The 271003-nt window shown below is 39.4% G+C and overlaps 3 protein-coding genes across 10 annotated transcripts in view; 2 read left to right on the top strand and 1 right to left on the bottom strand.

Annotated features, from left to right (window-relative positions):
- CPEB3 (cytoplasmic polyadenylation element binding protein 3) overlaps nt 1-59822 on the top strand; it is a 190237-nt gene extending 130415 nt beyond the window's left edge. For all 7 annotated transcript variants that reach the window (XM_049646401.1, XM_049646400.1, XM_049646399.1 and 4 more), the window contains 4 exons: nt 11120-11238; nt 25803-25917; nt 35416-35597; nt 59361-59822. In XM_049646401.1, the coding sequence (XP_049502358.1) occupies nt 11120-11238; nt 25803-25917; nt 35416-35597; nt 59361-59588 (644 nt within the window). In that variant the 3' untranslated portion in view covers nt 59589-59822. The remainder of the gene's footprint in view (nt 1-11119; nt 11239-25802; nt 25918-35415; nt 35598-59360) is intronic.
- Nucleotides 59823-88964: 29142 nt separating this feature from the next.
- Nucleotides 88965-208314, bottom strand: BTAF1 (B-TFIID TATA-box binding protein associated factor 1). 2 transcript variants are annotated; one of them, XM_049645416.1, is made up of 38 exons: nt 207807-208314; nt 194264-194387; nt 188093-188207; nt 185032-185178; nt 177123-177286; nt 174517-174653; nt 170993-171122; nt 170668-170736; nt 169490-169579; nt 168743-168838; nt 168470-168646; nt 167036-167176; nt 165907-166031; nt 163295-163415; nt 144497-144601; nt 143164-143313; nt 142706-142848; nt 142264-142438; nt 140600-140803; nt 130797-131223; nt 129416-129606; nt 127996-128149; nt 127808-127917; nt 125601-125802; nt 124445-124593; nt 117273-117425; nt 116923-117044; nt 116645-116812; nt 106833-106910; nt 106575-106704; nt 104212-104353; nt 103993-104123; nt 101954-102079; nt 100220-100372; nt 94750-94961; nt 92885-93044; nt 92336-92506; nt 88965-90519 (listed from the first exon to the last, which is right to left on the bottom strand). In XM_049645416.1, exons 1-38 carry the CDS (start codon nt 207818-207820, stop codon nt 90376-90378), a joined length of 5550 nt encoding a protein of 1849 aa, XP_049501373.1. In that variant the 5' UTR covers nt 207821-208314; the 3' UTR covers nt 88965-90375. The 2 variants fall into 2 exon arrangements, with proteins under 2 accessions (XP_049501373.1, XP_049501374.1); XM_049645417.1 differs by lacking the exon at nt 194264-194387.
- Nucleotides 208315-219244: 10930 nt separating this feature from the next.
- FGFBP3 (fibroblast growth factor binding protein 3) lies at nt 219245-222190 on the top strand. The gene has a single exon (XM_049645415.1). It carries the CDS (start codon nt 220184-220186, stop codon nt 220961-220963), a length of 780 nt encoding a protein of 259 aa, XP_049501372.1. The 5' UTR covers nt 219245-220183; the 3' UTR covers nt 220964-222190.
- The last annotated feature ends 48813 nt before the right edge of the window (nt 222191-271003 follow it).

Genomic DNA, 271003 nt, shown 5'->3' with positions numbered 1-271003 from the left:
ATTTCTGAGAGAGAGAGAGAGAGAGAGAGAGAGAGAGAGAGAGAGAGAGAGAAACATGAACTAGTGGGGGAGGGGCAGAGAGAGAGGGAGACACAGAATCTGAAGCAGACTCCAGGCTCTGAGCTGTCAGCACAGAGCCTGAGTCCAACTCAGGGCTTGAACCCAGAAACTGTGAGATCATGACCTGAGTCAAAGTCGGACACTCAACAGACTGAGCCACCCAAGTGCCCTTCTACATCTTAACTTAGGCTAATTCCTTCCCTTGGAATGTCCTCCATTTTTTCAACTATGTCATACCATCAAGATCTGCTACCACCTACAGAAAGACTTCCCTGATTTCTCTATCCAGGTCTTCTTCACTGAAAGATATGTCTTCTTTCTATGAAGTCCAACTTCTACAAATACTTAAAAAAATACTTCTTAGAATCCTTAATGCATTGTTTCTAGATTAGAGTTCTCTATGTATTTATTCTTCATGACTTTCTTATACTAGCTTATTAATTCCTTGAGAACAAAGTCTTGCTTATGTCTGAAGTGCCTAGAGCACATAGTAAGTGTTCAGTAAATTTTGGAAATCAGATGTTTTCATCCAAGAGGGAAAATGAATAGGGAATACAGTTCAGAGACCTACAGTGTTCTCCAGGCAGCAGGCCGGGAGTTGGTGAGGTGCTTCAGCTCTTCCCACCCAGTGCCCTCAATCCTGTACTCTAATTAATGATCTCTAGTCTCTGTTTTCCAAATGAGCCAACCCTTTGACCTTGTGTGCCTTGGCCTGCACTGTCCTGAACTTGGAATGCTCTTATTTCCAGGAAGACTAATTATCCTCCAGTTCATACGTGGCCTTTGTTCTATGGCTTTCCCTGATGTTTGGACACCTCTGCTCTATTTGTCTTTCATCAGTGTTCTGTAGGACAGACACACCCCCAACATAATACATTTCATGGTGTTCCTTAGTCATTTATTTATAGGTTGGAATTTTCTAGGACGGGGTTCTTCCTTGGCTTCTTTGTCTTTGTAGCTTCCTTGCCTAGCTTCATGCCTTATACCTCATAAATATTTTTGGTTCTATTGAATTGAATCCAAAGACAAAGACGCCTGAGGCAAACCAGGTAAGTCTTCTGACCTGATTGCCAAGGTTAGTAAGAATGTTTAGAACAGACTTCTGTGGCAAAAAGTGTCTGAACTCAGGCAGCTGTGGCTGGAGAGGTGCCCTTCAGGCCTGTCTAGGAAGGTCACAAGAAATCAGGGAGCCTGGATTCTGTGCAAGGAGAGATCTCTTTCTCATTCTGTGTGTGTGTGTGTGTGTGTGTGTGTGTGTGCGCACGCGCGCCTGTGTGTGTGTCTGTTCAGACCATGGATCTTTCCTTCTGGGACTGATCTCACTTAATCAGAAACTGACTGTCCCTTGGTCAGCTGTTTTATGAATGTAGCAGTGGTTTGGGGCACTGCCCTACAAGCTGAAATTGTTTTTCCATTGCAGTTGATACTTGAAACATATAAATCACTAAGAGCGTTAGTTGATTTTAAGAACTGTTGGGTCTTTAAAAACACCCAAACAGCTCTTTAGAGAATGGGAGACTATATTACTGTCTTCCCCAGAAAGACCTTGTGATTTTTAATTTTTTCCCTACAAATTTTTATTTTAAAAAATTTCAAGCCTACAAAAAAGCTGTAAACTGTAGGAATAATGCAACAAACACCTATATAGGCTTCCTCTAGATTCACCAGTTGTCAGCATTTTGCCACATTTGCTTTCTCTTTTTTTCTCTTTCTGTGTGTATAGTTTTCATTTGGTTATAGACATCAAGAGCTCTCACTCGTAAGTGCTTCTGCATATGTCTCCTGTAACAAGAAATATCCAGATTGTTCTAGTAATGTCCTTTAGAGCTGTTTTTTTATCCAAGATTCAAACATTTAGTCTTAACATCCAAATACAGTCTTCATTTAGTTGTCATATCTTTCTACTGTCTTTTAATTTATATAGTTCCCTAAGCTTTTTATCTTCTGTATCATTTGATGGATCAGTGTCAGATGTTTTATAGAATATCACTTAATTTGGAATTAATCTGATTGTTTCCTCATAATGAGATTCAGGTAAAACACTGTCAGCAGGAAGAGTATGTAGATGATGAGCTGCACTAAGAAGGACATAGTACAGGAGTACTTGTTAAGTCAGTTAACATAGTGCATGTTAAATCAGTTTGCCCTATTGCTGGTGATGTTAAGTTTGATCATTTGGTTAAGATGTTGTCTGCCAGATTCCTTCATTTCTTTTCTTTTTCTTTTCTCTTCTCTTCTTTTCTTTTCTTTTCTTTTCTTTTCTTTCTTTTCTTTTTCCTTTTCTTTGAGAGAGAGAGAGAGAGAGAGAGAGAGAATCTCAAGCAGGCTCTACACTCAATGCAAGCCCCAGCACAAGGCTCGATCCCATGTCCCTGGGATCATGACTTGAGCCAACATCAAGAGTTGGACACTCAACTCTCAGCCACCCAGACACTCCAGGATTCCTCCATTTTAAAAGTGCCTTTCCCTCCCTTTGCAAATACTGAATAATCTGTAAAATGATACTTTAAGAGTATGTTGAATATCTTGTATCCCTTCCCAAATTCACCCAGTGGTTTTAGAATCCACTGATAATTCTTGCTTAAGTCAATTATTACTGGGACGATGATATTCATTTTGTTAAAATCTTATTTAATTTAGTGAGATCTGCTCTTTAACTCCCTCAAGTACCTTCGTTCTAAATACACAACCTAAAAATACATTGAAAGCCAATAAGCATCTTTATTAAATATGACAATTTGACCTAAATAAAACTAAATCTAAACTTCTGATGATTTTGAAGTTCATCATTTCAATTCTTCTTAATATAGTTTTGTGGGCTTTATTTAGAGCAAATATATATGCATAGACCTTATATTTTAGGACTGAAGCACAGGTGACCACTTTCTGCTACTTTCTACCATTTCTGTGAAATGATCACTGTAACAAAGGTAACAATAAATATATAATAACTAGGCCAGTCCCTATTTGCTAATGATATTGAAATTTTTGCCTCATCATTTTTAGGTGAGACAGTATAATAGATAAAGATGGATAATGAAAAAAATGGATAAAAAAATATAATGGATTAAGAATGAGGACTCCAAAAGCTGATGTAGGTTTTAATTCCAAATTTAATCTCTAGGTTTTAATCTCTGAGGTATCCCTTAACCTCTTGGAGCTTCAGTTTCCTTGTCTGTAAAATGATAATAATAACACCTGTATTTACCTCATAGAATTACTGTGAGGATGAAAAGAGCTGACAGATGTAAAGTGTTTATTATTAGCAAAGTGCCTGGCGCACTGTAAGCACTTAGTAACTGGTGTTTGTGGTGGTGAAGTTGGTGGTGATTGTTATGGGGATCAAGTATAAAAAATTATAACATGAAAAATTATGTATTTAAGAGCTCAGAAAGCATTGTTTTTGACAGGTAGCCAAGAACATTTTGGAGGTTGTTATACTTAGTGTGTTCTCAGGTATTAAGAGAAAAATAATCTTTTAATTAAATTTGCCCTGCAAAAACCTGGCCAAATAAAATGGAATAATCCCAATTGAGTCCCCCCTCCCCCCACAACCCCATACCTGCCTGTTCCTCTTTACCCTGGAGAAGTGTGGTCAGTCCAGTCTTGTCCAAAAATCCCTCACTGTTGTACCCTTCCTCCCCCAACCTATTTGGCACCAATGGGAAAGGGAAAGCAAGCAATTTCCTGCCATCCATTCTGCCCAACCCAGAGTCATGATGCTGATAGTGCTAAGAATTCCTATTCCCTTGGAGCCCATAATTCCACCCACAGACTGGCTCTGAGTTGAGGACCTCCCATAGCTCACAACATCTCTGAAGCCCCGCCACACTCCTCAGGTATGTGGCAAACAAGACCGCTATTTCTGAAACTTGAGTTTTATGATCCTGTTATCTCTTACTGGCTCAGAGGGCAAGGGAGAACAGGAGAGCTAATAATTTTTTTGCCAAGCTTTTATATATATATATACCTTTCATACTAATAGAAGAACTTGCCAACAGTGACAGTTTGAGGAGCTTGATTTGTAGGCATAATAGGCTTTTATTTAAATTTTTTTTTAATGTTTATTATGAGAGAGAAAGAGACAGAGTGTGAGTGGAGGAGGGGCAGAGCGAGAAGCAGATGCAGAACCTGAAGCAGGCTCCAGGCTCTGAGCTGTCAGTACAGAGCCTGACATGGGGCTCAAACCCACCGACTGTGAGATCATGACCTGAGCCAAAGTCAGATACTTAACCAACTGAGCCACCCGGGTGCCCCAGATAGTCTTTTATTTAAAGAATGTATTAGAATCAGCAAATAAAATCACATCTGATAATTCTGTCTCCTGGTGGAGATGGCTAGTGATATATGAAAGCAAAATATTCAGTCACTTTTATCATTTGTTTATGGTAATGTTCAGCCTGTTATTCAAATAGCTTTAAAGTTTTTCTTTAGTATCTAGATTACTGCACTTTATTCACCAAACACTTGGAAATGCCCAGTGGAAAGTGCATATCATTAATTTGAACTCTAATTTTTATAACGAGATTGTATGCAAAACTCAGTTTTACATATCACACAAGTAACTGAAAATGCAGAAAAAGAAAAATTGACACTTGCACAATACCTGGTTTACAAAGTACCTTTATGTGTGTTATTTCATAACCTACAACATCTCTGTAAGATAATGAGGACAAAGACTTTTTTTTTTTTTTTTCATTTTACAGAGAAAAGAGCCAAGACTCAGAAAGTTTAAGTTGATTTTCAAGTTCATGGTTCGATCACTTGCTAGGTTACTTTGAACAACTTTCTTAATCACTCTGTGCAATTTCTTGAACTGTAAAACAACTAAAAGTAATGCCTACCTTATAGGATGTGTGTGATGATGAAAGAACGCCCTCAGAATAGTGCCTGGTGCATAATAGATGCTCAATAAATGCTAGCTATTATTACACACAGCTAATAAATGTTAGGACTTAGATCTAAATCCAGACCTTCTGACTCCTAGTCCAGAACTCTTTTCATAGTACCATGTGGAATTTGACTTTTCGCAAATAATTGATTTAATTTTCATCTCACATTGACCTTGTTATTCTAGAAGGAATCTTTTTCTACTTTGTTTGCTTTGACCTTAAACTTCTGAACATCAAAAGGGAAATATGTTTGAAGGATTCTTCATTCCTGATTTGTTTTTAATACTCTTGATTTCTGTTGTCATCTGGGTTTGGTTGACCTTGAGGTGTCAGAAGGTGTTTTTAGTAGGTGAAGGTACTGTTCATGAGTGATTTGGGATGTCTCTGGTGAATTTTGTTTTGGTTAGAAAGCCCAAGGTAGGAAGTAGGGTTGAAGGAAATTGTTGAACTTGAGTCACACCGCTTTGTAATGCTAAGAGAATATTGTCTTTACTGCGAGTGGCAGCTTGCTGGTGAGGGAGTAGAGATGATTTATTATAAAAGCTGACTTGCTATAAAAGTTATCCTGAAGAAGTTGGTTAAATGTTATGGGCCACCGTTTGGGAAAGGAAAAGAAGCTGTTTGTAGATATTTTTCTCAGTAATAATATTTGTGGTAGGCTTTTACTTGCAACTCCTCATTGTTTATATTTATACTCTAATGCTAATGGTGACATTTATGGCTGTGAGAGAGGCATGACTGAAGATCTGCCCACTTTTGTGGTAGCTACTCAGCTGCTATGGGGAGACACTCCCTCTCCTCTGATGCCCAAGCTGAGATCCGTGCAGGATTTGATGTGGAAGATTTCAGAGGGTGTACAGTGATGTGCCAGAAAAATGCGGTCAGCCTGGTGGCTTTCTGGTGGCAAGGAGCTGGAGAAAGCCTCAGCTCAGTGAGCATGCCCCATCCCCAGGCCTTTTTGATATGCCTGTGCATAACGTACACAGATGGGGCCCTCTCCAAGAACAAGATAGCCTGTGTGCCTCTTAGGACCTTTGTGGACCATCTGTACCAGGATTTCACATGGTGAGCCAGGAGGTTTGAGAGGACATGCTGAGACCTCCTCTTTATGATTTGCATTTTTTAACCCACTCATCTCTAATATTCACTTTGGCAAGTGGAATTAATGTTCTCACATTAAATGAAAACACTGAATTTTTAATAGATTCCTTGGGGCTTGGTGATAGTTTGATACTGTTTCCAACAGAGAAAAGATATGAAGAAATGATATTTTTTTCTAGTTTGCAGTTAGGTTTTATTTTTCTTGCCTAGCCACCTGCTGAATCCTCTGACCCATCTAGCCTGGGAGCAGAGCCCAGAAAACAGCTCTGGGTCCTATCACTTAGGCAGCCTCCCTGTTGTATCTACATACCCACTCCCATGGGCTTGGTGCTGTCCCCTGTGCGCTGGCTTCAGCCAGTTGCATTGGCCACTCTTGGTGTGCCAGGTAGTGGTTGATCTGTTTCCTCTGTGTTTGCTTAGATGGTAGTGATTGACCTTTTTGTGCTGTATTCGCTTGGATACTTTGTATAGTTTCCCAAAGAATTGGGAAAAAAGATTTTTTAAAAAGTACCCATTATTCATTATCTATTGCTACTGTCATTAGGTGCTGCCCGGGACTCCCAAGAGCTTTGCTTCTAAGCCAGTTGATTAACATCTTTGTTTGATGTGTGAGAATCTTCTGAATTTGGAAGTTCTTATCCTTCTCTACCATTTACACCTTTCTGGCACCAGAGTAGAAACATATTGGGGCGCCTGGGTGGCGCAGTCGGTTGAGCGTCCGACTTCAGCCAGGTCACGATCTCGCGGTCCGTGAGTTCGAGCCCCGCGTCAGGCTCTGGGCTGATGGCTCAGAGCCTGGAGCCTGTTTCCGATTCTGTGTCTCCCTCTCTCTCTGACCCTCCCCCGTTCATGCTCTGTCTCTCTCTGTCCCAAAAATAAAAAAAAAATAAAAAAAAAAAAAGAAACATATTGGTGATGGTTTTTTTGTTTTGGTTTGGTTTGTTTTTTTTGTTTTGTTTTGTTCTTTTTTTTTTGAGATCAGTAGCAGGGCTGGGAGTGGAGGTGACAGCTGAGAGACTTAGCAAAGCTAGATGGGTTGCAGAGAGGCCAAATAGTTGGATACTCAAGCTTAGACTAGCTCATGATGGGCCTTTGCTCAGCTGCCATTCATGAATGCCAGCATGGCAGCAGATGCTAGAATTGGTCCCTTGAACGTCTGTTAATCTCTTTGAAGTCTTTGCTGATTCTCTCAAGTCAGAGTCCTTGCTCCTCTGGGCTACCATGGCACTTTTTGTTCCCACGTATCTCCTTCAGCTTTGTAGCAAATAGTTAATTGCCTAAATGTCTGTTTCTTCTACCACATAAGTCTCTTGACAGTAGGAACCTACTCTCTTCCATCTCACTTTTCTCCTAAGCCATAGATTGTATCCTACTTGTAATAGTTGCTCAGTAAATCTTACTGAATCAAAGTGAACAAACTGACTGTCTCTGTGGAAGTTCTGCAGCTAGTATCCATGTTTATTTTATACTCTGTCATGAGATAGGAGTGTATCCTTGGAGAAAGAAAGCATCATCATCAGAAATAACATGTAAATATACATGTAAATATAACACGTAAATAACCCTACGTTATTATTGGGCCTTTTGGGGGAGGCAGCTTTTGTTGGGCTATAATTCACACACCATACAGTTCCCCCATTTAACTTGTAAAATTCAGTGGTTTTCCGTATGTTCACAGAGTTATGCCACCATCACCACAATCAATCTTAGAAAATATTCATCATCCCCAAAAGAAACCCTGTACCTATTCCCTCTAGTCCTTTAGCCCTAGACAACCATTAATCTATTTTTTGTCTCCATAGATTTGCCTATTCTGGACATTTTATATAAATGGAATCATATGATATTTGTGCCTACCTTTTCACTTGGCATAATATTTTCAAGGTACCTCCATGTTGTAGCATGTGTCAAACCTAAAGCTTGGTGGAAGTTAGAGGGCAGGTGATGCTTGTTTTTTGACTAGTGGTTGTGGCTCAGGCCAGTGATGAGTTTGCCTGCTCTCAGGAGGACCAGATCTATAGGTATACTATGCAGATATTGTGGGTTCAGTTTCAGACCACCACAATGAAGCAAATATTTCAATAAAGTGAATGAAATGAATTTTTTAGTATCTCAGTGCATATAAAAGTTACGTTTATACTGTAGTCTGTTAAGTGTGCAATAGCATTATGTCTAAAAATCTGCATGCCTTAATTAAAAATGACTATTGCTAAAAAAAAAAAAATGCTAACCATCATCTGAGCTTTCTGTGAATTGTAATTTTTTTTGGTGGAGAATCTTGACTCAGTGTTCATGGCTTCTGATAGACCAGGGTGGTGGTTGCTAAAGGTTGGTATGGCTTTGGAAATTTCTTGAAATAAGACAACTTTGTCACACCAAAACAAATGATTTCTCTGTGGCACACAATACTGTTTGATAGCATTTGACCCACAATAAAGCTTCTTTCAAAATTGGGGTCAGTGCTCTCGAACTCTGCCTCTGCTTTTATCAGCTAAGTTTATGTAATATTCTAAATCTTTTGTTATCATTTCCACAATCTTCACAGCATTTTTACCAGAAATAGATTCCATCTCAAGAAACCATTTTGTTGTTGTTGTTGTTGTTCACCCATGAGAAACAACTCCTCATCTGTTACGGTTGTATCATGAGATTACAGCCATTTAGTTACATCTTCTGGCTTCACTTCTAGTTCTCTTGCTGTTTCTACCACGTCTGCAGTTACTTCCTCCACTGAAGTCCTCAGCCTCTCAAAGTCATCCATAAGGGTTGGGCTCAACTTCTTCCAAACTTCTGTCATGGTGATATTTTGACCTCTTCCCATGGATCACGAATATTCTTAATCACATCTAGAATGGTGGATTCTTTCCAGAGGTTTTCCAGTTTGCTTTGCCCAGATCCATCAGAGGAATCGCTGGCAGCTACAGCCTTATGAAATGTATTTCTTAAATAATAAGACTTGGAGCACACCTGGCTGACTCATTCGGGGATGCATGTAACTCTTGATCTTGGGGTTGAGTTTGAGCCCCTCATTGGGTGTAGAGATTACTTAAAAAAACAAAAACAAAAAACAAAAATAAAAAATAAACAAAAACAAACAAAAAAGGAACAAACTTAAAAAAATAATAATAAGACTAGAAAGTTGGGGGTGCCTGGGTGGCTCAGTTGGTTGAACGTCCCACTTCGGCTCAGGTCATGATCTCGAGGTTCACGAATTCGAGCCCCACATCGGGCTCTGGGCTGACTGCTCAGAGCCTGGAGCCTGCTTTGGATGCTGTGTCTCTCCCTCTCTCTGCCCCTCCCCTGCTCATACTCTGTCTCTCTCTCAAAAATAAACAAACATTAAAAAAAAAAAAAAAAAAGACTTGAAAGTTGAAATGGCTTCTTGATCCATGGGCTGCAGAATGGACATTGTGTTAGCAGGCATGAAAACAATATTCATTTCATATTACATCTCCATCAGCGCTCTTAGGTGACCAAGTGCATTGTCAATGGGCAGTAACATTTTGAAGGGAATCTGGTTTTCTGAGCAGTAGGTCAACAGTGGGCCTAACATTTCAATAAGCTATATTGTAAACAGATGTGCTGTGAACTAGGCTTTATTGTTCCTGTATTATAGAGCACAGGCAGAGTAGATCTAGCATGATTCTTAAGGCCTGTAGGATTTTCACAATGGTCAATGAGCATTGACTTCAACTTAAAGTCACCAACTGCATTAACCCCTAACAAGAGAGTGAGTCTGTCCTTTGAAGCTTTGAAGCTTGGCGTTGAAGCTTTGCTATGAAAGTCCTAGATTGCATCTTCTTCCAATAGAAGACTGTTTCATCTACATTGAAAAACCTGTTTTTTAGTGTAGCCCCCTTTGTGAATTAACCTTAGCTAGATCTTCTGGATAACTTCTGCAGCTTCTACATCAGCACTTGCTGTTTTACCTTGCACTTTTATGTTATGGAGACAGCTTCTTTCTTTAAACCTCATGAACCAACCTCTGCTAGCTTCCACCTTTTCTCCTGCAGCTTCCTCACCTCTCTCGGTCTTCATGGAATTGTAGAGAGTTAGGGCCTTGCTCTGGATGGGGCTTTGGCTGAAGGGAAAGTTGTGGCTGCTCTGATCTTCCATCCAAACCACTAGAACTTTCTTCATATCAACCATAAAGCTGTTTTGCTTTCTTATCATTCATGTGTTCACTGGAGTAGCACTTTTAATTTCCTTCAAGAACTTTTCCTTTGCACTGCAACTTGGCTAACTGGCTCAAGAGCCTAACCTGTGGCCCCTCTCATCTTTCAACATGTCTTCTGCACTGTGCTGAATCATTTCTAGTTGCTGATTTAAAGTAAGAGACGTGCAACGCTTCCTTTCACTTCGAGGCAACTATAGGTTTATAAGTTGGCCTGATTTCAGGGGATTGAAATTATGTTTGTGTCTCAGGGAACAGGGAAGCCCAAGGAAAGGGAGAGATACAGTGGAATGGCTGGTCAGTGGAGCAGTCAGAATACACACAGTATTTAAGTTCTCTGTCTTCTATGGTCCTAGTTGATGGCATCCCAAAACAATCATAATAATAAATCAAAGATCCCTGATCACAGATCACCATGACCAATATAATAATAATGATGAAAAAGTTTGAAATATTGTGAGAATACCAAAATGTGACACAGTGACACAAAGTAAGCACATGCTTTTGGGAGAATGGCTTCCATAGACTTAATTGACTTAGGGTTGCCACAGGCCTTTAATTTGTAAAACAAACAAAAAACTCAGTATCTGCAGAGCACAATAAAGTAAAGCTCAATAAAATTAGGTATGCTTGTATTTCATGGAAATTCCATAGAGGAGTTCTGAACTTGCTTCTCTGAGCAATTATAAGAATTGAGACCACGTCAGTGAGTACCTAATCCAATGCCCGGCATATGAGGGTCTCAATGACTGTTACTTCCCTGTGTCCCATTTCAGGTTCTTGGATTCTAGTAAGAATCTGCCGAAGTGAAACAACAGATACATTTTTATTTGGTACTTTGAGTTTAATTTACTGATTTTTCCCTCTATCCTTTTGTTTTTGTCCTCCCAAGGCTATGCCTTTCTGCTGTTCCAGGAGGAGAGCTCAGTGCAAGCGTTGATAGATGCCTGCCTGGAAGAAGACGGGAAACTGTACCTGTGTGTGTCAAGCCCCACCATCAAGGATAAGCCAGTAAGTAATATGTAGCCAGCTGTTGCTTTTCCAGAGCACATATGCATTTGGAATAGCTGAGCGCCTCCTTTTTGTAATGGGAATGCTGGTAACTAGGATTCTCTTACCCGGGGTGACCTTGCTATGCAATAGAGCTGGACTATTGTTGATGAGAAGCTAATAACAAATTACTCAGTATTTCATTTTATACCTTTGGGACTGCGTGTAAACAAATGTGTCCTTGTCTTTCCCTTTACAGCTCTTTTAAGCTAATTCCTATTCAGTAACTCTGAATTGAAGTAAACAATGCTCTAAGCGGTTTTGGCAACTGGTTTCTGTCATTTTTCAGATCAAGGACAGGAGTAATTTATTATTTTTTTTAAAAAGATCATAATTGGCAATGTTTATGCCCCTCTGAATGCAAGGCATTGTGAGTGGTACCTACAACTGGCTTACCTAGAGCTTACACTCTAAAATGGATAGCTGCAAACAGGGTGGGAGAGGGAGAGGGCAAGGACAGAGAACATGAACCCCAGACCATAAACAAATGTACACTTATACAGAGTTCATGGTTAAGAGGTTGTGGTTTCTGAGCCAAAGCATGTGAGTAAGTCATTGGGTAAGAGATGAAGACTGCCTACTTTCTCCTGACAGGGGTTATCAGTGAAGAAGGGGCAAGGCTGTATTCAGAACAACAAAAAAAGAAATTGGTTAGCATGGCAGATAGAGGATTGAGGGAATTCGGAAGGGGATGAGTGTGTGTCAAGAGCTGGTGCTAGGAGTGGGAAATAGAGTAAAAATTGTGATGTGGACCAAGGGACCGAGGCAGGAATCTCTCCCAGGGCTTGCAGCGTCCCCTGTTAGACTTACACCAAATGTGGGGCTTGCTTGGCAGTTAAGTTTATTCTCAGAAATGTGCATGGGGAAAGAGTTGGGGTCAGAAGTAGAAGTCTTCTAAAAAAATTTTTTTTATGTTTTATCTTTTATATTTGAGAGAGAGACAGAGAGACAGCAAGCAGGGGAGGGGCAGAGACAGAGATAGAATCTGAAGCAGGCTCCAGGCTCTAAGCTGTTAGCACAGAGCCCGCCCGACGCTGGGCTCAAACTCACAAACCGTGAGATCATGACCTGAGCCAAAGTCGGACGCTTAACCAACTGAGCCACCCAGGTGCCCCCAGAAGTAGAAGTCTTGACTCTAGCATTTAAATTATCTGCTTGGTTCAGAATAAGTCACCTAATCCTTGCAGGATCTTAGTTTCCTCATCTATAAACTGGCAGGAATAATGGTTTCTCTCTGCGATGTTGAGCAGCTCAGATAAGAGGAAAATGAATGTGAAAGCACTTGGTACTTGTGCAGATGTAACTGGATGATGCTGTTAGAGCCGTATGGTGCTATAGTCAGGAGAGCAAGATTAGAGCTTATTACATAGTAACATCTACTGAAAAGAATGGTGGCATCTAGAGCAGGGTTTATAGTTGGCTGCAGAAGAATGGCGCTGGGACTTGTCCACCTATAAGGGGGAGACTGCAGCATGGAAAGCAGAGGAGTTACAAAGAATGGAGATATTGGGCTATAGAATAATCGATGCAGAAGAAGAAGCAAGGATTTTAGCAAGTGTGACAGTGCCACCATGTATTTCACATTCTGGGGCCATTACCAAATTTTTATAGCAGTTAGCAGACTTGGATAGAGTAGCAATGCAGTTGGGGAAAAAGAGTAGGGAACCTTTGCTAACTTCAGTCTTAATTTAAGCTGAGGAAAGGCTGTGTACACTGTGGCTATAATAGGAGGGTGTAGTGTTTCCTCTGAACACATAATGAGAAAGCTGGAGTAACATTTCTAAATCTCTTTGGAATAGTGTGAGATTAGAAAGACCGATCCCAACTTGGCAGAGTCAGATGTCTGAAAGGTAAATGGTTAACCTCCAGAGAGCCTCTGCCACCATAAGAGAGGATTAGAAATAGATTTATACATTTAAAAAAAAAAAAAAAAAGAAAGCAGAGTGATAGAGATCCACATGAAGATAGTTACGCCCAAAGTAGACTAAGAAGCTGTTGAATTGAGGGGAGGAGACCAGAGATGAGCAGATGAGCTTGTGTACCTTGGAAGTATCATGTCACTTGCTCTGTGGGAAAAGGAGGCTAATACGCCTTCTCAGGGCATGCCTTCACCAGGACTGGACATCTTTTGAGAAGGGAATGAGCAGTGGTGGTTGCAGATGGAGGTGGTATGTTGATTGTTTTCCCTCCAAATACATTTATTACCCTGAGCATGAAGGACATTTGAAAAATAATTAGTGTAACTATCTGTTTTGGAAATGTTTATGGGGAAACTAACTTTCACTGTTTGTGTTTCTGCAAATTTCTGCCTTATTGCAGTTTTCATTTTCTGAACTCAAGTGAAACAGTTTTATTGGAGCTTGGTGAATTCTGAATGGTGGCTGCTGATTACGTATTTCTTTAACCCAGGCATACTCAGAATTTCCAGCATAAACAATTTGAATAAAACTCAGGATGGGAAACAGAAAAGTCCCCAAATACCTATAATTCTAATGAACTGGATCCCATTTTGGGTTCCAGCTCTTTTGGCTCCATTTTTGAAACCTTCTCTTTGTTGGCTTTAGCTCCACATCTATCACTCCCAGCCTCATTTGGCCACACTTCCCCACCCAGGTTTCAGTACATTCCACCTCGTTTTGGATGCTCCCACAGAAAGTGAGAGCTGGGTTGAACTATTGGGAGTAAATGAGGACCTTGGCAATAACTCAAGGTAAAGTCAACCTTTGGAACTCATTCACCAAACCTTCTGAGCTATGGCTTTTTCTACTTCTTGGCTTGGCTACTTTTCAGGATCCTAGTGCCCTCATTCTGTTATTTAGTTCTCTCTGATCCTCTCTGGAGTTCTCCTTGGAAATACACAATGTTCCAGAATGACCTCACAGATTTTCTATCCATTGACGTTCTCCCTTATTCTGTTCCCCCAGATCAAACCCCCTTTACCTTTGTGTGGATTAGGTTAATCAGATTGTTTTCCTAATACAGAGCCTGATAGCAAGGTTCCCTCTCACCTTTCTAAGATTGTGTTTGTTTTTTAACTCAACAAATCCCAAATCAGTGGATTCCAGATAGTATTAGGAGGTATTTTTGGTCAGTGATTACCTTTCATTAAATAACTCTACTTAGACTACCCTATGTATGTATAGGTCTGATCCTTAAAGATGACAGAAGACACTATTTATAGCTCGATTAATTGACTTCTCAGTTCCAAAGAGTGGGTAGACAAATGGGCAACAGCAGGAACTATTGCAAAGCTCCTAGATGTGTGATTTTGACCTCTTCTCCAGCAAAAGGAATTCCGTAGCTCAGATGTTCCAGGCATCCCAGAGAATAGCTGTGTTCTTGTCCAGGCTTCCAGTGAAGTGGACAGACATTGTGACAGTGGTCCCTTTTGTCAAGGTGACTCCACTTTTTGAATGTATAAATAGACTGAACCTGAAGGTACGAAACAGCAAACTGATAGAGCAGGAAACCTGTTAGAGTCTAACAGAGATAGGGACTAAAAATCAGTAACCTTGAAGAAGAGGTGTGGAAGGAGATTTTTATGACTCTTACCTTCTAAAACACTTTGGCCAGAGATGTGGGATAGTAAACACCTTGAAAGGAGTATTATAGAAGTTTCCTGCTTCCTCATCCTTACAGCTTATAACATAATCACAATTTATAAATATCCTGAAATATGACAGATTGATTTTCTATACAGTTGGCCCTTGAGCAGTGGGGTAGGGGTGTTAGGGGTGCTGACACCCCACGTAGTTGAAAAATCCACATATAACCTTTGGCTCCCCATAAATATTATTAACTACCAAAATCCTACTATTAACCAGAAACCTTAACAATAACATATACAGCTGATTAAACCTATTGTATATATATTATATACCATATTCTTAGAATAAAGTAAGCTAGAGAAAAGATAATGTTATTAAGAAAATCATGAGGAGAAAAATGTAGTATACTGTATTAATCAAAAAAATCTACATATAAGTGGACTTGCGTGCTTCACACCTGTATTGTTCAAGGGTCAACTGTATATTTAAAACTGTCTTAGCAAACCGAAGTGTGCTTGTGTAAGGTCACTTGTGGAGCCTGTTGCTCAGGTAACATGGTCATCCACTCAAAATTTGAAAAACAAAAATTGGAAAAAAAAAATGTTGGGAGCAAAGAAGCTGGAAACCAGTTGGATGCTGGCTCAGTTTTTTAATTTTTATTCTGTCCAATCTGTCTATGATTCTGTCTTTCCTGTTCCCCTTTATGTATCAATAGGATCTCCAGCACTTTGAATCACTCCTCTTTAGTACAAAGACAGTCCAGATCCCTTTGCCTGGGACTTAAGACTTTCCCAGTCTGATTTCAAGTTTTTTTTCCAACCTTTCTTTTTTCTGCTTTCCTTCTGAACCCCTTTTCCAGTCAACTGAAATATTTCTGCTCCCATTTCAGTTTCTGATTGCTACACTTATTTTTTTTAATTTTTAATTTTTGCTACACTGATTTTAAGACCCCTCTCAAATGCCGTCTCTTTCCCGAAGCCTTCTCTGATCACTATACCACCTATAGTGACTCACACCTACTATTATAGCTATCTTCAGCCCACATTCAGCCATATTTTTAAAAAATAATGTGCTGGCCTTCCTTTATACCATGTTTGAGGGACTCCTATGGGCAAGGCATTAGAGCTGGTTACTATGAATCAGACATAAAATCCTGTGTTCAGAAAGTTAATAGTATAATGGGTAGATAAAACAAGTATATAAATAAATACACAAACCTATAGAGCCTGGCACATAACAGTTTTTCAAATATTTGTCAAATTTAGGAAAAATATCAAATACAATGAAGATAAGATTAAGTGCTTTGGAGAGTTTATATATACCTGGAGTGATAAAAGAAAGCTTCTTGGATGAAGTGTCATTTAAACTGGGCCTTGAAAGATGAAAAGGGTTTGGAGATTGGCCAGGGGAGAGGTGGAGGTGTGGAAGTGTGGGAAATAGACATTTCAGAGAAAGGCAACAGCATAAACACAGAAAAGAGAAACTGCAGATTGAGTGGAGAACATATAGGTTGGTTAGATGGAGCACAAATGTGTGAAAGGGAGTAGAGGGGAATTAAATTGGGAAAATTAAGTAGGGGCTAAGTTACAGGGCACCTTGATTGATGGCCTCAGCCTTTGGATTTGTGGTATATTTACTTAAACTCTTTCATTCTCCACCTACCACTTCCTAAGACAATAACTATAATTTTATCTTGGCTCAGTCAAATCAGATTCACTATATCCCTCCTCAGAAATCTTCAGCATTTCTGATCTTTATTTTATTTTATTTTTTGTTCCTTTTGGTCTAAATTTGTGGTTTGGGCACCTTCTATCATAGTAATTTCTCCAAAGGAGGAATTTCTTCTCTAAAACGAGAGAAATACCTCCTATTCATAATAAATCCTTCCCCCTCTCCCCAGTCTCTGAATTTGCAATTGAGTCCAGAGTTTCTTAGTGCTTGACTCTTTGGAAGCTATAATCCCTTTCTAGAGAGGTCTAAAAGATGCTGTAGTTCTGATCTACTGAAATGGTTTCTAGTGTGTAAAATAGCCAGTACCATCCTCCAAGGGACCATATTTAGTGTTTTCCAAAGTGTGTTATGAATTACACTTGTCCCATCAGACACTGGTCTCTTGAGAAGATCATTGACAAAAGGTTTGCTCGTAGCAATGATAAGTGTCATTTGTTGATAACTTACTTTGTGCACTTTATATCCATTTGTTCCTTTAATTAAAGGTCCCATAGCCGAAAACATTTGGGTAAAATTGATATATTAAGGTTCTGAAAAGTCTTGCAGTAAATAAATTTGTATAATATTTTTTAAGCCACCATTTGATATACCTGTTTTGGGATTATACCTGTGAAGATTTTGGTAGAATTAGTATTCCAGGAAGTTCATTCAAAGAATAGGCTCCTTCCCAGGAAAAACTTAGGTAAGTAGAACTTTTATGTGAACGTTACTGTCAAGAGTTTTAGTGATCAGCATGCCAGTAACAACATCCTTGTCCTTGTGCCATGGAGCTGCAAACACACATTTATGTAGACATTGGACAAAATTGTCTGGCTGCAGAGCACAATTGCTTGAGACTATGAACCTGGAAGTTAAAATAGCTGAAAATATGGTGCCAATTTCATTACTAAATCATTTTCTTCAGCTTTTCTAAATGCTAGTTTTATTTGCAGGTTTAAGAAGAATCTATCAGTCATTTCTTAACGCATTGAAAATGAGTAGAATGAATTTAGAAAAGAGAAGTTAACCATTCACAAATCAAAATGCATTTTGACTTGTTCAGGAGACTCTCAGGAAGCATGACTGGTGGCCAGTAACCTGGAGGACAAGGAGTCTTACAGGCAACAGGACATCATTGCATTGGAAAGAGTGTGTGTGTGTGTGTGTGTGCGTGCGCGTGCACACACACACACACACACATACACTTTGGGTCAGATAAACCTGGTTTTCAGTTCTGAGTTCACTCTTTTAGTCTTAGTTTCCTTATCTCTAAAGTGGGTATAATGTTTGTAGCATAATAGTTATAGTGAGTTCAAGTGTGACAGTGTGTTAAAATGCCTAGCATAGTTGGGAATGCAAGCTGGTACAGCCACTCTGGAAAACAGTATGGAGGTTGCTCAGAAAACTAAAAATAGAACTACCCTATGACCCGCAATTGCACTACTAGGCATTTATCCACGGGATACAGGTGTGCTGTTTCAAAGGGACACATGCACCCCAATGTTTATAGCAGCACTATCAACAATAGCCAAAGTATGGAAAGAGCCCAGATGTCCATCAATGGATGAATGGATAAACAAGATGTGGTATATATATACAATGGAGTATTACTCGGCAATCAAAAAGAATGAAATCTTGCCATTTACATCTGCGTGGATGGAACTGGAGGGTATTATGCTAAGTGAAATTAGTCAGAGAAAGACAAATATCATATGACTTCACTCTTATGAGGACTTTAAGAGACAAAACAAATGAACATAAGGGAAGGGAAACAAAAATAATATAAAAACAGAGAGAGGGACAAAACATAAGAGATTCATAAATACGGAGAACAAACTGAGGGTTACTGGAGGGGTTGTGGCAGGGGGGATGGGCTAAATGGGTAAGGGGCAGTAAGGAATCTACTCCTGAAATCATTGGTGCACTATATGCTAACTAATTTGGATGTAAATTAAAAAAAAAAAAAATGCCTAGCATAGTGGTGTAGTGTATGTGCTCAAAAGTGCTAGTTTCTTCTTTCCTTCAAAAGGAAATCCTCTATCATGCCTGTGTTTTCTAAGTGATGTAGGAACAGCGGCAGCAACAATGAGCACTAGGTAATTCTGATCAATGAGTAGGTCCCAGTGGGGGCGGGAAGGGGGGGACATCAGAAATTGTGCTGATTAGGCCAAGCCCTGAGGCACTCACTGATGACCAGATACACTCTATTTCCATTATCCCTGGAAGGAGGCTTTCAGTAATCTGAGAGCTATAGAAGGGCAGATTCTGGACATCTTGTGGCATCAGCATCTGCCCCTCAGGAAAACCTTTGTTAATTCATCAGAACACTGATGAGCACAGAGCACTCACTAAGGGTTGGGCACTTTGCCAGGCAATTGGGACCCACACAGAGATATGGTCTCAGCCTTAGAGGACCCTAGCTCTCCACCCTAGAGCCCAGTGGAAGGAAATAGACATGTAAATACCAAGTGAAATAAGGAATCAAAGTATGATAAAAGTATTATGAGGAGTAGTTGTGGGGTGGGGGCTCAAAGGCAAAGTGGTCAGATGTTCCTGAGGGAGTCAGGAAGGCCTTTAGAGAGAAGATATTCCCTTAAATCTTCTGGTTATAAGTATGGTTATTAATCATTGCACTTAATTGATAATGGCTTTATAAGTCCAGCATAGAGCAAGGCTGTACATCACCATTTTCAGGGCACAGTTTATGCATGGTCTGCTTTTTCTACTGGATGCCCTTATGAAACAGTATGCAGAGTGTTATATGAATTGTTCAAAAATAGCTGAAGGGCTGTAAGCCTGTGTCCATCAGGTAGGTTCTGCAGCTTACTGAAGATGGCAGGGGTTTCCTTTCAGTACCTGAACTGTTTCCTCACCCTGACGGTAGACCTGGAGCATTCTGGGAGGGCATGAGAAAATTTCCTAGGGTTATTTTGGCGCCCACTGTAGGAAGAATCCTGCCTATTTTGATAAAGCTCTCTGGGGCCTACGATCTATTTGTATCTCAGGAATGGGAGGAATAGTCTGAGTGTGAGAGTTACAGTTTTTTGTTTGGAGGCCCAGTGGAGTTCTGACTGTAGGCCCGAGAGCAGCCCAGGGTTCAGAAGTCTTATCAAGAGCAATGAAACCATTAGCTATTAGGTTCCTTTCTGGCCACTTCCCCCAGAGGATACAAGGAGGATGTCTCCCCGTCTCCATCAGGTGGAGAGCAGCACTTGAGAATAATAGGTAGCATCTAAACTCCTGGAAATTGGCTGACCTGTTTGTTAGGGAGCTGTATGGTAAAAATTAGGTTGAAATGAGATGCCGAATATGAATGTTCTTTGAAGGATCCAAACCACAATTATTGCTGTTGTGGCTATTAGTTTTGGTAGTTAATAATAATAAAAACAACCCCTTATAACATGAAAGAGATAAAGATGCCTCACAAACCACAAACTAGTTTATTTGTGATACTGTGGGGCACTCCAGTCATTCTGTGAGGTCTGTGATGCTTAAAATAGAATTGCTGACAACTGGGGTGGGCCTGAGTTCATTACCAGCCGAGCTGTTGCAGCTGTATGTCAGCGGCCTGGAGTTCAGCTGACTCATCCTGGCTGTCAGAAGAGCGGTGATACTGCTGCTTGCTGGGGAGAGTGGTCCTGATGGTTCTGCAGTATTGCTTTTGTGGTTCATGTAGGTTGAAAGGATTGTAGGACTAGGGAGAGAAAAATGGAGGCCTTCTCCTGAAGAGCTTGAGTAGGAGTTTAAAGGGTATTGAAATGAGAAAGAGGAGATGAGGGTGAGGAGGCTAGGCCATGTGCTTTATGGGAAATTTATGGGAAAGAAAACAGCAGGAAGGGGTTGATCAGGTAGTTTCTGGAGCTGGCCAGCAGATTGCACTGTTGACTCTGAACAGTTTGGTTGCTTTGCAGAGCTACCTTGAGATGAATAGATGAAAAGGAAGGCACTGTGCAGTAGGATGATCATGTGTTGGATGTTTGTAACCAGGAGATGACCAAACAAGACAAAATATAGAGTGAGATGTTCAAAGTGAGCGCAACATACTATTATTTATTGGTAGGTAAATGTGTAAATTCTAAATACTGGTATAAACTGAGAGAATTCTAGAGCCATAGGGTGGCTTGGTCATGTCTGGAAACTTAAAGCCCTAAGGTTTATGTTAAAAACTGTTTTATTAAAGCTAAGTGTTTTCTCTTACCCTGTTATTAAAGATATAATAAAAATGCATTTTATATTGAATGTTAACTTAGGGGCTTTTGCAAATTTTCAATGAATTTGCTTTTTACACTTGATCTTAGCCAAAAGGCCGAGAAGCGATTGAATTTGCTTTTTAGAAAATGTTATAGCTCCTTGTCAGAAATGAATGACCCATACTTGACCCATACTTGCTTATTTTTTTTCCTAGCACTTGGCCTGATCTTATCCCTATTAATGACTTTTAGTTTTAAGTAGGATGAAACTTCAGTTTTTACATAGAACTATAATTATTTTATTCCTCATTGATATCAAAATAGAGAAACATCTCTTTTGTGCAGTTCAGTCTGAAAACGTTCAGTTCTTTGAATAGCTATTCATTATTTATATTTACTGTATTCTTAACCATTTAAAGTTAACTTCTACAAGAGCAACCCTTTTAGAGCAATAGCAGGAAATAAGTGAGAAAAGGCCTTGATTAGAGTGAAGTTTCTACAGTATTTTGTTCAGTTGGTTCAACCTTGTTATGCCATATTTTGATACATACTAAAAGTAAGATATAATTGGGCAGTATTATCCAAAGTGTGTTTATTAATAGGTGTTGTGAAAAAGTTGGTTCCATGAAAATAATTTAGGAAATGCTGGGTTAAAACAACATTTGAACAGATTTCTTTCCTGTAGAACCTCTTAGAGCTTTTGGTTAATGTACACCAATGGGTGCCCTGAAACTCCAAGAAGGAAGAGATAGTATATAACTTTTCCTAAGCAAGGCTTGTCTGGCAGAGCCACCTTACAGACTGACAGTTCACAGAACATACACTGGGAAACCTTGAAATGGAAAATGAGTGCGTTCAGTACTATTTTACGTTTCTTGAAGAGTTACTATATGGCATAAATTGATATATTTATAGCATCACCTTTATCTTTAGTTTTTGCCTTTTCCTTAAAAAGATTTGCCTTTGGAGATAAGCAATTACACAATAAGATTATTAATTCTTAAGAATTAAAAAACAAATAATTCAGCCAAAGAGTAGTTTCACAGTCCTCACTGAGCTTCTGTAGGAATACACGCTTAAAAAAGAAACTAAGGAAAGACCAACCATTTTAGTATTTTCTCCTACTTTGAGAGCTGTGTGGTAAGTAAACCTTTCTAGTCTGAGATCACAGTCTGGGGCCCACAGGATAGATCTGGGCTGCAGTTAGTTTTTTTGTTTTGTTTTCTTTTAAAAATTTTTTTAATGTTTTATTTATTTTTGAGACAGAGAGAGAGAGACAGAGCATGAGCAGGGGATGGGCAGAGAGACAGTGAGACACAGAATCCGAAGCAGTCTCTGAAGCAGGCTCTGAGCTGTCAGCACAGAGCCCGACTCGGGGCTCAAACCCATGTACCGTGAAATCATGACCTGAGCTGAAGTCAGATGCTTAACCGACTGAGCCACCCAGGTGCCCCTGCAGTTAGTTTTGTTTAGCCTGTCCCAGTGATTTTAACATTTGAATTCATTCTCAACATCTTAAAATCTTGAAGTTTCATGTAAAAATCTGAATTTCTAGCTAAACTTGAAAAATGGAAAAGTCTTACAACACATTCACGAATGATAACTACTTGTCTGCTTCCTTTAAAAGGAATGGTTTAGTGTGCCATTGCCTGCTTACCGACTGCTGTCCTGGGGACTGGCAAATTTATGCTATACGTCCATCCCTACAGACGTTTGGTTTTGTGTAACTCCTGCTATAAGGACATGGCATGGCTGAAGGGCTAATGGGTGGTGCCTCTTTCTAGAGTGATCTTTATAAGCAAATGTGGTCTCCAGGAAAGAGTGTTGGAATCAATGTCGGGCTCATTTAAGGGAATTTTCACCATGTCTGATAAAGCCCCTGTACTTGTCCTCAGGACATTGAGGCTCTTACTGCCCAGAGTATAGCCTATTTGACAACATACTAAAAGAGTTGTGTCTGTCTGTCTGTCTCTCTCTCTCTCTCTCTCTCTCTCTCTCTCTCTCTCTCACACACACACACACACACACACACACACACACACACAGTGATCCCTATATATGTAATGGTTGTTTTACTGAGAGAAATTTATGATGAATTAAAACAGAATTGTAATTTCATCCATTCTCAAAAATAATTATTAAAGAAACAAAGATAATCAAAAAGAAGTTCTCTTATTTATATTTCACCCCTTTGTATAAAATATTTGAGTCACCTTAAAAAGTATGGTATTCAAAAAGTAGAGAAATATCTCTCTATATAAATCAGGACCAGAAAATGTATTCGAAGAGTAAGTCAGAAAGATAAAATATGAATATCAGGCCCTGAGGGCTGAGAATTAACTTAGAAGGTGGAGAACATGCCTTGTGTGAGAGTGGGCTTATATTTCAGAGATAATCCAGGGTGAATGGAACTTCCCAGTGCAAAACAGTACCTCAGTATTACTTTTTGCTTAGTGTGTAGAATGTGCTGATGTTGAGCACTCTCAACAATAGCCAAATTATGGAAAGAGCCTAAATGTCCATCAACTGATGAATGGATAAAGAAATTGTGGTTTATATACACAATGGAGTACTACGTGGCAATGAGAAAGAATGAAATATGGCCCTTTGTAGCAACATGGATGGAACTGGAGAGTGTGATGCTAAGTGAAATAAGCCATACAGAGAAAGACAGATACCATATGGTTTCACTCTTATGTGGATCCTGAGAAACTTAACAGAAACCCATGGGAGAGGGGAAGGAAAAAAAAAAGAAGAAGTTAGAGTGGGAGAGAGCCAAAGCATAAGAGACTGTTAAAAACTGAGAACAAACTGAGGGTTGATGGGGGGTGGGAGGGAGGGGAGGGTGGGTGATGGGTATTGAGGAAGGCACCTTTTGGGATGAGCACTGGGTGTTGTATGGAAACCAATTTGACAATAAACTTCATATATTGAAAAAAAAAAGAATGTGCTGATGTTGGCTTATGTTGACATTTCTCTGATTCTGTATGGGTGGGAGCTCTGAGGAGCTGTTTTCTGGTGGCAGCTGGGAAACGCAGGTTTTGTGAATACGATTTAATCATTACTGTCCTTGAGTCTTCTTCCTGTACTTTTACCTAATCTATAATACAAGAATAGGCTAAGGGAATGGGTTATGTGTGATGTACTGAGATGAGGGTGCGGCGGGAGAGGAGGCAGTAATGACGGCTCTCAGCAGGAAGGTTTGAGATCTTCTGCAGAGTTCTTTTCAGCAGCAGTAGCGTACAGCTATTAGAGAAGGCTGCATTTTCTGTACTTCTGATTAAATGAAACCAGAACACCATGGATACTACAAGGGAATTGTTTTCATTTGTGAAACAAAGTGACCCACAATTAAATTCAGTTATCGTAGAGTGATTGGAGTTGCCTTACCAGGTCCTGAAGCTGCCTTCAATTTATCAGGGATGAAACTGGAAGAAGAGAAGACTGTGCAGAAAAAGATATGTCTTACTTTTTTGTTATTGGTGATATTAGGATCTTTGTTTTTATAATGTAAAGAAATTATGTTTTTAATTAAAAAATAATGGGTCCTCATGAAGGGATTTAAAAGGGGTGCTTTACGGTATTTGTGAATCTCCCTTTGTGGTAAATGTCAAGGGAACGGTAATTTAGTCACACAGACCAGCAAATGTTATGAGGAAAAACTAGATTTTTCTTTTTCACATGATAAAGGTGGAACAAATGCTTCAATGTTAACAAAATTGCAGACAGGTCCCTGTTTTCAGGGTCTAGGGAAGAAATGGAGATTTTACTGCTTCTGGATAACTGATGAAGGCAACAAGGTCGTAAAAAGCAAAAAGTTAGGTGGGGGTGAATTTTGTAGCTGTCATAAGGAATGTATGGACTGTTTCTAACTGAGCAGTGCCAGTTTTGGAGTTGACTCAAGGTGTTTTGAAAGCGTAATTGACAGGTTTACTACCTTTCAAATGGGAGTACTTCCAGATATATAAGTCAGGCCACATAAGAAATCATCTTATGCGTTTTTTTGCATTAAGTGTTGACAGTTAAGCAATGGGGAAGATGAAGAATTGTGTTGATACTAAGGAAATGAAAATTCAGCTGTTTAGTTTCCTATCCTAATCTGTGAGGGTAAAGAAGAGATGTGTTCCATAAAGACAGACCCGGTTCTCTGCTTCTACAGACCTAGACCATTTCCCAGAGCACCTGGCTGGCTGAGTGGCTCCTTGATTCTCAGGCAGTGCCGACGCTCACCTTTTGATGTGGGAGGGTTTTTTTGTTTTTTTGGGTTTTTTTGTTTTAAGCTCTTCTGTGGTGATTGAGTTAGGGATTGAAACAAATATGTTTTAAGGTTAAGATTCTGATGAAATACTTTATTTTTTGTAGGCAGGAAGTCAGAGTACCAGTGAAGAGATATTACCAAATAGAAAGAAGTATGTTCATAAAGATTTCTTTTTCTACTCTTTGAAAAGTTACTTCAGTTTCTAAAGGCTCACCTTTATTTACCCAAACTTGTTTAAGAAAATCAGATAAATCAAAAATAGGTAACACTGTGTGCTTCAGTATTTGATACTGCCGTTAATTCCATGCTAACTTGATGGGTTAAACCACATTTCTTCTGTTTGGGTTAAACCACATTTCTGAAGGATAAATGTTTCAAGCTTAGGGGTTGATAAGAATTTAAAAGCCAGACATATAGATAATTTTTAGAAAATATTCCTAATGTTCCTGTTCCCTTTCTTTAGGTGAGCTCTTAAAAAGCTAAGTGCTAAACTGTGACAGGTTGTAAACAGTCTATCATGTGTTAAAATGGATCTGATTTAGAATGCAGAGTCTGTCTCTAAAAGACTGCCTTTTCTCAAAACCGCAGGTCGTTTCTGAAGGTTTATGTCTAGAGTGTTGAGTATAGTATCTGTAAGTAGATTCCCCAAGAGTTCTGTTGAAAGGCACTTAATGCAGATTACATAAATTAATAACTGGATTTTGTTTGGGTTATGTATGTTGTAAAATGCACAAATCAGTGGGTTTGTCTTTAGTCACCTTATTCTCATTTGGGGTTGATGGAAATGAAGTAAGGACCAAGTAAACGACTTTTTTTCAGGTGCAAATTCGACCATGGAACCTAAGTGACAGTGACTTTGTAATGGATGGTTCTCAGCCTTTGGACCCCAGAAAAACTATCTTTGTTGGGGGAGTTCCACGACCCCTTCGAGCTGGTGAGTGGAAATAGTAACACCACAACAACAAAACCACCAACAACAAAATCCCCAATATGTATGTAGTCTTCAATATTTTCTAGGTTTCTGATCGACTATACACAGTCTCCAAAAGAAGTTTCACTGAGCTGACTGACTCTTTCAGGATTAAACATTTTCTCCCCAGATGGTTTATTTTCTTATGGTACAAGAGTGAATTTCATTAAACTGTTACTTTGACAGGATGAATTCTGTTTAGTGCTGTCATATTCAACCACATATTTTTAAAATAATAACAATACATTTGTCAGTATGCGTTCTTATGCGAGTCAGCATTGTTATGTGTGACAGAAAAAGCAGTGACCCCATCAGAAATCTGTCCACCACAGCTGTGTACCCCTCAGTGACAAGCCAAACTGCTGCTCTGCTAGAAATTGTGTCCCTGGGAATCAAACTGGGAATCTTCCTAAGTGAAACAGGTTCCTATTTTTTCTTATGCACTTTGAAAAATGACTTATGTATTTGAGCGTTTTTATTATGACTTTTTAAAAGCTTCCCTGTTTTTTTCTTTTTTAAGTTCTTTTCCAATGATGAAATAATTGTGCCTGCTGAAATCAGATCATAATTGACTGGGGCATTTGAAGTGATGCTGAGCTAATGAGTTCAATATTTAAATCCAAAGACAGATCTAATCAGTTGGGGATCAGTGTTCTACCAGTAAAATACAATAAAATTATTTGTTAGAACGGAGTTTTTAAAGTGCTTAAAATAATTGAGTTTGCTTTTCAAAAATAAGATGACAAGATAACGTTACCATTGCCATAGCAGTTGCAAAAGTGCAGTGTGATCTCTGTTATTTGGAAGCAAGCAGACATAGCTCTGCCTAAAAAAAAAAAAAAGACAAGAAAAAAAGAAAAAGCAGTGACCATTAAAATCAAGTTGTGAAAAAAGAATTATAAAATGTACCTACAGCTATTTGTCTCTGACTTTGATAACTTCTTAATTCTAAATGTCAACATTTCTAACACATTTATTCAAATCTCAACTTCAGTCTGCTCCTCAAAGCTTTCTGTAGACCCATATAAAGACATATCCATAATTCCATTTTGAAAGACATTAAAACACATTAATTATGACTGTGAAGGTTGTAACTTTACAGTTTTTCAGAAAGCCAAATATCTTTAGGTCTTGTTCTCACTCTAGTGGAAAAGTGTGCCGAGGGTAAGAAAGCAAAGCGGCAGAGATGTCTCGCCTTGATCCACTGTTAGAGAATAAAGTCCAGGAAGCGCTAACTGGGATGTGAACAGCATTGTGAGATGAGGGCAAATGTAGCTCTTTGTTTCTAAACTTCTTGTGCTTTAAAAAAAAAAAAAAATGTGGGTGGGGGCATGGAATATCCCTGTCTTTTTCTAACTGGTGTTATGTTTGGGAGTGGAAAGGGAGAAGAATCCCCTTTGACAGTCTTTTACTTGTATAGGTGTTCTTAAAGAATAGATATTCATTGCTAGCATTCTAGTTATTCTTTTTTTGCAGCTAACTACAAGCACAAATTAGTTTTAATATTCTAGCCCCTCTCCTTTTGTAGATGGGGATCTGAAAAAATAAATTCTGAAAGAAAAAGTCCCACATTTATAAAAATAACAGAACTGGCTTTAGCCTTTTATGTCTGTTTTTAAGTCACAGACACAATAGTGTATAAGCTAAATTCCTTTTTTTATTATTCACCATTTTCATTATTATTCGCAAGATGCTGCAAGTCCTAGGACTAGATAAGAATTATATTTAGTTGTTTAGTCAGAAATGGGATTTTATGTTCCCTGCCCTACCTGCTGTAAGTCTTGAGGTACTCTTTCTTTTTTGAGCTAAGCTAAATTTTTTGTTGTAAAATTGGTGTTTTTTTTTTTTTGCAGTTTTGTGGATAATGTCTGCATTCACTTGATCTAATGAAAATGTTCCCCTATGTCAACACCTCCCATAAGAGTAGCTAGTTTCTAGATGGCTAAGCAATCTGTATTAGCATCTTAGAATTTCACTGTCTATCTAAGACTGTGAGATTGGAATCTATGTAATCTAAACAAAAAGAGTTAACATCTGCAGCTTTTATCCACGTGCATAGAATTGGGTTTCTTTGGAACACACTGAGCTTTGTGGACTGGTGTGTGCCTTGGAATAGAGGACTATTTTTAAAGGAATTCATTTTGACTTTGCTAGGCAGTCTTGAGTTGAATACAATGCAGTTCACTTGAACAATAAACATTTATTGAGCATCCACGTGTTACTGGCACAGAGCAAGTATGCGTCATGCCAAACTGAATGAACATCCCACTGTCGTGTTAAATAGGTCATCGTCTACAGAGAGTCAAAGATTTCAGAAAAGAAGAAAACAAGAAATGTATTAATAGTAGTATCCAGAAGTAATTGGATACTAAATTGTGCTTTTTAACACACTGGATCTCAAATTTGTTTTTTAAGTATTTTAGGACATTTATTGTTACTTCTAAGGGAGTATTGTGGTCTTAGAATTCTGAAAAGTCTTAAAGCTATCTCAGGCACTATATACAAGGTGATCCTGGACTAGACATAGTTGATAGTATTCAACACGTGAGATTTTTAGGTATCCAGATCGATTTTCACCTTACCTGGGACCAAAAATTGTCCTTTAACATGTTATAATGAATAAAATGTAATAACTACAGTTATTCCTTTGAATTTTGTGAGGCTTTTTCTCTTTGATATCTTACCATTGTAAGACAGGGACTATTATTCCTAATAAGTTATTCTAAATAAAGTCCTTATCCTACCAAACAGAAACACACAAACCCTCCTAAAGAATTAAGGCAACCTATTTTAAGCAGTATTGCCCTGGCTGAGTATCAGTAGATCCTTCCAGTCTTTTTGATAAGCCTTCCTTTTTAAATTTCATGTTGGGAGGGGGAAAAAATCATAGGTCTAGAAAATTTAACCCTGAAAATGGGAAAATATCCATGGAAATTCTAGATGAGTTTACCCAGTTAGATTGCTTGATTGGTAGTTGCTCTAGGTTAAATAATACACATTCCTACTCTCTTTGTCCCTCCCTTCCATCCCTCTTGTCAGTGACAGTGGCAAGCCAAAGACGGTTTGCCTAAGTCTCTTGGTGTTTCTCAGGTCTTGTCCTCCTTCCACTCCCCACCACTTCCCACCCCCATCCTTGGAAAGGCTATAGGTAGACTCGCCATGCCGTCATGTGGCTACGGTCTGCATATTCTTCAGAGTCAGTGCCAGGAAAGGGGTGGCCTGTCTGGTTCTCTACCTGCTTCCACCTGAAAGTACAAGAGCATGTTACCAGTCTTCATTCAAGTAATGTGAACAGCACATCTTCCTGAATCTCAACACAGAAATAGCCCTGTTGTATATCCCTGTGGCATTAGGACCTATTTTCCTCTGAGAGGAAATAAGTGCCAGGCTTGGGGATTATGAATAGGCCATCAGGAAAAGGTGGAGAATGAAGCTTCTGGTCCCTGTACACACCCCCAGTTTAGAAACATGAGTTTATGACCCCAGATTCTTGGCTTAGATATCTAATATGAAGATTGCCTCGGTGATCAAGCTTTGGGACCCGTCCACTTCTAACTTTAATAAGGCTTGGAACACCCTCAGACTTCCTCTCTCATTAGGGACATGTGAGCTGATCTTCCACATCATGACTTCCTTCTGACAGTTTATCTGATCAGGTCCTGCAGAACAGATCAGTCTTGAGAGATTGCTCATGTGAGTCCCTGGAGCCTGCCAATTACTCATCATCTTTGGGTCTCCTGTCTTTCCTATTGTTCTGATAATTCTTTCCTGTCTTTTTCTCCTCTACTAATATTCTGTAATGGACCCTGAAGTTCCCTTCTCCATCTCCCCCCACCCCGCCCCCACCCCCACCCCACCACCTGTACTGTGAGGATGACTTTTCTGGGAGGAAAACAAAACAATACAAAAAATTTGAGGTAAATATTCAGTGACATATGACATACATTTAGCGAGCATCCTGAATTTTTCTAAGAGCACTTATTTTAGACATTCTGTACAAACATTCTGGTAGTTCACATGTATTAGGAATCACATCCTGATTTGTGATTTAGGAAATAGTATTGGAACCATATCCTTTTTTGTTGTTACTGTTCTGTGAAGTGGTAAAGCCAGGTTTCTCAGTGGGAACAAGTCCCAAGTTCAGTATGAGTTGTCCCAGATAAACTCCAGATTTGGAACACTGACTTGATTAATTGGATTGCCTTTAGGGTTAAGGATTTTCTAATGCTAGTCGTTCTCCCCCTCAAACCCTTACCCACAGCTGGTGTCAAACATTGCCATATCATTGGCAGGTTGAATAACATTAGCGTACAGCCAAAGTAAGACTGGGAGGAACTGGTGCTTCTGGAGCAGAAACCAGGCCAAGTTAATATTAAGCAAAGATTTATGAGTAGAGAGAAAAACACCCCCTGGGCAAAACTAAACATTAGAGCACCACTCTGTGCTCAGCAGTGTGTTCAGAGCTCTCATGTATGTTTAATCGTCATGATAATGTTGTAAGTGGTGGACTTTTCATTTTAGAGATAAGGAAGCAGAGTTCAAAGGGGGGCGATTGGCCAAGGCCACAATAAGTAGAAATGCCACGATTTAAACTCAGGTCTCCAGACTTCCAAGTTTGGAGCTCTTTGTACAGAAGGAAGCTGCTTTATCAAGCTGAGATCTGAGATGTTGTCTCAGTAACAGTATTAACAGTCAACTGGATACCAGTCTGATTTAATCAAGTTTGGTGCTCATTCCCTCCGACTTAGTTGGTTGTTCATACAGTTATTTGAAAATATTCTTAGTGGAAGTTTATGAGCATATTTTCACCATTTAAAATGTGTGAACTGCCTTGCTAACCAATTCGGCTATGGTAGAAAACCTAGACAGTCCAGCTTCTAGTTGAATCTTGCTTTCTTTCAGAAGTCCAGATCTCTTTGTCATCCCGAGGTGCCTTATGCCTCTTTCCTGTTTGCTTTGTACTTATTTCCACAGAGAAGAAGCATGGCTTCTAGATTCACAGTTTAGAATCTGGAAAGATGAATGTGTTGATATTTCCCTTGGGGATTCTCATTCCTGCTCTACCCCATTTGGTTCTCATAGTATCTCAGACTTAGGCATTGCCTATGGCTGGCTTTGAAATCTAGTTAAATGATAGGAACAGGACCCTGGTGTGGGGTAGGATGAGGGAGTCATCATGATTTTCTCTCTGGTGAGCTAAAGTCCCTTTCAGATCTCTGTGAAGATTCAGAAGCAAATCCAAGGAACAGGGGTGCCTGGGTGGCTCAGTCAGTTAAGCGTCTTACTTTGGCTCAGGTCATGATCTCACGGTTTGTGAGTTCGAGCCCCGCATCAGGTTCTGTGCTGACAGCTCAGAGCCTGGAGCCTGCTTTGGATTCTGTCTGTCTGTCTGTGTGTGTGTGTGTGTCTCTCTTTCTCTCTTCCCCTCCCCCGCTCACACTCTGTCTCTCTCACAAATAAATAAACATTAAAAAAAAAAATCCAAGGAACCATAAGTGGGGTTTAGATTCAATTTCAGAGGCACAGTCTCCACAACCCAGAGGAATTCTTAGATTTCTGTATGCTACACACAACTGCAATATTCTTGTTTCCCTCTCCGGCTGTGACATAGTGAAGTTCATCTCAAGAGCCAATCTATAGATCAGAGTTATAGTAGTTTTGTTGTTACCATTCCTGAGATGACTTGAATTGTCAGGAGCACAAAGTGTCTCATCGAAAGTACAAAATGCCATTGGATATGGCTACCAGACCTGCTGATTCCCCACCCCTGTGGTGACCAGACAGATCCTGTGAATACTGTTTGGATAGGAAGGGAAAAATAAAAAGTCGTCTGAAGATTCCTGACTTCCACATGGACTCTGGATGCCTGCTGTCACTTCCATCTGTCTGAATTCCAACCTCCACCTCTATTCCCTGCTCTGGTAGCCTCATCTTCCTCAGGTCAAATGTTAGGAATGTGCCTGGGAGCTGTCTGCCTTCTACAGAGGATGGTTTAGAATGAGGATTCGTTGTCATGGGCTTAGTAGAGTTGGCTGCATTTTTCCAATAAGACACATCCTTGATCAAAACTACATTTCATGAGCAGGGTTGAGATCACAAGATATGGATAACCCCATGAAGGTTTTAGTTGACTTCTGCCAGATCCTGCTTTTCTTCTGTTTTTCTCTCTTCTTCCTAAGTAGTCAGAGTGGTAGTCCTCCTCATGGCTCAGCTTCACCCACATCAGAAGAAGGGAATTTATATTAACTTTCCTGTATTAACTGGTGATACTCATTTTAAAGAATCCTTTAATACCTAGTCTCTTGGGGTGCCTGGGTGGCTCAGTCAGTTAAGCCTTTGACTCTTGATTTCGGCTCAGGTCATGATCTTGCAGTCATGGGATTGAGCCCCATGTCATGCTTTGTACTAACAGTGCAGAGCCTGCTTAAGATTCTCTCTCTCCCTCTCTCTCTGTCCCTCCCTTTTCCTTGCTTGCTTGTGCACATGTGCATGTGCTTTCTCTCTCTCTCTCTCTCTCTCTCAAAATAAACATTTATAAATAAACAAATAAATAAAGCTAGTCTCTAAACATAGTTTTAAATTTTGACGTCTGTAGGTGAATTTTATGTTCTATATAAAAAAATGTTTTAGATTAGAAATTTATAGGACTTAAGAAAGTCTTGTTCTGTGTTTCTGTTAGTCACCTGTGTAGTGGATGAATTAAATTGGTCTCTCTCTTTTTTATAATGCTGTTTTTACCAAGCACGGCTACTTTTCTCAATAATTAGAAACTCTGTTTAGTACTTAAATGACACCAATCTGGTGTTAGAACCCAGCATGAGTTTAGCCTGCAGCAAGTGTGCTTGTAGTGAAGAGTAGCTGACTGAGTAAAGGATTAAATATAAACAGCAGTTGTTTGACTGTTATTTACTTTTCTTCAAGGGTGATCACAGTATTAGACCTTCTGTAGTTAAAACAGAGATTAGGGTAGAAAGAGGGATGGGAAATCTTCAAACTCTTTCCCAAAACAACTCTTTAGTCACCTTGATTTCTTGTAGCTTCTCAACAAGTTGTCCTTCACTTGAGTGAGATTTCATTGCCTTAAACGTCTGCCAATTTTAGTGGCCAAGAAAATTACTGTATAAAAGTGTACAAGTAGAAAGGATTTATTTATAATTAACTTTCATAAAAGAATGAGTGAGGGTTTTTCCTTTATATCAAAAGTACTTAACTGCCAGCAATATCAGTCACGACCTAATCTTTGGCATGTGAAGATGATTTTCCAGCAGCTAGATTCACCAAGTAATAGAATGTTCGTGCTGTGGAAGCACCTTCTCTGATGTCCGAGGATCCCTAAAATTCCTACAGACCACTGCGCTGTAAAAGAGCCTATGGTTATAGTAACTCTTCTCCTTAGCTGGGGCTTCAAGCTTTCAGGCAGTACACCTTCTCTCGAAATCAGTTGCTTTCATGAGTCCTTTCTAAGGGTGGAAGACAAGTGGCATTCACTTCCTTGCGGACATTCTTCTCCTGGCTGTTCACAGGCTGAGGGAGTGCTTGCTCTCTTATTCCATTCCAGGGAAAGCTAGGTCTTTGGAAAATTAGCGTTTAATTTCCACTTCCTGAGGTTGCTTATTTTATTAAGCCCCTTGACCAATAAGGGAAATTGATTCATGACTGCAATTAATTATTTCTACCTCAGTGTCTTAGTCTCTGTTCCTGAAGTAACATTAGCCATGTGAGGAAGTCCTCAAGCCATCAGAGGTTTTGGGGCTGAAGTATGAGGACTTACTGAACTCTGATATTCATGGTATGTGCATGATTCTTCTTGCATTGCTTGAATGAATGTGATTCCTGGATCCTGCCCCACGACTGCAATCACAGTCTACTTGGGCTCTAATCAGCATGTTCTTTGGTTGATATGACTCAGTAATTCTGATCATAATGGGATAATTGGGATAGCTTTTGGTTCTATCTTTAATACCACTTATTCTTAGGCTTAGTGATTGCCTGCTTATTTTCTCACCTTCTGAAAATTCCAAAATCTGTTGGTTGCAGATCATTCTTCTTAAGAACAGTACTTAGAAAACAATCACCAGCATTATGGAGAGAAATCTTGAAAAAGTTCACTAGAAAGACAGCCTTTCTGTCATGGCAACATATCTTTTCTTACCAGTTCAGCGGTCTCATACTTCAGGAACCAGTAGTGCCTGGCTTTCCCTCTGTTCATAGAAGTCTGGTGGGGTTCTTATGCTATTTGACTCTCCAGCCCTTGTAGCTGCTGCAGAGTTCCTCCTGTACCTCAGGGGGTTGTGTTGCTTTCCTTCCCCCCAAACACTGATTCCTGTGGAAGTCTGTTATGTGATGTGATGGTCTTTGCACACTGGCTATGACCCAGGCCATCATCCACCTACCCTGTCTTCTCCTTTCTAAATACCGTATCTAGGTGTTTGAGGAAAGTGGGTTCTTGGGTCGTTCCCCAGGGGTAGGGATAAGTCTTTTGGACTTAAGTCATATGAGTAGCCTGAAAGGAATGTTCATACGTGGAGGATGTGCCATCCAGTATCAAGTAAACAGTTACCTTCAGGAAATTTGGATCCAGGTAAGTAACTGCTACATGTCTCTCCTTGACATGAGGATAATTTTAGAATATCAGACCTTTGGAATGGTCCAATTTTCAAATGCCTTCTGTATAGGTGTTTTGTAAATATACCAATATAAAGGTATATTTAGAAGAAATGTGGCAAGGAGTGCAGACCAGACCTCTGGATTCATAGCCGAGTACAGGAAGGGTATGTTTTTACTGCCTTTAAGGCAGCTTAGTGTTTCCTGATACATTGTAAGTGCTCAATAAATGTTCATTGTTGCTATTATAATTATTACTATTATTATTATTATTTAGAATTCAGTGTGAGAGGCTAGTGTGGAAATTTCTCAATTGGGATAGAATATACTAAAAAAATATTTTTTTAATTGTAGAGATTTACCTAAAGGTTATAAATATATTGCCTTTAATTAAAGAGAGGAGTTAATTCTTTCTATAGCTTAATCTTAATATAGCAGTGTGACTTTAGTAATTGCTTTTAGTCTTAGAGGTCAGTAAACAGGGCTGTTTATAATTAACTTGGTAGGGCATCATTTGAAATGCTTTGCCTACCCAGGGCCCACTCCAGTGGACTAAACAGAAAGTGGAACAGGAGGATTGCTTATAGATGATTCCTTTTATACTTTTGCTGAAGTTCCGATTATGTAAATTTGTGTGTGTGTGTTGTGTGAATTCGTAATTTTTTTTTTCATTTTATTTGTAAATATGAGGATCTCCCCTGCCTGAGTTTGTTAAGACTGATGTGGACACTCTTCATGATACTTAACATGGGTTTTCCTTTTATTAATTATACTGCATGACCCTTAAACAGTTCCTCCTTCTCCTGGGCAAAAGTGCCTTCTAAACATTCATACCAAATTGTGTTTATTTTCTTGCAGTTGAATTGGCAATGATCATGGACCGTTTGTATGGTGGTGTCTGCTATGCTGGCATCGATACGGACCCAGAGCTGAAGTACCCCAAAGGTGCTGGCCGCGTGGCGTTCTCCAATCAGCAGAGTTACATTGCAGCCATCAGCGCTCGCTTTGTGCAGCTCCAACACAATGACATTGACAAACGGGTAAGCAACTGCTTAGGCTATAATTGCTAGGGGGAAGAAATGCAGTTTGTTTTCTGGGCCCCTGGGGAGAAAATCACCTTGTGATCAAAAGTGAGCAGCTCTACCTTCCGCGGTATGAGTCCACGAGTCCCTCCCTCTAGACTGCCTGAAAAAGAGAGTACCCATGAAATTTAAGGCGTTAATGAACCTTCTGCCTCACCCATCCCCAGGGTGATGTTAAGCTTATGAAAATAACCCTGCAGAATTTAGCATGCCAAACTGGTACTGTTCAAAAGATGATGCCAACGGTGCGTTAACAAAGGTTGCGAGCCGGTGCTCTCAAATAAGTTTGGACTAACGTTTAATGTTAATGTTCAGGAGTGTGCATAAAATTTTGAAATTCTGGTTTCTCTTAAAATTGCAAGACCACACATGATAGCAATCATTGGAACAAAATAGCTGCTACCCCTTCCAGTCCCCTCTCCAACTCCCTGTAGTCCTGCTCGTATGGTATATGCATATGCATTACCTGCCGTTTCGCACCATGATGTTACCTGCCTGGCGTTAGGCAGGTACCTCTGATGTAACCTCTGATTTGCCACCTCTGATGTAAAGAGGGGACATGCAATAGAGTTGTAGGGGGTTGGTGTGCTCAGTTGGTTTTGTGGGCAGACGTAGGTTTAAATCCCTTAGATCCCAGCTCTGCCACTCTTTGGAAGTTTGGGGGAATAGAAGGTAGCAGGAGATCATCTGACACCTGTATTAATGAAGGAATAGAGCAAGTAGACTAGTTCAAGTCTTGAACACCTCCCTGTGCAGTTGTACTGTGGCTGTTAACAGCTTCCAGCAAAGGATGTTCTTGGGGCATACGTTGGGCTGGAATAAATTAAAGTAGTATAAATATATCCTACTATGAAGTTCCACCTGTACTCTCTATGGTCAACTTTTGACTAATTTTGTGTAGCAAACTTAAATTTCTTGGAAGGTGGAAGTTTCAGTTGGTGATGGATTTTTAAATATTCAGCAAGTTATATTTTTATTAAGACGTTTACCTGATCAAATTAGAAAAGCCAGTGCCTAAAATAATTAGTTGCTACATTATTGGGCTCCTGAAAAGTAAGTAGTGGTGGTTTGTTTGTTTTTGTAACTAAACTAAATAAAAGAACTCTTTTTTCAGAATTTTGAAATTCTTTGAATTAATGGAGACTCCGAGGTGTGATAAAGATCCAACTCCATTCCTAGCTTTCAGGCACCCACAGCGTTCTGAGCTTCCCCTTTTAGAGCAGTAATCCCCCTCAGACCGTCAGCTCCACGAAGATAGGCTGTTGGTGTCTGTCTCTCTCTCTGCTCCATTTCCGGTGCTTACCCATTGCTTGATGTACAGCTACGGTAGTAGGTGCTCGATAAACCTTTGTTAAATTGACGAATGGCTATACTTGGAGGATTTTCTTAAGTACTGCTGCTGGTGCCAGTGAACCTGCTTGTGCCTGTACTTTTGTGAGTCTGAAAACACCAGATTCTATTACATTTAGACTGCTATTGCACCTGTCACTGGTGACCCCAGGCAATAAACTTAACCTGAAGAGCCTTAGATTCTCATCTGTATGCTTTTCCCCCTGTGAAGCCAGAACTAGTGACTAGACAGGAGGTAGGTACTAGAAAAGATAAAGAAGCCTCCATTTCCTAGGGTGCCTGGGTGGCTCAGTTGGTTAAGTATCTGACTTCGGCTCAGGTCATCATCTTACAACTTGTGAGTTTGAGCCTTGCGTCGGCCTCTGTGCTGACAGCTCAGAGCCTGGAGCCTGCTTCGGATTCTGTGTCTCCTCCCTCTCTCTCTCTCTCTCTCTCTCTCTCTCTCTCTCTCTCTCCCCCCCTCCCCCGCTCATGCCCTGTCTCTCTCTCTCAAAAATAATAAATATTAAAATAAAAATTAAAAGAGAAAAGAAGCCTCCATTCCCAATGCTTCTATCTTCCCTTTGCCCCCAGGCTAACCTCTAACCTACTCCTTACCAGAGGGAAGTACACTTGCCCCCAGAAACATGGCATCTCCGAGCCTCTTTTAAAATCACAGTAAATTCAGATACTGTTTGTTCTATTGACAGCCCCTTCCCCTTCTGCTATACTCAGCCCTTTAGCACGTCTTCCCACAAGACATAGAACCAGGCTAAAAGAGAAGTGGCTTTGGTTTTGTGAGCATGATGATGGGCCATGCTTATGAGAATGTATCAAACTCCCGAGGACTTGAGAAAGCCATTGACTATTTTCTTCCCACTGCACTTGAGTTATCCGTACCTTCCATATCGTAAAGTAGTCCTTGATAACCATTTAGAGTAGCAGTTAATTGTAATGGGAAGAGTGTGGAGTTTGGAGCTAGAATAGATTTCAATACTTTTAAATTTCTGCTGCACTAGTCACTGATGACCCCAAGTAAGTTACTTAGTGCCAGGAGCCTTGGGCCCTTATCTGTAACTCCCTCCTGGGGATGGTCTGAAGACTAAATGGGATTTGAGGATTGAACATCAGCCAGAGCTGTATGACATTTGGATAGATATTTAGTAACTAGCACTTGATGGTTAACAGTATTCATCTTGCTACAAATGCACTCAATACTGATGTTGTTAAAATCATGTAGCTTGAATTTTATCAGTTGCTCTGCTGAAGATGTAACGAAAAGACCACTGGTTAGTGTAAAGAGCACTGGCTGGGTTTATGTCTGGTCTCATTCCCAGGGGATTATGTGATTGTGGGCACATTACTTAAATGCTGAGCTTTGGTGTATAAGGCAGTAGTAACAGCCCTGTGAGAAGCCCAGAAGAGAGAGTGGACAGAAAGCAATATATACAATGTAACACATCATACATATGTACGGTGGGACTGCTGCTGTCGTCACAAGAATGCCACCTCCATCCACATCCTGTCAGTTCCTTCAGTGCCCCGGGATGAGAGTCATCTAAGTGAGAAAATTGCAAGTCATTCAAAGTGGCCCAGTCCCTCTTCTCTGGCTCCTGGCTCCTGGCTCCCTCTTCACGCCCTTTGTTTGCTTTGACCAATATGGAGACCATTTTCTTTATCTTAGAGACGTAAGCCAGCTTCCGTGCTGAAATAGGTTCCTTTTTCACTGTTCTGTGAACATTCCACTCCCTTCCCCCAAATTGTTACTCTGTCCTCTTGTTTCCTTCTTACTTTGAACGTAGCCAACAATACCTTATTTTTTTTGACTCTGGCATTTTGAGCCTCTGTTAACTGCACCCTTCTTAGATGCTTTTTAAAGTTCATCCCTAGTTTTATTTTTCTTTATCTTTCTCTTAAAGCTTAAGTTTGAGCTTTCCAGAGATCTCCCATTATATATAACTACATCAGTATTTCCTTAGGTAATGCTCTTTTTATTTCTCAGTGGCTCTGTTCTTCATTGTCTGCAGAAAATTTATTAGGCACAACCTTCTTTCCTGAATAACCCCTGTAGGTTTTTGGCAATAGCTAAGGTTTTGAAATTTGCTGTCCTAAAAGTCAGGAAAATGTATCTTTCTGTGCCCATAATCCCTTTTCCTTGATATTGCAAATTCCAAAATGCTATAGCCTTATTCTCCTTCTTTCTTATATTAGCCTAGAGTTGCCTTTAAACCAAGACTTGACTATCTTAAATAGCGTCGACCTTTATTACCTTTCTCGTCACAGGAACTTCATTTGCTGTTGGTATCATTATGAATGCAGATATAATGCCTCAGTGAATTAAAAAAAAAAATAACCTATAGATAACATTTTTTTAATGTTTATTTACTTATGTATTTTTTTATTTTTTAAACGTTTATTTTTTTTTGAGACAGAGAGAGACAGAGCATGAATGGGGGAGGGGCAGAGAGAGAGGGAGACACAGAATCGGAAGCAGGCCCCAGGCTCTGAGCCATCAGCCCAGAGCCCGATGCGGGGCTCGAACTCACGGACCGCGAGATCGTGACCTGAGCCGAAGTCGGACGCTCAACCAACTGAGCCACCCAGGCGCCCCAATGTTTATTTATTTTGAGAGAGGGGGAGAACAAGCAGGGGAGGGGCAGAGAGATGGGAGGAGAGAGAATCCCAAGCAGGCTCCATGCTGTCAGCGCAGAGCCCGACATGGGGCTCAATCTCATGAATCGTGAGATCACAACCTGAGCTGAAATCAAGAGTCAGACGCTTAACCGTCTGAGCCACCAAAGTGCCCCTATAGATAGCATTTTAAGGACCGCTCGCTTGCTGTTTGCAGGCTCTAACCCCTTCAATTTTGGGCCCGTGTGGAGAGTGGGAGAGGGCCGCCTGCAGAGCAGCAGTGCCAGCAACTTGGGAAGTTCTGGGACTGTCTAAGGTGTGCTTGCAGGTTGCACCTTCCCTAGGTAAACTGTGGGAGGCACACGAAGAAGAATTTGGTGTATTTCCTTTACCTCTTTTGTATCCAGCCAACTTTTCTCCAAAAAGACTTCTCTTTTGAGAATTTAACCATTTATGTATCTATTGTTGTTGTTGTTATTGCTGCACTTTGGCTAAGTTTTTAGATGGAGTGGCTCATGGGGAAAATACCTTTATAGATTTGATTTCTTCTCACAGTCTTAGTGACCTTTTGGCTTGCTTATCGTAAAATAAAATATGTCAGTATGCAACATCTGTGGGATCTGTCAGTCCTGTACTTTGGCACTTTTCTCCCTCTCCCGTCGTTTCACTCACCCAGAATGCCCTCACTTTTTAAGGAAGAGGTGGCGGTTTTGGGTTTTGTTTTGGTAGCAGCTTTACGTAGATATAATTCACATGCCATACAAATCACCAATTTAAATTGTACAGTTAGGTGCACCTGGGTGGCTTAGTCAGTTGAGCCTCTGACTTCAGCTCTGGTCGCGCCCTTGCGGTTTGTGGGTTGGAGCCTCACTTCAGGCTCTGCACTGGTGATGCGGAGCCTGCTTGGGATTTTCTCTCTCTCCCACTCTCTCTCTCTGCCTTTTCCCTGCTTGCGTGCTCGCTCTCTCTCTCTCTCTCAAAAAAAAAAAAACTGAAAAAAAAGACTTTTTAAAATAAAATGTATAGTTAAATAATTTGTAGCATGTTTACATAGTTGTGCAGCCATCACCACAGTAAGATTTAGAACACAGGAAGAGGTATTGAACCGAACAGCCTTCAAGCCCGCAGTACGAGGATCAATTGCACGGTAACCCCCAGTGGGGAAGGGGGCGGAGACACTGCATGTATCCTATTTATTTATTATATGGAGGAGATCCTCCTTATTTAGCCTGTACTCTGTGAAGTCACAGGAACGAGATAGCCCCGGCTGTTGAGGCAAACTTGTGACCCAGGCTGCAGCTATAATTAGAGTCCTCCAAGAATATGTGACTTACTGAGTTGGCTGGTAAATCTGCGTTTCAGCAAACTTCTTGCCGTGGTATGGCTGGCAGTGGGAGGACTCAGAGAGGTGGAAGGGTCTGCTAATGGTGCTCCCTTGCAGAGCTGCCAGGATCTTGACTGCAGCCTGTGCCCAGAGGTCTGAATGGGAATGCTTGGCACACGGGTGGCACTCAGTGAGTGTGTAGGATAAATCGGGATGATATATGGGAGAACAAGGACTGGAAGCGACCATGGAAGGCTGTCAAGGGTACTGGATGAGTCACTCTCATCTCTCACCTGGACATCTAGGGGAGCTTCCCCACTGTCTCCCCACTTTGCGTAGCCAATCTTCAGTTCATTCTTTACATAAAAACCAGTGTGATTATTTATTTGTTTACTTACTGTATTTTTTTTTTTTAAATAGGCTCCACGTCCAACGTGGGGCTCGAACTCATGACCCTGAGATCAAGAGTCTCATGTTCTACTGACTGAGCCAACAGCCTCTTTTAAACTCGTAATGTGAATCATGTCTTCCCTTCCTTTAAACCACTTGGTTATGTTCTATTGCCATTGGGATAAAGGTCAAAATCCTTAATTCATATTGCCTACATGACCCTTCATGCACTACATACTTCTTTTGCCTTAGCGCTCTCTTCCTTGTCTTGAGGCAGTCAAGGCCTTTTTCTCTCTTTTTTAAGGTCATTTATACATACTTTTTTTTCCTCCCTGCCTAATATCCATTTTTCCTTCGGGTCTCAGCTGAATTGTAATATTTTTAGGAATCTTTTCTTCAGTGGAGCTTACATCTCTTTGTAAGCTCATTGTTTGATCATTGTCATGATACCGTCTACCATTCCTTTGTGGCCTTAAATACCTCTGTGATGAAATATTGTTTCGTTTAATGTCCTTCTATCCTATTAAACTGTAGAACTCATGAGGGCAGTGACTGTGTGTCTTTCATGTTAGCTACTTAATACTTGACACATAGTGGACACACATTAATTAATTGTTTTTAGATGAATGAATAAGTTGTTGAATGAATGTCACCTGAGAGGTAGCCCAGGTAGGAAGCCCTTAGACAGCAACCTTTGGCATATCCAGCTACCCACAAAAGGGCACTTTTGCATGGCTTTCTTTTCCTACTTCATTAAGAACACTCATTTATATTTTGACATTAAAGCTGGACTTAACCTTAGACATGATGTGGTCCAACCCCTTTACTTTGCAACAAAGGAGAATCTAAGAGAGGCTTGGAGACTCTCAACATACCTGTCCGTTAAGGGCAGAGGTGCCTCTGCTCATGGGGGTCCCTCCCTGAACCTTGCTGCCCACCCAGGGTCTAATGTCTCTTCATACCCATTTCTTCCATGAAGTCCTTTTTCCACAGACCTTAGACTCGGAACCCCTGAGTTAGATCACAGGTCCTTTTGTGGGTTTTATATATGTTTCAACAGTTCATGTAACTTCCCAGGTGAACATATTTTACACAGAACAGGGCGCATCTGGAGTTCATTATCAAGATTTTCTAATATATCTGTAAGCCATTTTTAAAACATTTTTAGATGTTTATTTTACTTTTGAGACAGAGAAAGAGAGAAAGCGCACACGCGTGAGCAGGGAAGGGGCAGAGAGAGAAGGAGACACAGAATCTGAAGCAGGCTCCAGGCTCTGAGCTGTCAGCACAGAGCCTGATGTGGGGCTTGAACTCGTGGACTGTGAGATCATGACCTGAGCCGAAGTTGGACGCTTTTTAATGTTAGCAAAATGAGCTGGAAAATGCTCTGTGCCTTTTTGCAGTTCTTTTGCTTTTGCTTTTCACTTTTATGTTGTCTTCATATGATACCTTTTTCAAGTGAGCAGGAACCAGGGCAGCTGCACTGGATTATAGCATTTGGTGGAGATGTTTGGCGTTTTAAATGTCATCATGACCCTTACTATGGGAACATTATTATTATAAATGACACAAGGGGTGAGGAAAATCTAAATGGGCATTAAGGAGGGCACTTTTCAGAATGAGCACTGGATGCCATATGTAAGAGATGAATTGCTGGGTTCTACTCCTACAGCCAAGATAACACTGTATATTAACTAACTTGAATTTAAATTTTTAAAAAGGAAAAAATAAAATATACAAATAGATACAAAAAATAAAAATAATAATTTTAAATGACACAAATATAATTTTATGCCTTAGTTTTTACTTCTAATGAAACATTGTTAGTATCTTGAAATAAATCCTTTAAAGGTTAGGGGTCCCTGGGTGGCTCAGTTAAGTGCCCAATTCTTAATTTTGGCTCAGGTCGTGTTCTCACAGTTCGTGGGTTCAGGCCCCATGTCAGGCTCTTCGCTGACAGTATGGAACCTGCTTGGGATTGTCTCTTTCTCCCTCTCTCTCTGCCCCTCCCCCACTTGTGCACTTGCTCTCTCTCTTTCCTCTCTCTCTCTCAAATAAATAAACATTAAAAAAAATTTTTAATTTTAAATGTAAACCTTTAAAGGTTACATTATGCATATGCTATGGATAATATTCACCAGTTATCCGCCAGTTGGTAATTTGTCCCCGTGTTGACAATATTAAAGTTATGTGATGCCCAGCACAGCAGCTCCTGATGTCTCTGCCTTGGCACACACGAGGCATGTGACGCCCTCTCCCGGGTAACAGGTCCCTGGAGCACTAATAGAGTGGGGCATTTATGGTGTACGACCATCAGCACCTTAGAGGGGTAAACCCCATGCCCAGCCCTGTCCTTGCCACCCAGAGAACCATGGGGATAGTAAAAAAGTGTTGTGGCTTGGCAACTGTAAGGTCAGAGTCTATACTCCTAGCTCCTCTCCCAGTCACCACGTGGCTTTGGGCAATTTACCACCTTGTAGAAGCTTGATTTTATTGATTTTATTTTCCAGTGGTAGTAAGAACACCAGCCTGTCTTACAGTTTATCATGCAGTTAAACAGTGTCAGGTGAAAGAAGCACCCTGGAAAGTTATTTGGTGGCACTGATGTTGATTTGTATCATTACTGAGCCTGGCCTATTCAAATTGTGCGGCTGCCTAATCATACGTCCAAGGCTAATTCTTGACTCTCTATCTTTTTTTTTTTTTTTTTTTTTTTTTTTGGTTTTAAAGCACCTACTTAGTTCCACTAAGAATCTTTAATATAGAGACAGTGAAATAGTTGAAGTTGACACTAAAAAAAAAAAAAATTAGCTGCCAGTCTGCCAACATGTTGGTTGGATATTAGTCAAGACACACATAGAGTCTCTTAAGTCTCTTTTATAGATGTAAACATCTAAATGCATTTTCCATGTAAAGGATTTAAGGTTTTTTTTTTCTTCAGTCCAGAAAGAAGTGGGGTTTTTTTTAACCAGTATCTTTTCTCTGATAATGAAAAGATTTCGAACCTCAAGTTGAGTAGAAGGTTAGGATTAAATTTTGCTTATAATCCACGAACAGTGCTTCTGTGAAAAACTGGAACAGTTTAAAGTATTTAAGTACAATAAGGGCAGAAGAGGGCACCTGTACTCATTCTGTCTGTTTTAATGGTATTTTTAGAAGTCACGCCAGATGAACACTTAAGATATGAAAGCTCTGGTAAATCCAGTTTTCCTTATAACTCAAGGCTAGGTCACTCACATATGAAATGTTTTTGTAGTGTGAAAAAATGAGATCATTAAAAAATAGGTAATCCTTCTGATATGGCCGTTTCTCTATCCTGTCTACTCTGTGTGGTCCTGAGAAAGTTTATAAGGATAAAATCAGTCGAATCTCCTTTAGCCTAACAAAAGCATATTTGATCGATATGAACAATTTCTTTTTAAAAATCTGATGGTCTTGGGGCGCCTGGGTGGCCCAGTCGGTTAAGCATCTGACTCCAGCTCAGGTCATGATCTCGCAGTTTGTGAGTTCAAGCCCCGCATCAGGCTCTGTGCTGATGGCTCAGAGCCTGGAGCCTGCTTTGGATTCTGTGTCTCCCTCTCTTTCTGTCCCTCCCCAACTCGTGCTCTGTCTCTCTTTCTCTCTCTCTCAAAAATAAACAAACATTAAAGAAAATTGTTTTTAAAAATCTGGTGGTTTCTCCCCAACTATTATTTACCACAACTCAGTCATTTGTCTTCTAGAAATTTGTAAGTTAGATGTTTATAACTTGAAATGCATCATGCAGTAGACATAGGTTAAAGTCTGCCAACTCAACCCACAGAGGCCTTCTTACTAATAGAAAGGATACTAGGCTAGAATCAGCCAATCTGGAATTTAGTCCTCACTATACCACTTACTATATAACTTGAAGGAAGGATAAGTGTGTGTGTGTGTGTGTGTGTGTGTGTGTGTGTGTGTGTGTGTGTTTTCATGAAAACAATTTTAAAAACTTAAAGCACCCTGTCAGTATTTAGTGGTACTGAGAACACACTGATATACACGAAACCATGAATAATATGTGAACTCTTCTGGAAGATACTCATTAGACAATCTAACTGAAATTTCACATGATAAAATGGGTTAAATATTTCAGGCAAGACAGGGGTAATCTGTCCCTAAAATAAGTTCCCCTAAACCACCATTCCCTATATTCTCTGTGAAACATGAGTCCCTTTTGATTTTAATATCTATTTTACAAAAAATATATATATATTTTTTCCTGAGTCAAATGTGTTTGGAAATGCTTTCTAGAAGAAAGTTAAATAGGCTGGTATATTCTAGGACTTCTTAGAATCTTGTATATACCACTCGTTGTGAAGATTCCAGGAAACAATACGTAGTTTTTCACAAATTTTTCGATCATGGAACTCTTCTAAAATGTACCATCTCTTGGGAATAACGTTCTAGGGAACCCAGTTGAGAAAACACTGTGTTTTCAGCTTCTTTTCTTCTTTGTCCTCAAATTTAGAAGTTGAATAAGTAGGGATTGTTTTTCTCTTTCTTAATCCCTTTTTCCCAAGTGTGTCCTACCCACCATATATTTTCTTTCTTATTGTGGTGAAAAAGCATGTAAGATCTCCCCTCTTACCAGTTTTTAAGTGCACAATAACAGTATTGTTAACAATAAGCACAAACTGTTGTACAGCAGATCTCTAGAATTTTTTCATCTTGCCTACTGAAAGCTGATACCCTTTGAACAACCCCCTTACTTTCCACTGTTCCCAGCCCCTGGCAACCACCATTCTACTTCCCGCTTTCTAGGAGTTTGACTACTTTAGATCTGTCATATAAATTGACATGTCCAGTATTTTCTTGGTAACCATCTTTGCCATAGGTAGTTTTGCCACAAGCGTTTTCACCATATAACCAATTGGCCTTAAGGCAATTTTTCCCTAAAAGGTGAAAAAATAACTGGTTGGCAGTTTGGGTTGACAGTTTGGTTTATTTCTCTATTGACGCAGTACGCCTATTTTTTTTATTGTATAAATCTTAGCCCTCCGAATGGTCTACACAGTGACACAGTTTTGAACTCAGATTTCCCATTGACCTTTGGAATGTCTGTCAGTAAACATGTGACAGTCTGCCCAGAACTAAGAACGGTGTAGAAGGCTTTCACAAAGCAATACAAAGTTCACTTATAAATACGCATCCCATTTTTTGGAAACTTACAGCCTCTCTTAATGAAGGAAAAAATTTCAGTGAAAAAAAAGTGATGCCAAATGAGATGAATCAATAAGAAAAAAAAAAGTTTAATACTCTGAACAAAAGACTTGAAGTCAAGTGCTTAGGTACAATCCACAAAATAAAATCAGTTATTTATGCAGTATTGCTGTGTATTTACACTATAGGTTTGATTGTATTCAGATATTTTGTATTTCACACTAGTCCTTTTTTTTTTTTTTTTTTTTTTTTTTTTTGAGACAGAGCATGAGCAGGGGAGGGGCAGAAAGAGAGGGAGACACAGAATCCGAAGCAGACTCCAGGCTCTGAGCTGTCAGCACAAAGCCTGACGCGGGGCTTGAACTCATGGACTGTGAGATCATGACCTAAGTCGAAGTTGGACGCTCAACCAACTGAGCCACCCAGGCGCCCCTCACAATAGTCATTCTAATTTTGTTACCATTTTCATGTTTCATGATGTCCTTTTTAGATGGATGCTCTCTTGTTTTTTCACGATTTTATTTTTTACAATAAAATTGCCTTGTAGCCAATTAGTTACACAACAAAAATGTTTTAACAAAAATGCTTGGGGCAAAGATGCTTATGGTGGAACTACGTAGAAACATAAATAGATTCATGCAACTTCTGTGATTGACTTACTTCCCTCAGCATAATGGCCTTAGGGTTCATCCATGTTGTTGCATGTGTCAGGATTTCATTCTTTTTAAAGACGGAATAATATCCCATTGTATGTGTATAGCACAATTTCTTTATCCATGTCTGTGGAAATTTAGGTTGTTGCTTCCACATCTTGGAAAAGAAGAATAAGGCTGCAGTGAACGTGGGCCTGATTTCAGTTCTTTTCAATAAATACACAGAGGTAGGATTGCTGGGCATGTATTTTCCATCTCCAGAGAGTTGGGGTGGGGACAGGGAAGAACAACTGTGTATCTGTGGTGGTAAGTTGGGACACTGACTGGGTGTTTGATGATCGCCTTTTGTAGTTACAGTTCTTCGTCTTTTTGATGACTTGAGACTATCTATTGTATCTCTCTCACGTACCAGTCTCTATATAAGAACGGTAATCAGTAGTTTTGAAATCAATCCACCATTGATAAATAATGTTCCCTTGATGATTTTGTTTTAGTTTAATGCTGAGGACCAGAGACTGACTTTTGGTTAGCTAATTGGAAGCTTTCTGATACTTTTATTTAAGGAACATTGTTTGGGGTTTTTTAAAGTTTATTTATTTTTGAGAGAGAGAGCGAGAGAGAGCGAGAGAGAGAGAGAGCATGAGCTGGGGAGGCACAGAGACAGAGGGAGAAACAGAATCTGGAGCAGGCTCCAGGCTCTGAGCTGTCAGCACAGAGCCCGACGTGGGGCTCAAACTCAGTGACCGTGAGATCATGACCTGAGCCGAGGTCGGACGCTTAACCCACTGAGCCACCCAGGCGCTCCTATTTAAGGAACATTGTGAGAGCTCAGCCATAGTGCATAATATTTGCTTGGAATAGCATCCTTTTAGAATAACTATTTTTGATTTAATGAGATGTTACCCATCGCACCTTTCTTTGCAAGCACTTCAAGTACCTCACGTATTTAATCTTTTTTTCTCTCTTCCCTAGAAACATGTTGGGCCTGAATTTTAGCCACAGACTATCAAAGGATTTATATTTTTAGCCTGCATGAAGATGAATATGACCCAGTAACCATACTAACAGAAATGCTGATGACACCACACTTTGTCCTCAGCCACAGCTGGAATAGATAACGGTGACTCAATAGCTAAAGAAGTACAGGTTCTGATGACCTGTTCCCAGACTATTTATGCTCCAAGCCTTAGTCTGGGACTCCTACAGCCTGGCCTTTACTTCGCTGCTCCTATTGGCCCCTGCTGGAGCTGGCTTGAAAACTTCCCAGCTGTAGCTATAGCTGTGTTTCATTTGACCCTTTGAGAGGAAGCAACGCCCAGAAGTGAGTTCAAATATCGTCTGAACTAATCCTTCCTGGGCTTATTTCGAAGCTCTGGGAATCGCAGAGCCTTTGACTAGAAATAGTTTTTTAATGGAGTTCGGGTCATCCAAAGAAAGATACTCTTCTCTGAACAGCATGGAACCTTTTTGTCTTGTCTCTCCTTCCTAGTCTTGACCCCTGATCTCTCCTGTCCTGATCTCTCTTTTTATATCCTTTCTCTTAGAATTGGGATAATTTTTTTATTTTTATTTTTTAACATTTATTCATTTTTGAGTGACAGAGCAGAGGAGTGTGAGCGGGGGAGGGGCAGAGAGAGAGGGAGACAGAATCCAAAGCAGGCTCCAGGCTCTGAGCTATCAGCACAGAGCCCGACTCGGGGCCCAAACTCACTGACCACAAGATCATGACCTGAACTGAAGTCACACACTCAACCGACTGAGCCACCCCGGCACCCCTGGGATAATTTTTAGTATGAAAACTCTTTAGAGTGATTAAATGTTGTTCTTTCCTGCTCATATTTGAGCATAGAGGCTGTTTAGGAGCATACTCATGGGAAAAAGACCATCGCCATTTTTCTAAGAAGTTATCTCAGTAGGACATTCAAGTTCTTTAACCCCAGAAGTCAGGGAATATCAGTCAACTAGCAGTTTCTTAGGGGAAACTGAGGCCTGCAAGACTGTGAAATAGCCAATTAACAGATGGAGCCAGGGCACTCTGCACTTCCGCATTTGTTCTGGGGTGGTGGTGACACCGTGGCAATTATGCGTTTCGCAGATCTTTAATGATTTTCTTACCCTTTGTTCCCCACATGATACACTCTTCTGCCATCAGAACATGGTTTGGGGCTGATTTATATCCTCACCTCCAGCCCCATTCCCAAACAGCATGGAAGAGAACCAGACTCGGGGGTCAGTCTATGGATTGTGTGGGAGCCTGTCAGGTGGCCCTTCTTTGTTTCATGAAGACGTCACCTTAAGGCCAGACAGAGCCCTCTTAGATCTCTGTGCACTCTGTAAACATGGCAAAGGTGGCAACATAAGCATTCTCGGAACTATGGAAAGAGCACTAGGACTATTTTAAAACCTTTCTTGTCCTCACACTTGAGAATATGAAAAGTAGTAAGTCCCATCCTCTGAAAGGTAAAAAGAAAGTTCAAACCGCTTCACGTATATTTTTGTTTAATCTACCCCAGATTGCTTCTAAAATTAATAACTGTGAATATTTGCTATATCTGGAAGGTTGTGGATGACTTTGTTGCTAAGGAAAAGCCATTTTCACATTGCTGCTTTAATTTCCTAGGCATCTGTCATCTGCTTTCTAAACAGCAGGATTCCAGCTCATAGTCAGTTGGAAAACGAAAAATTTATGTCCAAACAATCTTAGTATTGCCTGCTGGTAGAGGACCTGCTTTAGCAGCTGTAAAGACACTATGTTTAGTGGGAATGTTAATGAGGTTACTATGGTTTTTAGGCATGGATAGATGTACTCTGTGACACATGTCAAGGACATTAGGAGCACATAGTATTTAAAAGTGTTAGCACACCGAATAAAATGGTTTTTCCAGGAAGCATGTTGCTCCAGATGATAAGAAATGGCCTACCTGACTTCTGAGCAAGCCTTTACGTATGTCCCTGTTAAGTTACACCTCTTTCTCCAGTTTGTCCACTGTGACTCCATCATCTAAAATCTTGCTTCTACTCGACTTCCAGCCCTCTGTAAGCGTGTCTCACCCGCCTTGGGGTGGCTGCGTGTCTGACAGACTTAATTTGATAGTCCCTGTCACCACTGGACAGACTATGGCAGGGGCCGTTCTTTAGCTGTTCTTAATAGGACATTTAGCACATCATTCAAACCAAGCTTAACCTTGACTTCTGTCCCCCTTCTCATTACTACAACATTTCGGGGCCAAAGAGAGGGAATTTTGGATCTGTAAATCATTTCTTTTCTCCCTAGGTATCTCCTCTCTGCCACCAAGAGCTATTTCGTCATTGCTTTATTTATATTGGGAGGTCATTTTGTTGACTGATATCAAAAAAGCTGCAGGCAGAAATATTTTCTCTAGCTTGTTAGATACAAAACAATGTCAACATTGAGAACAGTGTGTTCAAGTATGGCTTTCTCTTTGCCTATATCATTCTAAATATATTATTTCCCTTATCCATCTTATAGCCACTTGTCCAGGTTCCACATCAGTCCTTCTTATCCTTATTGGTTATCACAGTTTATGAATAAGTGCACATATTCATCAGAATCCGTGGGCATGGTCATCTCCATTAGATGCATGGAATTCAGGTATCTCCTTGTAGGAAGTTTTCATCTCCTATACCTGTAAATCCTTTTGAAGCAGAGGGTCTATTTCATGATATGACTGGTTCTGCATAGAACTGTAGTATTTGGACTTTAATAATGGAGTGTAGATCAGTAATATCCCAGTAGATTAGTGTCTCCACGTGTTACAGCTTATTGATACTCCAGATGATTTAGGCGATTAATAGAGAAACACATTTTCAATTTAGTAGCTACATATCTGTTATTGGGAAGAATAGGATTAATGTGGATAGTCAAGTAAAACATCGTGTAATAGTAAATAGCATTCAGGTAAGGCGAAAATTACAAATGGTTTGGGAGTGCCTTTAAGAAACTCTCAGATCATAAATTATATTAGGGAAGAACTACATCTTATTCTCCATTGTATTTCAGTTTTTAATATGATGGCTTACAAAAACCAGGCATTCCGTATGAGTGAATCCACTTGAGACAAAAATCACTCTTTGGCGTAGGAATACCTACCAATGTCCTTCACACATCTACTTCTCTCTGTTGATTTAAATTGTCAGAGATACTGCTTGACTTTTGCCCTTTAAGATGGTGCGGTAGCCAACATGAACATCTGTGTTTGTGAATCGTTTTGAGTCATTATGTATGTCTTATCTTCTGGGCAAGCCTCTACTCTTTGGATCAACACCTTCATGCAGGTGCTAAAAGTGGCTTTACGGTGAGATCATGACGTGAGCTGAAGTCAGATGCTTAACTGATGGAGCCACTGAGGTGCCCTGTGTTGGGCTCTGCGCTGACTGACATTTCAGAGCCCAGAGCCTGCTTTGGATTCTGTCTCCCATCTCCCTCTGCCCCTCCCCCTGCCTCAAATATAAATAAACATTAAAAAAACATTTAAATAAATAAACATTTAAAAATTTTAAAGCTTTGATTTAAGAAAAAATGGAAGTTGCAAATTTATAAAGGGTCATCGAAAGCATTATTAGAAGTGATTGCAGACTGACAAGTTTAAAATTTTTTTTTTTAATCTTCACTTTTGAGAGACAGAGACAGAGCATGAGCGGGGGAGGGGCAGAGAGAGAGGGGAGACACAGAATCCGAAGCAGGCTCCAGGCTCCGAGCTGTCAGCACAGAGCCCGACACGGGGCTCGAACCCACGAACCATGAAATCATGACCTGAGCCGAAGTCGGACGCTCAACCGACTGAGCCATCCAGGCGCCCCCAGACTGACAAGTTTTAAAGGGGAAGACAGAAAAAAGTGAAAACTGCCCCCTGCGTTGATTTACCTGGCACTGCTCTAAAAGACATTCATAATGCCCCATGCTTCAGATGGGGCAGAATAAATAGTACATTTTAGGAAGACTTCCATGAAAAAAAACCCTCAAAATTCAAGATTTGAGCACTGAAAAGGAAAAATGCTCTCTGGAAAAGTTACTTATGAGGAATCCATTATTCTCTAAGAAAGCTGATTAAATAAGGCATACTGTGTACCTCTGGCCAGGAGCCATGACTGTGGAGTTTCAGGACTTATCTGCCTAGGTATTGTGTTGACTACATCCATCAGAACTCCTTAGTTGTTAAGGAACATTGTTGCCGAGCTCAGCTGGATGCCTGAATAGACAGAAGGTGCAGTTTTATTCATATTACATTTTCAGATATCAGCACAAACCTATTACTTGACCTTACATTTGTTTGTTCAGTGTTTTACACTTGCAGTGAGTGTTTGTATCCATCATTCCACTTGATCTTAACATCCCTATATTGTGGAAATCCTTTTAAATCAACAGGTCGAGCATTAATTCAGTCTTGTTCATGGCTGCATGATATTTTATGGGTTAGATGTACCACATTTTATTCATTCTTCTATAGGTGGACACTTACTTTTTTTTCTACTTTTTTTTTTTTTTTTTTTTTACCATCATGGACAGTTCTGCAATAAATATTCTTTATATGTATCCTCTCATCTGGGGTTATATTTCCAAGCATTGGGATAATAGCATTAACAACAACCAGCAATGGAATTATTGGCCAAAGAGTGTATATAGTTTTAATTTTAACGATTTGCTAGTTTGCTTTTTAAAAACATTGTACCGCGGCACCTGGTTGGCTCAGTTAGTTAGGCATCGGACTCTTGATCTCAGGATCATGAGGTTGAGCCCCACATTGCGTGGAGCCTGTTTGAGATTCTCTCTCTCTCTTGCTTTCTCTCTCTCTCTCTTTCTCTCTCTCTCTCTAAAATTAAAATTAAATTAAACTAAATTAAAATGTACCAATTCAGGGACACCTGGCTGGCTCAGTCACTGGAGTGTGCAACTCTTGATCTCAGGGTTTTGAGTTCGAGCCCCACATTGGAAGTACAGATTACTTAAAAATAAAATGTTAAAAAAAATTTTTTTAATAAAAAAAAAAATGGGCACCTGGGTGGCTCAGTTGGTTGAGAGTCTGACTTCAGCTCAGGTCATGATCTCACAGTTTGTGAGTTCAGGCCCCAGGCCGGACTCTGCTGACAGCTCAGAGCCTGGAGCCTGCTTCAGATTCTGTGTCTCCCTCTCCCACTGCCCCTCCCCTCCTCACGCTGTCTCTCTCTCAAAAATAAATAAACATTAAAAAAAAATTTTTTAAGAGAGCACCTGGGTGGCTCATTTGGTTAAGCGCCCAACTCTTGACTTCATCTCACACCATGATTTCACTGTTGTGACATTGAGCCCCACGTCAGGCTCCAAGGTGTGGAGTCTGCTTGGGATTCTCTTCCTCCCTCTCTCTCTGCCCCTTGCACATTCCCTCTCTCTCCCTCTCTCTCTCAATATAAATAAACATTTTTTTTAAATGTTGTGCCAATTCACATTTCTATCCACAAGTGATAAGTAGTAATCACCTCCTTTAGGTGTTTGCTGATCTGATGAGAATAAAGCCATAATTAATTTTCTTTTTCCTGACTAATGTGAACATTTTTTAATGTGGATTGCTGCAAATTCTTATGTGAATTACTGTCTACCCATTTTCCACTGTGTTGTAGGTCTTTTTCTTACCAGTTTTTAAGAGTTCTTTGTATGGTATGAATTACAGTCTGCAGTTTTTTTCCAAATCCATCATTTGCCTATTGACTTTTCTTTACGGTATCGTTTGCCATTTAAACATGTTTTATTTTTACATAAAAATAAAGCTTGAAACTTCTAGGTTTCTAGTTCTTATCTACAGGGTCTGACTTAGGTATAATTTGTACATATAGACCTAGTTAGCTTGGGTGTTTTTTAAGACTGTTTTCTTTTTTTTACATTTTATGTAGGTCTTATGTCTTTATGGTTTGGTTCATTCTGAGTAATTGATCACTTTTGTTACACTTGTGAATATTTTCTCCATTTTTATTGCTAGAATGCATTAGGCTACTAATTTTCTTATAAGTCTTCTTGACACAGAAACAATACCTTGACTAGATTCAGAATTTGCAGAACATGTCTTTTTCTCTCAGACTAATAAATAGTAATCCTTGGTGTTCTGACTTCCAGTGTTACCAGTGAGAAGTCTGATGCCAGCCTGTTTTCTTTCCATCCTTGGTAGCAGAAATAACTAGCTCTTTTCACTTCAAAGCATGTTAACGTTTTTCTCTTTAACTTTGTTATTTTTTTTTAATTTTATTTTGTTTATTTATTTATTTTGAGAGAGAAAGAGCACAAGTAGGGCAGGGGCAGAGAGATAGGGAGAGAGAGAGAATGAATGAATGAATCCATCCATCCCTCCATCCCTCCATCCATCCATCCCTCCATCCCTCCATCCCTCCCTCCCTCCCTCCCTCCCTCCCTCCCTCCCTCCCTCCTAAGCAGGCTCCTCACCACCAGTGCAGAGCCTGATGTGGGGCTTGAACTCCACAGGAACTGCAAGATCATGACCTGAGCCGAAGTTGGACGCTTAACTGACTGAGCCACCCAGGCGCCCCCTCTCTTTACCTTTAGAATTCTAAAATTTTAGCTACAAATTTTAGCAGGATCTGCCTGGTGGTATATATTTTTTTCTCATCAGTCCAGACGAAACCTGTGGTATTTTTGATATGCAGTTTCAGGGCTCTTGTCAGCTTATTACTTTTCCCTTTATTATTCCTTCTTCTGGAACTTTTGTTATTCGACTGTTAGGTTCTCCTGAATCTATTCTAAAATTTCTCATCTTTGCTTTTACTATTTGAAATCATTTTTTTCTCAGAGCTTTGAAATATGCCTACCACTTGACCTTCTAGGCCACTAAACTGGACCTCAGCAGTGATTATCCTGTCTTCAGTTCAGCTGATAACTTAGTCAAAAAATTATGGTTTATTTTTTTTTAATATGAAATTTATTGTCAAATTGGTTGGAGAGTGTTATGCTAAGTGAAATAAGTCATACAGAGAAAGACAGATACCATATGTTTTCACTCCTATGTGGATCCTGAAAAAATTATGGGTTAGATGTTTTAACTTCTTCATCGTAAAAAAGTTTGAATACGTACAAAAGTACAGAGAATGTTTTAATGAACCCCATCATCCAGTTACAGTTGTCAACATGCAGTGTTCCTATCCTCCAGTTTCAAAAGTCGTTAACTTTTGGCCAATCTTGTTTCATCTACATCTCTACCCACTTTCTCATCCTCACCCCAGGTTATTTTGAAGTAGATCCCAGGTCATATAATTTCATCCTGAAATAATTCAGTTAAATAATTCAGTATGTATCTTTAGAAAAGGAGTTCTTTAAAACACAAAATTGGGAGTACAAGGTTTCCTTTTGGGGTGATGACAATGTTTTGGAACTAGATGGAGGCAGTAGTTACCTAACACTGTGACTATATTAAATGCCCATGGATTGTTCACTTGAAAATGGTTAATTTTTGATGACTTTAACCTCAGTTTAAGAAAATTAAGCTCTAAAAAAAAAACAGAGGAGGGGAAAACCCATATAACTACAATACCATTTTACACCTAGGGTGTCTCCTTTATGCTAGATTTTAATCTCCGTGTGTGCTCTTTTTATATTTGTATGTATTATAAATGGCTTTCGTCTTTCTCCTCCAGCAGCTCTCTTCTGCTGAGTGTGAATGCTATTTGTTGAGACCAGTTCTCTCCCTGACTGAGGCTTCTTGGGGATCACATCTGGTTGCTGGAACACGCTGAGTATAGGTATCTCTAGGGTGGTAGAAGCAAAGTGGTCCCAAGCTCATGGACTGAAAGTGGAAAAGCAGGGTGCTACCAGTTCCACGAATGCCCTGCCTTCACCAGTAGGCCTCGAGCTTCAGGGCAGAGGGGATTTATTCCACCGGTTTGACTCCTTCTTGGCATTCAGATGTAGGGAGATCAGTCCAGATTAGATATACTCTTACAAGCTAATAGCTCCATTCCCCCAGAGGTCCACAATCTTTGTAGACCACCTTCTTCCTTCCACCTCCTTCCACCTCCTTCTAGGATAGTGGGCCTGCCAGTATCTTGTCTTGCTCCAGGACTCTGTCCTCAAGTTGTTTGAAGCTCAGGAGAGATGCTGACCAAGGCAGGACTATAGATAGGAAATGCCAGAGGAGCAATATGGAGTGTTAAATTCAAAGGAGGAAGGAGCTGGGGCACCTGGGTGGCTCAGCTGGCTAAACGTCTGACTTTGGCTCATGTTGTGATCTCCTGGTTTGTGAGTTTGAGCCCCATGTTGGGCTCTGTGCTGACAGCTCAGAGCCTGGAGCCTGCTTCAGATTCTGTGTCCACTCTCTGCCCCTCCTCCCTGCCCCTCCTCCATGCTCTTTCTCTCCCTCTCTCAAAAATATTTTAAAAATTTTTTTAAAGGAAGAAGGAGTAGCTCCCTGTGGGACTGAAATAGTTAAGGAAGGCTGGGCTTGTAATTGATTTTTGACAAGGTTGCCAGTACCATTCACGGGTAAAGAAAAGTCTCTTCAACAAATGGTGCTGGGGCAACTAGATGTCCACATGCAAAAGAATGAAGTTGGACCCTGGCCTCACACTAAATACAGAATTTACTAAAAATCACCCTAAATACAGAAGCTGAAACCATAAAAAGGTAAATTGAACTTCATCAAAATTAAAAACTTTTGTGCATCAAAGGGCCTTGTCAAGAAAGAAAAACAGCTTACAAAATAGAAAATATTTGCAAATCATATATCTGATAAAAGTCTCGTATCTAGTATATATAAAGAACTCTTATAACTCAACAACAAAAAGAGTACAATTTAAAAATAGGCAGAGGATTGTTCACTTCAAGAAAGACAGTAGCCTTTTATAATACATACAAATATGAAAAGAGCAATTAAGGAGATTCAAGTCTAGCACAAAGAGACTTTTTTGATAACATTTTTTAATAAAAAAATTTTTTTAAGTTTATTTATTTAAAGAGACAGAGCCAGGGACGGGCAGAGAGAGGGAGAGACAGCATCCCAAGCAGGCTCCACGCTGCCAGCGTCCAGCCCAGGGCGGGGCTCCAACTCACAAACCACGAGACTGTGACCTGAGCCAAAACCCAGAGTCAGATGCTTAACCAACTGAGACACCCAGGCGCCCTGCAGTGGAGAATTCGAATGGCTTGGGACCAGGAGAGGAACATTGTGGAAGTAGATTCATTGAAATATCAGCAGGCTCATAGTAGAATTGAGCCAGGACAGGCCTGGAGCTCTGTGGCCAGTGTAGAGGCTGTCAGCATGAGGTGGGACGGCCAGGAATAGTGTGGAGGCAGCAGGACTGAGACTCAGGTGTCATGCTTGGGGTATGCCACACCTGTTCTGTGTGCTTTGTGTTATTTAACTCATTTACTCTTCATAGGAACCCTATCAAGTGTGCATTCTTCTCCCCCAGTGTATAGATGAGGAAACGGGCTCAGAGTGGCCTCATGTAAGAGAAACTTGCACAGCTACTACTATGGCCTAGATCCAAACCCAGGCAGGTGAACCCAGAGCTACCACAGTTTTAATTATGATGCAGAGATCAAGGCAAGAGATTTTTCAGAAGCCCCTTCACTAACTTGTCAGGTTGAGGAGGAGGAAACTGGAGGGAAGGAACTAGAGTCAGAGTGAGGACATTTCCCCCTGAGTAACCGGGAGCCGATACAGGTCTTCTCAGGTGGATCTTCCAAGAAGGAGTGGCTGGCTGGCTGGCCGACCGGCCTGTGCACTGGAGCCCAAGGCTAGAGGAGGCCAGCAGACGACTCTCCAAAGGGGAGGAGAGCCAGGAAAAGTAGAGTGTCCGATTCTAGGTCAGCCCTCTTTGCCGCCTGCCCCACGCTGTCCACCCTGCTGCCCCTCTCCCTCACCTGCCTTGTGTCCTGCTAGAAACTCCTGGCTATACCCAGAAGCATCTTGAATCGCCAGGCAGTTAGCCCCGTCACGAAGCCATAGGTCCTTGTCTCTGTAGCCACAGCCGTGGCTCTTCCCCACAGTGGCCCGGAGGGCTATGTGGGAAGGGGCTGATCACGGACTTGCCACCTTCATGCTGATTTCTAACATTTGAGATAAAAACCTGAATGATGTCCCTTGTCTGAAATCCTAGGAAGGGGACCTGGGGAAAACTCCAGTAACTCTGTTCTCCCTTGCTTCTGGCTTCCACATACCCAGCATTGCTTCGTTTAAATTATAAAACACGCCCTAAAGGGCTGTGACGAAAAGTTCTTCTCTATTGAAGCTTCCAGTTTTGGGGGGAAATTAAGGCAATAAAGTCCAAAAAAGTGTAAAGTCTAATTATTGTAGCTAAGATTTCACTGGCCCCCTCCACTTTCCCCTCCAGTTTGCTGTATACGGTATTGGGATGTTAGACTTTGGGAAGCCTTGTCAGTAAAACACTGAGGCCCAGAGCCTGACTGTAGTATCACAGCTCAGCCTGCCCTGGGAGCCAGTGTGACTCTTCCCCCCCAGCCTGGCTGCCACCAAACCAGTCCCCAACCCTGTGCCCTGCCTTCGAGGATGTATGCGCTTTGTCCCAGCTGCTGCCTCTCCCTGACCTGCTCTCTCTCATCCCACGGGGCCAGGTGCTGCCTGGCCTTCAGGATTCAGCTCGTGTGCTTTTACATACACTACCTCTCTTATTTTTTAAAATTTATTTTTATTCTTTTTTAAATGTTTATTTTTGAGAGAGACAGAGTGCGAGCAGGCAAGGGGCAGAGAGAGAGGGAGACAGAATCTGAAGCAGGCTCCAGGCTCCGAGCTGTCAGCACAGAGCCCAACGCAGGGCTCAAACCCACGAGCTGTGAGATCATGAGCTGAGCTGAAGTCGGACACTTAACCGACTGAGCCACCCGGGCACCCCTATATACTACCTCTCTTAATCCTCACCAGTACCCTGAGAAGCAGACGCTGTACCCGTTTTGCAGACACACAAATGTGTGTGTGTGTGTGTGTGTGTGTGTGTGTGTGTGTGTCTGGGTATAAAGTGTGCCCACTTCACAGATACACGGATAGAGCACACAAAAGCACAGAGACAGGTTAAGAATTCGCCTGTGATCACACAAGCTGTAAATCGAGCTACTGAGTTCAGAGTACTGATTTGCACTCTGGTTCACCCCTTTGTCTGACTGACACACGTCATTAAGCTGTATCGTAAAGTCTCAAAGAAAGAAACATGAGGAAGCTTTGCTAAACAGTTTTTCCTGTCTTTCCTCTTTGGGTCCAGGTGGAAGTGAAGCCATACGTGCTGGATGATCAGATGTGTGATGAGTGCCAGGGCACGCGCTGTGGTGGGAAGTTTGCCCCGTTCTTCTGTGCCAACGTCACCTGTCTGCAGTATTACTGCGAATACTGCTGGGCGAGCATACACTCCCGCGCCGGGCGGGAGTTCCACAAACCACTGGTGAAGGAGGGAGGCGACCGCCCTCGGCACGTCCCGTTCCGCTGGAGCTGAGCCCAGGGCAGACCCAGCCACAAGTACTGGAGTAGATAACAAGGAGGGAAAAGAGAGGGCACTGCCTCAGGGCTTACAGTGTTCTGGAAATCTGTGCATTCGTTCTCGATTTTTAAAGAAGAAATGGGTCTTTTTATTATTACTATTATTTACAGTCATATTACTGAACTCAGTGTCCAGTATAATGCAGAATTGCAGAGTGTATAACGGTACTGATTTGCACTTTGATTCACACCTTTGTCTGCTTGGTACCTTAATTTCTCACCCCTGATTTGTCACTCGTAGACTGCCATTCTCATCAGCGGCCATCAGGTTGATGTCTGTGATTTTTTTTTTTTTTTTTTTTTTTTGCTGTTGTACGTTGTTGTTGTTGTTGTTGTGTTGTTGTTGTTGTTGTTGTTGTTCCAATTGTTTTTGAACTGGAGCATGCACTTATTTTCAGAAACTTAGAGAGTCGCCCCTAGGAGAAGACTTACCAAAGGCAATACTCGTGAGTAGGTGGCAGATGTAGCAAAAACTTCACAACAATTCAGCAATCATTAGTTGGGGTCATTTAGAGTAAGGGTAACCCTTCATGAAAATAGGCCTTTAGTTTTCTATTTTGACATGTAAGGATACCTCATAAGCTGAATCTTTATTTTTCCTTCATGTTTGATTTTGTTTTGCTGAGGATTTTGGTTAGATCTTTTAGTGTTATGTAAATTTATGCTGCAATAGCTTTTGCTGCTATTAAGGTGGTATTATTAATACCATAATACTCTCTTCAGGCTAAGGTATCAATTAAAAAAAAACCCAACAACACACTTCTGTGATTTAGGGATAGAATCAGCTGCCGAAAGGAGATCAGAATAGACTACAGAAAGCTTCAACGGAAGGTCACTATTTCTGACTGCATGTTTACTTAATCAGGTTGCTGCATGCAATAAATTTTATATCCAATGTCTAGTATAAAACCTTCCCACAATGCACAAATTAAGAATCTATATAAGCTATAAAATACTGATTTTTTTAAAAGTTTTTTTTCACTCAAAGAATTGGTAATTGACTGGAGGAAGGCATGCCTCAATAAATGGAATGCTTCTGAACTAGGAAGAGCCCATAACAGAATGACCTATATTACAACCAATATAAAACCTAGGTGTAGGATATCTTAAAGCAAATTTGTGGACGGTAGATGAAGTACTTTGCGGTGCTCTGTTATATATTGTGCAATTTATTTTATATAGTAAAGTGATTATGTCTAACTGTGATCAAACTTAACTGTTTAAAGCCTCTGTGTCAGACATTAACGAACTTGACAGTTCATAACTGGTATATTATTAACTAACACATGAGCTCTTAGTTACAACCTCCTAGTGCTTGCACCATTTTACATAGCTTCAGACCTTGTCCAGAAAACCAAAGAGCTCATCTTAGCTTACAAACACTAGGAATATATACAGTATATAGAGATAAGTTGTCAGATTGACGAGCTAGGCACATTTTAAGAAAGTTGCGTGATGGCGATGCTAAAGAAATGTCTATCCACAATAAGACGGCCTGGGCAGGGCTGGTTGTCTGGGTGAGAAAGTAACTACTTAATTCCCTGGATTTATCCTGTAAAGCTTGAATAGAACTAAGGCCTGCTAGTACTACCGTGGACATTTTTTTAGCCTTCACTCTTGGGCTGCAGATAGTAATATATAAACACACACAATGATTGTGAGACTATGTAAAATCTTTTTTCTTTTTTCTTTTTTCTTTTTTTTTTTTTAATCTTCTTCCTATGTTTTGGAGTTCTGGGGACAATCTGACTGGATATGACACTGCAGAATAGACTTAAGTCGCTGTGTTTTTATGTGCTGTGATGTCCTTGTCCTGTCTCTTAAGTTAATATGGCTTGTTTTTGTTTTGTTGTGTTTCTCCAGTGTTTAGTTGCAATTACCAGCTTTCAAGCTATAGTTTGTTTTCAAAAAGGAAAAACAAAATAGTTTTTTACTGGATTAAAAATGCTTATTAGAATTCTCCCCTTTTGAAGTTACCTCTGGGCTTTTTGGTAATAATTGCTTTTTTCCAGCCCAGCTGTGGTTTTCTGTTTGTTTGTTTTGTTGTTTTTTTTTTTTCTATGTTTGTGGTTTTTTTTTCATCTGTACCAGAAATTTTGTTATGCACTACTACTTTTTGTATTCTAGACAGTTTTCAAAAGTTGGCTGAAGATTTTTTTGTTTGTTTGTTTTTAAGGAAAAAGGCATGCTTTCTGACTGACATGATCTTTTGCAATACCTCAATTTTGAAATATAGGAAAGAAAATGATATTTTCTAAGTAAGTTTATTCAGAAAAATATATATTAATTTAATTCTGCAAGAAAAATGATTTAACAGATGGTAACTTTATTTTTTTCATGCTTATTTGTGTTTTTTGAAAATGAAGAAGTTAGAGCTTTATAACTATAATATTAAAGATCATATCTAACCTACAGAAATCTACCTAATTATGTGAAAGAAGCAAAACTTTTTGAAGAAGCACCCCTCTTTCATGTACTAAAACAACACTGAGATTTAAAAAAAAAAAAAAAAAAAAAAAGCTGGAAGCTTGTACAGCGGGAAGCTGACGGGAAGGTGAGAACCATGGTCACCAAGAATAGGTTACAAAGAATAAACTCCCTTTGGTGCTGAAAGTTTGTGGATAGATGGTGGAAACTACTTTCCCTTCATTTGTATATTTATAATCAAGCGTTGATTGTGCACGACTGACCAGGATTGTGAAAGAGTTCTTCTGTTTGTATTTTTTTAAAGAGAACTTTTTTAGTTTATTAAATTATAACATGTTCCCTTTTGTTTTGTAAATAAATGTGCCCCCCAAGTTGTTAACGTTATATTAAAAGAGAGGGTCCTTCAAAAAAAATTATTTTTTAAAACACAGAGGTGTTCTGACCTGCAACTTGACTGGGAAGCCCCTGGGTATCACAGGTCCTGTTGTGGCCTTTCCTTGACGTGACACTTGAACTAGTCGATTTTTTGAAGGCTATAACCTAACCTCGACTATTTGTTGTTATGTGCAATACTGTTTGTACTGTTTGTATAAAAAATAGAAAAAAAAAGAAAAGAAAAAAGGCATAAATCTTTATTGCAGATTTATTTTCATTGCAAACTTTAGACATTGTGATTCACTGAAATCATTTTTCTACTGTCAAATATGTACCTTTTCTTCATGCTGGTATTTTTTCAATAGTAATGTAGCCTTTGTACTGAGACAAATTTTCATTGTTATTTTTAGAAAGATTTTTTGCTAAGAAAAAAATTAAACATATTTACATATTTTTCATTTTATTTCGTATTTTCTTTAAGGAGTGCTTTCTCAATCATTAATAGAGTTGTTTCTGGGAGGGACTTTCATATCTGGTCAATGTCATAATATTATTTTGTATTTTTACTTGGAATAAATTAATTTTATGATGCTAATTCTTTAAAAGTTTATTTTTTTCATTTTCAGTTATTTTTGAAGCTAAAACCTTTGTAATATTGTTACTAAAGTGTCTAGTTTTTTGAAATGCAAAGCTTTATGTATTAACTTGCTGATGTGGTTTACAATAGTGTGACAACGATGAACATGGTTGGTTATGTAAAGTGATTGGAAAATGTAATGGATAATTGGGTAATAAAATGACAGAATGAGCAGAACATGTGAGATTTTGACAAGCCTTTTCCTTTATTCCAGTGGTTTAGTGTAAGACTAGGGATGTCACAGTACAGTTCTCTAGGGATGTCACAGTGGATTTATACAACACCAGGTGCAGTCAGATCTGGGGCCCTGATAATGGAGTCACCCCCACCGAAACACCACCAGGTTGAAAACCCGGCTAGGTCAACAGAATGATTCATTGTTTTTCCCCTCTAACTCTTCATTGTGTCCTGTGTGCGTGCACGTGCGTGCGTGTGTGTATGAGAGAGAGAGAGAGAGAGAGATCGGCCACCAACTGCTGTCCCTGTGTGAGACGGTGCCTTCTGCCCAGGCATTTACAGTGGTGACGACTGAAAGGGGAAGGAAGCCGCAGAGAGGGCGCCACCTTCTGTGTAGTTAGACTTGGATGGCGGGGTCTTCCCCGACCTCCCTCCCTGGCCGGTGCCGGCAGCGTGCTGAGGAGGCACACTCGGACGTCACCACTGTCTATGGCCGGTCTCAGACTTCGTCTTCCTCCACCACTCCACCTGCCCCCTGTGATGGTGCCCCTTGTTTGTCCCTTACCATGGCAACATCCGGCCACTCCGAGCATGATCTCTCTGCCCTCCCGCTTCTTTTCCGCCACCCACCTCACCTTGAAGCTGTGCTGCTGAGGCAGCGTGTCATTGTCACGGCACCTAAAATTAAAGCACGCTAAAAAAGTTCTACAACTGCAAAACTGGTGTTGCGTAAACAGAACATTCAATGACTTGCTCTAGACGGATGGTGTGTTTCTACTAGTCCTTGATGGCCTCTTCGGGCTCCGTTGCCACGGAGGCGAGGTTATCAAGAACTTGGAGAAACGTGTGTCCAGAGTTGGCTCTTGGGTATGCTCTATGTATTCAGTTTTGTAAATAATATATAGATTAGATCAAGTTGTGATGTTAAATTTTAACTCAAATTGGGTACTACTGGTCGGAATTTTACATTAACTACAAATAAGTGATTAGGAACAGAAGAAAATTGGAAAATTCTTGCTTAGTGGTATAAAGATTATGCTTAGATTTCTGCCTATTTCTTGTGTTTTATAGCTTGTTAGTGAGGCATGGGCTAATGCAGAGTGTACTGCATTTATGCAATTAGCAAATAACTGCTAGTTTTCATTTTATCTATTATATTAGCAACAAAATGGCATTTAACTGGGTAAAGCTCCTACCTAAATATTGAGTATTGTGACATCTCTACTTGCAAGGTTTGAATGAAAGATTAGTCACAGATTAGTGAAAAAAAAAGTATCTTTTTGTTAAAACTGGCTTATTTGTATGGATTGTTGCCTTTTCACCGGTTTGTATGGTATGTCAGCTAACATTTTCTGTTGTTTTTTTTTATAATAACCAAACTTCTCTATCTCAGCTGCAATAGTGTTCCATTTTACCACAGAGTATTTTATAATTAATGCTGTTGACTTTATACCCCAAAATGGGTCAAGAAGTGGATATGTGATTTGGGGACGTTTAAATTTGTATGATGGAATTAATGGCAACAAGTAGAAAACTCGGGTGCTAATACAGGATAACTTCTGCTCTTTTTCTTTTCTGGATATAGTTCTGTTGGGGTATAAAGTATTAGGTATTTGTATTTTTGCTGTCAAAACAATGGACATAACTTTTAGAGTGTTCACAGCTAAGATCTCTGTATTTGTTTTTCAACTAACAACTAATTTTAAATGTATTGTATCTTTTATTACCTGTTCTCTTAGATTGTTTTTGCTAGTAACCCTTACTCAGCTTCCGCCTTTGGGGCTTGGACTAATATTGCTTGTATGGAACTGCAGTACTGTGACTACACACGGAGCTCAATGCAGCTATTGCTTACAACTGCTTAAACTTTGTAGTTTGGACTTCATTTTTTTCTGTAATAACAACTTATTAAATATAGTTGTATGAAGTACTGACGCTTGTCATCCTTTGCATTTGCTAAGGAATAGCCTGGAGTATATGGATTGCATCTGGGAACATTTGCGCATTCGAATGTGCTTGAATGGCCTTGGGGGGGGGGGGCGGTGCTGGGGGACGAATTACAGCAGATTAATGCAAAATTCGCATTTTCTCTGACCCACTTTTTTTTTTTAAAGCACATTTGAAACAAGAAGGTGTTTGTTAACACAATGCACGTGTATTTAAGGCAAGGTTTTTAGAGGGGCGGTTGGGTTTTTATGCCAGCACTTGAAATCAATTTTCCGCAAAATCAGAATCAAGAAAAGGCAATGAAAACGTAAGTACGCCCCTTTTGTCTTAATTTTTACACTAGACTCTCTCTGATCATTCCAGAAAGTGGGTCTTTAAAATCCCGTATCTCCTTTGGACGCGCTAGAAGCTCTCTCGTAGGCACTAAATTTAATCTTTTTAGAAAATGGATCACAAGTGGCTGCACGAAAGAATCCCTCGGAGAGCTTTTAGAAACTGCGGGTGCAGGCGTCGTCCCACCCCCGAGATTGGTTTCACTGGTCTGGGGTGGGGTCTGGCGCGGTGTTTTTAAGCTCCCCGGGTGTCCGCCACGACCCAGGGCCGTACGGGGGCGCCCGGAGGCGCCGGTGGGACTTGCGGCGGCGCAGCGCTCGGGCCCCTAGGGGATCCCAGCAGCGCCTCGGAGCCCGCACGCCGAGCCACCCCGACGAGAGCTCGCAGAGCCGCGCGGGGCGCTCGGCTCCCGGAAGGGGCGGGGGGCCGCTGGGGGCGTCCGCAGGCTACCTCCGTCCCCGCTGGGACCGCGGCCTCGGGGCGCCCGGTCGCGCACACGCGCTGCGGGTAAGCTAAACCGGGCCGGTGCGCGGTTGCCCCCGGCGCCCGGAGGGGCGGCTCGGGTCGCCGGGCCCCGCGTGCGCCGCCAGCAGAGCGCCCCAGAGCCCGGCACCGACGCGGGAGGCCGGAGTCGGAGCTTGGCCGTCAGGCCGCACTTGACCTTTGGACCTCAGGATCCCTCTTGCAGCCCCCTCCAAAACAGGCAGAAGAATATTAGGTTTCAGGTCCCTTTTATATTTGATTTCCTAAAAATATATCCTCCGACACTACCAAATGGTACACGACTTTCAGACTCCTGGGCTGACTCGGACCCCACCTTCGTCCCCTGGCAAAAAAGATTCTGCTGTCCTGACTCTTGGGAGTGGAGGGGGAAGAAGGGAAGGGAATGGTGCCTTTGTGAGCGGGAGCCTATTACTTCTAGGGGTAGAAATCTGGAGTTCCCCCCCCCCCCCCCGCGCTTGTTTGACGGTCGCCGGAAGCAGCCTCCTGGCTCCATAGTAACCCCGCTGAGCACGTGTGCGGGACGCGCCCTGGCTGCCAAAAGCTGGGGGACTCCTCATCCGCAAACACAGATGAGCACTCAGCTTTAAAATTGGACTAGAGTGGCTTCGCACCTGACCCTTGGCACAGCCATGGGTCACTTGGGCACTCTCAAATTGGAAGACTTAAAAATTCTCTTTTAACTGGAACAGCTGTGCTAAATAGGTTAATGATCCCGAAAGCGGGTGAGGGGAGTCCGGTTGATGGGTCCCACCTGCTATTCACCGGGCTGTTGAGAAGAAAACCGTTTCCTCTACCCATTTAGGTTCAGTGATGAGGAGCCTTGGAATTCACTGACGACAGGCAGATTAACAGGAGAGAGGACAGCTTATTCGTATGATGTGGGTTACGGTATTCAATACCTTTAGACTACTCCCAGGTGTATGAATTAGGGGTGGGGTTTCTAACCTAACTTAATGGAAGAAAGGGAGGGGGAGAAAAGCGCTTCAAATGGTGGCTTTAGGAAAGAGCGGGTTTGCAGGAGAAGAAATGAGGAAGTTTGTGATGAGGTGTGTTGATGCAGGTGTGAGCGCTTCCCGCCTTCTTTCCCACCAGCGAAACCTTCCTCGGAGAGGCCGGCGAGGGCAGCCTCGCTCTCCGGAGTTGGTGCCTTTAGTCAGGTAAGGGAAGCTCTGACAGAGCTGCGTTTTCTTCTTTTGAATCTCACATGCCTTCATTTTGAAATCCTCTTCAGATCAACTCTGGGGGACCCAGGGGGTCCCCACAGATAGACAGCTGGAATGAAGCCACTAGAACAGATAACTGGAAGTCACCCTGACTCTGTCCGGTACCCGGTGTTGCGGACCGTGGAATGAAATCCTGAGTTGGGCGTTGTTTGGATTTAGGTAAAGAGGGCTTGGCCGGAACCGCGTGTGCGCTCTCCTCCGCGTTTCATTCTGGCCCGCAAGGGGCAGCCCAGGTCTCCTTTTCTTCTTTGTTGTCAGCGGTCAAATCTTTAAGGCGGTTCGAACTGTCATTTCGCTTCTACGTGGAATCTACAACACAAAGCAAAACAAAACCCAGACTCACAGATAGGAGAACAGATTGGTGGTTGCCAAACAGAAGAGGGGACGGGGAGAGGGGAACGAAATGGGTGAAGGAGATCAAAAGTACAGAGCTCCAGCTACAAAATAAGTCATAAGGATGTCACACACACCATGGGGAATATAGTCAGTAATGTTGGATTGACCCTGTAAGGTGACGGAGGGTAACTAATATAGTGACCATTGCACGCCTGAAACTAATGCACCGTGTCAATAGTATCCCTTAGTAATGAGGGGCACCTGGGTGGCTCATTGGTTGAGCGTCCGACTCTTGCTTTTGGTTCAGATCATGATCCAAGGGTCATGGGATCAAGCCCAGAGTCTCGCTCCATGCTAACAGTGCAAAGCCTGCTTCAGACTCTCTCTCTCTCTCTCTCTTTCCCTCTCTGTCCTTCCTCCCACACATGCGCTTGCGCTCTCCCTCTCTTAAAAAAAAAAAAAAGTTCCAGCTGAATTGTTAAGTATATTGGAAACATTCCAACTTCTCACCTTCAGTGCAGGCCTAAACCAATGAGACTCTTCGTAAATCGAAGAAAAACTCCCAAGGCAGTTTGGATCCCTAAGGCGAGGAGTCGTTTTGGGTGCTAGGCCTCCCCTTTCAAACACACGGCCCTTTTGTTCAGTTTCATCACTTATGAAAACCAAAACACAGGGGTGCCTGGGTGACTCAGTCACTTGGGTGTCTGACTTAAGCTCCGGTCATGATCTTGCAGTTGGTGGGTTCAAGCCCCATGTGCTAACAGCTGTGCTAACAGCTCAGAGCCTGGAATCTGCTTTGGATTCTGTGTCTCCCTCTTTTTCTGCCCCTCCCCTGCTCACGCTCTCTGTCTCTCAAAAATAAATGAACATTGAAAATATTTTCAAAAAAAAAAAAAAAACCACCACAGTTTGGGGGGCCTGGGTGGCTCAGTTGAACGTCCAACTTCGGCTCAGGTCATGATCTCACTATTTATGAGTTCGAGCCCCACTGTCCGCACAGAGCCCACTTGGGATCCTCTGTCCCCCCTCTCTCGCTGCCCCTCCCCTGCTCATGCTGTCTCAAAAATAATAAACATTAAAAAAAACACTACTGGGGGCGCCTGGGCGTCAGACTTCGGCTCAGGTGATGATCTCACAGCTCATGAGTTCTAGCCCTGCGTCAGGCTCTGTGCTGACAGCTCAGAGCCTGGATCCTGCTTCAGATCTGTGTCTCCCTCTCTCTCTGTCCCTTACCCACTCGCATTCCGTCTCTGTCTCTCTCAAAAGTAAATAAACATTAAAAAAACCCAAACAGTACCGTTCCAATCAATACCCATACGAATGAATAAAAATGAAAATACTACGTGTCAGGGAGGCTCTAGATAAGCCCTGGTAGGAATGTAAAGTGGTGCAGCCATTTGAGAAAACTGTTTTATAGGAGCTAAATGTGTGTATAACCTATGACTCAGGTTTTCACTCCTATGCCCAACAGAAATATGTAGCATGTTCTCAAAAGACAGGTACAGGAATGATCCTAGCATTGATCACATAGCCCCAAACTGGAAGCTGTCCACATGGCCTGCAACATTAGAATGGATGATTGCATCATATCCACAAATGGAATGCTCTAGAGCAATAAGAGGATGAAGATCTTTAAGTTTGTACAGCATCACAGAAGGATCTCACAAACTGAATGTTGATCAAAATAAGCCAGACACAAAAAGTATATAACAGAGGACTCCCATTTATATAAATGGGCACAGGAGTTACTGAAAGGGGGCACGAAGGCAGCTTTTGGGGTGCTGGTGACTTTTAGTTTGTGAGAACTCATTGACCTCTGCACTGCCAATCTGTGCATTTTTCTGTTCAACGGTGCATTTTTTTAAAAACAGTTTTGCAAAAGGTAAAACTGATGCTTGGGCAACTTGGAATTCTTTACAGGCAACCTCCGTAGAATCCACTTTTCAGACTCCCGAATAATCAGATTAGATTTCCAGTGGTCTTTGCCAGCAGTTGCCCCTCTGGACTGTCCTGCTTTCCCAGTCCCCCAGACCTCAATTTCCCTGTTCCCAATCACCCTCTTCCCACCTCCAGGCTCCTTTCTGCCCTTCTTTAAGCCTACCAACATCCGGGAGGGGGTTGACTTTTTTAAAAATTTTATTTAGTCAATTTGCAGGAAGAGGTAGAGAAATAAAGTTAAAAAAAACTCCACCCACTGATCTCTGCAGCTGACGGCTGAGCATCACACATTGAAAGCCAGTTACTGTCTCGGTGCCTGTGTTGCGTGACTTCTACAAAGTCTTGTTTGGGGCGCCTGGGTGGCTCAGTCAGTTAAGCTTCCGACTTGAGCTCAGGTCATGATCTCATGGCTGGTGACTTCTAGTGCCATGTCGTGTTCTGTGCTGACAGCTCAAAGCCAGAGTCTGCTTCTGATTCTGTGTCTCCCTCTCTCTCTGCCTCTCCCCACTCTCAAAAATAATAAACATTTAAAAATTAAAAAGAAAAAGGAGTAGTCAGAGGAATGCGCAGGCAAGGAGACAAAGCCTGAGCAGCCATATAAATAACAGAACCATCTTGTGCTCTGTCACAAACAGTATCTGTTGTGCCAAGTCCAGGCAGAGGTGCTAGGAAAGGGGCGGGGCGCACGGGGAGATGCTTGTTGAGCTCAGAGAAGCCAGAAACACCCCTGTTGAGAACTTTGTTTGGAAGAGAGTAGCTTTCAGGAACTGAAATGGAAGGCACGAAGTTGACAGGCTGAGGCTGAGTGAATGTTTTAGCAAAGGGTGTAGATTGGGACAGAACTTGTTGACAGGAATTGGATGAGCAAGTGAGACCAAGAGAGGATAGGTTAGTTGAAAAGGTTTGGAGGGGCGCCTGGGTGGCTCCATTGGTTAAGCATCGAACTTGGGCTCAGGTCATGATCTCACAGTTCCTGGGTTCAAACCCCACATTGGGCTCGGTGCTGACAGCTCAGAGCCTGGAGCCTGCTTCAGATTCTGTGTCTCCCTCTCTCTCTGCCCCTCCCTGCCCTCAAAAATAAATATAAAAAAAAAAAAAAAGTCTTGGGGCACCTGGGTGACTCAGTTGGTTATGTGTCCCCAGTCTTGATTTTGGCTCAGGTCATGATCTCACAGTTCGTAAGTTCAAGCCCCAAATCAGGCTCTGGGCTTACAGTGCAGAGCCGGCTTGGGATTCTCTCTCTCCTGGTCTCTCTGCCCCTTCCCTGCTCATGGCCTGCCTCTCTCTTTCTCTCTCACTCTCAAAATAAAGAAATAAACTTAAAAAAAAAAAAAAGTCTTGTTTAGCATTCAAGATCTGTTGACCCTACTTCCAAATAGTCTAATTTTTTTAAGTTGGGTTGATATTTTTTTTTGGGGGGGTTGATATTTTTTTAACATTAAAACTTCATTTTGTTTTTTTTTAATATGATATTTATTGTCAAATTGGTTTCCATACAACACCCAGTACTCATCCCAACAGGTGCCTTCCTCAGTGCCCATCACCCACTTTCCCCTCCCCGCCACCCCCCATCAACCCTCAGTTTATTCTTAGTTTTTAAGAGTCTCTTATGGTTTGGCTCCCTCCCTCTCTAACTTTTTTTTTTCCTTCCCCTCCCCCACGGTCTTCTGTTAAGTTTCTCAGCATCCACATAAGACTGAAAACATATGGTATCTGTCTTTCTCTGTATGACTTATTTCACTTAGCATAACACTCTCCAGTTCCATCCACGTTGCTACAAAAGGCCATATTTCATTCTTTCTCATTGCCATGTAGTATTCCATTGTGTATATAAACCACAATTTCTTTAAAAAAATTTTTTTTAATGTTTATTTATTTTTGAGACAGAGTGTGAACAGGGGAGGGGCAGAGAGAGAGGGAGACACAGAATGCGAAACAGGCTCCAGGCTCTGAGCTGTCAGCACAGAGCCCGACACGGGGCTCAAACCCACGAACTGTGAGATCATGACCTGAGCTGAAGTCGGACGCTTAACCGACTGAGCCACCCAGGCACCCCTAAACCACAATTTCTTTATCCATTCATCAATTGATGGACATTTAGGCTCTTTCCATAATTTGGCTATTGTTGAAAGTGCTGCTATAAACATTGGGGTACAAGTGCCCCTCTGCATCAGCACTTCTGTACCCCTTGGGTCAATTCCTAGGGGTGCTATTTCTGGGTCATAGAGTAGATCTATTTTTAATTTTTTGAGGAAACTTCACGCTGTTTTCCAGAGTAGCTGCACCAGTTTGCATTCCCACCACAGTGCAAGAGGGTTCCTGTTTCTTCACATCCTCTCCAGCATCTATAGTAAAACTTCATTTTGAAATACCTATAGATTCAGATACTGTTGTAAGAAATGACCGAGACCCCATGTATTCTTTACCCAGTTTTCTCTTAACATCTTGCAAAACTAGATTAAATATTACAACCAGAATATTGACATTGATGCAAAGAGCATTTCCATCACCACAAGGAATAACACTCATGTTGCACCCACTTTTCTCCCATTCCCACCTCCCCCCCTTAATCCAAGCAATGACTCACCTGTTCTCCAGTTCTAGGACTTTCTCATTTCAAGAATGGTATATAGATGGGAGCATACAATTTATAACCTGGTTGGCTTTTTTCAATCAGCATAATTCTCTAGAGATTCATCTTGGTTGTTGTATCAGTAGTTGTTTCCTTTTGATTGCCAGGTGCTATTCCATGGTATGGATGTACAGACATTGTTTCACCATTTGTTGAAGAACATCTGGATTGTCTCTAGCTTGGGGCCATTACAAATGAAGCTGCTATACGAACATTCATGTCCAGGTTTTTGTGTGAATATGTCTTCAGTTTCCCTGGGATAAACGCCCAAGTGTGCAATTGCAAGGTCATATGGTAGTATCATGTTTAGTTTTTTTTAAAAAAAAAATTTTAACGTTTATTTATTTTTGAGACAGAGAGAGACACAGCATGAACGGGGGAGGGTCAGAGAGAGGGAGACACAGAATCCGAAACAGGCTCCAGGCTCTGAGCCCTCAGCACAGAGCCCGACGCGGGGCTCGAACCCACGGACAGTGAGATCGTGACCTGAGCCGAAGTCAGACGCTTAGCCGACTGAGCCACCCAGGCGCCCCGTATCATGTTTAGTTTTTAAAGAAACTACCAAATTGTTTTCTAGAGTGGGTGTACCTTTTTACATACCAACCGAAATGTGTAAGTGATCCAGTTTGTGTCTCCTCCAGCATTTGGTTTTGTCACTCCTTTCTAGGCTGGCCATTCTGTTGGGTGTGCAGTAATACCTCATTGTGCTTTTAATGTGCATTTCCCTGATGGCCAGGAATGTTGGACATCTCTTCATGTGCATTTGGATCTTTGCCATCTCTACATCCTCTCCAGTGAAATGTCTCTGTTTTTGCCCATTTTCTAATCGGATTTTTTTGGTGGTTTTTTTTTTTTTTTTTTTTTTTTTTTTGTCATGTGCCTATTTTTAAAATTCATTTTATAGAGCCATTTTAAGTTCACAGAAAACTGAGCAAATAAGACAGAGTTCCCATGGACCCCATTCAGACCCCCTCCCAAGTTTCCCCTATTAAAATCTTGCATTGGTGTCATACGTGTGTTGTAAGTGATCAATTTTGACAAATTAACTGAAGTCCATAATTTACATTAGGGTTCGTTCTTCGTATTGTACATTTCTGTGGGTTTTGATGAATGCCTCTTGTCATGTATCCATCATTATAGCATCATCCAGAATAGTTTAACTGTCCTAAATATCCCTTGTGTTCCAGCTATTCATCCCTGCCCCACCCCCACCCCCACCCCTGGCAACAACTGATCTTTATACCATCTCTGTAGTGTGAGCCTTTTGCAAAATGTCATATAGTTGGAATCACATAGTATGTAGCCTTTTCAGACTGGCTGATTTCACTAAGCTGTATGCATTTAAGATTTTTCCCATGTCTTTTCATGGCTTTGAGCTCATTACTTTTTTAGTGCTGAATAATTATCCATTGTCTAGATGGACCACAGTTTACCCACTCACCAACTGAAGGACATCTTGATTGCTTCTTGTTTTTGGCAACTATGAATAATGCTGCTATAAACATCTATGTGCAGCTTTTTTGGTGAACATAAGTCTTCAACTTATCTGGGTAAACACCTATGAGCATGATTGCTGGATCATAGGATAAGACTATGTTTAGCTTCGTAAGAGGATGCCAAACTGTCTTTCAGAGTGGTGGTATCATTTTGCATTCCTACCAGCAATGAATGAGGCTTCCTGTTCCTTCACAATCTTGTCAGCATTTGGTATCTTTGGTATTTGGGATTTGCTATTCTAATAGGTGTGTAGTGGCATCTGATTGTTTTAATCTGCAATCCCCTAATGATGTATGATGTTGAACATCTTTTTTTTTTTTTTTCAACGTTTTTTATTTATTTTTGGGACAGAGAGAGACAGAGCATGAACGGGGGAGGGGCAGAGAGAGAGGGAGACACAGAATCGGAAACAGGCTCCAGGCTCCGAGCCATCAGCCCAGAGCCCGATGCGGGGCTCGAACTCACGGACCGCGAGATTGTGACCTAGCTGAAGTCGGACGCTTAACCGACTGCACCACCCAGGCGCCCCTGAACATCTTTTAATATGCTTATTTGTTATCTGTATTATCTTTGGGAGAAGTATGCTCAGATCTTTGCCCATATTTTACATTGGGTTGATTGTTTTCTTATTGTTGAGTTTTAAGAGTTCTTTGTATATTTTGGATACAGGTCTTCTGTGCATTTTGCAGATATCTTCTCCCAGTCTGTGGCTTGTCTTCTCCTTCTTTTAACAGTGTCTTTTGTTTTGGTGCCTGGCTGGTTCAGTCGGTTAAGTGTCTGACACAATCTTGGGTCAGGACCTGGATCTCACAGTTTATGAGATGGAGCCCCACGTTGTGTTCTGTGCTGACAGCCAGAGCCTGCTTGGGATTCTCTCTCTCTCTCCCTCTCTCTCTGCTCCTCAAAATAAACATTAAAAAAACAAAACCAGTGTCTTTTGCAGGGCAGAAGTTTTTAAGTTTAATGAAGTTCAACTTAGTCATTTTCTTCTCTCATGGACCATGCTATTCATGTTGTATCTAAAAACTCACCACCAAACCCAAGGTCATCTAGATTTTCTTCTTTGTTATCTCAGAAGTATTATAGTTTGGCATTTAACATTTAGGTCTAAGATGTATTTTGAGTTAATTTTTGTAAAAGGTGTAAAGTATCTGTCTAGATTCACTTCTTTTGCATGTGGATGTCCAATTGCAGCATTATTTTTTGAGAAAACTGTCTTCTCTCCATGGTATGGTCTTTGTTCCTTTGTTAAAGATCAGTTGACTGTATTTGTGAGAGTCTCTTTCTGAGCTTTATATTTTGCTGTGTTGATTTGTCTGTTCTTTTGCCAGTACCACCCCATCTTGTTTTTTTTTAATGTTTCTTTACTTTGAGAAAGAGTGCATGTGTGAGAGAGTGCGCACAAGCAGGGGAGGGGCAGAGAGAGAAGGAGAGAGAATCCCAAGCAGGTTCCACACTAACGGCACAGAGCTTGATGTTGGGTTCGAATTCACAAACGGTGAGATATGACCTGAGCCGAAACCAAGAGTTGGACACTGAACCGACTGAGCCACGCAGGTGTCCCAAGTACCACTCTGTCTTGATTACTGTAGCTTTTTATTGTCATAAAGTCAGGTAGTATCAATCCCACAATTTTGTTCTTTTTTAGTATTGTTAGCTATTTTAAGTTTTTTTTTCTTTCATATAGAAACTTTAGAATTGGTTTGTTAATATCTACAAAATAACTTGCTGGGATTGGGATTGCATTGACTCTATAGGTCAGATTGGGAAGAACTGACATCTTAACAATATTGAGTGTTTTTTCATGAATATATGACATATCTGTTTATTATTTCATTAGAATTTTATAGTTTTCCTCATGCAGATTTTGCACATATTTTTTAGATTTATAACTAAGCATTTCATTTTGGAGGTGCTAATACTGGTAGATACAAGAGCAATGAACTTTTTAGCCTTATATCCTGCAACCTTGCTATAATCACTTCCAAGAGGGTTTGTCGATTCCTTGTCTACAAACAACCCTATATCATCCACAAATGAAGAGTTTGTCTTCCTTCCGATCTGTGTATCTTCTATGTCCTTTTCTTAGTGTATTAGCTAGACCTCCAGTATAATACTGAATAGGAGTGAATGGTGAGAGGAAAGACATCCTTGCCTTATTTTTTTTTAATTTTATTTATTTATTATTAAATATAATTTATTGCCAAACTGGTTTCCATACAGCCCCCAGTGCTCATCCCAACAGGTGCCCTCCCCAATGCCCATCACCCACTTTCCCCCCTCCCCCACCCTCCTTATTTCTAAGCTTAGAAAACATCTAGATCATCGGCATTAAGTATGATATTAGCTGTAGGTTTTTGGTAGTTGTTCTTTATCAGGTTGAAGTTCCTGTCTAGTCCTGGTTTGCTAGTTTTTATAATGAATGGGGGTTTTATCTAATGCTTTCCTACATCTGTTGGTCATATGATTTTTCTTCTTTGGCCTGTTGATGTAATGGATTCTATTAATTGATTTTTAAAAATTTATTTATTTAAATTCAAGCTAGTTAACATACAGTGTAGTATTGGTTTCAGGAGCAGAACCCAGTGATTCATCACTTACATATAACACCCAGTGCTCATCCCAACAAGTGCCCTCCTTAATGCCCATCACCCATTTAGCCCATCCACCTACTCACCTCCCTCCAGCAGCCCTCATTTCTCTTTGAGAGTCTCTTATGGTTGGCCTCCCTCTCTGTTCTTATCTTATTTTTCCTTCCCTTCCTCTATGTTGAATTGTTTTGTTTCTTAAATTCCACATATGAATGAAATCATGTTTTTGTGTTTCTCTAACTGACTTACTTCACTTAGCATAATACACTCTAGTTCCATCCACATTGTTGCAAATGGCAAGATTTTATTCTTTTTGATTGCCAAGTAATATTCTGTTGTATTTATATATTCCACACCTTATTTGTCCATTCATCATATCCATTGATGGACATTTGGGCTCTTTCCATAATTTGGCTATTGTTGATAGTGCTGCTATAAACATTGGGGTGAATCAGCATTTTTGTGTATTAATTGATTTTTGAACGTTTTCTCAGCATCTATTGAGAGGATCATAAGGTTCTTGTCCTTTCTTTTACTGATGTGATGAATCACACTGATTGTTTTGCAGATATTGAACCAGCCCTGCATCCCAGGTATAAATCCCGCTTGGTCGTGGTGAATAATTTTTTTAATGTATTGTTGGATCCAGTTGGCTAATATCTTGTTGAGGATTTTTGGACCCATGTTCATCAGGGAGATTGGTCTATAGTTCTCTTTTTTAGTGGGGTCTCTGGTTTTGGAATCAAGGTAATGGTGGCTTCATAGAAAGAGTTTGGAAGTTTTCCTTCCATTTCTATTCTTTGGAACAGCTTCAAGAGAATAGGTGTTAACTCTTCCTTAAGTGTTTGGTAGAATTCTCCTGGAAAGCCATCTGGCCCTGCACTCTTGTTTTTTGGGAGATTTTTGATTACCAATTCGATTTCTTTACTGGTTATGGGTTGAGTTTTGAATGTTGAATCAGCCCTTTATGCCTGCAATAAAGCCCACCCACTTGGTCATAGTGTATAATTCTATATATACATTGTTTGATTTGATTTGCTAATATTTTGAGGATTTTTGCATCTGCATTTTGCATCTGTGAGAGAGATTGGTCTGTAGTTTTGTTTTTTTATAATATCTTTATCTGATTTGTCATGAGCATAATGCTTTCCTCACAGAATGAGTTGGAATGTGTTCACTCTACTTTTATTTTCATTGTAGAAAATTGGTATCATTTTTTTTTCTTTCAATGTTTGGTAGAATTCATCAGTGAAACCATCTGAGTCTGGTGCTTGCTGTTTTGGAAAGTTATTGATTGATTCAATTTCTTTAATATATTTGAATCTATTTAGAGTATCTTTCTCTTTGAGTTTTGGTGGATTATACCTTTCAAAGAATTTATCTGTTTCATGTAAATTATCAAATCCGTGGGGATAGAATTGTGTATAATCCTTTATTATCATTTTGATGTCCATGGGCTCAGTAGTGGTAGCCTCTACTGCCTCTCAGTATTTTTTTTTCTTTCGTTTCTTTCTTTTCTTCTAGCTAGACAAAGGTTTATCAATTTTATTGATCTTTTCAAAGAACCAACATTTTTGGCTTCACTGACTTTTTTCTCATTTTCCTGTTTTCAGTGTCACTGATTTTTGCTCGAATTTTTATTTTTCTGCTTGTGCTAGTCTTATATTACTCTTCTGTCTATAGTTTACTGAAGGGGAAGCTTAGGTTTTGATTTTAAATCTTTCTTCATTTATAATGTACACATTAAATGCTATTAAGTTCCCTCTATGTGCTGCTTTCATTGCATCCAACAAATTGATGTTGTATTTTCATTTAATTCAAAATATGATTTTAATTTTTCTTGAGATTTTTTTCTTTGACCCCTGTTATTTAAAAATGTGTTGTTCAGGAGTGCCTGGCTGGCTCAGTCAAGTGGAGCATGTCAGCACAGAGCCTGACACGGGGTTTGGTCTCATGAACTGTGAGATTATGAACTGAGCCGAAATCAGGAAAGAGTTGGTTGGATGCTTAGCCAACTGAGCCACCTGGGCAACTCTGAATTTCCTTCCTTTTTAAAGGTAATATTTCATTGTCGGTCTGTACCACATTTTGTTATCCATTCATCCATTGATGTACTTTGGTTGCTTCTGTCTCTTGGGTTTTGTGAATTATGCTGCTATGAAAATGGGTTTGGCAAATATCTTTTCAAGATCCTGCTTTCAATTCTGTTGGATACTCAGAAACAGAACTCCCAGATCATATTGTAATTATATGTCTAATTTTTTTGAGGAACCACCATACTGTTTTCCATGGTGGTGATACCATTTTATATTCCCACCAGCAGTGCACAAGGGTTCCAATTTCTTCACATTCTTCCCAACACTTGTTATTTTCTGTTTGTTTTGATAGTAGCCATCCTAGTTGGTATGAAGTGATTCCATGCCTTTACTTTTAATCTGTATCTTTATATTTAAAGTGGGTTGTGAAAACAAAGAAACAAACAATGAAGTGGGTTTCTTGTAGATAACATGTAGTTGGGTCTTATTTTTTAAATCTATTCTCTCAGTCTCTGCCTTGGTGTATTTAGATAATTTATACTTAACGTGATTATTGGTACAGTTGGATTAATATCTACCACATTTTAGCTGTTTTTTATTCATTGTTTTCATTTTTTGTTTCTTTAAAAATTTCCCAAACTCCTTTTCTACTTTCTCTGGATTCTTTTGAGCAAATTATAAATTCCATTTTCTTTCAGTCTGACTTATTTTACAAAATTTTTACTGGTGGCCCTAAGGTATGCAGTTTACATTCACACTACTCTAAGTCCACTTTGAAATAACACTGTACTGTGCTTCCCAAGTAGTGCCATATACCTTATAAGAGAGTATTTCCAATTCCTTCCTCTTGTCCCTTATTACATGGCTGTCACTCATGTTACTTATCTATAGTTAAAAGTCTGTTTCTTGGTTTGCCTCTTTTTTTTTTTTTCCTCCTTTCGTTGTTTCTTTTATTCCACATATGAGTGATATCATACGGTATCTGTCTTTCTCTGACTGACTTATTTCACTTAACATTATAGTCTCTAGGTCCATCCGTGTCATTGCAGATGGCAATATTTCATTTTTTATGGCTGAATATTTCATTGTGCATATACACATCACATCTTCTTTATCCATTCATCTATTGATGGACACTTGGGCTCCTTCCATACTTAGGCTATTGTAAATAATGCTGCAATAAGCATAGGGGTGCATGTGTCCCTTTGACTTAGCTTTTGTATTGTTACTATTATTTTGAAAAGTTTTCTATTAGATCAATTAAGCACACAAAAAGTTAAAGGTGTTATTTTACCTTTATTTATTCCTTCTCGTGTTCTTCCTTCCTTTACAGAGATTTAAATTTTTTTTTTCAACGTTTTTTATTTATTTTTGGGACAGAGAGAGACAGAGCATGAATGGGGGAGGGGCAGAGAGAGAGGGAGACACAGAATCGGAAACAGGCTCCAGGCTCCGAGCCATCAGCCCAGAGCCTGACGCGGGGCTCGAACTCACGGACCGCGAGATCGTGACCTGGCTGAAGTCGGACGCTTAACCGACTGCGCCACTCAGGCGCCCCTTTACAGAGATTTAAATTTTTGTCTGAGAACTAGTTTTTATCTTTATTTCTCCTTCACTTTTTATTTTAATGTTTATTTTTGAGAGAGAGAGAGAGAGAGAAAGAGCATAAGCTGGGGAGGGGCAGAGAGAGGGAGACAGAAGATCCCAAGCAGGCTCTGTCAGCACAGAGCCCGATGCAGAGCTCAGACACATCAACAGTGAGATGATGACCTGAGCTGGTCAGACACTAAATCAACTGAGCCACCTAGGTGTCCCTATTTCTCCTTCACTTAAAAAAATTTTTTTTAAATGTTTATTCAATTTTTGAGAGACAGAGACAGAGCACAGGTGGGGGAGGAGCACAGAGAGAGAGAGAGAGAGAGAGAGAGAGAGAGAGAGACAGACAGACAGAATCTGAAGCAGTCTCCAGGCTCTGAGCTGTCAGCACAGAGCCTGACACAGGGCTCGAACCCACGAACTGCAAGATCATGACCTGAGCAAGTCAGCCATTTAACCGACTGAGCCACCCCAGCACCCTTCTCCTTCACTTTTAAAGGTTAATTTTGCTTGTTACAGAATTGTAGGTTGGTGGGGTTTATTTACTTTCACCACTTTACATATTTCACTCCACCCGTTTCTTGCTTGCATGGTTTGTGAAGAAAAGTCTGATGAATTTTTATCATTTTCCTGTATAAGTAAGGAGTTTTCCCACTTGGACTTGTTTCAAAAATTTTTGCCTTTGGCTTTCTGCAGTTTAAATATGATAGGCTTAGGTATAAATTTTTTTGGTATTTGTTCTGCCTGCTGTTCTCTGAGCTTCCTGGATCTGTTGTTTGCTTCCTGGCATCAATTTTAAAACATTCTCAGTCATTATTACTTAAAATATTTCTTTTGCTTTCTCTCTCTTCTCCTGACATCGCATTATGCATATGGTACACTGTTTGTAATTGTCCTTTGATTCTTGAGTGTTTTTTTTTTTTCTCTTTGCATTTCTGTTTGTGAAATTTCTATGGACATATCTTCGTTTACTGACTCAGTGTCAAGTCTGTTGATGAGCCCATCAAAGGTATTTTCATTTCTGCTAGTGCTTTCAGTTTTAGCATTTCCTTTTAATTCTTGTTTTAGTTTCTTGGTTTGTATTATTCATCTATTCTTGTATGTTTTTCACTTGTTCCGTTAAAGCTGGTGGCATGTTAATCATAGTCCTTTTAAATTTCTGATGATTCCAAAATCTTCATCATATGAGTTTGGTAGTGTTGTTTGCTTTGTCTCTTCATGTTGTGTCTTTCTTGCCTTAGCAAGAAATTTTGTAATTTTTGTACAAAAAAATGTTGTAATTTTTTTTTGTTAAAAGTTGGAGATGATGTATTGTTGGTGGGCCTTTAGTGTAAGATTTTATGTTTAGGCTGAGTTAGGTTCTAATGTTTGCTGTAGTGTGGATGTTGGGGCCTTCAATTTCCTCTAGTGTCTTTTTGTCTTTCCTCTTTGGATTTCCCTAGAAACTCTCTTTTTTTGTTCAACAGATAATTATTGAGATATAATTCATATACCATACAGTTCACCCTTGTTTAAGTGTATAATTCACTATTTTTTTTTATATATTCAGATAAATGCAACCATCACTACAGCCAGTTTTAGAACATTTTCATCACCTCAAATTACCTATCACCCACCTATACCACCCTCCTAACCTTAAGTAATCATTAGTTTTCTATCTCTACAGATTTCATATGAATAGAATCATATAATATGTAGTCTTCTGTGATGTCTTTGATGCAGCATAATGTTTTCAAGGTTCATGCATGTTGTAGCATGAATCAGTACTCCATTAATTTTTGTGGCCAAATAGTCCATTATATGGATATACCACATTTTGTTTTCTGTTTGTCAGTTAACGCATGTTTGGGTTGTTTGTATTGTTTGCCTATTATGAATAATGTTGCTATAAACATTTGTATACAGGTTTTTATGTGAACGTGTTTTTATTACACTTGTGTAAATTCTGGAGAATGGGATTGGTGGGTCATCTGATAAGTGTACGCTTAACTTTGTAAGAAACTGCCAAACTGTATTACAAAGTGGCTGTACCATTTTGCATGCCAAACAGCAGTTTACAAGAGTTCCAGCTGCTCTGCCTCTTTGTCAACAGTTTGAATTGTCAGTTTTAAAAATTTTGACCTATTCTCATAGGTGTGTAATGGTGGTGACGTAGACCCCTACACTACTGGAAAAGGTGCTGCCTGTCTTTTCATGTGCTTATTGCCTTCCGTAGATCTTCTTTGGTGATGTTCTGTTCCAATCTTTGCTTGTTTTTAAATTGGATTGTTTAGGGGTGCCTGGCTGGCTCAGTTGTTAGAGCCTGTGACTCTTGATTTTGGGGTAATGAGTTCAAGCCCTAAGTTAGGTACAGGGATTACTTAAAAAAAAAAAAAAACAACAAAAACAGGGGTGCCTGGGTGGCTCAGTCGGTTAAGCATTTGACTCTTGGTTTCAGCTCAGGTCATGATCTCCCAGTTTCGTGAGTTCGAGCCCTCCACGATGGGCTCTGTGCTGGCAGCATGGAGCCTGCTTGAAATTCTCTCCCTCTCTCTCTGCCCCACCATCACTCATGCTCAAGACAAACAAAAAAAATAAAAACAGCAAAAACTTGGGTTGCTTACTGAGTTTAGGGAGTTCATTATATATTCTTGATACATTCAAGATATAAACCTTTTATAGGGTGTGATTTGGAAATATTTTCTCTTTGCCTCTTCTTTCTAAAGTGTTTTTCAAATAGTGGAAGTTCTTGATTTTTTTAAAAAGTGTAATTTACAATTTTTCTTCAATGAGTCATGTTTTTGGTATCATATCTATAAAATCTGTTGCCCAATGCAACATCAGAGAAATTTTCTGATGCTTCCTCTTAAGAATTATAGTTTTTGGTTTATCCATGTACATGATTAATTTTGAATTAAATTTTTCATAAGATATAAGGTATGTATGGGGTTGTTGGGTCTTCTTTTTTTAAGCATAGGGATATCCACTTTTTGAAAAGATGGATCTTTCTCCATTGAATTGCCTTGGCACATTTGTAGAAAATCAATTGACTATATAAAGTGTGAGTATATTTCTAGGCAATCAATTCTGTTCCATTGATCTATTTTTAATGCCAATACTACACTCTCTTGATTACTACACATTTATAATAAGCTTTAAAATCTGGCAATGTAAGTGTTCAACTGTTCTTTTTATAGTTTTTTATTACTCTGATTCTTTTGCCTTTCCATAGAATTTTAAAATCTGTTTATTGATTTCTACAAAATATCCTGCAAATATCTACAAGATATCCTCAACAATATTGAGTTTTCAATCCATGTAAATGGCGTATCATATCTCCAGTTTTCAAGGTCTTTTTTTTTTTATCAGTATTTTGTAGTTTTCAGCACACAGATAATTTTTGTTACAAATTTTTTAAGACAGATCTATTTTATGGGTTTTGGTGCTATGATATAAAATCTGTTTACAATTTTTAATTTTATATGGCTAGCATATACATTTTTGTATATTGACCTTGTATCCTGTGAACTTGGTAAAGTCTTTTACTTCTAGTAGTTTTTGTTTGTTTTTTTAGATTCTCTGGAATTTTATTAATAGATGATGATTGTAAATAGTTTTAGTTTCTAATCTGTATGCTTTCCTTTTATGGCCTCATTGTACTAGTATATTTTTGATCTATCTTTATGCCACTCTCGTGGAGAAGTAGATACAATGTGTGATTTCTTGAAGCTGGCCAGGACTTGCATTATGGTTCAGCATATGGTCAGTTTAGTAAATGTTCCTCATAAGCTTCCAAACAATGTATTCTGCCATTGTTGGGTAGATACCTTTCTGTATGTGTCAATCAAGTCACGTTTGTTAATTGTATTAAATCTGCTTGTTCTACTGAAGGAGGGTGTTAAAATCCTACTGTGACCTTGGAGTTGTCCATATTTTTTTTAGTTTTGTCTGTTTTTGCATTATGGATTTTGAGGTTATCAGTTTGGAGTTGTTCTAACAGGTTAGCTAAATCTCATCATTATGAGCTACTCCTTTATTGCAAATAATATCATTTGCTTTGAAGGCTACCTTTTTTTTAACAAAAAAAATTTTTATTTATTTTGAGTGAAACAGCACAAGCAAGGGGGTGGGAGAGAGAGAGAGGGAAAGAGAGAGAATCTGAAGCAGACTCTTTGTCATCAGTGCAGGGCCTGATGTGGGGCTCAAACTCATAAACTGTGAGATCATGACCTGAGCCAAAATCAGTTGGTGGCTTAACTGACTGAGCTACCCTGGTGCCCCCCAAAGGCTATGTTTTCTGAAATTAATGTAACTATACTGGCTGCTGACTTTGGTATCCTCCCTCCTCAATGGTCTTTGAGCTTCTCCCATTGTGTATGGTACAGAGTAGAAAATAACAAATGATGTGCAGATGACGGCCATTTAATTTTCTATTTTAAAATAAAGTTTATTTTGAGAGCAAAAGAGAATCCCAAGCAGGCTCCATGCCATCAACCCAGAGCCTGACGCAGGCCTCGAACTCATGAATAGTGAGATCATGACCCGACTGAGCCACACAGGCACCTCAAATTTTCTGTTTTTCAAATGTGAGATAACCATATAGGTGATTTGGATTTCCCCAGTGTTTAATTTTTGAGTCTTTATATAAATGGATTCAAACTACACATTTTATCACTCTCTTGGAGACTTATCCATGTTTTCTTACACATTGATTTTTCAGTGCTGTATAGTATTTCATTATATAAATAACCTCCTCATGCCTTCAAATATTATCTTCCAAATTTGTTTCTAGTCTTGACCTTTCTTTTGAGCTCTAGACTCCTATAATTACCTGCTTACTCAACATCTCTACTTTGATACATAATCTCAAATTTAATGATCAAAAGACAATTCTTGATTTCCTACTCTTGTTCTCTCCCAAATTTCCTCCCTTTTTAGTCTTCTAGATCTTCCCATTACATCACTGCTGTGCAAGAACTAAATCGAGATGGAAACAAATTGGGTTTTATGTTGAGGTACAGGCAGAAGGACAGATTTACTGGACTGGGGTAAAAGATGGTGGGATACAACTAGAGAAAGAGATGGGTAGGGGCCAGAACCTGTAAGGCTGGTAGATTGTGATAAGGAGTTCATAGTCTGAGTGGTCAAGAAGCTGCTGGAGAATTTGGCAAGCTGGGAAGACTAGTTAAAATACAGTCATTCAAGAGTCAAAATGATGGGAACCACAGGAGTAGTAGAGAAAGGTGAACAGATTTGGAATATATCTTAGAGCTAGAAATGGTAAAACCTGCTGATGGATTAGATGCATCAATCCATTAGTGCAAGAAACAGACATAGGTCAAAGGTGACTTCTCATAATGTCCCTTTCCTTCTAGACCTATTGTGTATTAGATGCTTTCATTCCATCTCCCAGGATGCTTTTTCATATTTTCTATTCATTTCAGTATCGCATTGTATGTGATTTTGTAAGATCAATCTCCCAGTTCAGTCTCTCTCCAGTTGTGTCACATCTGCTTTGAAAACTATCAAAAAATTTTTTAAAGATTTGATTTTGGGGTGCCCGGGTGGCTCAGTCAGTTAAATGTTCGACTTCAGCTCAGGTCATGATCTTACAGTTCATGAGTCTGAGCCCTGCATCAGGCTCTGTGCTGACACCTTGGAGCCTGAACCCTGCTTTGGACTCTGTGTCTCCCTCTCTGCCCCGCTCATGCTCTCTCTCAAAAATAAACACTAAAAACAAAATATTAAGTAATCTCTACACCCAACGTGGGTTCGAACTCTCAACCCTGAAGTCAAAAGCCATATGTGCTTCCAACTGAGCCATCCAGGTGCCGCAATAACTATTTTTCATTTATTGGATCTTTTTCAAATTTGCCCTTTTTATATTAATCATATTACTTTATGGTTGTTAAGATTAGTTTTTTTATTGTTTTTTTTGTTTTCTTTTGTTTTGTTTTTTTAAGAGCCAGAGCATGAGCTGGGAAGGGTCAGAGAGGGAGACACAGAACACGAAGCAAGCTCTAGGCTCCAAGCTGTCAGCACAGAGCCCGACATGGGGCTTGAACCCACGGACCACGAGATCATGACCTGAGCTGAAGTCAGACACCTAACCAACTGAGCCACCCAGGTGCCCCAAGATTAGTCTCAAAAAAAAAAAATTGAGGGTGGGGGAGCACCTGGGTGGCCAGTCATTTAAGCATTCGACTTTGGCTCAGGTCATGATCTCATGGTTCCTGAGTTTGAGCCCCATGTTGGGCTCTATACTATCAGCACAGAGGCCGCTTTGGATCCTGTGTCCCCTCGCTGCTCCTCTCTCGTGCATGGAATGATTAAAATTTTTTTTCAGGCTTATTTTTTTGAAAGCATGAGTGGGGAAGGGGCAGACAGACGGAGAGACAGAGAATCCAAAGCAGGCTCCACACTGCCAGCACAGAGCCCATCGTGGAGCTTGAACCCACAAACCATGAGATTATGAGCCAAAGTTGGATGCTCAACAAAGTGAGCCACTTAGGTGCCCATATATTTTAATTGGCCTTAATTGAAATTGTTTCCAGAATTTTACATTTCTTAACTTTAGATATGCCACATAGCAGTAATTCTTAAACTTTTCAGTCTGAGGATCTCATTACGTTTTTTTTAAATATTTTTAAAAATCTGCATTTTTGAGAGACAGTATGAGTGGTGGGAGGGAGAGAGAGAGAGAGGGAGGGAGGGAGGCACAGAATCTGAAGCAGGCTCCAGGCTCTGAGCTCTCACGAGCAACCCTCAGTTTATTCTCTGTATTTAAGAGTCTCTTCTGTTTGTCCCCCTCCTTGTTTTTATTATTTTTGCTTCCCTTCCCTTATGTTCATCTGTTTTGTATCTTAAATCCCTCATATGTGTGAAGTCATATGACATTTGTCTTTCTCTGGCTAGTTTCACTTAGCATAATACCCTCTAGTTCCATCCACGGAGTTGCAAATGGCAATGTGTGTATATACACATACACACACACACCACATCTTCTTTATCCATTCATCCATCAGAGGACATTTGGGCTCTTTCCATACTTTGGCTATTGTTGATAGTGCTGCTATAAACATGGGGGTGCATGTGCCCCTTCGAAACAGCATACCTGTATCCCTTGGATAAATACCCAGTAGTACAATTGCTGGGTTGTAGGGTAGTTGTATTTTTAGTTTTTTGAGGAACCTGCATACTGTTTTCCAGAGCGGCTGCACCAGCTTGCATTCCCACCAGCAATGCAAAAGAGATCCTCTTTCTCCACATCCTCACCAACATCTGCTGTTGCCTGAGTTGTTCATGTTAGTCATTCTGACTGGTGTGAGGTGGTATCTTATTGTGGTTTTAATTTCTATAGGAAGTCTTTCTTGAAGTAGAAGGCAATTTTTGTCATCTTAGAGATGAGGACTAACACTGATTTGTGTGAATAGCAAACATTTTGTATTAACTGGCAGAACTCAACTTTTTGCTTTATAGGTTGACATGGAGTGCTTGGGCACTTGATAATAGATGTTCCTGCAATCAATTTCACTTTAGATTACACCAATGCCAGTGTGTATTCTAGGAAATTGAGGTCTATCCTTAATTAGGACATATACAATTAGGATTAAATATCTGTAACCGATATGTAATGGAACAGTAGCTGCTTTTCTATAATTTCTATTACACTCTTATAGTTACACCACTTTTGCCTCTAAGTGGTTGTGTTCTCAAACAGCTTCACTTTTTAGAATATTTTATAAAACTTTATATATATATATATATATATATATATGGTGTTATTAGAAGTGTTTACTTTTGAATAAGCTTATATGACAATCCAGAAGGAATAAGGCTATACTTTACTGGTTCATTCAGTCTCAACATCAGAGACTTTCACTCTTGTTACATTATAGGCTCTTGTTGAAAGACTAGAATAATTTTTGGAGAAATTTTTGTGGATACATAAACAAAAATTATATCCAGAATGTCTCTTTAGTGCTAAAAATGTAAGCTTTTCATAAAGGAAAAACTGATGACTGATAATTATTGAAAATTTCAAGTTAAAAATAGACACACAAAAAGGGAACTAGTACAATGGCTATCCATGAACCCATTACTCAGCTTAAAATATTATCAACATTCTTTTATGCTTTTGTTCCCACATGCACACTTTTTAAAAAATGTTAACTACCACATCCTTATAACTCCACAAAATTAACAGCTGTAAATATCTTTAATCATTCACTACTCAGTTCAGTTTTCCCTATGTATCCATTACTCTTCAGCTATACTACTGTGACTGTGAGTGGATCACTTGATTGAAAACACTTCTTACCTGTTTGTGTTTTTATTTGGAAAGCTGGAATGTATGATTTAATTTTAATTCAAATGGTTATTTTTTTAATGTTATAGTCACACTAAGTCTTCCTCTGACCTCCGACCCTTCTTTTTCCACTGAGAGGCAGTCATTTATCATTTTCCTGCCTGGGCTTCTAGAAACATTTTACTCTTGGGGTACCTGGGTGGCTTAGTCGGTTAATCATCTGACTCTTGATCTTGGCTTGGGTCATGATCTCACGGTTCCTGAGATGGAGCCCTGCATTGGGCTCTGCACTGACAGCGTGGAGCCTCCTTGGGATCCTCTCTCTCTCTGCCCCTCTTCCACTCACACCTTGCTCTCTCAAACTTAAAAAAACTCTGAGATGAAAATGACCAAAACAAAACAAAATATAATTCTAACTTCCAGCCTATCTGACCTTTCAAACTGGAAAAAGACCTTTAACTTTTATGGTGTGCCCCTTCCTGTCTATATATTGCTGCCTATGTAGTCTTAGAAAACATCAGTTACTATGAGCTATGTTAAATAGCTGGCTTATGGAAACGGCAAATAATAAAAATTAAACTCAGGTAGACTTGTTCAAGCTACCCAGTGCTAGGTACAATGGATGTTCTAGATAAGAGTTTCCTCTTGCTCTTCTACAATCTGAATTTAAATTCTAAACAATGGAGAAATAACCATTTAGTAAGGAAAGTGTTGAGCTTTTTAAAACTTTTATATGTGAACTAGTAATTTTTCTTCTTCTAGTGGTATTTCCTACAAATAACACACAGTGCATATATTTTACAGTTTCAATCTTATTTTTTATTCTCCATGGAATGCTAGATTTAATGTTATAGTATGGTTGTCAAAGCTACTGAAATGTGACAAATGTCCATGTCTAAATGCTGCAGAACAGTATAACTTTAATGATTTTAAACAAAAAAGTTGTTATTTTACAGCTGAGGTCTGATGGTTTATAAACCGATGCCTATGTGTATGGCCAGCCACAAACCTTGGGGATGTTTATTACCTGTACATGTATATACAAATATATCCCATACATATATATGCACACAGGCATGTATTAATTTAGGTGTGAAATTTATAAAATTATATACATACACATACATGCATATCTATACACATATACCCACCCTCACCATTGAGGCTCACTTTTCTAACACTAATCAGCTTCATGCCCAATTATTATTGCTGCCCATTATATCTACATGATTTTAGTGCCAATACCAAGCACCTTGTAGGATGCAGGATAGGTACATCTGTGCATATAGATATGTGTATTTATGTATGTTTGTGTATATAAAGGATTTATTTCTCCCTTTTATGCTTCAGTCATGCATTACTACAATAAACAGTCTTTTCACCATAGGTTTGGAATTCTAAACAGTGTAAAATCTACTTCTGGAAAACTGTATATGTTCATAGTTACAAAAAATATATTATATATATATGATTGAAACCTATTGAGTACATATGTTCTCTGAATCGGGCTATATCCTAGCCATTAGATAAATTAAAAAACACCCTCTTAATAGGATGTTATGATAGCCTTAAATAGACCATTACCTGTATTTAGAATAGTTGATATATTTTAAAAGTTGACAAAATGATGTTAAAGATTTGAAAAACACTATGCATCTGCATTAAATATATAAAGGTTTCCACCAAGGGCCAGGTTCAATTCATTGTCTAAGATTTTCATGTTCCAAGAGTGACCAATATTGTAGTCATTATTCTTAAAATTATGGCTCATTAAGGCTTTTATACAAAAAAAAGGCCCTATTTTTAATCATTTATAAAAACAAGTTCTATTTAAAAGAAAAAATGTACATGAACACTAAAGTACTCATGGATATTATCCTGCACAAAGGGACTATGTAAAGACAGGAGGCTCGTTCCCAGTAAGAACACCTCATGGTAGCACATGTAAACCTGGTTTGGTTCCTCTGCTCTGCAGCTATTCAGCACGTAAAATTTAAACCATTTCACATTAACATTTAAATTTAATACAGTGCAAATATTTGAGAATAACTTGTTCCCCCCAGTGAAACAAGAACCAGCGTTATGCTGAATATTCTTCAGATCTATTTACACATTGAGCTAAAAGTTCACCATAAACTTTGAAATTTGCTGAATATCAGCAGAAATGTAACTGAACTAGCAGCAATTGCATTTACAATATTTGATAGTTACTTGAGAGAATGCATAAAATTTTCCAGGCTGTACTCTGAATCATATTGCTCTTGATCCCAAAGATCACTCAGGTTTTCAAGGACTGATTTCATACTTGCTTTTCCAGAAGTAGAGGTGTCGGCCTTTTCTGCTTTGCCATCCTTAAAAAAAATTGGCAGAAAGATAAAGTGAAAGATTATTAACTTCAGAAATTATAGTTCCTAACATTGCACTCATTCATTAGAATTAAACACTTCAAGCAATGTGCAAGTTCATGATCTCCTAACAATTTTATTTTAAGCTTTTTATTTAGGAAGAATTTCAAGATTATAGAAGAATTATAAGAACATTCCAAAGACCTCATTAATTGTATATGTATCTATTAAATATATAAATTATCAGCATTTAAGTTGTGGATATTATGCCTTTTTATCCCTAGATAGGATTTAACCTGTATTCTTTTTTTTTTTTTTTTTTTTTTTAATGTTTATTTATTTTTGAGAGAGAGAGGAAGACACAGAATCTGAAGCTGGCTCCAGACTCTGAGCTGTCAGCACAGAGCCTGATGTGGGGCTCAAACTCAAGAACTGCAAGATCATGACCTGAGCCAAAGTCAGATACTTAACCAACTGAGCCACCCAGGTGCCCCAAAATCAACCTGTATTTTTAAGAATAAGGATGTTCTCTGACATAACCAAAGTATAATGATCAAATTAAGGGAACTTAACACCTATGTGATATAGTCCATGTTCAAATTTTGCCAAATGTCACAATAGGATCCTTTATGGTAATAGCTTTTGCTTCCCTAGAACATCCGCTGAGTACAGTTCTGCTCGCTGAAAGTCACCCATAAGAATATTCTTTCAAACAGAATAAAAACTATTTGAAAATAGCAATCCAGGGGCACCCGGGGGACTCAGTCGGTTAACTGTCTGACTTGGGCTCAGGTCATAATCTCACTGTTGGTGAGTTCGAGCCCTGCATTGATAGTGCAGAGACTGCTTTGGATCCTCTGTCTCCCTTTCTCTCTGACCCTCTCCAACTCTCTCAAAAATAAGCAAACGTTAAAAAAAAATAGCAGTCTAGGTTTCTTTGAGCCTTCTCTTTTCTAGGTTATACATATCTTGTTCAACCTTACTTATATGACATGACCAAAGAACCTGCCTCCATCTGGCTATCTCTTGAGGACTTAATTACTGTTGAAAATGTAGCACCTAGCACCAGACATAATATTCTAAATGTGAGCTGTAATGGAACTACTTTCTTTCATATTTGAACATTACAATTCTGTTATTACAGCTAGTTTGATTATATAAGGCCACTTCTCACCATAATTAATACTATGTGTACATTTGACTTCCTGAACCTATGCAGGACTTTAAATCCAATCCTATTAAGTTCTACATTATTAGACTGAATAATACTTCTGGCTGCTGCATCCTTTGATTATGGATTGTTATCCAATATATTAGTTCCATCATCCACAATAACAATAATGGCTATCTATGATTTTTGAGAATCTCTACTAGGTACCCTTTCTAAGTGCTTACATATACCATTTCATTTTCTCTTCACAACCATGCAGTGATACAGACATTTTTATCCTCCCAAGAGCAAAGATATCTCTGAGGGAAGAAGTTAATTTGCCTAAGGTCACTAGTTAATAGGAGGCAGGGCAAGAAACACAGACCCAGGTCTAGCTGACTCCAGTGATAGTTGTCTTTTAGCAGGAAAGGGCTAAAAAAAACCTGGAGGCAAAACACTAAAGATGGCCATCAGAAAGTCCAAACTTCAAACATCCCTTAGTATCCTGAAGAATTTTATCTGGACATCAAAAATCCCCTCAAAGGGTTGCCTACTTAATACTAAAGTGAATGCCTTTCGCCACTCACTCTAATACATTCACCAGGCAGTCCCAGAAGTTTGTGAACACCTTAAAGATAAAGCAAATTGTACAAGTTTGTAGAAGTTCTTTACCTTATCAAGAGTAAACAGATCAAGAAGTTGATCTGTCCCCATACTCTGCAAACTAGAATTCTCCTGGCTAATCACAGTATTCGCGATGTTCATCTTAAATTTTTGCAAACCCATTATTTTCTCTTCCAACGTTCCTCTGGTTATCAATCGGTATACGTTAACCACACGTTTCTGAATGAAAAAAGAAGTTAAGTAGCTGCAGCACAAATAAACTGATAAACTTTGAGGTTCACCAAGTCAGGGGGTTTGCATACCTTAACTAAGTACTTGTATCTAATTAGGGTTGGGTTTTCTTTCTTTACCTGGCTTAATGAGCTTCAAATCTTACCATTTTGCAGAGAATATTAGGAATGGACAGTATCCAAGGTTTCCTCAGCACAAGTACCTTATTTAATGCATGAGGAAGTGGTGGCACAGTATTAGGTGACTTGCCTAAGGTCACAACACTCAGCATCAGAGAAGGAACTTAAACCAAGGCTCCCTGTCTTTTTTGGGATGGGTTATTTTTCCCAGTGCAGAAGTGAACACTGGTCAGTGATGACTTTTTACCTGCCCAATGCGATGGGCCCGGTCCATGGCTTGTAGATCACGCATAGGATTCCAGTCGTGCTCCACAAATACTACCGTGTCAGCGCCAGTTAAGTTAAGCCCTAGGCCACCAACATGAGTTGTAAGTAAAAGAACATCTATGGATGGATCATTGTTAAACCTAAAAGTATAGATATTAAAAAATAAAATTAATACATTTCTAAGGTTTCTATAACAAACTGGACTGTTAAATAACAATTAAATAGCACAAATGAGAACACTGCTTTAAAAATCTATGATAAAGGTACACCTGCCTGGCTCAGTTGGCAGAGCATGCAACTCTTGATCTCAGGGTTTTGAGTTCAAACCCCACACTGGGCATAAAGCTTACTTAAAAATATATGATGTGGACATTTTTTAAAAATATACATAACACCTTCAACAGTAGAAAGAATATATTTTAGAACATTTCAGATATTTCACAAACAGAAATAAGTCTGGGTTGTGTTTTAGGATGCCAGATAAAGAGTAAATTGCAAAAATGTAATTAAACACTAATGAAGACAAAACCCAACTATGAACCTTTAACATGTGTAGACAGAAGAGAAGAACTGGGGAAAAGGCTAGATCAGTCAGGAAAATTAGAGAATGAGGTGCTTGCTACAATTGTGTTTTGACATCTAATAGCTTCTAGAAACATTATTACCTAACATTATTGCCAAGCTACCACTTATTACATTCTCACTATGAATCAAAAGGGGGGGCTTTAGACTTTATATACATTATGGTATTTGTTTAAAAAGCTGTATAAAGATATTATTACTGTCCTTATTTTTGATAAATAGGACCAACAGAACATGTCTAGAGTCAGGAGTCAAAGCTGAGTCTGCCTACCTCCAAAGCCCCTTTGTAGGTTTCTAATACTACTGTGCCTAATAATCTCTCAAGGATGCTTACGAAAAAATGCTCACTCTTAGAAGTTAGCAGGTCTGGGACAGAACCTAGGAATCTGCATTTAAAAACCCAACCCCTGAGGTTTCTAAAGCACAGAATGCAAACCACACTTAAACACCACACTGGAGGTGACTGAGTATCTCAGGTGGCTAAGTATCTGACTCCTGATCTCAGCTCAGGTCTTGATCTCAGGGTTGTTGAGTTTGAACCCCGTGTTGGGCTCCACGCTGGATGTGGAGCCTACTTAAAAAAATAAAAGAGGGGCGCCTGGGTGGCGCAGTCGGTTAAGCGTCCGACTTCAGCCAGGTCACGATCTCACGGTCCGTGAGTTCGAGCCCCGCGTCAGGCTCTGGGCTGATGGCTCGGAGCCTGGAGCCTGTTTCCGATTCTGTGTCTCCCTCTCTCTCTGCCCCTCCCCCCATTCATGCTCTGTCTCTCTCTGTCCCAAAAATAAATAAAAAACGTTGAAAAAAAATTAAAAAAAATAAAAAATAAAAAAAAAAATAAAAGAAATACCACACTCACCAATTCGGCTTCCTACCTGGGCCAGCTTCCAACTTGTTCTCGGCAGAGACACACACAGGGATCAGTCAGAGATCTTAGCTAAGCCATCTGTTTGCTTCTTCCTACCCTAACTCCCGAAAAAAGGTGAGGGGGAAAAGTAGTTGTCTCTACTTTTTGTTGATGCCTTAAATTTCTTCCGAGCCCTTCATAGTGCCTCCCTAACACTGTCACACTTTTTTTTTAAAAAACTAAAACTATTCAATTATATTTTGGAGTTCTAAATTTTAAAAATGATTTAGTTGGGCTGAATTATACAGTAACAAAACACATGTGCAGATATTTAGCCAAACAATGTTTCATGAGGCAAACTTCTCTATCAGTGATAACTGACTATAGCTTGATTTCTAAGAGTTTTAGAAGCCACTTACCGTGAAACAATGGAATGCCTCTGACCAGGAGGTATGCTGCCATCTAATCTCAGATAAGTGACAGAGGGTAAGTGAGGTTTGAGAAGATCATGTTCTACTATATCAAGCATGCTTTTAAGCTGACAGAAGATCAGTATCCTGTGCTGGGCCACAACAGACTCTGTGCCACTCTCTGAAGTGCTGCCATTTCCCAAACCACAGTCCAACAGCAACTTGAAAAAAAGAATCAGTTGTTATATAGGTGTTTAATAAAGTATAATCAATCTCACTGTGACAAATACTTCCCCTTATGCTAAGAAAAGGTTAAACTTATCTGTCACCTGGAAAGCACATTAGCACTCTGAGCTGTAATCTGTCATCCTGAAGCCTCTGGAACTAGTTTTGAGGTGCTCAGGCTTAGAATCTCCTGGTTACCTCTTCAGGAGATTCTCTAACAGGTCCTTCTCCCCCTTCCTGAGTTACTTGAGGCTCACTAGAGTTTCAATAAATGTTTACTGAAAAAGATGATCCTTAAGCAAAACAGTTCATGAAAAGTTATAAAAGAACAGAGTATAAAGAAAACAATGCAGCTAAATCTGGCCGAAATCAAAATTCCAAAAAAGAAAGAATTATCAACCAAGATCTTTAACAGCAAGAACCATGCTGCTATAGATCTTTTGTACTTCCTGCCTACTTAAATTGTTCAGTGCCTGGCACATAGCAGCTGCAATAAATAAATGTGCCTGGGTGGCTCAGCTGGTTAAGCATCTGACTCGGGAATATGGCTCAGGTCTTGATCTCACTGTTTGTGAGTCTGAGCCTTGCATTGGGGTCTGTGCTGGCAGCTTTGGATTCTCTCTCCCTGCCCCTCCCCCACTCGTGTGTACTCTCTCTCAAAAATAAACTTAAAAAAAAAAAAAGAAAAAGAACTAAATGAACAAAATCCAAGAGAACAATGTTTGTATCTGTTTGTGAAACTAAAATGCCTAGTATTAATCTTCATCCCTAAGGACCTTAAGATAGTGAATTCTGCCCAAAATGTAAGAACTCAACGCAGGATGCTTTCTCCTTTCTACTAATGAAGGTTACTTAGAAAACCAAAAGCTCAAACGGGAAAGATAACCAAAATCCAAGCAAACTCCCAAGTTCCAGGTAAAACTCTCAGAATATTATGCAGAAAAAAAGTTAACATAACAGACTGGAAAAGCTTTTCTTAGAAAGCCCAGCTTGCAAGGTGTGTCCTTGGCTGAAAGAAGTCTTGAAACTTGGGTTTTGAGAGTCTGCCCATTGTTTTCTACCTGATGAGGGTGGCTTACTGTGCTTAAACTGTTATGCAAACAATAGGATTATGCTGAGACCTGCTTTCTTTCTGGGAATCTAGAATTTTGGTACATACTAGGCAGAGGGAGTCTACAGGATCAGACCCAATAAAAGCTTTGGGCGTTGAGTTTCTAATGAGCTTAACTGGTACGCAACACTTCCTATGTACCGTCATCATTGTTTTAAGTGTTGTCGTAATTTGATCCTAGGGGAAGAACAAATGTTCTTTCTCTTCTACCTTTGCAGCCCTTAAATTGTAAATTTTAATTAGACTGCCCTAAGCTTTTCCTCCCTCCTTGACAGAGAGTATACATATGGTATACTACCAAGGAATTCCTCTAGGTGGAATAAAGAAATCTGATAAATGTAATTACCTCTATCTCTTGCCCCTGTCTGTAATCAGATTACTATTTAAGCTAAGTTGATTTTTAAAAATCTGAGGTGTTTTAGGAGAGTATAACTAGGTGGTGCCCAGTATAAAGAAATGTGATATCATCAGTGGAACATTCTATATAGTTTCTATAAAAGAGGAGTTCTGAAGAGAATTTATCAGAATGTCTGTGTCACACACATTCAATTATCTTTAGTCCCTTAGGCAGCAACATCAAACCTTACAACCAGTCACTTTAAGAACGTCCACCTAAGACTTTGTCTCCAAGTCCACACTTACCATACAATCTTCCTAGTATCTTCTTCCAGGTAGCTATCCTACTGGATGTATGGATATATCATTTGGCATAAATATTCTTGTCTGGCAGCAGAAATGGCATTCTGGCTTTCCCAATAATCTCTTATAACCTGAGTTTGCCCTGAGAAGACTGATGAACTCCAAGTATTCTGACAAAATCTAGTTTGCAGCCTTGAAGAGTTGATTACTATTCTCTAGAAAATGGTTACCAGAGCCACTTGATATGGGTATCTGAAAGGCCAGCTGCCTCCCTAGAGAGCAATTTAATTTTATCTTGCCCTAACTTCAGCACAGGCTAAATTACGTGAGGAATAGCTTGAAAACCCTGGGATAAAACAGTTTCTGGATTCTTTTTTGATCTTCCACTTATAGTGCCCAGAACTCTAAATGATACTCAAAATTTGGTGTGACTGGTATAAAAGACAGTGAATCTATGATGCCCTCATTTTGGCCATTATTCCACTGTTATTAATCCAACCCAAGATCATACAAGATTTATTTACCGGCAACTAATTCATACAGTAGATTTACAGTGAACCTACCATCAAACTCAACTTTATTCTGTGAAATGTTCGCCAATTAATGTTTTTATTTATTATTTTTGCATGTGCGTGTGCGAGCAGAGAAGGGGCAGAGAGAGAGGGAGACAGAGGATCCCAAGCGGGCTCTGCTGCTGGGGCTTGAACTCACAAACCGTGAGACCATGTCCTGAGCCACAGTCAGATGCTGAACTGAGCCACCCAGGTGCCCCTGTATCTAAGTCTTTTAAAATTGACTTTGCTTATCTCCGTTAAATTTCACCTACAGTTTGAGTTCATCATTTCAGTATCCTGAAATTTAAAAATTCTGGCATTATTAGATAATTCTGGCACTAGTACTTGCTGATATACAGGTTTCTATATTTCTAGTGCCAGGTTTTTAAAAAGCAAATAAGACTTCTCCCCTAATTCAGAGAACAGACATATTTTAGATGAAAGCAAGCTTGTTTTCTCTCCCCTAAGATAGAACTTTTGTTCCGAATGGCTGAAAAGAACTGAGAAAATGGAAAAGATGGATTCTACAAGTCTTATAAGTATGGCCAGAAACAATCTGGGCCTAAGTTGTACAGTTCCTAAGCATCTTAATTCCAGACACTTCAGCTTCAGAGTGACAATAAGCTTCTAAAATGAAAGATCAGTTTAAGTAATAGCTGCAGAGAAAAATGTGCAAAAATATAAACTAAAAATAATTTAAAGCCTATAGTATAACTAAAGTGTGGATGAAATGCAAATGATTTTGGAAATCTAATTAGCTGATTCCTTGACTAAGTATATCTTATAACTTTATCAGCTATGTTAAGAAAATCATGAACATTTTATGTACAAAATTAGTTTGGCCAAATAAGAAAACGATTCCATTTACAGACAATCTAAAAGCAATACTCATTCTATCATTTTATGATAAAAATCCAGTGTTTTACATTTAGTGATATAAGGATACATACCTGGATGTCATATATGTCATTATATAACATTTTCTATGCTAACCCATGTGAAACCTAAAATCTTCATTTATTAGTTATTCTTCATGAAATTTAGGCCAGAATAACTACAGAAAGCAAAACAATGACTAAAGTCCACATTTTACAGTAAGCTCTTAATTTTTAAGAATAGTTAGAACTAAATGGTGTTAGTTTTAACATTTGGTGCTTGCAATTGGTTCTTTTAAAAACCAATTATTTCTGATAGAATTTTCAAAAATTCTGTTTTTGAAAGCTACACTAAGACAGCGACATGAAGAAAATGGCAGAGTAGGCAGCTCCCAAAAAAACTCAGAGATACACACTGACAAATATTATAATCAAACTATTGAAAGAGAATCTGAAAAGCAGCAAGAAAAAAAGTGAATTCATCATGTAAAGGGGATCCTCTATAAGATCAACATTGGATTTCTCATCAGAAACCATGGAACACATTACTAAAGAAAGTCAAATAACAATCTACAGAATGGGGGAAAATATTTGCAAAATTATGTATCTGATAAGGGCTTAATACCTAGAATATAAAAGAACTCTTAGGGGCACCTGGGTGGCTCAGTCAGTTGAGTGTCCAACTCTTGATTTTGGCCCAGGTCATGACCTCATGGTTCATGAGATTGAGCCCCACGTGGGGCTTCATGCTGACAGCATGGAGCCTGCTTATTAGGGTTCTCTCCCTTTCTCTCTGTCCCTACCCTGCTCATGCACGCTCTCTCAAAATAATTAAATAAACTTAAAAAAAAAAGAAAAAAAGTCGTCTTAAAATTCAACCAAAAGACAATTTAAAAATGATCCAAAGTTAAACGGCATTTTCAACAATGAGCTAGCATTTCATACCTACTGGGATGGCTGCAATAAAAAAAATAGTAAAGTATGCATTGGCTAGGATGTGGAGAAATTGGAATCATGGCACATTGCTGATGGAAATGTAAATGGAACAGCCATTGTGGAAAACATTCTGGCAGTTCCTGAAAAAGTTAAACACTGAATTGGTAGATGATCCAGCAATTCCACTCCTAGGTTTAGTTCATCCAAAAGAACTAAAAAGAGGGGCTTAAACTGACACTTACAAGCCAACGTTCTCTGCAGTATTATTCACAATAGCCAAAAAGGTGGAAACAACCATTGTGTCCATCAACACATGACAAGATTTGGGACGCCCGGGTGGCTCAGTTGGTTAAGTGTCCAACTCTTGATCTGGGTTCAGGTCATGATTTCACAGTTCATGATTTCAAGCCCCGCACTGGACTCTGCCACTTGGGATTGTTTCTCTTTCTCTCCATCCCTCCCCCACTTGTGCTCTCTCTCTCAAAACAAAACAAAAAAAAAAGACTAAACAAATGTGGTATATACATAATAATAATAATAATAATAATAATAATGGAATGTTATTCAGCTATAAAAATGAAGTACTAATACATGGTACAACACAAATGAACCTTGAAAACCAATTGAGGGGTGCCTGGGTGGCTCAGTTGGCTAAGCGTCTAACTCTTGATTTCTGCTCAGGTCATGATCTCATGGTTTATGAGAATGAGCCCTGCATCAGGCTCTACGCTGATAGTGTGAATCTTGTTTGGGATTCTCTACTTCTTTCTCTGCCCCTCCCCTGTTCACGCACGTACAGGCACGCACTCTCTCAAAAAAAATAAACTAAAAAAAGAAAACCAAGTGAAATAAGCCAGTCACAAAAGTACAAATATTGTATGATTCCACTTACATTAAATATTTAGAACAGGTAAATTGATACAGATATAAAGTGGACTAGAGGTTACCAGGGGTTAGAAGAAAGTAATGGTATATATTATACTATACATATTTACCACAGTTTCTAAAAAAGCTGTACCAAAAATTGAACCAAATTAAAAAATAAAAGAAATGGCAGTACTATTTTGGAAAAGTATATTTATACGTGTTACAGATCAAGAATGTGTAACACACATCGAACATTCATGAAACCTACTTACTTGTTTCAAAGCTGAGAGTTTAGGGGCATGTTGAATATCATGAAGAGAAGAATTCTGAATTGCCAGTTTTTCAGTAGTACTCTTGAACTCTGGATGTTGAGGTGTCAAGACTAATGCTGGATGGTTGCACAGTTTACGTAAGTACTGTAATGCCTTTAAGGGGGGAAAAAGTATATGCAAGTCCATACATACCACAAATGTCTACATCTTAGTAACTTTTCCTATTTCTACGCTATCCGTAGAAAATGCCCTTTGTCCTCTTCTTGCTCCTCCTACTCATTCTTCATGAATCAGTTCAATGTCTCATCTGTGACGCCTTCATCTGTGCTTCTTGTGTGAAGTATATGAGAGCATTTATTGCATCAATTGTACAGTTTGTGTCTCTCTCCCTCAGTAGACAATGAACTTCTCATGGCAGAAAGACCTCTTTCCTGCCCAAAGTGGGATAATGCTTACAGATGCTTCTGGAATAAGGCAACATTTCCTAAAGATTTCCTAAGGGTTTCTCAAACTTCAGTGGGTATAAAAATTTCTTGAGGACCTTATAAATCTGCATATCTCTCCCCTACACAGTATTATAATTCAGCAAGTCAGGGAGAGGAGAAGGCAGAGCAAGGTGGTTATTTCAAGTGGTTGTGTTTAAGAATCAGAACCCTATAGGGTCCTTCTTTCTTTTCTCTAATTTTGCCACATTCTTTCTCTCTTGCCTTTTACTTGGCTTATGATTTGGGTTTTGAATTTTGTATTGGAAAGCTCTAGGGGCACTGGGTGGCTCAGTCACTTGAGTGCCCGACTTCGGCTCAGGTCACGATCTTACAGTTCGTGAGTTCGAGCCCTGCACTGGGCTCTATGCTGACAGCTCAGAGCCTGGAGCCTGCTTTGGATTCTGTGTCTCCCTCTCTCTGCCCCTCCCCTGCTCTCTCTCTCTCTCTCTCAAAAATAAATAAACATTAAAAAAAATTAAAAACAAACAAACAAAAAGCTCCACTGACAAGGCTCAAGAAACAGCTGGACACGATAATAGAAACTGGGAGAGGTATAAGCTCTTTACCCCTCTTCTGTCTTAAAAATGTTACAGTATTTAATTTATTGGTGGCAAGGGAAGTGGGGGGGGGGTTCTATTGTGGAATATTTCAAAAGGGACAGAAAGCCTAAGCTGACACTTTATCTTTTTGATTTGCTATTCCCTTGAGCACATGAGGAAGCACCTGTCTCATGACTTCTGTACTTTTGGTATCCTCTGTCTGGAATCGCTTCCCCTCCACGTATCTGCATGCCTCAATCCTCCTTCAGATCTCTGCTTAGGTGTCACCTTCTCAAGTGAGGCTGCCCCTGATCTCTCTACTAGAAACCAATCTACCCAACTCTTATACTGCATAACCCCATACTCTAGGGAAGGAGTCTGTTTTTTCCACTGCTTTAGTTAACCCCTGAGCTTACAAAAGTTATTGCCCTATAGCAGGCATTCCAATATTTTTTTTAATGTAAAGCAAAATATTCTCTAAAACTCTTTACTGGCAATATACAAAAAATATTGCATTTTGTATATTTTAGTATTAAATTACTTATTAATTATAAATATGGAAATAAATTAGTACTCTTCTCTATTTTCAAGAATGTATACACAATACTGAAAAAAATTTAAATAAACCCACATTTCAGTATTCCATGTAAAAATTGCTGCACTGAAGAACATGATTCTTGAAGAAATAAAAAAGAGATTGTAATCTATACCTGGAATACATGGCCTGTGGCTTTAAGCTTTGGTTTTTCAGTTTCTTCAGAGAGTGCAGCTGAAGAAACTGTTTCATCAACGTCACACTTAGCACGAGACTTAGCAAAATCCTCATAGAGCTGAACCTGTAAAATTGCCCCCGCAAAAGAAGTATATTTATTTTCAATTGTTCAAAAACATAGCTAGCAAATGACAGTAAGAGCAATAATTTAAACCAGCCCTCATTAAAGAAATTGTAATACCTATGCTTCACTAATGATTACAAATTATCCACTGCATCTTGGTAAATTCCTTTAAAATTACATTTAGAAAACAAGTGTAGCACATTAAGCTTGGATGCTAAAATATTAAAAATTAGTCAAATAGTCCTAGACTCAATTTTTCCACTCTGTTGAGGAAGATAAATACATTACCAATAAAAGAGAACCTGAATCCTTACAAGTAAATGAGAAAATCTTCTCTAAGTGAAGTTTTGTGGTACCCTATAGGTACATTCCAAGAGACCAAGTTTTAAAAAATACTTCTGCTGAGGTGCCTGGTTGGCTCAGTCAGTAGAGCATGCAACTCTTGATCTCAGGGTCATGAGTTCAAGCCCCAAGTTGGGTATATAGATTACTTATATAAATAAAACTTAAAAAAAAAAAAAAAGTACAGAGAAGTAAAAGAATACTACTGCTACCTAAAAGGAGAACTCATAAAAGTTAAAGCATTACCTAAGGGTCCTGGTTCCTGCCTTGTACATGCTAAAACAATATGAAAGAAAATAAAATCTAGAGTGCTAAAGAATAGAAGTCAGAATATAAAAACCTGTGGATGCTAAGTAAAGCTAAATGTCACTTCCCTCCCAGCTCCTCCTCCAGGCCACTTAAATGTTTTATACCACTGGCATATACCATGGATTTTCTTTTTTAAAGATTTCATTTTAATCTGTATACCCAACATGGGGTGTGAACTCACAACCCTGAGATCAAGAGTTGCATGCTCTACTGATTGAGCCAACCACGCACCCCTATCATGGATTTTTTTTTTTTCATATGGCACCTTTTCTTTATTGTATTTACTTCAAAAAGTCTTCAGCTCATTGCTCCTAAAATATTCCTTTCAAAAATACTAATCCAATTTTTATACATGAGAAATGGAGGCCCAGACATATGACATAGATAATATAAGTGATCACAGAGCTCTCAGCATCTAGATTAGTGTGCTGCTAAGCTCTAAACTCAAGTTATAGAGGGAGGAGAAGAAATAAGTTTCTGGGTGTACCTGTTTATCTTTTATTCATTTTACCAGACTAAATCAAAATACTGAAATGGATTGATGCATACTAACCCAGAACGTAAGGTTAAAAGAAAATTCTGATTATATAGGCCATGTCTCCCTAATACAAGGGATGGTTTCCCCTTACAAAATACTATATAAGGAAAGGCATACAATAAATTCCTTTGATAATAGTCTCTGTACAAAATTAGATCTGTGCAAAAGCTCAGTCTTATTTCAAAAATTTACTGGCAATGCGGTTAATACTTTTAGAGGGGTGAGGTCCCACTTCCCAGGTTTGAAACTCAGTCCTGATATATATTAGCTATATAATCTTGAGCAACTTACTTAATTTTTCTGAACCTTCCTTTCTTTGTTTGCAAAAATGGGGACTGACAATACCTATAATGCTGTTGTGAAGATATGACATTACAGGCAGATTTTTGGCCCTTATAAACACTGGCTCATCTCATCATCAGATTAACCTTGCAACTTTTCCGATTAATTTGACATATAAGAAAGCAACTATGATACTTGCTTTTGTTTTAATGCCATATTCAAAATGCACTTATCCAAATGTATATCCACATGTCCAAAGAGATTCATTCAGGTCCTAGCTCTCTCTATTTGGAACAGAATAGTCCTAAAGTCTATCAAAGTAGAAGCTAGATTGGAGTAATAAAAGCCAAAGTCTAATCCCCTTTATTCAATTTTTGTGGCTTATTCAAAGCACTCTCCTAATAAACATACCGCCAACAACCACAATCACTGGATTTCTAACCTGGAGAGGACTAAGAGTACAATAGTAGTCTTGAATAATTTTGGGTGGAAGATCCTGCAAAACATCTTCTTTCATTCTTCTCAAAAGAAATGGCAGGACTTGGCGGTGGAGTGCATCCATTGCAAGAACACCTGTTAAAAAGTAAGAGAAAACAGCTTCAAAAAAGATAGGAATAAGTTATATTCACTTGTATAGTATATAATTATATAGTTTTCATACCTGCTTCTTGTTCTCGACTAGAGCTTCGAGCATCCCTACTTGCTAATATAGGTTTACCATATCGAGCAGCAAACTGGCGTTCAGTCCCCAAAAATCCTGGCATGAGGAAATCAAATAATGACCACAGCTCCAAAACGTTATTCTGAATATAAAAAAGGAACACTAGTTAATCTTTTGTACTGGGGTGATTTCCTTACAGTTGGAATATTAATGAAAGCCCATTATGAGGACATACATGAGGGGTAATCAACTACATTTTTATATATATGGTCTAAGTCTGCATTTTAATTTGATAAAATTCATATCAGTATCCCTGAATTCCTTCAGGGAATTCTATCCTATCTGGAGAGAATTTTGAAGTCTCCTCCACCAGAATAAGCCTTGGTCCATAGTGTGTAAATCCTATTGGTGGCATCTATCAAGCAATAAATAGAAAAGCAGAAAGATGAATATGCTTCTGATTCTTTTACCTTTGACACTAAACGTAACATCAAGATTTAAAGAATTTGGCCAACATCACCATTTCTTTTTTTATTTAAAAAAATTATTTAAAAAAAAATTTTTTTTCAACGTTTTTTATTTATTTTTGGGACAGAGAGAGACAGAGCATGAATGGGGGAGGGGCAGAGAGAGAGGGAGACACAGAATCAGAAACAGGCTCCAGGCTCCGAGCCATCAGCCCAGAGCCTGACGCGGGGCTCGAACTCACAGACCGCGAGATCGTGACCTGTCTGAAGTCGGACGCTTAACCGACTGCGCCACCCAGGCGCCCCTAAAAAAATTATTTTTTAAATGCTTATTTATTTTTGAGAGAGAGACACAGTGAGAGTGGGGGAGGGGCAGAGAGAGGGAGACACAATCCGAAGCAGGCTCCAGGCTCCGAGCTGTCAGCACAGAGCCCGACGCGGGGCTCGAACTCACAAACCATGAGATCATAACCTAAGCCGAAGTCGGACGCTTAACCAACTGAGCCACCCAGGTGCCCCCAACATCACCGTTTCTTAAGGAAACCTAGAAGAGTTTGGTTATAGGTCAAATCTATCCAATATTCAAAGTAATAAGGAACAGGCAAAGGTTCTTTCCAATTCTACTACTGAAGTTTCATTTGTAAAAAAAAGAAATCAGCACTTTTTCATTTTGGATGCATTCTCAATATGTTTGGATCCTAAGGTACCAACCCACCACCTTACCCACTTCCAGAAGCCCTCTTCACCCTGCTCAGGCTATGATTCATTATGGTGGGCTGCCCTGCTTAGGCTAATCCCACTTAGGCCCTGCCTCCTAACTCCAGGCTACCATGGGTCTTCAGTGCAGAAACCCTTATAGCTTCCGAGCTAAAATGTTCAGTATGGGAGGGGAGAAAGAAAGAGGGCCTTTAAGGAAACAAAAAAACCAAACTTGGTGTGAAAGTAATATTGTGAACAATTAAGTGTTCACTTAATGATCAAAACCCTAATACTTAGAATAATCAGTCCATTAACAAAAATAAATGTAAAAGAAAAGTAACAAAGATGTAAGCTAAGAAGTGTTGATTTTTTTTTAGTGTCAGAAGGAATCTTAGAGGTAACTTGGTGTTCACCATTCCACTAACTGGAGAATGATGAAGGGTATTTTCCCACCAGAGTTGGCTATCCAAGTTATGTGTGAACATTTGCAGCCAGTTCCCCTGGAAGATAACAGAATCTCTCAAAAGTATCAGAAGACTTCTATAACTTTACCCATCTCTTTCCTTTTCCAATACAACCTTCTACAATCTTTTCCAATTTTCTCTTAACTCCAGGTATTCACACCTCTACTATATGATGATTCCCCTATGAATCAGCTCTAAGTTTTCAACATTAAATCAGACTGTGGTGTAATACCACAGAAGTAGAATGGCCAGTGTGGAATAAAGTCTGACCAGTTTCCCATATTTTGGACACAAGACTTCTATTTACATACCCTAAAATCACATTTTACTATTTTAATTCTAGTATAGTTAACATGCGGTGTTATATTAGTATCAGTTGTACAATATAGTCATTCAAAAATTCCATACACCATCCAGTGCTCTTCATATTGCTTTTAAAACCTGGTTTGCTCAGATGCTATTGCATACCAAATGAACCATTATGAACCAAATGAACTACTGGAATTTATTCCTATAAATGGAAGGAAGGAAAGAAAGAAGGAAGGAAGGAAGGGAAGGAGGGAGGAAGGAAGGAAGGAAAGAAGGGAGGAAGGAAGGAAATAAGGAAGAGAGGAAGGAAGGAAAGAAGGGAGGGAGGGAGCAGGCAGGCGGAAAAACGTGTCTTTAATTCACTGCCAAATGTCAAACCTTCTTTCCACATGGCAAACAGTGGGGGAGAACAGTAAATAATTACCTGGATTGGTGTTCCAGAAAGAATAATCCTATAATTAGCAGTCAGTTGTTTTACAGCTTTTGACAATTTTGTTTTTCCATTTTTGATGACATGGCCTTCATCAAGAATACAGTAGTTAAATTTAATATTTCTAAGGGAGAATAAACAAAAAAATTTAGCACCTTTTAATATATTGCAGGAACTATATAAAGTCTTTCAGACAGGAAAATATTAACACTCTTCGTAAGTTTTTCTAAAGAAAAAAATTTTAATTCTTACCTAAAGAAATCTATGTCATTCCTCACAACATCATATGAAGCCACTATCAGATTGTGCCTTTTTACTTGATGCTGTAACCTGCATTTAAAAATAAGTAAGATTGGGAAATGAGGAACCTGCAAAGTCTGTAATAGAGTTTCAAAGAGGGAAACTACAGCTACCGTCTTACAAGGTGTTTTCAATGTGCCTACTAAGCCCAGCATTCTTTTCTGCTTATTCTACATCCGTGACCCTGATACCTGAAGACCGTTCTTCTTTTGATTTGGCCTTGTTAGCCTAACTCAGCCGATTAGAAAAGAGATGGGTACCTGATTCAAAATGTAGTGGACACTGTAACTTTATGTCCTCACACCTCTTCCTTGAAGGCACTATTTTGTGCTGGGGGGTGAGGGGAAGCCATCAATCACATGTCCCCATAATCACCAAAGAGATGAAACACTCAATCAGGTTGGGCCATTCACAATATTTTATCCCCTGACCATAAAGACTGGTTTGGGAGCATGACCCAAAGCAGTTAGTCATTTCTAGTATTGATATATTCGTGATGGGAGAGGGAAGATCTCTGTTCACAACAGTTGCCAAGTTAGGTGAATGTAGGCCTCAGACTGTTTATCGTCATCTTATTCATTGAATTCACAGACCAATAAAACAAGTTATGTATCAAGAGGAAGAGCAAATGAGAGCAATTTAGATGTACCTGAAGCAAGAATTCACCCCTGAAATACTCAAAGTTAGTGAATAAACGTACTTCCTGTTTGCTTAAGTTTGTAAATGAATAAATTCTAACTAAAGACACTACAGTAAATTCTTTATAAGAGTGTAAGCTGTTGCCTATTTAATTAGCTGAGTGACCTTAGACCCAGGCCCCATGTTTTATTAGACTTTTATCTGCCAACAGAGAACAAAATTAATAACCATACCTCATGTGGTGACTGTGAGAATACACAATACACAATTTTACATAAATGTAAAACTACTAAGAATAATGCCTGGCTAATAAATGCTGAATATGTGTTAGCTATTATAAATACAGAGGGGTGGCAAATTTATGGACTAATCAGCAACCTATGACTATCCATGCTTTAAAAGATGAACTGAAGGGGGGCGCCTGGGTGGCGCAGTCGGTTAAGCGTCCGACTTCAGCCAGGTCACGATCTCGCGGTCCGTGAGTTCGAGCCCCGCGTCGGGCTCTGGGCTGATGGCTCGGAGCCTGGAGCCTGTTTCCGATTCTGTGTCTCCCTCTCTCTCTGCCCCTCCCCCGTTCATGCTCTGTCTCTCTCTGTCCCAAAAATAAATAAAAAACATTGAAAAAAAAAAAAAAAGATGAACTGAAGGACTAGAGTTAAGATGGTGGAAAAGTAGGGGGCCCTAAGCTTGCCTTGTCCCTCAAACACAGCTAGATAAATATCAAATCATTCTGAACACCCAAGAAATTGATCCTAGGGCAGACAGAACAAACTGCATATCTACAGGTAGAAAAATGGCCATATCGTGGAAGGTAGGAGCTATAGAGAATTGATCTGGGGGAGAAAAGAGCAGCAGGTGCTGCAGAGGGGAGGGAGCCCTGAACACTGGAAAAGGAGAGAAAGAGAGGATGCAATAGTGCAGAGAGGACTGCACAAAAAAATTCTTTCCCCACATCACTGACTGGGAAAAGAAGGGCTGACCACTTTTAGAAGTCCCCACCATCGCTGGGGTCGTGGCCTTAGCAGTGCTCTGGTGGGGAGGGAGGGTGGAGGCCTGGGAGTGGGCAGTGTAGTCTGAGGATGCCCTGGGTCACACAGGGAGAAACAGTTGCCCTTCCTGAAGTGCATTTGAGAATGATGGCACAGCCTCTTAGGGTACAAGAACTGGCTGTGCCAATGTGCTGCCCTAGCATAGCTGTTCACTAGCATAGAAATAGAGACACCTGCTGAAGGCAGCAAACCTTGGTGCCAGCTTTTTGCTGTGCTTTATCGTACACCACAAACCACTGTGCAGTCATGCAACTGCTTTACTGAGACAAACCAGCACTGGCCACAGCATGGTGAGACCCTCCCCCAGAGGATTGGTGCAGGTCTCTAAAATTTGGAGTTTTGAAACTCAGCCACACATCTGAGATAAATAAAACACAGGAGTACTGTGCCACTGACAGGCAGACAGCATGGACACAGAGTGAAGGCAGGGATCTGACAGAAGTTGGGGATATAAGAGGGGTGATTGTTTGCTCTTTTGTGAGGGCTTCCTGAAGAATGGCAGGCACAAACTCCCTGCTGCGAAGATGAGAGAGCAGGATGACGCCACTTCACCCCTGCCCATCAGCATGACCCACTTCAGTGAGCTATACAGAGCTCACTGTATAGCTCCCCAACAGAGACTGCTTACACCAAGTACTGCCCCCCTGCACCCTGCAGGTGCATCTCCATTTGGGCAAGGTGCTTCAGAATCAGCGCAGCAGGTCCCTCACCCAGAAGACCAGCACAAACCTCTCACACACACCAACTCTACTGATCACAGAATGCTGCAAAGCCTCAGTTCTAGGGGAAATAGGTACAGTTCTTTTAACAGGGAGACCAAAACACACCTAGTTAAAACTTGCCACACAGTGGACAAGGTCCAAACATCCCTCCACTGCAGGCAAGGAGAAACTCTGTGAAGAATTGACCTGAGGAAAGGAGGAGCCAAAATACAACAGTAGACTGCACACTCTGAAACACCTCATGAAGCACCAGGCCCAAAACACTATAGGGTCTTTTCTTAACATTCCCATTATTCTCAGGAGGAGGCTATAGCAGGCTTTCCTAACAATCTCACACACACACACACACACACACACACACACACAGTAACCTAGACAAGATGACAAGACTGAGGAATTAACACCAAAAGAAAGAAGAGAAAGAACAGGGAATTAATCAAAAGAGATATAGGTAAAATGCCTGAACCAGAATTTAAAATAACAACATTAAGGATACTAGTTGGGCTTGAGAAAATCATAGAAGATACTAGATAATTCCTTAATGCAGAGATAAAAGAACAAAAAGCTAGTCAGGCTGAAAATAAAAATGCTATAACTGAAGGGCACCTGGGTGGCTCAGTCGGTTGAGCGTCCGACTTTGGTTCAGGTCATAATCTCATGGTTCGTGAGTTCGAACCCCATGTTGGGCTCTGTACTCACAGCTCAGAGCCTGGAACCTACTTTGCATTCTGTGTTTCCCTCCCTGTGACCCTCCCCTGCTCGTGCTCTGTCTCCCTCTCTCTCAAGAATAAACAAACATTTTATTTATTTATTTTTTAACGTTTATTTATTTTTGAGACAGAGAGAGACAGAGCATGAATGGGGGAGGGGCAGAGAGAGAGGGAGACACAGAATTGGAAGCAGACTCCAGGCTCTGAGCCATCAGCCCAGAGCCCGACGCAGGGCTCGAACTCACGGACCGTGAGATTGTGACCTGAGCTGAAGTCAGAGGCTTAACTGACTGAGCCACCCAGGCGCCCCTAAACAAACATTTTAAAAAAAGAAGGAAGAAAAAAAAAAAAGCTAGAACTGAGATGCAAAACAGACTGGTTGCAATGACAACAAGGACAGATGAAGCAAGGGAATGAATCAGTAATATAAAAGAAAACATTATGGAAAATAATGAAGCTGAAAAGAAGAGGAAAAGAAAAATATTGGATCATGGATGTAGAATTCAGGCAATGCCTTAAGGCAAAATAATATTCCTATCATAGGAGTCCCAGAAGAAGAGAGGGGAAAAGAGAGAAGGTTTATCTGAACAAATTATAACTGAAAACTTCCCTTATCTGGGGAAGGACACAGACATCACAATTCAAGAGGTACAACAATTCAACAAAAGCAGGACCATAATAAAAAATATCATAGTCAAATTCACAAAATACACAGAAAAGGAAAGAATCCTGAAAGCAACAAGGGGAAAAAAGCCATTAACCTACAAAGGAAGACAGATTAGGTTCACAGCAGATCTCTTCTGTCAGGCCAGAAGGAATGTGGCTTGATATACTCAACATGCTAAATAGGAAAAATATGCAGCTAGGAACACTATCCAGCAAGGCTGTCATTCATAAAAGAGAGAGCTTCAAACACAAAAATTAGAGTTCATGACCACTAAACTAGCCCTGCAAGAAGTATCAAAGGGGACTCTTTGAGTGGGAGACCAAAAGCAACAAAGATTAGAAAGGAACAGAGAACATCACCAGAAACACCAACTTTATAGGTAACACAATGGCACTAAATTCTTATCTATCAATAATCACTCTGAATGTAAATGGACTAAATGCTCCAATCAAAAGGCACAGGGTATCAAAATGTATATATATAAAAAAACCATAATCCACCTATATGCTCTCTGCAAGAGACTCATTTTAGACCTAAAGACACGTGCAGACTGAAAGTGAGGGGATGGAGGATCATCTATCATGCTAATGGAAGTCAAAAGAAAGCCAGAGTTAGCCACACTTATATCAGACAAATAGATTTTAAAACAAAGATTGTAACAAGAGATAAAGAAAGGCACTATATCAGAATTAAGGAGTCTATGCATCAAGAGTATCTAACAATTATGAATATTTATGCTCCCAACTTGTAGGTACCCAATCAATTATAACAAACATAAACTCACTGATAATACAATTATAGTAGGGAATCTTAACACCCCACTTACAGCAATGGACAGATCATCCAAGCAGAAAATCAACAAGGAAATAATGGCTTTGAATGACTCACTGGGCCAGATGGACTTAACAAATATATTCAGAACATTTCATCCTAAAGCAAAATACACATTCTTCTTGAATGAACATGGAACATTCTCCAGAACAGATCACATACTGCATCACAAATCAATCCTCAACAAGTACAAAAAAATCGAGATCACAGCATGCATATTTTCAGACCACAGCATTATGGAACTTGAAATCAACCACAAGAAAAAATTTGCAAAGCCCTCAAATACATGGAGGTTAAAGAACATCCTACTAAAGAATGAATGGGTTAAATAAGAAATTAGAGAAAAAATTAAAAAAATACATGGAAGCAAATGAAAATGAAAACATGACGGTCCAAAACCTTTGGGATGCAGCAAAGGCAATTCGAACAGGGAAGTAAACTGTAATACAAGCTCACCTCAAGAAATAAGAAATGTCACAAATATACAACCTAACCTTACACCTAAAGGAGCTAGAAAAGGAACAGCAAATAAAGCCTAAAGCCACCAGAATGAACAACAGAGAAACAAACAAAATCTGGGGTGCCTGGGTGGCTCAGTCAGTTGAGCATCCAACTTCAGTCAGGTCATGATCTTGCAGTTTGTGGAATTGAGCCCCACGTCAGGTTCTGTGCTGACAGCTTGGAGCCTGGAGCCTGCTTCAGATTCTATGTCTCCCTCTCTCTCTGTCCTTCCCCTGCTCCTGCTCTTTCTTTCAAAAGTAAATAAACATTTAAAAAAAAAAAAAGACCAACAGAACAGATCAGTGAAACTAAGAGCTGGTTCTTTGAAAAAATTAATAAAATTGATAACCCCCTAGCCAGACTTATCAGAAAGAAAAAAAAAAAGGACTCAAAATCACAAATGAAACAAGAGAGATCACTACCACCACCACAGAAATACAAACAATTAGAATATTATGAAAAACTACATGCCAACAAACTGGGCAATCTGGAAAATAGACAAATTCCTAGAAATTCACACACACTACCAAAACCAAAACAGGAAGAAACAGAAAATTAGACCAGACCCATAACCAGCAAAGAAACTGAATCAGTCATCAAAAATCTACCAACAAGAGAGCCCAACAAGAGAGCCTGGGTGGCTTGATCGTTAAGCGTCCAACTTTTCATCTCATCTCAGGTTGTGTTCTCATGGCTTATGAGATCACTTGCATCAGCCTCTGCACTGAGTGTGGAACCTGCTTGGGATTCTCTCTCTCCTTCTCTCCCTGTCCCTCCCTAACTGGCACTGCCTTTCTCTCTCTCTTTCTCAAAAAATAAAGAAGCTTAAAAAAAAAAAAAAAAAATCTCCCAACAAACAAGAGTTCTGGGCCAGACGGCTTCCCAGGGGAATTCTAGCAGACATTTAAAGAAGAGTTGGGGCGCCTGGGTGGCTCAGTTGGTTAAATGTCCAACTTCGGCTTTCATGGTTCATGGGTTCAAGCTCACGTCAGCCTCTGTGCTGACAGCTCAGAGCCTGGAGCCTGCTTTGGATTCTGTATCTCCCTCTCTCTCTGTGACCCTCCCCTGTTCACACCCTAACTCCCTCTCTCACAAAAATAAACATAAAATAAATTAAAAAAAAAAAACAACAAATAAATAAGAGTTAATACCTATTCTTCTCAAACTTTTCAAAAGAATAGAAATGGAAGGAAAACTTGCAAACTCATTCTACAAGGCCAGCATTACCTTGATTCCAAAACCAAAGACTCCACTAAGAGAAGAATTACAGGCCAATATCGCTGATGAGCATGGATGCAAAAATTCTCAAGATACTAGCATATCAAATCCAACAGCACATTAAAAGAATTATTCACCATGATCAAGTGAGATTTATTCCTGGGCTGCAGGGCTAGTTCAATATTTGCAAATCAATCAGCGTGATACACATTAATAAAAGAAAGGATAAGAACCATGTGATCCTGTCAAAAGATGCAGAAAAGGCATCTGACAAAATACTGCATCCATTCTTGATAAAGCCCTCAACAAAGCAGGGATAGACAGAACATGTCTCAACATCATAAAGGCCATACACAAAAGACCCACAGCTAATATGACCCTCAGTGATACGGTCAGGAACAAGTCAGGAATTTCCACTCTCATTACTATTTAACGTAGTACCGGAAGTCTTAGCCTCAGCAATCAGAGACAAAAAGAAAAGGCATCCATCCCAATCAGCAAAGAAAAAGTCAAACTTTCACTATTTGCAGACAACATCATGATACTTTACATATAAAACCCAAAAGACTTCACCAAAAAATTGCTAGAATACATGAATTCAGCAGTCGCAGGATGTAAAATCAATACATAGAAATCTGTTGCATTTCTATACAGCAATAATGAAGGAGCAGAAAAAGAAACCAAGGAACCAACCCCATTTACAAATGCACCAAAAACTGTAACATACCTAGGAATAAACCTAACTAAAGAGGTAAAAGATCTGTACTCTGAAAACTATAGAACACTTGAAATTGAAGAGGACACAAAGAAATGGGAAAGCATTCCATGCTCATGGATTGGAAGAACAAACATTGTTAAAATGTCTATACTATCCAAAGCAATCTACACATTTAATGCAATCCCTATCAAAATACCAACAGCATTCTTTGCAGAACTATCATCACAAACAATCATAAAATTGGTTATGGAACCACAGAAGACCCCAAACAGCCAAAGCAATCTTAAAAAAGAAAAGCAAAGCTGGAGGCAACACAATTCCGGAATTTGAGGCTACATTACAAAGCTGTAGTCATCAAGACAGTATGGTACTGGCATAAACATAAGCATACAGATCAATGGAATAGAACAGGAAACCCAGAAATGGGCCCACAACTATATGGTCAACTAATCTTTAGCTAAAGAGGAAAGAATATCCAACGGAAAAAGTCTCTTCGACAAATGGTGTTGGGAAAACTGGACAGCAACATGCAGAAGAATGAAACTGGACCACTTGCTTACACCACACACAAAAATAAATTCAAAATGAATGCCAGACCTAAATGTGAGTCAGGAAACCACCAAAATCCTACAGGAGTTAAACACGCAGCAACCTCTTTGACCTCGCCAGAGCAGCTTCTTACTAGACCCATCACCAAAGGCAAGGGAAACAAAAGCAAACATGAACTACTAGGGCTTCATCAAGATAAGAAGCTTCTGCACAGCAAAAGAAACTATCAACAAAACTAAAAGGCAGCCTACAGAATAGGAGAAGATATTTGCAAATGACATAACTGATAAAGGGTTAGTATCCAAGATCTGTACATAACTTATCAAACTCAATACCCAAAAAACAATCCAGTTAAGAAATGGGCAGAAGATATGAATACACATTTTTTCAAAGAAGATACGGATGGCTAACAGACACATGAAAACTGCTCAACATCACTCATCATGAGGGAAATACAAAGCAGAACTAGGATGAGATACCACCTCACACCTGTCATAACAGCTAAAACTAACAACACAGGAAACAACAGATGTTGGCAAGGATGTGGAGAAAGGGCAACTCTCTTACACTGCTGGTGAGAATGCAAACTGGTGCAGCCACTCTGGAAAAGAGTACACACACAGGTTGTTCAAAAAGCTAAAAATAGAACTTCCCTATGACCTGGCAATTGCACTATTAGGTATTTACCCAAAGAATACAAAAATACATATTCGAAAGGGTACATGGACCCCAGTGTTTACAGCAGCGTTATCAACAACAGCCAAATGATGGGGAGAGCCCAAGTATCCATCAATTGATGAATGGATAAAGAAGATGTGGTGTATACATACAATGGAATATTACTGAGCCATCAAAAAGAATGAAATCTTGCCGTTTTCAATGACATGGATGTAGCTAGAATGTATTATGCTAAGCAAAATAAGTCAGAGAAAAATACATGATTTCATTCACATGTGGAATTTAAGAAACAAACAGATGAACACATGGGAAGGGGGAACAAAAAAAAAGAGAGGGAAGCAAACCATAAGAGACTCTTAAAGATTGAAAACAGAGTTGCTGGAGGGATGTGGGTGGGGGATGTGCTAAATGGGTGATGGATATTAAGGAAGGCACTTGTTATGACAGCACTGGGTGTTATATGCAACTGATAAATCACTAAATTCCACTCCTGAAGCCAATATTACACTGTTAACTAACTAGAATGTAAATAAAAATTTGCACACACACAAAAAGGTAAACTGAGATCAATGGAAATTCTGCTCTTCAAAATTTGTATTAGGGGGGCGCCTGGGTGGCTCAGTCGGTTAAGCGTCCAACTTTGGCTCAGGTCAGATCTCATGGTTCATGAGTTTGAGACCCACATCAGGCTCTGTGCGGACAGCTCATGGCTAGAGCCTGCTTCAGATTCTGTGTCTCCCTCTCTCTCTCTGCCCCTCCTCCAATTGTGCTCTCTCTCTCAAAAATAAACATTTTTTAAAAAATTGTATTTAGGAACATAAGGGATGTACCAGTTTAAGAGAGAAAGGGTAAAGCTAATTGAACTCTAACACTGCTATGGTCTCAGGACAGCCAGAGCAGCCCTTATGGAGCAAAAGCATTTTGGGGATGAGGGAGCTCTTAGAGAAAGAGATGCTGTGATTACAAGGCTCCCAAGAAGGGCACAGAGAATGGCTTTGGTTCCTAGGTCCAATACTTAGAAAATCCAATTGACTGTTAACAATGGCTAAAGTCTCTAAACTCTGAAGTATCTCACTGATTTTATCTTTATAACATACACTCATCTTTCTTTTTTTTTTTTTTTTTTTAATTTTTTTTTTTTTCAACGTTTATTTATTTATTTTTGGGACAGAGAGAGACAGAGCATGAACGGGGGAGGGGCAGAGAGAGAGGGAGACACAGAATCGGAAACAGGCTCCAGGCTCCGAGCCATCAGCCCGGAGCCTGACGCGGGGCTCGAACTCACGGACCGCGAGATCGTGACCTGGCTGAAGTCGGACGCTTAACCGACTGCGCCACCCAGGCGCCCCCACTCATCTTTCTTAAATAAGTTGAGTTTCTGACAACCAAAAAGACTAACTAGAAGTCATTTTTAATAAATTGTATTCTTCTAAAGTGATTCTCAAAACAGAAGATTAAATATTTTTGTTGTAGAGTTCTTACCTTATTCTTTCAGTAGGAGGTCCAGTATAGTGTAACGGATTGAGATATTCTTTGGAGCAAAATTTACCTACTTCATCCACCCAGTGACCTGTTAACGTTGGCGGACAAACCACCAAGGAAGGAAGTGGCATACATTCTGCCAATTTTGATCTTGCATATTCTTGGGCCCTTTACAACAATAAAACACAATAAATTAACCAGTTTTTGTTTGTTTGTTTTGTTTTTACATTTCTCAGCATCTAAAACCCCTTTTCCAAAAAAATAACATTTTAAATTACCGGTGACAGTGATCTCCTGCTAGAATGCAGATTGACTGTAAAGTTTTTCCTAAACCCATGTCATCACACAGAATTCCATGAAGTTTATACTTATTAAGAAATGCTAACCAGTTCACACCATCCTGAAAGGTTAGGAGAAAGAGGAAAATTATAAATATGAACAGATCATAAAAATTTTTTTCTTATAAAACACATTTGCACAGACCAAAAATCTGTGTTTTTATAGGCAAAGGAGTAATAAACGGGTAAAAGACACTAAACACAAGAGTTTACTAAATAAAATTTTAAAAACTCTTCAGGGTACATTGAAAGGAATAGTCACTATTCATTATATAAGTATAAAACTTTACCTGCTGATATTTTCTGAGTTCAGCATTAATTGGTACTGGTATTTTGTAATTTTCTAATTTTTTCCCATCTAATAACTGCTCCAAAAAGTGTCGTTCCTTGGCTTTCAATTGGATTAGTTCTTCTGACATATTTGGAGGGTCTGGAATGCCTGCCTGAAGTGATTTTTTAAAGTGTATTAAAACTATTTACCACAGTTAATTTGTTCATACTCAGATTGTAAAATAACTGCAAGTCTTATCAAAATGTAAATACAGAGAAAAATAATTCAGAAATAGTAACAGTTAAAATAATAGTAATAAGTAATAATAAATAATTTTAAAGACTGGACAACAAATAGGGTTTAAATTTGACAGGTATTAAAAGTGTTATCAGACTACTAAATAAGCACATGAGGTATTTTAAAGAATACACCTACAACTTATGTTCCCCACACCAGGCATTACTTGATAAAGAGGCAAACAAGATTGTATAACTTATTTTAAATAAAAGGCTGTTACAGGAGCTTCTCAATTTCAGTGTTATGATGCTTTAGGGTATCAGTTCTCAAAATGTAGTCTGCAGACCCACCAGGATACCCAAGATTTTTTCAAAGGATCACTGAGGTCAAAACCATTTCATAATAAAGGAAAGACATTGTTTGCTTTTTTCACTTGGCTGACATTTGCACTGAGGCTCCAAAAGTAATGGTGGGCAAAACTGCTTATGCCTCAAAAAGAATCAAGGCAACATCACTAAATGTACCAGTAGTCACTGTGTTACAGCCATGTATCAGCATTTTTTTAAAAGCCAATTTCAGTTAAGAATGTCCTTATTAAAGCAGTAGGGGCACCTGGGTAGTGCGTCAGGTGAATGTCCAACTTCGGCTCAAGGTCATGATCTCATAGTTTGTGAGTTCAAGCCCCCATCAGCCTCACGGCTGTCAGTGCAGAGACCACTTCGGATCCTCTGTCCCCCTCATTCTGCCCCTCCCCACTTGAGTTTTTCCTCTCTCCCAAAATTAAACATTAAAAAAACAATGTCCTTAAAGTAGTAAAAATAACTTTATTAGACCTTAACCCTTGAAGGCACATCTTTTTAACATTCTGTGCAAAAAAAAAAAAAAAAAGCGAACTACACATAAAGCACTTTTGTTGTATATCAAAATATAATTATGTTGAGAAATAAGCACTTATGAGATTGTTTACATTGTGACCTGAGTGAGCCATTTTTCACAGAACAACATTTTACTTGAATGGACTGACAAACTGTTATTCTGACTTGGCTGTCTGGCCGACATTTTCTTAAATATAAATTTGTCACTTCAAAGAAAACAACTGACATAAACTTGTTGCCAATGATAAAATTCAATCTTCCAAGAGAAACAGCACTGTGAGCTTGAGCTTAAGTATAAGCTTTCCAATACTTAAGAAGAATTTTCTGTTAGTGATCTAACGAATCTGATTTTTTGCTAATTTATGACAAAATATTATCAACCTTTAAAAGATTTACATAACTCATTGAATCAGTATTTTCCAAGTGACCAATGCTGATGTTAAAAAACATGTATGGGTATAAGTTCTATTCATAAGTGTAAGATAAACCAATAAATATGAATGTAGAGAGATTTTATATTCAGTGATAGGATTTTTAGATTCCACACTGCACATAAATGTAATAACCTTTCTCTTTTTGAGTTTTGGTATGTTATCAGATAAAAGAATGTCCACAATTATTTAAAAAGCTGTCAAAATACTGCTCACTTTTCCAACTACCTATCTCTATGAGGCTTGACTTTCTTCATATACCTCAGCCCAAGAAACATATTGCAAGAGCCTGAATGCCTAAGTAAATATAACAATCCAGCTATCTACTATTAGACCAGGCATAAGAGATGTGCAAACATGCCAAACAATGTCACTTTTCTCACTAGCTTATTTTTTAGAAAAAAAGTTATTTTTCATTTAAAGATGTTATTTATGGCAACATCTAATGGGTTTATTAAATGAAATAATAAATCTTTTTTACGTTTCTTAGTTTTAATTTCTATTACAGAAAATATGATAAAAGCTCTAGGGTTTTCAAGTTTTAAGAATATAATGAGGAGCACCTGGGTGGCTCAGTCAGTTAAGCATCTGACTTCAGCTCAGGTCATGATCTTGCGGTTTGTGAATTCAAGCCCCACATCAGGCTCTGTGCTGACACCTGAGAGCCTGGAGCCTGCTTTGGATTTTGTGTCTCCCTCTGTCTCTGTTCCTCCCCCACTAGCACTCACTCTCTCTCCCCCCTCTCAAAAATAAATAAAGATTATAAAAATATATTTTAAAAATTTCATATTAAAAAATTAAAAAAGCTAAAAAAATATAAAAAATTTTTAAAAAATAAAAAAATAAAAAATATATATTAAAAAAAAAAAGAATGTAATGAGACACTCAGGCCAAAAAGCTTGAGAACTACTGCCATATGGCATATGTTAAGTTAAGAAATGTAAAATTCTGGAAACAGAATATCAATTAAGGTCAATTAAAATATAGGGGTGCCTAGGTGGCTCAACTGAGCAGCCGACTTCAGCTTAGGTCACGATCTCATAATTCGTGAGTTCAATCCCTATGTTGGGCTTGCTGCTATCAGTGTGGAGCTTGCTTTGGATCCTCTGTCCCTTTCTCTCTCTGCCCCTCCCCCGCTCATGCTCTCTTTGTCTCAAAAATAAACATTTAAAAAAAGGTCATTTAAAATATATATTCCACATCACATGAGAAATATATCGGAGGAATGAGGTATGCACACTGAGTCTTAAAAATGACTACCTGTTATATTTTCAGAAAGTTTAGGAATTAACAACTGTATCTAATAAAATAGAAACTAACACTTTAGAACATCTAATAGCATAATGATGGTCATCAAAATGAGGCCTCTCATTTTGTAAGCACAAATGCTTTACAAAATTGTCAAACATCTGTCTTCATGGAATTTTTAATGACAACCAGCCATAAGGCCATATAAGTAGATACATTTCCTAACACTGAAACTCTAAGCTGGGAAGTCATAAATATTATTCAGTGCCAGGAACTCTTCCTATGTATATATTCCTCATTCCAATTCCTATTAAATCACCAACAGTTACTAACAGTGCAAGGAATTAGAGCTTCTGTCAAAATTACTTGAATCCTTCTCAGTATATATTTCAGAAAAGTACATGTTCTTCCTGTGAAGATGTAATAGAGGAAATCAAGACAGTGTAGAACAGGAATATACTTGCATGATATTCTTGTTTCTATTGCTACATCTTCAAACTCAGTAATCTTTTCTTTTGTAGCATCCATTCTCCCATTAATCCCAGTGTGTTTTTATTTGTAATTGTATTTTTCATCTTAAGAAGTTCAATTTGGTTTGTTCTTCCTTCTTCCACTTTACTCACTACATTTATGCTTTCCTCTACCTTCTTGAACATATAGAATGTATTTTAATATCCTTATCTACTAATTCTATTATCTGGGCCATTTCAGGGTCTGTTTCTACTGACTGACTTTTCTGGTTATTGGATATATTTTCATACCTGGCCATTTTTTGGTGGGTGCTAAACATCATTTATGTTGTTGGGTGCTGGATTTCTTGGTGTTTTGGGTTTTTTAAAAATATTTTTATTTATTTTTGAGAGAGCATGCACACACAAGTGGGGGAGGGACAGAGGATTCAAAACAGACTCTGTGCATGATGCAGGGTTCGAACTCACAAACCGTGAGATCATGACCTGAGCTGAAGTCCAAAACTCAATCAACTGAGCCACCCAGGTACCCCTTCTTTGGTTTTAATATTTTAGAGTTATTCTCTGGGATGTGGTTTAAAGTTACTTGAAATCAATTTGATCCTCCTTTTAGGGCTTATTTTTAAGCTTTGTTAAGGTAGATCCAAATCCGCCTTCTGTCAAGGGCTAGTTTGATCTCACTACTTGGGCAATATACTTCTAAGAATTGTGCTTAATGCTCTAAATGGGAGGAAGTCTTCTGATTCAGTTTTGTGGAAACACAAATTATTCCTGACCATGTGTGAGCTCTGGGAATTGTTCCACCTACTCCTTTCAATCATTTTTTCTCCCAGTCTGAAACATACATTCTCACACATATGCCCAGATGAATACTCAGCCCTGGTGTGGACATCTGGAGCTTCTTCTCTGCAACTACTTCTTGGGTCCTTGCAAATTCTAGTAATCTTGTCCTACCTACACTCTGAACTCTTGACTATTCAAATAGGTGAAACTGTGAGGTTCTGTTTAGGTTTCACTTCCCTGTCCGATGGCCTGGAAACTTACTTTAGGCAGTAAGCTAGGGCACTTCATTTGTTTCTTTTCTCTCATGATTTCTATCCTATATTGCCTGCTCTTCAGTATCGAAAACCACTGTTTGATTCATTTTGTCTAGTTTTCTACTTATGGTGGGAGGATATATCTGGTCCTGTTTTATTTTTTAAAGGCTTTACTTTTAAGTAATCTCTACATTCAAGATGGGGCTTGAATTTACAACCCTGAGATCAAGAGTCATATGCTGTACCAACTGAGCCAGCCAGACACCCCTGATTCCTGTTTTTCTATCATGGTGAGAGTATAATACAGATCACATCAAAGAGAGTTTGACTAATCTTTTCTCAACCTCTAATGGTCAGAGTCTCTTTTCTTTGCCAATCTGATTATCAAATATTGTTAGTATCCCCTTAAAAACAATTGACTATCTCCTCACAGTGGATTGGGCTGTGTTTTGGGTCACTTCCATTCTAATCCATAAACAGCTATTAAACTGATTTCCTAACAGCTATTAAATTGCTTTCAGCTGTTAGATTAATGTTCCTAAAACATTTGTTCATCATCTACTCCTTTGCTCAAAGGACACATGGTGGTTTCCTATCACTCACTGATTCCAAAGTGGAAAAGGGCCAAGGGGACTAACAATTTAGTTTACAAATAAGATGATGCAAGGTCCAAGAATTAAAAAATATGAGTAAGACCTAGGAAGCAAAAATGGAAACTATTCTGGAAATGACTTGTGTCTTTCAATATAGTAGTCTAGTATTTCATTTTTTTGGTCATGGTACTTATTTTAATACTTTTTATTGTGGGATAAACTATTCATATAGACAAATATATAAATAAATGTACAGTTTTATAAAATAAACAACTTTATAACCATTACCAGATGAATAAAAATAGCCCTGCCATAATCCTAGAAGACCCCGTATGTTCCCTCCCAGTGATAACCAACTCTCCTTTCCCCAAGAGATAATCACTTTACTGACTTTCATGGCAACCTCTTTCTTTTCTTTATACCTTTACCACCTAAGTATGCATCCCATGTACTTTTACTTATTTTTGAACTTCATAAAAATGGAATCTTATGTTAAAGATTAGTACTGTTGTGCCTTTACTTTGTTCATTCTTTTGCAGTATCATCATCACCATCACCATCCAGTTAACATATCTACTCCACTGATGATGAACATTTGAGTGGTCTTAGACTACTATAAATAATACTATGATAAATATTCTTAAAGCTATGTCTTGGTACATGTGTATGAATTTCTCTAGGCTATATATCTGGGATGAATTTGCTGGTTATTGGATGGGAATCTTCAACTTCAGCAGATATAGCCAAACTTTTTTCACAGAGGTTACCCAACTTATGCTCATACTTCGCTGGTAGGAACACAAAATGGTACAGTTACTCTGGAAAAACAGTCTGGCAATTTCTTAAGAATTTCAGTATCATATGACCCTAGTAATCCCATTTTTAGATATCTGCTCAAAAAAACTAAAACATATAGGTGCACCTGGGTGGCTCAGTCAGTTAAGCATCTGAATCTTGATTTTGGCTCAGGTCATGATCTCATGGTTAGTGAGACGGAGCCCAGGGCCTGCTTCAGATTCTCTCTCTCCCTCTCTCTCTACCCCTCCTCCACTTACATGTGCGCATGCTCTCTCTCACTCTGTCAAAATAAACAAACATTTAAAATGGGCGCCTGGGTGTCTAAGCTGGTTAAGCACCCGACTCTTGACCTCAGCTCAGGTCACGATCTCATATGAGATCAAGCCCCGCGTCAAGCTTTGCACTGACAGTACAGAGCCTGCTTGGAATTCTCTTTCTCCCTGTCCCGCCCCCAACTTAAGTACTTTGTCTCTCTCTCTCAAAATAAATAACAAAACATTTAAAATAATTTATAAAAATAAACAAAAGTATATACCCACACAAAGACTTGCAAGTGCATGTTCAGTTAACTTTACTTGTAATAGTCAAAAGATGCAGGCGCCTGGCTGGCTCAGTCGGTTAAGTATCCGACTTTAGCTCAGATCATGATCTCATGGTTCGTGGGTTCGAGCCCTGCATGGGACTCTGTGCTAACGGCTCAGAGCCTGGAACTTGCTTCGGATTCTGTGTCTCCCTCTCTCTCTGCCCCTCCCTGTTCTCTCTCTCTCTCTCTCTCTCTCTCTCTCTCTCAAAATAAATAAACATTAAAAAAACTTAAAAAAAAAAGTCAAAAGATGGTTAATAATCCAAAAGTCCATCAACTGCCATCAACTGGTGAACAGATAAACAAAGCATGGTATATCCATACAACGGAATACTATTTGACCATAAAACAGAAGTAGTGATACATACTGCAACATGGATGAACTATGTATCTACTTATTCCCTCAATTATAAAAATCCCATCAAAATATTTTAAGCAGCTTGGCAACAAGGTCTTGCCCCTTCCCTTGTTTCAAGTCACTTCTTTTTCCTGCCTTGGCTATATATATTATTTCCAGCCTAGGAGTATACTCCAAAATTCTCCAACCGACCTTCTAATCTGCTTTCTCCACACTCCCACAGAAACTTCACTTGCTTTTTAAGCTTTCAGTTATCATCTCTCAATTTACCTTTCATGTAAACTTCAGCACAGAATCTTTACCTAGCTGTTACCAGGGATACTTAGGAACAATTCTATTTCTAGAATTGCATCAATGAGTAAACATTCTTTTAGAAACCACAGTTTTACTTAAAACCCTGTGTGAAAAAAATACCCATTAAGGTAAAAATTTTTAATGCTTGTAATGTGAACATACTCCAGAGGTCTGTTTTTAACCTGACATTGTTTTAAGAGAGTTACAATTATTACAAATGAAAATATAGAAAACATGAAGTCCATAAACTGAGTACCTTCAACTTACCTCAAGTGGCATGAGTCTAATTAGTGTTGCAAAACACTGTGTAGCCATGAATCTTACACTGTCTGTCTGATCACTCATTCTTCCCAACACAGGCACAACTAAAAGGACAATATACGGAACAATACCAACATCCAGCTGTTCCATTACACCTGAGTAAGTTATTAAGGAAATTTTCAAGCTGTTCTGAGGTAATTATTTTCAAGTTGATACACCAAGATTGTAACTTCTAACATGCTTCCTCACTTTCTCATCTATATCATGAGGGAATAGACTCCCTCAAGATCCTTGATTCAATTATAACAGCATTTGTACACTGTTGCTCTTTTGTAAACATCATTTAACTTTCTCTTAGGACTATAAAATTGTTTTTCATCTGAGAAATGCTAGAGGTTTCAATCAGGTTTTTCTCTTAGAAAAATTCTTTCAAGTTTCTAAAATTCCAACACCAAAATAAAGTGAGTTACATTGCCAGCAAGGGAGCACAATTCAATGTCACTCAAAGATTAATTCCAAATTTCCCACCAGGATCTTGACAATCATAACTGGACATAGCAGGGCCCAGTAAGTTCAGTCCTCCTGCAATCTTCAGCATTTCTGAACCAGAGTTTCTATTGATTTGATCTCCATCCATCTTTCTTGCTCTTAGAAATATCTTTCAGATACTTCGAGTTAAAGAACATCAATGGATGCTGTACCAATAGCAAAAAGCTTGCTTATATATTTCCAGTTATTTAGTAGTCATTTTCCACCCACATAATGAACTTTGAAAACATATTTATAACATACAGACTACATACACAGTACCTAATTAGTATTAATAAGACACTAATTATAAACCAATAGATCGGTTACTAGAAATATGTTTCATAAGTATATATAATTATTTTTGCCGTATATACAATTATTTTTGCCTATTAAAAAGATCTCTTAAAATAGTAACTCTTCAAACATTCTGTGTGAAAATTTTCATAATGTAAATATATTTGTAATGTATTTATAATATAAAGATACTTTCATGTGAAATGTAACAAAGCAGTTTTCTTTTGGGAACAACACAGGTTATTTATGAACATACTTTAATAAGTCAATTTTATTTCAGTCATCCTTAAATAAAATGAATATAATTTCTAACATTTGTCAAATTAAAAAAGGATACATGCAAGTGCTTCAATTGCACCCTCTTGTTTGATGTTGTCATCAATTGCCCCCAGCCATGGAAGAACCTTCTCCAAAAAAATATTCATGGTTTCCATGGTAGCTATTTTGCTCATAACGCCTACACAACGAGCAGCCATGTGCCTCACTGCAGTGCTGGGGTATTGAAGGCACATATAAAGATGAGGCAAATGCTGTACCAACTAAAAACAGAAAGTTTAAGACAATCAGAATATTCATTAGGGGGTGTTTAAAATATACCTATAATAGCCCATACTCAGAGGTTCTCAATATTCTAAATGGCTCTAAATCCAAGAGTATCTCCAATTACCTCAAACATTATTGTCAAAACATCTTCAATAAAAAATTAATCTAAATCTAAATTAATATATTAAAACTCTTCTTAAAAGACAGGTGCAGGGGGCGTCTGGGTGGCTCAGTCAGTTGAGCGTCTGACTCCACCTCAGGTCATGATCTCACAGTTCATGAGTTCGAACCCCACATGAGGCTCTCTGCTGTCAGCATGGAGCCTGCTTCAGATCCTATCTCCCTCTCTCTCTCTCTGTTCCTCCCCCACTCTTTCTCAAAAATAAACATTAAAAAAAAAAAAAAAAAGATTCTCTTTCTCTCTCCCTCTGCCTCTCTCCCCCGCTCGCACTTGCTCTCCCTCTCTCTAAAAAAAGAAAAGGTGCAGAACTTCACTCTTCATTTTCTTCCCTTAAGGCAGCAGGGTTCACATCAAAAGGCACTAAGATTCTCCCCTTGGGAGGGGAAATGACACCACACATCACCAGTCCCCTCCCAATTTGGTAGCTCTGGCTTAGGTTTAAGTACTTACTTTTTTGTTTGTTTGTTTTAAGTAAGCTTCATGCCCAATATGGGGCTTGAACTCATGACCCTGAGATCAAGAGTCACATACATGCTCTACCAACTGAGCTAGCCTGGCACCCCTAAATATGTACTTCCTATTCACTGAGTTGAGTGATCCTGAACTCGTTCTAGGCACCATCCTTTGGTAAGTACTTTCCACTTTAACTTCCTGGCTTACCACAGGCATTATGATCACAATAGCATGACATATCTCATTAATAAAAGCCTACTGCATGGAACACCAGGATTTATGTTGATTAAGAGCCAGGTACAGGCTCAACAGACTAGCCTTACAGCCCTGATGACTGTTAAGCTGATCATAGAAGGGTGAGAGCATACAGATTCTGCCCTTCTCTACTAATGATAAATCAACAAAATTTAACATGAAAAAGACAGAAGTTCATTACTATACAAATAGAAAAGATTCGTTCTTCTCTCTCTCCTAGATTCTCCCTTTTCTGTTAACATGAATAAAGAACAGGAGCTAGCGCACTTAACAATGCTACATACTGCCGAGCTTCCCACTGCAGTTACATGGAAAGAATACGGTTTTCTTCTATGGAAAAAACAGATATTTAATTCTCTATTCTATTTTTCTCCTGCCACAATTTTTTTTGTAAGAAATATTCATTTTAATATATAAAGTCTACAAACCAGTGTTCTTTCTTTGCCACTGACTAGCTTTATCTCAGGCAGGTAACTTCCTTCTACCTTTATACTTAGAAAGAATTTTTATCACCTGTTAATTAAGAGTTATATTATTACCATGGCATAAATTAATAGGGCTATAACTTCCTTTCTGTTTACACCTGGCTTCTGTGTCATCAGAGCCCTATTCCCACTGCTCTGTATTCAAAGCTCCCAAAGTGGGTTTTCTTTAACGTCTGTGCACCCAGCTCTGACTCGAAGCCCTTAAGAAATGTGCTGTCCTCTTATGTGGATCCTGAGAAACTTAACAGAAACCCATGGGGGAGGAGAAGGAAAAAAAAGAAAAAAAAGAGGTTAGAGTGGGAGAGAGAGCCAAAGCATAAGAGACTCTTAAACACTGAAAACAAACTGAGGGTTGATGGGGGCTGGGAGGGAGGGAAGGGTGGGTGATGGGCATTGAAGAGGGCATCTTTTGGGATGAGCACTGGGTGTTGTATGGAAACTAATTTGACAATAAATTTCATATAAAAAAAAAAGAAATGTGCTGTCAATAAAGAAGGAATCTAGTTATAACACATAAAAGAAAATGCAATTACTAGGGATGACATCAAAGTTACATTTTTTAAGCCTTAAGACTTTTTAATAAAACCATTTGTTTTATTAGAAAAAAACTACACTTGCAGTAGTTACCAAGGGATGAAGCTCAGAATCCATTGATGCTGCTGCGGTTTCAAAAACTTGCAGAGAATTCACCAATTCTTGGGCAGGACCATCTCCCTTTTCCAAGAGGGACTTTCCATCTATTAAAATATATTGATTTAAGTGTGTATCACCTTGCAAATAATTTTACAAAGTCCAACTGAGAAAAACGTACACACCAAAATTATTTATGTTGATTGTATTCCTCAATGGTCCAACCATAGCATCCCAGAGATGTGGCAACTTCACTGCCATTTCACCACCAAAATGCTTCACTATAGTTGTCAAGGCAAATTCAGCTCCTCTCCGCTGTACCAGGTAAGGCTTCTGGGCCTAATATGAAATGTTAGTTGAAAAGAGAATTTTGGAAAAAACTATAATGCATTTGAAATTCTATTAAGAGAATTTAACCAATTAAGCAACTAAACATATTTATCATTATAAACATATTTATCACTATAAACACCTTTCAACAATTAAATTTACATGAACATAAAACCCCAAACTAGAGTTTTATATCCAAAGTAAAATAATTCTTTGGAGCTGGAAATAAAGAATATGTGCTGTTTCTAGAGATAGTCCTAAGTGACATGTTCTTTAGTTCTTCTCCCTTCCCAAAGAAACTTAGCAGTTAGAAGATAAGGAGAGTAGATGATCTGTCCTTATATTTATATTCACTTAAGGGATCCTATAAGAGCATCTGTTTTATCTAATCACAAGATTAATTGCCTCTTACTCAGCAATAATTTCAATATAATACAAAAAAAACCCCTGCCTCCCCAAAAGAGGCATATATTTTTACAATTATTTTTAACTAAAGGAAGAACTATGCAAGCCATAGAGATATAAATATCAAAGCCACAGTAAATTTTTTATTAAAATTATGTAATGAATAGAATAGGTGAAAAATCACTGACAGAAGATTTTAAAACAAATGCAGGTAATAAGATTTTAATTTAAAAAGGAAACTTAAAATAGGTCTATATGTTACAGAAATATATTAAACACATGTTTTTTAGCTTTCATAATTTATTGCTGAACTCAGGTAAGTTTCTAGGTCATGCAACCAAAAGAGCTACCTAGAACATTCATTTCACTGTTAATAATGGAACTGCAAAAATTTCAAAAACCAAACACTTTTTAAGTTATCTTTAAAGACGATAATACTGTAGAACAAGTAGACCAAACAGAAAAGAAAGCCAAATAGATATTCACATATATGAAGCATGAGCTACAACAAAGGTGCCATTATAAATCAGGGAGAGAAGGATTCAATAATGTGATAACTGGCTGTTCATGTGGAAAAATAAATTTAGATCCCTACCTCACATCACACACTGTAAATTCCAGGCTGACTAAAAGTCAAGCAGGCAATAATTATTTGACACTTACAAATTAAGTATCAACAGAAATCTGTAAAGAAGCTTGCAGTTTTTCTGGATCATGTTGTGAAACTACTATGAAAGATTATTAATTCCAGTTCTTTCACTTTGAAAAATATAAAAATACAATACTGGAGGTTCATATGACAATTTAGCTCTCAATCTGTAAGATATCTGTTTAAAAATCAGAGTAGTCAAAAACAAAACACCTATTTACCTCATCAAGTTCAACAAGGATGTTTCCACTACTTCCTGCAGGAAGATCAGCTATTTGAGCTTTTACTGCTTTGGGGGTAGGACCTCGCCTACTTGTGATAGCAAAAGCAGCTTTCTGATGCCTGTAGAGTGTAATTATACCTCGGTGCTTGGTGACTGTATGGTGCATCCCATCTTTTTCAGAGTTGGATCCTAAAAGGAAAAAAGTTAAATAACTTTTTAAGGATAATATAGGTGACCAAATGCTTCCTGCTCCAAAAGAGATACAACATATTTTTAAAACTATGTCTTTTAAGCCTCAATTTCTAAAAGCCAATGACATTTTCTTTAGACAATGAAATGGTAGCAGAACAGTCAATAATTTGTAACATTAATTGTTTTGATATTTGCATAAGACTATACTTAATACAAAGTTGTAGAATCATGTTAACAAGAAATAGAACACACAAGAATGATTTGGGGCCTTCAGTTAAAGTATATTAATTTTTAAAATATCAACGACTGCTTCTAGGCATAAAAAGAAACATTAAAAACATTGCAAGAAATGTCTGTTCTCTCTAAAAGAAATGTCCATAGTCACCATAAATTCAGAGACATCGACCACTGCAAAATATTACTGGCTCAAATAGCATAAGGGGGTGACAGGAGTGGGGCTGGGGAAAGACTGTCACCCTATTATAGTTTTAAGATGTTAATATTCAAAATGCGACTTTCCTCTTCCAGTTTGTTCACATATTTTTCAATACATATACCATACCAAAGTTGTAAATTTATTACATTCTGAATAACTTGCTTTTCCAAAATCCTACTAACAAAAATAAATAAGTAAATCATATTGGACTAAGGCATGGAAAGAAACATTGGTCCTTGATACTAGCCTATAGAAAGCAATTCTTATTTTCCAGATGAAATCAGAATGGCTACACATTATTTACTAAAGGTAACAGAGTTCACTTATCTTACAAAGCATGCACTAAAATAGAGAAACAAGAGTTTTATAGAAGAATTTGTATTCAACATTTGATACAATTAAGTTTCTAGCCTCATTAATAGTAAAATCCTATAATGATGTTCTTGAAAGAGAGGTTAAGGGTTAACACCTGTCTCACAGACTTCAGTCATCTTATATGAAATATCAGGGGTTTTTTTTTTTAGGTCTTTTATGAATAGCTTATTTGAGTTTAGAGGAATATATGTGTGTGTGTGTATATATGTATATATTTATATATATATATATATATATTTATATTTATTACCAATATATACAAAATGGGAAAAAGCTCTCACATAAACTGGATTTGTGCTTAAATAATACCTACAAGTCAATGAAAACAGATGTAAATGGTTAATTCTCTATCCCAAATGAAGGTTCAGACATATACCTTTAGAATTGTCTTGGCCACTCTGTGTTGGTACTGGACATGTGACACAAGGAGTTAGATATGGGTCCACACAAAGTGAGCTACAGAGGTTTTTAATAATTTTTGAATTGGGGCAGGGTGTCCTTGTTGTGCACTGCTGAAGGAGTTTTGCTATGCACTGAGCTGCATAGTTTTGCACTAGTGTATTCTCTTCTTTTTTAATTGTTTCCATTAATGGTTTTATGATAGGATTTAACTTCTCCGGAAGCTGCTGCAAACTCACAACTGCACACGCAGCAAAAGTATGCACTCTCAGTTGCAACACTTGCCACTCCTGGTTGGTCTCTGTAACTGTCATTTGGACCTGCTGTCGTTTACTATCTAACTGCTGTAACACTTGAGGATTTAAATCGAAAGATGATGTGACTTCATTAAAAACAGTAGTGACCTATTAGAAAAAGAGAAATTAAAAATCATTAATGACATCAACCCCAAATACTCTGTAAACCAAAGGGCAACAGCAAGCTGTTTCAATTTTAAGTTTCACAAAATTTAGTATTTCTGGTATTCAGTAAACTAAAAAAATGTCTGAACCTCCCAACTTTAAACTTGATTAATTTAACATTAGCACTGTATTCTCTAGGACAGTCTCCATGTAACACTATTACAATACCATTGACTATACTGCTTATGCTACACTGTAAACCTGAAACTAACGGATCATTGTGCGTCAGCTATGGACACACACAGTCTACTGAGATCAACAAAATTACCTATCCTTTACACATATCTGATAAGTCTAGGAGAACATTACACAGAAGGCCAACACAGTAGTTTGGTGAAATGAGAAAACTATCAACAAATATAAACTAACCGAATTAACAAATATCAAAACTCACAAATGTCCTTTCAGGGAAAAACTCTTCTTCTCAACTTAAAAACTTTGGGGGCAGCTACTGATAATTGGCTAAGTATTGCTAACTGGATTATTTTCATTCTTTCTTTGACCTCCCTTCCAGTAAAAATGCCCAAGTAGGAGGGGGCAAAAAAGGGAAAGAAATTGGTACACTATTCACAAACATTTTACTTACCAAGAGCTGCCTAAAGCTATAACCCTGTGACATCAGACTACTTTACAAGCCACATTAAAAGACTGCTCAATACATCTTTAACAACTCTGAGATATAACTCATATACAAAAGACCCATTTGAAGTGTACAATTAAAAAGAAATAAAGTGTACAATTAAAATGATTTTTATTTTGTTAGAGTTGTACAACCATCACCACAATTTTAGAACATTTTCATCATACCCAAAATAAAATTCATACCTGTTAACAATCATTCTTCATTGCCTTCCAGCCCTATGCAACCATTTATCTATTTTCTATCTTTATATGTGTGCCTATTCTAGATATTTCATATGAATGGACTAATCCAGTACATAATCTTTTGTGACTGGTTTCTTTCATTTAGCACAATGCTTTCAAGATTCATCAGTATTGTAGTAATGAATGTAGTATTCTTTCCCTTTTCTTGCCAATTAATATCCCACACTATATGGAAATATACCACATTGTATTTATCCATACATTAGTTGATGGATACCTGGGTTGTTTCCACCCATTAGCTATTATGAAGTTATTTCATGAAGGTTAATGTACAAATTTTTGTGGGGACGTGTTTTCTTTTTTTTTAATGTTTATTTGAGAGAGAGAGAGAGAGAGAGAGAGAGCAAGAGCGAGCGAGAGCGTGAACGCATGAGCAGGGAAGGGGTGGGGGCAGGGGAACAGAGGATCCGAAGCGGGCTACACTGACAACAGAGAGCCCTACACACAGAGAGCCCTACATGGGGTTCGAACTCATGAACTGTGAGATCATGACTTGAGCTGAAGTCAGACGCTCAACCGACTGAGCCATAGAGGAGCCCCATGTGGGGCCATGTTTTTTAAATTACCATCTAAAGACTGTGTGAGGGCTTGCATAACAAAAATAGTCTTCTTCTTTGACAGGTAACTGTAATCACAGAGAGACCCTATAAATAGGTCCAGTCTAAAGACTACTGGTCAGAGAAGCCTCCTCCATCAGGAGAACCTAATTTTTCAGACTTAGAAATTATCAATTCTGGGACTCCTAGGTGGCTCAGTCAGTTAAGTGTCTGACTCTTGATTTCAGCTCAAGTCATGATCTCATGGTTTGTGAGTTCAAACCCCACGTTGGGCTCTATGCTGACAGTGCAGAGCCTGCTTGGGATTCTCGCTCTCCCTCTCTCTCTCTCTGCCCCTCCCCTGCTCGCTCACTCTCTCTCTCAAAATAAATAAATAAACTCTAAAAGAGAAAGAAATTATCAATTCTAGTATGGGCAAGACTGATAATGCTGGCCTCTTATAAAAAACAAAACAGGCACACAAGTAAGATTTTATCATTATAAAATATGAAATTTTTTAAATTGAGCTCTATCTGCTTGACCTTGTCAGTTTCCTCACTACACAGAAACATAATCACATACCACTTCTAGCTTATACTTTCCACTTTGTATTATCTGTTTTATTTATTCAACTTCTGCATAAGATTTATTGGAAACAGGACCTCACTGCTAAAAGTTTGAAAACACTGTCCTAAATGTAATATGCTTTTGTCAATTTTTAGTGATTCTAAGCAGCTAAGGAAAAGCTTTCCAATCAGCCCAAGTTCATTGATTAATTCACTCACTACTCAAGTGTTTATTGAGAAATACTAAAAGATGAGTAAGACCTAATGTCTTCATAACCTCAAAACAATGTAGAGACTAATATGGGAGACAGACATATAAGTAAATAAGAAAACATAACACATAACTGAGGTAAGTGCAGGCTGCCATGAGACACATTGGATGCTTAACTCTTCTCAGGTGATAAGATAAGTGGAGGCTTGTCCCACCAAAGTTAACACTTGTGATGGGTTTTTAAAGAATGGGGTAAGTCAGGAGTTGTAGGGTCATCTTGGCAGACTGAGGTGAGGATGGTTAAGTGAGGCATTGTCCAGGGACCTAAGAACAGCTAATCATGGCCTGAGTACAAGGTATAAATGGAAGAATGTCAAGAGATTAATTCTGGATAAGCATAGAGGGTGGAGGGTAGGGAATTCCTGATGAAAGAAACAGGAGCTCAGACTCAGAAGGGAGAATGAGTGAGGCACAGAAAGTGAGTGAGGCACAGAAAGTGAGTGAGCATATAGTATACTTCTGCAAGAAAGCTAACTACACTTAAGTGGAGGAAGTTTGAGAAATAATAAGAGATGAGGAATTTATTTTTAATTATTTTTTTATGAAATGTATTGTCAAATTGGTTTCCATACAACACCCAGTGCTAAGAGATGAGGAATTTAAAGGTGTGAAAAGAAAAACAAAAAAGCTAAAATCAAGGAAAAACAAAAATAATGTTTTTAAGCAGGGGAGGGATGCCTTCAGAGTGGCACTAAAGGACTTTACAAGTCTAGCACAACATGCAGGATGAAATGGACCAGAGACCACCTAGAGCCTCAGAGATGAGTCAGGACCTAGTCATGAAGTACTATGGCCCTCGACTGGGTTGTCGCAATGAAAACAGGGAAAAGATGAACATATGAGGCTTTTTGAAAGAAAATGGTAACAAGATTTGCAACTGTGGATTTAAAAAGGAATTTTACTGTTAAAAAAATTCCAGTTTTTGGGGCGCCTGGGTGGCTCAGTCGGTTGAGTGACCGACTTCGGCTCAGGTCATGATGTCACGGTTTGTGAGTTCAAGCCCCGCGTCGGGGCTGTGCTAACAGCTCAGAGCCTGGAGCCTGCTTCTGATTCTGTGTCTCCCTCTCTCTCTGTCCCTCCCCCGCTCATGCTCTGTCTCTCTCTGTCTCAGAAATAAACATTACAAAAAAAATTTTTTTTTAATTCCAGTTTTAGTTGTGTTAAAGCTGAAGTGACAGTGAGATATCCAACTAAAAATGCCTAATAGAACAACATCAAGAGATCAAGAGAAGATAGCAAAGCACATGGGTAAGAACTAACTTGTGAGAATGATAAGAGATAAAAATCTTAGGGAAACGCTCATGTTCGGAAGGTAAGAGAAAAAACAGGATTCAGTGAAAAATTTAAAAAGCAGTGGCTCTTAGCCAAGGCTAAGACTAACCTTTTAAAATTGCCCTTCTCCCAAAAAATATAAATAAAAAAATAAAATTGCCCTTCCTGGGTAGGGAGATGGATGAAATAGGTGATGGGGATTTTGAGAAAAACACCTGTCATGATGAGCACTGGGTGTTGTATGGAATTGTTGAACCACTATATTTTACAACTGAAATTAATGTAACACTGTATGTTAACGAACTGGAATTAAAATAAAAACTTAAGCAATCCCTATCAAAATAACACCAGCACTCTTCACAGCTAGAACAATCAATCCTAAAATTTGTATGAAACCAGAAAAGACCCCAAGTAGCCACAGCAATCTTGAAAAAGAAAACCAAAGCTGGAGGCATCACAATCCCGGACTTCAAGCTGAATTACAAAGCTGTAATCATTAAGACAATACAGTGGCTTAAGACATTAAGACAATACAGTGCCAGTAGGCACAAGAACAGACACTCCGATCAATGGAACAGAATAGAGAACCCAGAAATGGACCCACAAACGTATGGCCAACTAATCTTTGACAAAGCAGGATAGAATATCCAAGGGAATAAAGACAGTCTCTTCAGCAAGTGGTGCTGGGAAAACTGGACAGCGACACGCAGAAAAATGAACCTGGACCACTTTCTTACACCATACACAAAAAAAACTCAAAATGGATGAAAGACCTAAACACAAGACAGGAAGTCATCAAAATCCTCGAGGAGAAAGCAGGCAAAATCCTCTATGATGTCAGTCGTAGCAACTTCTTACTCAACACGTCTCCAGAGGCAAGGGAAACAAAAGCAAAAATGAACTTCTGGGACCTCATCAAGATAAAAATCTTCTGCACAGCAAAGGAAACAATCAGCAAAACTAAAAGACAACCGACAGAATGGGAGAAGATATTTGCAAATGACCTTATCAGATAAAGGGTTAGTATGCAAAATCTGTAAGAACTTATCAAACTCAACACCCAAAAGACAAAGAATCCAGTGAAGAAATGGGCAAAAGACATAAATAGACACTTCTCCAAAGAAGACATCCAGATGGCAAACCAACACATGAAAAAATGCTCAATATTACTCATCATCAGGGAAATACGAATCAAAACCACAATGAGATACTACCTCACACCAGCCAGAATGGCTAACATTAACAACTCAGGCAACAAAAGATGTTGGGGAGGATGCAGAGAAAGAGGATCTCTTTTGCACTGCTGATGGGAATGCAAACTGGTACAGCCACTCTGGAAAACAGTATGGAGGTTCCTCAAAAAATTAAAAATAGAACTACCCTACAATCCAGCAACTGCACTACTAGGCATTTATCCAAGGGATACAGGTGTGCTGTTTCGAAGGGGCACATGCACCCCAATGTTTATAGCAGCGCTATCAACAACAGCCAAAGTATGGAAAGAGCCCAAATGTCCATCAGCAGATGAATGGATAAAGAAGATGCGGTGTGTATGTACGTATATACATACACACATACACACATACACACACAGTGGAGTATTACTTGGCAATCAAAAAGAATAAAATCTTGCCATTTGCAACTATGTGGATGGAACTACAGGGTATTATGCTAAGCAAAATTAGTAAGAGAAAGATATCATATGACTTCACTCATATGAAGAATTTAAGATATGAAACAGATGAACATAAGAGAAGGGAAGCAAAAATATAAAAACAGGGAGGGGGACAAAACATAAGAGACTCCTAAATACAGAGAACAAACAGAGGGTTGATGGCGAAGGGATGGGCTAAATGGGTAAGGGGCATTAGGGAATCTACTCCTGAAATCATTGTTGCACTACATGCTAACTTGGATGTAAATTAAATAATTTCATTAATTAAAACATTTAAAAAATAATAAATAAAATAATTTTTTAAAAAATGGGCAGAGGTTCTGAACAGATATTTTTTCAGAAGGCATACAGATAGCCAATAGTACACGAAAAGATGCTCATTATCACGAGGGAAATGCAAATAAAACCACAATGAGATATCGTTTCATGCCTACCAAATGACAATTATCAAAAAGACAAGAAATAACAAGTGTTGGCAAGGATGTGGAAAAAGGGAACCCTTGTGCACTGTTAGTGGGGATGTAAATTGGTGCAACCACTATGGAAAACAGTATGAAGTTCCTCAAAAAATGAAAAATAGAACTACCAGATTATCCAGCACTTCCACTTCTGGATATTTATCTGAAGAAAATGAAACAGTAATTTGAAAAGATACATGCACGCTTATGTTCACTACAGCATCATTCACAATAGCCAAGATACACAAACAACCTAAGTGTCCATGGATGGATGAATGGATAAAGATGCAGTATGTATCGACAATGGGACACTACTTTGCCATAAAAGAGAATGAAATTCCCCAACTGCAACAACATGGATGGATCTTTAGGGCATTATGCTAAGTGAAATACATCAGAGAAAGACAAATACCTTATGATTTCACTTACTGTGGAATCTGAAAAACAAAGGAACAAACAAAACTAATAGAGAGCAGACTGGTAGTTGCCAGAGGGGAAAGGGATAAGGAGGAGGTGGAATGGGTAAAGGAGGTCAAGAAGTACAAATGCCCAGTTCTATAATAAATAAGTTATGGGAATGTAATGTACAGCATGATGACTACAGTCAGTAATATTGAACTGCATATTTGGAAGTTGCTAAGATAGTAAACCTTAAAAGTTTTCATCATAATGGGGCGCCTGCGTAGCTCAGTAGGTTGAGCACCTGACTTCAGCTCAGGTTATGATCTCACAGTCTGTGAGTTCGAGCCCCGCATCGGGCACTGTGCTGACAGCTCAGAGCCTGGCGCCTGCTTCGGATTCTGTGTCTCCCTCTCTATCTACCCTTCCAATCCCCCCCCCCCCCCGCTTCTTAAAAATAAATAAACATTAAAATTTTTTTTTTAAGTTTTCAGCATAAGAAAAAAAAAGTTGTCAGAAATAGTAGGGAGGGAAGAAGGGAAGCAGAGGCAAAATGGATAAAGAACGACAACAATCAGAAAAACAACTTTATAAAATAACAATTCAGGAAAAAAATAGCAATTTTAGCCTTCTCTCACAGGTGAAAACAAATTCCAGTATATAATTTTTTCTAATTAGAAAAGAGGATAAGAAATGAAGACTGCTGTTTCACAGGAATCAACACAACTAAAGTGCCTCAGTTCCTGATCCTATAACTCAAAAAGGAAGAACTCATTTACACCACCTAACTTTAAGAACTTAGTAAGTACAAAATTACAAAAATCAAGACATTGGTGATGGCATGAGAGACAAAGGGACTGAACAGAATACAGATATAGATCTACACCTATACTTGAACAAATTTTTTGACACAGGTGCCAGAGAATTCCAATTGGGACTGGGAACAGAAAATCTTTTCAATAAAAGATGCTTGAAAAAATGGTTATCTTTGGGGCACCTGGGTGGCTGTTGGTTAACCAATGCTGGCAGTGCAGAGCCTGCTTGGGATTCTCTCTCTCCATCTCTCTCTACCCCTCCCCCACTCAGGCTATCTCTCAAAATAAATTTTTAAAAATGTTTCAAATGGTTCTTTTTGAAAAACAAACAGAATTCAATTTGTACTTCATAGTAAACATAAACATTAATTCAATATGGATGATAAATCTAAATACAAAAGCTAAAACTGCAAAACTTTAGAAGAAAATATATGTAACTATCTTCACAAATTAGAGATAAGAAAAGGTACTTTAGGTCACAGAACACAATAACCATAAAAGAAAACAACTATTAAACTAGACTTCATCAAAATTAAAAATATCTGCTCATCTAAAGACAATTAAGAAAAAGAAAAGGCAAGCCACACACTGGGAGAAAATATGCAGGAAGCATCTATCTAACAAAGGATTGGTATGTCAGGATATATATAAAAACTTCTACAACTCAGTAATAAATAGGACAACCTAATTAAAAACAGGCAAATGATTTCTACAGACATTTCAGACAGGAAGGTCTTCAAATGGCCACTAAGACATAAAAAAGTGTTGAACATATTAGCCATCAAGGAAACACAAAGTAAAAACCACAATGACACTATCATACAACGACCAGAATGGCTTCAGTGAAAAGGAGCAACCACACCAAATGTTGATGGTGATGTGGAACAACCAGAACTCACACATATTGCTGGTAAGAAGATAAAATGATATAGCCGCTTTCGGAGAAGGTCTGCAATTTTTTATAAAAGTAAATAAACAACCACCCTAAAATCCAGCAATTCTACTCACACATATTTACCCACGAGAAATGAAAATATATGTCTACAAAGACACTTGTACAAGAATGTTTATAACAGCTATTTCATAATAGCCAAAACCTTGGAATAGCCCAAGTGTTCATTAACAGGAGAAGGGCTTAACTGTGGTGTATTTATACAGTGGAATAAAACTAATCAATAAAAAATGAATTATTGATATATATAACAACATGGATGAATTTTAAAAAATCATACTGAAAAAAAACCCTTAAAACCAAACAGCACAGAGTTTATGATTCCAATTATACAAATTCTAGAATCGGCAAAAGTAACCTAGGAGGGAGGAAAAATCAGAATGATGGTTACTTGAGGGCAGGGACAGGCAGGGATTGACTACAAAGTGGTGACAGTACTGTCTGTATCTTGATAGGGATTTGGTTTTCATAGGTATCGTCATCTGTTAAAATTCATCAAATAGTTTAAGATTTGTGGACTTCATAGTATTTTACCTCACAAAAGAGCAAAAACATAAATACTGAATTTTAATGATACAGGTACATATATAGATATATCAGTTTACTGATATCTGTAACTAATTTATAAATGCATCAAAAAAGACAGACTGATGAGTAGACAGTGCAAATATATGTGATAAAGCAAATTTAGTAAAATATTAACTCTGCAATCTAGTTGGGGAGTATATGAATGTTCATTGTGTAATTCTCTTACCTTCTCTCTCTTGTTTTAAGTTTTCGTTAAAAGTTTTCATTTTAAGTTATCTGTTCACCGAACATGAGGGCTGAACTCATGACTCAGGAGTCACATGCTGCTCCAACTGACCCAGCCCGGTGCCCCTCCCTTACTTTTATGTTTAAATATTTTCATTATAAGTTGAGAGAGGGCTTGAGAAATACTCAGGAACTTATACAGAAGCAGTTTATTCTATACTCTGCCAGTATTAAGCAAAACTGAGAAATGACCAAAAAAATGGAACAGGTTTTTCTAATAAAGGTACATTGGTTTGTTAGAACCTGAGATTTAAAGAAAATTCCTTCCCCCTCCTCTAATTTCAAAAAAAAAAAAAAAAAGAAGGGGCGCCTGGGTGGCTCAGTCGGTTGAGTGTCCGACTTCGGATCAGGTCATGATCTCATGGTTTGTGAATTCGAGCCCCGTGTTGGGCTCTGTGCTGACAGCTCAGAGCCTGGAGCCTGCTTCGGATTCTGTGTCTCCTTCTCCCTCCCAGACTTGTGCTGTCTTTGTCTCTCAAAAATAAATAAATGTAAAAAAAATTAAAAAAAAAAAAAAGTCAATGCAATGAAAACTTTTCTGAAGGGCAGGAGTGACAGGCTATTAAGCCATGGATAGATTCAACAAATTAGTGTTTTTGTGGTAAATATCACATAACAAATTTCTAATCTTTATTTCATGCTCTATCTAAAATTAAGAAAGTTACTTCTTTACTCACCAAGTCATTAGCTTGATCTATTGTAAAAACATTGCTGTTTACTCTACTACCAACTTCAATATGTGCATCAGTTAATGATGAAATAAGCTGTTTACATTCATTCTGCATTCGTGTGAATGGAACGGCAATTTCATCATAATATAAATGTTCTGAAAGGATATCAAGTAAACGTGGCTGCACAGCTAGGGTAACAGCTTTACACTCCTAAAATATAACAGACAAGAAATATTCAGGACAAATATATTAACATAATTCTAGAGATGCATACATTTTCACTTGCAAACTACAAAGTTCTAAATTCCTATTCATCTTGAATCTATGTTCTGTTACCTCCCAGAACATCGTTAGTTGCAGAGAAAAGGTATCACACCCAAACTACTATAATTTTAATATGAATCACTATAGAACATGCACATGGAACTATTATAATTCCATTAAATTTTGCACCTAATCACTCCTACTTTACTCTGAATTTATACCAAGTTTTTATATATATAGCACGGACTTAAAAATATAACTGTAAAAAGAAATCAGTCAGAAAAGAACACTTAGCATGCACTAAAAATGTTATTTAAAAACTCATTATTAGATTTCTTAACAGTTGAACCCATAGCTTCACATGCCATACTGTAGAAATGGATATATATAATTTAAAAGCTACTTACCTGCCCCCAAATTTAACTAACCCTTCCCACTCTCTCTGGTTGTTGCCTGCCCCAACCAGAGGGGGAATGGCCTCAGTGGTGAGCCATGAGGGGTTCTGTGGGATCTGGGTGGTCAGCCTGGGCTTCACAGAGTAAGTCCAGAGAAGCTCTGTGAGGGTCCAGAAACCGAACTGTCAACACTTGCTGCTGAGTCTGAGAGGCACAAAAACACAGCATCACTGCCTCTCCAGCACACCGAGTCCTGCCTAAAAACAGATGAGCCTTGCTTCTTTCCAGAGGCAAAGCTGGGGTCTCAGATGCAACAGAGCATGGCTCAATTACTTTTAGACATAGCTTTGACAAACTGCTAAGAGGCAGTAACAAGAAACTCTCACAGCAAGTGCAGACAGTTAAATTTCCAGAATTCCAGTTAATGGAATAAACAAAGCCAGCAGGAAGTTTCTTTGATTTACAGAAGTAAGTCTTACACAAAATCACATATCTTATTAGAAGTTAAAGGTTAAAGGGGCTGCAAGAGAATGGCTTACTTGGAAACATGAAGACTTTAGTTTAAAGATGGAGGTTTTATTCTTCCTGTGACCAAAAATTCTGCCCTTGCTACTACTCATACAAATCAATCTCAAAGCCTCTTATCTTTTGTAGTGTTCAGATATTAAGGAATGAATGACCAACAGTTTCTGGACTGCTTCCACACATACACATGACTGTTTTGGAGGAACATTTCTTAACAGATTGTAGTATCAAGAGCAAACATTAAGTATGGTCATAGCTAGTAGTCTCAGGTACGAAACTGGGGGTTCTAAGAAAAAAGTCTAAGGTTAAAAGCAACTGGAAGAGAAATAATGGTTCACTACAATTTAGAATACTTTTCTAGAACTGTCGGATTTTTATATAGACAAAATTTTGTTCTGTTTATAAAATATAATGAAAATAATCTTAACAGCTAATGGAAATTGGTTTACTTAACTTGTCTTCATTACTTTTGGGGAAAAATCTTACCTTTTGTAAAGCAGCCCATTCACAGATTACCAATGCAACACTAATTCTCTGCAAGGCAGATTTGGAGTTCAAATAGAAGAGTAGTAACTGGCCAAGGGATTCAGCTGGCTTAATTTCTTGGGTTACCACATTTACACCTGGATCACAAATACAGCAACAAAGTGCTCCTAACAACCTAGGAGGGAGAAAAAAGAAGTTACTATAGAACTTACTTGAAGTAAAGTTTCCCCTATTGAAGCTATAACTTTTCACAACAAAGATATAACTCCTCTTTCATCTTCATAAAAAGATATAAATCTTATTTAAAACTTCAAAAAAAAAGAAAAACGTTTAATTACACTTTTTCTTACTCTGTAACTAGTGTGATGGAGGAAGTATTGACAAACACATCAGAAGAATATTTTGGTTCTTTTAAAAGGCTTCTCAATTTTTGTATACTCACTTGGCTGCCATCATTCTGGCCCGCATAACCACAAAATCCCTAGTGGAGGGATCTTCCATGATGGTCTCTGCACCTGCAATGTACTCCTGAAGGACTTCTTTAGTTTGGCTTTGGCCTTGGCGTACCTTACCACATGTTTTTTCCTAGAAAGAAAGGTGGGGGGAGGAGGGGAAACTAACTATAATTAAAGATTAATCATTAAAATTTAATAGGCAACTCTCCTCTATACGCAAAAATACTCTCATTTGTTATCCCAGTAAAATACATTTCTTTTCCCAAAATTTTAATGGATAAAAATTACTATGCATTTTGTCAAGGTCCTCATAAAACAGTAATTTGTCCTTACATTAAATTAATTAAATTACACTTAAGATAAAGCAATACAAATTTCTTACATAGTTTACTATATTAATATTTAGACCTAAATATACAAATACATTATGTCCCTTTACACTCACCTTGGCTCTGGCTTTGACTTCTAGCAACATATTTAAGTCAATAGGTAAATGAGAAGGCTGCATCATCAAGCAAAGCCAAGCACCCATCCAGGGACAAGCAGCTGCTACCACATAATGAACTGAAGCTTTGCTCAACAGTTCCATCCAAACCTACAAAGTGAAAGAGAAACATGAAAAGTGAAATTTTTCTAGTATGGGGTAATAAAATCTAATACTTATTTTTAGGGATACTGAGTTAAAAAAAAAAAAAAGGTTGGAAATAGCACAGAGATCAATTTTAAAAGTCAATAGAAAACCTTATTTTTAAATGCTGTTTTTTGATAGTTTTGTATACTAACACAAAAGCAAGTTTTAAGGAGAGGAACACAAGAGTTTTCTTCAGTATTTTGCAAAAATCATTTAAAATGTAAGATACCCATAACAATAAGAGTTGTCAAAATCTCAGCTGTTGAAATCCTTTGCATGTATCATAAAGCTCAATACTAATGCAGTCCTATATTCAACATACACTCTTCAACATCTAACAGTTCCTGATAGATGTCCTCTGCTAAAGTTAGAGGTGGTAATGTCCTAGTATAAATTAAGAACAATGTAAGTCTTGATTCATGATCTTACTTAATAAGGTACCTTTCTTGATGTGTAACATTAAATGTAATTAGAAGCCTGTAGAAATAACACCACTGTTAATCCAAGGCTGTTAACAATGAGCCACCTCAGAGGCAATAATTCGAGATTCAATTAACAGATTTGAAAAGTCAAACAGTACCATTTCCCTTTATGAACAGTTAAATATATCAAATAGCTCATCTTTAAAGATCCCAATACACCTTGCAAATAAGGGGGAAAAGTACAAATCTAAACTAAAACGATCAGACTCTGTGTATTACCAATGAATTCCAAAAGATACTTCACAGGATCAATAAGCATACTTATAAACAGCAAAATAAGTGATAAGGAAAAGTCTTTCCTTCATTTTACTTTCTGTACTGAGGCTATCAGAAAGTGCTTAAAACACTCGCCTAGTAGATTCAACTATTATATTCCATAAGAAGACTATTTTCTTGTCATATCTTGCCTGGCCTGAGGATACCCATGTCAGACTTCTGAGCTATAGAACTGTGAAGTAATACATTTATGTTGTTTTAAGCCACTAATTTGTGGTCATTTGATATGGCAGTAATAGAAAACTAACAGTAAGCGATCTCTGACTTTTCAAATGTTTTGATTTCTAATTTCTTAAAATTCCTGACCAACAACAGTATAGCGATTGTGGAAAATTTTTTAAATCTACCAAACCACTGGGGAAAAGAGTACAGATATATTCACTGTGTACCTTGTGAATGAGGTCCAGAATTTCCTGGCTGCTTTCTAATACACAAAACTGAAAAATGTGTCGCAGCATATCAGGCAGAATAGGGATAAGCCAAGATGAAGAGTTCTGAAAACAAAAACAGCAAATCTATAGTATACAATTCTTGGGTGTTAGCTTATTTAAAGAGTTATAAGTCAAGTAATACAACTGTTATATGGCTTTATCAAAAAGGTTCAACTGGGTGATAAGTTTTTACAAGATTTTGGAGCAAGAGAATCCTATTTCTTATTCCAAAGATTTAGAGAAATTAAATATCATCAGAGGAACTAGTATTTTAAAAATGCAGATTCTGTAGTAGCACAGCATAAAGTCTGCTTAGTAGAAAATATAAGATAAGGCTGGGAAAATATTTGGAGGCCGAATTCACTTCACCTGACAAGTGTGCAACCATCTCCTTTTCAATATGGTTGCAAAACGTAATATGGTTTTAGCTATTAGTATGATCTTAAAAAAATCACAAGGTATGCCTTAGCCCATCCAGGGCCAATCTGTCTGTTGCAGATCTGAAAGCTGGCTGACCTATTTTCATTAATTTTGCACCTGTCTTCTAACAGGCAATGATTTAGGCAGGAAATCTAATGCTGTTACTTTGTATTTACAGGTCTCTTTAATTAGACTGGTGGGGGAAAAGGGTGCAATGAGGAGCTCATTATTATTTTCACTCCTTTAGAGATTATCCTTCTCGGAATTCCTCTCCCGCAACTTTTTTTAAGTAGTTAATGGACCTGTAGTATGCTACTAACTAGGACTCTACTAATCAAAAATTTCCCCCCTAATCTTAGGGAAAGTCTGCAAAGTTTTGATGACCATTTAGCATTAATCCAGTACAGTGTAAACTAATATACAGAAAAATTCTTGCCACAATCTGTTTACTTCACCAAGTTTAAATTAACTATAACCTGGAACACTATTACTAAAGTTATACGTGAATTCAAGCTTAAGAATGGCTTTTGAAAAAAATGTTTTGGTCTGGTTAAATAATTAACATAACAATCATTAGCACTTTATGTTAGTGTTACATGCAGTCCCCAACATTTCTGTAGTGAGCATCAGACAGAGGGGAGTGCATCTGTGGGAATTACTGAGGAAAATAAATGATGGTTATTTAGTGTGACACAGATGGGGTAGTTTCTTCCCAGTTGCTTTATTCAGATTGATGTTCCCTGCTATGTACGCCTTCCTAGAACTCAGAATAAAGAGAATTGATGACACACAGAAATCAAATTATAATACAGTTCACTGTACCTGAAAATCAAGGTGAGACTTCTAGCCATCTATACTCCCTCACACTCTATCCTCCAGCCAATTTCCTTTCACCTCCTCTTTACTGCCATCATGTTCTCTCCAGCTTCCAGAGTTTCACCTGCTGCTCCTTCCTTTTACCCTGCTCTTCACTGGTTAAATTCTACTCGTCCTTCAGATCTCAGCTTAGACTTCACTTTTAGCAGGACCTTCCCTGACCTTCACTCACCTCACTGGCTAGGATCCTGCAGCATCGTCTACTTCCTCTACCAGACACTCACCTCATTATGTTATTAGAGCTTGTCTAGTTGTCTGGGAGTTTCTCCTGTCTTGTTTAGTTTCCTATTTTAAGCTCTATAAAAGGGTAGAGACCTGTCTCTTTCTGGTCAGTATCTAAAGAATTGTAAACACATATTAGGCACTAAAATATTTGTTGAATAAATCCATATTGCTTAGAGGAAAATGGTTCAACGTCACAGACAGTAATGTGTGAAATTTCCCACAATTAATAGTTGGTAATAAATCCCTAACTGGCAAAACTGACAGGGTAAGATCTTGCCATTTTTCTTTTGCTACACCCCTTCTGTCTTCCCACAAGCATGCCCACAAAATGAGTAGATGTGGAAAAAAAGCAACAATCTGATCATTACCTCCAGGAACACCTGATTTGATTTCCTGCCTGGAGGCAAATTCATCATCATTTATATCCATATCAAATGATTTGGGGTTGCAGGGAAGGAGATTTGAAAAGAAGTTACAACAAAGTGATGAATCACACTGAGTTCTTCCACAAATTTGGTCTGAAATCCTATTTTGGCCCACCACAAGAGAAACACACACACAAACGCGCACATGTGCGCCGAACTCTTACACAATTTATAATGCTCTATTCATTTGTCCAATCAATATTTATTGAAAGTCAGCTCAATATTTAACCTCTGCTCTTGCTTTTTAACATCTTTGTAATATCTGGCCCATACCTAATTATGCAAATATTCTCTAATGCCAATCTTATTTAAGTGTATTCTTTTGGTCTTCTACACATGCCTATGTGAAATTTCTTATATCCTGAATCCCCACATTCCAACTCAATTTCATATATACCTTCATGCTAAATATAAGCTTCTTGCTAAAGTTTACCTTTCAAGCAAGTCAATGCTGTATGTAACTGAGATTTTGGAATGACTCATAAAGTGGCTGTGATGCAAGTGGAATGGAAAAGTTGACCCAGTCAGCAGAACAAAAGATTAATGTCTGGCATATTTTTCTAGATTGATGAGTCAAGTTCCAGCTATAACTCTTAGTGGTTACAACACTAGTTACTCTAGATATTCCAGTAAAGTAGTTCACTGAGAGACATAGAGATCCATAGACAGCACTCTTGTATGTACACACACAGTCATAAGCTAATGAGACAAAACATAAAGGAAAATCACATGGTAAATTCCTTCACTTTCATTGCCAAACTACTAGTTTAACAAAAAAAGTTACACTTTGATGTTAAATCCTTACCAAATGAAACTAGTTTGGTATGCTTAGAAGTTATTCTTTCATGCTCCCTAAGAAGCCAGGCTTGCCAATACTTCCAAATGTTAACATCACAAACGCTATGGTATGTCACAGAGAAGTCTAATGGTAGTAAGATTTCATAAATAACTGTATTAACTGTCGTTTTATTTAAGGATATTTTAGAGACGTGTATGCCTGCATACACAGTCATTATGGGATAAACCTTAAGATTAAGGACATCTTTGTCATAAAGTCTTCTGGTTTCATAAAGTAAAACATAACAAAAAATTACTAAAGATAATCAGAATCCTTTCAAGGAAATAGAGGCATCAGTCTTTAAGAGGTACAGTGCAGATTTGGCCTCAACACTGCAGTTATTGAGAGGAATGGATTGAGAAGTTAGAAAATGAAACCAGTTTCAGCAATAGAGTTACCAGCAATTTAAAGAAGAGTTCATTTCACTTTGTACTTAAGATGACTTAATATACAAAAGTGAGAAAGCAATTCAATAGGCACTTAAATCCATTTTGTCTCCATGTAAAATTTATAATTTTTTTTTTACATTTTTATTTATTTTCGAGAGAGAGACAGAGCACAAGTTGGGGAGGGGCAGAGAGAGAGGGAGACACAGAATCTGAAGCAGGCTCCAGCCTCCAAGCTGTCAGCACAGAGCCTGACATGGGGCTCAAACTCACAGACCGTGAGATCATGACCTGAGCTGAAGGCAGACACTTAACCAACTGAGCCACCCAGGCGCCCCTCCATGTAAAATTTAAAACTGAAAGTCAGCCAGAATTGGACCAGATTCTGAGCCTGAAATCAGTAACTGTGAGTGGTGCAGCTACAAGAGCTTGGGAAAGTTTAATTTTTGGTCACCAGTTCCTTCATCGGCAACACAGAATGGCAGTAGCCACCCATGTTACATGCTTACCAGCATTCACAGCATAAAGGCCTCAATAATAACTTGGATTATTACTATAATATCATTCTTACACCTCAGTATATAAATAAGATTGCAAATTATTAGAAAAGAATTCCCAGAACTTGAAGTATTAATTATTGTTCTTACTATCTGTACTATTAATTATTTGTGCAGCATTAACATTTTAATAAAGCACTTTCATTTACATTATCTTACTTAGCCCATATAAGTCTAAGGAACACTGGGTGAAGATTATCACCAGAACAGTTAAAGCAACTTGACCAAGATCATAAATTTAACAAACAGTAGAGCCAAGGTTAGAATCCAGATTTTTTATTTAGTTAAGGCATCTTTTCATTAAGCCACTGAAGTAATAATAGTCATAGAAAGCAGCTCAGAAAAAGGGAAGTTCAAGTGAGAACAGATTTTTTTTTTTTAATGTTTATCGATGTCACAAATAGTGAGATTATGACCTGAGCCAAAATCAACAGTCAGGCACCTAACCAAATGAGCCACCAGGTACCCCAATGAGAACAGATCTTTATCATCACCATACGTCTATCATCTCTCACCCAAATTCCTGGAGCCAAATATATTTTGAAATTCATAATTTTTCAAATTTTATAACAATACTGAGGTTGTATATACTGCATGCTATGTAATATCCTCAACAGGGCCTGTGGTGGCACCCAAATATGTTATTATTTCTGAAGCAAAATTTGTGAATGGGCGTATTTACTAGGATAAAGACTTAAAAGTTTCTCTTCAAGATGAGCAGGCTTTTCACCAAATGAGTAGTTTGAGAAGTTGGTTCACTTTACAAAAAAAAAAACTTCGGATTTCAAAACTGCAAATAAGAGATCATGAACTTGTATTATAAGACAGTTTGCAGGTAGCTATGAAGCAGTCAATAGCAACCATCAGGTAATGCTGTAGAGAAGAATACAATAACAGATACAACCATCGGACATAGTTTACTCTGATACTTTCTCAGCAAATAATGTTGCTGAGATCATAAAAGTAATAATAACCATTAAGTTTTCACTGCATCATGACTTTAGGTAATAACAACAAAAACATCACAGTGAGTTATAGAAGCTGGAATTGTTTAGTGGCACTAGAGAACTGCCCTATTCCCTGAAGGAAAGATACAGAAAGAAAGGGAGATAATATTTTGGAAGGACAGTGTATATGTGGGGGGGAGGGGACAAGTGATGAGCCATGTGCCAAAATACTCTCATGAAAGGAATCAAAGGCATCCAAATTGGTGAGCAAGAAGTAAAACTGTCACTATTTGCAGATGACACGATACTATATATAGAGAACCCTAAAGACTTTACCAAAATCCTACTAGAAATGACAGATGAATTCAGTAAGCTTGCAGGGTATAAAATTAATATACAGAAATCTGCTGCATTTCTCTGCACCAATAATGAAGCAACAGAAAGAGAAGAAAATAATCCCATTTACAACTGTACCAAAAATAATAACTAGGAATACAGTTAACCAAGGAAGTGAGAGACCTGTACCCTGAAAAATAAAACTGATGAAAAAAACTGAAGATAACACAAATGGAAAGATATTCCATGCTCCTGGACTGGAAGAACAAATATTGCTAAAATGCCCATAACACCCACACCAATCTACAGATTTAATACAATCCCTAAAAAAATACCAACAGGGATAGGGGATGGGGGAGAGGGGAAAGTAGGTGATGGGCAATGAGGAGGGCACTTGTTGGGATGAGCACTGGGTGTTGTATGGAAGCCAATTTGACAATAAATTATATTAAAAAAAAGAAAGAAAACTGAAATTAAAAAAGAAAAAAAATACCAACAGGGAGTGCCTGGGTGGCTCAGTCAGTTAAGCGCCTGACTCGATTTTGGCTCAGGTCATGATCTCACAGTTCATGAGATCAAGTCCTATGCCGAATCTGCACTGTCAGCACTGTCAGAATAAATAAATGTCAACGTAAATATTTTAAAAAATATACCAACAGCATATTTCACAGAACTAGAACAAACATTCCAGAGCTAGAACATTCCTAAAATTTGTATGGAGCCACAAAAGACCCTGAATGGCCCAAGTAATTTTGAAAACAGAACAAAACTGGAGGTATCACATTCCTAGATTCCAAGTTATACTACAAAGCTGTAGTAATCAAAACAGTATGGTGCTGGAACACAGACACATAGATCAATGAAACAGAATAGAGAGCCAGAAATAAACCCATGATTATATATTATATGGTCAATTGATCGTTGATAAAGGAGGCAAAAATATGCAATGAGAAAAAGTCTCTTCAACAAATGCTGTTGGGAAAACTGGACAGCTACATGCAAAAGAATGAAACTGGACTACCACCTTCTTACACCATACACAAAAATAAAACTCAAAATGGATTAAGGACCTAAATGTGAGCCTGAAACCATAAAAATCTTAGAAGAGAGCACAGGCAGTAATTTCTCTGACACTGGCCATAGGAACATTTTTTTTTTTAGATAGGTCTCCTCAGGCAAGGGAAACAAAAGCAAAAAATAAACTAAAAGCTTTTGCACAGCAAAGGAAACAATCAACAAAACCAGAAGGCAACCTTCAGAATGGGAGCAGATATTTACAAATGACATACCTGATAAAGGGTTAGTATCCAAAATATATAAAGAACTTCTAAAACTCAACACCAAAAAAAAAAAAAAAATACAATTGAAAAATGGGCAGAAGACATGAATGGACATTTCTCCAAAGAAGACATACACATGGCCAATACACACATGAAAAGATGCTGAACATCACTCATCATCAGGGAAATGTAAATCAAAGCTACAGTGAAATATCACACTTGTCAGAATGGGGGGGGGGGGCGGGGGGTCACAGAAGGAATGACTGGTCATGTGTCTGTGAGGGTGCAAACTTCCTGTTCCGTAGACCAGAGACACCATTTTCATCATTAGGCCACCAACACTGATCAACCCCAGTGAGCCAAACAGTGCCACCAAGTGGAGAATGAAGCCATTACACCAAGCCCCACCTCCCTGAGCCCTCCAGGCACCTCTACTCTAAGGCATGTGGGCCTGAGAATCAGAGTAGCAGGTCCTTCTCCCAGAAGATCAGCACAAATCCCTTCTGCTATCTTAGTCAATTGACCATAGACTGCTGCAAAGTGCCACCTGCAGGGCAAAGGAGATCTAGCTTCATTTGGGTTTTTTGTTTGTTCATTTTTGTTGTTGTTGTTGCTTCTGTTTTGGTTTTGCTATTTCTGTTTTCGTGGATACAGAAGGAGCAAAGTTTATTTTACTACTTAAAAAATGTTTTCTCTCTTCTTTTTTTCTATCAAGCTTCTCTTAATAAGCAGACCAAAACACACCTAGGATCTAACTTCCTTTATTTGATTTTTTTAATTCTTTAATTTTTATTTCATTCTAATATTACTGTTTTTTCTTCCTCCAAAATGACAAGACAGAGAAATTCACCTCAAAAGAAAGAACAGGAAGAAATGATGGCCAGTGATTTAACTAATGCAGATATGAATAAGATGTCTGAACTAGAATTTAAAACAACAATTATAAAGATACTAGCTGGGCTTGAAAAAAGCATAGAAGACACCAGAGAATCCCTTTCTACAAAGAAAAGAACTAAAATCTAGTAAGGTCAAAATTTAAAATGCTATACATGAGAGGCAATCCCAAATGTAGGCCATAAAAACGAAGATGGACAAGCCAGAAGAGCAAATTATCAGTACAGAAGATAAACAATGAAGCTGAAAGAAGAGGGAAACAAAGGTCAGGGATCATGAAGGCAGAATTAGGGAACTCAGTGATTTATTAAAACATAACAACATTCGGGGGCGACTGAGGGGCTCAGCTGGTTAAGTGTCAGGCTCTTGATTTCAGCTCAGGTCATGATCTCACAGTTTGTGGGATTGAGCCCCGCGTCAGGCTCTGTGCTAACAACAAGGAGCCTGCTTGGGATTCTCTCTCACCTTCTCTCTCTGGCCTTCCCCGGCTTGTGTGCTCTCTCTCTCTCTCTCAAAACAAACATTTAAAAAAGTAATAACATTCATATTATATGAATCCCAGAAGACGAAGGGAGAGAAAAAGGGGCAGAAGGTTTACGTGAGCAAATTATAGCTGAAAACTTCCCTAATCTGGGGAAGGGAACAGACATCAAAATCCAAGTAGCACAGAGAGCTCCATTAAATTCAACAAAAGCCAGGCATCACCAATATACCATAGTGAAATTCACAAAATACACAAAGAAAGAATCCTGAAAGCAGCAAGGGGAAAAAAGTCATTAACCTAACACTGAGACACAAATCAGGTTTGCAGGAGACCTGTCCACAGAAACTTGGCAGGACAGAAAGAAGAGGCAAGATAAATTCAACGTGCTGAATGGGAAAAATATGGAACCAAGAATACTCTATGCAGCAGGGTTGTCATTCAAAATAGAGTAAGAGAGGGGCACCTGGGTGGCCGACTTCAGCTCAGGTCATGATCTCACCGTCCGTGAGTTCAAGCCCCATGTCGGGCTCCGTGCTGACAGCTCAGAGCCTGGAACCCGCTTCAGATTCTGTTTCCCTCTCTCTCTGCCCCCCTCGCCCCCACTCATGCTCTGTCTCTCTCTGTCTCAAAAATAAATAAAAACACTAAAAAAAAAAAAAAAATAGAGTAAGAGATAGAGTTTCTCAGACAAAAACTAAAGGAGTTTGTGACCACTAAACCAGCCCTGCAAGAAATTTCAAGGGGAATTCTTTGAGTTGGGAGAGGAGGGGAGGGAAACTAAAAGCAACAAAGACTAAAAAGTACCAGAGCATCACCAGAAACACCAACTCTACAGGTAACACAATGGCCCTATTTCATATCTTTTAATAATCACTCTGAATGTAAGTGGATGAAATACTCTAGTACAGGGTATTAGAACAGATTTAAAAACAAGGTCCATCTATATGCTGCCTACAAGAGACTCATTTTAGACCTAAAGACAACTGCAGACTGAAAGTGAGGGGATGGAGGACCATCTATCATGCTAATGGACATCAATGAAAGCTGAAGTAGCCATACTAATACAAGACAATCTAGATTTTAAAACAAAAGTTGTAACAAGAGATAAAGAACAGTATTATATCATAATTAAGGGAGGGGTCTATCCATCAAAAATATCTAACAATTGTAAATATTCATGCCAGCTTGGAAGCACCCAAATATATAAATCAATTAATAACATAAAGAAACTCATTGATAATAATACAATTATGGTAGGGGGCTTTAACACCCCACTTACAGCAATGGACAGATCATCTAAGCAGAAAATCGACAAGGAAACAATGGCTTTGAACACACTGGACCAGATGGAATTTATTTCATCCTAAAACAGAATACACATTCTTCTCGAGTACACACGGAACATTCTCCAGAAGAGATCACATACTGGATCACAAATCAACCCTCAACAAGTACACAAAGATTGGGATCATAGCATGCATATTTTCAAATCACAGTGCTATGAAACTTAAAGTGTACCACAAGAAAAAAATTTGGAAAGCCCTTAAATACATTAAGGTTACAGAACATCCTACTAAAGAATGAACAGATTAACCAGGAAATCAAAGAAGAAATTTAAAAAATACATGGAAGCACATGAAAATGAAAACATGACAGTCCAAAATCTTTGGGATGCAGCAAAGGCAGTTATAACAAGGAAGTATATTACAATTCAGGCCTATCTTGAGAAGCAAGAAAGGTCCCTACACAACTTAATCTTACGCCTAAAGGAGCTAGAAAAGAGACAGCATATAAAGTCTAAACCAGCAGAAGAAGGGAAATAATAAAGATTAGAGCAGAAATAATTGATAAACAAAAACAGAACAGATCAACAAAACTAAGAGCTGGTTCTTTGAAAAAATTAACAAAATTGATAAATTCTTAGCGAAACTTACCAAAAAGAAAAGAGAAAGGATCCATATAAAATCACTAATGAAAGAGGAGAGATCACAACCACCAACAGAGAAATATAAACAATTATAACAAAATATTATCAAAATTACATGCCAACAAACAGGGCAATGTGGAAGAAATGGACAAATTCGTAGAAACTGACAAACTACCAAAACTGAAACAGGAAGAAATAGAAAATTTGCACAGACCCATAACCAGCAAAGAAACTGAATAAAAATCTCCCAACAAATAAGAGTCCTGTGCCAGATGGCTTCCCAGGAGAATTCTACCAAACATTTATAGAAGAGTTAATAAATATTCTTCTCAAACTGTTCCAAAAAAAAAAATAGAAAGAAAGCTCCCAAACTCATCCTATCGATAAGGGTTTAGTATCCAAAATCTATAAAGAACTTATCGGGGTGCCTGAGCGGCTCAGTCAGTTAAGCATCCAACTTCGACTCAGGTCATGATCTCACCGTTCCTGGGTTCGGGCCTGGCAACAGGCTCTGTGCTGACAGCTCAGAGCCTGAAGCCTGCTTCAGATTCTCCCTCTCTCTCTGCTCCTCCCCTGCTTGTACTCTCTCTCTCAAAAATAAACAAACATTAAAAAAAAAAAAAGACCTTATCAAATATCTAAAAAACAAATAACCCAGTTAAGAAACTGGCAGAAACATGAATAGACACTTTTACACAGAAGACATCCACATGCCTAACAGACACATGAAAAGATTTGCTCAACATCACTCATCATCGGGAAATGCAAATCAGAACCACAATGAAGTACCACCTCACACTTTGTCAGAATGGATAAAATAAACAACACAAGAAACAACAGGTATTGAAGAGGATGCGGAGAAACCCTCTTGCACTGTTGATGGTTATGCAAAATGGTGTGGCAACTTTGGAGAACAGTATAGAGGTTCTTCAACAAACTAAAAATACACTACCCTATGATCCAGCAATTGCACCGTTAGGTATTTACCCAAAACACACAAAAATACAGATTCAAAGGGCTACATTCACCCCAATGTTTATAGCAGCATTATCAACAAGGCCAAACTATGGAGAGAGTCCAAATGTCCATCAACTAATGAATGGGTAAAGAAGATGTGGTTGGGGCACCTGGATGGCTCAGTCAGTTCAGCATCCGACTCTTGGTTTTGGCTCAGGTCATGATCTCACAGTGGTTCGTGAGTTCAAGCCCCACATCGGGCTCTGTGTGGAGCCTGCTTGGGATTCTCTCCCCCTCTCTCTCTGCCCCCTGCCTCTGCTCTTGCATGCGCGTTCTCTTTCTCAAAATAAACTTAAAAAAAAAAAAATTTATTTATGCACATGGAATGTCCTCCAGAATAGATCACATACTGGGACACAAATCAGTCCTCAAGTACAAAAAGATTGAGATCATACCATGCATATTTTTAGACCACAACACGGTGAAACTCTAAATCAATCACAAGAAAAAATTTGGAAAGGTAAACAAATACTTGGAGACTAAAGAACATCTTACTAAAGAATGAATGGGCCAACCAAGAAGTTAAAGAGGAAATTAAAAAGTACATGGAAGCCAATGAAAATGATCATACCACATCCCAAAACCTCAGGGACACAGCAAAGGCAGTTGTAAGAGGGAAGTATATAGCAATCCAGGCCTTCCTAAAGAAGGAAGAAAGGTCTCAGATACATAACCAAATTTACACCTTAAAGAACTGGAAAAAGAACAGTAAATAAAACCCAAAACCAGCAGAAGACAGGAAATAAAGATCAGAGCAGAAATCAATGCTACCAAAACCAAAAAAACAGTAGAACAAATCAATGAAACCAGAAGCTGGTTCTTTGAAAGAATTAATAAAATTGATAAACCACTAGCCAGTTTGATCAAAAAGAAAAAGGAAAGGACCCAAATAAATAAAATCAAGAATGAAAGAGCAGAGTTCACAACGAAGACAGCAGAAATAAAAACAATAAGAGAATATTATGAGCAATTATACACCAATAAAATGGGCAATCTGGAAGAAACAGACAAATTCCTAGAAACATATAAACTACCACAACTGAAACAGGAAGAAATAGAAAATTTGAACAGACCCATAACCAGTAAAGAAATCGAATTACTAATAAAAAAACATCTCCCCAAAAACAAGAGTCCAGGGCCAGATGGCTTTCCAGGGGAATTTTACCAAACATTTAAGGAGAGTTAACACCTATTCCCTTGAAGCTGTTCCAAAAAATAGAAATGGAAGGAAAACTTCCAAACTCTATGAAGCCAGCATTACCTTGATTCCACAATCAGACAGAGACCCCACTAAAAAAGCACTAGTGACCAATTTCCCTGATGAATATGGATGCAAAAACCCTCAACTAGGTATTAGCCAACTGGATCCAAAAATACGTTTAAAAAAATTATTCACCACGACCAAGTGGGATTTATACCTAGGATGCAGGGCTGGTTCAACATCTGCAAATCAATGTGATTCATCACATCAATAAAACAAAGGACAAGAACCACACGATCCTCTCACTAGATGCAGAGAAAGCATTTGACAAAATACAGCATGCTTTCTTCATAAAAACCCTCAAGAAAGTAGGGGTAGAAGGATCATACCTCAAGATCATAAAAGCCATATACGAAAGACCCAATGCTAATATCATCCTCAGTGGGGAAAAACTGAGAGATTTCCCCCTAAGGTCAGGAACAAGACAAGGATGTCCACTCTCGCCACTGTTATTCAACACAGTATTGGAAGTCTTGGCCTCAGCAATCAGACAACACAAAGAAATAAAAGGCATCCAAATCAGCCAGGAGGAGGTCAAACTTTCACTCTTCGCAGATGACATGATACTCTATATGGAAAACCCAAAAGATTCCACCAAAAAACTGCTAGAACTGATCCATGAATTCAGCAAAGTTGCAGGATGTAAAATCAATGCACAGAAATCAGTTGTATTCCTACAGACTAATAATGAAGCAACAGAAAGAGAAATCAAGGAATCAATCCCATTTACAATTGCACCGAAACCCATAAAATACCTAGGAATAAATCTAACCAAAGAGGTGAAAAATCTATACACTGAAAACTATAGATAGCTTATGAAAGAAGATAAAGAAGAGACAAAAAAATGGAAAAATATTTCATGGTCCTGGATAAGAAGAACAAATATTGTTAAAAATGTCAATACTACCCAAAGCAATATACATATTCATTGCAATACCTATCAAAATAACGCCAGCATTCTTCACAGAGATAGAACAAACAATTCTAAAATTTGCATGAAACCAGAAAAGAACTCAAATAGCCAAAACAATCTTGAAAAAGAAAACCAAAGCTGGAGGCATCACAATCCCGGACTTCAAGCTGAATTACAAAGCTGTAATCATCAAGACAGTATGGTACTGACACAAGAACACTCAGATCAATGGAACAGAATAGAGAACCCAGAAATGGACCCACAAACGTATGGCCAACTAATCTTTGAAAAAGCAGGAAAGAATATCCAATGGAATAAAGACAGTCTCTTCAGCAAGTGGTGCTGGGAAAACTGGACAGCGACATGCAGAAGAATGAACCTGGACCACTCTCTTACACCATACACAAAAACAAACTCAAAACGGATGAAAGACCTAAATGTAAGACAGGAAGCCATCAAAATCCTCGAAGAGAAAGCAGGCAAAATCCTCTTTGATGTCAGCTGTAGCAACTTCTTACTCAACATGTCTCCAGAGGCACGGGAAACAAAAGCAGAAGTGAACTATTGGGACCTCATCAAGATAAAAAGCTTCTGCACAGCAAAGGAAACAATCAGCAAAACTAAAAGGCAACTGACTGAATGGGAGAAGATATTTGCAAATGACATATCAGATGAAGGGTTGGTATCCAAAATCTATAAAGAACTTATCAAACTCAACATGCAAAAGACAAAGAATCCAGTGAAGAAATGGGCAAAAGACATAAATAGACACTTCTCCAAAGAAGACATCCAGATGGCAAACCAACACATGAAAAAATGCTCAATATTACTCATCATCAGGGAAATACGAATCAAAACCACAATGAGATACTACCTCACACCAGCCAGAATGGCTAACATTAACAACTCAGGCAACAAAAGATGTTGGGGAGGATGCAGAGAAAGAGGATCTCTTTTGCACTGCTGATGGGAATGCAAACTGGTACAGCCACTCTAGAAAACAGTATGGAGGTTCCTCAAAAAATTAAAAATAGAACTACCCTACAATCCAGCAACTGCACTACTAGGCATTTATCCAAGGGATACAGGTGTGCTGTTTCGAAGGGGCACATACACCCCAATGTTTATAGCAGCGCTATCAACAACAGCCAAAGTATGGAAAGAGCCCAAATGTCCATCAGCAGATGAATGGATAAAGAAGATGTGGTGTGTGTGTGTATATATATACATATGTATAAATATATATGTGTATATATATATATGTATGTATATGTGTGTGTGTGTATATATATATATATATATATATATCCTCGAGGAGAAAGCGCACACACACACACACACACACACACACACACACACAGTGGAGTATTACTCTGCACTCAAGAAGAATGAAATATTCCCATTTGCAACTATGTGGATGGAACTAGAGGGTATTATGCTAAGCAAAATTAGTCAGAGAAAGATATCGTATGACTTCACTCATATGAGGAATTTAAGATACAAAACAGATGAACATAAGAGAAGGGAAGCAAAAATATAAAAACAGGGAGGGGGACAAAACATAAGAGACTTTTAAATATAGAGAACAAACAGAGGGTTAATGGAGGGGTTGTGGGAGATGGGATGGGCTAAGTGGGTAAGGGGCATTAAGGAATCTACTCCTGAAATCACTGTTGCACTATATGCTAAGTAACTTGGATGTAAATTTAAAAAATAAATTAAAAAAATAAAAAAAATTATTTAAAGATGTGTTATATACATATACTCTACAATAGAATATTACTCAGCCAACAAAAAGAATGAAATCTTGCCATTTGCAACAACGTGAATAAGCTAGAATATATTATGCTGAGTGAAATAAGTCAATCAGAGAAAGACAAATACCACATGATTTCACTCATATGTCGAATTTAAGAAACGTAACAGATGAACAATGGGGGGCATAGAGAAGAGAGGAAAACAAACTACAAGGGACTCTTAATGACAGAGAACAAACCATGGTTTGACAGAGGGAGATGGTGGGAGATGGGCTAGATGTGTGATGGGTACTAAGGAAGACACTTATGATGAGCACTGGGTGTTGTATGTAAGTGATGAATCACTGAATTCTACTCCTGAAATCAAAATTGCAATGTATTTTAACTAATATTTACATTTAAAAAATGCAAAAATACATACATACATATATACATACGTACGTACGTACATACGTATAAATAAGGGAGGATTAGGGGTCTTTTGTTTTTTGTGGGGTTTTTTTGGGAAGACTAGTTTTTAGCCCTATCACCCAAATCCTCCTGGTCCTTCAGCACTTAGTCTAACCTTCAGTGCTGCTTCCTGACATCTCTCATTTTCTGCTCTTCCATTATTTAACTCTTTTATTAAACTTATCATGGAAGGGGCAGCTGGGTGGCTCAGTCAGTTAAGCTTCTGACTTTGGCTCAGGTCCTGATCTCATGGCTCATGGGTTCAAGCCCCACATCAGGATCTCTGCTGTCAGCATAGAGCCCGCTTCAGATCCTCTGTCCCCCTTTTTCTACCCCTCCCCTGCTCACATTTTCTCTCTCAAAAATAAATAAATGTTTAAGAAAAAAACTTATCATGTAAGAGTCTTGTCACAATCACGCTGTAAATTTTTACAAGGTAAAAATAAGAACCATGTTGGATTTTTTAAAAATTTCTCTGAATAACCTGCATAGAATTTTATACAAATTTATTTAACAAATATTGGAGAGCTCTGCATAAGTGGTGGCTGACATACTACAAATCACAAATAAAGAACAGTAAGAGTTCTGGTATATGATCAAGAGTCCTCATCGTCAATTTTTTACATATACTAGGGCCAAAGTTTCATTTACAAGCCAGTAAAGGCAAATTCAAAAGACAAAAATAGTTGAGTCCTAGATAAGAAAATCAACACCGCAGAACATAGAGATGTTTTCACAACCATGTAATTTTAATAACCAATATCGACAATCATTTAGGGGCTAAAAAATAGAGAAGAGGATTTAGAACAACCTTGGTATCTTACCTAAACTGTAAAAATTTTGAAATATAAGAGGAAACACCACATTATAAGACTAACAAGAGAAGTCAGATTGAGATTGACAGATTAGAGAGAAAAAAAAATAGGAAAGAGCAATTGAAAAAGAACAGTTCAGTCACTGACAGCAGCACCTCTCATGTATCACAATATTCCCACACTATACCATAGTAAGCACCATATAAAAACTAATAACCAACAAACAATATTGGTGGGCTGATTGATCAAAAAATATTACCTTATGTTTAATACAGTTGAAGATCATGATCAGGTGTGTCAATCATTTTAATGTTAACTATTTTTGGTTAAAAAGTATGTTTCAGTTATTTAGAAAATCCATTTATATATAATACTATAAATAAATTACTAAAATACCTAACTTATGTAAATATATTACCAAATAATTAAAAACCACTGAAGTTAAAAAGAGGCTGCAAGTAGTTTAATCACCTTAATAAAAAACAGAAAGACTTAAAAGAACGATGTTGGACGTGTATCCAAAATACACAAAGAAATCTTAAAATTCAAGAGTAAGAAAACTCAATCCAAAAAAAAAAAAAAAAGGAAAAAACCTGAATAGACATTTCAGCAAAGAAGAGATACAGATGGCAAATAAGCACATGAAACTATGCTCAACATCACATATCATTGGAAAACTGCAATTTTAAGTAAGATACCGCTACACATTTATTAGAAGGGCTAAAATCTACAACACTGACAATATCCAGTATTGGTGAGGATGTGCAGCAACAAGAACTCTCATTCACTGCTGATGGAAATACAAAATGGTACAGCCGCTTTGAAAGACACTTTCTTATAAAATTAAACATCTCCTTATGCTCTTTGGTGTTTACCTAAGCACACTGAAAATTTGTGCCCATACGAAAACCTGCACATGAATGTTTACAACTTTATTCATAATTGTCCAAAACAGGAAGCAACCAAGATATCCTCAATAAGTGAGTAAATCAACTGTTGGTATGCCCATACAATGGAACATTATTCAGTGATAAGAAGGAATGATCTATCGAGTCACAAAAAGACATAAAGAAACCTTAATTTCACATTGCTAAGTGAAAGAAGCCAATCTGAGAAGGCTACATATTGCATGACTCTCAACTATTTGACATTCTGGAAAAGGTAAAACTATGGAGACTTAAAAAAGGTAAGTGACTGTTAAGAATCCGGAAGGAGGAAAAGAGGGGTACTTAAGTGGAGCACAGGCCTTTTTTTTTTTAAGGCAGTGAAACTAGTTTATATGATACTGTAATGGCAGATACGTACCACTGTGCATTTGCCAAAACCCATACAAAACAGTATGAAGAGTGAACCCTAATATAAACTATGGACTTTACTTAATAATAATGGATGAATATTGGTTACCAAGCATAAGAAATGTACTACACTAATGCAAGATGTTAACTATAGGGAAAAGTGTGGGTGGGGGAATATGGAGGCATATACGAACTACATACTTTTCACTCAATATTTTGGTCAACCTAAAACTGCTCTTAAAAGTAAATCTGTTAGAAAAACAATAACAGGAAATAAGGAAATCTGTTAACTTTTAAGAGGATTAACCAAAGCAAATTTAACCTTACACCAAAAACATTTAGACAAAAACCACAAAACAAAAATGAAGTGAAAATTCAAAACAACCCATGCCAGTGTGTCTTATCAGCCCATGCCTCATCAAATGAGGATTATAAAACACACCTGATAGATCTCAGAAGATTCTGATTAGATCAAATAAAAAAATACAGCAAAACAAAATTTATAGACACTGATTCAAAGAAGTACAATACAATCCCATGCTGCAGATTAAAGCAAGTCTACATGGAATATTTCTAATTCACAAAGAAATGTGTGGTTAGTGAACATAAGAGAGACATTTACCCATCCTAGAATCTACTGTCTTAAAAAAACAAAACAAACAAACACAAAAACCCACTGCTTTTTAAAGATCACTGGCTCAAACTGTAGTGCCAACAAATAACAGCATGTCCTAAGAATGGATTATGATACTTCCCTACATTCTAGTATTTCGTTTGACCTATAGTTACTTTAAAAATAGAAATGTTAAGTCTTTTATAGGCAGGGCAAAGATTCCTTAGGTCAGCACAGATTCCATTCACATACTGATATTACCTGAATGATCTCTCTAGGCACTTCATGTTGTGACTTCTGATGTTTACTATCCTTGGAAATACCATGTGCTTAAGATTAATTCTTAAGAGAGGCAAGTGCCTAGTAATTTCATCATCACTCTTTAGAAGTCATACTGTAGAGCTCCAAATGTAGCCTCCTAGCCTGGGATATGTTCTGCCAACCACCTATCTGACAACCACATGAAGCAAGCTAAGACTGAATAACAGATCTCTGAAACAAAGAGATTATTCGATTGATCTTTCACTCAACAAGTATTTGCTGAAGGCCTCCTATGTGTTAAGCACTATTCCAAGTGCTGGGAATATGACCTAGAACAAAATATTAAAATATTTCTGCCCTCATGGTGATTATATTTTTATATGTCTACATGGTCACCATACCATTTCTACTAGCCCAGCATCCTCCTGATCTTTGGCTATGTAGCAAAGGTAACCAGACTGATTGAGTTTATAAAATGATTCTATGGGGGCGCCTGGGTGGCTCGGTCGGTTAAGCGGCCGACTTCGGCTCGGGTCATGATCTCGCGGTCCGTGAGTTCGAGCCCCGCGTCGGGCTCTGTGCTGACAGCTCGGAGCCTGGAGCCTGTTTCAGATTCTGTGTCTCCCTCTCTCTCTGCCCCTCCCCTGTTCACGCTCTGTGTCTCTCTCTGTCTCAAAAATAAATAAACGCTAAAAAAAATAAAAAAATAAAAAAAATAAAATAAAATAAAATGATTCTATGTAATTTCAGTATCACTACACATAGTTATTAGTTCTTACCTGGTCCTGTGTTGATAATAACGTAAATAGAGTCTCCAATGCTGCTCTTCGAACTGATGATATAGTGTGATGCAAAAAAGGCCAGACACGTGGAACTAGAACTGTGAGTGACTGCTGAATACTAATAAACAAGACACAAATTAGGCTTACTCATTTTCAGCTGAAATTCTATTGATACATTTTCTAAATATGTCCTGTAGACCTCATACCTTTTTTGATGAATAAATTCTAAAAAGGTAGTATTTTCATATGAACGTTCATTTAACATCCTCATTCAAAACTGTTATTATACCACCAGAATACCCAGAGCAAATGCAGTCATAAATATCAACATTAAGTTCTATGGTACTAATGCCACGAATTACCTTTGTCAAAGTAGAACTTTCCAATATAGCTGCCCTTTTTTCAGTCTGTTCTTAGGAAAATGGAACATGTGTCTTAACTGGTAGGCTACACAAAATCAAGATTAATTTTTTCTTCTTTCCCATGGCTAACCCCAATCAGTAACCATTAGATGCACATAACTTATATTCCCCATTGGGGTCATCTCTGCCACATTATCAAATGAGCAAGAGGTGGCATGGTAGTAGCTTCGAAATCTGTCATCCTGATTTAGCATTACTAAAGTTAGGAAAACTCAGATTATCTTCCTTCTCACAATTAGAATTTAAATGGAAAAGCAAGCAAAGCCACTTCTAGGCTAACAACTTGGACCACAGAATTCCTGTCGTGTCCATGAGTCATTTATAAAAACTACCTTGAATTAGGAAATGATTTAGAAATAGCATTTGAAATATATAACTCTAGAAAAAGGCATGAATAAAAAAGAATATGGCAGGTGTTAACTATATGTTCTTTTGTGGTTCCCCTCAGGTCTATATTTTAGCATTATTTTCATCACTTGCAGGTTTGTATGAACATCTCTTCTCACATTTATTTACATGTTTAGTAAATTTACTTATAAAATTATTAAACACATGAACCAAGAGACAAAAAACAGACTCAAACTATGTAAAAGCATTATAACAAGGTCTTGTTAATAGAGTAACTTTTAACTGTTCATGCTCCAAATGACATGCTGCATTTCTTCTTACATAGCTGGAAAGTATCTGCCAAATATCATAATATGTGAAACAAATTTCCTAACAGGGCAATTTTGAAAAATAAATACATAAAAACTACATTATTTCACACATTATTGTATTTCATACATTATTTCTGAATTAACAGAATTTTTACTACTTCTTTCATTTCCTTACATTATCTAGCTTTCCTGACACTACTCAAAGATTTTTTTTTTTTTTTTTAAGTCCTAAACCCTTTATTTAGGACAGTGGTTAACACAGGCTCACAATCCAAACCCACATCACCCTGTTTTTAAATAAAGGTTTACTGGAACACAGCCATATTCATTCCTTATGCATTGTCTATGGCTACTATTGAGCTACAATGGCAAAGTTGAGTAGTTTTGACAATGACCATATAACCCACAAAACCAAAAATACCACTATCTGGGCTTTCACAGAAAAAGTTTACCAACTTCTGATTTAGGGTAATTAAAAACTCTTGCATTCTGCAGCTTGAGAAGGGCTTTCACACAGATGAACACATTTAATCCCTATAGCTTTCACTACTAATTGAAATACCTGAATATTAGGAAATCTCATAAATGCAGTACCAATTTTTCTCTTCGTTTGCTTTTACAGGCATTTATTTTGCAATTCCAACTTGTAGGTTGTCCTACTGCCCTAAATTTACCCCTGAAGTACTCTCAGCAGGGCCAGTATTACTTGAAACATTCTGAACATGTTTTTAATACATCTATGATTTTCATTAGAAATAGACTTACAGAGCCAGAAATCATTTATAATCATGAGCATATGCACATTCACTAAACATCCTCTCTAGGCTAAGAACAGTAATTAATTTTCTCATCTGTGATTTTTAAAGTTGCATGTGAATTTTTTCTTCTGTATCTCCAAAGAAACTATTAATAGAAATAGTATTACTCAGGAGGCAATCTAAAAGGTAGGGAATACATTAATTAGCTGAACTTTATTTCAAGTATCAGGACAGGAAAATAGGTGACACTTTTTGATTTATGTTTTTGGCTTCACTCAACCTCTGTCTTTGGACATTATACTGCATTATTATGTATTATTCCCTTCCTGATAATTATTGAAATCAAGACCAAGAGTTGAAATGAACATTACAAAGAAAAAGTTCACTGAGGAGCAAATTTTGGAAAATGTAATGCTGATGTTCAATGATAATTCTATTAGCTAAATGTCTCTAAAGCTAATGTTCTGTATTCGGACTGGATATGAAAATAATATGCAATGATTAAACTCTTGAAGTTAACTATCACAGGATGAACAAAATGAAGAATTATATAACCAAAGTACCCCAAGGATAAACATGACCTTTTTAAGCTCCTGCCCCTACTATGCTGGTGGCTAGAGAGTAAAGAAAAGGCCAATTTGAAAATAGTAGTCTTTGGCATTTCCAGCTCACTTTAAGTGCTGTAGTTAAAGATGCCAAACTATTTTATTTTTAGGATTATCTGGAAATGTACGTAAACATTTTTTACTTTACTAACTACAAATAATTACCTGCATTGTTGGACCTGAGGATAAGTTAATAAGGATGAAAGAAGAGTCATAATACTATTTGTTGATGCAGTAAGATCATCTAGTTCCAGAAGAGCATCCCATAGTGTATTTATAATGAATGGTACCTATAGGATCAGTTATTAAGAAAACAGTTATTTTACACAATATACTCACAAGCCATGCAAAATTGTAGTCACTACTGATTCAAAAACATATATAATCCCCATGCCCTTGGATAGTGTCAGTTTTGAGCAAAATTAAAGAGGAGACATTATTTGCCTTTAGTAATTCTCTACCCCTCTTTAAATGCCACTCAACTCTACTTTGGCACTTCCCTTCCTACCCAGGCTTATAATGGGAGGGAGAATTCAGGAAATAAGATAGCCAATACTCCTATTTTATGTAAAAACTAAAATTGGAAAACAATATAGTGTACATACACCAGACATGACCTTCTCTGTAAACTAATATACTTAAAACAACACTAGTCATCATGAAAAGATAAATTTAGTTTTTGACTTTTTAAATAAATACTGCTTGCTGCACTTCCAAATGCTGTATACGTGTTATGGTTTTGATAATAAAAAAGAAAGACATTAAAAGAGGCATTTCAAAAAATGAGACCAGATTAAAACAACTTAAAGCCAAAACCAAAATCAAAACAAACACAAATCCCATATGTCTAAAAACCAGGAGTAAAATAGAGAAGAAATGGTTGCTTTCTTCTCAAATAAGTTCCTTATATACTCGGTACACAAAGGGGAAGTAGATTAATAGACAAAATTCACTATTCCAAGGATAATATATAATTGACATTGTATACGTCAGAGGACTATCTGTTATATGAAAAATGGAAGGACAGGATGTCTGGCTGGCTGAGCATGTGACTCTCAATCTTGAGGTTCTAAGTTCAAGCTCCACATTGAATGCAGAGATTACTTAAAAATAAAATCTTCAGTACGGAAACCAATTTGACAATAAATTTCATATTAAAAAAATAAATATATAAATAAATAAAATCTTTTAAAAAATTGGAGAAGGAGAAAAAAATACTGAATATTTTTCCTAATACTCTATACCCAAGTGTAAACAAGCTCTATAGAAGAAAATGCAAAAATATTTAATTTACCTTCTGTGTCTGAAGGTCTACAAGGCTTTCTACCACAGGTACTAATGATGCTGCAGCAACAGCTCTGACATCATCATCAAAGTCCTGAAGTCCTTCAATTATTCTAGTTAAAACTTTAGGCAATAAAGTATTAATTACATCCTGTAAAACAGTACATCAAAACAGATTAATTTTCTGTAATGCAATTATTGTGCTTAAAATTTGTTTTATTAAATTTACCATATGAAAGCACAAGTCCCAATCTTTTTTTAAGTTTACTTATTTAAGTAATCTCTACAACCAACGTGGGGCTCAAACTCATGACCCCAGGATCAAGAGTCACATGTTCTTCAACTGAACCAGCCCCGTGCCCCAAAAATCCCAACCTTTAGGGGCACCTGGGTGGTTCAGTCAGTTAAGCATCTGACTTCGGCTCAGGTCATGATCTCGCAGTTCTTGAGTTTGAGCCCCGCATCGGGCTCCATGCTGACAGCTCAGAAGTTGGAGCCTGCTTCAGATTCTGTGTCTCCCTTGCTCTCTGCCCCTTCCCCGCTCACACTCACTCTCTCTCTCTCTCTCTCTCAAAAATAAATAAAACATTTTTTTTAAAAGTCCCAATCTTTATTAAAAAAGAATCACATAAACAAAAAATAACAACAGAAGTCTATTTGTAACTAATCCCATTTGAAAAACCACAACTGGGGCGCCTGGGTGGCTCAGTGGGTTAAGCGGCCGACTTCAGCTCAGGTCATGATCTCGTGGTCCGTGGGTTCGAGCCCCGCGTCGGGCTCTGTGCTGACAGCTCAGAGCCTGGAGCCTGTTTCAGATTCTGTCTCTCCCTCTCTCTGACCCTCCCCCGTTCATGCTCTGTCTCTCTCTGTCTCAAAGACAAATAAACGTTAAAAAAAATTTTTTTTAAAAAAAAGAAAAACCACAACAGTATCAAGTATCTATTAAATGTGACTTAAAACATCAGGTAACGTTTTCGAGGTAAAACTATGAACTCCCTGCGTGAACACATACAGATACATACCACTGTGCTGGACCCTCAATTTCTATTTCTTATTCAACACTAATGACAACCAAAAGGGGTGTGAGAGAAAAGGGCAGGAAAAGCTCTCCTTACTTCCTGCTCTCCATACTTCAATCTATTCTCCTTTCAACCTCCCTAAATAGAGCCAGCCCCCAGAATCTATTTCTGGGATCATACACAAGGAATCACCCTGAGAATCGGTCTTCCTATGAAACAGGAACAAGTATTCAAACCTAATGAACCATCTTTTGATTCGTACTTAAATTCTTACAGTACCACCTATGTCTAAGCTACTACCTCAAGAAGGCAAATCTTGAAATGCTGGCTCATCTGTAACACTAAGAATCTAAGGTAATTTCACACAATAAAAATAAGAGGGAAAAAACCTCTCCCATACATGCTTCAAAACCTGAAGTGTTTACCTGACGAACTGCCAAAGCATACTTTATTCCTAGCAGACCACCATGTCTAACTTCCCATTGTTCTTGAGTAAGTAATTTAAGAAGCACATCCACAGTCTTATGAACTCCTGTTTCATTCATGTGTTTTAACACCACACCTAATGTCTGAGCACAAGTTTCACGAACTGGTGCCACAACCTATGAATAAGAAAGGAAGAAAACTCATTTACAAAAAAACGTATTTTGTTGAATTTGAAATTTGATCGGACAAAGCCTCCCTTAGGTGATACTTACTTCATCAGAAACAAAGTCTCCAAATCTGTCTAATGCAAAAACACAAAGGAGTCTAATAACTAAATCTTCCAACCACTCTTGATGCTGCTGAATCATCTGTTAAAACAATCATTTTTAATTACCAAAATCATACTTTGTATTGGGGGATGGGGACACATTAAGTCCAAAATCAAAACTAAAATATTGGGACAGACAGGTTTTGCTGTAGGAACAACAACCAAAATACATAAAAGTTCCAATTACTACCTTTAATATTAACCACATCGTGTTTATTGATTAATTAGGTTCAAATATACTACACCAAGATCTTTAAGATTCATGAATTCTATTATGTTACTTGCACTCTAAGAAATTAAGAAACTACTAAAGGTTGCTCTAATTTCAATTATATCTGTCATGTATCTATTATCTATCCTATTACCTGTGTTTCATGCTACACCAGTCATATTGCTCAATGACCTCTAAACTATCTTCTTACACCTCCTACTCTACTTTCCAATCTTTTGTATCTTGCTCTTATATATTTTTCCACTCAATGTTTCTGAACAAATCTTTCCCATGAACTCATTCTTTCTCTGTTAGTAAATAGACTTCCTTCTGACCTTTAAACACTTTTCCTCATATTTACCTTTCCATATTTATTTATTTCTCATTTCTATGTCATGGCACAACTCTGTAACTTCCCTGTCTTGAGAAAAGAAGCAAACTACTAAAATCTGTTGATAACTGATCCTTTACTACACTTACCTCTTCTAAAGTGCTATCTCCCATTTTACCACCACTTTTTCCATGAGCTTTAAGGATTTCCCGAAGTCCAGTGCCTGCACCATGCCGAACCTAAAAACAAACAAGACGCAAATGTCAAAGGTTAAATGCTTAAGAAACTGAGTTTAACTTTTCTTCAATATGAAAAAGGGATTCTAGATTTTTAAGAAATCAGAATAAACTAAAGTGGCACTTCAAAAAAACGTGTTCTTCTGCTATCCAAGAAAAATTACATGCATTAGTTTCACAATTTTGGTTATGTCGAATTTTTCTAAAATCAAGCTAAGAAAGTAACTAACCTAAGATCCTTCTGAGATATTAATCTATTTGACTATGATTTCCCTACCTTTTACCTGCAGTTAGCATTATCCCCAGCAAAAGTGAGGAAAGAACCATGTTGTTCCCTATAGCTCCAACATCAATATTTTAGAAATATATATATTAAAACTAAGTTCCAAAGATACCAGTATAAATGTGAAAGGAAGACAATTCAACTGTCTCATGACTAATGCTTCACTGTCACCCTATAGCATTCTGAAGCATCATCTGGAAGGGAGGAAACAGACCACTGGCACCTCACCCACCCACTTACTTATTCAAGACCCAATTTAAGTTAACACTTGAATAACTTTAAACAGATGTACATCAAGGAGCAGAAAGACCACTAAAAGGTATTCCACAGCAGTGGTTTTAAATTACCCAGGAGCCAACTGAAGTAGGACAGAATGCTTTGAGACCACCAACCCTCAACTTCAATCAGAGAAACCTCACTTTCATCTCTTTTAACATGCTGGGATATGATCAAGATTTTCTCTGAAGAAATATTTCTGAGACTAAAAAGCTGGTTTGGAAACTATTACTCTTAATCAAATTGTCCTCTTAAAAAGGAAGTTTTTACTATTTGGTAGAGATATGCAAGTCTTTATACCACAGCTAAAAAAATGAAAAGAAACTAATAGTTCTCTAAAGATATATGATCAAAAAGGGTACAAAAGGTGAAAATCAGTCTAAAGTTTTCCACTTAGAAGGTGAGTGATATGAAGTGCCCAGATCAGTGGGAAGAATAGGGACTCTAAAAAAAAAATGTTTCACATGGTTCCTTCATTAGCAAAAAAAAAAAAAAAATAGAGCTGAGAGAAGCTGTAATGACGAAATCTTACCTCCCAGGAAGGATTAAAAAGGTCATTGCAAAGTTCTTCACAAAAGCTTTCTAAAGGCCATTCATTTGTCTGAGTAAGAAAAACAGAATTACTACTAATTCAAAAGGTCTGTTTTATGCTAACAATTTAAGTAACTTAATAAAAGTGTATTTATTTGTAGGTCTAGTAAAAATATGCTTTAAAAATTTTAATAATTAAAATTTTTACTAATGAAGTAAAGATACAATAAAATTTCTCTCAATGGATAGATTATTACCTGCTGACACATCAGTATGAAAAAATTATAAACAATTTCAAAAGACACTTTAGGGTATTTCAATAGTACCTCTTCAAGTAAGGAAGAACTGTCTGGAATATTATCAATCAAAACTTTGGAATCATTTGTAGACTGATTAATAACAACATTTGCTATTTTTCGTCTCTTTTCTTCTGGTTCCCCATCAGTGCTATCATTGCTAAAAAATAAAAGTCACCATTTTAAAAAGTGAATAAAGAATAATGTGAACCACAGTGAATGTAAAAGAATACATCATATGAACATTTGTTTTGCCACATTCATGGTTTACTTAAAACTTCATATATCAAATAAGTAAGATCAACCATGTAAAAAGTTTTGAGCAAAATATATTCCCCTACTCTCACTAACGAATGTAAAATAGGTTCATGAATTCTTGCTTTCAAACTGAATCACAAATTTAACAGTCTTTCTTTCTTCCTCTCTTCAACCAGCTCTTCTCCTTTTCATTTTAAACTCCCTTGGCCTAACAACCTAAATCTGGCCCAGCTTAACTTTTCTAGGCTTTTCTACCCAAGAGGAAACTAATGCACTGAGTAACACACTATAGTCCTACTAGCTCTTTAAAAAAGAGATAAATGACCAATGAAAAATGTGTCCAGAAAATCTGAAGAAATGTTACTTTATGACTAGAAAAAAAATATTGAGGCTAGCATAATAATAAAACATAACAAATGAGAAGACAAAACCACTTTATTCAGTATTAACAGAAAAGACAATCAGCACAGTTGAGGTACATACAGCACTATTTTCTAAAATATCCCCCGTATCTTAATAATGTGACTTATTTGGCCAACCATTTTTTCTAAAGGTGATGAAAGAGGGGCACCTAGATGGCTCAGTTGGTTAAGTGTCCAATTCTTGGTTTCAGCTCAGGTCATGATCTTGTGGTTCATGAGTCTGAGCCCCACATCAGGCTCTTCAGCTTTTCGCTGATAGTGCGGAGCCTGCTTGGGATTCTCTCTCCCCCTCTCTCTGCCCCTCCTCCACTTGTGCTATCTCTTAAAATAGACTTATATAAACAAACAAAAAAATAAATGTGATGAAAGAAATCTAACCTTCCTCAGTCTCATTCTCTATTACTCTTCCCCTAATTCTCTCCAATCTAGAAACACTGGTTGGCCACCTTACTCCCCTTGAACTTGTTAAGCATTTTTCTCCTTCCAGACATTTGCCCTTATGTTCCCTCTATTTGGAATGTCTTTTCCAAATATTCATAGGACTCGTATCCTCACTCCTTTCAGATCTTTAAAGAAAAGTCACTTCTGTGAATACCTGACTATCCTTATCTAAAATTTCAAATGTTCTCCCCACAACACATTTCACATGTTCCTTCCTTGTTTTATCTCCTTTTTCCTACTTAACTCTTATCATTAACATGATATATGCATATACACATATATGTGTGTGTGTATACATACATATATATATTTACTTATCTTTTAGTTTTTTTTAATGTTTATTTATTTTTGCGAGAAAGAGACAGAGCACAAGTTGGGGAGGGGTAGAGAAAGAGGGAGACACAGAATCTGAAGTAGGCTCCAGGCTCTGACCTGTCAGCACAGAGCCCGATGTGGGGCTTGAACTCACGAACCATGAGATCATGACCTGAGCCAAAGTGAAACTCTTAACCAACTAAGACACCCAGGTGCTCCTATATTCTTTTTTTAAAATGTTTATTTATTTTGAGAGAGAGGGAGAGAGAGAGAGACAGAGTGTGAGCAGGGGGTGAGGTAGAGAGAGAAGGAGATACAGAATCTGAAGCAGGCTCAGGCTCTGAGCTATCAGCACAGAGCCCAAGGTGGGGTTTGAACTCATGAACTGTGAGATCATGACCTGAGCTGAAGTCAGATGCTTAACCAACTGAGCCACCCAGGCACTCCTACTTATCCCCCTTTAAAAAAAAAAAAAAAAAAAAAAAAAAAAAAAAAAAAAGATTTTATGTTTAAGTAATCTCTACACCCAACATGGAGCTTGAACTTATAACCCTAAGATCAAGAGTTGAATGCTCTACCAACTGAGCCAGCCAGATGCCTCTACTTATCTTCTCCCTTATTCATTTTTTCCTCCAGAATGTAAGTTCCATGAAGGCAGAATTATCTATTTTATTCACCAATGCATCCTAAGGGCTTAGAACAGTATCTAGCACTCAGAAGGTATTCAGTAAATATTTGTGTAATGAATGAATCATAAACTCTGAAAAATAAAGTCTACTATTTCTATATTCAAATATTTGGGTAAAAGTGCTTATACAAATAAAGCCAATAGAAACCTATTAGGTTACTATATACAATCCTAATAAGTTGTTTACTTAAAAAACTCTGTAGTTTAATGAAGTTCAATTAAAATTTCATACTGAACAACTTAACAAGTAAAAATTTATACCAAGTAGATGTTTATTATTTACTCCCTTTGCACCTAGTTTTTAAATAAATACTGTAAACACTTACATTTTAGCTTTATATTTATAAACGGAAAAAACAAAAGGTCCTGTCATCTGCAAAAAAAACTTTGTAAGTTTTCATGTGTTTAATTACTCAAACATTTCTAGAACACCATAAAAGATTCTGATTTAACAGAGCTGAATGGGGCATTTTAATGAATGCCCCATTCAGCTCTGTTAAATGAAAATGAAAATCTGCATTTTAACACACCCCTCAAAGTGCTTCTCAAGGTTGTTTTGAACCACTCTTTTAGAAATGCTGTTCCAGACCATACACAGATACCACTTTTATTAATTCATTAAAAAAATGTGGACAGTGATTTTATCCAGAGTTCTTTCCTACAAGATTAAGTAAATAAACTTGGATTACTACCTCCTATTTGGTCTAGCCATCAGGCTAGAAGACAGATGATGTAACACTGTGACAGTTCTATACTAATCAATATTCTTAACTTGTGGCCCTTAGGGGCACCTGGGTGGCTCAGTTGGTTAAGTGTCCGACTTCGGCTCAAGTCATGATCTCGCAGTTCGTGGGTTCGAGCCCCATGTCAGGCTCTGTGCTGACAGGTCAGAACTTGGAGCCTGCTTCGGATTCTGTGTCTTCCTCTCTCTGCCCCTTCTCCCCTTACACTGTCTCTCTCTCTCTCTCTCTCTCTCTCTCTCTCACATAAACATGAAAAAAAAAACAAAAATAAAAACAAACTTGTGGCCCTTAGACCACCTCTCTGACTTCACTCGGTCCTACCCTCACCTCCGTCTACTCATCCTAGATATACTGCCTTTCTTTCTATTTCTTGAATAGTCTATGATTAAGGCATTTACATTTGTTCCCTCTGCCTGGAATGCACTTCCCTCGGAAGATCTTCAGCCCCCATTCAAAGGTCATAATTGGTAAGGAAAAATAAATCTGCATATGTGGATTATTCTGGGGAAGCTGTCCTAGTCCATAGTAATAATAAATAATCTCTGACAATTCAGCAAGACAATCCAAATGGTACTCCACAGCTAAAGACAATGTCAGCAAATGTTTTTAAAAATCAAGCAGACACAAATTTAATCTATAAAGCATCACTGTTTTAAATGAATAAGCAAAAAAAAAAAAAATTACTACCTCTTTTCATTAGTTTCCACTGCATCTCTGGATCTCTGTTTTGCAAATAACTTGGCCATTCTTTTAGCTTTGTTCTTTTGTCTACTGCTCATTCCTGCTCGAAATTCTGAGTCAATCAATTCAGCTGCCTGGAGAGTCTAAAAGAATAAAAGAATGCTGAGTTTGAACTTTTGAAGTTAAAATAAATACCCACAGCCTCAGAAGAGTACTAAGTCTATAAATTTCACTATATCCAAACTGACCACAGTTTGACAGCTTCATGCTATTCTGTTATATGGTTATTACCATAATTTCACTCTTTTATTCCTTATTTCCTATTCTTCCAATTCTCAGCAGATGTTTGTATGTTTCTTAACTTTTTTTGTCACCGATGTAGCACAAATGTATGATCATAACCCACAGATAGGGTTTTGAAAAGGTGATACTTCAAAATGACCACAGTAATAAAGATGTGGTGGTACACAGATACAATGGAATATTACTCAGCCATAAAAAAGAACCAAATCTTGCGATTTGCAACAACTGGATAGATCTAGAGTATAACACTATGCAAAATAAGTCAGAGAAGGACAATCACCATGATTTCACTCATATGTGGACTTTAAGAAACAAAACAAAAAAAAGAAAAAGAAAAACCAAAAAACAGACTCTTATTAATCATAGAGAACAAATTGATGGTACCAGAGGGGAGGTGGGTGGAATGAGTGAAACAGGTGAAAAAGATTAAGAGTACACTTACCTTAACTCCAAGTAACATAGAATTGTTGAATCAATACATTGTACACCCAAAACTAATAACACTGTATATTAACTATATAGGGTTTAAAATAAAAATAAAACAAACAAAAAAACTGTAATACCACCCTAAAGTTGTAAGAATAAAGAATATTAATTAATATTCTTAATTAATTAATATTAATTAATATTAATTAATTTCAATATCACCTATTGAAAAAAATTATAGGCATAAGTGATCCAGCATCCTATAGTCAACTTAACTCATATTGCTCCTTTTCTCTTAAGCCATCACTATCTACTGTTTTTTGCTGTCTTTTCCATTCATGGGAGACATTATAAAGGCTTTCAGTTCAAGCCTAAAAATCCTTTCTGCCCTTAACTGATTTAAGATTCAACTAAAATTCACTTTGACCACTAATTTGGGTCACTGGTATGGATACCCCACTACGGTCTTAGTCCAGAGACCAATGGCGCATATACAAGCAATGATAAACCTATGGCAACAAGTAACATTAAGCACCTCCTCCCAAAGGTCCATGACATATAAGGCCAACCCAACTTGGATCTCACAAACCTCAAAGTCTCTGCTGCCCATCCTACATACAACTATTCTGTCCATACCCCATCTTCTCTAATATACTTGGCTCATCTTTTTTCTTATACCATACACGATAACCACACTATGATCACATTACTACATTTTTGTTCCCTTTATTCTATTTTTATTTTTTATTTACACCTCATGCTTCTCTTTGCACCTCATTTCTTTCTGTTTCTTTATAGTTGTCATATTTTCTGCCTCTTTATACTCTTTTTTCCTCAGGAATGTTCTTTTATTTTTGTCTGCAAAAGTTATTCATCAACACATACTCCATTAACCCTAAAGAAAGGTTCGAAAATTCTGATGGTTTAGAGGACCAGTATAAAGGAAAAGGCCAAAAGAAAGACAAGATAAGCGTTTCATGACTGCAAAGCAAGAATTCTTAATAAGGACCAGGAAACTCTAAAAAGATACTGCAGTGGCAAGAGGAAAGAATACCAACCCCCTTGAATGTTAATATTTCAGTTGCATGTGAATTTTTCTTAGGAGAGAGCCACAGCTTTTTTACTGGAGCTTAAGCAGTTTGGGACATTAAAAAAGCAGCAGCAGCTTGTGAGCATCCAACGGGAATTTGAAGAATGGAGAAAAGGGAGAAATACAGAGCAAAATTATGGTACATCCATAAAACAAAAGAGAATGAAGCTATCAAAAAAATACATGATCAATCTGTATATACTGATATATTCAGCTACATGAAATGGGAAAAGATAAATATGGCTTAAAATACAAATACCTGTGTCTGCATGTACAAGTAATTCATGAAGGGTTGCCTGTGGGGCACGGGGACATGCATATCCATCAATTATTAAAAACTTTTTACTTCATATTGTATACCTTTTTTCATTGTTTGAAAATTTTCTTATCATATCTGTTACTTTGCCAAATAAAAGAATAAATCACTGCTCTAAAGATTTCTAATATCATACTAGCCCTTACTATCCTCTACTCTAACATTTACTTTTTTTTTTTTTCCACTGAAGAACAAAGGAAAAAGCAATTGGTGCAACTGGGATCTCTCAATAGCAGTGGCTCCAAAAGGCCCACCACAGCTTTTATCCAACAGTCAATCCAGAGTTTATAAGGTAGGCTGAACTTCTATCTCTTTAGGATCTGTTACCAGAAATCCAATTCATGAAGACACTAAATACTAAATTATGGTGGAACAAGCCGCAATGAGCAACAGCATTTTTTTTCATTGCAATAACATGGCAAGATGAAGCAAAACCCTTGTATTACTTGCAGTCAAAAAACCAAAGATTTTACCTACAGGTTGTTTATTTACAAGGGCTGTTGAAGTTGGAGTATAATCCAGATCTTCATCATTGAAGAGTTCTTCAGTACTCATTCCAATGGCTTCTCCCATATTAAGACCAAGTTTCTTTTGTAATAGTTTCCGTTGGCGTGCTATCCTCTCTTTAGGATCCACTTCACCTTTAAACAGAAAAGAAATACATTTCCTCCAAATCAGGTAAGAAGTTTTCTAATCAATGAAGATCAAACTTGATTAAAAGTAAAAAAATTTTAACTATTACAACACCCCTCTCAGGAGGTGGCTCAGTCAGTTAAAGTCCAACTCTTAATTTCGGCTCAGGTAACGATCTCACGGTTCATGGGACCGAGCCCCACGTCAGGCTCTGTGCTAACAGCGCCGAGTCTGCTTGGGATGCTCTCCCTATCTCTCTCTGCCCCTCCCCTGCTAACACATGCACTTTCTCTCAAAATAAATAAACATTTAAAAACAAACAAAAACCACTCCTCCTGACAATAAAACAAATCATACTCACAATTTGAACATGTCATAAACTCTATTATCTAACTATGATTGAAAAATAGTGTTCTAGGGGCACCTGGGTGGCTCAGTCGGTGAAGTATCCAAATTCGGCTCACGTCATGATCTCACAGCTTGTGAATTCGAGCCCTGCGTCAGGTCTGTGCTGACAGATGAGAGCTTCGAACCTGTTTCAGATTCTCTTTCTGTCTCTCTCTGCCCCTCCCCGTTCACATACTATCTCTCTCAAATATAAATAAACATTAAAAAGAAAAATAGTATTCTCACTAACAAAACATTCTAGGAATTTTCACTGAGATCCCACCATTGCCCCACTATCAATTATCAAGTATATATAAAAGGAGATTCATGCTTATGGAAATAAACCAATTTTATTTATTTATTCATTCATCCATTCTCCACAACCATCATGGAGCTTGAACTCACGACCTTGAGATCAAGAGTTGCATACTTGGGGCACCTGGATGGCTCAGTTGGTTAAGTGTCTGACTCTTGATTTTAGCTTAGGTCATGATCTCATGGCTTGTGAGTTCCAGTCCTGCACTGGGCTCTGCGCTGGCAGTGCAGAACCTGCTTGGAATTCTGTCTCTCTCTCTCTCTCTCTTTCTCTCTCGCTGCCCCCTCTCCCCTGCTCATGTTCTTCCTCTAACATTAAAAAAAAAAAAAAAAAAAAAGAGCCTCCAGTCTTCCTAGTTTGAGGAACTAGAGGAAAAAGAGTTAAAGTTCACTATAGCCACTGAAAGGTAAAGAAAACCCAAAAAAGAGAGAGCCAGAGAGAAGACCCAAATTCTGTAAAACCTCAGCCAAAACTCTAGCTTAATTATAAACTATGTGAGCACATGGCAGACTCCAAACAGTCCAGCTAAAGCTAAAAAGTGAATTGAGATTTGAGCTGTTGTCCATCTCAGAGGAATTGCAATTTGAGTTTCACATACTTAAATGCCTGCTAAAACAAGCAAAAAAAGAAAAAATCAAACCAAAATCCTTTTTCGAAGAATATAACGGAATCCAGCCTAAACAATATATATAGCATTTATCACGTGAGGGACAGAATTCAAAATTAAGCAACATACAAAGAATCAAAAAATGTATCCCACTCTCAAAAGAAAATTAAGGAAGACCAACTCTGAGATGACCCAGATGTTAGAATTAGAACACATGATTTTTAAACAGCGAGTTTAACAATGGTTAATAAGGAAGATACTGTCACAATGAGAATACAGAATACCTCAATAAAGAAACAAACCATAGGGGCACCTGGGTGGCTCAGTCGGTTAAGTGTCAGACTCTTTTTTTTTAAGTTTTTTTTCCTTAATGTTTCTTTTTAAGAGAGAGACAGAGTATGTGAGCAGGGGAGGGGCAGAGAGAGAGGGAGACACAGAATCCAGGGCAGGCTCCAGGCTCCAAGCCGTCAGCACAGAGCCCAACGCGGGGCTCAAACTCACAGACCGCCAAAGTCGGACACCTTGAACGACTGAGTCACCCAGGTGCCCCAGCATCTGACTCTTGGCTTTGGCTCAGGTCATGATCTCGTGCTTTGTGGGTTTGAGTCCTACATACAACTCCAAACTGACCATAGGGAGCCTGCTTGGGATTCTCTCTCCCTCTTTCTCTGCCCCTCCCCTGCTCATGCTCGCTCTCAAAAAAAAAAAATTAAAGTTAAAAAAAAAAAAGAAAGAAACAGAAACTATAAAAAAGAAGCTGAAAGAACCATATACTTGTAAAGGGTGAATTATATGATGTGCAAAATATGCCAATAAAGGCATTTAAAAAAAAAAAAAAGTAGATCTGGACTGAACTATACAGAATCTGAAATTTTAAAAATCAGAGTGGGCCTAACGTCTGAATGGAAATATCAGACAAAGCATAAGTGAATTTAAAGATGAGAGGAATAAAAGTACCCAGTATGAAGAACAGGGAGGGGGCAAAAAAAGACCTAAAGAAAACCTGAAAATGAGATTAAAAAAACAATTCTACTTACAATATCATTACAAGCAAAACTTAAAACTTATACTCTGAAAACTACAAAAATCCTGGTGAAAGAAATTAAAGATCTAAGTAAATGAAAAAACATTCCATGTTCATGGATCATAACACAATTACTATCGTTAAGACTGTAATACTTCCCAAACTGATACAGAATCACAATTCCTATCAAAATGCCAGCTGACTTTTCTGGAGACACTGAAAAACTGATCCCAAAATTCATATGGAACCAGAAACATCCATAACAATCCTGAAAAAGAAAACAAAACAAAACAAACTGGAGGCTCAAGCTTCTTGATTTTAACACTTATCACAAAGCCAAAGTAACCAGGACAATGAGATACTGGCATAAAGATAGACATCAGTGGAACAGAACTGAGAGTCCAGAAATAAAACTATAGTTCTATGGCCAATTGGTTTTCAACAATGGTGCCAACATCATTAAGTTCTTTTCAAAAAAGGTGTTGACACAACAGGTTAACTACATGCAAAATAATGAAGTTAAACCCTTAACCTCACAACACCACAAAAATTAACTCAAAATGGGTCAAATACATGATAATATAAGAGCTAAAGCTCTAAAACTCTTAGAAAAAAACACAGGAGTAAATAACCTTAGATTTGGCAATAGCTTCTTAGACATGATATCAAAAATTTGAAAAAAAAAAAAGAAAAAGATAAGATGCACTTCATCAAAATTATTAACTTTTGTGCTTCAAAGGCTATCATCTAGAAAGTAAAAAGAGAATTCGGAATGGGAGGATATGTTTGTAAGTCACCAATAGGAGATTTGTACTTAGAATATATAAAGAACTCTTACAACTCAATAATAAAAGACAAGAATCTCATTTAAAAAATAGGCAAAGGATGTGAATAGACAGTTCAAAGAAGATACACAAACAGTCAATAAACACATGAAAAGATGTTCAATGTCATGAATCATCAGGAACATGCAAGTCAAAACTATAAGATATCACTTCACATTCACTAACTAGTATGGTTATAATCAGTCAGTTAAGAACAAGTGTTGGCAAGGACACGGAGAAATCAAAATCCTCATATACTGCTGATGGAATGTAAAGTGGTAGAGCAAGTTTAGAAAACAGTCTGGCATTTCCTCATATGGTAAAACATAGTTACCACATGATCAAGCAATTGCACTCTTGGGTAGCCATACAGGAGAAAGGAAAACACGTCCATACAAAAACTTTTACAGTAAACCCCCGGATTGCGAGTAACTTGTTCTGTGAGTATTCTGCAAGACAAGCAAACATTTCTAATAAATTTTAACTTGATAAATGAGCAATGTCTTGCAATGCTAGTAGTACATGACACTGAACATCACATGATCACAAATGAGCCAAAGGTGTTCTCTGTTCTCTCTCTCTCTCTGCAGGATTGTGGGTGATGGCCTCCCACTCTTGGATGCTCAGTCTCAGGCTGCGGTGTTTGGCAGAAATCAGCGGGTGCAAGCCCTATGTCAGGCTCTGTGCTGACAGTTCGGAGCCTGGAGCCTGCTTAGGATTCTGTATCTCCCTCTCTCTCTGCCCCTCCCCCACTCATGCTCTGTCTCTCTCTAAAAATAAACATTGAAAAAAAATAAAAAAGAAATAAAGAAGAGAGTAGCTTAACACTACATCACAATGCCTATGTCATTCACCTTACTTCATCTCATCAAACAGGCATTTTATCATCTCATATCATCACAAGAAGGTGAAGTACAATACAGTAAGATATTTCAAGAGAGATTTCTATAACCTTTATTAAAGTATACTGTTATAATACTTCTATTATTAGATATTGTTGTCAACCTCTTACTGTGCCTAATTCATAAACTAAACTTTATCATAGCTTTGTATGTAGAAGAAAAAATGGTATATACAGAGTTTGGTAATATCTACGTTTTCAGGCATCCACTGGAGTCTTGGAATGTATCCTTTATGGATAAGACTACTGTATAAAGTTCCAGTTTTGAAACACAGAAAGAGTTCTGAAGATCAGCTGCACAACAGTGTAAATGTACTTAATATTATTGAATTATACATTTAAAAATAGTTAAGATGTAAATTTTGTTATCTATAGTCTACCACAATTAAAAAACTGACACATCCTATAACAGGAATAAAAACTATAGAGGGAATCAAAATGAAGTACTTTTACTACAAAACGGATAAACCTTGGAAACATTCTGCTAAGAAGCCAGTTGCAAAAGACCGTATTTTAGATGATTCCATTGATAAGAACTGTCCAGGATAGGCAAATCTAGAGAGACAGAAAGATGCTTAGGGCCCAGAAAGGGAGGGAAGAAAGAAGGGTGTAGGAGGTTGATAGCCAAAGGATACAGGGTTTCTTCTTGAGATAAGGAAAATACTCTAAAACTGACTGCACATATCTATGAATATACTAAACACCACTGAACTGTATGCTTTAAAAATGAGTGAATTGTATGGTATGTGAATTATGTCTCAACAAAGCTATTTTTTTAAAAATTTAAGGCTGCTCTACCTGGAGAGAAAAACACTAGGCATCCAAAAGCAAAGACTGCTGGATCACAAGTCCATGACACACAGAAGTCCAAAATCAGTCCTCTCATTTCAGGCAAAGTCCTACGGCAGAAAGTAACCCACACAACTGCAAAGGAAAATCAGACTAGCACCTATACAAATCATGTATGTGTCCTTCACATATGAGGAAACAAACAGATGAGACATTTAAAGAAAATCTAATTAGAGGATTTTAAATGAGCACTGTTGAGCATACTGTGACTTATCATCATTAAAATCCAAGTTCCCCCAAAACTGGGGTTCCCAATCCTGGTTACATATCAGAGTCACCTGTGTAGTTTTTTCTTTTAAATACAAAGACCTAGAGCTCTCCACAGACCTATTAAATCAGAATTTCTAAGATAAGACCAAACACGTATTTTTTTAAGTGACAGGGGGACACTGACTTTTACTCCTGGATAAGGACCAATGATCTCTGATATGATGACAATAGTAAAATTAGTAAGCTTACTGTTGAGAGAGAACTTTTTTCAAATTGGAAAGTTTTTGAAATGACTTCTACCTCCCACATTAGAAAAACTATGCTTTTCTGGAACTTAACCAAATTCTCCTTTTAATTCTCTCCAAAAATAATTAAACTACAATTGACCCTTGAACAACACACAAGGGTTAGGGACACCAATCCCCCAAGCAGTTAAAAATCTGTGTAACTTCTGAGTCCCCAAAAACTTAACTACTAATAGTCTCCTGTTGATCAGAAACCTCACCAATAACATAAACAATCGATGAACATGTATTTATATATTATACACTACATATTCTTACAATAAGCTAGAGAAAAGAAAAGTGTTATTAAGAAAATCATAAGGAGGGGTGCCTGGGTGGCTCAGTAGGTTGGGCCTCTGACCTTGGCTCAGGCCATGATCTAGCCATTCCACAGTTTGAGCCCTGGGTCAGGCTCCTAAGAGCTGGAAGCCTAGAATCTGTTTCAGATTCTGTATCCCCCTCTCTCCCTCTGCCCCTCCCCAATTCATGCTCGCTCTCTCTCTCTCTCTCTCTCTCTCTCAAAAATAAAATAAACCTTAAAAAAAATTAAAAATTAAAAGTCATAAGGAAAACATAATTACAGTACTGTACTATATTTATCAAAGAAAAAAACACATATAAGTGTACCCACACATTTCAAAAACCTATGTTGTTCTGAGGTCAACCAAAGATCTTTCAACAGAAACCATACTGGGGTGCCTTGGTGACTCAGTTGAGTGTCTGACGCTTGACTTTGGCTCAGGTCATGATCTCGCAGTCTGTGGGATTGAGCCCCCAGTCAAATCCCTGCTTGGGATTCTCTCTCTCCTTCTCTCTGCCCCTTTCCTGCTCCTTCTCTCAAAATAAATAAACTTTAAAAAAAAAAAAAAAAAAAAAAAAAGAAGGAAGAAAGAAACCATATTAAGAGTTAATAGGTATTTGTCTTTTTTTTTAATGTTTATTTATTTTTGAGAGACAGAGCAGGGGAGGAGCAGAGAGAGAGGGAGACACAGAATCTTAAGCAGGCTCCAGGCTCTGAGGTGTCAGCACAGAGCCTGATGTGGGGCTCAAGCTCAAGGACCACGAGATCATGACCTGAGCTGAAGTCGGACGCTTAACCGACTGAGCCACCCAGGCGCCCTGTTTGCCTTTTTTTTTTTTTTTAAGAGGAACAAGTGAAGATCACTTCATTAACTTAGCTAGACAGATATGCTTTGAGTAATAACTAATTTTATTAGCAACAAAACCTGTTCTCTTTTGGTCTTAGGCAAAAGAGCAACTTATTTACTTACAGAAATCCATCAAAAACATCAAGGTTTTTTCCACTCAAAGCATGAATCCTGAATGGCCAAAACATTATTTTACATCCAGATGGATTCTATAAGTTTAAAGATAATGGGACAAGGACCTACCCAACATTTATTTTTCATTTTTAGTGTTTGCTTTGGTCACCAGCATGAGTAGATCCAATTATTTAAAATTTAAAACACATGATAAAAAAGATAAAAAAGATAAAAAAGAAAAAAAAGAAAACTGTCATACAGTCTCCCAAATGTCCAGAATTGTGAAAACAGTATCACAATCTGTACTAATCCAGGCTTTTAAAATCTACTCAACTGGGAGAACCTGGGTGGCTCAGTCGGTTTTAACCATCTTGAGTTCGGCTCTGGTCATGATCTCATGGTTCATGAATGTGAGCCCCATGTTGGGGTCTGCGCCGACAGCACGGGGCCTGCTAGAGACTCTCTCTCTCTTCTTCCCTCTCTCCTTCTCTCAAAATAAATAAACTTGAAAGAAAAAAATCTATTCAACTGAGGCTCTTGGGTCACACTTTATAATTTCTCTAATACATAATAAAATGCCTGTTCAAATACTAGTATGTATATATTTTTTTTTAATTTTTTTTTTAACGTTTTATTTATTTTCGAGACAGAGAGAGACAGAGCATGAACGGGGAAGGGGCAGAGAGAGAGGGAGACACAGAATCGGAAGCAGGCTCCAGGCTCTGAGCCATCAGCCCAGAGCCCGACACGGGGCTCGAACTCACGGACCGCGAGATCATGACCTGAGCTGAAGTCGGACGCTTAACCGACTGAGCCACCCAGGCGCCCCTACTAGTATGTATATATTAACAATGCACAGATATAGTACAAAGTCACTGAAAAGAAAATATTCATATGGTACATTAGATCCAAATATTTTTGGTTATCTTCTCCACCCACAGGGACTCCACCTCCCCAACTGCAAACTTCAGTCAATTTACATTTTGTAACATCTATGTTGATTTTGCACGGGTGATATACAGCATGCCAAGTAATAAATTAGTCTGAACACACACATTTCAGATTTTCTTCTATCGGACTACTACATACCTGATTTTTCATCTTGTACTTCAAATTCTGCACCAGCAGATCCCAAAAGTGATGCCCCATGCTGTAACAATCTACATATATCAAATCTGTCAAAATTCAAGCGATCTGTAGCAGGTGAATCTTCCATAGCACTTTCTGAAGTAGATTCTAAATGAGGTTGAAAAATATTTAATTTGATTATAAAGTCAAAGTATAGAATGAAAGAAAACAGCATCATGTGGGGTGGTTGGGTAACATTTTAAGACAAGTAAAAGGGAGAATTAAGTAGAAAAGCTACTGTGGATTTACTTATGATCAGCTCTTATTTACGAATAAACTATTTAGTTGGAGCCCCCCCACTTCTACAAACTATCAGAATGCCAGTGGGTGTAGGTATAGCTGTTTTTGACTACAAAAGCACATTATATGAAGAAATGCATCCCATATTGAAAAACGTATGCTAAATGCCATACTGTCTCCATTTACTGTTTAACAGTTCGAAAATACCAACGTAATAGCCTGAGTTCATTATAGTGCAAAATTGGAAGACAAACATATTCACATACTATATTCATATATAATAAGCTAATAAGCATCATTCCTCCCTATACCTGAGGAATATCTATGACACAAAGCAAACTATTCATTCAATAGGTCTCCTCATAATATGAGCAAATTATAATCTCCTGGTAAATTGCAAAAATCATACATCCATCTGAGGCCTAAAAGTATCCGTAAAATGTTTTGTATTCTTCCCAAAAAAAGGTTATGCCATGATGAATTTGAAAATCTATTGTAACTGTTCACTGACTTAATAATTTACCTAGCAGGTATTTGCATATAATTCATGTATTAAACAAAGCATAATTGCTTTAAATTTTCCAGTGATGATAAGTAACCTTACCATAAATTTTAATGCTGGTGTAACTAATTTATTATTTTATAAAAAGAATCTGAGTTCTAATATCTCTATATACCAAAATAAGCATGGAAATAAGCTGAAAAAGAGGAAGCTCTTTTCTAGAACAAGTTATAACTTCTGGTCATGTATTTCATTTGATGAGGGAAGACTAATATAATCATTCAAAATAACAGGTGCTAGATAATTAAAGCAAAAATTTTAGACAAGCTAAAATGTATAATAAAAGTGAAGTTATCAAAGTGACTTGAAAATTAAAACAGGTTGCACCATATTCTCAATTAAAATGTACACCTTTACAATTTTTTTTTATGAAATTTATTGTCAAATTGGTTTCCATACCACCCAGTGCTCATCCCAACAGATGCCCTCGCCAATACCCATCACCCACCCTCCATTCCCTCCCACCCCCATCAACCCTCAGATTATTCTGTTTTTTAAGAGTCTCTTATGGTTTGGCTCCCTCCCTCTCTAACCCTTTTTTTTTTCCTTCCCCACCCCCATGGTCTTCTGGTAAGTTTCTCAGGATCCACATAAGAGTGAAAACATATGGTACCTGTCTCTGTATGATTTATTTCACTTAGCATAACACTCTCCAGTTCCATCCATGTTGCTACAAAGGGCCATATTTCATTCTTCTCATTGCCAAGTAGTATTCCATTGTATATATAAACCACATCTTTATCCATTTGTCAGCTGATGGACATTGAGGCTCTTTCCATAATTTGGCTATTGTTAAAAGTGCTGCTATAAACATTGGGGTACAAGTGCCCCTATGCATCAGCACTCCTGTATCCCTTGGGTAAATTCCTAGCAGTGCTATTGCTGGGTCATAGGGTAGATCTATTTTTAATTTTTTGAGGAACCTCCACACTGTTTTCAGAGTGTCTGCACCAGTTTATATTCCAACCAACAGTGCAAGAGGGTTCCCGTTTCTCCACATCCTCTCCAGCATCTATAGTCTCCTGATTTGTTCATTTTGGCCACTCTGACTGGCGTGAGGTGATATCTGAGTGTGGTTTTGATGTGTATTTCCCTGATGAGGAGCGACGTTGAGCATCTTTTCATGTGCCTGTTGGCCATCCGGATGTCTTCTTTAGAGAAGTGTCTATTCATGTTTTCTGCCCATTTCTTCACTGGATTATCTGTTTTTCGGGTGTGGAGTTTGGTGAGTTCTTTATAGATTTTGGATACTAGCCCTTTGTCCAATATGTCATTTGCAAATATCTTTTCCCATTCCGTTGGTTGCCTTTTAGTTTTGTTGATTGTTTCCTTTGAAGTGCAGAAGCTTTTTATCTTCATGAGGTCTCAATAGTTCATTTTTGCTTTTAATTCCCTTGCCTGTGGAGATGTGTCAAGTAACAAATTTCTGTGGCTGAGGTCAGAGAGGTTTTTTCCTGCTTTCTCCTCTAGGGTCTTGATGGTTTTCTGTCTCACATGCAGGTCCTTTATCCATTTTGAGTTTATTTTTGTGAATGGTGTAAGAAAGTGGTCTAGTTTCAATCTTCTGCATGTTGCTGTCCAGTTCTCCCAGCACCATTTGTTAAAGAGACGGTCTTTTTTCCATTGGATGTTCTTTCCTGCTTTGTCAAAGATTAGTTGGCCATACTTTTGTGGGTCCAATTCTGGAGTCTCTATTCTATTCCACTGGTCTATGTGTCTATTTTTGTGCCATACAAATTTTTTAAAGCATACATTCATTTTTAACTATCATTGCAGTCAGAAAAATAATTTCCACTACAAGATATCTAAAGGACACATAAGAAATTAAAGACTCCTCCAAATATCCATATATAACTGTGCTTAAATTTAAAAAATAATTACACTATTCTCCCAGTAACAAGAGAAAACACTTTCAAATATTTACACTGCACTGATTTAGTTTCCTTTTTTTTTTAAGGACATAAATTCGTTGAGGGAAGCAATAATCTCCATAAATCAAGCATAGAATTAATAATTTAAAAAATATATATGAAAATATAATTTATCTAATATCTTAAAGCATGGTGAAAATCACCTTATTCAATGTCATTTCCCGACAAAGCTGTACCTGAAAATTAAGGCTTTAAATTAAAACTGTAATTTTTAAAATATAAAATGTATAGTATAATTAATTCTACAGTTAGATTTTTATTGCAAACTACTTTTACCACTTAAAAGCACCTTGTCTGGTTCTTGGTATTGGATTCCACTCAGGTACATTTTTCACTATAGCTTCAACAGCCTGTCCTGCTGCAATGCGGGTATCCCAATTTGTACTCCTTAAATATATCAACACCTTAAAAAATTAAAAGATACAACAGTTACTCCAAAAAATATTGTTTGTTCAAGGTAGCCAGAACAGAGAAATACAAATTTACTTGTTGTTAATTTATAGTTTAGTACTTGGGCTTTATATATAAATTATAGATATATATGTGAATACATATAAATACATACACCTTGGAATTACTGTTTACAAGATTCTATCATTCACAGGAAATATCACTACACCTTAAAAAAGGGAAACAGGAAACTTTTATTTAAAAAATAGTTAAGCGTTGGGGCACCTGGGTGGCTCAGTCGGTTAAGCATCCAACTTCAGCTCAAGTCATGATCTTGCAGTTTGTGAGTGCGAGCCCCGCATTGGGCTCTGGGCTGGAAGCTCAGAGCCTGGAGCCGGCTTCGGATTCTGTGTCTCCCTCCCTCTCTGCCCCTCCCCCGCTCACACTCCGTGTCTCTCTCAAAAATAAACATTAAAAAAAATAAATACTTAAGTGCATTTAAAAAATAACCTAGCTTTTAACATACTAAAAAGTACAATATGTATTTTCATGACGTCCCATTACTTATTGCAAAGAGTTAAAAAACTAGTATAAAGAATAAGGGAGCCTGGGTAGCTCAGTCAATTAAGCATCTGACTCGATTTCAGCTCAGGTCATAATCTCACTGTTTGTAGGATGGAGCCCCATGTCAGGCTCTGCTCTGACAGAGCCTCCTTGAGATTCTCTCCCTCTCTCTCTGACCCTCCCCTGCTCATGCTCTCTGCCTCTCTCTCACAATAAACATTTTTTAAAAACTAGCAGAAAGAATAAATGAGTTCAGCAAGATTGGAAGTTATAAAATCAATATACAAAAATTAATTGTGGATGCCAGTGTAGCTCAGTCAGTTGAGCTTCCAACGTTTGATTTTGGCTCCTCAGGTCATGATCTCATACAGGTCACAATGTCACACTTCCTAGATCAAGCCCGGGGTCTGGAGTGTCTGGCTCTGGGGTGACAGCTCCAAGCCTGCTTGGGATTCTCTAGCTCCTTATCTTTCTGCCCCTCCCCCACTAGCGAGGGCATACACTCTGTCTCTCAAAGTAAATAAACATTAAAAAAATGAATTGTATTGTAATACACTTTCAATAAACAACTTGAAAATAAAAATTTTTAAATCACATTGTTTTTTTTAACATTTATTTTTGAGACAGAGAGAGACAGAGCATGAACGAGGGAGGGTCAGAGAGAGAGAGGGAGACACAGAATCCGAAACAGGCTCCAGGCTCTGAGCTGTCAGCACAGAGCCAAACGCGGGGCTTGAACTCACGAACCGCGAGATCATGACCTGAGCCGAAGTTGGACGCTTAACCGACTAAGCCACCCAGGTGCCCCTGTTTTTTTTTTTTTTTTTTTTTAAAGAGAGAGTCTACCCGCACAAACTGGGGAGGGGCAGAGGGAGAGAGAAACTTAAGCAGGCTTCAGACTGAGCACGGAGCCCTGTTGGGGCTGTAGAGATCCCACAACCGTGAGATCATGCATGACCTGAGCCAAAATCAACAGTTGGACACTCAACTGACTGAGCCACGCAGGCCCATAAAAATAATAATAGCATCAAAAAGTATAAAATACTTAAAAATAAACTTAATCCTCAGATCAGTTTTCTAGGTGTGCAGGATGGTTTAGTGTTGGTCTGGCTGTATTTCATGGACACGAGACACACAAAAAACTTCCATGCTGTTCCGCCATCTTGGCTCCCTCCTTAAAAATAAACTTAAAATGCAAGACTCGTATACCGAACATTACCAAAAAATTCAAAATAGCATCAAAAGAAATTAAATAAAATATAAATACAGTCAACAGAAAAACACCTCATGTTCATGGATATAAAGATTTAATACTGTTGGGGCGCATGGGTGGCTCAGCTGGTTAAGCATCTGGCTCTTGACTGAAGTTCAGGTCATGATCTCATGGTTCATGAGTTCGAGCCCCACATCAAGGTTGACAACGCAGAGCCTGTTTGGGCTTCTCTTCCTCTCTCTCTGCCCCTACCTGGCTCATGAACACACGTGCTCTCTCAAAATAAATAAACTTAAAAAAAAAGAAAAAGATTTAATATTGTTAAGATAGTAATACTCCCTAAATTGATCTACTTATTCAACAAAATTCCTATCAAAATCCCAGCTGATATTTTTGCAGAAATGGGCAAGTTGATCCTAAAATTTATATGGAAATGCAAGGGACCCAGAATCACCAAAACAATCTTGAAAAAGAATAATAAAGTTGGTATATTCATACTTCTTGATCTCAAAACTTGCTACAAAGTGGTAGTAATCAAGACAGTGTGGTACTGGCAAAAGAACAGGTACACAGATCAATGGAAAAGAACTGAGAGTCTAAAAATAAAATTGTGTCTATGGTCAACTGACTTTTAAGAAGAATGCCAAGACAATACAATGGAGAAAGAATAGTTTTTTCCACAAATGGTGCTGGGGCAATAAAATGATGACTGTGAACACCTACCTTATCCCATACACAAAAATTAACTCAAAATGAGCCATAAATCTAAAAATAACAGCTAAAACTATACAATTCTTAGAAGAAAACACAGAGGTAAACCTTTGGGACCTTGGATCAGGCAAGATTTCTTAGATTGATCCCAAAAGCACAGAGATATGGAAAAAAAAAGGATAAATATGACTTCATCAATCTTAGTAACTTTTGTACTTCAAAGGATACATTTAAGAAAGTGAAAACACACACACAAAAAAAAAAAAAAAAAGAAAGAAAGAAAGAAAGAGAAAATACAACCACAGACTGGAAGAACATATTTGCAAATCAAATACCTGGTAAGGAGCTTGTATCCAAAATATATAAGGAACTCTTACAACTCAATATTAAAAGAACAAATATCCCACTTAAAAATGGGCAAAGGATCTAGGCAGTTCAGTCAGTTTATGGTCAATAAACACATAAAACAACATCACTGTCACCAGGAAAATGCAAGTCAAAACTATAATGACATATCATTTCACACTCACTAGTATGGAAATAATCAAAGTCAGTTAATAACAAGCACTGACCAGGATATAGAAAAATTACATCTCTCATAAACTGCTGTTAGGAATGTAAAACTATGGAGCCAGTTTGGAAAACAGTCTGGCAGGTCCCCAGAAAGTTAAACGTAGTTACTATATGATCCAGCAATTCTATTTGCAGGTATATACCCAAGAGAAATGAAAACATACACCCACACAAAAACTTGTATGTGAATTTTCACAGTAGCATTATTCATCAAAGGCCAAAAAATGGAAACAACCCAAATGTCCATCAACTGATGGACAGATAAATAAGATGTGATAGATCCATATAATATATTCATATCATATCCATACAATGGAATATTATTTGACAACAAAAATGGGGAAAAAAGGAATGAAGTAATGAGACACACTTCAATATGAAAGAATCTTAAAAATATTATTTTAAATGAAAGAAACCAGTCATGTTTATATAAAATATTCAGAATAGGCAAATCTATAGGCAGAAAGCAGATGAGGTTGCCTAGGGATGGGTATGGGAGGAGTACTAGAGAATGACTGCTAATGGGCATGAGGTTTCTTTTGGGGGAAATAAAAATATTTTAAAATTAGATTGTGGTGATGATTGCACATATCTAAAATCATTGAGGGGGAACCTGGCTGGCTCAGTCAGTGGATCTTGTAGGTCTTGGAGTTGTAAGTTCGACGCCTACACTGAGTATAGAGATTACTTAAAAATAAAATCTTTTTTTTTTTTTTTAACGTTTATTTATTTTTGAGACAGAGAGAGACACAGCATGAACGGGGGAGGGGCAGAGAGAGAGGGAGACACAGAATCGGAAGCAGGCTCCAGGCTCCGAGCCATCATCCCAGAGCCCGACACAGGGCTCGAACTCGCGGACCGCGAGATCGTGACCTGAGCCGAAGTCAGACACCTAACTGACCGAGCCACCCAGGCACCCCAAAAATAAAATCTTAAAAAAAGGTAAAATAATTGAATTGTGCACTTTACATGGGCAAATTGTATGGTATGTACGTTATATTTCAGTAAGTTTAAAAAACAAAATCAAAAGGCAACAGGAAAACAATGAGGGGAGAAAAAAAGAGGATAGGAGGTGAGAAGGTACTAAAGACAAACTTTGCCTCTTTTGGAATTATTTGATGACAGCCAGCAAGCCGGGACCTAAGTTAAGAAGACCAGAACTCACCTGGAAGGCTGGAAACCTTTTCTCAGTTCAGCACAAATTAGTTTTGCTCACTGTTTCCAGTTTCAGCTCATTCAGTCCTCAATCTCTTCCCTTGGGATGAGAAGAAATGGGTATACCTCTCTATCCCCCTACCTTACACATGAGTATAATGCATCTAATATGCATTCTTCTCCAGGGACACCTGGATGGCTCAGTCAGTTAAGCATCTGACTCTTGATTTCAGCCCAGGTCATGATCTTGTGGTTTGTAAGATTGAGCCCTACATCGGGCTCTGTGATGACGGTGCAGAGCCTGCTTGGGATTCTCTCTTTCCCTCTCTCTGCCCTTCCCCTGCTTGCATACACACTCTCTTGCAAAATAAATACACATTTTAGAAATTTAAAAAAAAAAACAAAACAAAACATGCATCCTTCTCCATTCTGAGAACATGGAGCCTGTGGATGTCAAACCACTGTCTCTTTGTCTACATACTGTTTAGAAAGTATTGATAATATCTAACTGGGAAATACACTGGAAAAGACAGTCACTGTCAGCCCTCATGATAGGAACTATGTAGTACAGATTTGTACATTCACAACAGCTTAGAACTCCTACTCATATGAATCAAAGAGAGACAGATGAGAATGAAAGGAGGGGGTAATACCAGCAGGAAGAGAGTTATCTTGGGATTTCTAATGTCTGGGCTATTATATTGCTCTCCCACCCTCCTCCCTACCCAAGCTCCCCAATACACAAAGCGCTCCTGTTTTTATTCTGCATGCCAGAGAATTATTAAGCACGTGGAATGTATTGCTTACTATCATACAGGCACACTTCTACAAGTCCACAGAGTTCAATAAATACACAGCCATTGCTTAGGGAAAGAATATAGGCTAGGATTATGAAAACATTGATCCATCAAAGCAGAAAGCCTCCACTTTCAAAACAGGTGATAACTAAAAATGTAATGACAGAGGCTCCTGGATGGCTCAGTCGGTTAAACATCTGACTTCCGCTCAGGTCATGATCTCACAGTTTGCGAGTTCAAGCCTCGCGTCGGGCTCTGTGCTATTGGTTCGGAGCCTGGAGCCTGCTTCAAATTGTGTCTCTTTATCTCTCTGCCCCTCCCCTGCTCACACTCTGTCTCTGTCTCCCAAAAAATGAATAAACGTTAAAAAAAATTTTTTTTAAATGTAATGACAACTTGCTTCTCATATATTTCAATCATTTCCCATGAGTACTCAATCATCTGAAGACAACTATAATTACTAGCTGTTAAAAACAGGTTAGACCACTAATGAACTAGATTAACAACTTAGCTCATTACCAAACTGGGTCAGATTAAAATTTGTGCCACAGGCAAAAAGTTCTATGTTGTCAAATCCCTTAGACAATTAAACCTGATACAAAAAAAAAAAAAAAGCCAAAATATTTTAAATCTTGTGACAAAAAGATGAAATTTAAAAAAATATTTGGAGACACAGTAAGATATTTAATGGACTCTGAAGACCACAAATGTGACTAAAATAAGACAATTTCTGGGGCACCTGGGTGGCTCAGTGGGTTAAGCATCCGACTTTGGCTCAGGTCATGATCTCACAGTTTGTGAGTTTGAGCCCTGCAATGGGCTCTGCACTGACAGCTTGGAGCCTGGAGCTGCTTCGGATTCTGTGTCTCCCTCTCTCTCTGCTCCTCCCCTGTGCCTACTCTGGGTCTCTCTCTCTCTGTCTCTCAAAAATAAACATTAAAATTTTAAATAAGTAAATAAATAAAAATAAGACAATTTCTATCATTATATTCCTACCCACAGATAAACTTCTACAATAGCATTATACTAAATGGAAAAAAAAAAGGGGGGTTCTTACTTTAGATAAAAGATTATTTAGTTCATGGGGATGAAGCTTTACCACTTCTCCAAGTTGCTGTGCAGCAGCTTTTCTTGTAACTGGAGTAGTGCCAGTATCCAGTAAGATAAAAAGACGGTCAAGCCTAAAATAACAAAAATATAATGATTATTCTGAAACATGTTTCCTCATAGGTGTAAGCTTGAGTCAACAAATGTATTGAGCATTTATGAAAGAAGACCTATTCTAGGGTTGCAGGAGAAATCTCTACACTCAAGGAACTTGCAATTGGGGGTAGGGTGAGAAGGAAGGCAAGTACACAAATAATTAGAATACAGTGTACAATAACACATATTCCAGAAAAGAAATGCAAAGTGCTTTGAGTGGGAACAGAGGAAGTAAATACTATATATCCCCAACTGTATAATATTGAAAAGGCTTCATAAAAGAAATAGTATATGGGATGGACTTTCATAGGTCAGCCATGAAGGTCTTGGTGCAAGAAAGAGATGGGACTAGAGCTCTATTTTAGGAAGATTAATCTGGCAGCAGTGTGAAGCATGAAATGTAATGGAAGAAAACTTTTAGAGAATTTTAGTCTAAAAGAGCAGACCTAAACTACGATCATGACTAGAAGCCTAGAAAGAAGTTGGGAGAGACACTGCAGAGGCAAAACATACATAGTGTAATAAGAATGTCAAGGAAATGAAAGATTTCTCAGACTCTGGATCTTAGAAAATGAAGAGGTCACTTAAAAAAATGGGAACTAGTAGAGGAAATATTGTGGGAAATGATGACAAGCTTACTAGTGGCGGGGACAGGATAGCTACAAGAAACCAAAAAAGATAGTTGGAATAGAGATGTGAAGTTCAGGAAAAATTGAGACTGCAGGTATATAGGTATATGAAGTCATGTGTGTAGAAGTGACAAATCTCTGAGGAAAGAGTTTCCAAAGGCATACAGCATACTGGCACAAATTCTAGAGTCACAACATCACAGTTCAAACTCCAGTTCTACCATTTAACCAATGACTAAAGCTTGGAATATCACAATGCCTTATACCTGGAACAGGTGAGGAGAAGTGGAACACTATGTTCTTGTGGTTTTGGGATACAGGAAAATCCTAAGGTTTTAGAAAGGAGAAAGGCCAAGTCACAAGTAATTACCACCAGCTGTCCACCTATCATATATAGGTCTAGCTTTCCTATCACACTACTAATCAGGCTCAGTAATGCAAAGTGAATGCCAGAGGTAATGAAAAGAGCCTCATACTTCATATTGGGAATAAATGGGTACTTTAAAAAAATACAGAGGATGGTAAAGTTATATCAACTGCCTAATCCTACACAAAGGGAAATTTAAAGAATACATTTTCAAATTTTATCTAATGAGAAAGAGAAAGCAAGTAAGGTCCCAAAGCTAACCATGAGCATTAAGCATCAATAAACTACAGTGAAGCTTGTATTTTACTTCTGGGATTACAGGTATTTTTCTTTCACAAAGAGCTAAAAAATTACACAACAAAGCTCTAAACGTCTTTTGTAAGATAAACCTATAAGGGGCAAATGAAATGGGCTGGATTGTTCTTTTCTTTTCTCTGGTAGTATTTATCAAACTAGCCAGTCACTAATAAGCACAGAATCATTATAACTAGTAAGAAATAGAACTAAAATCTTTTTCAGTCAAGAACAGTAAGGGTACCTTGAAAAGTTTTCAACTGCTTCAGAACAAAACACTAAGAGGTAAGGTTCAAATTTATAGTTAAGGGAATATAGAAAGGACAAATTTCAAGAAAAATATGTGAGGTAATAAAAAAGCCAGTGATAACAAAGAAAAACAGAAACACAACACAGTTTTTGCTTCTGATACAATGAATGGCACACAGAGTGATCATAAAGAAACTAATTTTTGTAAGACACACAAAAATGAACTTACTTTATATATACACCATGTATGGACACAATCCATCTGCTGAGACAATTATTCTCCTCATTAATTCAAGGCTGTCTAAATACTTGCCTTTACCCATTTATTCATCAGGTTTTGCTACAGATTTGGTGAACAGTGACTCAGAAATAGTGGGACAAAAGAATAGGAGAAAAAAAAATTTTGACAACTGGTGTTATTTAAAAAATTCTATGACTGTCACACCTAAATCCCTTCCCCATAAAATGATCTTCCCCCCATCCCACACATAACTCTCAGAATGCCCCTTAAGTTATTTTCATTTTTAAATCAAGTTGTGATATTAATGTTCATGAGAATCATCTCTGAGCCTCCACAACAAATACTTGCATGTTGCCATTACCATATGATTTTGTCAGTGAAATTTGCAAAAAGAGATTTCAAACATCTATGAACAACTTTCTGTAATTATCAAGACAAAAATTCATTTTAAATATTCTATATTAAGGAGTATCTGGCTAGCTTAGTTGGTAGGGCATGCGACTCTTGATCTCAGAGTTGTGAGTTAAAGCCTCACGTTAGGCATGGAACCTACTTAAAAAAAAAAATCTTTGTATATTATATGGTAGGCAAAATTATCAAAAATTAAGTAAGTTTTATTACAAAGAATGATTAGTCTTAGGTCAAATTTATGCTACTCTAAATGGACTTATATTTGTATATGCTGCATGTCTTTTTTGTAACAATACTGGGCTCTCTTATATGTGTACAGTTCATGTAGATTCAAGACTTTCCTGTAGAAAACTGTGGTAAAATGGAAAACAAACTAGACTGAAAGTTAGGAGACCTTTAGAAGTCTTATTGCTGTCACATGTTGGAGGATTCAGGGAAATTTACTTCATTTAACCTCTTATTTTGGAGGGTAAAACTAGATAATTTAGGCATATTTTAGTTTCACATCACTGTGGGGTTTTTTTTCCCTTTTTTCTTATGTAACGTAATATTTGTCATATCTCTGACTTATTTGATGTGAAGTTCCTTAGACCTCACCTCTGGAAAGATTTCAACTACTTCATTAATTCTTTTTCCAGGATGGAGATTCTGCTTTTTATGACCAAAAGCAAAGCTGGCTGCAAAATGAACACTGTAAGGAAGTGACAATACTACCCTGTTTATAAAGTTAAAAGAAAATGGACAGATTGTAACATTTTCCCCCATCATTTCCACCTTCCTCAAGACGCCATTACCATTCCTCATTCCTTAAAAAAGGAATGCACTACTTCACTGAGTAGATCTCTAGGCTTTGTAACAAATCTCAAGTTCTCCTCACTACCTCTAAAGATTGCTCGTTACCCTCATCCTATTTCAAATGGAAAGACAGTCCTCACTTCTCTTTAAGGTTTAGATATTGTCCCACTGTTTCCTTGATATCATCCTCTTCTAGCTTCAATCATCCTTTCTCTAATACCTTAAATCACTGCCTTATTAATCTATTCCCTTCTAGCTTTAAATATGCAAAAGTGTGTCTCTAAAGAGAAAATAAACGGCTTGCTCCTCATCTCCTAGTTTACTTTTTCTTTTTTCCTGCCACGCATCACAAACAAGTGTTTAAAATCACTTCTTTTAGGGATGCCTGGGTGGCTCAGTCGGTTAAGCGTCCAGCTCTTGATTTTGGCTCAGGTCATGATCTCGCTTCAGGCTCTGCACTGACAGCATGGAACCTGCTTGGGATTCTCTCTCTGCCTCTCCCCTGCTTGCACGTGCTCCTTCTCTTTCTCACGCACTCGAAATAAGTAAATAAAACATTTTAAGAAATCATTTCTTTCCTCACTATACACAATTTCATCCTTATCAGTCAAGTTTCTGTTCTTCTCTTCTACTAAAATAGCACACCTGATGGGTCACCAATAAACTTGTAAGCTCTAAATCCAATTTTTTTAAGCCCGATTTTCTTGACCTTTCTATAACATCTGATATCAGTAAGTACCCCATTTTTAAGACATTTTTCTTCCTGAGTTTTCACAACTTTATATTACCTTGTTTCCATCTGAATTCTCAATTTTTCCCCTGGTTTCCCTCTTATTGCTCTCCCATATTCAATCCTTAGCTCCTTACCCCACCAGTTTCTCCCTTAGGAAACTAGGTTATTTGTTTAAACTGTAACAAGGTACAAACAATCCCCAAAACTAGTCTATCTAGGAGCTCTAGTGCCACACTTCCAACTGCCTGGTGAGCATAACCCCCTCGTAACATGATCTTATTGCTACATTTATAGTACTCTTAAAGTACTCTTTGATCAAATTACTACCTTACCCTAGAACTGTCAATGGCTCACCCTTACCTATCAGACAGTAATCAAAATCAAAAAAGTATCTCCCAAACATGGGCCTTTTTGGTTTCCACAATTTCGTCTATATCATTTCTTCCACTTGGAATGTCTTTTTTTGGTTCAGTTCTTGAGCTAGCTACCACCCATCGAGACTTAAAATCCTTTACCCTTTTGAAACGATCTCAGACTACTGTATCACAGAGGTGAACTCCTGTAATCTACACAAATTCTCATCTTGAGTAGCCATTTTGGTATTTATTATGTTTTGTTTTATGGCACCTCTTACATTAATTTGTCACATGATGTCTTATGCTCGTTAGGCTTCACCTCCTTCAGTGATTCTTTTTGTCTCCCACAATACTTTGCATAGTGTCTCTGCAAAGTCTTTGCTTAGTATTCAAATATTTGCTTAGTTGGTATTTACTAAAATTAAAATTACAAAGAAAAGTACACATTTCTTAGGGCCAAGTTTAGGCACCATTTTTAAGCAAAAAAAAAATTGTGTGCTAAAAAAAAGGGGGGGGGGGAGGTGGTGCTATATTAGAATTTTTTTTGCTTCCTTTGAGAAATACCCTTGATCTGTAATACCTATATGAAAACAAGTTGTAAAAATAACAACTGATGCTAAGGTAATGCTTCAGTAAGTGGTAAGATCAGCACAGCAGTACTTCAGCATTCTGAACATCAAGGCAGTTATGCCTGCTCCAAATAGCAAGCTGAAAGAGACCATGAAATGGGTACTGTATTCCTTCAATAATCTCCATACTTTCTAAACTTTCCTTTAGTCCCCTCTACCCAGCTTCACTGGAACCACACTCCTGCCCAAAGACCTTCAACTCCTCTCTAACTAATGCTGATCCTCTCTCACATCCATATAGTTCCTCCTGCCTCTCCTTTCTGCAAAGCCTTTTATCCCAATGCCATGTCATGTAACTTCTGCTCTTCCATCAGCCAACTGTCCAGGGGGTAGTAGATCAGCTCACTCTCTCGTTTAATCCAGGCCTATTTATTCTCACATCTTCCACCTTGGTAGTAGCAAAGCTTGCCTCCCTGAATAGAGGAATGGGGATAAAAGAATGCTTCCTTGGGTTTTGTTTGTTTGTTTGTGGAGTTCTCCCTTCCTCTATCCAAAACAGCAGAATAAACACCACACAAAAGGAAGAACAAAGGGACGAGCAGACCAGGATCTGACAAGAGGGCAATATGATCTGTTACCCTGGGGTAGCCAGCTATGAGCAAGCAGGGTAAGCATCAGGGTCAGGACTCAATGGAAAAGGCTGGTATAGTGAACTGGTGGGGGAAGGAGAAGGGGCATGAGCCAGGGTCAGTACCATGTTGGAGGGCAGATAGGGCCCTTGGTGAGGGAGAGATGTGATGGAAGCTAAGTGGTCAGAAGAGAAAGGAAGTTAAAAGAAGGGCTAATTGAGGAAACACAGTACTTACACCAATACTTTTTGAGAGAGAGGGAGCGTGCAAGTGGGCAAGCAGGGGGCGGGGGCGGGGGGGAGGGAGAGGAGGAAGGAGAGAGAGAGAGAAGCAGGGCTTGTGTTCACCAGATTCGGGACTCAAACTCACAAACTGTGAGATCATGATCTAAGCAGAAGTGGATGCTTAACCGACTGAGCCACCCAGGAGCCCCACAACATTTCTTATGGCTAAACCTTCTCTTGCAGAATAGCTAGTAGGAGGGGAAATGCCATTCTTCATTCTTTGAAGGACAGACAGATGGAGCAGAAAGAAGTAATAGATGTCAAGCTGTATGAAAGGTACCAAAGACTGAAAAAATAAATAAAACATAAGGCAATTATATTTGACAATACCTACTGGTTATGAATTTACTGATAAGAAATCTGGCCCATTTTCAATTTGGACTTTAATTCAGAGAGAATTATACAAGACATGATTCATGTTTTGTTTACCAACCTGTGACTACAGGCAAGTGCTCTAAAGGCTGCCTAGAAAAAAGAAAGAGTACATGGAAGTTTGTAAAGGTTATTCAGGCAGGTGCAACCTAACCCCTCTTCTCTTCAGCTGTTTGCATAATGAAGTAAAGATATAAAAAGATATGGAAGAATATCATAGACATTTTGAACTATATCCTAGGTTACTACTTCATCACTCATTTATTAAACGAGTATATGCTGGGGCGCCTGGGTGGCTCAGTCGATTAAGCAGCCAACGTTAGCTCAGGTCATGATCTCACAGTCTGTGAGTTCAAACCCTGCATTGGGCTCTGTGCTGAAAGCTCAGAGCCTGGAGCCTGCTTGCTGACTCTGTGTCTCCCTCTCTCTCTGTCCCTCCCCTGCTTGCTCTCTGTCTCTGTCTCTCTCTCAAAAATAATAAACATTTAAAAAAATTATTTTAACAAATAAAAAAATAAAGAAGTATATGTTGTGTTCCCAACTCCTTGGTCATTTGAAGATTAAAGGGGGGAAGAAAAGGTATAGGCGCCTGGCTGGCTCAGTCAGTTGAGCATGCAACTCTTTTTTTTTCCCTCCCAATTCCGGAGGCTTTATTAAATGATTATTTCTTCAGTATGTCAGTTTTTTTGTTTATTTAGGGGCATGACATTGAGCCCAACTCAATCTTTTTTAACACTGTTTTTTACTAATTTAAATCCAAGTTAGTTAACATATAGTGTAATAATGATTTCAGGATTTCAGGATTAGAATTTAGTGATTCATCACTTACATATAACACCCAGTAGAGCATGCAACTCTTGATCTCGGCATTGTGAGTTGGAGACCCAAGTTGGGGGTAGAGATTACTTAAAAAAAAAAAAAAAAAAGGCAGGGGGTATAAAAATAACTTCTTCAATCTACTTCCAACCTCAATATTCTCAGAATTTAAATTAAGCATCTTTGAAAAATAGTATAAGGTCAACTAGGAGAATACCTCACCTTAACGAAGAGAATGATCAGTCAAGTCTGTCCAGTTTGTTACACATTTTCACATTTAACAAAAGTCCAGTAAAATTTAAAGCAAACTGTTCGAATTTTTTACTTTTCTGTGTGACTTAGGAAATAAGAAAGTAAATACCTGATATGAACACTGTATTATAAAGTCTCACATATTATTAAACAAGAAAGTTATGGTCAAAAGAAACAACTTCCAAGAAATTCTCTAGACCGCTGTTTTTAAATATATACCTTCTAGATCATAACGTGGGTAATCTGAAACTATGTTAATGGCATATTCTTTAAACAAGAAAGATTAGTTAAGACCACAGACAAAACTGAGAATCAATATGAAGATATGAAACCAAACCAAAGCCAGGTGGAAGGCCAGGTGCATGCTAGAATAAATTGCATTCCCCCACTACCACAGTAGAACATGAATTTCTTAAAATGGGGATTCCGTTTTTGTTCTGTTGTATTTCTAACACCTAGAACATAGAAAGCATTCCACAAATACTCATTAAATGAATGCTGAAAAAGTACAATCAAACTGAGTTATTTTCTCCAGGACATTTTTTTCTAACCTCCATTCTTGATCCATCCATCAAGCTACAGTCTTTTGCATTACTTTATCTTAAAGATAACATCTAGGTTCAATAAAACTATTCTAGACCCAGCAATGGCACTACTAGGTATTTATCCAAGGGAGACAGGTGTGCTGTTTCAAAGGGACACATGCACCCCAATGTTTATAGCAGCACTATCAACAATAGCCAAAGTATGGAATAAGCCCAAATGTCCATCAATGGATGAATGGATAAAGAAGATGTGGTATGTATATATGTATGTATGTATGTGTGTGTATATATACATATATATATGCATATATATATGCATATATATATATGTATATATATATACAAACACACACACACGCGTGCACACACATATACAATGAAGTATTACTCAGCAATCAAAAAGAATGCAATCTTGCCATTTGCAACTACGTGGATGGAACTGGAGGGTATTATGCTAAGTGAAATTAGTCAGTCAGAGAAAAACAAAAATCGTATGACTTCACTCATATGAGGACATCAAGAGACAAAGGGAAACAAAAATAATACAAAAAACAGGGAGGGGGACAAAACATAAGAGACTCATAAATATGGAGAACAAACTGAGGGTTACTGGAAGGGTTGTGGGAGGGGGGATGGGCTAAATGGGTAAGGGGCACTAAGGAATCTACTCCTGAAATCATTGTTGCACTATATGCTAATTTGGATGTAAATTTTAAAAATAATAATTTAAAAAATAAATGTAGGGGCGCCTGGGTGGCGCAGTCGGTTAAGCGTCCGACTTCAGCCAGGTCACGGTCTCGCGGTCTGTGAGTTCAAGCCCCGCGTCGGGCTCTGGGCTGATGGCTCGGAGCCTGGAGCCTGTTTCCGATTCTGTGTCTCCCTCTCTCTCTGCCCCTCCCCCGTTCATGCTCTGTCTCTCTCTGTCCCAAAAATAAAAAAAAAATAAAAAAAAAATTAAAAAAAAAAAAACGTTGAAAAAAAAAATAAATGTATTTGTATCAAAAACAAAAACAAAAATAAAAATTCCAAGATCCACAATTCCAATGGAAAAAAAAAAATAATAACATCTAGGTTCTTCAGAATGAATATGTTATTTTATAAGTTCATACAAAATTGTGCACTTTAATGGCTAAAACGGTGAATTTTATGTTACGTGTACTTTATCACAATTTAACAACAACAAAACCCTTTGAGGAATAAACCAAAGGAAACTATACAGATTGAAATGTAAAAGCTTCTATATACCTCTTCTCCCTCTCCTGGCTTTTTTGTCCCTAACTTTTTTTTAGTATGAAATATTTGACATATTGTAATTTACAACAGTTCCTTCTGTCAATCCTATAATGAATTGAAATTAGCAGTAATGGAGGAAAAGGACGAGCAAACACAAGAAACCTGTGCTGTCCTAGAGATCATGAGTATCATTTTAGCATCTTCTGTGTCAGTAGGAAGGATCCACTGGAACTTCCCCCACATTAAGAAACTTCCTTTTATTTGGCAGAACAGGACTGTTGAAACACGTTTCTCTGAAGTATCAGCAGTACAGAGAGAATTAACAAAACTGAGCAAAGTTCTGATCAAATGTAGTAATTTGTTTCTTCCATAAGAGGGTATGATCCCTTTTTTCCAGAAACTTCTCTGAACAGTGCATCATTTTCAAATGCAAAAATATGTCACAGACTTCAGATACAAATAATGTAGAGTCTAATAATGCAGGCAAATCATAATTACTGTCTAGACATTTTAGACATGACCTTTATAGTTTAGATCAATGAGGAAAAATTCTCTAAATTATATTTTTTAATTTATATGATCAAGGGAAAAATATGTTCATATTAGCTAGTCAAAGTACAAGGGTCAGTTCAACCAACTGTGGCATAAACTGGCAAAGGTATGATAAACAACCTTAAAAAAAAAATCCTGTAGTAACTTGTGGAAGGTAACATTAACGCCCACGGGTTCACCACCTTCTGTAATGAACATAAGTCTTAATTTCTCTAAGGTTGCCTTTACTGTTGATGGCCCAACCAAGTGATAAATGTTACTGGGAGAAAGGTTCACAAGGCAAAACAGCAGCATTCAAAGATTTAACAATTATTATTTCAGCTGTTGGCAAGCAACACTGAAAGCTGTAATGTATATTAATGTCTTTTTGCTGAGGTTGGTTTTGTGGGAGCAAGTAGCTCATGAATGAGCTTAGCTGACTTTCCAGCATTCACATCTTAACGGCAACATTGTTCTCAACTCCTACATTAAGAGTCTAAAGGAAGGGATGCCTGACTGGCTCAGTCAGAAGAACATGCAACTCTTGACCTTGGGGTGTCAGGGTCATGAGTTCAAGCCCCACAATGGTGTAGAGATTACTTAATAAAAACGTTTAAGAAAAGAGTCTAAAGGAGTCGTACATTTTTCAGTAATACTTCTCTGCATTTTACAGAGAACTTCAAATACTACAATTGTATTTGCATTTTTAGAGTATCAAAGCTTGTTTGCAAGACTTAACTCTCCCACAAATCAATAGTTGGCCATGTATTTGATAATTTTGCCACATTCTTACAATTCAATGTACAGTAAAACAAGGCCTTTATAAAACTGTAAGTAGGGTCTAAAAAATTTAATCACAAAGTACAAGGTTGTATTATATCGAATTTGCATTATACAAGACCACATTATCATAGAATTGTACTATATTATAAACTTTTCTGATAACATTATGTTTTTAAAATTATAATCCTGGCTGATATTCAAAGCTATGGTGAAAGTTTGTCCTCCTGGGGAAAAACTATAGCTAAACTACAAGGACTCACTGAAAAACACTGGAAATATTCTACTGTATACATAAACTATGGTAAAATCATGACAGCTATTAAAACAAGAAACAAAATCACTCATTCATTTAAAAAAAAAAAAAGTGTATAGGACACTAAGAGCCAGGCACTCTGCTGGGAATAGAAAGATCAGACATATTTCCTTCTCTCCAGAGTGCATGTAAATCCAAGCAGGGAGAATAATTAAACAATTACAAAATACGATATTATGACTGACAGAAGTACATATCGGTGCAAGTAACTCAGATGAAGTAAAACTAGAAAAAGCTTCCCTAAGTACATATAAGCTTAGACCCAAAAACCAAGGTTAGACTTGGGGTGGGGGGTAGGAAAGAAATGTTCCAGAATGAAAGAATGGGAGGTGAGAACACAGATTCAAAATGAAAGGGAAAGAAGAGGAGAGAGAGCAAGAGAGGGAGAGAGAGGGGGAGAGAGAGAGATGCAAGAGATACAGAGAACCTGATATAAGGTGATGAAGCTTTAAAAGGCGAAGCAGGAACCAGATCACAAAGAATCTATTTTGTACTCATGCTAAGGCACAAGAAAACAACTAAAAGGTTTTGAGCAGAAAAATGACAGTAAAATTTGCATATTAGCAATAATATAGCTGAAGTGAAGAATAAATTAGAGGGGCGCCTGGGTGGCTCTGTCGGTTAAGCGTCAACTTCGGTTCAGGTTATGATCTCGCGGTTCATGAAATCAAGCCCTACATCCGGCTCTGCACTGACAGCTTGGAGGCTGCTTGGGATTCACTCTCTCTCCCTCTTTCAAAAATAAATTTAAAAACTTAAAAAAAAAGTTACAAAAAAAAATTAGAGATGCCATGGGAGGCAGGAAGACAAGTGGCTGCTGTTGCAGGTGTCTTGGACTAGAGATGATGGTGGTAGGAGCAGGATTGTGGTAAATGGTATGGAAAGAAAGAAGACTGGCCAGAGAAAGATTGGAAAGATAGATTAACAGGATTGGATTTGGTGACTGGTTGGATGGGGGGAGAAATCGTTTATTATTCCCAGATTCCTGAACCTGGCAATTAGAGGGAATGATGGTACCAGCTAATCATTTCCCTTCTGCTGGAAATATTTACAAGGTCCTAAAAATATTACAGTGCAAAAAAATGTTTTAGATATGATTCTGGCAAATATGACTTTTACCTCTTGAGCTATCTTCCACCTATTCTGCATAAAATATCAAAATAAGTCTGTATTCTACAAGCACACACCAACAGGGGAAAAAGGAAATTTAATTAGTAAAGAAACATGCTTAGTGTACAAAGAAGGCCAGCTTGAAATTAAAGTTTGCTATTCAAAGTGAATCTGCAAATTAAAAAGGCAAGGACTGATGGTATCCCAAAACACAGACACAGTGTCTCAAAAGTTTCTTCCTTGAATGATCATATGACCAAAATATACACAGGAATAGCTTTTTCATACAACTAGGACAGGCTTTTTTCTCAAAATTTTTAAAAGTAGAATTTAACAGAATTTTAGCAAAGAATCTACATTAAAAAAGAGCACCACTCTTTGAAATCCAGTATCAAGAACAAAAGACAGCAGCTTTCAAAACCCATTCATTCAGAAATTTAGGTGCCCTAAACTTCTGTAAATAGATTAGCATAGGCCAAGCAGATTAGTCTCTTTTTAAATACTTTCCTTTTGTCTCTACAAAACTACATCCAATACTGTGAAAACGTGGTCCGCTCTAAGAGAAATTTCAAGAGCTACTCATCCTCTTAAACATTGTATCACCTGTTAAACAAATCTCATATTAAGTTGATGTATCTATGTATTTATAATGTATACATTTACATGGGCAGTAACAAATTAGAAGATACACCTTCCAGTACTTGCAAAAATTTTAAATGCCATTCTATTCTTTCAAGGCAATTTTATATATCCCAAAATAAGAATTTCCTCACACTGAATGGATTCAATTAATCTATGAAATAAAAATTAGATGCTCCATACTACAGGTACCTCGCAACCCCCTTAAATCAACTCCCAGGGACTTCTCCCACACACGATCTCATCAGTTATCTAGGGAGTCTGGGAGGGGTGGGTTCTTCTCTTCACTTGCAAAACAGACAGAGCTTGAGTATCTATGGTGTCAAGGAAGGTGTCCAATTAACTGTAAAAAAATGAATGAAAACTATTTGTTTTCTGAACTACCCTTGCTTCCTTTAGCCTAAGTGGTAGAAAGACCCAGTTCTCACGAAAGCTTACTTTATCAACTCTAGTGAATGTGGTGATTCCTGACTGCTACCACAGGGACTATCCCCCTACTTACACTTCCAAAACCAAACCTCTAACAAAGTTTTCCCACCATCCTATCATACTGAAGGAAAGGACTTTCCTCCCATAGCCTTAATAGCCTTACGTCTTATTGGTTGGTCTGCAGGTTTCCTAGTCTTTCCTGTTGATAGGCAACATTATTTTAAAATAATTTAAGATCTGTGATAACTTTCACGCCTTAGTTAAGAAAGACGGTGCTATCAGAATAACTTGCCAAAGATTCCTGACGGCTGAATGTTTGTTGAACAAAAGAATTATACCGTAAGAAAAAAGTCCTCATAAAGAACATATCCCTAAAGCCACAGATAACTTCTAACATAATTAGAAGTTCATTTAGACAACAGTAATTCAACGCTCCCAGACCTCGACAGTTATTACCAAGTTTTCCCATGAAATGGAGGTTAGGGATCTGCCTTAGAACACTAAGAGAGGTAACAGGCTCTAGAACTGAAAGAAGGAAGAGAAACCAGAGAAGAGAAGCATGGTGAGGAAAGAGAAACACTAGCTCTAACGTGGCACGGGGTCTATTCAACAAGAAAAAGACATTTTGAACCGATTTACGAGGAGTAACTCGAGCCCAAACCCTCGCAGACGTTGGGGCGAACTCCGAAGTCTGTGGAAGAAGGCGCCCGAGCCCAGTGACAATGGGAACCGACCCTATCTAGGAGTGGGGGCACCGAGAGGGGACCGTGCCTCGCCTGGGCCACCTTCCCGTCCGCTCGTCAGGAGCGAGACCCACCTGGAGACCGCCATGGCCGGGCGCCGGCGGTTCGGAGCTCCCCGCGAGCTACGCGCCGCGCCGCCGAGGCGCTAGTTTCCAGGGAGCAGAGCGGCGCAGGCCCAGGCCGCGGTCAGAAGGGAGCGGCCGGTGCGGCGCGGGGTGTCCCGCCGCGGGCCCTGGAACATCTGCCCCGCCGCCTGCCCGAACTCGTCCCCGCCGCGGCCGGGGAGCAAGGGTCTGAGGCGGCGGCGGAGGCGGCAGTCCTCCGACCCGCACGACTTCAAACCGGGGGCCCCCAGCCCCGCTCTTTGCTGACGCAGGCGTCGGCACGCCGGACTGAGCGTCAGCGCGCCGGAAGTGACGTCAGCTCACCGCCAGGGCCTTTGCTACGGAGGGTGAGGCCGAGGGGTGCGAGCAGTTTTTGCTTGCGGCATGCGCCTGGGAGAAAACGTTTGTGGTCATCTGTTTGTCGTTAGCGACGCAGGAAAGATAAATAAGGGTCCCCTTATTTCCTAGAAGGGAAAGAAGGAGATGTAGCCAAGGTTCTGGAAGTTCAAAAACTTGGTTTCTAATTCCTTTACTGCCCTCACCCTCATCCCACCAGATTGCTAGAGAACGCAGGATCCGAAAGACCTTGGGCATGATGCTCTGCTCCAGGTGGCGATGCCAGTGGGAGGGGTGAAAGCAATAAAGATCTGCAGTGGCACTTAGGACACGGCTCCGGTGTTTGCCATATTTGCCAGAAGTTCTGCGTAGCTATTGTAGGAAAGGTCTTCCGCCAACCATTTTGCCAAACCAAGTTTGACTTCTTACCTGTTTATGTTGTAGGTACCATAATTTTCTCAACCAGAGGTAAAAATTCCCAGCCCTCTTTTTTTTTTTTTTTTTGCTAATGTGGCTATTCACTCCCTTAGTTCGTTTTGATTTCAAACATTCTTCTGTCACTTAGTGCAGGTCCTTACCACCTTAAACTTGATTTTTATGATAGTGGCCAAAGTATTTCTCCAGCTTCTGTAGTCGAGCCCATCTTAGAGGCCACAAGCAGATGAATATTCAAAAACACTGCTTTTATCGTGTCACTCTGTATATAAAACTTGTCCATTGGCGTCTCATTACCTGAAGACTCTATGTCTCAACCCCTGAGTCTGGTTTTCATCTATAAAATGAAGCTAGTGAGAATTACTCTAGAAGGTTATGGAAATAAAATGAGGTCATGTATCTAGGGGAGCTTACAAGAAATTTGTAAACCACAAATTAGTATATTAAGGGGAAAGAAACTAACAAGTGCCTGCTATGTAGTAGGCATTTGGCATGCATTATCTCATAATTCCTAGGCCAACCCTGTAAAGTAAATTTTAATCTTGAATTTAGAGGTGAAGAAACTAACAGAAAGTTTAAATAATTTGCCCAAGATCCAAGTTAGTAATATTTACTGTCGTTCATTTATTCAACAAATATTTACTTGGCACCTGCTCTGTGTCAAGACACTTCACTAGGCACTGTTTGTACTGTTAGACAACATCTGATTAAACTGATGTTTAAGTATCTTCACATTTCATGGTCTTTTCACACCCGCCTTCTCAATGTATTTCCCACCACTGAAACTGACAAGTAGGTACCTACTTCACTGATTATGCACTACATTTATTTATTCAGCCAAAATTTAGTATTTACCACTTGCTGACCTCTACTAGAGATTGAAGCTTCAAAAGAAACCAAAACAGACAGGGTGCCTCACTCTGGTTGAACTTACACCCTAACGGAAATAAAAAGAGTAAACAGATAAACAAGAAAACATCATGTTTACAGGGCTCCTGGGTGGCTCAGTCGATTAAGCATCCGACTTCAGCTCAGGTCATGATCTCACAGTTCGTGAGTTTGAGTCCTGCATTGGGTTCTGTGCTGACAGCTCAGAGCCTGGAGCCTGCTTCAAATTCTATGTCTCTCTCTTGCTCTGCTCCTCCCCAGCTCATGCCCTGTCTCTCTCTCTCCTTCAAAAATAAATAAAAACATAAAAAAAAAAAAACACATCATGTTTATATTCCATGTAAAACCAGATGCTGGGATAAATTAGACTCTAGGATGATTAGACTCTAGACTGGGTAATAAAGGAAAAACCAGGAGGCACCTAACCTGAGGCATGAATGGCGGAAGGGAGCCAGCTGTGTAAAGATCCGGGGAGACTTTCAGGTAGAGGATACACCTAGTGTAAAAGCCAAAGAGAAGTTTACTGTGTTGGGAAACAAACTGGGAGAGATAGAAAGGGGGCATCGTAAGGAATTTGGATTTCACTCTAGATGCAGTAGAAAGTCATAGGAGAGTTTTAACATGTGAATAAAATGATCTGATCTATATTTTAAAAATATGACTCTGTAATAATCCAAGAGGTGAGTAGATATATAGTTCTAAATGACATTTAGAAGAGAGGAAATGACTAATATCATGGGTTTGTAAGGGATGGTGTAATAATCAAATATATTGATGTCAGACTGACTTGACTTTAAATCCTTCCTCACCACACTTAACAGCTGTGTGTCCAGGGGAGTCATGTAACCTTTCTTAGCTTCAATTCTTTCATCTGTGAAATGGGGATAATAATAGGACCTCTTAGGGTGGTAGTGAGGATTAAATGAGATAATGAATAAAATGCATTTAGCCAAGTGACTGCCACAGTAAGCACGCAAAAATATTATTAATGACATCGATTATTCTTTTTGTTAACTATGTGACCTTGAGCAAGAGACTTAACTTCTATGTCTCCATGTCATCATCTGTGAAATGGGGATGATCATTATACTGGTTCACAACACATATCTGAAATCCCTGTCACGTGGTTTTCTGAATTTAAAGGTTTTTTTAAGATTTAGATTTAGATTTTAGGTTCTGATTGGATTTAGTAATCCAATGCATATACCTTATATTATGTCATACCCCAACAACTCCTAGGGCAGCACCCTATAATCAAATACATTTATAGCTCTGCAGCAAAATGTATGAATAGCCATATTAACAGGAATAAATCAAAGACTGTAAATAGCTCTATGCCAGGTCAGGCCAGGTTTTGCTGCCAAATGAATTTTTTTAAGTATGGTTTTTAGATCCTTTTCAGTTTCAGAATTGTAAATAATGGATTATGAACCTGTACTCTGTAAAGTTATGGTAAGGATTAAATGAGTGATACATGATACACTTAAAAAATATGAAGTGCTAAATAAATATTAGCTCTTATTTTTTACCAGCAGAAAGGTGGTTTCAAAAATCAATGGAAAAAGAACAAACTATTGAACAAAGAATGATGGAAAATTGGCTCTCCATGTGCAGGGAAAAATCAAATCCCTACTTCATACCATATCCCAAAAGAAATCTCAGATGGATTAAAGTTTTAAAAGTGAAAAACTTCTACTAAAAGTAGAAAAAGTTCTATACTAGGGGTGCCTGGCTGGCTCAGTCGGTAGAGCACATGACTCTTGATCTCAGGGTTGTGAGTTTAAGCCCCAGGTTGGCTGTAGAACTTACTTTACAAAAAAAAAAAAAAAAAAAAAAGGGGAAAAAAAAAAATGGGGGCATATGGGTGGCTCAGTCAGTTAAGTGCCGGACTTCGGCTCAGGTCATGATCTCATGGTTCGTGGACTTGAGCCCCGTGTCAGGCTCTGTGCTGACAGCTCAGAGCCTGGAGCCTGCTTCGGTTTCTCTCTCTCTCTCTCTCTCTCTCTCTGCCCCTCCCCCACTTGTGCTCGCTCTCTCTCTCTGTCTCTCTCAAAAATAAATAATCATTAAAAAAAATTTTCTTGGGGCGCCTGGGTGGCTCAGTCAGTTGGGCGGCCGACTTCGGCTCAGGTCATGATCTCGCGGTCCGTGGGTTCGAGCCCCGCGTCGGGCTCTGTGCTGACAGCTCGGAGCCTGGAGCCTGTTTCAGATTCTGTGTCTCCCTCTCTCTGACCCTCCCCCGTTCATGCTCTGTCTCTCCCTGTCTCAAAAATAAATAAAACGTTAAAAATTTTTTTTTTAAAAATGTTTTTCTTAATAAAATAGGGTTGCCTGGGTGGCTCAATCGGTTAAGCGTCCAACTCTGTTTTGGCTCAGGTCATGATCTCATGGTTCGTGAGTTGGAGCCCCACATCAGGCTCTGTGCTGATAGTGCAGAGCCTGCTTGGGATTCTCTCCCTCCCTCTGTGCCCCTCCCCTGCACGTATGCTCGCTCTCTCTCTCTCTCTCTCTCAAAATAAATGGATAAACTTTAAAAATTTTCAATTTCAAGATCCTCAACCTCCGTGTCCATGTTTTCCTCCACCTGTTTATCTCGACCATAGGCATGCATATGGACCTATGGTTGGAGTATTACTCTGGTTCTCCTTTTATACCTCCTTTCACAATTGCCTTTCTCTCAGTTGACTAACGAAAGGCATAGTTATCATCTATTTCAAATCTCATTTGAGATTTTATATAATATTTACTACATGTACATTTTTATATATTTTTATTTATTCTTATTATTTTTAGTTTTTTCCATACCCAATGTGCGGGTTGAACTTAACACCCTGAGCTCAAGAGTCACATGCTCTACAGACTGAGCCAGCCAGGCACCCCCTAAATTTTTGTTTTTAAAATTTAAGCATGAGGCAACACTATGTAGTCCTAATAACTTTGATGTGAAAGTCTAGTTAATTTAACTGGATAATCTACACTTTTCTGTTCATATCAAACTCCCTTTGATCACATGAGAAGGAAGGATAAAATTAGTGGATGTATCATTCCACTATCTTCCCAGCATCCCCTGCAGTTATAGTGGCCACATGACATAGTTCTGGCCAATGAGATATAAGTCTGCTAAGAATTAGTGGGAAGACTTTCTTCTTTCTTGAGACAAACATTACCTCTTACTCCTTTGTTTTCCTGGATTTATGATGCCTGGAGGTGAAGCAGCCATCGTTCCAGCTCTCTCAGAAAAGGTTGTCTCAGAAGCTGACTCTATTCTTATCCTCTGGGTAGTCTAAGGATAATTCCATTCCCTTTGCCAATGGTTAGTTTAGTTATGGGTGTGTGACCTAATCCTGCACACTTTGTTGTGAAGTTTGCTGTCAGCTTCTAAGAAAGTCCTTTCCTGTTTTTTAAAAAGAGACTCATGGAAACCAATTTTCCCCCCACCCCACCCTGTCCCCTTTCCTTGTGTGTTTTGCTTTCGTAATATACAAGTTTTATGGTTTAGGGAGTTCAAGTTTACCTATTTTTTCCTCAATGGTAAATATGATAAGAGATGCATTAAGGAATCCTTTCCTATCCCAAGATCAAATATTCTTCAATATAATTTCCTGATAGTTTTAGAGTTCTGTTTTTCTTTTCTTTTTATTTAAAAACATTTTTAATGTTTATTTATTTATTTTGAGAGAGAGAGAGAGCACAAGCAGGGGAAGGGCAGAGAGAGCGGGAGAGACAGAATCCCAAGCAGGCTCCACACCATAAGCACAGAGCCTGATGTGGGGTTCAAACTCATGAACCATGAGATCATGACCTGAGTGGGAACCAAGAGCCAGAGGCTTAATCAACTGAGCCACCCAGGTGCCCTTGAAATTGCATTTTTTTAAAAATCTACTTAAGCCTATACATTTCTTGAAAAGTTTTTAGGTATCCTTAGTGGTACATATACTCTAGTTCAAAGACCACTGCTCTAAGGAAGCATTCTTGTACACAAGAAGATCTCTACAAGGGTGTTTACTGCATCATTGTTTGTCATCTAGAAAACCTGGAAATGATTTAAATATCCATCAGTAGAGTGATGGATAAATTAAATGTAATATAGCCATATAGTGACATGCCAACAGCAGCAATTAAATAAATTAACTAGATCTACATATGCCAATATGGATGAAGCTTGGGATGCCTGGGTGGCTCAGTCAGTTAAGCGTCTGACCCTCGATCTCAGCTCAAGTGAAGATTTCACAGTTTGTGAGACTGAGCCCCATGTTGGGTTCTGCTGTGACAGCGCAGAGCCTGATTGGGATTCTCTCCCTCTCTCTCTGCCACTCCCCTGCTCTCTCTCTCAAAAATAGATAAATAAACATTAAAAAAAAAGATGAAGCTCAAAACCATAAGTAAAAAAAAGCAAGATATGGAACAATATGCACGATATCATAAAATTTCTATAAATTCTAAAAACTATACTTACAAAGCAATAGTATTTATATTTTTAATTATGAATTCTTTTAAACACACAGAAAAATATAGAGAATAAAATCCACCCATGTACTTATCCTCCGGGTTTAACATGTGTTAATATTTTACCATATTTGTTTCAGATAAATTTTCAAGAAATTAAAGATGTGGGGCGCCTGGGTGGCTCAGTCAGTTAAGCGTCTGACTTCAGCTCAGGTCATGACCTCACACTCTGTGAGTTCGAGCCCCGCGTCGGGCTCTGTGAGGACAGCTCAGAGCCTGGAGCCTGCTTCAGATTCTGTATCTCCCCCTCTCTCTGCCCCTCCCCTGTTCATGCTCTGTCTCTCTCTGTCTCAAAAATAAATAAAAACATTTTAAATATTAAAAAAAAAAAGATGTAATCAAGGTCTTTTACTCCTCTCTAATCCCATTCTCCTCCCTACCTTCTCAAAAATAACTGTTAGGAAGTTTGTGTGTATACTTGTTGTCCATGTTTTTATCGTTTTGTTATATATATATGTGTATCCATAAACAATAAGAAGTGTCATTTATAAGCTCATTTTTAATTAACCAATTAATTAACATTATGTTTCTAAGATCTAGTCCATTATACAAAAAGCCATAATTTATTCATTTCTCTACTGACTGATACTTAGGTTTTTCCAATTTTGCATTATTATAAATAAAGCTGCAATGAATATATTTGACGTGAACTTTACATGTATGTGCATAAACATAAAAAGTTATTACAAGTGGATTGAAAGAATACACCCCAACTTATGATAAAAATTCTGGGCATAGGGTGGGAGGAAAATGGGATTCGATAGGAATAATGAAAATATAAGAGTTATGTAACATTTTTTTCTTTAAAAAACACTGAACACATATACAACAAGACATTAATATATGTTAATTCTTAATTGTAGGAATATAATTTTTGAATCCTTTTTTTTCTATTTTTACAATTGTTATAAAATATTTCAAAAATACAGAAATGTTGAAAAAATTATGCAGTGAACACCCATATACCTACCACCTAGATTCTACAGTTAACATTTTACTATATTTGCTTTATAACATAACTATCTACTCCTCATGTCTTTCTATTCATATCATCCAGATTTTTTTTTATACATTTAAAAACAAGTTGCCAGCATCAATACATTTTATCCCTGAACACAAAACATGGGTATCATTAACTTAGGTGGAATAATTGTTTACAGGTTTGGCTTCTTTTTTAGGTAAAACTGACATGTAATAAAATATATAAATCTTAGGTGTTACCTACACCTCTACCAAAATATAATATGTTGCCCTAGAAATATATAACCCCTAGAAAGTTCCTTTATATCCCTTCATGGCTAACACAAGCCATCATTCATCCCCCAGAGGCAGCTCTGTTCTGATTTTTTCCCCACCATTGATTAGTTTTGTTTGCTCTTGAACTTCATATAGATGCAATCATACATTTTGTGCCTGTCTTTTGTTGTCTGGCTTCATTTGATCAACACTACGGTTTTAAGATTAATCTCAAAATTGTTGCATGCTGTAGCAGTTCATTCCTTTTTACAAACAGATAATAAACAGATTTCTTATTACAATTTGTTTATCCACTCACTTGTTGATGGATAATTAGTTTGTTTCCACTTTGAGTCTATTACAATGAATAAAGTACTATGAACATTCTTTTACCTGTCTTTTTGTGGTCATACGTTTTTGTTTACTTTGGGTAGATATCTAGAAGTAGAATGGTTGGATTATAAAGTATTTAACTTTATAAGAAAATGTCAAGCAGTTTTGTAACGTGATTGTACCACTTTATACTCCAACCAGCAATGTGAGAGAGTTCAAGCAATCAACTTTTTGCCTTGAACACTGTATTAGGTACAAAAGAACTAAAAAAATCATCCTTGTCTAAAAACTTTACAATACAATTTGCAAGATTAGGCAAATACAGATAAAACAAACGAAATTTGAATATTCAACTGTGAAAAGGTGATTTTACATACAGAAAGAATTATGTGGTCTTTTTTTTTTTTTCTCCCAGAAATATTATGTGGTCTTAAGATGCCTGAAGCACCTGGCTGGCTCAGTTGATAGAGCATGCAACTCTTGATCTCCACTCGCAGTCATGAGTTTGAAGTTCCACGTTGGGTGTACAGATTACTTTAAAAAGAAAAGAAAATGGGGTATCTGGGTGACTCAGTTGTCTGGGCGTCCGAATTGGGCTTGGGTCATGATCTCATAGTTTGTGAGTTTGAGCCCCGCGTTGGGCTTTGTGCTGACAGTTCGGAGCCTGGAGCCTGGAGCCTGCTTCGGATTCTGTGTCTCCCTGTCTCTCTGTTCCTCCCCCACTTGCACTCTGTCTCTCCGTCTCTCTCTCAAAAACAAAGATTTTTTAAAAAATTAAAAAGTAAAGAAAAAAACCAAAATGCAGGAGGCCTATTACCTCAGAAATTTATTGAGTCAGGTGCTGCAGCTAACCTCTAGAAGGGAAGGAGGTACCACATAGACTGTTCCTTATGGTAATATATTTCCTTTGTACAGTTCACAGGGCAGGACTAAGCAGGTAATCACTGAAATTATCAAGAAATTCATCCCATCCTAAACTACTAGGTAGCCTAGTATGAATCCGAACAGCCCTGTTGGATCATTGATGTGAGCAAGATCATTTTTAAAATCAATATTAAGACACATATTTCATGTTTTCTTACATATGTCACATCACGATATTTTAAATAGTGTCTTCCCTTGGACTACATCAAAATTTAAAACTTTTGTGCATCAAGAGACACTATCCACAGAGTGAAAGGCAACCTATAGAATGGGAGAAAATATTGTAAGTCATATAACCATAGGAGGTTAGTATCTAGGAGCGCCCACCTGGCTCAGTTGGTGGAGTATGTAACTCTTGATCTTGAGGTTGTGGGTTTGAGCACCATGTTGGTTGTAGAGATTGCTTAAAAATAAAATCTTTAAAAATATGTTGAGGGGCGCCTGGGTGGCGCAGTCGGTTGGGCGTCCGACTTCAGCCAGGTCACGATCTCACGGTCCGTGGGTTCGAGCCCCGCGTCGGGCTCTGGGCTGATGGCTCGGAGCCTGGAGCCTGTTTCCGATTCTGTGTCTCCCTCTCTCTCTGCCCCTCCCCCGTTCATGCTATGTCTCTCTCTGTCCCAAAAATAAATTAAAAAACGTTGAAAAAAAAATTAAAAAAAAAATATGTTGAAAAAGAGGTTATCATCTAGATATATAAAGAACTCCTACAACTCAAAGACAACAACAAAAACAACCTGATTAAAAAATGGGCAAAGGACTTCAAGAGGTCCAGGTTCTGCTGAGGTCATGATCTCACGGTTCATGGGTTCAAGCTCCTCATCCGGCTCAGTGCTGGCAGCAGGGAGTCTGCTTGGGATTCTCTCTCTCTGCCCTTCCTCTGTTCTCTCTCTCTCAAAAATAAATAAACTTTAAAAAACCCCACAATGAGATGTCAATTCACACCTATTAGGATGGCTATTATAATAACAAAACCAAGCAAGCAAGCAAACAATAAAATAAGAAGCATTGACAAGGATTTGGAGAAATTGGAACACTTGTGCTCTGTTACAGGGATTGTAAAATGGTGCACCCATTATGGGAACAGTATGGGGTTTCCTCAAAAAGTTAAAAATAAAATTACCATATGATCCATTAATTCCACTCCAGGTAGATTCCCAAAAGAATTGAAGGCAGGAATTCAAACAGATATTTGTGCAGCCATGTTCAGAGAAGCGTCATTCACAAGAGCCAAAAGGTGGAAGAAACTCAAGAGCCCGTCAATAGACGAATGGCCAAACGAGATGTGGTGTATACAAACAGCGGAGTATTACTCCGCCCTAAATAAGAAGGACATTCTGACAAATGCTATAGCAAGGAATAACCTTGAAGACATTATTCGAAGTGAAGTAAGCCAGTCATAAAAGTACAGATACTATCTAATTCCACTTACAGGAGGTACCTAGAATAGTCAAATTCCTAGAAATAGAAAGTTGAACGCCCGTTGCCAGGAGGTGAAGGCAGGCAGGCATGAGGAGTTACTGTGTAATGGGTACATTTGGAAGACAAGAAAATGTTCCGGAGATGGATGGCGCTGAAGGTTGCACAACAGTGTGAATGTACTTATGCTGCTGAACTGTGCACTGAAAGATGTTTAAAATGGTAAATTTTGTGATATGTATCTTTTACCACAGTTAATAAAAAGTAACTTGTAGTAAGACATTACCCCTCTCTGACGTGGCAGAGCACATCTGTGTGTCCTTTTTCCTCGGGGAACAATGTTTCTGACAATGCCTCTGGAATCTCTCTCTTAAGGATTAGGACTTTTCAAATTAATCAAGTTTTTCATTGTAATTAGTACAGAATGTCACAAGATGTCACTCTTTAGCTGAGAAACGATTCCAATTCCGTTCAGTAGCCGATCAGAAGTCATGCCAGAGCAACAGACAAGTCTGTAACTCTCCTTAGCGGTGCTTTACTCTACAGACATGGTTTTCTGGGAAAGAGAGAAGTTTCCATCTTTGAAGTACATTAATATGCTACTCTTGTTTATGAAACTTACATTAATATTTGTTAACTGCATAGGTACTAATTGCTTTTCATTAAACATGGAATTGATGTAACAAAGACATAACTGACTTTGAAAGTGATAATGTAATACAAAACTGAAATGTAAAGGTTATTGATCGCTGAAAGCTTGTGGCTTTATCGCTAAATGATGTGTGACCTTGGGTAAGTCATTTAATCTGTGTGATCTCACCAGAGATAAAAATTTCCATTCTTAGATCAGTATAGACTACTATATATTTAATATATACTAACATATATTTAAATTCATTCTTCTAATTCTGAAATATTTTGGTTTTTATAAGTGATCAAATTATAACTGTTCAAATACAATACCAAAAAGGAGTTCAGTCATAGAAAATACTGTCTGCAGTAAAACACTAGGAAATATAATGAGACTTCTTGACATCTTGGGTAATTATTTTAGGAAAATACTCACATGTATAGAACAATTATAAAGTGTTACAAACTCTTGAAATGAAACAACACATTTGTTACTGAGAACATTTTTTTAAAGATGGAATATTTTAAGCTTTGTTTAAATATAAAAATTTCAAGATTCAAGAATACATTAACTCTTAAAGATGACAGCATTTGAATTGGTAATATTACCTTGTAACTATAATCCAAATTAAGTTATTTTTTTAAACTTCTAATTTTTGCAAGCAGTTTTATAATCGATTTATAATACTTAAAAATAATCAAAAGCCCAAATGCCCATCCCTGGGTGAACTGCAGGACACTATGGTATATTAATAAACTAGGATACATTTTTATTAGTACATTTTATTATTTTTATTCAGATTACATTATTAGGATAAGAAGCACTACGGAAGTGCTGGGTGAAAATATAGAACTCAGAATGATATGACGAGAGTGCAATGCCTGGTTTAGAACACGGACAGTTGTTTTGTTTCTAACATGAAATTTTTTATTAACTCTTAAAATTTAGATCTGTTTAACTTTATGCTCGGATGGTTAAATATGTAAAAGGAAAGAAAAGAATGACTTGTTAAAATTTGCATGATTATTTTAAACATGGGAAGCTATACACAAGATGTATATTTCATGCCAGTGTCACTTCTATCATACATTTGGGGTGTGTATGTATGTGTGTGGTGGTGGGAAATCTCCCAGTGTGAGAGAAGTCTGGGATGGGCACAGTGGGGGAGGCCCCTCCTGTCCCATTCATAACACGTTCATTCACTGGGAGCCGGCTAAGACCGACTAATCTCTCACGCAGTCATTCCCTCTACCCTAATAAAGATCCACCACCTCTCCTAGAACTCGGTAAGTCCGAAGTGCAGTCAAAATGCATGTTTCCCAGAAATAATCTGAAATGTTTTGTAGATAGTTTACTGGAGGGTGAAGAAGGGAGGGGGTGGAAGCGGCAATTTTCAGACATCGCTTTCTTTTCGTCTTCGCGCAGGGTTTCAAAAAGATTTAAAACGACTTTTCAGACAGTAATTGATTTTCTCAGAGGGCCTCTCTCAGGCTGATGTGGGAAGGGGAATTCGTAGATGCGTTTGCAGCAGCGGTCTCTGCTTCTGTGCCCAGGTCCGAGGGACGCTGCTCTCCTGGCCCTGCCACCACTGAAGCGCCCAGGCGTCCCGGAAGATCCGACCTGAGCGCAGACCCCGCGGACCATGAGTCCTCGGAGGCAGCGAGCGTCGGTCCCGCTGCTGCTGCTGCTGCCGCTGCTGCTGCTGGGCGGCTGCCTCCTCGTGGCCGCCCGGAGAGACAAGGGGGCGGCAGGCAGCGCGGCCCAGCCGGCCCCGGGTCCCGCGGGCGGCTCCTCCGGCCGCTTCGTCAGCCCCGAGCGGCACGCGTGCAGCTGGCAGCTCCTGCTGCCCGCCCCGGGGCCAGCGGCGGGCAGCGAGCTGGCGCTGCGCTGCCAGGACCCGGACGGGACGCGCCACCAGTGCGCCTACCGCGGGGAGCCGGAGCGCTGCGCCGCCTACGCCGCTCGCGGCGCGCACTACTGGAAGCAGGTGCTGGGCGGGCTGCGCAAGAAGCGACGGCCGTGCCAGGACCCCGCTCCGCTCAAGGCTCGCGTGTGCGCGGGCAAGAAAGGCCACGGCGCTGAGCTGCGCCTGGTGCCCCACGCGTCCTCACCCGCGCGCCCCACTGCGGCGGGCTTCCCCCCGGATCCCAAGCCCCGCGCCAGGAGCCGGGGGCGCCTCCGGGAGCCCGCGCCCGGCCCCTCCGGAGGGGCCCGACTTCCCGCCGGCGCGTCTCCCAGAGGGAAGCCCTCTGAGACCAACGGCGGCAAGAGGAAGGCGGCCTCGGACCCAGACCAGGAGCGACCCCTGGGGACCGGGCCCGATCCCGACGGGCTGGACGAGAACGCGAAGCTCACGGAGACCTACTGTGCTGAGAAGTGGCACTCCCTCTGCAACTTCTTTGTCAATTTCTGGAATGGCTGAGGCTGCCCGCCTGGGGAGGAACCTGGGTGGGGGGAGGTACGCAGCCGGGGAGGAGAAGTTAAGGGCATCTTAGGCCAGGAGATAAGGGATGGAGAGTGGGGAGGAGTCCAGGTTCTAGAATGGGGCGAGGGGGTGGGAGGGCGTGGGCCTTGGGATGAGAATGTAAGGGGTATGGAGAATCTCTGAGACAGCAGAGACGTTAAACATTTTTGAAGAGTCTCAACCCTGATTAAGAGCAGAAAAAATAGTGGAAACAGAAGTAGGCATACCTTAAATGTGCAAAAAACTGTAGACTGGGGAGAGAGACAGGAGTACAGAGGGAGGCTGGAAAAAACTAAGGGGGGAAAAGTGAGGAGAGTGATGTAAATCTCATGTGGGAAGCAGGATACAACATGTACTGTTTAACACATTTGTATTAAAATGTAATCAGGATCTATTGATACCCTGAGCCAGGTTGAATTGTTTAGTGACTTCTCACCCAATCAGCTGACGAGATTCCCAACTTTTTTTTTTTCTCCCCCTTTTGGAATTAGTATGAACTTGGGTACTGCTTCGTGTCATAGATGACCTCTATTGGGATAGAAGCCATTCAGAGGTCGAAATTGCCTCCAATGAAAAGATTTTCAGGATGGTTGCCCTTGAATTCTTTTAGATGTGTTACTTTTAAACAGAGGGATGCCTTATGTTCTGAAATTTTCCCATTAATCTTCTAAATTCAGAGGTGGATTGTAGTGCTCCAGTAGGTTTTAAAAAAGAATTCTCTTTACATTTGACCATATATTTTTTAAAAACCTGAAATTAAGTATATATCTCAGAGTCATTTGGACCATCATGGAAGTTGTATCTGTTTCATGTAATTAATTGTTAACATATTTCATTTTAAGATGCGATGATAACTTTGCACATGTTAGGTGCTCAATAAAGACTGTATGGATAACTTGAAAGCGCTGGCCGGGCAATGGAAATTCTGACTGCATTTGATATAGTTCTGAGTGTAGCTTGAAGTAAGTTCCCAAACATCTCTTGAATGGTAAGGAAAAGACAAGAAGTCTGCATAAAGCAGGAGTGTCAAACTGGCAAACCTTGGGTTGTATCATTGTTCTTTTGGCCTGCATATGGTTCTCTCAGTTTTCCTCTCTTCTTCCTCCCTCTCAATTTGGAGGTGTTGCCAGCATTTAAAAATTAAATAATTTCATATAAAAATTAAGATTTCTGAATTCTCTTGAAAAATCAGATCTATACATGTTTTGATCTACCTTCCAACAAGGCTGACACTGAATATTGGTTGCCCATTGTAGTTCAGGCATGTTGTGTAGAGTTTTCTGCTGTGCCTAGAAATCTTATCTATAAACTTTATTCATTCATATTACAGGCCTGAGCCCATGAGACTTTTAAGCCACTGCTAGATATAAGGTTACCTTTTTCTGACCTTCTGTTCTTCTCACACCCACTCCTTTAAAACAGTGGTAAATGCAACAATCTTACAGATACCGAACATCTCCTGAACTCTTCTTTGACCAGCCTCTAAGAAATGTTAACTATGTCTCACCTTTTTGTACCTTCTTGTAGTCACACAATTGGCAAAACATTCAGACTGCACATGGTTTCAGGCCAGGTTTATGAGGCCATATTCTGAGTAACATTGACCATTAGATAAAATTCATCTTGGCTGTGGAAAGGAAGTTCAGAGTAGTTAGAGACCACTCCCTTAAGACTGGGGCCAGGGGGCGCCTGGGTGGCTCAGTCGGTTAAGCATCCGACTTCAGCTCAGGTCACGATCTCACGGTCCGTGAGTTCGAGCCCCGCGTCGGGCTCTGGGCTGACAGCTCAGAGCCTGGAGCCTGCTTCCGATTCTGTGTCTCCCTCTCTCTCTGCCCTTCCTCCGTTCATGCTCTGTCTCTCTCTGTCTCAAAAATAAATAAGCATTAAAAAAAATTAAAAAAATTAAAATCAATTTAACTAAACAATATATACTTGTTGATACTGTGCCAGATGTCCTGGACTTTGTTTGGTGCTGAGGAAGCGGGGTGGGTACACCCTGACAGAGGACTAGACATCGACAAGCTGGAATTTAGGATTATACACGAAACCCTTCGAGAACAACAATAAAAGAAATTAGGCTTCTACATGTAAGAGATTAGGAAGATGAGCTTTAAGTGTAGGTCTGGTTATCTGGGAAGCCCACTTAGAAGGTGTTAGCTTGAGGTAAACTTGGGTGTACTGTAACTCAAAAAACAGGTGTGGGAAATGAATGAAAATCTAAATGAAATGATGAAGAGAAATGATGTAAATTTAAAATTCCTGGGCCACGTCCCAGTTCTGCCTCTAGGTCTAATTCTGGGCAAGTCATAAAAATTTTTGTGCCTCAGTATGGCATAAGGAAAAAATATATACTATGCCGCTGAAGGCTCCAGAAAACAAGAGTTCTAAGATAACATCGGTGGGGGTGTAAATTGGTGTAACCTCAATGGAAGAGAAGTTGGCAGTTTATTTTCTCAAAATTTGAAATACCCATACCCTTTAACCTGGATAGTTTTTTGTTTTTTTTTTTTAAAGAGAGAGAGGGAGGGACACACAGCATCCAAAGCAGGCTCTGTGCTGACAGCATAGAGCCCCATATGAGGCTCAAACTCACTAACCATGAGATCATGACCTGAGTCAAAGTCGGACACTTAACCAACTAAGCCACCCAGGAGTGGCTAAAGACAAATTAATACAAGGTGCGAGAAGTGAGATGATTCATTTTCAAAAATTCCAAATAAAAGCTGTGCTGTCTAGTTAACAATAGGTTTACAATCTATTGGAAATATGTACAACTCCCCATCCCCACCCCCTTCCACACACACACACACACACACACACACACACACACACACAATGGAGTCCCAAACCCTTAGACATTTCACTTCTTGGTTCTTCTTCCCCTCACCATTTCACAGGCTTATTTTTTCATGGGCTTGGCAAGGAGTATGCACCAAAAAACTGAAGTATCTGAGTCACCTCAAGGAATGTACATTTGTTCCAATGAAAATACTTTTTACTTTACATGGGCATTGGCGGCTTCCAGGTAAGACTAACCTCAGTAGTCCTCAGCCAATGAGGAATTGGGGGAGGGACTTGCATACTAGGAGATAAATTGTCTGCCGTGACTGCCCTGAGTGTGCCTGTCCATCAGTCACCCACTTTTTTTTTTTAATGTTTATTTATTTTTGAGAGACAGAGAGACAAAGCATGAGCGCCGAGGGACAGAGAGAGAGGGAGACACAGAATCTGAAGCAGGCTACAGACTGTGAGCTGTCAGCACAGAGCCTGACAAGGGACTTAAACTCATGAACCACAAGATCATGACCTGAGCTGAAGTCAGATGCTTAACCGACAGAGCCACCCAGGTGGCCCCAGACACCTACTCTTGCAGCAAGAACATTGATTAAAGCCTTGCTTCTCCGGCTCCGTGTCTCCTCATCCCTCCTTTGATTGGGTCAGTGGGCTTATTTCTCACACAAAGACACATAGAAACACATACAAAGTTATTAATAGCAACATTGTTTATATTGGCCAAAAAACAGAAATAACTTCAATCAATGGGAAAGTAAGTTGCAACTCATTTATCTTTTTTAAAATTTTTATTTATTTGAGAGAGAGAGAGAGAGAGACAGAGAGAGAGAGAGAGAGAGAGATAGCAGGGGAGGGACAGAGAGAGGGAGACAGAGGATCCGTCTCACGAACCACAAGATCATGACCTGAGCCAAAGTCTGACCTTAACAGACTGAGCCACCCAGGTGCCCCAAGCAACCCATTTATATGGGATTGAGCCATATTGTGTGAACCAAACTAAGGCCATCTTGGACAAATCCACTTTGATGACTGTGCTGTGACCAGAAACCTTCTTGAGCATCCCTGCCCCTCCCACATTCTTTCCTTTTGTTTAACCACACTCTTAAGTACATCCCAGGAGCATAACATCCTTGATCTGCCCTGGAGCTATAACTGTGACACACAACTACCCTTAAACATTTCCCCTTGGGTGGTCCCCCAACAAGTACTCTCAGCTTCTAGGGCTATAGGAGTAGGTTTTTTGTTTCTGTTTTTGTTTTTGTTTTTTTTTAACGTTTATTCATTTTTGAGAGACAGAATGGGAGCAGGGGAGGGGCAGAGAGAGAGGGAGACACAGGATCCGAAGCAGGATCCAGGCTCTGAACTGTCAGCACAGAGCCCAATGCAAGGCTTGAACCCAGGAACGGTGAGCTCATGACCTGAGCCGAAGTGGGATGCTCAATGACTGAGGCACCCAGTCACCTTAGATGAGGGTAGGTTTTAAGAGAGGCGGGGTCCAGGAGATCTACTGGTTTTGCGGAGCCCAAGACATGCTTCTGTCTGTAAGTCCCCTTAATGAGCCATTTCTTGTCAAGCTAGCTTTTTTCTTCCCTTTTATGGCTCCTTCAGCCTTTGGAAGTCATTTTGCATATTCTTCCCTTTCACAGAATACATGTGGACCTGTTACTTGACCATTCTGACCTACAGAAAAATGTCAATTTTATGTGGTTCAACTTAATACAATACTACGTGGCCATTTAAAAAATGAAAGATCTAACTGGGTGGCTCAGTGGGTTAAGCTTCTGACTCTTGATTTCAGCTCAGGTCATGATCTCATGGTTCATGGGATCAAGCCTGCATCAGGTTCTGCATCAGGGTCCTCACAGGTGTGGAGCCTGCTTGGTATTCTCCCTCTCTCCCTCCTCTGCCCCTCCCTCGCTCTCTCTCTGTCTCAAAATAAAATTTATAGAAATATCTCGGGGCATTCACTTTCAAATGTCCCCTGTCTGTAAAGACAGCTTTCCTACTATTCTTCATTTCTAATCTTACCCTGGGGTAAGGTGGCGAGGGGAGGGGAGAGGATGTCAGAATACCACTTAATGATTATTAGTGAAAAAACTTCTTGGAAGAATGCAAGGAGACCATGTGACAAATACTTACTCCCAAGCTTGAAGTTCAGCCCTCATGGTCATTTTCTTCTTAGCTAGACAGGATAGTTTTATTCTGAACATTTGGGTCCTCCATTTGGAACATATAGCTACATATTACATTAAAACAATAAGTTGTTGGTCCTTACAACCTAAACACCTATGACTCCAAATGCTAAAGAAAACAAAATCTATCTAAAAGAAATCAAAGTTGGGGCTCCTGGCTAAGGTGGAAAAGCATGTGACTCTTGATCCTGGGATTGTGAGTTTGAGCCACACGTTGGGTGTAGAGATTACTTAAAAAAAAAAACTTAAAAAATTAAAAAAAAAAGAAATCAAAGTTAAATCCAAATTTTTCAAATAAAAGTATTTTATTTTATTAACTCTATGAGTTATATACTGTGGCAGATGTATATGTGAGTATATAACTAATATAATTACTTATATTATCCTGCCTCCTAGTATTCACACCCCTGTGTAATCCCTTCTCCTTGAGTGTAGGCAGGACCAGGTAGCTTGCTTCTAATCTCAAAGGAATGCAACGAAGGAGATGAAATCTCACTTCATTAAAAAAAAAAATTTTTTTAATGTTCTTTTGGGGGGGGCGCGCAGAGAGAAAGGCAGACACAGAATCTGAAGCAGCACAGAGCTCCACATGGGGCTTGAACGCACGAACTTCGAGATCATGAGCTGAGCCGAAGTCGGCCACTTAACCAACTGAGCCCCCCAGGCACCCCTTCATTTGTTTTTTAATGTTTATTTATTTTAGGGAGGGGGGAGGGGCAGGGAGAGAGTGTCAGAAGATCCAAAGCAGGCTCTGTGCTGACAGCAGCGAGCCCCAAGATCACGACCACAAGATCATGACCTGAACCGAAGTCAGATACTTAACCAACTGAGCCACCTTTGCACCCTGAAATGTCACTTCTGTAACTACATCACATAATACTGTATCTTCTCTCTTGCTAGCTGACTCTTTTGCTGAATTTGATGGAGTAAAGCCACCATGTGGAAAAGCCCACATGGCAAGGAACTGAAAACAGACTCTAGCCGACAGCTAGCAAGGAGCTGAGGCCCTCAGCCTGACATCCACAAGAAATTAAATCCTGCTAACAACTCCGAGTTTAGAAGCAGATCCTTCCTCAGCTGAGCCTCAGATGAGACTCCAGCCCTGTTTGAGACTCTACAGGGTCATGAAAGAATGTGAAGCAGAAGACCTAGCTAAGCTGTGTCTGATCCACAGAATATGAGATAATAAATGTGTGTCCTTTAAGCCACTCAGTCTGGGCAATTTGGTACACAGCAATAGATAACTAATATAAGTACATATAAATAACTTTAAAATTATTTTATCGTGTATACATGCAAGTATATCTACAAGATAAACTTAAAACAATTTTTTTTTAACATTTATTCATTTTTGAGAGTGAGAGAGACAGAGTGTGAGCAGGGGAGGGATAGAGAGAGAGGGAGACACAGAATCCAAGGCAGGCTCCAGGTTTTGAGCTGTCAACATAGATCCCAAAGCGGGACTTGAACTCACAAACTGTGAGACCATGACCTGAGCTGAAGTCAGATGCTTTACCCACTGAGCCCCCCAGGCCCCCCAGATAAAGTCTTATACATGGAGTTTGTGGCTTAAAGGGTATATGCACTTAGGACTTTAAAAGGTATTGATATACATCTTCATTAAAATTTCCTAAAACAAGTAAAATGTGAAAACCTCTATTCAGCTTCTTTCTCGTCTCCTTCCTCTTCACAGAAGTAACCACTGACTGTTAGAATTTGGTGGGAACCATTAGGGTTTCGTTTTTCCCTCTGGATGTGATAGATACTTAGACCACTGAGAAGTGGCCTGAGGTTCTCAAATTTGGATATATGTAAAGTTTCAGACTTTGTTCAATACAAAGTGCATATATGTATTTAATATATATGTTGTTTCTTTCGTACATAAATGGAATCATGCTATATATATTAAGCTACAATTTACTTTTCACATAATATATTTTCAAGATCCTTCTAAATTAGCATGTGAATATAAATATACCTGAGGCTTTTTCATCGATACATAGTACACAGCATGAACATAAAATAAGTAAAGTTTTGTTTAACTACTTCTCTCATTTTTCTTTTTTTTTAATTTTTTAACGTTTATTTATTTTTGAGACAGAGAGAGACAGAGCATGAACGGGGAAGGGTCAGAGAGAGGGAGACACAGAATCCGAAACAGGCTCCAGGCTCTGAGCTGTCAGCACAAAGCCCGACGCGGGGCTCGAACCCATGGACCGTGAGATCATGACCTGAGCCGAAGTCGGCCACTTAACCGACTGAGCCACCCAGGCGCCCCAACTTCTCCCATTTTTCACTGAAGTATAGTTGACACACAATGTCACATTAATTTCAGGTATACAACATAGTGAGTCAACAACTCTGTAACGTTATGCGATGCTCACCACAAGTATAACTACCATCTGTCGCCATACAATGTTATTACAATACCACTGACTATATTCCCTATGCTGTGCTTTTTATTCCTGTGACTTACTCATTCCATAACTGGAAACCTGTGTCTCCCATGCTCTTTTGCCCATTTTGCCTTTCCCACAACCCCTTCCCTCTGGCAACCACCAGTTTGTTCTCTGTATTTATGGTCTGGCTCTACTTTGTTGATTTTGCTTTTTTGATTCTACGTATAAATGAAATCTTATGGTATTTGTCTTTGTCTGACTTACTCACCTAGCATCATACCCTCTAGGTCCATCCATGTTGTCCCAAACGTCAAGATCTCATTCTTTTTTGGTGGCTTAGTCGGTCGAGCGTCCCACTCTTGATTTCAGCTCAGGTCATGATCCCAGAGTCGTGGGATGGAACCCCATGTTGGGCTCTGCACTGAGCGTGGAGCCTGCTTAAGATTCTCTCTCTCTTGGGTACCTGGGTGGCTCAGTCATTAAGCATCTGACTTTGGCTCAGATCATGATCTCAAAGTTTGTGAGCTCAAGCCCCGCTTCGGGTGAGCACGGGCCCTGCTTTGGGTAAAACACAAGCCCTGGGTAAGCCCCACTTCTCTCTCTGTCTCTGTCTCTCTCTCTCTCTCTCTGCTTCTTGTGGGATTCTTTCTCTCTGCCCTTCACTCACTTGTGTCCTCTTATAATCAGCATGTCTTTATCCACTCATCTATCGATAACTTAGGTTGCTTTCGTATCTTGGCTCTTGTAAATAATGCTGCAACAAACATTGAGGTGCATTTATCTTTTTAAATTAGTGTTTTTGTCTTCTTTGGGTAAATATCTGGTGGTGGAATTACTGGATTGTATAGTATTTCTATTTTTAATTTTTTGAGGAAACTCCACACCGTTTTCCACAGTAACCACTTCCCACTTGATGAACAAAAGCTAAATCTGTTGGGGCACCTGGCTGGCTCAGTCAGTGGAGTGTGCTACTCTTAATCTCGAGGTTGTAGGGTCGAGTTCTACCTTGGGTGTAGAGATTACTTAAAAGAAAAATAAAATCTTTTTTTTTTTTCTTATTGAGAAGGGGGGGTGCAAGTGAGCAAAGAGCAGAAAGAGAGAGAATCCCACGAGGGACAAAGGGAGAGAGAGAGGGGGGAAAGAGAGAGAGAGAGACAGACAAAGAAGTGGGGCTCACCTGAAGTAGGGCTCCAGGTCACCCATGCGGGACTCGAACTCATCTGACCATGAGATCATGACCTAAGCCAAAGTCAGATGCTTAACTAACTGAGCCACCCACGTGCCCAAAGAAAAATAAAATCTTAAAAAATTATTATTTAAACAAACACTAAATCTCTTTAGTTGCATAGGAAATGATTACAAAGTTGATATCACCTGAGTATTTCCATAAAGTTTTATTCTCTGCTTAGATCTTTAAATAACTGTGCTAGTTTGCTAAGGCTGCTGTAACAGAATACCACAAACTGGGTGGCTTAAACAATAGAAATTTATTGTCTCATAATTCTGGAGTCTAGAAGTCCAGATTAAGGTATCAGCAAGGTTGGTTCCTTCTGAAGGCTATGAGACATGATCTGTTCCATCTCTCTGTCCAGACTTCTGGTAGTTTGTTGGCATAATATTTGACACTCCTTGGCTTTTAAAGTCCTGTCTTCTTCATATGGCATTTCCCTTGTGTGTGTCTGACTCCAAACATCCCATTCTGATAAAGATACCAGACCTTACAAAAGGGCACCAGATAAGAGGCCCACCCTCCTCTAGGAGGACCTCATTTGAATGGCATCTGCTATGACTCTATTTCCAAATAAGGTCACATTCTGAGGCACTGGGGATTAGGACTTTAACTGAATTTTACGGGGGATACAATTCAACCCATTGTAGTAATAAACCTCTCTGACCCCCTCAACTGCCACACACACACACACACACACACACACACACACACACACAAAAACAGTCCTTTGTTGTTATACACAAACATATTCCCTTTTCCTATGGATATTGTTTTCGTTTATTTTCTCTCTCTCTCAATTTTATTTAACTAGAAAGAGATATCTAAGAGACTAGTCCAATTTGACTATAAATTTGCTTGGCACTCACGGGAAATGGCTAGTCACAATATGCTTGGCATGCTGTCAGTCTACCCTGCATTTTCAATCCAGGGTACTATCAATCCTGTACTAATATGTACAGGAATATTAGTAGGCTCATAAATGCCAACTTTCTACCATATCTCATTGCCTGGGCAGATTGTCACTGAAAAATGTGTCTTAATTTTCTGCATTCTGATGACTCAAAGACAATTCTAGGGGTAAACCTCAACAGGACAAAGTTCAAGGCCAAAACAAGATTCCTTAAAAAGGTCCAACTAGAAGCAGCGGGCAGTCAGGCCCACCTGAGAGAAAATACACAATGGAGAATCCATTTCCTGCCCTTTCCAGTTTCTGGAGGCTGCCCACATTCCTCGGGTCATGGACGCCTTCCATCTTCAAAGACAGCAATCACCTCACTCTGACCTCTGCTTTCATTACCGCAACTCCTCTCTCCCTCTCTAGCCTCTGTCTTTTACATAAAAGGAGCCTTGTGACTATGTTGGACCCACCCAAATAATCCCGGATAGTCTCTTCATCTCAAGGTCAGTTGATTAGCAACCTCAACTCCATCTGCAGCCTTAGTTCCCTAAAGCTATCCAACATAATTTATGTGCAAATTCTGGGGATTAAGACATGGGCATCTTTGGGGGACCATTATTCTGCCTACCACAAGGGGCTATGCTAATATCCAACAAAGTAAATTCCAACACAATGAAAAATGATAAAGAGTGACATTACAGGGGCGCCTGGCTGGCGCAGTTGGTAGCACGTGCTACTCTTGATCTCGGGGTTGTAAGTTTGAGCCCCATGTTGGGGAGCACCTCTGAGTCCTATGCAGGGAGAGCGGTAGGAAAGAGGATTGGAAAGGAAAAGGCTTAGGTCTTGCAGCTCTGAGGAGCCCTCAGCCAGGCCGGTGGGGAGCCCCAACACTGAGGTTGGAGGAGTCCCACAGAGGACAGGAATGGCCTGGTTCTAGCACTCTGGCAGGCACAGTCATTGGCTGGGAGTGGCCTGGGAAGAACATGTTCTGGGTGTGGACGCTGTGATGGATTCTGAAGGTGTTGCAGCTGGACACGTCCCCTAACTACATTGCTCACAACAGGCTCTCGCTAGGGCAGATCCAAGCAGTGCACTGCCACTGTTATAAAATAATATTTCAGTTTGGTCGAGGCATAATTTAGGTCTCTTTTTCCTCCACCACCACAAAAAGATATTACCGCTTAAAGCTACCAACACTTTAGGTGACAGAGACCAATACTCCTGGGTTCAAACTTTGCGGTTGCTACTAAGCAGCTATGTGACCTTGGAACAATTTATTCATCTCTCTGAGCCTCAGTCTTCTCCTATGTAAAATAGGAAGGAAAAGGATAGTAATTTCCCACAGGGCTCTTGGTGGGATTCAATGAGATGCTTATGGTAAAGCACAGTTCCTGGCACATCTCAAACAAGCATTAAGTATATCCTCCGTGCTCACACATTCCTTCAGTGTGGCCATGCAAGCATCCAAAGGGAACCTACCATCTTAAAGGGCACTTACACAAAATGGTGATCAGCAATGCTGCATCTTAGCTAAGAACAGTGTGAAAAAAAAAATATGCAAGAAATGTGTGGTTGTGGAAGAGAGAATGATCTGATAATGTGTACGATACACAGTGATGGCGCCCGTAATGTGGAAGCAGGGGGTACATGACACCTCCTTGGATGGGGGTGACTTGAACAGAGACAAGGATGTTTGTGGTCTCAGAAGGCTTGGGGACCACAACTGACCTCCCAGCTTCCCGGCTTTGTCACAACTTCAAAGGGCAGCTCTCCTTACTTTTCGACCAGTGCTTACAGCCGCAGGGCTTTGATGAACTTACCCCAAGTTTGTCCCTCCTGTGACCTCTAGCTCACCACATTCAAACTCTTCCCTGTTTCAGTGTTTAAAAGCAGGCCAAAGCCCTCCTCTCCCTTTTAAAGTAAGAAGGCCATTTCGGCAATATTCTTGGGTGGTCATCATATACAGACAACAGCAGTTAGAAAAGACGATGGAAAGTGCCGTTAGTAACAGCAACACAAGGTAAAGTGTCTAAGAATACACTCAAGAATTTTGCAAGAGCTATGTGAGGAACACAGAAATACTTCTGAGGTCAGAAAAGGAAGGCCTGAAAAAATGAAAACATATACGCTTAATGCCATAATTAAACAAAGGTCCTAACATTTAAAACAATGTCCATCTGTAAATAATCTACTCATTTAAGACAATATTTACATTTACGTCACACAAAATATTTAATCATGTAGCAATGGCTACAATAAAAAACTACCAACAGGATTTTAGAGTGTGAGGCAACTGCTTCTCGAGCACTCAGGGAAAACCAAAATGAATTTGGGGGCTGGAGGGATGCAGGACTGTATGTTTCAGAAGGACAAAAAAAAAAAAAAGAGAGAGAGAGAGAGAGAAAGGATGCTTTCATTAAGCAGACAACTTGAAATGGCTAAATACAGAATCTCCAAAGGAGTATTAGCAGCACAGTGCAAAACAATGTCAATGACGTGAGGGGACTGTTTCTAGGTAACCATAGGGACTTTCCATGAAAGGCCAGAAGCTTCCGACCAGCACTTCAGTTGACAGTTGCCTCCTTTGAGCTGGGTGGTCATGTGATCGTGGTGGGGCTGACGACCCTAAACCTTTGATCCATATGTTCTTTTGTTCCCACGCACAATGGTTACAATGAGAACGATTCTTCTCCAAATCGAGACAGGGATAGGGCCCTTGTGCATTGATTTGAAGACGCGGGGAGAGGGGTGAAGGGAAGATGGCTAGTGTGGGATCCCCCAGGAGGGTGAGATGTCACAGCTGATGTTTAACCGTGAACAAGTATTCCTTCACAGTGCCCTAGGGTGAAATATTTACCGGCATTCAGAGGAGTTATTTACCTTTCCCTCTTCTTATCCCTTCCAATGACTGCCCAAGGCTCTCTGGAATGCTCTCAATTAAAAAAAAAAAAAAAAAAAAAAAAAAAAGGCAAGGCAAAACAACACACAACAGCACACATACACAAGCACACACAGGATTGGAGTATTTTGAAAACGTACCAGCAGCAAGCGCCTAGCGGAAAGACATTTAGGACAGCCCTATCTTGAATTCCTTAGTTCACACCAACAGCCTCAACCTGTGGCTATGCAACCAGTTCTTAAAAATGTGTTAATGTTTACTTTTGAGAGAGAGAGACAGTGTGCAAGCAGGGGAGTGGCAGAGAGAGAGGGAGGCACAGCATCTGAAACTGTCTTCAGGCTCTGAGCTGTCAGCACAAACTCAGGAACCCAGGAACGGCGAGATCGTGACCCAAGCTGAAGCTGGCCGCTTAACCACCTGAGCCACCCTGGCATCCATGCACCAGTCAGTTCCTTAGATGCGTTTAGATGTTCTGCAAATCCATGTTAAACTTTGCAACATAAACCCTCCGGAAAATCTGGAGGGTGAAACCACTTTGAGTAACTGTGAATGGCTGGAGCCTACAAGTGTTATCCAAACTCTGAGTGAGTCGCCCAGAAGGAAGGAGGGCCTCAATGCAAGCATGTGTGCCTGAAAGCAAGTAGGTGCCTTAAAAAGGCTGGGGGCAGATTGAAGGCTGAGCGCTGAAGTTATTCGCCAGCAGGATAATCGGCCTTGTGGAACCAGCTTGTGGGATGTAAGAGGGGAGGGGCAGGAAGTGGCTAGTGGGGGCATTTGGCTGCAGCCTTAAGTTACCAGCAGCCTCAAATTTGACAACTGCTTAGCGGTTAATTTGTTTAAAATAGCAGAAGAGGTCGTGTCTTGTAATAGCCACCCAGTTCCATTTGCCATTAAAAAAGTAACAACTACTGTTTAATGTCTAAAGTATCTTCTTTGGATTTTGAAAAGCATTTGGAAGACAATTTAGGCATGACTGGTATGTTATTTTGGTAGTGCAGTTTTACAAAATTCAATACTGACAACATGAAAGTCCCTTTGTTTATCATTTTACTGTTTATCTCAAAGTTTGCCATGAGATCCGAATTGAAATTCATAGACTTCCCAGCACTTGCTAAATATTGAAAGGGAGCGCTCAGATCTAAGCGTGGGAGGGTACTTAATGAGCTCTGTGAGTTTGTGGATGGGCCCCGGTGGCCTGTTCCCCAGGCCTGAACCCTGCCTGTGGTTGGGGAACAATCGCTGCCTATTAACCTCCCAGGTGTAAGAGCTGGTGGGGATCAAAGGCACCCTATGCTGTGTGGTATTACTCAGATGACTGGGGTCCAACCCCCAGTAAATTGTGCCAGGTCCCCAGGGAGGGATGGGCCACACTAAACTGAGAGGCACATGTCAAAGAAGCTCTGTCCCATTAGTGTTATCTTTGGAAACCCAAGAGGGAGAGGGCAAGACACCAGGAGAGTTCTTGGAAGTAAGGGTCTGAGAGCTGTGGAAATAGGGGTGGGCAATACTGAGATTATTTAGGCAGAAACCTCATACCAAATAGCAGTTGCCTCTCTAGGTCTCCCTCCGACATTTGCAGGACCTTTGGCAAAAGTTCCAATGGAGGGAAATTCACTTATATGTCTAAATATTAATCTAAATATCACATAATCATAACAAGATCTTATATATTCCATCCTATCTTGACTATACCTTCAAACAACAAAATTTTAAATATTTACATATGAAAACTATGATTTTACATGGATGAAAGTTGGCAAAATGTCCAAGACAACTAAATTTAATGATTATGGTGCATGTCTGGTGTTCTGTTGATAGGGCAGTGAACATAAGATGAATAATAGCAACATATAATTTACAAATTATTGTGTATTTATTTTTAATCCTCATTTCAGCAAAATGGCTAATTATGTTGTCGGGATTATAACAGCATAGCCTGTGGTCTATTGCCAGAAACGCCAAATTGGAGAATAATTTTTGAGTCATTATGGTTCTTAGATGGTTTTTATTCAATTCAATTTTGAGATACTTTATTCTGCTGAGGCAGTAGCAATTTATTTGTCAATAGATTTCTTCAATTCAGAAATGAACCCGCAGTTTTACAAATTACATTCGTTGTATTGGAATTGTGCATGATAAACGGACATCCCAGAAAATGTTATTAAATAATTTAATTTCATCATGTAAATTGCTATCACTTATATTGCAATGTTTCCTTTCTTGGAGTAATATCTAGAGCCATACAATATTTCTTCCTTTAAGTTTTTTTAAATTGAAAACTATTTCTTTTAGTAATCTCTATACCAACGTGGGGCTCAAACTCACAATTTGGGGATTAAGAGTCGCATGCTCTTCCGACAGAGCCAGCCAGGTGCCTCCATACAATATTTCTTAAGTTCTTCTTTCAAAGTTTCCTGTTTGTTCAAATGTCTTTTCAGTTGAGATTATACCATTCTATAATGACCAGAAAATAGGCTGTAGGAAATTAGTGTAGGGGCGCCTGGGTGGCTCATTTGGTGAAGCGTCCGACTTCGGCTCAGGTCATGATCTCGCGGTTTGTGAGTTCGGGCCTGGCTTTGGGCTCTGTGCTGACAGCCCAGAGCCTGGAGCCTGTTTCAGATTCTGTGTCTCCGCCTCTCTCTGCCCCTCCCATGCTCATGCTCTGTCTCTGTCTCTTAATAATAAATAAATGTTAAAAAAAAATTTTTAAAAAGAAATTAGTATACGGTTTTTATCAGTAAATCTTTCTTCAGAGTCACACAAACATTTTCTCCTCCTTGTTTTGAATTCCTTGTTTTATCGGAATGTTACTTTTATTTACATATCACATTACAATTTCATGTAATTAAAAAAACCGATTTTCAGGGTCCCTGGGTGTTTCGCTCAGCCAGTTAAACTTCGACTTTGGCTCAGGTCACAAGTCCTGTATCAGGCTCTCTGCTGTCAGCACAGACCCCACTTCAGATCCTCTGTCCCCTCTTTCTCTGCCCCTCCCCCACTCCTGCTTGCTTTCTCTCTCTCTCAAAAATAAGCATTTAAATAAATAAATGATTTTCTGAAAAATTAAAAAAGCATTTTTATTCCTCTTAAAAGTGAAATATGCTTAGCATAATACTCTCTAGTTCCATCCATGTTGTTGCAAACGGCAAGATTTCAATCTTTTTGATTGCTGAGTAATACTCCATTGTGTGTGTGTGTGTGTGTGTGTGTGTGTGTGCGTGCGCGTGCACACACACACACACCACATTTTCTTTATCCATTCACCTGTCAATGGACATTTGGGCTCTTTCCATATTTTGGCTGTTGTCGATAGTGCTGCTATATAAACATTGGGGTGCATGTGCCCCTATGATCAGCACTCCCGTATCCCTTGGATAAATTCCTAGTAGTGCTATTTTTGGGTGATAGGGTAGTCCTATTTTTAATTTTTTGAGGAACCTCCACACTGTTTTCCAGAGTGGCTGCACCAGCTTGCATTCCCACCAACAATGCAAAAGAGATCCTCTTTCTCTGCATCCTCGCCAACATCTGTCGTTGCCTGAGTTGTTAATATTAGCCATTCTGACAGGTGTGAGGTGGTATCTCATTGTGGTTTTGATTTGTATTTCCCTGATGATGAGTGATGTTGAGCGTTTTTTCATGTGTAGGTTGGCCATCTGGATGTCTTCTTTGGAGAAGTGTCTCTTCAGGTCTTTTACCCTTCATTGGATTATTAATTTTTGAGGTGTTGAGTTTGATAAGTTCTTTAAAGATTTTGGATACTAACCCTTTATCTGATATGTCATTTGCAAATATCTTCTCTCATTCCATCAGTTGCCTTTTAGTTTTGCTGATTGTTTCCTTTACTGTGCAGAAGTTTTTATTTTGATGAGGTCCCACTAGTTCATTTTTGCTTTGGTTTTCCTTGCCTCCAGAGACATGTTGAGTAAGAAGTTGCTGCGGTCGAGGTCAAAGAGGTTTTTGCCTGCTTTCTCCTCGAGCAGTCTGATGGCTTCCTGTCTTGTGTTTAGGTCTTTCATCCATTTTGAGTTTCTTTTTGTGTCTGGTGTAAGAAAGTGGTCCAGGTTCATTTTTCTGCATGTCACAGTCCAGTTTTCCCAGCACCATTTGCTGAAGAGACTGTCTTTATTCCATTGGATATTCTTTCCTGCTTTGTCAAAGATTAGTTGGCCATATGTTTGTGGGTCCATTTCTGGGTTCCCTATTCTGTTTCACTGATCTGAGTGTCTGTTTTTGTGCCAGTACCATACTGTCTTCATGATTACAGCTTTGTAATACAGCTTGAAGTCCAGGATTGTGATGCCTCTAGCTTTGGTTTTCTTTTTCAAGATTGCTTTGGCTATTCGTCATCTTTTCTGGCTCCATACAAATTTTAGGATTGTTTGTTCTAGCTCTGTGAAGAATGCTGGTGTTATTTTGATAGGGATTGCATTGAAGATGTAGATTGCTTTGAGTAGTATCAACATTTTAACAATATTTGTTCTTCCAATCCATGAGCATGGAATATTTTTCCTTTTTTTATGTGTCTTCAATTTCTTTCATAAGCTTTCTATAGTTTCCAGTGTATAGATTTTTCACCTCTTTGGTTAGGTTTATTCCTAGGTATTTTGACAGTCATGTTCTTTTCACAGAGAATCTAAATGTGTCCTTCATTGCCCAAAGCTCATCATGAAGATGGCTGTGAAAAATGTGAGGGGAGCAACAGAATACTTTGCCTTTGTTGCCTGGAATATAAAAGTTAGTTTCATAGGTTCTCCATTGGCAGCAATTTTTACGTAAAATGAAATACTAAACTTTCTGCCAAGTTAATACAATGGAAAATTGGATAATCATTTATTTGAAAAAAAAATTTTTTTTGCTAGAAACATTCTCATGCTGGCACAAGAATGTGATGACCATTTTTCCAGTATTCTTACCCCCAAAACATGGTTAAGTTCTAGAGGTCCTCTCCTTGTTCCCTAGCTTGCTGATTTCGTGGATGTCATTTTCTTCATCTCCTAATAGTCCAGAGTAGTATTTGAGCTTTTGAATTGTGATTTAAAAGTAATAATTCTCTTTTATACTTTATGCCTCTTATTTTTTTGTAAGATTTTATTATTTTTTTAAGTAATCTCTACACCCAATATGGGGCTTAAACTTACAACCCTGAGATCAAGAGTTGCATGCTCTACTGACTGAGCTAGCCAGACACCCCGGAATAATTCTCTTTTAAAATTCTCATTGCTTTGATCAGTCATTATTTCTCCCTTTAGTGAAGAATTTGGAGATGTAGAGATTTTCATCTACTTCTTCAAGCTGTAGATTTGATGAGAGTAATTTTCTAGATATAATTTTTTTTCAAGATTTTATTTACAAGTAATCTGTACATCCAACGTGGGATTCAAACTTACAACCCTGCGATCAAAAGTGACACATGCCAGGGCACCCTGGTGGCTCAGTCAGTTGAACATCTGACTCTTAGTTTCGGCTCAGGTCATGATCTCACAGTTTGTGAGATCAAGCCTCAAGTCAGGCTCTGTGCTGTCAGCACAGGGATTCTCTCTCTCCCTTTCTCTCTCTCTCTCTCTCTCTGTGCCCCTCCCCTGTGCACATGGGCATGTTCTTTCATTCTCAAAATAAATAAACATTAAAAAAAAAGCTAACTTAAAAAAAAAAAGTCACACATGCCACCAATTAAGCCAGTCAGGCACCCCCAGATTTCATTGTTTTGATAAGTTCTATACAGATAGATTGGATATGTACTCTTTGCACATTTTATGTGGTTATGTCCTAAGTTAGGGTTTAATTTATAAATAAATTTTATCTTTAATTAATTAATTTATTTATTAATTTATTTATTATTTTTTAATGTTTTGTTTTTGAGACAGAGAGAGAGAGAGAGCATGAACAGGGGAGGGTCAGAGAAAGAGGGAGACACAGAATCTGAAACAGGCTCCAGGCTCTGAGCTGTCAGCACAGAGCCCGACGCGGGGCTCAAACCCACAGACCGGGAGATCATGACCTGAGCCGAAGTCGGACGGTTAACCGACTGAGCCACCCAGGTGCCCCCCTTTAAAAAAAAAAAAAAAAAATTTTAACATTTATTTTTGAGACAGAGAGAGACAGAGCATGAACGGGGGAGGGGCAGAGAGAGAGGGAGATACAGAATCTGAAACAGGCTCCAGGCTCTGAGCTGTCCTCACAGAGCCCGACACGGGGCTCAAACCCACAGACCGCGAGATCATGACCTGAGCCGAAGTCGGACGCTTAAGCGACTGAGCCACCCAGGCGCCCCTAAATTTATTTATTTTGACAGAGCATGCGTGCGAGTGGGGGAGGGGCAGAAAGAGAGAAAGGAATCCCAAGCAGGCTCCAAGCTGTCAACGCAGAGCCTTACCCATGAAACATGAGATCATAACCTGAGCCGAGATCAAGAGTTGGATGCTTAACCAACTAAATCACCCAGGCACCCCAGAGCTTAAAATTTTAAACAGATCACTCTGAAAAAAAATTTTTTTTTCAGTTTTTCTTTCTTTTTTTTTTGCCTGCTCTGATTGCATTTCATGTTTTCTATCACAATCTTGGCTACTATTCAGTCTCAATGATCTAAGGGATTAAAATATAAAATGTAGAGGTGCCTGGCTGGCTCAGATGGTGGAGAATGCAACTTTTGATCTCCTGTTTGTGAGTTCAAGACCCATGTTGGGTGTAGAGATTACTTAAAAATAAAATCTTAAAGGAGCGCCTGGGTGGCTCAGTTGGTTAAGCGTCTGACATCTGACATCTGCTCAGGTCATGATCTCACGGTTAGTGGGTTCGGCCCCGCATCGGGCTCTGTGTTGACAGCTCAGGGCTTGAAGCGTGCTTCAGATTCTGTGTCTCCCTCTCTCTCTGTCCCTCTCCTGCTCACACTCTGTCTCTGTTTCTCTCAAAAATAAATAAACAGGGGCACCTGGGTGGCTCAGTCGGTTAAGCGTCCGACTTCGGCTCAGGTCATGATCTCACATTCCGTGAGTTCGAGCCCCGCGTCCGGCTCTGTGCTGACAGCTCAGAGCCTGGAGCCTGTTTCAGATTCTGTGTCTCCCTCTCTCTGACCCTCCCCATTCATGCTCTGTCTCTCTCTGTCTCAAAAATAAATAAACGTTAAAAAAAATTTTTTTTAAAAAATAAACATTAAAAAACAATAACTATTGTTTAAAAAATAAAAGAAAATCTTAAAAATAAATAAATAAGTGTAATAATATTATTCAGTGGCTACAAAATGATATATACTTGTTTAAAACATGTACATCTTAGGAGCACTTCGGTGGCTCAGTCCTTTAAGCATCAGACTCTATCTTGGCTCAGATCATGATCTCACAGTTCTTGAGTTCACATCCCTAGTCGGGCTCTGCCCTGACAGGACAGATTCTCCTTCTGCCTCCCTCTCTCTCTGCTCCTCCCCCATGCTCTGTCTCTCCCAAAACAAACAAACTTTAAAAAATATTTGTTTTGAACCGTGAAAATGGAAGTGTGGTCTAAATGTTAAGAGATATTTAATTAGGGTTAATTTTCTTAAGTGTGATAGTTGTGGTTATGAAGGAAAACATCCTTATTCCTAGTTGCTGTGTGTAAAAAAGATGTCCTGAGATCAGCAATTTACTTTCAAGTAATGCAGGAGAAAGAAATCTCTCTACAGATAGATGATAAAGCTAAGAAGGCAAAATACTGCCAACAGGTGAATCTAGATGAAAGAGGAATGTTCACTTCTTTCATGGCACCACACTGGCAACTTTTCTGTAAGTTGACTATTTCCTAAATAAAAAGTCTGAAGAAAAACTAACTGGGGGGAAAAAAAACCCCAAAACCCAAAACTAACTGGAAACTGACCATGCCTCTGTTTAGTAAGATAATTTACAGAGAAGGGGAGAAAAGTAAGAGACAGGGCTTCTGCCTCAGGGCTCCCACGTGTAAAGTGTGGAGGAGGCGCAGTTTTAAGAGCCTGCATGGTCGCTGGCTCCCCTCTGACGGGGCGCTTGTGCCTGGACTTCCAGTAAGACAAGCCGCCAACGTTGCATTGGCTTCCCGGGGCCCACAATGACCTTAAAATGTTTTCTAAATCATCTGAGCTGTAGTGAGACTCTAGGGTTCCGGGAGACGCGATCACAGCGATTACATGACGAGATTAAAACAAAAACAAAAAGACAACAGTGACAGAGCCACGCGTCCCCGCGGAGACAAGGAAACTCAGCGGGCGCGGGCTCGGCGGGCGGGGCTCCGCCTGGGGCGCGCACAGGGTTAACGGCAGGCCGAGGGGCCCGCGCCCCCCGCCCGCCCACATTCTGCCTTTGAATGGAGGCGATGGCCTGATGCCGGTGGGGTGATGTCGCTGCTCCGCGTCCGACCTTCCCACTGGCCAGGCCCGCGCCCCTCCCGGGGCGACCCCGCGCGGCGCGGTCACGTTACCTTCGCCGCCTTTCACGCGGCCCGGCGGGGTTACAAAGCGGGACATTAGCGAGTCTGTCGGCGTCGCTGAAGCTGGAGATGCGGGGCCGAGAACGTGGAGACAATTACGGCGGTTCTGAAGGCCCCCGTCGCCCGGCGGTGTAATCTGACCCCTTCGGTGATGTTACAGGGGGCCTGTGTTTGTAGATCTGTTTCTTTGTCTGATTTTGGAAGTAAAGCGTGGTTCAACTTCAGAAATGTGCGCGCGTGCGCGCGTGTGTGTACGCGCGTGCGCGCGCCCTTTCATTAAATCCGTATGGGCTGGGCAAAATGTACGTTTTTACTGATTTGCCTTTAATTTTGTAAAGCATAGCCTGTAAACTTTTTTTTTTAATAAAAGGGAAAAACCAGGTTTCGAGTCTACAGAAACCCAAGTGAAGATAAAGATGTTTCACTCATAACGCTCCTGAACCAATTCTAATCATTTAACCCCCTCTTGTGAAAACAAAACAAAACAAAAAACACATTTTGGGATCTTTTGATAGCTTCAGCTGGCAGTAGTTCCTAAAATATTTAATAAGATACAGAAAAGATAAAATACTGCAAATGCTTTTTATTACATGATCCAATGACCACGAACATTGGAAGAAGGTGTGATTAAGTGGGCAATTCCCAAATTTATTGTCACCAGAGAAAGTAAATCGGCATGGTCAGGATGAGTGAAATGAACTGTTCGAATAGAAAATTAATTCACTCCTTCAACTAGAACTTAGCTCAGGATGGGCCTCGCTGTGGGGATTAGCTCAGTCCTGAGCTCAGGAAATCTCTCAGAGGGGCACTCGCTGCATATTTCAGCTCAGGTCAGGATCTCACCTTTTGTGAGCCAGGCTGGTTGCTGGCATCACAGAACCTGCTTGGGATCCTCTCCCTCTCTCTCTGCCCCTCCCCTGCTCTCACAAGCTCTCTCTCCTCTCTCTCAAAATAAATAAACTTAAAAAAAAAAAAAAAAGAAAGAATTTCCCAGTATTCCTGAGGAAGAGTGTTGGGTATAAAGCGACCAGTATTAGGAAAGGCTAAGTACCAGGTGCCGCAGGAGCCCATGGGAGGGCCACCCCACAGGGTCAGGGTCAGGAGTGTATGGAGATGATAAGAGAGGCAGGGAAATCAGGGCAGTCTTCCTGAAGGAAGAAATAGAAGTTAGGGTGGTGGTTCCCATTAGAATCACCTGGGGAACTTTTAAAAATCCTGGTGGTTTATGTCACATCCCAATTAAATCAAAGTGGGGGTGAGAATGTGGTGTCAGTATATATATATATTTTTAAGTAGTGTCTAGGTATGGGGCACCTGTGTGACAGTCGGTAAAGCATCCTACTTCGTGAGTTCGAGCCCTGCCTGGGGCTCTCTGCTGTCAGCACAGAGCCTGCTTCAGATCCTGTCTCCTTCTTACTCTCTGCCCCCTTCTCCGCTCTTGCATGCACTCTCTCTCTCTCTCAAAAATAAACATTAACAATTTGATTTAAAAATAGACATAAATAAAAAATAAAATAAAAATGAATAAACGAGCACCCAGGTAATTAATTCCAACACACAGCAAAATTTGGACAATTACTAAGGCAAAGGGAAGGAAGATGATGGTTTTTAATTTTCTGTAGGAAAACATTCACTGGCAGGAGCTTAATAGGTGCTAATAATTGTTCTTTGCTTCCTCCTCCTCCTCAGCCTCCTTTACACCACCAGGTCTCTAAAAAGCATTCAGGAAATGTTTCCTGAAGTTGGAACAAAAGTAAATCAAAATCTAGATGTATAAGAAAACCAGGTCTTCTTGGGCTGCCTGGGTGGCTCAGTCAGTTAAGCTTCTGACTCTTGATTTGGGCTCTGGTCATGATCCCAGAGTCGTGGGATCCAGCCCTGAGTCGGGCTGGGCTCTGAGTTGAACATGAAGCCTGCTTAAAATTCTCTCTCTCCCTTCCCCCTCTCAGGAAGGAAACTGGGTCTTCTTAAAGAATGCCCTTCCTTTCACACTCACCGTGCACTAATTAGGGCAACATAGAGACAACTGGGGAAAATGTACTCTTCTCTTGATTTCCCTGCTTCACCTTCAGCTGTGTGCTATAATTGTTGCTTCATAGGCAACAGTTGACAGACTATTGTTCCTATCTTCAAATGGCTTTCCCCCCCCCCTTTTTAAGGTTTATTTATTTTTGAGAGAGAGAGAGACAGAGCTCGAGTAGGGTAGAGGCAGAGAGAGAGGGGGACAAAGAATCCAAAGCAGGCTCCAGGCTCCGAGCTGTCAGCACAGAGCCCAATGCAGCGCTCGAGCCCACGAACTGTGAGATCCTGAACTGAGCCGAAGTAGGATGCCCAACAGACTGAGCCACCCAGGCGCCTCTGGCTTCCCCTTCTTTATTAAAAAATCGCCAGGCCTGCCAAAATGATGAATACATTAGTCAAGAAAGGTCAAGAACAGCCAGCCTGAGAAGGAGGCCACACGAAGGAAGAGTCCTTCGTGTCAGTTAAGGGAAGCTACGTGGGCTGGAATCTAGGGCTCTCCCTGCCCAGGACCACTCTCCTTGCATCCCTCTCTCGTCGCTAACTAACATTCTTTGAGATTCGATACCACCTCGGCATGAAATGCCCTCTTGCAATGTATCTCTGGTTTTAATGGTAGTTCCAAGTCTGCAGGCACTTTAAAAGGGAGCGAGAAAAGAAAATCTTTTAATCCAGGCTGAGGCAGGCTGCATTTTCATTAGATGGGAGACCACAGAGTACAAACTTCTTTTCTGGGAGGAGGGTGTGTTATTACCTGACATCCTATGAGACCCACTGAAGGCCTGACTAAACTACCTCTGACTCAACATCACACCCCTCAGACAGAGCCCCAGGGAGCAAACCTCACTCTGGCTCCATTTCATTAACCTTTAGGTACTTGTGCGGCTCTCTGTAGGAAAGGGGGAGAAGCAAATGTAAGGCGTTTATTCCGTTTCATCGGTCCTCCTCTGAAGCTCTGGGCACAACTGTGACCCCATGGGATTATCAAAGGCAATTGTGTGACCTAGATTCAAGCCAGAAAGGCACCCCTAAGTCCAGGAGGTATGGAAGGGCAGGGCCACCTACAGATCTGCAGGGAGAGGACCCTTCATTGTCCCATACCTGATGCCAGAAGAAGTCTGAGCCTCTGACATCGACCAATTAGCACCAAGTCCTGAAAACGGGAAGCTAACCCAAAATGAAGTCACAGGCAAAGCCCACCGACAAAGGAAGGAGAGGAATGTTTAGTAGGAAGATAGTGTGGATTCTGAAGCAGACTTCCCAAGGGTAGCTGGGAGCTGTTGCTGAGCTCTGAAAATAAATCAGGCTCTTCCAGATATCTTCCTCTTGGGCACAGTGAGGTAACGCCTCCTCACATTTATATGCAGCTTACACTTTGTCAAATATTTTCACAGACATTACCTCATCTGAACCTCAGAGCTCCCCTGTGAGGCATGATCTTTCTCCACACTTACCATTGTGAGAAACGGAGGCTCAGAGCAGGTGTCTTGAGGGAAAGAGCTGTCTCGGAACCCGTATCTGACTCTAGAATGCTCCTCCTATTCACTGGTATTTTCTTCAAATCTGGGCTGAGCATTAGCTCTATTTGAACCACTCAGGAAGCTTGTGAACACAGATTTCTGCACCCCCACTCTGATCTTCTCAAAGTGACCCTGTGGGGCAGCACCTGGGAAACTGCTTTTAACCTGCAAATTGCCCAGATGCTTCTGATAAGAAAACCATGATCGGGGGCACCTGGGGGGCTCAGTCGGTTAAGTGACTTTGGTTTTGGCTCAGGTCATGATTCACGGTTCCTGGGATTGAGCCCCATGGGGATTCTCTCTCCATTCTCTCTCTGCCCCTCCCCTATGCACGCTCATCTCTCTCAAAATAAATAAGTGAACATTTAAAAAAAAAAAAAATGGATGCCATGATCAGTAACTACCGGTGCAATTCATCTGGACAAGACCCAGAAGTGTTTCATTTTGATTCATGGATCCGGCATTTCTTTGGCCTTGTACTGATTAGACTCGTAAGCTACAGGGGAGACTGGAAGTCTACCTACGGTCTTCTTCCCCTAATGTTCTCCCAGAGGTTCTGCTAGAATGCCCCGAATGTCCACTGATCAAGCAGGTCTTTGTCGGCAATAACACGCACACATGCCATCTGGAGGGTACTGATTAATCTTTTTTTTTAATGTTTATTTATTTTTTGAGCGAGGGGAGGGGCAGAGAGAGGGAGACACAGAATCTGAAGCAGGCTCTGAGCTGTCAGCACAGAGCCCCATACGGGCCTCAAACTCATGGATCAGGAGACCATGACCTGAGCCGGAGTCGGACGACCCAGGTGCCCCTGGAGGGAACTGGTTAAATGCTCTGCTGCCATCTTAGGACACAACCTGTCCTGAGAAGGTAAAGATTGTGACATGAGGAGAGAAGAAAGATGTAGGCATTACTTGGGAGACCCGGGTTCTGGTCCTTCTTATACCAGTGGGGTGACCTTGAATAAGGTCTCTTGTCTTCACTACCCTCTTCTGAAATCCAAGGGGGTATATCAGACACAAATCCTTATTTCTAACAAGATCTTATGCTAAACACCAATGCATAAAGTAGGTGAAGGCTGAATGGGGTAGGAGATCTGCAGCTTGAAGTGAAGGATTCCAGGAGTCCCCAGCTCTTGGCAAGTCAGAGAGTACAGAACATTTGGGAGGCTTCATTTCAGGTTTTACCTCCTGAGTCCTTCTTCCTCTCACATTATGGTTCAGAGATGGAAATGCAAATAGGACATTTAAATAATAAGACAAATCCCCCAAATCACACACATCTTAAAAACCTGTAAGAGTTTTTTCTAACTCTATGAGAATCTCGGGCTTGAGCTAAATTGCTTTCTGGCTGGATAAGAAAAGAAATTAAAAAGAATGATTACAACTGTACCACACTGAGTATGGCTAGAAAATTCCCCTTTAGACTGAGGCAACATTATACTGACACGGAAATATCTTGGAGATTTATTGTAGACAGAGAGAGAGAGAGAGAGAGAAAGCAAGGTGTCTTGTGTACTACTATTTGGGTTAAAAAATAAGAATAAAAGAAAGAAGGGGGCGCCTGGGTGGCTCGTTGGTTAAGCGTCTGACTTCGGCTCAGGTCATGATCTCATGGTCCGTGAGTTTGAGCCCCGCGTCGGGCTCTGTGCTGACCGCTCAGAGCCTGGAGCCTGTTTCAGATTCTGTGTCTCCCTCTCTCTCTGACCCTCCCCTGTTCATGCTCTGTCTCTCTCTGTCTCAAAAATAAATAAATGTTAAAAAAAAATTAAAAAAAAAGAATAAAAGAAAGAAGATATATATATATATATATATATATATATATTTGATTATGCACATAATCTCTGGGGAAATACACAGGAAACAAATAATGCTGGCTGTTTCTATGAAGGGAGCTGAGTGGCAGGGATGGTGTGGGCGGGAGGCTTGCTTTTCACTCTATACCCTTTTATACCTTTTGCATTTTGCACTAAATCCATTTGGTTCCCCCCAGCACTCCCTCTGACCCTTTGGCCAGCAATTCCACTTCTGGAAATTGATCCTAAAGATATACTCACACAGGTAAAATGTGACCATATAGTTGTTCTGAAGCGTACTGTTTTTGTTTTTGTTTTTTTGTAATGACAAATATTTGAAACATTGTCCATGCCTGTCAGTACGAGTCTGCTAACGTGGATTGTGGCACATCCACAAAATGGAATCCCATGCATTTGTCAAGAAGCTGGGGATGCTGTCTGTATACTAATATGGAAAGATCCACAAGATAGTCATTGAGAGAAAACAGGAAAAATCAGACTAGCGTGTACAGGGGCACCTGGGGGCTCAGTTGGTTAAGCGTCCGCCTCTTGATTTCGTCTCAGGTCATGATCTCAGGGTTTGTGCTTGAACTCTGTGCTGACAGAGTGGAGCCTGCTTGAAATTCTCTCTCTCCCTCTCAAAATAAATAAACATTAAAAAAAAAAAAAAGAATAGCGTGTATAATACAAATTTTAAAAGGGGGTTAAAGTATATTTGTACATATACATTCATATTTGCTTGCGTAGGTAAAAAAAATCTCTGGTAGGGTTACACTAGAACCATGATAGCATTAATCAACTGTGGGAGAGCTGGGTGACTGAGGAATGAGGATAGGAGAGAGGCTTTATTGAGTATCTTTCTGTACTTTAATGATTTTGAGTCATGGTAAATATAATACCTATCCAAAATTAAACAAAATATTTTTTTTGAAAATTTGAATGTTTCAAAACAATATTTGAAATATCTGAATATTGAAATATTTCAAAACAAGCCAATATATAAAAATCACGCCTTGCTGTCCCCCTCCCTTACACCAAGCACCGCCATTATGATTTTGCTTCAGGGCCGGAAACAAAACAAAATAACTCTTAAAGAAGCCAAGCCTTGGGCCTCCCTTCATCCTTTCAAACAGGGACTTGCAGAGAAAATCCAAAGCAGCATCTCTTCTAGTCTTTGGAACTGTTCTATGCCAGCGTTTTATCCTTCTTCCCCTACCCATCCCCCTTACTCAAGTCTCATCAATCTTCCCTGGGTGTCTACTCTGACACTGCCGTAGGCTCTACAGCTCTGATTTACAGCACAACTTCGTGCCTGGAATTACAGGAAAGCAGAAGCAGACCTCTGCACACAGGCGTCTCCACAGCTCCCTAGGTTTGGCCAACTCCTGTCTCTACTGCAGGCTCTTAGCTGGCCCCACATTTCACTTTTCTCATGCAGTTGATATCCCAGGGTCCTTCAAGGAGCAAGTAAATTCAGCCTTTCACACCGAGTCAGTTTTCCTGCACTCAAGGCCGGCTGAGCCTGCCCCCAACCCTTGCTAAAACCCCCACATACCCTGGTCAGCCATGATGTGCTCATCTTCACTTGCTTCCTCCAGGTACCTCCACACTTTGTTCAAACTGGTTCTTACAGCCTACGGTCCCTCCACCTCCTCCCGCCCCTCCCCCAAAGCCAGTGCTGGGTCTAAACAAGCTGCCATTCAGGCTTTAAAAAAATCAGTGAACTCCAAAGGACATCATTATGTTCATTTAATACCAATGTCCCTGCCATTGGGCTGGGTGCTGAGTGCTGGGAAGATAGTCATGAACAAGACTGATGTGGCCCCTGTCTACATGAAGCCGCAGCCCAGTTGGAAAGGCAATTTGAACAAGGAATGAAATACTGCAGCTTTCAACTCTGGCTGCACATTAGAACTGTTTGGGATTTAAAAACATACACCAATAGTCTAAGTCCATCCTTTTTTTTTTTTTTTTTTTTAGATGAAAAAAAATTTTTTTAACGTTCATTTATTTTTGAGAGATTGAGAGAGACAGAGTGTGAGCAGGGAAGGGGTAGAGAGAGAGGGAGACACAAATCTGAAGCTGGCTCCAGGCTTTGAGCTGTCAGCACTGAGCCTGATGCGGGGGCTCCAGCCCACAACCGTGAGATCATGACGTGAGCCGAAGTCAGATGCTTAACCGACTGAGCCACCCAGACACCCCTAGATTTTTTTTTAAAGTGTCTTTCTTAATTTTGAAAGAGAGAGAGCTGAAGGGGCAGAGAGAGGCAGAGAGAGAGAATCCCAAGCAGGCTCCACATCATCAGGAATTGACCTCGCAAGCCATGAGATCATGACATGAGCCAAAATCAAGAGTCAGATGCTCAACTGACTGAGCCACCCAGGTGCTTCGTGTCCATTCTTGACCAACTGAATCAGAATCTCTGGAGGTGAGGCCCAGGCCCACACAGCATTCTTTTCAAACTTTCCAGGCGATTCGAATGGCAGCTAGCATTGGGAACCCCTCTCTAGCACAATGGATTTACACAACCTCCCACTTAATCATACAATCTACATGACTCCTAGATGATAGTCCTTATTTGACTAATAAAATCCGGGTTTATTTTCCATAGACACAAAGCTAGGAACTAGGGTAGTATTCTGAAAACCCATTTCATACCACAGACAACAATTTAATCCTGAAAATAAAAGACAAGAAGCCCAAACACGTGCTTTAAAAAATATCCAATGGCAGACATACAATCTTCTAACATGCCGTAGAGTGATCGGGGCTTATGCATGAGACAGGATGGACTACCTTGGTGGTAATAATGGGAGAAAAAGAAACAAAGGCCAGACTTGGCTGCAGTTCACAGTCTCCAGGGAGATTTCCTGAGGCTTACAGATTGTAACCCTCCCACAGCTCTCTCAAGGACTTCCCTGATTGCTTTACCGCTACAGCTTTGCTCTTGTTAGTGTCCCTTTCTCTGATAGCCATAAACACTCCCCAAGATATATGTTAGCGATCGTCTCAAACACATGGCCCACAGAAGGATCTCAAGGCTGATGTTTTTCTAGGCAAGAGTAAATAACCTTATCTTAGCAGCAGCTAGCCCCTCATGGTCCTGAAAACTTTATTTCCAAATTCCTTCAAGACTTATGCTGTCCTTAGCCCCCATTAACTAAAACATATTTAATCAGTCACTTCTCACAAGACAAGTGAAGCTCTTTCTGAGCACGGGTCCTGCCCCCAGGCTATAGTAAAGGCACCTTTTGCACAAACACGGCTCAATAATTCTTTCTTGATCGTTTGCTCCCAGCCCGTGTTACATCATTTTGGCACACGAACGAATGTGGGCTCTGAATCTTCTTAACTGGACCCAGAGCCTCGTTGCAAAGTTGGTGAGTACTTTCTCTTCTTTTCCTTTCCTTTCATTTCAGGGCCTTTTCAAGGAGTACAGTCCTAGTGGGAACACGTTCACGTCTGGTTGCTCAGGCTGCAATGCTCTAACTCTACGGGGAGTAATAAAAGCTTGCCTTTGGGCTGGAAGTTAGGACCCTGGCCTGAATGGTAATGAGACCGGGAAACTTGATGCCCTCTCTTTATTCCTATTCTTACGCAAATTGTCTTTCTGGGGCTCGGGACAGCCACCTGTCACTAGGATGGCTGCCAATCTTAAGACTCCCGCGTAAGATTTCCTCCTCGTTGGTCTAATGTGATCTTCCTATCCACATCTATGGAGGCCAAGAGACCTCCCCTGGGAGCCGGCCGAAACAGTACCCGATTAAATTAAAACCCAACCAGGGACTGTTCTCTAGGAAAGTTGGCTGAAAAGGCTACATGACTTGGAATGTCGCTTACAGCATGATGGATTTCCATCTTTCCTGTTTTTCATCAATGTCCCCTACTGACTAACTTGCAATATTGGGTCATTTCCCCTTCTAAAGTTTTTCTTGTGTTTTCCATGGGTTAAAACAGCAGGTTCTTCTTCAGTCCATTCACTGGCACCCATTTGGAGCCTAGGATGCAATGGGGAAGCCAGGGGTGGTGGGGCGGGAGGCATCCCTCCTACAGGACAAGGCGGTATTCATAGTGATTTTCACTTGAGGGACACCTCTGGTCTCTTTGACACCAGGAACCTCTGACGTATCCTGCATGGGACACCTCCCTGGAGTTGGGAGGGATTTTCTTGGTAATGGACCTTCTCTGCTTTTCTAGGATCACAGATTGTCTTCCTCAGTTCTCAAGGACCCTCCCTTGGGGTGCCTTTTAGCCCACTGGAAACAATTTGGATTGCAAGATTTAAGAAAGAAAAAAATTGGGGATGCCTGGGTGGCTTAGTCGGTTGAGCAACCGACTTGGGCTCAGGTCATCATCTCATGGTTTGTGAGTTTGCATGAACCCCTGTGTCGGGCTCTGTGCTGACAGCTCAGAGCCTGGAGCCTGATTCAAATTCTGTCTCCCTCTCTCTCTGCCTCTCCCTCACTCACGTACTCTCTGTCTCTCAAGAATGAATAAATGTTAAAAAAAAAATTTTAATAAAAAAAAAAAGAAAAAACTGATCTTCTGTAACAGTGCATGGCCTCCCTACTCCTTAGGAGAGAAGAAAAAATGGCCCCGCTAATGGGACATTAAACTTCAATACTATTTGTCAGTTAGATCTCTTCTGCAGGAGACAAGGCAAATGGACTGAGGCACCCTATGTCCAGGCCTTCATGGACCTAAATCAGGACCCCGATACAATGGCCTCTTGCAGAATGTTAGCTGGTAACTAGGCTAACAAGCTCTCTCCTGATATATTGGATGATGATTGTCTCAACAGGCCTCTTCCTCCTCCTGACAAGCCCAGATTGCCAGAGGGAATCACAGGCCATCCCTAATGAAGGGAATGCTGACTCTCTCACTCTTCCTCCTCCTAATGAACTCAGGTTACCAGAGGAATCTCAGAACTCTCCAAATAAAGGGGACGTTGATTCTGTCACTTCTCCTCCTCCTTACAAGCCCCCCTCACCACTCTTCTGCACCTGGCCCTACTGGACACACTAGGAGTGGGACTCCTTATTTCCCTGGAATTCCCCCTAAATCAGGATTTTATCCTTGCAGGGAGGTTGCTAATGGAGAAATGGGCGGTATCAGAGTCCGTGTCCTGTTCTCCAGAGCAGACTTGGTTCAAATAAAACAATTAGGATAATATTCCAAAAATCCTTCTCAATTTATTTTTATTTTATTTTATGTTATTTTTTATTTTTTAAAATTTACATCCAAATTAGTTAGCCTATGGTGCAACAATGATTTCAGGAGTAGGTTCCTTAGTGCCCCTTACCCATTTAGCCCATCCCCCCTCCCACCTCCCTCCAGTAACCCTCAGTTTGTTCTCCATATTTATGAGTCTCTTCTGTTTTGTCCCCCTCCCTGTTTTTGTATGATTTTTGTTTCCCTTCCCTTATGTTCATCTGTTTTGTCTCTTAAAGTCCATATGACTGAAGTCATATGATATTTGTCTTTCTCTGACTAATTTCACTTAGCATAATACCCTCCAGTTCCATCCATGTAGTTGCAATCCTTCTCAATTTATTGAGGTTTATCAACAAAGTATCCATTATGTTTGATTTGACCTAGCAAGATATCATATATATATCATATATCATATATAGATAGATAGATAGATATCTTACTAACTCATTTCTGCATCCCTGAGGAAAGAGCGGGGTCTGGCACGGGCTCAAGAGTTTGCTGATGGCCTGGCAATGGCGATAGGGGACGCTTTCCAGTAGGGGGCACTGCTGTCCCAATTACCCAACCACACTGGACCTAGCAGGAGGATAGTCAGGGAAGAAATCAGATGATCACCTGCCTGATGGAAGGAATGAAAAAAGGACTTACTACACTTGTAAATTTTGACAAAATTTGAGAAGTTACGCCAAGAGCTGATGAAAATCCCGCTCTATTTCACGGTCGCCTAATAGAGGCTATCTGTAAATACATAAACCTGGACCCAACTACATCTGAGAGAATAACTATCTAATTATTAATTATTATTTTTTTTAAGAGGGAGAGGGAATCTTAAGCAGGCTCCATGCCCACCGTGAAGCCCTATGTGGGGCTCGATCTCACAACCCTGAGATCACGACCTGAGCTAAAACCAAGTGTCGGACATTTAACTGGCTGAGCCACCCAGGTGCCCCTATTTTATTTATTTTTATTTTTAAGAATTATTTATTTTAAGTAATTGCTACACCCAACGTGGGGCTTGACCTCACAACTCTGAGATCAAGAATTTCACGTTCCTCCAACTGAGCCCGCTAGGCACCCCAGGAGTAACTATTTTAAACATGCATTTTATGAGTCAGTCGGCACCTGACATCTGCTGAAAGTTAACTAAAATGGCTTTAGGCCCTCAAATCCCCCACTCAACGCCTCCTAGAGGTAGCTACAGTTTTTAATAATAGAGACGTGGCATTAAGACAGGAAAAGGACCAGCGTGTGAAGTTACAGGGCAAGATATAGGCTTGAGCATTGACTGACACCCTTGCAGACTCCCTCCCCACCACATCAGAATCACCAGGGGCAAGGGCCAACTCCAGACCAGAAGTCAGGTAAGACCCCACGTTTCAGATGCGGCCAGATTGGACATTGGAGCAGAAAATGTCCCAACAGAGGCTTTGTTCCTGGGCCATGTCCTGCTTGTAAAAAAAAAGAAGGGCATCGGAAGAGAGACTGTCCTTGTCTTCAGGGAGAGGAGCTTAGGCACTCACTTCCCCGTCTGGGTCAAAACCGGAGGGTCTGGCATGATGGGACCCTAAGGCTGGTCCAGCTCCTTGTACACCAAAATGACTGAGCCCTGGGTTACCCTGGATGTGGGAGGGAAGCTCATTGATTTTCTTATTGCTACAGGAGCCACTTACTCTGTCCTTATTCAGAACTCTGGCCCTACTTGTCCTTCTAATCATAAAATTGTTGACACAGAATGGGAAACTAAAATGTGCCCACCAGACAACGCCTGTAACTTGTACATCCAAAACACCATCGGTTACTCATGTTTTTCTGGTCCTTCCGTCTTGTTCCACTCCATCACTTGGATGAGACTTGATGTAAAAACTAGGGAGCAAGTCTGCTCTTATTAAAGAAGAGGATGGCTTGTTCTCTTTAACACTTGGAGAACCAAGACCTTGTACTGATCTCCCTTCTAGTATCTGGAAGGAAGTAAATCCACAGGATGGGACTGTGACGTCCCAGGCTGGGCTCTTAAAGCTCAACCAGTTAAAGGGACTTTAAAGAACACAACCATTATACCTCACAAAAGACAATACCTTTTAAACCCTGAGGAGAAGCCTGAGTTACAATCACTTATTGATAAACTTCTTAAACATGGTATTTTAAGGCTTTGTCAATCTCCTATTAACACTCCGATTTTACTGGTAAAAAAGCCAAATGGAGAATATTGGGTGGTACAAGATTTGAGAGCTGTGAATGAGACGGTGGTGCCTATTCCATAGATCCAAATCCATATACTCTTCTCACCCAGGTCCCTGGTGATGCGAATTGGTTTACGGCACTGGATTTAAAAGACCCCTTCTCTTGCATCCCTCTAAGTGAAGAGATGCGGCCGCTATCTGCCTTTGAATGGGCCTCACATTCAAGTCCACAGGCTGCTCAATTAACCTGGACGGTCTCTCCGCAGGGATTTGGAGACAGTACTCATTTATTGGGGGCTGTACTTAGTAAAGACCTTCGTGATATATCCCTGCCTCCGGGGACTGTAATTCAATATGTGGATGTTTTCATCTGCAGTCCCACAAAGGAAATGTCTGACAGTGATTCTGTAACCTTACTTTGTTTCCTGGCAGGCAGAGGGTGTCGCGTCTCCCCTAAAAAGGCACAAATATCTAAACAGAAAGTACAGCATTTAGGATATGAGCTAATAACACCAGGTGACCATACTCTAGTTACTGACAGAAAAAAGGCTATATTAGACCTTGAGCCCCCAACTACAAAGAAACAGCCCTGCACCGTCCTAGGCATGGCAGGCTTTTGCCCTCTGTGGGTTCCTGGATTCAGGCTCTAGGCCAGTTAAGGGCCCTGATGAAGAGCCTTTACTCTGGACTAAAGGCCAGCACACGGCCTTCAAGACATTAAAAGCTAAGTTTTTATCAGCCCCAGCCTTGGCTCTACCAAATGAAGATAAAAACCTTTCACTTTATATGTAGCAGAGAAACAGGGTCAAGCTTTGGGAGTTCTTACCCAGAAATTAGGAAATGAAACAAGAGCAGTGGGTTATTTGTCAAAGCCACTTGACAATGTAGCACAAGGGTGGCTGGCTTGTCTCTGAGTGGTGGCTGCAACAGCCCTCCCGGTAGAGGAAGCCTGAAAACTTACTATGCGACAGTCCCTGACTGATGGCTTCACATCAGGTCCCAAGTATTTCAGCAACTAAAGGCCATTCATCAATAGATGATGGAGGTGCCGACTTAATGCCAGTCTATCCTTGTAGATACACCTGAAGTCGTCTTTAAGACCTGTCAGACTTTAAACCCAGCTGCCCTTACACCTGGATCTGACCATTGTACTTCTGTAGAACATAACTGGGTAGAAGTTATTGATCTCGTTTATTCTAGCAGATCAGACTTAAAAGATTCTCTTGGTAATGCAGATGACCACTGGTTGACCGATGGCAGGAGTTTCATAGAAAAGGGGATACGAAAAGCTGGGCATGCTTTAGTCAGTCTAACCCCAGACTATTGAGGCCAAAGCCCTTCCAGCAAATACGTCCGCCCAGAAACTGGAGGTAATGGCACTCACTCGTGCTTTACAATTGGCAGAAGGGCTCAAGATTAATATCTATATTGCCTCTCACTATGCCGTCCTAGTCCCACACGAGCATGCGGCAATTTGGAAAGAGGGTCCTTAAGAAGTCCTAACTCTCCCATCAAACGTGGACCTAAAATAATAGCCCTTTTAGACGCTGTACACAACCCCAGCCCTAAAGAGGTGGCTGTAAGTCACCTCAGGGGACATCAAAAGGACATGTCTATGGAATCTAAAGGATATAACATGGCAGAGCACACAGCCACCCAAATTGCACAAAGCCTGAGTCTCATACCAGTCCTAACACCAGTAAAAGATATATCCCCTGTCTGTTCAGATCATGAAATCCGAGTATCCCAGGAACAGGGATTTTCAAAAAATGCACAAGGCTGGGTTTATAAATAAATGATAGAGGAAAAGTCTTCAGACCCAAAAGCAGTTAATGGAAACTAGTGCAGGGTATACATCAGGCTACTCACCTGGGTAAAAAGGCCCTGGGACAAATGGTTAAGAACACCTTTAATGGAATTAACGTAACCACTACCAGGGCACCTGGGTGGCTCTGCTGGTTGAGCGTCTGACTCTTGACTTCAGTTCAGGTCATGATCTCGTGGTTCGTGAGTTCAAGCCCCACACCCAGCTCTGCACTGACAGCACAGAGCCTGCTTAAGAGTCTCTCTCTCTTCCCCTCTTTCTGTAGCTCCCCTGCTCTCTCTCTCTCTCTCAAAATAAATAAATAAACTTAAAAAAAAAACAAACCACTAATCACTACCATAAAACAGGTCTGTCAATCATGATCAATTCTTACCACCCCCTTTTCCAAAGGCAGGGGACATATCCTGGGGAGCAATTAGATTTTACACAAATGCCATCTTGTAAAGAATATAAATACTTACTGGTTTATGTAGACACCTTTATAGGATGGATAGAGGCCTTCCCTTGCAAAACAGAAAAGGCCACTGAAGTGACAAAAACTCTATTAAGGGAGATTGTCCTTAGGTTTGGACCTAGTTCTTACAAAGTGACAAAGAACTGTCTTTTCTTGCAGAAATAACTCAGCAAATAGCTCAGGCCCTAAAAATCAATACCTATTTGCATTTGGCCTGGCATCCACAATCTTCCGGAAAGGTGGAAAAGGCTAACCATGCCTTAAAAAGACACCTTACTAAACTAAGCATTGAGACTCAAGAAAATTGGATCGCTCTGTTACTCATAGGGCTTCTCAGAATGAGAATTGCCCCCAAACAATCAATAGGGCTGAGCCACTTTGAATTATTATACGGAAAGCCTTTTCTCACTCTAGACCTATCAATAGATGCAGATTGTAATGCTCCGTTAAATTATTCGAGGCTGGGTTCATTCATATTAAACAAATACTAGACCATACCCTCCCCAACCCTGATTTCACTGTTACTAACAACCCACTTCATGTAAATCCAGGAGACACAGTTTATTGAAAGGATTGGAAGTCTAGGGGCACCTGGGTGTCTCGGTCAGTTGAGCGTCTGACTTGTGATTTTGGCTCAGGTCATGAACCTAGGGTCGTGGGATAGAGCCCTGAGTTGGGCTCCGTGCGGACCATGGAACCCGCTTAAGATTCCCTCTGCCCCTCTCCCCTACTCGCACTCTGTCTCTGAAGTGAATGAATGAATGAATGAATAAATAAAAAATAAATGATTGGAAGTCTAATACAGTGGGGGATTTAACTCCAAAATGGAAGGGCCCCTACGAGGTCATTTTATGTACTCTCCCGGCCATAAAATGAGAAGGACATTCCTCATGGACTCCTATATCAAGAATTAAATCTGTTATCTTTCTCACAGGGATCCAGTGTGCCAGCTAATGTGTCTTCTTACTCCTGTGAACCTGTGGAAGCTCTCATACTTCTCTTCAAAGGACAATGAAGGTTGTACCTGTCTTTCTCATTCTCTTTGCCCCGGTTTATACTGGTAATTCCTTCTTACAATGGGCTATGCATTATGCTTCAAAATCAAACAGCTTGCTGGATAGGTGGAATTCTGCTGGTATCGAGTACGTCCAGTCTGCCTTGTTGGGTCTCCCCATTTCAGGGCGCAGATTGGCATTCCTTCTGTAACCGTGTCTTAGATGTCATCTATGACTCAGACACTTTGTGATAGCTCTATAACAAAGCACAATGTCACTCTCTGGCCTATAGTCAGTACCACCTGGAATCTCCCAGGCCACAGATCGGACCTTTTCATACTCTCGAACCATTAAGGTTCTGACTGGCTTCACTCACGCACAAATGCACAGGGCAATATTACAAAATAGGATGGCATCAGACGTTTTAACTGCTGTACACGGTAGAACGTGTGTTATCATAAAAACGGAATGCCGTGTATACATCCCGGCTTACCACAAAAATATTTCTGGGTTTCTAACTGTCACGAACACTCGAGTTGGTGCTCTAAAAGACCCCTCCCTTTCTCTTACTGACTGGTGAAGCTCCTGGACAGGAGGGGGATTTTGGTCAACTATCAAAGGACTCTTGTTTGGGCTTCTTTTTCTTCTTGTTACTCTAACCACGTTTTGCTGTTTCTCCGATGCCTCTTCACCTGGTGCCGAGACTCCTCCACTGACATAATTTCAAGCTGACAGATGATCCTCTCTGTTTAAGGAGACTCCTATATGTTATCAACTCTAGTTACAGGTGCGTCAGCCTTCCATAACTCCTGTTATTTTTTAAAATGTTTATTTATTGAGAGAGAGAGAGAGAGCGGGGGCGGGGGGCATAGAGAGAGGGAGAGAGAGAGAGAACCCCAAGCAGGCTCCCTGCGGTCAGCACAGAGCCTGATGTGGGGCTTGAACTCACGAATGGTGAGATCATGACTTGAGCTGAAATCGAGAGTCAGACGCTAAACTGACTGAGCCACCCAGGTGCCTCTCCATAACTCCTATTAAATTCCCAACTGACCAATGTTGACCATTAGGTAGGGACATTTCTATGCCCCTATTCAGTAGGAGGAAGTCACAGAAGACAGGACCTTCCATTGTCAACAACCTTAAGGGTCAAAGTTGTTCGGGGGGGGGGGGGGGGGGGGGGGGGGGGGAAGGATGGGAGAAAAGGAAACAAAGGCCAGACTTGGCTGCAGTTCACAGTCTCCAGGGAGATTTCCTGAGGCTTACAGATTGTAACCCTCCCACAGCTCTCTCAAGGACTTCCCTGGTTGCTTTACCGCTACAGCTTTGCTCTTGTTAGTGTCCCTTTCTCTGATAGCCATAAACTATATATTAGCAATCATCTTTCAAACATGCGGCCCATTGAGGGGCACCTGGCTGGCTTAATTGGAGGAACAAGCAACTCTTGACCTCGGGGTTGTGAGTTCGAGCCCCATGTTGGATGTAGAGTTTACTTAAAAAAAAATTAAAAATCTTAAACAACAGCAACAACAACGACAAGAAACACCATCTGGCCCGCTGATACACATCTGAAGGGTCTCAAGTCTGATGTTTTTCTAGGCAGTAGTAAATATAGCCTTATCTCAGTAGCAGCTAGGCCCTCATGGGCCTGAAAGCTTTAGAGACTTATGCTATCCTTAGCCCACACTAACTAAAAGGTATTTAATCAGTCACTTCTCACAGGCACAAGTGCAGCTCTTTCTGCCCATGGGTCCTGTCCCTGTGATATAATAATAATAACAAAAATAAAATAGTAATTTAAAAAGCCCCACCTTTTTTTGCACTGAAAACGTTTCAAGAATTCTTTCTTGACTGTTCATTCCTGGCCCACTATATCACTAAGAGTCCTGGGGAATCAGGAAGGTATTTTCCAATCCTCTTTACTCAAAGTTTTGGATTTCTTGGCTCCCCTCCATTCCTTAGAGGGTTCCAATGGAATTTAAACTACCTAAATAACCTACCACCCAAATCATCCCTTGCCTCTATGATGGGGACCCACATATATATATAGTGATGTCGTGATGTAACTCTTCAGTTGGGGGGGCCTCACAGTATAGAAAGTGGGTACTCTTATATGCAGGTGGGAGTGTAAATTGGTGTAACCTCTCTGGAGGTTAATCTGTAAATCATAAAACAGCATTTCCCAGACTTCCTTTTTAGATATTAAAAGAAGTAATAACAAATATCATCTACTGTGTAGTGTTATATATCAGACTCTTTACCTAAATGACAACCATTAAATTTTTTTTTTTTTTTTTTTATTTGAGAGAGAAAGAGAGGGGCAGAGGGAGAAAGAGAATTGTAAGCGGGCTTTACGGTCAGTGTGGAGCCTGATGAGGGGCTCAATCCCATGACCCTGGGATCATGACCTGAGCTGCAATTAAGAGTCAGGTACACAACCAACTGAGCCACCCAGGTGCTCCGATTTTGTTAATTCTAAAGTTGAACTTTTTTTTGTCATATTTTTGGTCTATTTTGAATTTCTTTTTTGTATTTATGTATTTTTTTTACATATCAAATTCAACTTAAAAATGTAACCATATTGCTCAATCTTTTGATTTTTAACTTATTTTTTTTAAGCTTATTTATTTTGAGAGAGAGTGTGAGAAGGGGAGGGGCAGAGAGAGAGGAGAGAGAAAAATCCCAAGCTCTCATCTCAGAGCCTACCTCGGGGCTTGAACCCGTGAATCATGAGATCATGACCTGAGCTGAAACCAGGAGTCGATGCTTAACTGGCTGAGCCACCCAGGGGCCCCTTGATTTATAACTTCTTAAAGAATGCTTTTATGCTTCCTCATCTTGAGATCATATATTCACCCATATTATTTAGTTCTATTTGAAACATTTTTTATTTTAGAAAGAGAGAAAGAGAGCACGAGTTGGGGAGGGGGGCAGAGGGGGAGAGAGAGAGAGAGAGAGAGAGAGAGAGAGAGAGAATCCCAAGTAGGCTCTTCACTGTCAGTGCAGAGCCCGAATTGGGGCTCCATCTCACGAATGGTACGATTATGACCCGAGCAGAAATCAAGAATATAGGTTGCTTAACCAACTGAGCCACCCAGGTGCCCCAAAGTTACCCATTTCTAAGAAACAGGATAATGGGTGATTTTCACTTTGCTGTAATTTTCAGCCTTTCCCAAAGTTTTACAATGAATGTGCTTTACTGTTACAGTCAGAACAATCGGTAATTAGTATTATGTAAATGGATGTTTTTAAGGCTCAAACTCTCACACCCTCTGGGCTTGTTTGGGCAATTGGGAGGAGTCAATCCCACCCCAGAGAGGAGACAATCTCTCTCTCTCTCTCTCTCTCTCTCTCCCTGGGGAGTCATGCACAGTAGCTAGCCCTGAAAGGGGATGCATTTACCACTTCAGCTCAGTCCTTTTGATTGGGAGATGCTGCCATTAAAAGATGTTAAATACCAAATAACATCATCTGGAATCTCACTGTGACCCTTTGTGTTGCCAGCTTGGAGAGGGGACTGTGGTGTCACCTCCTACTCGCCCTCTCCACACCCCACCCAGAAGGGCTGGGAAGGCACAAAGACTTGCGCGCTGTATCTGGGTGGTATGCAAATGCAGGCTTGTCTCCGACTGCCTAATCCTATCAGGAATGCTTAGGGTGTTAATTTGACCATCTTTCACAGCTCATAAATCTACTTGGGGGCAAAACCAAGCTGCCAGACGCCATCAAGCAAAACTCCTCCTGAGGCTGGCAGTTTCAGTAAAGCAGTCAGGATCATGCCTCAGTAAAGTCCAATAAAGAGCTTTGTATGTGGGGGACTGGAAAGCAGCTTCTCACATTTGGATACAATAGAACAAAACAGTGGGAAATGTGAATGTCTGATTATCCGGACTGGTGGCCTCCTCTATGCTCTGCCTGCCCACCGAGCCACGATCCTCATTCATTCGCAATTCTTTGCACGCAGATGGATCTGTCTTGCTCCTGAACAACTGCCTGCAAAGAGTCCTGTCGGATTAGTTTATTTAATCCCTGTCTATAAATACAAATTGACTATATTTGCTTCCACTGCAATCTGCTAGCCTTTTTATATTAAAATCTATTAAACTTCAGCCAGCTCATTTCTGCCTAGATTCATTCTCCCTTTATTTAGTGGTCAGAACAGAAGAAATCTTTTCTTTCTGGGACAGAACACTCCCCAGGAGAGTTCCCACTTGTTCCTGACAGATAGGGTTGAAAGTGCCAACAGAAATCAGTTTCAACCTCTGGATTACAGCTTCATCCAGAATCTATCTGTTCTGACGATTGGTCAGTTTAAAATTCAGCTGATAGATCCTCAGTAAAAATATCCTTTCCAGGGGCACCTGGGTGGCTCAGTCGGTTAAGTGTCCGACTTCAGCTCAGATCATGATCTCGTGGTTTGTGAGTGCAAGCCCTGCATCAGGCTCCGTGCTGACAGCTCAGAGCCTGGAGCCTGCTTCGGATTCTGTGTCTCCCTCTCTCTCTGCCCTCCCCACCCCCCCGCCCCCGCCCGCCCCCGCTCGTGCTCGGTCTCTCTCAAAAATAAATAAACATAACAAAACAAAACAAAACCCCCAAAACATCCTTTCCAGCCTCTGTGAGGGAGGCACTGAGGGCACACTGGGCTGGTGTTCTGCCTGTAGGGACATGAAGCTCCTCTGGCTGAACCTGCACAGAGATGGGAGGAAGTGTTGGCTCTGGGAGAGGAACACAGCAATAACTCCGCATGACCGCAGACTGGAAGTACCAGAAAAGTCAGAGATTTATCCATCCGGCATCTCCGCACGGTTCAGGCAACAAATAGCATTCCCCCAGAGTCTCGAGGAAAGACTCCATACAGCTTGCCAAGAGGGCTTACAAGGTCGAGGAACACGGAGGGAAGGGAATCTGAAAAGATTTATCAGCTTTGGCTCTGGGCTCTAGTTCCCTTATCTGAAAGATAATCTATGTGGGATTATCTGGCTCGTGGTGTAAGGACTTAATACATGGTAACTGGGATTACTGATATTACGTTACTGGTGGCGAACTTTAAAAATAATTATTGATATTATATTATTGCTACAGTGAATTGGATACATAATTATGACAATTGATATTATTATTGCTGGAAGTGGATTTGATAAATAACCATGTTGTTACAATTGTTACTACTGGCAATGCCACTATTAGCTATATGATGGTAAGTAGACTTTAAAAGAATCGAGTGAAGAACATACAAGACCACTCATTAACCACATGTTTATTATCTGTGTCAGTCACTGTTCTAGGCATTGGGCTACATCACTGCAATCCATCCTTGTGAAGCTTCTCTTTCAGTGGGGGAGATGGGCAATAAATATAATAAATACACTATGTTGAATTTATAAACTGTTTAATTGGAAAAACAGAGCAGGGTAAGGAGGATTGGAGCGAGTTGGGGAAGAGGGAGGTTGCAATACATTTAAAATAAGGTGGTTGCGGAAGTCTTCCCTGAGGTGACATTTGAACAATAAGGAAGGAAGCAGGGGAGTAAGTCACGGGGAATGCTGGGCATTCTGGGCAGCAGAAATAGTACCTGCAAAGGCCAGGGCTGGGGGAAGCATGCCTGCCTGTTCAGAGGCTGACATGGCCAGGGGGTAGAGTGGGACATGGTGATACAGGGGTGGCAGAGGCAGGTCATATATGTCAAGCTGTGCATTTAAAGGACTTCACCCCCCCACCTTTTTTTTTAAGATTTATTTTTAAGTAATCTCTACACCCAATGTGTGGCTTGAACTCACAGCCTCAAGAGTCACATGCTCCACTGACTGAACCAGACAGGTGCCCCAGGACATCATCTTTTTAAGTGACATGGGGCATCACTGCAGAATTTTGAACAAGAGGCATGACATGGTTTGACTTATGCTTCAACAGGATTACTCTGGTTCCTGAGTTGAAAATAGACTAGAGTTTACTAAAAAGAAAGAAAGGAAGAAGGAAAGAAGAAAGAGAAAGAAAGAAAGAAAAAAAGAAAGAATAAAAAGAAAGAAATAAAGAAAAGAGAAAGGAAGAAAGAAAGAAGAGAGAGAAAGAAATAAAGAAAAGAGAAAGAAAGAAAGAAAGAAAGAAAAAAGAGAGAGAAAGAAAGAAAGAAAGAAAAAGAAAGAAAGAAAGAAAATAGAGCATGGGACGTGCAACGGGCGTGGTGGACAAGGGTGAAAGCAGGGAATCTAAATGGGATGACTCGGGCTGTGAGGGAAACATGAAGACCCAGGGTTCCTGTTTTGAACAACGGGAAGAATGGAGGCTATGAACCAGGAAGAGGCAGATGGCAGATGAAGCAGGTTTGGGTGACTTCTCAGTTCAGTTTTGGTCACACTTTAGCAGACTTGGAGCTTAAAAGAACCCTTCGATATTACTTAACTTAAACCTCATCTTTAAACAAGTACTACCTATATCTTTATTTTTATGATATTATTTTTAAGTAATCTCTACATCCAACGTGGGGCTTGAGCTTAGAACGCCAAGATCAAGAGTCTCATGCTCTACCGACTGAGCCAGTCAGGCGGCCCTAAACAAATTATGTTTAAATGAGCCCCTGTAGTACAAAATTCTAAGTCCAAAGAATACAGCATGGAAAATTAGCTTTCATTTCCATCTGTAGGTATCCTGCCACCCAGATCTCTCAGATTACTGTTACCATGTATTTGCCATTTATTCCTCCCAACTCCTGATAGCCTGTGGACAAACAAGTCTGCATGTTGATATTTCTCCTCTATTTTTTTTACAATGGTAAGTCACCATGCACACTGCTCTGAATCTTGCTTCCCTCCCCACTCCCTTCCTCAATAATTTGTCTTCATCAGTACATAGGACTGACCCATTCTTTTCATGACTGCAGACTTTCTGGTGTATGCATGCACTGTAATTTACTTAACCAGTTCCCTACTGATACATGTGTTACTTACGACTCTTGTCATTTCAAATAAGGCTGCGATGTATTTCCTTACCATGTGTCCTCTCACGAAAGGGTATGTCCATTCACAATTTGGGCAAACACTGTTTTCCGAGGTTGTTTTTCAACAATGCGAGAGAGGTACTCTCCACCAGGTCTGATAGGTAGCTGTGCTGCACCAGTGGTGTTGTACTGGTTAGGTACCATCATTTCCATACCCACTGGCAACAAGCTCTGTCCCAAGCCCCCTAAACGATTCGTTCTCTCGGGTAGCTCGGCAGCTCCGTTCCCCCCGCTCCCTCCCACAATCCACCATCTAAAGGACTGGCGCCAGGCAGAAGAGGGAATCTTGAATCTGTCCTGATTGACAAGTGTTCAGGGTGTTTATTACTTTGAGTATCACTCCTTGATCTTTGCTAATAGAGGTGGTGTTGTAGAGTTATGAGTAAGCTGAATTTCTCTCCCTTAAATGGCATCATCCTTGCCTTTTCTGTATATTCATTTTCTGTTGGGTTATTGTTTTGCTTCTTGATTTTCAGGAGCTTTTTTATGTAAAAGAGAACCGATTCCTTGTCTACTGTGCACACTGCAAATATTTGTCAGTTTGGCATTATTTATCTTTTTGTTTGCAGACGTAACATTTTTCTGAAGTTGGATTTATCAATCCTCTCATTCATAGCTTCTGGGTTTTGTGTTACATCAGAAAGATCTTCCCTACACCTAGATTAGCAATATTGTGTTTCTCTTGTAACTTTGCAGTTTCATTTCTACCATGCCACATTTGACTCACCTGAAATATTCTGACATAAGGAGTAAGTGTTGTTTTTTTCCAGATGGCTCCTCAGTTGTTGCAAGACCATTACCTTTCCCACAATTTCATAATATACTACCTTTATCACATACAGTGGATTTGAGCCTTCTGGGCTCTCTTCCATTCCACTGTGATTATCCTATGTGTCAGGATTACTGTTTTAATAACAGTTTAAGAACATTTTTAAAAAAAAAATTTTTTTTTAACATTTATTTATTTTTGAGACAGAGAGAGACAGAGAATGAACAGGGGAGGGGCAGAGAGAGAGGGAGACACAGAATCTGAAACAGGCTCCAGGCTCTGAGCTGTCAGCACAGAGCCCGACGCGGGGCTCAAACTCACGGACCGTGAGATCATGACCTGAGCCGAAGTCGGATGCTTAACCAACCAAGCCACCCAGGCGCCCCAAGAACATTCTTAAGATGTGATACGGCCAGTAGCCCTTCACTCTTTCCTTAAATATTTAATAAGAATCCTCGTACATTCATTTTTCCATGGGAGCTTTAGAATCAATTTGTATGGGTTTCTACTCCTTCCCTCAATAAGGTTGACCTGTAGACAGAGACAAAAACCATATGATTTCACTTATATGTGAAATCTAAAAAGCAAGCGAATAAACAAACCAGAAGCAGAAACAGACCATTAATAGAGGACAAACTGGTGGTTGCAGAAGGAGGTGGAGGATGGGCGAAATGGGTGAGGGAGCGTGGGAGACACAGGCTTCCAGTTACAGAATGAGTAAGTCAGCAGGATTAAAGGTCCACCATGCAGTTGTACCGTATGGTGACACGCGGCGGCCACGCTGGTGGCGCAGACGGCGAAGCAGACTTGTGGAATCGCTGTGCCGTTCACCTGAAACTGTTAGTAGTTCATTTCATTAAAAAAGAAAAGGTTTGATATGTCATTAGGTCATGGGAAACTTACATGTTAATTAAGGGAGAAACGAAATCTTTGGAATAGTGAATCTTTCTGTCCGAGAACAGCATATGGTACTCTATTTGTGCCGACTTATTTTGTCTCTAAGTAGCATTAAATATGTTTTATGTATTATATATATATATATATATATATATATATATATATTATAAATGGGATCGTCCTTCCATTTCATCTTAAAACTGCTTTTTATGTATAAATAGGAAGACTTCTACTTACTGCTTATTAATTTTGTACCTACTCATCTTACTGAATTTTCTTATTCTAGCAGTTTTTCAGGTGATCTTGAGTTTTTCAGTGTATCAACTGTAAGTAAAAAGAGCTTGACTGTCCCCTTTATCATTTTCCAGAAGAGTGCTAAATAGGGATGATGGACAGCCCTCGTCTGATTCTTGACTTCTGTTTCTCTCATAAGCAGGAGGCTGGCTTTTGGCATATATAGAAAATTGATTTAAATACATATTGATTTATATATGCAGTTTTTAATACAGTCTGAGTTTCTCTGCCCTTTACATGTGCTGCACATATTTTCTCCCACTTTGTGACTTGCCTTTTTACTTTCTTCACAGAGGTTATTAAATGAACAGATGTTCTTAATTTTAATATGATTTTATCAATCTTTTCTTTTAGGGCTAGCATTCATTAAAACTCAGTTAAAAGTTCTCTTTTGTCTCCAAATCAGAAAGTCTTCCAGAGTTTCTTCTCAACATTTAACATACTTTACTTTTCCTACAGAAGCCCTATAGAAAATACATTTAGAATTTTTGTTTATGCATCCAAATACATGTGTTTTTTCATATGGTTATCCATAACAATTTGTTGAAAAGGCCCTTCTTTCTGCATTATAATGATACTGTCATGCTATCTCTGGTATGTATAAAAATCCTATATATACTCCATTCAATTGGTCAAATGAGCCTATCCCTGCACCAATATCACACTTAGTTGCTAGAGCATTAATTCTATTCTCCATCTCTGGCCCTCTCCCCCAACCCCCTTCAGGCATGTCTAGCCTATTCTTAGCCCTTTATAGATATTTCCTACTGATCCTGGATTCTTTTATACCTCTGGGGAGAAAAAGGACATGCATTGCCTGTTATTTCCATTTCTACTGGAGTATTCAATTTTTTCTACCCTTTTTTCACCTTTACAATTCTATTTCCACTCTGATTACCCTTAAAAATGTAATATGCATACTGAAGTTCATCAACATTTTAAGGTTTCTCTTATCTTCCTATATCATTGTCAAGTAGTACTTTAAATTCCACCTTGTTTTTGTTTTTTAATATTTATTTTTGAGAGAGACAGAGACAGAGCGTGAGGGGGCGAGGGGCAGAGAGAGGGAGACACAGAATCTGGAACAGGCTCCAGGCTCTGAGCTGGCAGCACAGAGCCCGACACGGGGCTCAAACTCACGGACCGTGAGATCATGGTGTGAGCTGAAGTTGGACACCGAACCGACTGAGCCAGCCACCCAAGTGCCCCTAATTCCTTGTTTTTAAAACCTCAAATCTATTCTTTACTTCTGTAGTATTTTTATAGACAACACTTATTTTAAACAGATATATAGTGAAGTCTTTAACACCTTTGGTGTCCTCCCAAATTTATGTGTATCCTGGAGGCATTTTATGCATAAAGAATCAAATGTATATTGTATTTTTTCCTTTTATAGAAATAGCAGTAAAAAACAGGAAACCATCTATACTGGTCAACCTCTTGCTTTTGTTTTTCATTTGTTATGTCTTGAAGATTATTCTCTATCAGTTAATAAAACAGTCTGTTTTTACATGAGTATTTCAGTCCGTTTACCAATTTTTTCCCCCAATGTTTATTTTTTAAATGTCAATTTTTGAGAGATAGACAGAGAGCAGTGGAGGGACACAGAGAGACACGGAATCCAAAGCAGGCTCCAGGCTCTGAGCTGTCAGCACAGAGCCCGACGCGGGGCTCAAACCCAAACTGTGAGATCATGACCTGAGCTGAAGTCAGAGGCTCAACCAACTGAACCACCCAGGCGGCCCTATCAATTTCTTTGTTCACTCTGCTTCTTGCATTTAACTCCTTCCTTCTGGACTCAATTGCCTTTTTTCCTAAAAAACAAACCTATGAGTTCTTTCAGCAAAACCTGAAAATGCGTTTTTATCCTCCCTGCCCGCCCCTTTAAATGTCTACTCTTCCTCCTGCAGCTGTTAGTTTTAATTTCTTTTTTAATGTTTATTTTTTAGAGAAAGAGTGTGTGTGGGGGGGCGGGGCACAGAGAGAGGGAGACACAGAATCTGAAACAGGCTCCAGGCTCTGAGCTGCCAGCACAGAGCCTGATGCGGGGCTTGAACCCACGAACTGTGAGATCACGACCTGAGCTGAAGTCGGACGCCCAACCAACTTGAGCCACCCAGGCGCCCCTGTTAGCTTTTTTTTTTTTTTTTTTAGAAGTTTTCGTTTAATTTTGAGAGAAACAGAGCTGGCACACATGGGGGAGGGATCGGATCCCAAGCAGGCTCCATGCTGTCAGCACAGAGCCCTATGAGGGGCTTGATCTCACGAAACCATGAGATCATGATCTGAGCCAAAACCAAGAGTCAGTCACTTAACTGACTGAGCCACCCAGGCGCCCCATATCCTCCCTTTTAAATACTCCTTTATGTGTAGAATTCATAGCTAACTCGTTTCTTCCCCCTCAGCGCTTATTTTATTGTCCCCTGGCCTATATTGCTGTCATTGAAAAGCCTGCTGTTAATGTAATTATTCCTTTGCAGGTAATGTCTTTTCTCTTTGGTTGCTTTTATATTTCTCTTTTTTTTTAAACTTAAAAAAATTTTTTTTTATGTTTATTTTTGAGAGAGAGAAGAGAGAGACAGAATCCAAAGCAGGCTCCAGGCTGAGCTGTCAGCACAGAGCCCGACGTGGGACTTGAACCCATGAACTGTGAGATCGTGACTTGAGCTGAAGTCTGACACCCAACTCACCGAGCCACCCAGGTGCCCCTGACTTTTCTCGCCTTTCATGATTCCACTACATGTCTAGAAGTAGATTTGTTTTCATGTGCTCTCCTGGTATGTCATGCTTCAACTTTATGTCTTTAATAAATTGCACAAAAATCTTCAAATCTCTTCCCTCCTATATTCTTTTAAGTTGGATCTTCTATACTCCATCTCTCTCAGCCCTCTTCTATTTCTCATCTCTTTCTTTTATGTGGGTATTTTCCTGATTTATCTTGTAGTTCTCTCCACTTCTCTGTAGCACTGCTCTACCGGCAGACCATGTGGGGGGCTCTGTGCCTGTGTGTGACGGGGAGGGCAGCTGTGGGTGGATGATGAACTAGGAAGACAGTTCTGACAGTGGTGGCTTGTGAGGAGCAAGAACCACCGAAAAGGGTGTAATTAAGTATTTTAGGTCACTGTCTATCTAAGCTAGTAAGCATGAAAAGGAGGGGCGGGGAGGAGATTGAGCAGACAGCGAAAAGGCCACATTATAGTCTAACTTTATAAGAATATGACAGGTCTCCTGCCCTCCAAAGGAAGAAGGGGAGGCAGAGGATGGGTGGGGAGCTCGAGCACAAGCAACCTGGGTCTCTGAGACGCCTCCACTCTGCACCCCAAGCCAGGATGCCTCCACTGCACGGTTTTAGAAGTTTGACAATCCATAAAGCAAGTCAAATATTAAAAACTAAACCAAACTGGGGAAAAAGAGTCTGACCGTTCTCCTGGTGAAGAATCAGTATTCCTACTTGCTTTCTTCGTCACTTTTGTTCTCTAACAGAGAGAACAAAAGGTAAAGGGCCAGTCAGGAATACTAATTACAAAAGCTTATGGGAATTTATTTACATGTTTTCTTTCCTCACCACCATGAAAAGAACTGTATCGTATCATATACTAGGATGCTTAGGAACTAGCAAGCAAACATATTGTCCTAACTAAAGGAGTAAGACTAAGCTGCTGAAAAATCTTTCAAAGCCAAATGACTCATAGGTTATTTGCACCATTATTCTATTATTAGGGAAAGCAAAGAATTGATCACACACACACACGTGAACACTTATACTGTAATCTAAAATACATACATTACTATAATTTTTAAAAATGTTTTAATATTTTTGAGAGAGAGAGAAAGAGAGTGCGTGTGCAGGCAGGGAAAGGGCAGAGAGAGAGGGAGACAGAGGATCCAAAGCAGGCTCTATGCTGGTGGCAGAGAGCCTGATGTGGGGCTCGAACTCATGAACCACGAAATCATGACCTGAGCTGAGGTCAGACGCTTAATGGACTGAACCACCCAGATGTCCCTATACTTTAAGAGTAATAAGTACCACTAACTTTAAGATTTTAAAACTTATAAAAATTGTTTTTAGGGGCACCTGGCTGGCTCCGTGAGTACAGCATGCAACTCTTGATCTTAGGGTTGTGAGTACAAACCCCATGTTGGGCCTACAGTAGCCTACTTAAAAAAAAAAATGTAGATATATATTCCGCTTTAGAAGAA

The sequence above is a fragment of the Panthera uncia genome, chromosome D2 (assembly GCF_023721935.1).
Source record: "Panthera uncia isolate 11264 chromosome D2, Puncia_PCG_1.0, whole genome shotgun sequence".
Classification (NCBI taxonomy): domain Eukaryota; kingdom Metazoa; phylum Chordata; class Mammalia; order Carnivora; family Felidae; genus Panthera; species Panthera uncia.
This window is presented reverse-complemented; position numbering and strand designations above follow the sequence as displayed.

Excerpts from the sequence above, each read along its gene's own strand:
- BTAF1 (XM_049645416.1), bottom strand. Across the intron at positions 129,607-130,796 it reads TGGCCAAGACAATTCTAAAG|GATCCAACTCTGAAAAAGAT; the intron begins GTATATGTCTGA and ends TTTTCCTTTTAG. Across the intron at positions 92,507-92,884 it reads GGGCCCATCGCATTGGGCAG|AAACGTGTGGTTAACGTATA; the intron begins GTAAAAAGTCAT and ends TTTTTCATTCAG.
- FGFBP3 (XM_049645415.1), top strand. The coding sequence starts at position 220,184 with ATGAGTCCTCGGAGGCAGCGAGCGTCGGTCCCGCTGCTGCTGCTGCTG.